Source organism: Plecotus auritus, assembly GCF_963455305.1.
Source record: "Plecotus auritus genome assembly, chromosome: 6".
Lineage (NCBI taxonomy): Eukaryota > Metazoa > Chordata > Mammalia > Chiroptera > Vespertilionidae > Plecotus > Plecotus auritus.
The window spans coordinates 13,723,183-14,011,540 of record NC_137773.1 but is presented as its reverse complement, the minus strand read 5'-3'; the positions used below and the strand labels follow the sequence as shown (position 1 = coordinate 14,011,540).

The window sequence follows — 288,358 nt, the reverse complement described above, 5'->3', positions numbered from 1 at the left end:
AAGGGGATTTATATGCAACGAAAGTATTTACAAATTGGGGATTTCTAAATTGCTGCAGATATACCCCTCTGAATGTCCAGGTCTATGATGTCTCCACAATGAAGGTTTGGAAATACCCATCGCCAGGCCTTTTCAGCAAGGCTGCTGGCTGGTGTTCTGTGAATCTCACTTCTCTATAACTTACCCGTGAAAACCTAAATTTGGGTATAGAACTCAATAGCCACGAACTCCATGAAGACACAAAATAAAAGCCATGCAAGCTTTTGTAATGACTTTCAAATCTGGTACCAAAATCCCGGAGGCATCAAAATATTTGGGATATATTTTGTTAAAGGGAAGAGTGGGAGATTGGGGTGAGGCACAATTTAGAGGTCACTAGGTAGAAAGGAATCGTTTTTTTCTGCCTTTCCAAGGGAAATAATAGAATGCTAATGTGTAGCCACTCACTGGAGTTGGAGTTGGTTGGGGGAAGCAACAAAATTCACGGTCTCCAGCATCAACCCTTAAGTCCTCCCTAAATTGGAGAGTACCTACCACCCCACAATGTACTTTCATTCCTCTCCAACCCTAGAACTCACCTGCATCAGGTCTTTCCTCTTTGGGGCCAAGAACTTATCTAATTATTTGCTTATATATCTCAGCATATACAGGGTGTCCCACAAAATGTATACATGATTTTGGGCTTAATACCATAATTCTCATCATTAACCCATGTATGGCCCTCCTTTATTGATTATTTAGTTATTATCAATAATGCAGCATTACCATGCATTATGGAAGCTACAAGGCTCTGACAATACTTTCAACTTATAGTCTTCCTCCAGCTACCCTGTCCTTCCCAACTCTAGGTACCCTGCTACCCTAAATGACTTGTTTCTTTTCTTTTCTTTTCTTTTCTTTTCTTTTCTTTTCTTTTCTTTTCTTTTCTTTTCTTTTTTCTTTCCTTCCTTTCCTTTTCTTTCCTTTTCTTTTCTCTTTTCTTTTCTTTTCTTTTCTTTTCTTTTCTTTTCTTTCTTTCTCTCTCTCTCTCTCTCTCTCTCTCTCTCTCTCTCTCTCTCTCCTTCCTTCCTTCCTTCCTTCCTTCCTTCCTTCCTTCCTTCCTTCCTTCCTCTCTCTCTCTTTCTTGTTCAAAGTATAACAATTATGTATATTCTTTTATTTTTTTTGTGTGGTACACAAAACATAACAAAATTTGTCATCTTAACCATTTTTTATTTTTTTGGTTGTTGTTAATCCTCACCTGAGGATATTTTTTCCATTGATTTTTAGAGAGAGTGGAAGGGAGGGGGAGAAACACACAGAGAGAAACATCAATGTGAGAGAGACACATAAAATGGTTGCCTCCTGCACGCACCCCAACCAGGGCCTGGGATTGAGCCTGCAGCTGAGGTACATGCTCTTGACTGGAATCAAACCTGGGACCCTTCAGTCTGAGCAAAACAGACTAGGGCTCATTAACCATTTTTACGTGTATAAGTTACATGTATATTTAAGTGTAATGTTAAGTATATTCACATCATTGTGAAAAAAATCTCCAGATATTTTTATCTTGCAAACTGAAATTATATCCGTTTAGAACAACCCTCCAATTTCCTCTCCCCCCTTTCCCTGTTAACCACCACTCTACTTTCTGTTTCTATGATGTGGACTACTTTAGTTACTGCATGTAAGAGGAATCATACAGTATTTGTCTTTTTGTGACTGGCTTATTTCACTTACCATGAAGTCCTCAAGGCTCATCCACATTATAGTAGGTGAAGGATTTATTTTCTGGCTGGCTGAATACTATATTATTGAATATATACACCACATCACTTCCAGTATTCTTAGGTGGACTTTCTTTAGGCAGGAGCACTGTGGCTGCCACTGGAGGAAGATGGAATAGTGCATAGGCGGGCTCTGGGGTCTAAATTGCTCTAGTGGAATTGTTCCTTATAGGCATTTCCATATGAAAGGCTAGATAACCAGTTCCTCACACTAATGAACCACATGATTTTGGCACAATGCTTGGTGTTGGGAATTACCCTCTCCTCAGTGAATCTGTCATGATTCATGGAAATCCACTGATTTCTCACCATGTGAGATTACATCATCCACATTAGCTGTGATCTGCGGAGTTCAAAAGGCAGCAGTGGGCCAGAAGACCCCTCCACTTCCTCAAATGACCAAATTGTTTCCTCCCTTTTTATTTTTTCCAGTAGGAAAAAAAAAAATCCTTAAATTGAGTACCAGACACAGATTTGAGAATTTCTAACAGCATCTTCCTTTCCTTCTCATGAATTCATACGTGGCCTCTTTCTGGCACACTTGTGAATAAATAGAAATTTAATGGGGCCAGAAAGGATCAAGATGGATGGAGCAATTACAAATCCAAATGCTGGGGGCAGGTGAGAGGGAATGCACAAAAAGAAAGGAGCAACTGAATTATGTGAGGCCAGAAAAGGAGGAAGTGTGCAGGGGAAAACATTTACTGGGACACAGGGCATCACCAAAGCTACAAACACAAGTAGAAGAGGAGGGAGGGGCTGGGAAGAGAAAGGGGAGTGGCCAGAGGGGGGACTTGGACCAATGAGATCACATGAACTCCCAGGGAGATTGCCAAGGGGTTCCAACCTGCAGCTCCATCTGTCTCCTCGGATTCTAGGGCAAACCTCATTAGTGTGAGGAGGCACCCCACAGCTTGGTCCCTACCCCCGGGACCTCAGATCCCCATCTGGCAAGCTAAAATAAGTGTTTTGCTCTGCCATGGGGTTTTGATTCTCTCTCACACTCTTTTTTTCTGATAAGGAAAATGTACCCTTTTCTACAATTTATTAGCTTTTATTGGCCCTTCCATGCTATGTTATTCTAGCCTTAGGAGTCACACTAACTTGATTTTAAGTTGATTGCTGCAGAAGGTTAATAACTTAACTCTTTGTGTAATTAAACTCTAAAAAGCAATTCCACATTCTCAGGCATCCTATCTGGCGGGTGGTCAAAGACACCCAGCAGATGTCCAAACCCTGCTTCCTTGGATGCAGGCCCAGTGCTACAGGGCTGGGGTTACTCAGAAGGCCAAAAGGTTATGTGATGGATGAGATGATCTATTTCTTCCTGGAAGGAAATGGGAGAGGGTAGGGGGGCCACTGCAACGCTAGGGCTTTACATTTCCAGAGGTAAAAATGCTGTACATGGGAGCTACAAAGAAAGTGAAAATGTAACTGAGCCTGTTTGAAAGAAGCATCCATGCAGAGAACCAGGACTTCCTTGAGCATAGTTAGAAGCTCCTATAGATGATCTAGCTTCCTACTTTTCTTCTGCAGCTTCCTCACCTCTCCCTGCCATCAGAGAATTGGAGAAATGCCTTGCTCTGGATTACGCTTGGGCTTAAGGGAATGTTCCAGCTGTTTCATCTTCTATCCAGACCACTCAAACTTTCTCCATATCAGCAATGAGGCTGTTTCACTCTCTTATTGTTTATGTGTTCACTGGAGTAGTGTTTTTAATTTCCTTTAAGAACTTTCCCTTTGCATTCATAACGTGGCTCCCTGTTCGGTACAAGATGCCTAGCTTTTAGCCTATCTTGGCTTTTGACACGTGTTCCCCGCTAAGCTTAATCATTTCTAGCTTTTGACTTAAAGTGAGGAGGTACAACACTTCCTTTCATTGGAACATTTCCAGGCCATTGTAGGGTTATTCATTCAGTTAATTTCAGGATTAGTGTGTCTCAGAGAACAGGGCGGCCTGAGGGGAGGAAGAGAGCTAAGAGAAGTGCCTGGTGGTGGAGCCGTCAGAACACACACACTATGTTTATTAAGATCCCTGTCTTATGAGGGTGTGTTTCATGGGTTCCCAAAGCAACTACAATAGCAACATCAAAGATGACTGATCACAGATCGCCGTAACACATAAAATCATAATGACAACATTTGAAATAGTGTGAGATTACCAAAACATGACACAGAGGCACGAAGCAAGCATAGGCTGTTGGGAAAACGGCACCAATAGACCTGCTCCAATCAAGGTTGCCACAAACCTTTGATAATGTAAAAACGCAATGACCGTGAACCACAGTAAAGTGAAGTGCAATGAACTGAGGTACACCTGTGGCTGTTTTCTGCAGGGGAGTCCTCAGGCTGGGTTTTACTCTGCCCCTTACTTGATGCTGCTAACCAAAGGCTTTTAAAAACATCTAAGCTAATTCAATTTCAAATGACTTTGTTAAAGTTGCTCCCTGAATACCTCTTGAATCTGGTCACATTCTTTCAAGTTAATAGCCACGTTGGTGGTGTTATTACTATTTTTGTCCTGGTCAATTAGTTTGATAAAGTACAAATTATTTATTTTTCTTTTCTTGTTGTGATTTTGGTGTCATATCTAGGAATATCGATTCCTAAAACAAAGTTCAGGAAGATCTGCCCTTATTTTTTCTTCCAAGAGTTTTATAGTTTTAGCTTACACATTTTGGGTTTTGATCAATTTTGCATCAGTGTTTGTATATAAAGTGAGGTCTGGGTCTTACCTCATCCTTTTCCACGTACTATTCAGTTGTGGAAGCATCATTTGTTAAATAGACTATTTTTTCCCCATTGAATGGCTGTGGCATGCCTGTCCAAAATCAATTGATCATAAATGTGCAAGTCTAATGCATTCTTGTTCACCAATGTTTTTACATTCATAACAATTACTTTGCTCTTGGATAATGGAAAGAAGATAGATTTCTTTTAACTTGCATATGCTATTTTTGAAAATCAATCCAACCTCTGCATTTTCCTTGTTAGAGTAAATATTGACATTCTGTACTATATTGTAATACACTGTTCTTTTGTTCCACCATTTGTTACTTTTATTATAAAATTGTAGCTTTTCCCATGGAAACCAAAGTTGAAGTCCACACTTACTATCCTAGTTCTTAAATTTTATTAAAGGTCAAAAGATATTCTTATAACATCTACCATGAATGTCAGCCTGCTATAAAACAGCTATTAAGATGGCTCCAGGAAGTACCATTAAGATTGAACATTTCAAATATCTAGCATTTTCTTGATCAGTTTTTAAACTTTTTGCTGAAATTGATATCTTTTGATTATCCTTTATGTACTATACTGTTTCTGTTCAATTTCATTATGTCAGGACAAAATAGATAAATTTCATCTTAAAGTCTTATACTAAGCACAAATAAATTTATATTTAATTTTCATTTTATGAAATGTGGTCTAAAGAGTCTCTTCTTCATTCTAACTCTAAATATGTGACTATTTATAATCTAAAAGTACTGTAAAAATGTAGATATATTAATGAAATCTGTAAGAATTTCTAAATGTAAGTTTCCTGCATTTATTTCAATTTTTGTTTATATGATTGGCTAGATATCTGACCATAGCCTTTTGCTATGTAGAAACACACACATATATGTATACACACATATATACATATCTGTGTAAACATATACTAGTGAAGACTAACAAAGAAGACAAAATGTATGAGGCAAAGTTTTAGGTCAGAGGTGATAAACTACAGCCTATGAGATAGGTCAGATCCTGATGAATTAGTTAACTTTTTGTTTATCAATATTCTTACCTGCCAACTTGCCATCAAGTCTATCCAACAAATTTGTCATTTCAGGTACTGTACTTTGCAGTTCTAAAACTATCCACTTAGTTCTTACGTTTTCCATTTCTGCTCTGGGTTTTTACATAATTTCTCTCATTATGAGCATATTTTCTCCTAAATTTTTGTATTTATTTGAAATAAGACTCAAAATCCCAACTCATCTCCCCTGTGGAGGGCAGCAGTTTAAACTGCTCAGCTTTTTAAGTCTTCCTTCTGGTGCTTTACAGTGAGAACTTTGAATTTCCTTGGTTCATGCACAAATCAAGGATCACCAAAGGATATGGACAGAGTTCATTTATGGATCTGGAATGTTTTGTGGCAACTTCTTTTCCAAAATTGTGCCTTTATTTTCCAGGCTCTTTAATTGCACTGAATTTCATTATCTGACTTTTTACGCAAGTAAGACTGAGCCTAGCCATGCCTCTTCCGAGTTACAGCAAGCAATACATTGCCCATACACTTCTTTTTGCCTTAAGCTAGTTTGACTTGATTTTGCACACATTGCAAGTAAAGAAGGCTGAATGTAAAGGCTTTTGCTTATTAGCAGATACTCTGGAAACAATGGAGCCTTTTCAGTGGAGTCACACATTCCAATCCTCTAGTCCAGAGATTTTCAGCCAGTGAGCAACTGAAAAATTTTAAAAGAGGATCTCTGACCTCTTTTTCTTTAGTTTGTCAAATAGAAAAATGACAACAGCCAATCTATACTAATAAAAGAGTAAGATGCAAATTGACCATACCTTCGCGACGCCCACCAGCCAATCAGGAGTGAGTATGTAAATTAACCCAACAAAGATGGCAAGTTAATTTGCATACGCAGGTGCCCAGGGGTGGGGCGGGATGCTTGGTCGTTGCCATGGTGATGATGCAGGTATTCCATATCGCCCCAACTGCTCTGGGTCTCTGGGCAGCCTGGGAAGGTGGAAAGGCGGCTCTGGCCTGAGCAAAGGCGATGCCAGCAGCCAGGGGAAGGAAGGCCCATTCTTGCATGAATCTTTGTGCATCGGGCCTCTAGTACAATAATAACTATCTTGTGTGAGTGAATCAAAATTATACCTATTTTTTGTCAGATTGGTAAAAAATAAATTTTTTGGTGTGCCTCAGAATTTTATTAGTTTACATGTGTCATGAGATGAAAAAGATTGAAAATTGCTGCTCTAGTTCATGTTAAATTCTAATTAGGTAGAAACACATGTACCTTCACCTGGGTAAAGTCAAAATGCAATTGATTATTTGTTTAATTTCTGTAGTTTTTTTGTTTGTTTTTGTTTTGCTGGACTGAGATTCTTGATGGCAGAGGCAACTTCTTATTTGCCTCTGTATTCCCAATGCATAGCATGGAATGTTCAACAACTATTTGTTGAGTGAATGAATTTTGACATTTCATTTGGCAATTAAATTGCAAGTTACTTTCTAACTAAGCCGTTATTAAGTTAGGGATTTATTGATCAACGCATTCTCTACACTGAAACCCAATAATCTATTAGTAAGTTATTTCACAGACTGCTTAATACGGTCCAATCCTTTCCCAGTGCACTCAAGATAAAATGTAATCTTATTTCCCAGGTCTAGAAAGTATACCAGGTGTACCGGTTAACAATGCGGATTTTTTTTTTCAATAGATGGAGTTATACATATTGCTGATATATATGCGATTTGATATGTATGCTATTTTGTATTGACAGCAAGCGTCTAAACTTCATATGTCAAATTTTCTGAAGGTGTTAACATCGTAGATATTTTTACGCTTAAAAATGTCGAATTTCATGCCAAAAAAAGAGCATTTTCAGAAAGTTTTAATTCATTACTTTATTTTGAAGAAAAGTGCTGCTGAAAGTTATCGTATACTTCAGGAAGCATATGGTGAACATGCTCTGTCTCAAGATACTTGTGAATGCTGGTTTAAACGCTTTAAAAGTGATGATTTCGATGTGAAAAACAAAGAACGTCCAGGTCAACCAAAAAAGTTTGAAGACCAACAATTACAAGCATTATTGGATGAAGATGCATGTCAAATTCAAAAACAACTTGCAGAAAGATTAAATGTTGCTCAGCAAACAATTTCCAATTGTTTACAAGCAATGGAAAAGATTTAAAAGAAGGAAAATGGATGCCACATCAACTGAACAAAAGACAAATGGAAAACCGAAAAGCCATCAGTAAAATGTTGCTTCAACGGCACAAAAGAAAGTCTTTTTTGCATCAAATTGTGACTGGCGATGAAAAGCAGATTTATTTTGAGAATCTGAAACGTACAAAATCATGGGTTGATCCAGGTTAACCATCAACATCGACTGCAAGGCCAAATTGCTTCGGAAAGGTGACAATGCTTTGCATTTGGTGGGATCAGGAAGGTATGGTGTATTATGAGCTTCTAAAACCAGGTGAAATCATTAATACTGAGTGCTACCAACAACAAATAATCAATTTGAACCACGCTTTGATCGTGAAACGACGAGAATGTGCCAGAAGACACGGCAAAGTAATTTTGCTTCATGATAACGCATCATCACACACTTCAAAGCCAGTTAAAGACACGTTAAAACATCTTGCCTGGGAAGTATTAACCCACCCCCACCATATTCACCAGACCTTGCTCCTTCAGATTACCACTTGTTCTGATCGATGGCACACGTTCTTTCTGAGCAGCACTTCAAAACACACAAAGTGGAAAATTGGGACTCTAAGTGGTTTGCCTCAAAACAAGAAAAGTTCTATTGGGATGGTATCCACAAATTACCTGAAAGATGGTAGAAATGTGTAGCTAGCGATGGGCATTACTTTGAATAAAGCACTTTTGATATTTCTCTTGCAATTATTGTGTTTTCTTTGATTACAAAATCCGCATTATTAACCGGTACACCTGGTAGCATTTTCTGGACTTTTCCTCTCTCTTTAATCTCATTTCTTACTACTCTCCCACTTTTTCATTATGCTCCAGCTTACTGGACTTCTGTGTCAAGAATTTATTCTCCTTAGGCTTATTTATGACCCAGAGCTTTTCACTCACCAATCACTTTGCCCAGACTGTTCTTCCCACAACTTTTCACATAGCTGGTTTCTTATTAGTCAGATCTCAAAGCTCACCTTTTAAGTAAACTTGTCCCGAATACACTAACTTCATATAGTACTTATGCATGAGCACCCTTCTACCACCGAGAAGCTCTGTTTATTGCACTGCTTTAGTTTTTATAGCATCAGTACCCTGTGAAACTATCTCAATTACCTGTTTTCTTCTTTATGGCCTGTCTCACATCATAAAATATAATCTTTATGGGGACAGGGACCTTATCTGCCTTGTTCACCCCTGCATCTTCTGTGCCTATCACAGTGTTTGCTGGGTCCATAGAAAGAATTCAATAACTATTCGATGAAAGAATAAACTTAATCATAACAATCAAATCAAGCGTGATTGTAAGTAATCTGCACTCAAAGGGTCAATTCACCATAGAAGAAGTCAAAGCAGTTATTGGGGATCGTGAGGCAAAACTTCAGTTCCTCGGCATGGCCAAGAATTAGGCTGAGCCACAGAAATACAGCTGTCATGTGAGAAAAATAGCCAAGGGCCAGCCTAAGTGGTTTTATCGCTCTTGTGCTCTTTTTGAAGTAGAATTTACACATAAAAAAATGAGAACCATTAAAGTTAATGTTCTCACACAGCCTGGCCATATTGACTTTTCTCTAGAATTGATCTCTTTCATTATGGGCATTTACTATTTACTAAATATTCATTCAAAGGCAGACATTGATCTCTGTATTCATTGTGATTGTTTTCATTGTACGTTTTTTTTTTTTTATATATTGTTGATCCAAACACACCCACATGAATGCATTTCATAATTTTTACTGTAGGGCTTGTCATATCTTCCAATGAAGACCTCTTCTCAGCACGCTTATTTATAAACAGCATAGCCAGTGTACAGCTTTTATAAACAGCATAGCCAGTGTACAGCATTTATAAACAACATAGCCAGCTTGAGCATTTAGGCTGCGATCACAGCTGCGGATGGAGATGGCATCCACCACCAAGGCTCTAGCAATGTCCTGCAGGAGTCCGTCAAGCACAGTTCACAGACTCTTTCTTCTTCCTGCTTTGAAGGCCTTCTACTTCTGGAGAGATGTTCCCCTGTACATGCATTCCACAAACCACACTGGTGACTTGTGGATAAGTTTAGGTTGGTTATCACAAAAAGAGGACCATGTTTTCCCCACTTGTTCTGGCTCTCTTCTCTGGAAGGTCCTGTCTCTGCACCTTTACATCTTCCGAGGATCAGAGCTGCTTCTCTACGCTCCACTACTTGCTTCCTCTGAGCATAACCTTGTACCTTTGGTACCTCTATTGTCACTCTTGCTGTCTATCAGTGCCACTACCAACTACAAAACCCAAGGTGACAATGCTATGCTGTTTCAGGCAGAGGCAGAAGGACCAATTCTCTCTTTTTTTTGTGTGTCCCACTTTGCCACATGGCCTCCAACAAAGTTTCCTGGTGAGTTAGTTACTTCTGATGTCTGTCAAGTTTTTTGATTCTCTTTTCTATTTAGAGTTTTTGCACAGACCCATAGTGCAGTCCATATGCACCTAATAATTAAATAATAATAACACTCCCTGTATGATGACTAAGTCCTCCTAACGGAACCATGTATACCTGCCTAACTCAGTAACAGCTACGGTACTAACATTTATAGAGCCCTAGCCCTGTGCTTGGTATTGTGCTGAGTGCTTAATGTCTTTTAATCTCAGCGAGATCCTATTGTCACTATCTCCAGGAATGCAAAGGAGAGTGTTGTCTGTGCTAATCTGTGCTATATCTACAGCATCTTCAAAGAGTCTGAAACAGAGTATTATGTAATATTTGTTAGATGAATGAATGTTTATTTCATTATGAGAAAACTGAGGTGTAGCAGGGTAAAGTAACTTGCTCAAGGACTTGGCAGTGCCAGGATTTGAATTTAGGTCTATCTGACATCAAATTCTCACCCAAAACCTCTGAAAGGTTCCTTGGTCTCAAGGCAGAGATTTCTGTCAGACCCACCTCACCACACATGCCAAAGTCTAAATTTCAGCATGGTATGTGGGCCAGGCTCCAATGAAGACAATGCCACACTCCGAGGAAAACTGAGAAGTTGTTATGGAGCTAAATGTTTTTTGCAAAATCAAATATTTAAACAAGAGAAAACAGGTTTAGCCTAGCTATTGTGGCTCAGTGGTTGAGCATTGACCCATGAACCAGGAAGTCACATCAAGATTCCATTCCTGGTTGGGGCACATGCCCAGGTTGTGGGCTCAATCCTTTTTCTCTCTCCCTCTCCTTTCCTCTCTCTGAAAACAATAAAAAAATTTTTTAAAAAAGAGAAAACAGGTTTAACAATTTCTAACCACACTCTAGTTCCTTCCAGTCTAAGTTCCTGTACTATTGGTCTGGACCAGTGGTCATCAAACTCATTAGTCAACAGAGCCAAATATCAACAAGCATAACGATTGAAATTTCTTTTGAGAGCCAAATGTTTTAAACTTAAACTTCTTCTAACGCCACTTCTTCAAAATAGACTCGCCCAGGCTGTGGTATTTTGTGGAAGAGCCACACTCAAGGGGCTAAAGAGCCGCATGTGGCTCGTGAGCTGGTTTGCCAACCACAGGTCTGGACTAAACAATTGTGTTTGGCCTTTCTTCTTTCCGGCCATCTAATCCTTCCATTTTCAATGATCAACTCAAAGAGGATCATGCCAGTGCAGTCTTGAGTAACTTGGTGAGAAGTTAACTCTCTCCTAATTGAGCTAGTCCTTGCTTGTCCATGGTTTTTTAGAAGTTGCTGAATAAATGGTAGCTATGTACATTAACTGGGTAGAATTTATTATATCATTTGTAAACTGCATAGTACCTTAACCCTTTGTATACCATAAGCGTCAATAGATGCTTTAAAATCATTTTTTTCATGAGAATTTTCAACTGAAAATATTCAAGAACACCCAAATTGTGAGTAATATATTTATTTTTATAATATTCATTGCAAATTGATTTTTTACATTACATTCAAAATATCGTGGTGTGTGGGGATTGTTTCTGTTTTAGACATGTGGCAGTTAATTGGTTAAATTTTATTTGTGCACATGGCTTTTCTCTTCAACTCGATCTCGTGAACCTTGAGGAAAGGGTCTGTGTTCTTTTTTGCTGCACACTTCACCCAGGAAAGAGGCTATTGTTAGACACTAACCTTTTGCTAATGACTATATTGATTGATTGGTAGATCTAATGATTATAACTGAGCAGGGCCTTGGCAAAGGAGACATGTCTTGGGCATCACTGTGTTTACCTTATAGCTCCACTGTGTTGCTCCTCAAGGTCTACATAACTCAGAGAAAGTACAACATTCCCAGTTAGAGAGTTTTGTTGTAAACGGTTTCATTCACTTGAGATTTTGATTTCCAATGAAAATTTCAGTTGTTGAAAGGCTTTTCAAAGTACCCAAGCAGCTCATAAATGACTGCAATTAGGCTTTTGGAGTAGAGAAAATATGTAGGTAGAGATTTTGTTCAGGGAAATCCAGACACTGACTGTTTTCCTCCCCGGATGAGGATTTGGCCTTGCTTGGCTGATCACAACTGAACCAGAAGAGCCTAGGATGAGTCAACACTCACTTAAATGGAAGTAGCAGACAGCTAACCTAAGTTCTTCCTAAGTGGTGATGTAACTCACCACAAATTGGGTTTTTCTCAAGTTTACCATGAGCTTGCTCTGCACGGAGTGCCATCAACATCTAAGCCTTCCACTCAGAACCTAGGGAAAGCTAGGCTAAAACATGCTGCATCTGCATGTGCTGCTGAGTTTTTATAATCTTGTTAGACTAAACATAGATTATTTGTGCATTTCTATATATTTTCCCAATCAATCAATAACATATCTGAAATGCTTAGGGATGGCACTTGCTAGTCTAAATCTGAAAAGGAAAGCGTTGTCTTGTAACTCTTTGCATCAATTATCTGCTTAATTTAAATCAACCTATTCTCCCTGGCATCCTATATAATAAAAGGCTGATATGCAAATTATCCCCTCAGGAGTTCGACTGACCAGGAGTTTGACTGCTTGCTATGACGTGCGCTGACCACCAGGGGCTGGCGCAGAATGAAGGAAGGGCCTGGGCTGGCAGCCGGCAGCCAGGGGAAGGAATTGGCCCTGATTGGCCCTGATCGCAGGCTAGGCCTAGGGACCCTACTTGTCCACAAATTTCATGCACCAGGCCTCTAGTATTTTCAATACAAGGATGCAATTCTTTAGTCCTAGATTATCTGGCTAATCTTCCATTTTTCTAAATTGTTTAGAGTGTTGAACACAGTCAAAAATGAGACAAAGATATCCCCCCAAATTTTTATGGGATGTGACCTTAACTAGGGCTGTGTGTCTATGAAGACATTTTGAAGTTACAATTCTTGACTGCTGGCACAGACGTTAATCTGAAATTGCACCATCTTGAGACATCCTGAAAAGCTTCCAGCTTATCAGTAACAACTCTGAAATAACAGACTTGGAGGCAGACAAAAACGTGTTATCCTAAGCAGATCACCTTAGAAAGGACTCAGGAGAGGAAATCCAGATTAAAAAATAAACAACAAACACAAAAGTCCACAAAAATATGAAAGAAAAAGTACTTCTTCAGGTCTCACCAGAATATCAAACACTCAGGTTTCTAAGCGTTCAATCCAAGGCTGTTTTATAGAAAAAAATAAAAAATAAAATGAAGTTTACAACCTGTATAAACCTCATGTATTTACTAAAGTGTACAAAGATATTTTGCATATGCTATTTGATTTATCTTCCCACCAACATGTAAAGCTAGCAGGATCTCTCTGTGTCAAGCTGGAAATTGAAATGTGGAGTGCTGGGCTTGGTATTGTGATCCTGGGTTGAGTTCCGGCTCTGCCAGAGACACCTTCTAGTGATTTGGTGAGGTCAAATAGCCTAACCTCATTGAGCTATAGCTTCCTATGTATTAAATGAAGACAAGTCGATTGTTGTGAAGAATAAATGAGCTGAGGTGTGTAAAATGCTTACTAAGCATAAGGTTGGGCACATAGTATGTGACCTGATATTGGCATTTTTAAGATTACGAAGCTAATAAATCACACAGCCAGACCCAAGACATCAATCCTTTTTGAGAAGTAAATAGTCTAGATATTGAAACTCAGTATAATATTATCTGTCCATTTACCCTTGACAACTTTTTGAAATCGATGTCAGTGACTTCCACTAGGACAATGCTATAGCTAGCACCTCGGCGTTTCCATTGCATTTGATATATTCATAAAGGCTCCTTAGGGATGATTTCTCCCCCCAACAAAAATCCTGTGTGCTCAGGGTAACTGTATACCAACTTTCCAGACAGATCAGGAAATTAAAATCCAGACCTATCAGGTTCTCTGTCCATGGCACTCAGTGACCCAGTGATGGGACTGGATGTTACCTACTGCAGGTAAGTATTTTGGATTCTACTTTGAAGGAAATGTAGAATGCATCCCTTGTAGCTATCCAGGTCAGAACCCTGGACCAGCCACATTTCTCCCCTTTGGCCCCTTCCATAGTCACCAAAGTAGATTCCCCGCTTCTATTCTCATTCCCCTACAATTCATTTGTCATGCCACAGACAAAGTGACCGCCTTTAAAGTTACATGACATCACGTCTCTACTTGCCAATGACCTCCTGGGCTCTTAGGACACAGTTACAAATTCTCATCAGGTACTTTCCTCCTTTTATCAGGCCAGTTCTCCTAAATACTTTCTAAGCTTTAGATACATTGGTTGATTTTAGCTCTCTTGAACTCAGCAAGGTCTTTTCCATCTCAGGGTCTTTGCAAATGCCATTCCCCACTCTTAAAATTAATTCATATTCTCCCAGCACCACCTGCACATCCACATCAATATGGCTTGTTTTTCCCAATCTTTCAACCTTGACATAAACATCCCCTTCGCAGGGTGACTGTCTCTGACCTCCCTGACTGAAGTAGGCTTCTCACAGTTATTCTCTCACTCTGCCTCCTTAACGTTTACCATCATTTATAGGATTTTATCTGTATTTATTATTTGTTGTCATGCCTCCCCCATAATATTGAAAATTCCTGAGAGCAAGCCTAGGTTTGTTTTGTTCACTCATGCATTTCCAGCACTTAGAACAATACCTTCTGCTGTAGATCATTAAAAGGTATTTATTGCATGGATGAAAAATCAACATGCATTTGTTGTTTGCTGGGCTATACTAGTAGAGTATCAATCTCCACAGAGGACAGAGAGGTCACCGAGTGGTTTTCAAACTACGCTCTTAGGAGTCCTTGGTCCAATGTCCGTGTCTTAAGGCAGAGCTGATTTCCAACTAGGGTGCCACAGATTGGCCTTAGGTTTTCCCAAATCACACCCTCAGTTCTGGAGTGGACCTGGAGTGGCAGGTGGAAGTCCCAAACCATTAGCTTTCAACAGGTCCTGCCAGCAGCCTTGACATTCACCTGAGTGAGCTCCACAAACATTATCAGTTCCTTTGAGTACAAGAAAGTGAAAAGGTTGCCTTAAATTTGGCTCAGACTGAAGATGGGGGAAAGGAGCAGCCATAATCTTATCAGTTTTATGAAGCTTCTGGTTAAATCTTACTCCTTGATTTGTGTTTCATACAAAGGAATCTACTCCTTAAATGATGTTTGAAAAATATTATTTAAAAGGCCCTCATTTTATAAACAAGGGAATGGTTCTGAATCTAACATCTAAGAGTTTTCTGGAGAACTTTAAAAAAAATTCCAATTCTTGGGCTACACCCCCCAGGGCAATGAAATAAGAATCTTTGGAAGTGGGACCCAGGCATGGGAATATGATTAGAAATAACAAACACTTGTCAAGATTAGTTTTCATAGTAGAGACTTCATCTCTGATCCTTCATCTCATTAGTGACTATGATTTCAGAGACAATGTGAGAAATGGCAATAAAACTAAGAAATAGTATTTTAACTGGATTAGAGGTCTTTTTTTCCCCCCAAGAAAATATGCTAACCATTGAAAAAGTGGCAAGTTTCTTTTGTCAGTGAAAAAGATCCCTGAGAACTGATTTCCAGAAAAAGGAAGTACCTGTTAAGCTTACCAATTTGTTGCATAATTGGAGATGACAGTTAACCTCTTTCTTTGAAGGCAACGTTACGTTTTCTCCTGTTTGATAATGGAGGACTGGCATATTGCATAGGTGAGAGTACCTGATGCCAATTTCAGATTCAGGAGAAATGTTACCCTGCCCTATTGCTAATCAGCAATATGTGGCAGATTTCAGCCTGGGGTCTGTGGTCCTCAAATGTATAGTTTAGGGTGACAAAGAATACAGCAGTTTCTTTCTGAAATTGTCCATCTTTATAGTGGGGACAAGAATAGTCACTTTGGGTTGTTGTGCGATTCCAATGTGAAAATGTAGATAAAGGACTTAAGCACAATGCTTGGCAAGTAACATGCTCACTAAATAGTATAGGCCATTGTCATACTTAAAATTGTACTGATTCTCTTACTAATAATTTCCTTCAGCACTAAGCATTCCTCTAGCCTGTTCTCAGCACCCAGTACAGTGTTGGGTGCACCCAATTCTTACATAGAAACTGTAATTGTAGGCTCACATGTTTAAGTTGATTAAATGAGTGAATGTTAAGATGAAAATCAAATCTAGGAATCCCCCTAATTTGTTAACTGGTTGAACTGTAACGGGCTCACCAATTTTCAGGTTCTCAGGAGGAAAGTACTAGACATTTTATAGATATTACTAGAGGCCCAATGCACGAAATTTGTGCAATGGGCTCGGCCCTCACAACCACGGTGGCTTGCCTTGGCCGTTGCAGCCCTGGCTTTGTACGGAAGGTCGTTCGACTGTCCTATCTAATTAGCATATTACGCTTTTATTATTATAGAAGATTCCTCTTCTGTCAGCATTGAAAAATTCTTATTTGATTCCTCTTGGGTAATGTCAAAAATTCCACTGAAGTAAGAAAGTAGGAAGATAGGAGAGATAATATAAGGAAGGACAATACAGTTCGATTTTAAAATTACAGATCATAAAACTCCATTATTACTGTGCAGGGTTTGGTATTAAACAGAAAATACAAGGGGTGGGGACACAATGGTAAAGCTGTTTAACAGTATTTAACTATCTCACCACCTGGACACATATATATATAAAGTCATACTTTGAAATCCTATCTAATAAAAGAGTAATATGCAAATTGACCATCACTCCAACACACAAGATGGCCACCCCCATGTGGTCAAAGATGGCTGCCCCCATGTGGACACAAGATGGCCGGCAGGGGAGGGCAATTGGAGGAACCAGGCCTGCAAGGGAGGGCAGTTAGGGGTGACTGGCCTGCAGAAGAGGGCAGTTGGTGGCAACCAGACCTGCAGGGGAGGGCATTTGGGGGCAACCAGGAGGGCAGTTGGGGGGGACCAGGCCTGCAGGCGGAGACAGTTAGGGGCGACCAGGCTGGCAGGGGAGGGCAGTTAGGGGCAATCGGGCCGGCAGGGTAGCAGTTAGGTGTCGATCAGGCTGGCAGGGGAGTGGTTAGGGGGTGATCAGGCTGGCAGGCAGAAGTGGTTAGGGGTAATCAGACAGGCAGGCAGGCGAGTGGTTGGGAGCCAGCAGTCCTGGATTGTGAGAGGGATTGGGTGGGACTGGGTCTAAATGAGCAGTTGGACATCCCTCGAGGGGTTCCAGATTGGAGAGGGTGCAGGCTGGGCTGAGAGACACTCTCCCCCCTCCCCCACCCCTCGTGCACGAATTTCATGCACCAGGCCTCTAGTATCTAAATGATTAAAAAAAAAGTATATTAAACCAATATATCAAGTAAAGAGCAACAATGAATTTTTTTTCATCCATAGAGTGGTTCATTATTAGGAAGATATAGTTAGAATCAATGGAGAAAATGTTTCCTTGAAACTGGACTGTTTAACTCTGTGTAATTTGGACACTAAATTCATCACATTGAGTTTTAAGTCAGGAGCTTGAGGTATGAGTTCTGTGGTGGCCTGAATTCTACTCCCTCACTTTAAAGCAGAACACCTCTCTCTCACACATCCACCTTCTTCTGTTTTTTCCTTTCTTCCTTGCAAATGATCAGATACCTGATTGTGAGTGGGAGGACACAATCAACAGTCTTTCAGACAACACTGAGATTGTCTGCCCAGCCACAACGATCCCTTCCACTGCCCCTTCATCTACGCAGCTTCCCCTGATGGCCACGCTGTGTGGTGTGACCCCATCATTCCTTGGTGAAAAGTGGATACTTCATTCAGTGGGACCATGGTCTCCTTCACAAGAATTTTGGATGAGGTAAACTAAAGAGAAGAAGGAAGGTGGGGGAAGAGGCAAAAAGAGTATGATGGCTCCTTAGCATTCAGGTATCCACTCATGGGTCCCTTGCTTGTAAAGCCTTCCTGATCACCCAAGCTAAAGTCACTTTTACCCTTCAGGAACCCTCTATATAACAGCCCCCCCACCCCCCCCACCCCCGCCCGCTCTCGACTGACCTCCTTTGTGTCACTTTTTGATATGTGGAATTATCTTGTTCTTGTTTATGTGTTTTATTACCTACCAGAGGCCCAGTGCACAAAATTCGTGCACAGGGGAGGAGGGTGTCCCTCAGCCCAGCCTGCACCCTCTCCAATCTGGGACCCCTCAAGGGATGTCCGACTGCCCATTTAGGCCCGGATTGGGGCCTAAATGGGCAGTCGGACATCCCTCTCACAATCCAGGACTGCTGGCTCCCAACTGCTCGCCTGCCTGCCTTCCTGATTGCCCCTAACCGCTTCTGCCTGCCCGCCTGATCACCCCCTAACCACTCCCCTGCCAGCCTGATTGATGCCTAACTGCTCCCCTGCCAGCCTGTTTGCCCCTAACTGCCCTCCCCTGTAGGCCTGGTCACCCCTAACTGCCCTCCCCTGCAGGCCTGGTCCCCCCAACTGCCCTTCCCTGCAGGCCCGGTTGCACCCAACTTCCCTCCTCTGCCAGCCTGGTCACTCCTAACTGCCCTCTCTTGCAAGCTTGATCACCCCCAACTGCCCTCCCTTGCAGGCCTGGTCCCTCCCAACTGCCCTCCCCTGCTGGCCATCTTGTGGCAACCATCTTGTGTCCACATGGGAGCAGTCATCTTGTGTGTTGGAGTGATGGTCAATTTGCATATTACTCTTTTATTAGATAGGATTTCTCCCCTCTGATGATAATTGTGTAGGCAGGGACGTTGATTTCCTTGGTCCCTATACCTTGGGAGCCTAGAACAGTACCTGACACACATAGACACTTTTTTTTATAGACACATAAATGTTGAATGAGCTCATGAAAAGGATACCAGACATGATTTTGTTTTTTCAGAGTCAGAAACTGCAGACCACTATCTCTCTGTCCATTTGGGATAATTCTACCTGATGTTACAGAGATAATTCAGTTAATAACGTCAGAAGTTAAATTTCTCAAAAGTCCTTCTCTTTCCCCAAATCATGACCCTCTTCTTTATTTGCTCAGGGACAAACGGCACTCAGGGTACAAGAAACACCTTCTAGAATAATTTAACACAAGTCTCTAATGATGCACGGGCATCTCTTTCTGTCGCTTTTCTTTCTGAATCTCACAGACAAAAAGAAACATGACTTAATTGCCCAATTCTGGGCAAGAACAAAGTCTAGAGAAAAAAAGAAAACGATTCATCACAATTTAATTTAAAAAAACGCTTGGCCTCCTTTACCACGTAATGTTGAGCTTTAACATATTTCAACTCTCGCCTATCGGATATGCACTAGCTACACTGTACAGGACTCAGCATTCATCATTTAAGCTATCATTTTTTGAGACCTACCAAAGTATCCCCTAGTTGGGGAACTATTTCAAGTAGGATATACAAAAAAAGAACAAAGACATGCTTTTCTTACAGGAGCTGATAATTCTCATCATGCACTGTGGATGAGCACAGTTACAAAAGAACACAGGGTTAGGTACACAGCAAATATATAGATCATAAAAGGAGGTTATCGCCAAGTGCTCACTTTTGGTGATAGGATAGCATACATGTATTGTACAGCTAATAACATGTCTTTGGACAATGACTATGTAGAAGGCCCTGGGTCAATAAATCAGAATTGGTCTCATGGAGCTTATTATTTAGAGGAGGGGTTGAGAAGTAAAGAGATAGTTACAAATGTAATAAATGCTATGATAGAAAAGAACAGGGTGGTATGAACAAAATATCTTAGGGGACCTACTTTAAGTGGGAGGCAGATACAAAGGGGTCTTGAAAGGCTTGTCTGAGATGAAACTTAAGCAAGAGAATGGCACAGTCAAGAAGGGGATGGGCAGGGTGCAGGCACAGGAAACATGTGTGTGAACACCCTGGGCAAGTAATCACCTTGGCTTGTCAGAGAAAATGGAAGAAAATCACGTGTCTGGAATAAAGCGAGCAGAATAGCCTGAGATGATTTCAGAAACGTAGGCTGATCAGGCAAAGCATTGCAGAATACTCTAGGCAATTTGTTTAGTTGGCTAAGATTGAAAATCAACCAGGTATATCATGGCTTCTCTTTTATTTAGATCTCAGCCAATTAATAGTGGTTGAGCACAGTACTGGGCACTGCTTCATGCAAGCTGAAATGCTAGGACCTTATCTGAGTGCTGCTGTAATGGACTATTGTTCCTTATTGATAAGGAAGATTCAGGGTGTGGGCCAGAACACAATGTCTTCACTCCTAAGCCCAGTTCTCATCCTTGCCTCATTAAAAGAATTCAGCCCGGCTGGTGTGACTCAATGCTTGAGCATTGACTTATGAACCAGTAGGTCACAGTTAGATTCCCAGTAAGGGCACATGCCCAGTTTCGGGCTCAATCCCCATGTAGGGGGCATGCAGGAAGCAGCCTATCAGTGATTCTCTCTTATTGATGTTTCTCTCTCTCTCCCTCTCCCTTACTCTCTGAAATCAACAAAAACATATTTTTAAAAAAGAATTCAGAGGTATGAATAGCCTCACCTATTCTCTGCTCATTAGTAGAAGAAAATTAAAAAAGGGAAAAATGCATTCATCAGAAGAAACTTCTTTAATCTAGTTATAACTAGATAATGCTTTATGTCTGCTTTGGAGGCCTTCTATTATTAGCTTTGCCAGGGTTGGGCTAAGTCTGCCACATGCCAAATGCTTTGGAAAACCCCACCGACAGCCATGGCTGTTGAGATGTTTGGAAATTAGAAGCAGTGGTAAGTTGTTAGGAGTCCCACCTGCTCTGATGAGTTGGAAGAAGCTAAACTAGTACTTGAGAGGTGGGAAGTGTGAAGAAGAACATGCAGCTTTTCCTTGAAACCCTGAGGGTGAGGAGGGAAAATTCTGAAAATTTCTATACCATTCATTTCCTCTCTGGTCTGGAATGTTTTATTTTAAAGGATTGGAAGAGTAAAATGTAATATAGATTTGTCCAGCCTGCTGGAATCTTTAATCTATTTTAAAAATATCACTTATTTTATTATTTTTTAATCAGGGTTTAATTGAGATATAACATTATACTAGTAATGTATACAACATAATGATTCAATGTTTGTATATATTGCAGAATGATCACCACAAAAAGTCTAGTTAACATCTATCACCACACATAGTTACACATTTATTTTTTTCTTGTGATGAGAATTTTTATGATTTACTCTTAGCAACTTTCAAATCTGCAACACAGTAATACCTATAGTCACCATGCTGTACATGACATCCCCATGACTTATTTATTTTATAACTGGAAATTTGTACCTTTTGATGACCTTGATCCATTTTGCCACTCCCAACACCCACCCCTCATTCCCTGTCTCTGGTAACCCCCAATCTTTTGTCTGTATTTATGAGCTCAGTTTTTTTTTTGTTTTGTCTGTTTGCTTGTTTTGTTTTGGTGTTTGTTTGTTGTTTTAGATCCCACCTATAAGTGAGATCCTATGGTAACTGTCTTTTTCTGTCTGATTTCATTTAACATAATGCCCTCAAGGTCTATCCATGTTGTCGCAAACGGCATCCTGCTAGAATCTTTGCAGATTTTTTCGTTTACTGATGTGCATGTAGGGATCATATAAAGATGCAGATTTTGCTTCAGGAAGTTACTGGTGGGGCTGACTTCTGCACTCCTGACAAGCTCCCAGGGATGCAGGAGGTCCATGAGCCAAAATGTTTACAAGCTTTATTATCTCTTTTAGAAGTAGCGTGATGCACAGATGCTGAGAGATATTGCTAAGATACTTTTGTCCTCAATATATTTTCCTACTTAAGAGTCTCGGAACCCTGGATGCCCTTGATGAGCGATTTCCTCCTGTGTGTTTTCACTTGTTTGCTCTGTCAAAATACAAATACTTTATGAACTAAAATACATCAAAGTGTCTCTACTTCCTAAAATTCTCTATCACAGCCTGTTAATTTTCTTTGCCCCTTTTCATGGCCTTATCATTATTGCCCCCCTGGATTGCTCCGAGAGCATCTTAACTTGACATCCTGCCTCTAATCTTGATTATGGCCTTTAATAGAGGAGTCAAAGATATTTTTCTAAAGTGCAAATCCTGTGTTATGACCCATCCTAAAATCCTTCCATGGCTCCACATTGTCTTCAGGATAAAATTTAACAAGATCCCGAGGGGCATTTCCCCTGCTTTTCTGAAATTATAGGAAGGCCCAAAGTTGAGGATAAAAGGCACGCCGTTTCTTGCATCCTCAATTCACAGGGCTGCTAGAAGAGCTTAACAGAATGTAGATATCAATAGATAAAGGGATTTCAAACAGAGAATGGGCCCTAAGCAATTGTAGAGACCAGTTAAGCAGCAAGGCTGTTGCCTCTGTGTTGGAAAGAGATAGCATGTGAAGTGTGGGGGAGAAGAAGAGCAAGCTGGCAACCACATGCTCCAGCAGGGTCTCCACAAGATGGACTGACACCCTTCCATTTTTGTCTCTGATCTTAGTGACAATCGTACCCTGTAGAAGTCCAGGGTCTGCTATCACAAAACTAAACTCATACCTTGCTCAGAAGTCAGAGAAGCTGAAGAGGATCCAGGGAAAGGTAGAATAGTCTCAGGTCCTGCTTCCTGAAAACAAAGTGAGTTGGCAGATCAGAAAATACATGCCTGAGCTAAATAATGAGTGCTGCTTCCCTCCCACCCTCCAAATGTCCCAGGAATCTTCCCGGGAGCACACCTTCACTGGAGACAGTCAAGAGAGTAAACACTGAGAAATGTAGCTCCATGTTGACCTATAATACTAGAGGCCTGGTGCACGAAATTCGTGCACTCGGTGTGTGTGTGTGTGTGTGTGTGTGTGTGTGTGTGCGTGTGTGTTTTCCCTCAGCCCGGCCTGTGCCCTCTCGCAGTCTGGGAGTCCTCAGGGGATGTTCAACTGATGGCTTAGGCTGTCAGTCAGACATCCTTAGTGCTGCCTCAGAGGCAGGAGAGGCTCCTGCCACCGCTGCTGCACTCGCCAGCTGTGAGCCTGGTTTCTGGCTGAGTGGCGCTCCCCGTGGGAGGCACTGACCACCAGGGGGCAGCTCCTGCATTGAGTGTCTGCCCCCTGGTGGTCAGTGCACTGTTTGGTCGATTTGCATATTAGCCTTTTATTATATAGAATGTCATATTACAAAGTCATCACTATTGGGTTCATTTTTAAAAATAGGCACATAGGACCAAATACATTTTCTTTCAGATTACTTATCTTAGAAACTGGAAACATACACGGTGGGGCAAAAGTAGGTTTATAGTTGTTCATATGAAAAGTAATACAATAATTAATAATACAAGGATAAACTCTGTGTTCCATGTACTCACAGTCGTAAACCTACTTTTGCCCCATCCTGTATTTCTCCTCCACTAGGCAATGAGCCTCATTAAGGCAAGATGTATGTGGCTTTGCCCCTACTATATTCATTGTGACCAGCAGAAGGCATTACATTAGTAGACATTCAGATATTTATTGAGTAATGACTGGATGAATGCATGGATGAATAAAAGGCAATAAAACTGTAGGAATATAAATATATTGGGGTATGTCAGGTTTCTGAAATGTGGAGGCTCTGGCCACACGGAATATTTGAAATGATATATATATATATATATATATATATATATATATATATATATATATTTAAATATGTTTTATTGATATTTTACAGAGAGGAAGGGAGAAGGATAGAGAGCTAGAAACACAAATGAGAGAGAAACATTGATCAGCTGCCTCCTGCACACCTCCCACTGGGGATGTGCCCGCAACCAAGGTACATGCCCTTGACCGGAATCGAACCTGGGACCCTTCAGTCCACAGGCCGACGCTCTATCCACTGAGCCAAACCGGTTTCGGCTGAAATGATATTTTTAAAAAGCCCTTTCCAGATGTAAATTGCTGATTCCAGCCAATATGTTACAGTAGAGGTCATATTTACCCTACCACCTGAATCATTTTATAATAACCACAAAAATACATGATGTAACAGTTTTCAAGACAATGAATATCAACTAATGAAAAACAAGATCCTTGAGCAACAAGAAATACATGAGGTGAACCCTAGGATTGCCTCAGCTTACTGCCTTGAGACAGTTTCTAAGTCATGGTGCAGGCAGGACCCACCAGACTCCCCGAGTTGAGGAATCACAGCTGAGAGTACAAGGAAACCAGGACAATTAAAAGTTCACAGGACAGAGCACTGGAGAAGAGAAAACTGTACAGAGAGAACCAGAGATCTGCTAAGGGTCTTCGTCGAGTGTCCAGCAGAGCACTGAGAGAGCACGAGAGTCATTTTCTTAACGTGACCCCAGATGAGCGAAGGAACCATCCCAAAGCATTAAAGGGTAAGGTGCCTGGCACTCATCCAGGGCTGGAAATAGTGACATAGAACTGACACAGAATTTAGGATTAGCCGACGAGGACATTAAAATAGCAATTATAATGTAACGCTTCCAAAAAGTTAAGTAGAAACATGGAACATATAAAAACCAGTTACATTGAACCTTCAGAAATGAAAACAATAATGACTCAGATGAAGAATGCATTAAGCTGATTTAACGGCAGATTAAATATTTCAGTACAGGTTAGGAAACGTGAGGATGTATCAACTTTTCCACAGTGCAACACAGTCAGACTAAAGAATAGAAAATCAACGAAGAGCATCAGTGGCTTCATGTACATGCAATTAGAGTAGCTAGAGGACAGGAGTGGGCAGGCACAGAAAAATTATGTCAAGATATATTGACTGAGAACTTTTCAAATTTGAGGGAAATTATACACTATAGATCCAAGCAACTAAAAAATTCTGTCACAAGAAACATGAAGAAAACTATCATGGCACATCATAATCAAATCACTCACCTAGAGATAAATCTTATGTGAAGGGGAGCAAAGTTAAAGATAACAGCAGACTTCTCACCAGAAATAATGCAATCATGCAACTGAAAAGACATCTTTAGAGTCCAGAAGTAAAAAGTATCAGCTGAGAAATGAATACGCCATGGAATCATTCTTCAACAATGAAGAGGAAATAAAAAGGATTATAAGGGAATACTAAAAATTATTATATATCAACAAATTGACAAACTGGTTCTGAAATTTGTATGGAAATTCAAGAGACCCAGAATAGCCAAATAATCTTGAAAAATAAGAAAAAAGTTGGAAGACTCACATTTCACAATTTCAAAACTTACTACAAAGCCACAGTAATGAAGACTTTTAGAGTCGAATGCTTTTTGAAAGCCACAGTAACCCAGATAATGTGGTTGTGGAACAAAGATAAATAGATCAATGGGACAAACTAATGACAAACATAAATAAGCCCATACAAAAACAAACAAACAAACAAACAAATCCACAAATTTTTGGCAACGATGCAAAGACAATTCAGTGGGGAAAGAGTCGTTATTTAAAAAACTAAATTGTGCTTGAAAAAAATATTCATATGCAAAAAAGTCACCTTTGTTTCCCATACCTCATACTATACACAGAAATTTGTCTCAAAATGGACCATAAAACTAAGCATAAAAACCTAAAATTAGAAAACTTTGGAAGAAATCATGGGAGAGAATTTTTATAATCTTGAGTTAGGCAAAGATTTGTTAGATACAACATAAAAAGCTCAGTTCATAGAAAACTAAATTTCTAAGTTAGACTTTATCAAAATTAAAAAACAAAACCAAAATAAAGTTTGCTTTTTAAAAGACTCTGTTAAGAGAATCCACTGGGAGAAAATGTTTTTAAAGTATCTATAATAATAAAAGCAAATTGCAAATAATGTGCAAATTGACCAAACAGCAAAATGACCATCCGGACGACCTTCTGGATGACCACACTATGGCATGCACTGGTGCCAGGCCAGCCAAGGTATGTGTGATGCGATTAGTTTGGGGGTCCTGCCATCGCCCCACAGAGGGAGGCCCAGGCTACCCTCTGTAGGGTGATCAATGGGGGTCTCCAATGATCGATCACTCCAAAGAAGGAGGCCCAGGCCACCCTCTGCATGGTGATCTTTCGTGGAGCCCCATGATTGATTGCACTGCAGCGGGTGGGCGAGGCCTCCCTCTGTAGGGAGGTCCATCTGGGGGCCCTGCAATCAATCGCCCCGCAGAGGGAGGCCCAGGCCAGCCAAGCGATTGCACCCCATGCCTGTTGCCCACAGAGGGAGGCAACTGGTGGTGGGGGAGGGTGGGGCAGCGCTGCACAGGTGGCAAGCAGTGGCAGCGGCGGGGTGGGGCCAGTTGCTGGAAGCTGGGGAAGGAAAGCCCTGACAGGCCCTGATCGCTGGCCAGGCCTAGGGACTCTACCTGAGGGGTCCCAGATTGTGAGAGGGCACATGCCGGGCTGAGGGACACCTCCCCTCCCGTGCACGAATTTTGTGCGCTGGGCCTATAGTATATCTAATAAAGGACATATATGAAGAACTCTAAAAACTCAGTCAGAAATAACTCAATTTTTAAAACAGGGAAGAAAATTTGAATCAACAAATATATAGAAAAATGCTCAATATGAGTAGTCATTAAGGGAATGCAAATTAAAAGCACAATGGGAAACCACTACACACTTTTTAGAAAGGCTAAGATTTAGAAGACCGAGCATACCAAGTGTCAGTAAGTATGTGGACGACCTGGAATTTACACTCTGCTACTGTGATTGTAAAATGGTACAATCACTTTGGAAAACAGCTTATGGTTCTTCAAAAGTTAAAGTATACTGCTAACCTATGACCTAGTCATTTCACTCCCAGGTATTTTTCCAACAGGAATAAAAGCTATGTGTCTATAGATACTTGTACTGAGACAGGCCAGGAATAAAGCCCTTCAGCAGCAAGGCACTTTCCATATGAAACTAATCTCATAGATATGAGGTTTAATACTAAGAGTGGGGAAATGATAGGGGAAGGGTATGCCATAAGAATAGAGTCACAGCTGGTTGATAGCTATCCACTGTGCTAACTATAGATAAGACATTTTTCTTACAGACCCTGGGAAACTGTGGAGGACGTGTTGTAAGGAGAAAAACAGTCCTAAAGATAAAGCAAACTGGAAGCCCAGATGGATCCATTACTCAGAAAAGAAGATGAAGATAAGCAGCCTTGAGGACCAGATGAGCCCATCACTCAAAAGAAGATACATTTTAAGAGCAGATCAAGGACAGGTCTTCCGAAGGAAGATAGCGTCTTGGGCTAGTATTTACGAGGACAGTGGTAGAAATCAGACTTTCAGAACTCACATAGTTTTTAGATTCCTCCCCCTCCCCCCGCACCATCCTCTAACCCTATATAACGGTTGGCTTGAGATGTCAGACTAGTTTTTGGGGTATCACATCTGTCACTCTCTCGGATCACCGGCATCTTAATAAAAGCACCTCAAAGTTTCAACCTGGTCTCTACTTATTGGCTCTGGTAGCAACGGGCAGCAAAACTTGGTTCCAGTTCCAGTACAATGTTTATAGCAGCTTTATTTGTAATGGCCCCCAAATGGAAATACGGAAATAGCCATTAATAACTGCCAAAGCGTGGACTATCCATATAATGACTTCTACTCAGCAATAAAAGGGAATAAACTGGCAGTACATGTAACATGAAAAAATCTAAATTATGCTGAATGACAGAAGGCAGGCATCAAAGCATATATACCACATGATTCTATTATTGCTTTTGGAAATGCAGAGCAATGTATAGTGAAAGGAAACAGATTAGCTGTTGCTCAGGGGGCAAGTTCAGAGAGGGGTGGGAATAAGGGATTGCAAGGGAGCAAGAGGTAACCTTCGTGGGTGATTAAAAAAAAAGTTCATTGTCTGATTGTGGTGAAGGTTCATGAGTATATAAAAATGTCAGAACTTATAGAACTGTACACTTAAGTATGTGTAGTATATTATATAACAATTATACTTCAATAAAGCTGCTTTTAAGGATCCATTTCACCCTTCCAGGTACCACAAATTATGAATAATTCTAAGTCTGTCATTTGATTCAGTCATAAAACTTGTAAATCAGTATTAGGACTGACATTAAAGGAAACGAAAGAGCCTACAGAATCCAATAAGGCAGCTCCCATCAGTACAATCAGCTCCTCTTAGAAGTTTTCTATTCAGTTAAATTACTTTCCTTTTTTCCCCCCACTGAAATGAGGAGTGAAAACTGGTGAGGATTTGAAAAGTTGTTCCACGAATTTCTGCAACTCCATTTTCAGTCTCCAAGCCTGTATGAAGTTGTTTCCCAGTTTTAATTTACACCCAAAGCTTTTGATACTAAGTTTTGCACAATAGCTATTAATTTTTCCTATGCTATTATTTGAGTGGGTGGAGCATTGCAAATATCATTAAAATAATGGGAAAAGTTATTGTAGCATCACTGCACAAGATGAGTATTTATACATAATCCAAACTTGGGCTCCTCCTATTACCAACCAGTCTCAAACTTCTGTGATTTTTGAAAAAAAGCAATAAAGCAAAAACAGTAAAATAAGCCAGAATAGTTTTGTTTTCTGCAATGGCATCCGTTCAGCAAAAGGATGCACTGGCTGTTCCCCTAGAAACAAATGTGATGGTGCCATTAGTCAAGGTGCTAGTCTTTCCGTTGATCTATGTTTATTACTTCCATACCTGGTCAAAATGATTTATTGTACAATCCCCTCTTTTTTTTATTATCTTGTCTCATATATTTTTCAGTAAGGGACTGACAATCATTCGTTACAGTTGTACTAACAATAAAATAAGGCTATTAGAATAGTTTCCTCTGGAGACCATTTAAAGTTCATAGGCCCTGGATAGCTTAAGTGATTTGTGGATTGCAAGCTTTGGAGCAAACCCTGAAGGTAAGCTTCCAATCAGAAATCTCAGATGCTGGCGAGGTTGCCTTGTTATCACACCATAACATCAGCTAATTCACTGGGGCTTTGAAACAGGGACTGAACATGAGTTTGAAGCAGAGCAAGAGAAGGCCATTTTGTAGCTGCACCAGGCTTATAGTTCAAGGTTTTATCTGGGACCCAATTTCACTATATGGGGAGACTACCTCCCTCTTCCCATCCCCCACACCCTCACGCCACAGCACCAAGCAATTCTTCGGATACTGGTTGGATGTCCTATACTTTATTTATTTACTTATTTTAAAAAATATATATTTTTATTGATTTCAGAGAGGAAGGGAGATGGAGAGAGAGATAGAAATATCAGTGATGAGAGAGAATCATTGATTGGCTGCCTCCTGGGGATTGAGCCTGCAACCCAGGCATGTGCCCTAACAAGAAATCAAATCATGACCTCCTGGTTCACAGGTCGATGCTCAACGACTGAGTCACGCCAGCCAAGTAGATGCCCTTCAATTTAATTCAATTCAGGCACTAAAAGCCTCAAGGAAGAATCATATCCCACGGCCTCATGTTTGGGGCCAGTTGCAAGCCCAGACTGTTCTGACCCACTGGCTACAGACTGGAGGTTCCAAAGACCGCCCCCAACTCAGGATGCCAACTGTTACCTGTCCTTGTCTCACTGGCTATAGATCAGAGGTTCCCATGACCTCTTTTCTGGGTTTAATCCATTTGCTACAGCAGATCATAGAACTCAGAGAAATGTTTTACTTTCCAGACTACCAGTTTATTATAAAAGGATATAACTCAGGAACCGCCAGATGGAAGAGATGCATGGGGCAGAGGTATGTGGAACTTCCGGGCCCTCTCTGAACCCAACACTCTCTCCTCATCTCCACGTGCTCACCAACCTGTGTCATCTCTTAAAGCCCTATCCTATTGGTTTTCATGGAGGCGTCATTACATAGGCGTGATTGATTAACACAGGAGCCCCTGGCAAATGACTCAACCTCCAGCCCCTCTCCCTCCCTGGAAGTCAGAAGGGTGAGACTGACAGTCCCAGTCCTCTGGTCACAAAGCTGGTTGTTCTGGCAACCAGCTCCCATCCTCAGGTGAGGGCCCAAACTCATCTCATTAACACAAGAGACTGCGTGATAGCTGTCCTCACACAGGAAATTCCAAGGGTTTTAGAGCCTGTGTGCCAGGATCAGTGGACAGAGACCAAATATATACTCATTATAAGCCACAATAACATACTCTGAATCTCCTGTAGCTATTTTGTGTTTCTTGTTGCAATTCAATGTTTATGAGAACTAAGGCTCAGAGAGGACAGGGATCTTGCCCAAGGTTACACTACTAACGTATGGTGGGGGCCGTATCTCAAATAGGTTTGTTTGTTTATAAAATCAGCATTCTCCTTTTTTTGTTTTTGCTGTTGCTTAAATCCATTCACCCTATTAATATACAGTTAGGGACCTTTGGTTGGTTTTAGATTAGGGAACTGAACAAAATTAATTTGAGTTTGTGAAATTTGTGTTTTTGAAATTTTGCTTTGCATTTCACGTTTTCAATCAATAAATAGGTTTACATATGAGTCCTATTCAAGACTAATTTTATGCCAGTTCTGGTTCCGCTTTCAGATTTTTTTTTTTTTTCAGTTCTTGGATAAGGCACCAAAGAGGGTCATCTCTAGGGAGGACACTGGGAGGGCACTAATCCTAGTCCAGTTCTTTTAACCTAGTATAGGAAGGAGAACAACAAATACACAAATTGAAGTGTGTTTTTTTTCTCTCATTTTCATGCCAATGACTGAATAGTAATACAGATTTCCTCCCTCCCTCCCTTCCTTCCTTCTTTCCTTCCTTCCTTCCTTCCTTCTCTTCCTCCCTCCTTCCCTCCCTCTCTCCCTGCATCATTTCTTCTTTTTATGAATGGCTTTCTACACATTTTCATTTACAATTCATAAGATCCATTTTTAAAATACACAACACACAGCATTCTACTTGCTAACATTCAAGGTGATTTATGGGGAAGACCAAACATCCCAGACTAGTGTCAGGGAGCATAAGAAGGAAACACTAATTTCAAACACACTGTGATAAGGAACAGAATGAGTGCCCAATATGGAATGGCAAACAGACAAAAAGTGACCAGCAGGGTTCAGCTCGCCTATGCAGAGAAAAGAAGATGATTTTTCAAAAAGACAAGGGTATGGAAAAAGCCAGTCAATGAAAGAAAAATACCACATGATCTCACTCATTTGTGGATAATAAAGAACATTATAAACAGATGAACAAAAAGATAGATACAGAGGCAGTAAAGCATCAAACAGACTGTCAAATTACAGTGGGAAGGTTAGGGAGAGGTGGGGGAAATAAGAGATCAACCGAAGGACTTCATGCATATAAGAGTAACCAATGGATACAAAACATTGGGGGGTGAGGGCATGTATGGGAGTGGGGTGGGGGGGGGGCAATGGTAAGATATGGACACATATAATACCTTAATAAAAAAAATAATAAAATCTTAAAAAAAAAAAAAGACAAGGGTAAACATTCAACCCGAAGTCCAACAGTGTGCTCACGTGAGACCAAACAAACTTCTTTCGCCCAACAAACACTTTTGACTTATAACTACGTGTCTAGCACTGGTGACCAAAATAGAATGGGAAGTTTGTTTGTGAAGCTTGTATTTAGTGGGAAATTAAAAAAACAAACACAAAAACAACTAAATACACACACACTATGTCAAATAGAAGTGAAATGAAGAAGAATCAAGTAGGGCGAGGGTAAGGAGGAAGCATAAAATGATGCTAACTTACATACTCAGCACCATTTACATGGTTCTCTGATACACCTGATACAGCTCTGACATTTGAATGGAAGCATGAGAAAGTGAGGGAACTAGCCACATGGCTATCAGGGGGAATACTGATTAAGGCAGAGAAAAGGGAAAATGCAACTATCCTGAGGGAGAAGCCTTGATGACAATTAAGGAACATTGAGAAGGTCAGTGTGGCTGGAATGGAGTGAAGGCGGTAAAGGGTTGTAGGAAATAAGGCAGAAGTGGTGGGAAGATTATCTCAGCTGACTCTAAGGATCTGAGCTGTTACTACATGGACTTGGATGGAAGACTTCCAAACGCTATTTAACCAAGATCATGCTTTTAATGAACAGCAGCAAATGTGGACTATTAAAAAATGAATGAAAGTTAAAGCTATCCTGATAAATTTTAAGTTATTTGCAGTTTTTTACTAGTATAAATTAATGCTTTCATGAACCTAGTCCTGTGGATACATTTTTTTTTTCCTGTTAACTACTTAATATATATTCCATTTTTTTCTTTTGTGGGAGTTTGCATTTTAGTCTTAAGTATTATTTTCTCATGTGGACAAGACAAAGGAGGCTTTTCTTTTTTTTTTCAGGGAAGCCAGGCTTCTGTATATTGAAAAGAAAAAAATAATCTACCAATATCAACAGTATTCCCTCATTAAGGTTAAGGGATATAATATCCCTTGGTTCAATTTATCACCCCAAGTATTTAATGAAAAAGTATTAGGATCCCAGATCCTTTGGGAATACAAACCTAATTGAAAAACAGATGGTCCCTGCTTTCTCATTGTTTTGCAGTGTAGTTGCCATTATTGAAGCGGTCCCTGTATATACTCCTTTAGAATTTTACTAGTGTAGCAAAATTTGAATCCCACAGAGTTCAAGATGGGGGCTCAGCCTCAGGTTCCGTCACCTACCAACTACATGTGACCTTGAATAACTCAAGTATCTTGGGTGTTTCCTGATCTATAAAATGAGGCTAAGGATACCTTCCACAATCATTTCAAAGACTGAGAATGTTGTTATAGCAGTAAGACATTAACGATAAAATGATGAGAAATAATAAAGTTTGTTAAGGAGTGAGGAAGTAGAATAATAACACCGATGATACCACTATTAGGAATAGAAACAGTACATACAGTATGGGATTCAAAGTGCTTGAATCCAGATCCTAGCTTTTGTGCTTATTAACTTTGGCCAAATTTCTTAACTTCTTCACGTTTCAGTTTTGTCAAATGTGAAATGAGGATATTTATGGTGCCCGTCTCTTGGAATTGCTGATAGACCATTATTTGTTGAAAGAGTTATTGGAGATAATGCCCATGAAGCGAGTGCTTAGCAGAATTCCTGGCATCTTAAATGAACAGTAACATTAAGGATGATGAAGATGATAATGATAATGATGATGATGATTACACTGCTCATGAGCCATAATCATAAACAACAGAAGCCACGTCTGGTTGATTTCAGCCAAAAGGGAATTTATTAAAACGATATTGGCGCCCTAACCGGTTTGGCTCAGTGGATAGAGTGTCGGCCTGTGGACTCAAGGGTCCCAGGTTCGATTCCGGTCAAGGGCATGTACCTTGGTTGTGGGCACATCCCTAGTGGGGAGTGTGCAGGGGGCAGCTGATCGATGTTTCTCTTTCATTGATGTTTCTAACTCTCTATCCCTCTCCCTTCCTCTCTGTAAAAAAAAAAAATCAATAAAAAATATATTAAAAAAAAAACAAAACCAAACGATATTGGCAGCTCACAAAGGCACAGGGTGAAGGCCTGGAAAGTCAGGTTCTGACACGAGGCAAGAACAACTGGAATCCAGATCACCAACATCATAGGTGAAGTCACACTCAGAACCAGGCGGGGACAGCAGTGAGCACAGGACGTCACGCCTCACACTGCAGCCATGCAGCAGAGGTCACGCGGATTTTGCCACCAGTGCCACTGGAAACCTCTTAGTGCAACTCTTCCCTTGTCCCTCTCTCTCTCTGAGTCACTGGTTTCTGTCTCAGGCTATGGCTTTTGACAAGCAAAGCTTGAGCCACATGTTTGTGTCTTGGCTGCAAGGGACCCGGGAAAGCTCTCACCTGGATTTATTTCTCTCACAAATGCTCAAAAGATGGAGCATTTCCTGCAACACAGCAGTTTCCAATTATGAAAAGCCCAAAAAAAGAGATAAAATGTCCACGAAAATGCTGAGGATCAGAAATAGTGAGGACAACACACACCCGTGACATTTAGAGATGGCCCTGACTGGCGGCAGGAGGAACCATTTGTTTGCACCTACAAGCTGCTGTTTGTGTCACTGACTGGCTGATGCTCCTCACTCCCTGCTTCCCCCTGGACCACGCTGCAAATACTTAGCAGACAGCCTTTTGGATTCTCTGTGAGCCTGTGCCTTTTTTTGTGTGTGCATAGAAACAGTACAGTATGGGGATTAAAAGTGCTTGAATTCAGAAACCAGCTTTTGTGCTAGGGTGGCATGAAAGGGCTTCTCAACATAGATCACAGTTTATGCAGAGTATTATCACTTGACAGAGTTCGGGAGCAGCAAACCAAGCAGCTTGCCTCTGTTTCATGGCTATTATCGGTGGGAAACGACCTTAGTTCAGTCATATGAAAAGTTAAAAGGACATGGTTATGCATACTGTGTTAGCATAATCTATAGTAATAATATTTTAAATGTTTGGTAAATTACTACATTTCCCACAAAATTCTCCTCTGGATCCTAACACATAAACACTCCTCTTGGGGCTGCCTACTGTGTCCCCAGCCTTCAATTTCCAACTCCTACAAGAGCAATACACAGTGGGTAGCTCATCATTACCGTTCCAGAGTGGCCCTGGAGACCTCTTAGTTTCTGAGTGAGTGAGCACCGACAGAAGCATGTTACCCAGTGAAAAATTCCCGATATTCTACAAATACCTTTCTTGTCTGCAAAGGGAAAAACAGACCCACACCACAACCTGCCAAAAAACATATTCTAAAAACAAACAAACTTTGTGCACCCGGAATATACATGGTTACAGTGATTAACATAATTTGAAAAGTGTTATTTTACTCAGGTTACCTTTGTTGCTACCCACATGTTTCCTTTATTAATCAGCCTGATGTGTGGGCCATCCTTCCTCTGCTATTTTAAAGTTTGGTTTGGATGGTTTGTCTTTCTGATTCCAGGGGTGCCACTGAGGATATGAAAAATGCTTTTGACAGCCTAAGAAGCTAGAACAGGATTTACCATGAGTTCATAAGAAAACATGCCCCCCTCCTCCCTCCCCCCCCCCCCCCCCCGGTCCCCGCGCCCAATAAGGGTATATAGAAACAAAATACAAGTCATTGGGCACCACTAAAAATTGCTAGTATATTAACTCTTACTCTGAACACTGATAACTTAAAATGAAATAAAGGAATATTTGTCTTGCTTTTGCCTTATGAATCCTGCCTCAGGGGGATTAAATGGCCCTGGGAAATGAGAAAATTCCATTTCATAAATGCAAAAGAGATGACAGAATTAGAAAAGCCACCATTCCACCATGTTCAATAAAATAGCTGATTTAAGTACATGGTCATAAAATTATGGTAAGTCATGAAGTGAAATTCAATGAAGGATTTAGACATGTGTCCTCATAAAATATGACACCACAATTGATGTGAAAACTCCAATTCTTCCTGAATTTGATCAGTTTTAGCTCTACATTCTAGTGTACAAAAAATACAGTCATGATAAATAAGTTCAACTACTCCATGAGCAAACCATCTGCCAAATTCAGAATGTGAAGCAGCAAGCCTTCTCTGGATTTTTAGCAAATCAGTAGCATAAAAATGGGAGTGGAGAGGGACAGTGTTATATCTTAAAATTAAGAGACTTAAACAATAATGTTATTATTAACAACTTCAGCATTGACACTTAATACTTAAGCACTAACAACTTAATACCATTAGTGAACCCTGCTTGAATTTGAACAAATCAGGTATAAACACATTTTATTAGAGAAATGTAAGAGCAGATTTGGTATTAGACCAAAAGAATTGAAGTTGATTTTATGTTGATAATGATAATGTGGTATGTAAGACAATATAATTTTTTGAGATGCACATTAAAATATCTTACAGTTAGTCCTAGCTGGTTTGGCTCAGTGGATAGAGTGTCAGCCTGCAGACCAAATGGTCCTGGGCTTGATTCTGGTCAAGGGCACATACCTATCTGTAGAATTTATTATTTAATTCTTCATCTTTCTAACCTACTGAAGATATGAGAGCCCCTTTATCTGTTGCTTTGTCAAATCTGGATCTTACCAGTGCAATAAATATTATTTTGATTTATTATTTAAATGGCAAGAGATAAATGTGGCATTGTCAGTTGTTACAGGGGATTGGAGACAGGGGAAGACTGTGTTAGATGGTATTTTGGCCAAGGGATCCTGGAATATCATAATTCTGACCCAAATTATATAGCCTGGCTTCCTTTCTATGAGGTTCCCAATAGAACTCTAAATGGCAAAAATGAAATCCAAATATCCCTTTGAGATTGTACAACTCTAAAAGTGGAGATTTCTGGGAAGTTTACCTATAGCACCTGGCTTATACCTAAGGCCCAAGGTGACACCACTCCTTGTTGGGAATGATGCCCAGCAAATGTTGCAGAATCTGACCAAATTACCTTCGTTTCTTGGTTTATAAATGAAGGGTGTGGCCCAGCTATAATCCATCACAAATAAGGACTATGAAACACATGGGTGAGCTAAGATAAATGCATATTAATTTATCATCTTGTTTTTAAGTCGCTTCTCCTAGGATTGAAAAGGAAGGAGGTTGATAAAAACACAGCTATCACAAAATATCACACGCAGTGGGATATCAATTTTGAAATATCTTACGTAACAGGTAAACATGGAAGAATAATTTCTCATGCTATATTTTAATACTTAATGTACTCTGGCACACTGTGAGAAAGCTACTCTCTAGAGGCAATGTTATTTTGAGGTTCCATTCCCAATATCGCATGTGATTAATAAGCACGACAAATTCAATTCAAACAAAGTGCTTTGAATATTTCAGTGAGAACAACGCATATACCACGGAAATGACTTTTAAATGAGACAGCACCAACTAAGTTTGTAAATGAATTATTACCATCAATTGGAAACATTTCAAAAACTTTTATCATTAATTTGCTTGGCTTTCAAAGGTATATTGAAGATGAAAAAATAGGGATGTTCATGCAACACAGCCATGACTAAAAGATACTATTTCATTTTATTTCTACTTTATGTATACAACGTAAAGATAAAATTTCATTACCAAACTGGCCCAGGGCAGGGCGGAGAAGTGGAAGAAATTAAGTTTGGAGAACTCTGAGTCTCTTTTCCTTTTAACTTTGTGTTCTCTTTTCAGCATGGAACTATCATCACCTTTCTTCTTGCTGATCACAATCTACTTTTGGGAAAAGCTCTGAAGTGAGTCATTTCCAGGTAGCTTAAATTTTGGTTCATATACTTCATTCTCAAGGGGGATTTTTATGTCTTTTGAGATTTTGACTTTGTGGCTTATTAATAGCTTCAAGCACACAAACAACAACAACAACAACAACAAAACAACAAACAGATGGAAGAGATTTTCTTAGATAAAAGGATATTCCTTCTACCCAAGATAGTTAAATTAAAGCAAGGGGCTTTTTACTGCACCTAGTTTTAAGTATTGGTATAACCCTGTGGTTGGCAAACTATGGCTCGCGAGCCATATGCGGCTCGTGAGCCGTGGTTTGCCGCTCTGTTGACTAATGAGTTTGCCGACCACTGGGATAGGGGCTTAATCACAAGGAACAACAACAGCCTGTAATTATTGGAATCGAGAGTCTCGGTCAGTGGTTGGCAAACTCATTAGTCAACAGAGCGGCAAATTGCGGCTCGCGAGCCGCAGTTTGCCGACCACTGGTATAACCAAAGAGTTTCATATTGCCGCTCAGACAACACTCAGAGTGATATTATCTTCCTATTTTATATCCATCTTTAAGAAATAGTAAGTAGATCAAACCCTAACAGAACAGACTTTTCAAAGACCTTGCAAATATAGCATTTACTCTTCAATCTCTGTGACACATTATTTTCTTCAAAGTTCAGGGGGATTGAGGGCTCAAGGGGACTATCTGTGACATCAGAATGCAACGAGTCCAAGCACAACTCATTTTCTCGAACAGGTGAGATGGATTTCCACAAAAAAACACCTAGACCAAGATTCTGGATAAATAAAATGGTTGTGTCACCACATCTTGATGACTTTTATCACCCCCAATTATCATGAATGCACCCAGAAGAAGAAATTGGTTTCCCTTTTATTTTGCCAGATTTGATGCACATGTAAGTCCTTAGGTTCTGTAGCACTAGATGACAAATAATTGCTTGTGTTTAGTCAGTGAAGCCCAAATAATTTGTGTTTCTTGGGTACTGCTGTTAAAATGACCTTAATCAATAAAGCCACTAAATCAGTAAATACGTTGTCATAAACAAGTGAGCAGCCCCATTTTGTAATCTATCAGGCGTATTATATTTTCTATGATTCAGAGTTCTTAGAGAAAAAAAAAGCACCTTCTGGATGGAATAGCACTGAGCTTGAGGTTTGGGAACTATTCTGTAAGTGTTTCAGGTAATTAGCTTCTAATATAGTGTCCCCATTATAACAGTCCCGGAGGCAACATATTGGAGGTATTATATTGTCTGACAGTTGAGAAGTAGTTAAGAGCATATGCTTTGGAGCAAGGCCTGCCTTGATTCAAATCCTATTTCCTCCAGTTACTAGCTGCATGTATTGATTAGGATAACACTAGCTGCTGTAAAATATTAATTCCTAAATCTCAGTAATTTAATACAATAGATGTCTACTGTTCTTTCATGAAAAGACTAAAAGAAGTACTCCTGAATGGTTAGTGGCCATCCTCCAAGTAGGGATTCAAGGTTCCAGGTTCAGCCTTCTTGTAATTTTTCTGTTCTCTAAGATGGCTCTGAAAGTTTATGGTAGAAGGAGAAAGAAGTATGGGGGGTTGGGTATGGGACATTATTATGAATCAAGCTTGGAAGTGGCACTCCTCACTGCTCTCAGAAGGCACGGCTACAACTAGGAACATGGCCACAACTAACTGAACAGGAAAGCTGGGAAATCTGAGTGTGTTTTCAGAAAGAAGCCAAAACAGATTGGTGGGCAGGCTCTGTATGTAATGCTTAATCTCTCTCTGTATGATTTTCTTCATCAACAAATGGAGTTATAAATTCTTATGTCCTCTGGATTATTTGTCACAGTGTCCTGCAAATAGCAGTAGTGGCCATTGTAACTAATATTAACATTTCACTGAACGTCTCCTCTATGTTGAGAAAGGTTTTATTCATTCTCATTTTTGAAGTATTCAACATCAAATACTTACTGACAATTCAAATGCATTATTTGAATAAATGACTTCTCCACCCCTACCCTACCTGGATTCACTAAATGCAAGAAATCTGAAAATGGTAGTGTCAAAGGACATAGAATTTATGCATGTTCAAATTAAATGCAGTAGAAGGAGGGAGAGTTTTAAGACGGACAAAAGCAGTACCTTTTCTGTGATCCTAAGAATGAAAAGGGCCCGAACCATTTTGTTGGAATCTTCTATCACCTACTTACAATAGGCATGGTGAAGATGCTGTCTAGCGAAAATCATAATGCTTTTATTGGAATTTCTTCCTCCACTTTTAACTCAATTTGTATCCTTTAAATAAGTTATAAAAAATTAGGTGTTTCTAGTTGCTGGTCTCAGAGAAACTAAAATGCTAGATATTCCCCCCATACTCCCACTCCCCCCCCCCAAATTATAATCAGGTGAAGGCTAACTGAGCCTCTCATGTTATATCTACATACACAAATCTGTGGTATCATTTGATTGGTTGAAAACAACCCCACAATATATTACGTTTTTAATCCAAACTAATTTTCAATGGCTACCAGGGAAACTGGTTCATAAATCACAGTGGGAGATAGCCTTAGGTTCTCCTCTGGTGAAGAATTCTGCCCCATGATAGTTATGGAACCACTTATGTTTTCTTTGGGGGTGCTTTCTCTTGGCTTACTTCAGAAAAGATTAATTATGGGCTTGTTTTTATGAATGATCTGCACTGGCCTTTGGGAAAGGTTGAAATTTGGTGAGATTGAAATATTCATGAGCTAGCAATAATTTACCAACCAAAAATAAGTATGACACAGTCAGGGAAGATTTGGTTACACCAACGGATCAAGAGTGGAAAACACCGGAAAGAAGATCATGTTGGCACTCTTGAGGGGAGAAGGCTCTTGTGGAGGGTATGGAGATGCTATGACAAACTAGTGTTGTTAAGGAAGTTGGCCCCATGCAAGATGTGAGGATGGCTTTGTGAAATATATCTGAAACCTAAATACTCAGCTCAAATAACCCACAAGGGGGCTAGAAGACTTGAACGTGTACAACCATGTCACCCTTATAATTTTAGTAGAGGTACCAGGCACTTTATGATATGGTTAACTATTTATCTCTTCAGCCTATTTTTCTCATTCCCTTTCATTGAACTCTAAACTCCTGCTAGACTGAAGTACTTGAACTTCCACAGATCTCTTATTTCTATGCCATTGCATTGAGATTCCTGTAGGCACAGACCCAGTCTGTCCTTCTTTCCCTGGCTACCTCCTTCTCATCCCTCAGTTCGTGGGTAGCTGATGCTTTGTAAAGGTAGCCTTCCCTGACCCTTTAAGAGACTGATAGATGTCAGAGGTGAGGGGGAAAAAGAGGCTGGATGGAAGAAGGTGAAGGGATTAGCTCCCTGCTCCCACACATATATATCACATAGTCATGGACAAGACTGTGGTGCTAGCCAGAGAGAAAGGGGGTGGAGGCTAGGTGGAGATGGGCAAAGAGGGGGGAAATGGGGACAGAAAGAGTCTTTGCTTGGGGCAATGGGTGCATGATGTAGTGTGCAGATAATGTTTTGTTGAGTTGTGCACTTGAAACCTGTATGGTTTTGCGAACCAATGTGACCCCAATAAATTTAATTTAAAAAACCCTTAAAAAAAAGAGTGAATAACATGTTCTTTTTCTGTGTTCCCACTTTATCCAGTGACTATTCTAGCCATTGGAAGTTGCCTATATACTTTTATTAGCTTTTGTATTCCTGGAGTTTGGAGAGTAGGTTAACTTGTTTTTTAATTATTTTTTCTTTTTTTAAATCTATATTGTTGAGAGTATTACAGCGGTCCTCCTTTTTCCCTCATTAACCTCTTTCAAGTGGGTTAACTTGTCACTGTATTCTCCAGGTGTCTCACAAAGAGCCATGTACACAGCTTTGATAACTTTGTTGAGTGAACAAATGACAAAAGGATGGGATCTGCTCCACCATTTGACTTACAAGGGTATCTAAGTAGCTGTGTGTGGCTGAGGCTATCCAGGTCCATTGCCTTGGCTGAGGTCTAGCTTCTTTCAAATGAAACGAACCCTTTTGAGAGCTCCCTAAAGGTGAGAGATAAATTAATTTGTCACATACAGAACCACACATCTGGCTTGAGAAAAAGCACCATTGTCTCTGCTGCCCCTTGCTTAGAAGAATACATTTTTTTCTCTTTACATGCTATATTTTTCATTTTTCAAAAGGTATTTCTTCTTACCCCAGTCATGCAGAGCGTAAGTAAATTATGTTTACAAAAATATGCATAATCTGGAGATGAAACTGCTATGTAAATGGAAAACCCTGCACTATTATCTTCAGTCACCTTTGGAAGTTTTGCAGCTGAATAGCGTCAATTTTAAAATCAAATTATGCTCCATTTCATATTTCTAACTCATGATTAAAACAGTATCTGGACCAGCAGGTTTCCCGCTAACACCACACTTGTGTACAAGACACTGCTGCCCTATGCTGCCGTCTAAATAATCCTTTACAGAGATGAAAGGTTAATTACCAGCTGTTCTAATGATTTGTTGTTATTGATTTAAATGCTCCATTTGTTTCAATCACATTTGTACAATTTCATGCTACAACAATCTCCTTTAACCCTCAGAAGAAATTACAGTTTCCCCATCAAATAATGTTTTCTAAAGGTCTAAGGAATATGCAACAAAAAGAAGAAAGCAAGAGCCCTTTGGAAAACCCTCTCAATGGAAAGTCTGTCATCGTTTTTGAATGATCACCACCCCATGTTGGGAAAAATATCAATAAGATGAAGCATATAATACCATTCCCTGGCATTTTTGTTCTTAAAAAGAGATCACATATTTTTAAATTTCAACTTTACAACTGAGAAAAATGGTGAATGGGAGTTAAGTGATTGCCTGTGTACACCTAGAAAACTAAAGTAAAAGATAATGTAACCAGACAATCAATGGGTCTGTACTCCCTGTCACTACTTGAACTGATTAAGCAGACACAGTGTTGAATCATTATTCCAATACTGCTAGCAGTATGGGAGAGCAGCAGGTCATCCAAAAAATTTGCTCTGCCTCTCCACATAAGCCAGCTGTTTATATTGGGTAGAAAGACAATAATTACATGGCGGAGCAGGCAAAAGGGTATGCCAAATGGGCAGTTACAGGTAATGCAGGCTAGAGATTTGCAAAGGCCTGCAGGTATGCAAAGGCTGGGGGTCTTCAAAGGGCTAGTGGTATACAAAGGGCTAGGGGTCTTCAAAGGGCTGGCAATATGCAAAGGGCTGGTGATTCTGGTTTCTGCAACAAGGTTGTTAATCTTTCCCTGATAATCTGTATTTCCAGGTGAGCTCCCAGGTCCCACATGCAACTCCCAGCCAGGTTAGAATGTGCCTTCTTTAATCTGAACGAAACATTGCGTGATTATTATTTCTTACAATTATAGCTGGTCCCCAATATTCTATTTCTGCCCCTATCAGTAGAACTATAATTTAGATCTCTTAAGCCTTTCTTGTGTTATTTTCCAATCGAGAAGACACACACACACACACACACACGAGGGAACATTATAAGCAATGAGGAAGACAAACATTGTGATTACATATAAATAATATTTTTTGCTTATTACCAAAGTAGACAAACTTCAACTTATGGAAATAATTTTGGGTAACTGTTTTGTGAATAAAATCTCCCTTTCTTTTAGTTTTTCCAATTGGAAGATAAATAAGACTTGGAGACTCCATGGAATACTCAAAGTAGATCTTTTTAGGAAAAAAATAAAAAGACTGGAGCTCTAGGAGATACTGAAAATTTACTACTTTTACCTAGATGTGGGATTTTAGGTGTTAAAATATTTTTTTTCTGATCATTCCTCTAAGATATGCCCTTAGGGTATCTAACCAAACCCATTTAAATGTACTTTTGGTCTTACATGCATTTGATATATTGCAATGATTTATTAAGAATGAAAACTAGTTCAAATTTCCATAAATATGTAGTTTCTTTAAATATATGCTCTCTTCTCTCTGATCTACTACCCTATTTTTACAAAATTATGTCCATCATAAGGTTGCTGAATGGCTCAAATGACTATTCATGCAGTCCTTTGCATAGTGCCGCACATGCAATAAACTTTAAAAATGGTAGCTATGGTGTCAATACCAGTGTCAAGGGATGGAACTAACAGAACATCACAGGAAAATGTTTGCATTGCGTGTTAACTCTAAAGTATTGCAATTACTTTACATCTTCTGCAAACTTATTGTATGGATAAACTTTAAGGATATTCCTTTTTAAAATAGTTACCTTAGTTCAACACTTATTCCAATGATGCTGCTATTACCCCAACATTAGACCTCCGTCACCATTGGAACCCACAGAACCAGCTAATAAACCAGCTGGAAAGCTAGCCTTACCACTTTACAATAATGTTTTTACAATCACAGATATCAGGGTTTATTTCAGAGGGCACAATTGTCTTCACACCTCATTTACTGCAAACCATGGTGTCCTCAATTGACTTTGGAGCCTAAAAAAATCCTTTTTATGACTCAAAAAGAGTGAGAATTATCCAGGAAACAGAATATTTGGGCCCTCTTTCTGTAATTTAACCAATAAATAATTAGCAACTAACTTGATTTTCCATGCCATTTGGAGCATTGCTTTCTAGTCATCTGCTGACTTCTCTACAATTTTGAGAAACAAATACAGAGGCAACAGTCAGTCTAATTTGATTCTCTTTCTTATTTGATGTGTTCTAGAGAAGGATAGAAAACTGTCTTATCAGTCAAGCTGAACCCCAAATTACCTCTTTTCAGTCCAATTTCCCCATCTGTTCACTTTCCTTGAGGTCTCAGTTCCACTTTTTTTTAAAAGTCACTTTTTGATGCCTTGAGACTCAATATGAATGAAAAATGCTTGTCTTGCTCAAACACTTTTGGTTTCAAGTAAGGGAAATCCACTCAAAACTATTATTAAATCAAGAGAGCAACTTAGAAAGAAGCAAGAGTCTAAACCATAGGAAACATGGGCAGTCCAGTCTTCAAAAGGGTGGGAACAAGAAAGCATGCCAGGCAGGTAACACTGTCCTCACCTGTGTAGCTCTCTGTCCCTCCTGAGCCACAGTATCTGTCATCCATGCTGTTTTCCTTTGTCTCTGTCACTCTTTCCTCTTGGCAGAACTCACTTTTTCTCCCCTGCCCGTGATGCACAATAAATGCTCTGTATTCCATAGCATATATCTTCTTAACTCAAGCAAAAGGAAGAGGTGGCCAGCATCTGGAAATACCAATTCTAAACTTCTAGGAAAGGAACTGGAATGAACCCATGGAGGTCAAACACATACTGGTCCAATAACATCTATCAGGGAGATGGGGTTTATATGACACAAGAAGACATGAACTCCACCTTCCCCCTTCTGGTCTCCATGGATAGAGGCCATTTTGAGTGGTATGGACTGTCTCTTAGTCCAGATAGACCTTGTATGATGTCTATCATGCTGTTATCCAGCTTGAAAAAGATCATTTCCCATCCACATTCTTCCCTAAAAATGTTTCCCCATTTTTATCATCTCAGGGAGAATGGGGAGAGGATAACTCCTGCCAGAGCTACTTACACTTTCAGAAGCAAATGAGGACACCACAGCTAAACTCTGGGAGGCTTACTGCACAGCTGGATGATGCTCAAATGATAAATTTGGTTAAAATGAAGCCACCCAGACTAGCATCTTAGAGCCATGCTGAGCCCCTCTCTACTGCCTGTGCTTTTTGAGACCATTGTGCTGACTCCATGGAAAATACCAAGGACACACTCCAGTCAATATCAGCTTTCTTCTGACACAAATACACTGACACCCATGTACACAGATGCATTTTTTAAAAAAAGAAGTAGAACTTAGATTATTTTTAAAATAACTGGCATGCTAGCTAATATCCACTGGACAGCATTGGACTCTATAGTTCAGTCATTTGTAAGTAAATAATTTTGAGGCCCTGACACACTGCACAGCCCTGATGCTACAGGAATACCTAAGTATGGCCCAAAGCTTTAGATCACAGTTTAATGGAAGGGAGGGCTATGCAGACAGGGAGATGATAAGATGCAGGAAGAGAGTTTTAGGATGAGAGAAGGATAGGATGTCTTAGAAGAATGCTTTCTGTGATAAGACCTGAAGAAGGTTTCAGAGGTTGAGGTAGAGAGGAAAGAGTAAAGGAGGTAAAAGAAGTCAATTGAGATTATTCAGTGAACAAATGGTTGTGTGCCAGGCTTTGTAATACATACTGGGGATACAGTGGTGACCAACTTACACAGTCTCTGAGTTTTCAATAGATTGGGAAATCCCAAGAGTAATCAAAATATGAGATATACTTACAAACTGTGATGAGTGCAGGAGAGGAATAGTATAAAGGAAAATCACAGAAGATGGGGATGGCTTATCTCACTTCTGTTTATTTTTCCAAAGGATGATTAGACCCAGTAGACAAAGGAGGGGGAAGAAGAGACACTCAAGAAATCAATGTGAGTGGAAGAGGGAGCTCCGGAGTCACTGCAAGATGAGGTAGGAAGATGAGCAGAGACCCCACTGTGCAGAGTTCTGAGGTTCAGATTACAGATTTTGACTTGAACATAATTGCAATAAAATTTCACTGAGGATTGGCCAGAGCAGCGATATGATTGCATTTGATTTTTAAAAGATGACATGAGTTCCTGTGGAGAGCACATTAGGGGTCAGGAGTGAGGAAGACAAGGGTATGGATTTAGTGAACTAAAAATAATTCAGTCTGATTGGAAGTCAAGAATGGTGTGGATGGAGAATGGTAAGATGTGAGGCTAGAGAGGTAAACAAGAGGAAATCAGAGAGTATAGTGTGGGAAAATATATAAACTGTGATTAACAATGATACCCTCTGTCAAAATTTATGACAGAGAATTTAACCAACACAGGAATCGGCGGGGGGTGGGGGCGTCTATAGAAGGAGCCCTCACATCCTATGTAGGTTGTTAAAGCCCTATTAGAAGAGTTCTGTGGTTATTACAGTTTCTCCCCTTAACTTATTCTTTCCCTCTGAAAAGAATTTTCTTCTTCTGGCTCTTGGGGGACTTACTTGTGGCCTGCCGTGGCTGCACATAGCAAATCACAATTCTTTCTTTTTCCAAAATAAATCCTATTTGCTTATGGAATACCTAATCAACTTTTTGTTATGGTTGACACCTGCTTGGGCTGCCATAGCAAAATGCCAGAGACTACATGGTTGAAACAGAAAAATTAATTTTTGTCATAGTTCTAGAGGCTGGAAAGTTCAAGATCAAGGTACACAGTAGGGTTTCGTTTCTTATAAGGAATCTCTTCCTTGTCTCTGTGGCTCACATGGCCTTTCTTGGGGGCGGGGGTGTGTGTGGAGAGTCGAGGGAGAGAGGGAGAGAGGGAGAGAGGGAGAGAGGGAGAGAGGGAGAGAGGGAGAGAGGGAGAGAGAGAGAGAGAGAAAGAGAGAGAGAAAGGGTGGAGGGAGACAGAACAAGCTCTCTGATGTAGATGTCTTTCCATATAAGCACACTAATCCCATTGGATCAAGGCCCCACTCCTGAGTTAATTTAGCTTTAATTATTTCCTAAAGGTCTTATCTCCAAGTACAGTTAAATTGGGTATAAGAGTTCAACATATGAATTTGGGTGCGGGGGTGGGGGGGGTGGTAGTAGTGGTGGTGGTGGTGGTGGTGGTGTACAATTCAGTCTATAGTATCCAGAAAATTCATTTCTTCTATACTTCCTAAGTACATTTTATGAGACCAACTATCATTTTATTATATGCCATGCCCTCTTTTAATCAAACTAACTCATCCAAGAAAAAGTGGCCTCCTAAACAAGATACAATCTAAAATGAATAGCTTTGGTCATGAATCTCATGAAACAACCAACCCCAAGTAATTTTTCCAGATCCTATTGAAAAAGAGAGAGAGAGAGAGAGAGAGAGAGAGAGAGAGAGAAAATTTGTAAAGAAACTTTCATCCCTTTGTTTTAATGCCAAGCCTTGCCATTATAATTATGACTCATTTCATAAGATAAACGTTTCCAGAAACTAATATCACATGTGCACTTGCATTAATTATTTTGATTACACATTATTTTGAAAGTGTTCCACCAAAATGTTTGATCCTTTCCTCCCCTTTGTTTCATCTTATTTGTGAGGACTCCAGAGACAGTGCCAAATTAATACTATTTTCCAACTAAAACGAATAATTTAGGCATTATATTTCTCTATAATTTACCATGACATAGAGTTGAGCTCAATGCAAAAATTTTCCAAAATTGTGAGTTCTGCATTTCTGAACATGTTTAAGCAGAGCCCAGAAGATTACTTGGGGGCATGAAGGTGAAGCAGATGCACTAGAATAAATGACCTTTAAAAAAACCCTTCCAACTATTCCTCTCCATGATTTACTGTCAGGCCACTGCACCTAGAGATCTATCTGTTTTAGTTCTTAGGCTTCATAAATGTTGAGAAACTGAAACATACTTTTCTACTTATAGTTATTTATCCCCACTTGCAGGATCTTACATGAATATTGTGTTTATCTTGTTTCCCCTATTTATCCAAAGTGGATTTTATTTACTGAAAATTACATGAGGTTCCTTTTGAGTTATTATGTGTTGTTTGCCAATGCAGATGTAAGAGGATGTTAAGCTTCTTTTTGTTCAAAATCATGCTTCCAGGTGGGACTCCAACCTTTGTTTTACTGAGGAGGAAACTGAGTTTTTTTTAGTTTGAATCCAGGCAGTGGAAGGGTTCCTGGACCAATTCCAACTTGTAAAGGCTTCTCTACCCCAAGCAGAAACTCTCAGACACCTGCAGGATGTCCAAGAATTCAACTCAATCCTGGTGCTATCTACCCAGGGATAGCATCAGATTCCACAGGTAAAGAGTTCAGTTCACAAACTGCCCAGAACTTCAGATGCCAATCACAAGTTCAGGTTGTTACCTGTGCTTCTGACTGACTGGTTATAAATTGGAGGTTCCAATAACCCTCTTCAACTCAGGATGCCAATTACCAGTCCAGGTCATGACCTAGTACTTCTGACTGATGGGCTATAAATCAGAGGTTCCCATGACCCCCTACTTGTGTTTGATTAATTTGCTAGAATGGCTCACAGGACTCACTTCATTCACTAGATTACTGATTTATTACAAAATATATTAAAGGATATGAATCAATAGCTAGATGAAGAGACACATAGGAAGAGATTCCAAATAGAGGAACCTCTGTCCCCATGGATCTTGGGGACGGTGCCATGTGGGAAGTTTCTGATTTCCCAACGCGGAAGCGCTCCAAACCCCCTCTTTGGGGGTTTGAATGGAAGCTTCATTAATGGCATGATTAATGAACTTAATTAATCATGATTGATTCAACCTCTAGCCCCTCTCCTCCCTGGAAATCAGGGTGGGATTGGAAGTCCCAACCATCTATAGATGGTTCCCTTGGCAACCAGCCTCCATCCTTAGGCTATTTGCAAAATTCACCTTATTAACATAAACTGAGTTGTGGTGGAAAGGGTTTGTTATGAATAATAAGACACCATCTCACCTTTACGGCTCTGAAGTGTTTTCAGAAACTGAGGGAATCCAAGGATTTGGGGAGCTATGAGCCGGGAACTATGACTAAAGACCAAATATATCTGAGAAGTATATTTTGGTCATCTGAATGACCACATATACATATATGTCTTATAAATCACAATATTGTGGGCAGTAAAAAAATATAAATATTTTTAGCTTTCCATATCATTCCATAGCCATACCCACATAGCATATTGAAAGTGAATTGATTTTAGGGATAAATAGAGTTTAAATCTAAGCTCTGATATCTACCATTTAGTCTTGGGTAATAATTTAATCCCACTGAGTCTCCACTGCCTCATCATTAAAATAGAGATGTCATATTTCACATGGTATAAAAGTATTAGAAACAACTTATGAACAATGCTTGGCATATGGCAGGCACTATCCATCGCTCACCTCCAACATGGCAATATCTATCATATTTCTATTTCTTCTTCCTTCTCTTCTCTCTCTGCTTCATGTTACCTGAGGCCACCTTTTTTCAAATGTTGTCTCTGATTCTAAGTCTGGCCAGGACAAGACCTGTGTGAAGCTGTGACAGGAAAAAAGTCTCCTTTCTGCTGCTCCATTCCTGACACTCGGAAGGTGCTGGCCACTTCCAGTTTATTCAGTTGCATTTGCCAGAACTTAGGCCCCTGCATTTACACCTCGGAAGCCTGGGAACCAATATCTTCCAGTGGATATGAATGAGCCCCCTTTTGTTCTTTGGGGATAAAGACTCTATTAAGTGGTGATTCCTCCAAGAACTAAGAATAAAATAAAGTAAAATATAAATATAAATGCGTATATACAGTGCCAGCAGGAAAGGCAGCCTATAAACATTTTAAGCCACTTCTCACTCCCTACCTCCTCAGTCTAGCCTCTCCTAACACACTTACATTCTGTTTGTACCAGAAATGAAATCCTGGTCATTCAACATAGGATTAAGCAACATAGCTAGGAGCAAGCTGGACTAGAATCAAGTTTTCTACACTCTTAAGCCCTTGGCTCTTTTTACTGAGGCCTCACTTTCTAAATGATATTCTTATGTAGAATTTAAATCAATGTGTTTTTTTTTTCCCTAGTTAAATACAGTCAACACCCAATTTCCTGCACTGATGGAGAGAATAATTTATAGTTGCTGTTGGAACATATCATCTAATGGGTGTTAGTTTTCTAAAGATATACTTTCCTAATTACATTCAGCTTAAGGCAGCACAGTGGAATGGAATGGGCAACAGCTTAGGTGTCAGGATGTCTGAATTATTATTTTGTATACAGCATCCACCATTTGACCTTGAGAGGATAGTTCATTTCTCTAGGATCTTCAGCATTTTTCTTCTTGAGAGTATTTATAAATATTCAGAGAAATAAGCTATATTGGAAAGTGAGAATTTAATCGAAGGTCACACTGTGCACATTAATCTGAGCATCTCTAGCATGTCTCACAGATCCTGGCACATAGTAGATGATCAGGGAATGTTTATTTGAATGAAAGAGGCCTTTGCCTCTGCCATTGAGTAGTTGTAAAACTTGAGGCATGACACCTCACTTCTCAATCTGTTTCTTTCCTCTGTTAAATGTGGATTCCAAGTATTTCCTAATCCTATATAAAAAAAAGGCTAATATGCAAATAGACCAAACTGCAGAACAACCAGAACAACTAAACAACCAGTTGCTATGATGTGTGCTGACCACCAGGGGTCATGTGTGGAACATGGTGAGTGTTGGCTGTGGCAAGATGGTGGAGCAAGTGAGCAGGGATGCCAAACCAAGGCGGGGCGCTGGTCACTGTCATCGGGGCAAACCTCTGGTGGTTACTGAAAATTCTTAGCTCATGTGCACCACAGTCCTTCCTGGCACTCGCACCTGCTGCCGGTACCAGCCCCACTCTCACCTGCTGCTGGTGCTGGCCCCACTTGCACCCACTGCCAGCGCTGCAGCCGCTGCTTGCACTTGCTGCCAGTGCCCCATGCCAGTCCTGATCCCTAGGTGCCATCAGCAGGTGCGAGCAGTGGCTATCGGCTCTGATCATCCCAGAGGGTTTCTCCACCTCCCCCTGCTCCTGAGGGGCAATCAGGGCAGCAGCTGCTGCTCGTACCCACTGCTGGCGCTGGCCCCAGTGGCTCCGCGCTGTCAGCGGGTGCAAGTGGGGCTGGCGCCATCAGCATGTGGGAGCATCAGCAGTGGGAGTGGGGCTGCTGGCAGACAGGGAACTGGGGCCATGGTGGGAGGGACTGGGCGGAGGCATGGAGGATGGGCCGATACCCGTCCTGTGCCTATCACAGCATTGCGGTCCACAGTTCCTTTCAAGGTGCACAAATTTGTGCACTGGCCCCTAGTAAATAATAATAATAGTAGCCAAAACTTGTAGAGCACTTACTCTATACTAGGCATAAGTTAAGAAACTTTTTTTTTTTCTTTAGCTCATTTGTTCCATACAACAATTTTATGTAACAAGCTTTATATCTGCTTCATTCATATATGAGGGAATGGAGACCCCAAGGATTTAAAGCAATTGCTCCCTCTGGAGAACCACTGTGTGAGAAGTTCTGACAAGACACTTAGATCTCCAGGTTTCAGAACTATTAACGAGGCTTTTCATTCTCTGAGCACATCACCGATGATGAGGGGTGGAAGATGACTGCTGAGTGTCACCCAGAAGCCCTTCAGAGCAAAGACACCAGCAGCATAAAGTTCAGATGTGGAAATTACGAGTATTTTGGCCCATGCTTCTGGCACTCAAAGTAGGCAGATATTTTAAAAAACAAGAGTCACCTGAGATGAGTAAAGCACATGCAAGGGAACTGAGAGACAAAAGAGATCATTGTAAACGAGGAGAAGGAAAACCTGGCAGCATGGTGGTTAACAGCATGGGCTGTGTGAGCATCTTTATTCTTTACCATGTTACCTGGTTCCTTGAGTGAGTTTGAGAACCTCTCTAAACCAGACATTTCTCATTTAAAATATGGGTGATTAGAGCACTGACCTTCCTCAGTGGTTGTAGGTAGGATGAGATGATGCCCTTTGTAAGTGCTCAGTACATATTAGCCAGCGATTGGAGGGTGAAGGGATGGAGTCAAGACCATGTCACTGTGCATGAGCGAATGCCTGCACCAGGTAGACATGTACAGTGAAGGCACATTTCCCTGTGCCCATTTCTGTGTGCCTTGACTTGTCTGACAGTGACATGACCCTTTGGGGTGATATTTCGAGTTAGTTCCCACTGGGTTCCAGATAATAATGCAGCCAAATATAAAAGTCATCTCCCAGGATCACATCACTGACATGTGACAGTTGGTGACAGTGGATTAAATGAGATGATGGTGATGTCCTAGCTCTGGAAGATCCTAAGTGAATCAGTGCTGCAACATTTAGCTTAAGCAATTGTTCAACCTACTACACTTTCCTCCACCTCCCCATCTGCCCCATCGCCTCCTTTACTTTTCCTTCCTTTCTTCCACCAGTCCTCCTCATTTTCTTTTTGAATTTCTCCCCAAGAGATTCAACTTACTGGATCTGGGATCCAAACATTGCCATAGAAATGCAGGCAGAAACAGATAAACATTCTGCTTAAAGGTGAGACTGCAGGTATGCAGAATTATCAGACGAGTAAAAGTGGAAGAGTAATATATCACTAAGAGTAAAAGTCAGCTGAAGAAACCCAATGCCACACAAATAAAAGACTTTGTATAATCTAGAAGTCTTCCTTTCTCCAGCAGCTGCATTTTTCAATAGTCTACTAACAGTCTGGGCCCCATCCTACACAGCTGCAGACAGTCGATCAGTTTCTCCCTCTCCCCACCCCCATTCCTTGAAAGCAGCTCAGCAAATCCTTTGGCAGTGACAGTACAGGGTGGGGCCAAAAGGTTTCCAGTTGTGAGTATGTGAAACAGTCTATTCATGTATTATTATTCATTAATTATTGTATTATTTTCCACGCAAACAACTGTAAATCTACTTTTGCCCACTCCCATGTATTGCTAAAATCTACTATGACTATCTCTTGTTTCCTAGCACTCTGTGCTCTGTTCCTCCTCCAACACCTCTCCCGGCACTGAGGACCCCCTTTCCAGCCTGCTTGACCCCACCCATGACCCAAACACACATCATCTTCCCCACAAGCAAGACTGACACCAGGTGATGGTGTTTAACCGAACGTTACCAAAGACTTAAGTAGAACACACAGGAATTGCAATGCAGAAAGGAAAACTTCAACCTTTCTAAGGGATCTCAGTAGACTGCTCCAGGGTCCACTGTTCTTGGGGGTACCTCCTTCTCCTCTGGCTTCCCTGCCACGTGTTTGCAGATGTGCATATACCACCCCCTCCTTACCCCTGATGCTGCCCAGGATGCTCTGTAGACAGTAAGAATCAAATAATTCATGTGAGTTAAACCCTGCCACCTGTGAAGACAGACTCTAGGCTCCTCACATCCCTACCTCTTCCTCTAGGACAGCCTCTCAGCCTGACTTTGAACAACCAAGATGCTTCAGTGACAGATTTCCCCCAAACAAGAGAACTATGACCTTGAACACCAAGTTTAAGACTCCATGGGGGTCACACACAGACTGAATAACATTTGACATTATTTGATGAATTTCTTCTTTTAAGGCTTCAATCTGAGATCCAGTTCTCAGGTTGGGCTCAAGGTCAGTGTGCCTGGCACTCCTTCCCAGCACAAACTCAACCAGTGGGGTGCTTTCTCCAGGTCTGGCTATGATGCCAGGCAGCATTGAGACCAGAACTGAGCAGATCTTTTTATCTGCTTCACAACAAACCCTGGCTGTCTCAGATTTATCTTTCCAAAAAAATAACATAACACTTACAACTCTGCCTTCCTCTTTGTGGGAGGGGATTATGCAGCCCTATTGAGAAATCATGAGAACGCAGTAAACAGAGTGGCTCAGTCACCCCTTCCTGATGTTCCTTAGTTCCTACACAAGGGTTTGAGGACGAACTCAGATCTGAAGAGATTAAGTACTTCAACGTTTGCACATATGCACCCAGGACGAATGTGGCCGCGCCATTCATGTAGATACCATTCAACTTATTTTTATCCAGCGTCTCCTGTACAAAGTGTTCCCAATGTTTTACAGCGCGAGAGAGAAGAAATAAAAGGAAGGTGGTTGACAAATTGGGAATTGTTACTGCTGGGGAAACAAAGCAAAAACAGCCAAGCAATTTATAGAGAGGGAGCGAAAGACGGCAGAGAACGGGCAGGTTTTTAATGCTTTCCTGGTATACATTTGTTCATACTGTACTTAGGGGAGATAAAAGGGAAAATGTCCAAAAATGTCAGAGAAAATCCCTCCAATCCCTCCAGGGCTTGGGTGGGATTGAAAGTGATCAGAATGTGACTAAGCAAAATAAAGGAAGAGAAGACACTATGAGAAAGTTTAGTAGGAATAGAAATATACTCATGAAAGGAACTCACCTAGAGTTGAGTCAATAAAAGTACTCAGTGAAAAAATTGGGCAGTTCAGGAGTAGAGTCCTGCTTGGTCCCTCTGAGCAGAAATTCATCTAAAACAGGGTCCAAACCAGCCGTGGGCAAACTACGGCCCGCGGGCCGGATCCGGCTGTTCTATCTGGTTCTCTTGCTCTCCCCTCCGTTCCTTTACTTTGAATTTATATTAGTTCACACAGACACTCCATCCATGCTTTTGTTCCGGCCCTCCAGTCCAGTTTAAGAACCCATTGTGGCCCTCGAGTCAAAAAGTTTGCCCACCCCTGGTCCAAACCCATGTCAGGCTATGCACAGCAAGCAGCAGCAGAAACTAGGAATTGCACTCATTTACCCTCCCCCAGCCAGCATTCAAAAGGGAGGAGCTATGAAAAAAAATATGGCTAAGCTCTGCTGGTGTGGCTCAGTGGTTGAACATCACAGTTTGATTCCTGGTCAGGGTACATGTCCAGGGTTATGGCTTGATCCCCAGTGGGGGTGTGCAGGAGGGAGCTGATTGATGATTCTCTCATATCATTGATGTTTCTATCTCTCTCTCCCGCTCCCTTCCATTCTCTAAAATTGATAAAAACATATCTAAAAGAAAAATGAAATATGGTTAAGTTAAGGCCTCACGGGTAAAACAATAAAATGCAGAGTCTAGAGAGGCATAACACCCACTCACTATTAGGTAGAGAAGAGCCCTGCTTAAGGCTTTAAGCACTTACCTGCTCTGTGGGTGGGTCACTTGGCTACTGAGGCATCTGAAGGTTGCAGAGAAGGAGGCAGACACCGCTGAGTCCGCCTCTCTCTTGCTTCGTTTACTTGGAATGGGTAGTTCCATATTGTAATGGAAGTATATTTGGTAAAACTTATTCAGATTCCAGATACTTGCTGGGTCCTTTCTATTTATCTCAAATCTTCACCACCGCCTTGTGTGCATTTTGGAAAAGAAGACTGAGATCCAGAGAATGAGCAACCCTCTGAATCCACCCACGCTAGTGATTGGTTTAGCTGGGAACAATTAGGACATTGTTGGAGCTCTTTATTGTCAATTATAACTAATGAGATGGTCAGCTTCACCTGCCATGGCACGGGCAGGGGTGTGGAAATCAGAAGACTCCAGGCTAGTTCTGTTTCTGTCAAATATGATTTATGCTGTTATGGAGATGTTATTTAACCTTCCTGAGCCTCCTTTTTCTTATCTGTAAAAGGGATTTTCTTATATAAAAGAGTAGGGAGATAAAATTTGACTATTTCAGTGAAAACCTTTGGCTGTGGTTACTAGTTCTGTCTGTAGTTATTTTGAGTGAGGACACCTGATTTGACCCATAGTACATTTCTGTTCTTTTATTCTAATGAATCTGCAGTTAATATGTTAACATCTCTCAATTAAGCTGCCTAAATAGGAAATGCTCAAGCTAAAAAAAGCAAGAAATAGAAACTGACTCAAGCTGAGGACAGCAAGGTGTATTGTGAGGAACCTATGTATCTTGTAAAAAAAATCTTAGTAACTACAACCATTCCTCATGAAGACAGCTGCCAGGAACACAGGGATTTTTCTCTCCTTTTCCCCTTTTCCCTCAACACTTGTATCTTCCAGACATTTGCTTAATTCTTCCCTCTTAAAGAGCAACTTTCTATCCACTCATCAACATGTACACAGCTGTCCCTCCAGGTACCAGAAGCCCCTGGAGTGCCTGTCGGTTTGGTTGTCCTAGATTAACTGTGTCAGTCTCTGTGGCTCAATTCCTGTGGGTCACTGTGGGTCAGCAATGTGAAAGGGTAGCTTTTCTAGGCTCTGATGAGACATGTCTTAAAAGATAGTGAGGAAGAGCTGTTGTCTCTAGTTGGGCACATGACATTTCTTGAGAGAAACTCAATATTTTACAGAGAGTACTGCTCTATTGTCCAATGCTTCTTTGAGATTCAAGAATAAAAGAGTAAGTAAAGGTAAATGACTTTTTCCAATATTATCCAGATATAATTGGATCTAAGTAGGCCATTGAGAAGAGGCCAAATGTCATTATGGGCCATAATAAGGTATTTAGGATAATAGATGTTATCCTTTTACTATGTGGTACAAGCTCCCTTCATTCATCACAAACATATGCCTCAAGGTAACTTTTACAGCTATAATCTTCTATTATGCTGAACATTTTCCTTTTGGGTTACTGGAACCTCATAGACCAGTGAACTCAAAAGACAGAAATGTGGTTTCACTATTTCTTCCGACACTTGTAGAGAAATTACTGCCCTGACTTTGATTTAATCAGCCAAGAGCATAAACCCCCTTACATTTAAAATAGATAAGTGAATAATTCTTTAAGGATCGTAAAATTTCTCTGTCTCCATTGGCAGATCCATTATTTAAAATAGGACAAACACTACAGTGTTTAAAAGTTGAGTTCTGCTCCAGGACATGGGCTTCTTGCCAGGATTGAGCAAAGTGCAATAACTTAGAAAAGGATAATAACTGTGAAATGTTATTACATTATTTGGACACTGCTCTGAGACAGACTAATAGCAGTGACTTTAATGTGTGAACATTCAGACGACAGAAGCAAATGAACTGGATTTCTGTCCATCAGGAACTCCATGGGATATAGACCTCATTCACTTGCTTGGTGTCTGAGCTTCATCACAATATGCAGGCTCTGTGGTTGCCCCCACCCCCTGGCCCCGTTACCCACTTCCCAAATGCTACAGACTCTTTCCCATCTCGGCTTTCCTTGGCAGAAACCCTCTTTTTGTACTTGAAAGGGTTGAGACTGACAGAATTGATTCTTTTAAATGCTTAGAGAAAAAAACACACATTTGGGCTACTATTATGAAGAAGAAAGATAAGAATGAGAAACCATTATAGGGTGTGATAATAGAAAACTTTTGGGTCAACAACTCAACCCCATTCTCTCTGACAATTGTCAGAAGGGGTCCCTGATCAAATATGTTTGGGCCAGGGGAAAAAAACAGGTTTGTCTGATTTTAAAAGTTACTCTTTCTGTTGTCATTCTGTCTTGCAATCTAAATACCTCTGAGGACTACTGGCTAGGTCTAGGTCAGTGGTCGGCAAACCGCGGCTCCAGCCGTGGTTTGCCGCTCTGTTGACGAATGAGTTTGCCGACCACTGGACTAGACTAAATGTGAGGATTAGACAATTGTGGCATATTGTGTGCAAAGAGGTAAAGGGTAGTATATGACAGTGGTCGGCAAACTCATTCGTCAACAGAGTGGCAAACCGTGGTTTGCCGACCACTGGCCTAGGCGATCACTTCTGATTGGAAGAGGTTCAAAGCTGGAAGGGGTGGAGGCAGAAGAAAAAGCAACCTGGTAGCCCTCCACTTGGCCTGGCAGCCAAGGAGGTTGCACAGCCTGTTCAATGGAGGAGATCCAACCACTGAGTAAATCATATTTGAGTTTGGAATAAGATAAATCTCATTCAAACTGTAGATGGGTTTTACAGCAAACCCCTAACTCCATTCCAGCAGATGGATGGGCTGAAACATCTCTCTTCAGGAATCTTCCCAAAGGCAGTAGGGATACGTGGAAAGGCCATGCCTTCTGGACCCCCTTCATCCCAAACTGTTGCTTGCAAATCTATTTCTCTACCTTCTTTTTTTTTTTTTTGGTAGATTCTCAGTGCTGCTGAGGCCAGCTGCTCACACAATATGCTTGTAGCAGCATCCCTGGCAGGCTCTTTCTCAGAAAGCCAGTCTTGTTTATGGCCTTTGCAACTGACTTCATGCTCTGAAGCTCACCCAGGCTTCAGAATCAGGAGAAAACATATGCCTGCAGGTATGCGTCTTCCAGGGTCAGGTCAAAATTAGTGGGATAAAATGCATAGTTATGACATTCATAGTTTCATACCAACACAAGAACAACAACAATCATGGCAGCAATTATAATGTCTTGGAGCATTTACTTAAAACCTTAAAAACAGAAAACCATTGCTGAAGACCACTGAGTTAGCTGTCAGAATCAGGGGTTGGGAGGACATAGTCAGCTGGTTACAGTTTTTCTTGCTCAACTTCTCAGATCAATGTTGTCTCACTAAAAGGACTCCACATGGCCTGGGGGTGACATGCCTACCCCAGTAGTGAGTTTAGGAGGACTGGCTGATTAAATCACAAAGTCCACTCTGGAGGCTGGGAATGTGAGGTACCTTGATTGGTAGTCCCACCTGAACACATGAAATAGGGCCCATTTCATTTGTTTATTCAAAGACAGCAAGTGAAGGAGTTGAGTTGGGTCCCGTAGCTTCATATGAATAAGCTGTGCATTGTAGGGCTTCCTTCCAGCATGAGAACTCAACCTTCTGAGAGTAACTTCTTTTACTGCTGTCATGCAAAGCAAAATATTTCCCTGACCTTCTCCTCTGTGCTCATGACATCAGAGGTAGAAGCTTGTTTCTTACTGTTTTATTCACTCACAGGTCCCACTCATTAGGAATAGTAGCTTCCTTTTCAGTAGATCAATGGACTTATCTCTCCCAGTGAAAGGAAGTGTTAGTAATACAAAAGATTAAAACAATCTGCAGCTAAGTGCTTGTTTCTTTGTTTCTTACACTTTATCTGAGATGAGGAAAAGAATTGAGATGTGTTCTTATTTGTTTGTTTGTTTTTATCTCTCAAGTCAATAAAACCATAAACAGTCCATTTGGATGGTCCTATATTAAACCAGTTACAAGACCCAGTAAGTCTGTCACACCACATTCTTTGGCATTGGTCATAGTCTACATTTTTGATTACTCATTTTTATCTTGCGCTTGACTGAGTGTCAACTGAATGTGAGGGACTTTAAAAATATTTACAAATTTATAAAGAAGAATAAGTATGAGCCTCATTTGACAGATAATGAAACTGAGGATTAGAGTGTTTAAACTGTTCAAGCAAAGGCTGCATGGCTAATAGGAGAGGAGTTGGGATTCATACCCAGACCTGTCTGGCTGCAAGCCCATCCACCCGCCTCTTAGGACACTGCATTATTTATGCATGAGACACTGTGTTCTTTATGATTTGTTCCAAGGTGTTTTTCAGTTGACTGGCTCTTATTAAAACAGCTAAGTGAAGGCCCTCTTAAATAAGGAATGCTCTGTGTTTTGTTTTGTTTTTTGGTGTGAGTGTGGAATACTGTTCACCCAACTGGATCATTAATAGTTAATTTGTTTCTGCATCCTGATTCTCTCACATCATTTTTTCCTTTCTCTCACTCTCCTCAGATTAATAACTGAATTAAAATAAGCAGACATAAATATCACAACAATATCTATGAGAAGCTGAAATCAAATTTGAATCCATCCTAATGCCTTCCCAAAAAAGAAAGAGAGGCAATGATTATCTTAGAAAACACTATGCAACAGAATAACCTCTGTGTTCTTGTTAAAAAATGGATCTTCTTCAGGTTCCAATCCCAGCGACCATGCTTTGGTAGCACTGGAATGGGACCCGTCCAGTGGTTTAGGTACAAGTGACCCACCAGCAGGCAATATTTTGGAAAACCTTGGTCTAGCAATTCAAGAATTAACTTGATTCTTGTTAGATGTGGTCCCAACTCCTATGCCCCATTGCTAGATTGAAATTTGGTCATTATAATCTACTAGAGGCCTGGTGCATGAAATTTGTGCACAGGGGGGTTCCTCAGCCCGGCCTGTACCCTCTCCAATCCAACTCCCCCCCCCCCCCCCCTTTGCAGGGTTGGGCCTAAACCAGCAGTCAGATATCCCTCTCACAATCTGAGACCATTGGCTCCTAACTGCTCGCCTGCCTGCCTGCCTGATCACCCCTAACCACCTCTGCCTGCCCCTAATTGCCCTCCCCTGCCAGCCTGATCACCCCCTAAATGCCCTCCCCTGCTGGCCTGATTGCCCCCTAACTGCTCTCCCCTGCCAGCCTGATTGCCCCTAATTGCCTCTGCCTCGGCCTCTGCCACTGTCGCTTTGTCTGGAAGGATGTCCGGTCTAATTAGCATATTACCCTTTCATTAGTATAGATAATTGCTGGGTTATATTGGAAAGGAAACACTGTAATGATAGCACACTGGATTAAGTACCAGGGGACCTAGCTTTTAATTTGTTCTTGGTCTTAGTTTTCTGCATCTCTAAAAATTCTGTGCGAGCATTTAGAAAAGTTAAAATTGACACTATACCAATTCAGACATATTCTTGAGGGATATCAGAGATGCTGCCTTCTAGAACTGTAGAACTTACAAAGGATACCCTAACATAACTTTTATTCTATGTTAAGACAACATTTGTAAATCTTGCAACTTATTTCCTTCAAGGAATGATAGAATACTCAGGCTTATATGAATTCTTCTGAAATAATTTTGATAGTAACTTGTCTATTTACCCAGCTTCTTCCATTATTCAGAAACCCTAGATGGACATTTCAGTGTCCTTAAATTTATACCTACTAGTGACCCAGTGAAAAGAAATTAATTAGAAGGTGGCTGGCGGGGCAGGACTGGGGGAGATGGGCCGGACATTCCCTGGAGCCAACCTCCCACAGGGTCCCTCCCCAGTGTCTGTGGAGTGAGCGGGATCCCTCCAGCAGGTGGGGTCCCTCAGCCTGGCCTGCAGGGATCGGGCCGAAACCAACTCTCTGACATCCCCTGGGGGGTTCCGGAGTGTGCAAAGGCATTCTGCAAAGTTACTGTCATACAGGGTGTGGAACACAAATGCAAGTGTGCAACACACCAGATTTGGGGCCAAAAGTGCCACAGGAACAACATAACCCACAGCCGAAGGTGGAATTGCCCAGCCCCATAAGGAATTGGGCTCCCACCTCTCTGGTTTGGGGTGCGTCACCTGAGAACCGCTGCTCCCAAGTCACTGCAGCTAGGCAGCTCCTGGGTTGAGCGTCTGTCCCCTGGTGGTTAGTGCACATCATAGCAACTGTTTGAACGAGTGGAGGGACACTTAGCATATTAGCCTTTTATAGATATAGATAATATATGCATAATAAATAATCATTGGTAAAAGGACAATGGACACTCATTGACAAAGATATGCATCTGTGTTCTTGGTCATTCATTAGTAGGAGAAGAAAAGCAAAGGACTAAACCAAAGGTAATTGGAAATAATAAACATTTTCTTACATCCTTCAGGAAGTATTATTCAGGAATACTGGTCCCTTTGTAAGCTGCCTGTCATTTCATTGAGTTCAGCTTTGTTTAACCAGAGATCCTAGAACTGCGTCTATTTTCAATCTTGCCATTTCTAGACGGTGACCGGTAAGCATAGATCTCACTAACCACCAAATACATACCAAATGAAATGGCTGTTTTTCATGGCTAGTAAATTGGAAAATGTTTTAACATGAGACAAAATTATAACAATGTTGGAGAGAATTGGGAAACCAGGTACTCTCGTTTACTGATGACAAGCACAAAGTGATGCTGTGCATTCAAGCCTCAGAAAGTTCCATATAATTTGACTTAGCAATTCTCTTAATAGTAAAAGTATTACAAATGAGAGTAAGCATTCACTTGTCCAATCTCCCAAAGGCTAAGGTGCCACCAGTTAGGGAGATGGTCAGAGCAATTCCACGACCTGACTTACCTTTTAAAAAGATTAGTCTGGCTGCTGTGTTGAGAACAGTCTATAGGGCGGCATCAAGAAGACCAGGTTCTCAGAATAGTCTAGGTGAAGCCTGTGGTGGCTCAGACAAGGGTGTTGCAGGGAAGAGGGTGAGAAGGAGTCAAGATATATTTTGAAGTTATACCCACCATGCTTTTCTGATGAATTAGATGCTAGGTGAGAGGAAAAGAATAGTAAAAAATAACTACAGGGTTTTTCTTGCCAGAGTAACTGAAGTTGCCACCCACTTTGGGGGAAAGATCAATTATGAACATTTTGAGTTTGGGATGTCCATTTGCTGTCCAAAATATAATGTCAAGAAAATGACTGGAGTTTAGGAAAGGAATGTGGAGTGAAGATATAAGTTAGAGGCATTCCAGTGTGAAGAGGTTGTCAAGCAGATGAGAAATCAGCAAAGGACCCTGAGAAGTGTGAGCAAAACCCAGAGAGTGCTAAGAACGTTGGTTTCATGAGCAAAAGTACCCATAGTTAAATAGCTTAGGCTGTCACCTGACACTACACTTATTCATACTTGGGATTATTCTTGGTTCTGCAGAACACGTAGACTTTATTCAGTTATGTAACAAACAGTTACTAAGCAGATGCCATGCCATGCAGGGTGCTGACTGCTGGGAATTAATCATCAGTTTTTGGAGTTAGGAGAACTCTCCCAAATGAAGTGATGTCTAAGTTTTTACCTGGAAAATATGAATAGGAATTAATAAGGGAGTGAGTTTTAGGGATGAAGAAAAGTGTCTTAGGAAGAAACAGTAAGAGCAAAAGCTAGAGGCAAGGGAGCGAACAGTATCCCCATGGAATTGAAAGTAATTCAACCTGGTGGGAGCCTGGGATTCAAGGGCAGGATGAAGAAAACAAGGTCTAGAAACTAAAAATGAACAACAAACAGATCACAAAGGACCTTGGGTATCATTATCAACTTAGGCTTCCCTAGGCTAAAGTAGAAACTTTGAAGGTTTCATAAAGGGACATGACATGATTAGATTTCTGGACATGGGCTTGTGGTGCTACTTAGTTTTATATGTCAACTTGGTTGGACTATGATTCCCAGATATGTAATCAAATATTATTCTAGATGTTTCCAGAAGGCTGTTTTTGGATGAGATTAACATTTAAATCAATGGACTTTGAGTAAGGCAGATTGCCCTCCATAATGTGGATGGGCCTCATCCAATCAAGTGAAGGCCTGACTAGAACAAAAGGCTTACCCTCTTTGAGCAAGAAGGAATTTGGCCAACAGATAACCTTTGGACTTGAACCACAATGAAATCTTTTCTGGTCTTCAGCCTGCTGGTCCACTCAGAAGATTTTGGACATGCTAGCCTCCAAAATTGCATGAACAAAATCCTTAAATTCTCTCTATACTTACCCACACATCCTATTGGCTCTGTTTTTTTGGAGAATGCAGACTAATACAGCTGGGAAGAGGAGATTGGAAGCAGGAGGCCCCATCCGGGCTCTGCATATGCTGTGTGGGCTTGGGAAGCTCCCTGAGCATTTGTTTTTTCCTGTCCCCTCCAAACCAGGGCTTTCCAAAGGGGCCATCCCAAGTGCTTCGAGACTTCTCCTGGAACAAGAACCAGAGCCAGGAGCCAGCATCCTTAATATCTGCCAACGTTGAAATGGGAAAAGCTTACTTCAAACTGGCAAGATCCCTGTAATTTAATTTTAGATGAAGGCTTTTAAAACAGTTAAAAAAGTTTTTATTTATTAATCATGTATACATCAAGAGTTGAAAAAGAGAGAGAGAGAGAGAGAGAGAGAGAGAGAGAGAGAGAGAGAGAGAGAGAGAGAGATCTTCTAAATTAATTCCTGGCAAGTGGAATAGAAAATAGAATGAATAAATAAAGATTTGGCAAGCCACTTCTGAAAGGTTGCCAACCTCAAGTGAGTCTTCGATCCCTCCAAGTGTGTTTTTAAGCATGTAAAGAACACTAGGTGAAAAAAATCCTTCCATTTTTTTTCAGTCAGGCTTGGTTCAAAGAAGCCTAATCATTCTGGGGCTTGTCTGAAACTTGTCACTCCAGATTATTCTTTGATTCAAGATGACATGAGGAGTGAATGACATGAGGAGTGGGTAGGGTGGCAGAGGGCTTGCATATTGGCTAGTGCTCTGACACCACAATTTTAGGGACAAAAATGGGTTTACATTATTTCGCTACTGCCTGCTTTAAAAACTCAAGGATTACAGACTGATCGTGCCTACTGTCATTCCTGAGAACTTCCTCCACTAAACTGGTATTATCCTGGGAGGTGGGTTTTGTGGCTTAGCAAAATATTCAGCATGAAAAATGTCACATGTTATTTCAGAATTCAAACAAATTTCAGAGGAGAGCAAGATATTGAAAGCTCCACTTTAGGAAATTATAATAGTTAGAATATGAGTGGGGGAATTTTCCAATTACCAATTGATCTCTTCTTGTGTTGGGGAAAATATCTAGGAATATTCTCTTCCCAAGATAAGCAACAGACCTCTCACCATCCCCCCACCCACATAGGCTCATACTCACACGCTCAGGTGTTTGAGCATATTTGTTATCTCTGTTGGATAGATATGCTGACAACGTAGTAGGAGGGATGTCAGATGTACATGTACTTTACACTTCTAGATTATACAATTTGCAATTTACATCGTAAGATTGAGAAGAACCGGGTTGGCACTCTTCCTGCAGGTGAGTCTTTTCAGTGGTCAGCCCTTTGCAGTGATATCTCCTGTAAATCCTGACTTTATTGGGCAATTTCATCCTGACAGGTCACCTCGCTCAAGCTAACAGAGTCAAATGGGGCGCTACTTGGACATTCTAAATTCACTAAGAGTGAAAGACACCAGGCTTGTCACCAACAGAGTCACCAGTCTCGGGAGAGTTCTCATGCATTAGAGAGCTGCCCTATAATCCAGGTTAGGCCTCTATCTTTCCAAACCCAGCATGAGATTTGGCAGGTGGTGGGCTCCCAGCCATGTTTTTTGAGAAATGAACAAAAGAATGAGAATTAAATGAGCCTGGTCACTTACTTTTAATGATGAGGTGGAAAGAAATTGCCAGGATTTGGGGGGGGGGTCACTCCAGCCTGGATAGAAATCCAAGTTCTTTCATGCTCATGGGCAAGATTCTTATTCATTCGGATCTTGAGTGTCTTCAAGTTTTAGGAAGATGGTAAGGATTAGATGAATATTAAATTTGCAAGGTACTTAGCATAATGTCTTCAGCAGATATCTGTTGAATGTTAAATGAATGAGCACCTTATATTTACCATGTTTTTGTAATTGAAGCCAAGTTCCTAATTATCCTTAACATAAAATATCAAACCTACCAGAACATTTAATAATCCCAATCATAAGATGATTTTTATGATGTATATACTGAATATTCTAGTAATGATGATACTTAACAAGAGGAAAATACTACTTACTGTTTACACACCACTTATCACATGTCTTGTATTGTGTTAAGAACTTCTTACGGGTTATTTCATTTCATCTTCACAATAGCCCTTTGAAGGATGTACGTTACAATTATATCTTTGCTTTATAGATAAGAAAACTGAGATTAAGTAGCTGCACAATCATCTATAATAATAAAAGTGTAATATGCTAATTAGACTGGACGTCCTTCTGGACGACCTTCTGGACAAAGCTGGGGCTGCTGCTGGTGGCCAGAGGGAAGTCCGGGTCCTGGGTGCCAGAGGGAAGCCGGTGCAGGCAGCCAGGGGAAGGAAGAACTACTCTTGCACAAATTTCGTGCGTCAGGCCTCTAGTATACCTAATATATGATAAATCAGACCGCAAATTCAAATCTGCCCAACAGCTGGTCCCAAGTTCCCAAGCTTCTCCTTGCTCTTCACAAAAGCCTTCCTTCCACAACCTAACTCATGCTAATAGAGAAAAAAACTTCTGAACCCAATGAAACCACACACACGCATCCTTTCAAGTTTTATTTATATTTCTTAGTTCAAGAATTACACACTAGCCAACGTTATTATATATTTACATGCTGAAACTGACTGTAATTAGTTTAAATTCAAGAAAATAATTCTTATGTGCTACTCATTGATAATCCTCATTTGTTTCTATCTCATGTATCCCAGAGATTTTAGTAGTCCTGTTTTTAGAAAGACATGAAAAATAGATGCAATGATATCCACTCGTGTTTTGCACTTCTTAGCCATTGGAAAATCTGCATTATGTGCATATTAAGAAAGGCTACAAGGTAAATAGTAAGGCGGATAGTCACTACATTGTGAAGGAACTAGAATATCACTTTTTATAAAAGGACAATTCAGAACTGTGCAGGGACAATATTCATAACAAAACTATTTAAACACACATGCAAATAAAAATAAAAAATGTTATGGAATTTAAATTATTTGCAACTTAGAATTATGTTAAAAAGGAGTGTGGTTGAACACAAATTACTGAATCTCAAAGGGAAAAACAGTGCAAGGACACACACATGGGCATCAGCTTAGTGGACATGAGACAGGAGAGAGGCATTTGCTTTTAAGTTAAAAAACACAAAGTTTTGTTTTTCATCATTTTGGGTTATAGTTGTCACAAAAGAACTTCTCGAAGCAAATTAATATCTGATGTCACAATTTTGCAAACATCTATAGAAATGTTTTACTTCCCTATCCAAATAACAACAGATACTTAAGAGTACTGCTGCTTTTATGTATTTTTTTCTTAAATGATTTCTTTAGGGTAGTATCTTAATTAGCATTATGTTGGATCTTTACTATTTTTGACAATGTTCCTAGTGTACTTGGAAAGTTGTGTTCATACCTTTGGTGTAAAGCAGTGTCTTTTTTTATTTTCCCTCATTTTTCATTTTTTCTTTCCTTTTTTGTTTTTTAATAATTCTGGAGTCTTTGGTTGAAAGAAAGAATACTATCTAAGGACAAAAAGCTATTATATTAAAAAAAAAAAGGTCTCCTAGGACAGTGGTCGGCAAACTCAAAGCGGCAAACCGCGGCTCGCGAGCCGTAGTTTGCCGACCATTGTCCTAGGATGTATTGTGTGTAACAAATTTCTGGAGCAGGTATGCATCATAAGCAATTTTATTTCCTGTAGTGCTGTCAATATAAACTTTTACTCTTTGAAAATTGACATGTAAGTTACAACCTTTGGTTTCTTGAATTCTGACACATAAAAACCTTTTCAAGTAAATGATGATGATTTCTGCTTTTCCCAATTGCCATTTCTAAGGCTATCTCTTGGTTTGTTACATTCACTACATGAATACTGTGTGTTTCCCATAGAGGGAGTAAGAGTGGGAGTGAGTGGGCAAGGGAAAGAATATCGTGTTTGAATGTGTGTGTATGTGTGTGTAGATGCATGTGTGTGTGAGCAAGTGTGTGTGTGTAGATGTGTGTGACTGAGAGCGTGTATGTATAGATATGTATGAGTCTATGAGTGAGTGTGTGTAGGTGTGTGTGAGTGAGCACGTGTGTGTAGATGTTTGTGAGTGTGTGTGTGTGTGTTATTAAACTGAAACCCTTCTATCTGGGATCCCAAACCATTTATGCAAAAAGAATGTTTCAATTACTCTGTTGGGGAACTGCAGTAACTGTACTTAGTAAAAAAGAAATAAAAATTGAGAAAAAAAAGAAATATTTGTATCTATAGACTATTCATTTACAGCATATTTAATTATTTACAGTCTATTATAACACATCAACATAAGCCATGAACAGAATTTGCACACTGCCTTACCATAAAATACAAATTAGAAGTTAAAAATATTTAAGAAATCCATTTTAATATTTACACACACTCAGTGAAAGTTATGGTTGCTCACATTACGTAGACTCTGTACACTTAGCAAAATGGCATGTTGCTACAGTTGAGATATTTGCCCTAACCAACATGGTGAGGTTTAGTTATTTTTTTTCCTCCTCCTGGAAGGATTTTTAAAAATCATTTTCTGTTTCCTTAAGACATTTTTGTTTTTAAATGACCAATGGACAATGTTATTTGTTTCCTTGAAAAAGAGCAAGTAGACAAGCAATGCGAGAACTAGTGAGTTTCCGATGTTCTGAGGTACAGCACTATTGTAGTGTCGGATTGTGCAATGGTTCCTAAGAACAGTAGGCATTATTTGCTGATAGAGAAATGCTCAGTACCCTGTATCACTTGTTTCAATATGTGGATTTGTGTTGCCAAGTTAAAATCACTCATACACTGGTTGAATGAAGGAAATAAAAGATATTAGCTTATTCCTTTTGTTTTCCAATGTATGAATGCATATTTATGCAGGTATGTTTATATGGATCTCTATATACACATATATACATGTACACTGTTGTATGACCTGTTGTTTGTTGATTGCTTGGTTGTTTTGTTGTTGAGTATGAAGTTAATCAGAAGACTGGAACACAGTTATCTATAGAAAATGAAAATTGGGTGAGTTGCCAATTTAATGCAGGTCTGGCTTAAAATAAGCATGATTCATTTCTCCTTTATGCTTTCTACTGAACTTTCTCTATGTGTTGTGCTTTTTTAAGCTGACAGATATTTTTTTTTGTTACTAAAGCTACAATGTAAAGTCTTTTGGTTCATAAACCTTTATTTATTTATTTATTTATTTATTTATTTATTTATTTATTTATTTATTTAATCATTTTTTTTTTTTTTTAACCGAGCACTGCTTTTGAAGAAATGAGAAGAGGAAAGGTCTACGGCACTGCTTATCATATGTCTTTCCCGTTAGTAAACTGTAGTGGAAAGAACTGTAACATTCCCTATGCAAACACATGATGTTGTTGCATGAGTTTTCAGTTCTGAAAATGCATTTCATACCTACTAGCAGTCATGTACAATATGTATATATATACAGATTGAGATCAAAGATTTCATTTTGACTGTGAATTGTAGAGTCAGAATTCGCCTATGAATGTCACAAAGATGAAAAAACACCTTAATCGCTGGCTATCTGGCTGTTTTATAATTTAAAAAACCTGTACATAAATGTATAAGCTGATAGTAATAGCATATCAGGATTGCCAAAATACACTTTTGTGGTTCCTAATTTTAACCACTGAATATCAAGCTGACTGGTCTTTGTGGACTTATAAGATCTAACACCTTTCCCCGACCCCCTCCTCTCAAACCAATTCAACCACAGTAAACATATAGTTAAAGAATAAAATCTATATCTACCATTTATTACCTCTGGGCAAGATGAGTCAGTTGTTTCTAACTATGTGGTTATTGAATGCCAACATATGGATTCTGTTCTAGGGCATCTGTTCCAGGTTCCATCCTTTCTCCTTTTCCAGTTTCTGCTTATCACTGGGGGTAGAAATGAATCCCTGGTTATATGGTTTTGATGCTCATGCTGCAAGGTTGCTTCTCTCCACTCCAATCTAGATTACTCTGTTGACTTCTTCGGATATCAAATATTTGTTATGTGACAATACCAAGGATTTTTATGGCTTTTACAATAATTACAAATAAGAGCCCACTTCTTGACTTGGGCTCAGGGTTGTCTCTAGAAAAACCATTCCAGAATGGCATTTTGGAGTTGTGCACCTGAGTTATTAATATACTCCTTCCTGGTATATGCTATTCAGACTGGTGACAAGGGGCAGGCACTTTTATTAGTGTGGTGCCCCCAGATTGCTGCCTAGGTGGAAGTGTGTCCCTGGAGAAACTTGAAGAATCTCTACTCTGAGCCCATGGACGGAACCTTGGTTGGATTCTGCCCACAGGTCATACTCAGAGGTGTTCAAGTGCATAATCAAGAAATAAGGGCCATAGTCCCTGAAACAGGTGGGGAGAAAAATACCATCCAGTCTTGAGCCAAATTCAGAAGGCTAAGTACTAAACTTTTTTTTCTTCTTCTCAGATACTTGGAATAGAAGGACAATGGGACCCACCCTATTCCAAGCAGCTAAATAAATCATCAGGGGGAAAAAGCGTAACATTTATCCACAGTCATATAATGGTCTTGGCTATTATGCAAAATTAGGAAATGTTACTCTGAAAAGAAGTGTTTTTGTTTTTTAAATAGACATAGCAAAGTCATGCTCCAAGAAAAAGTTCAGTCAAATCAAACTTTAAGGAAAATTAAGCAGTTCACTATTTTCTCAATGAAAAAAGCAAAATATAAACCTCACATGAATAGAAATAAAAATATATTAGCTTATTCTTCTTACTGTCCAACATATAAATTCATATGTCCAATTAGTATAGAATGAAGTACAATGACAATTTAAAACTGGAATAAAACAATACATCATGCCTACCTGATTATCAGTTAGACATTTTTCTGAAGAATCAACTGAGGTCCATCTCCTTCATCAGTTAATGTGGCTTTGTAATCCTATTTTCCACTCTTATCATATTTTCCTTGATTGGGAGATTGCAACATACACAACGAAAGCAATCTTAAAAAAATAAAGCCTAATAAACCCACAAACTAACTCTACTTGTGCACATAATCTTTGAAGTATTGTTTGCTATGAAAAATGGCAAGGTGAATTTCATTGCACATAAGGAAATGGAGTTCACTAAATCTCTCCAAAGCCTTACTTTTTCTGTCTTCTAAGAATATAATCAGAATCTCAGAAGCAAGAAAAGCTGGAAAGGAACATTAATTCTTTAAAGGAGTGAACAAATCCCTCTTTGGAAATACCCTATTAAAGTCAGAAATGAACTTATGGGGAAAAATGTTGCAGAGACAGCTGATGTTACGTGGGAATAGCAACCTGTTTGCACTTTATATTCATATATTTGATAACTCTCAATCTAACCTGGATCTAAGGTGATGCTAATTTGGCTAACTTTTCTCTTTTGTGGGTGTCTTTTAATTAAATAAACTATATAAGCCTCTATGCAGGGGTGGGCAAACTTTTTGACTCGAGGGCCACAATGGGTTCTTAAACTGGACCGGAGGGCCGGAACAAAAGCATGGATGGAGTGTTTGTGTGAACTAATATAAATTCAAAGTAAAGGAGCGGAGGGGAGAGCAAGAGAAGCGGATAGAACAGCCGATCCGGCCCGCGGGCCGTAGTTTGCCCACGGCTGCTCTATAGGCATGCTGTCAAAAGCTTGTGAAGTTGGAACAAAAAAAAATCTCTCATTCTACCTTTGCCACTGACCATAATATGAATAGACCAGATGCTGTGTGGGCTGATAAGGGTCATGATGCTTGCTTGCTTCAATTTTGTTCCAACAGTCATTTCTGGATTTCCCACTCTGCTCTGGGTTTTTAACTCTTCTTTTAACCTCCTAGTAAATAGAGTTTTAGAAAAGTTTCTTTGGTCATCATGCATGATAACGTTTAGAATTCTCCTGGGCTCTACATGCCAAAATGGAAGACGTCATAGTTGATTCCTAGGGCTCAAGCAATCTGAAACTGGCCAACTTGGCTTCCTGAATCTCTGTCTTGACTCCCCCCCATCTTGTTTGAACTACATGAGAACCTTCTAGAATCCAGTGGGAATTTTCATCCCAGGGCACCATTATCGCCTTAATAAGATGGGCAGAGACCATCTTCCGTAAGCATGTTCGCATGGCATTGAGGATGATGTTTCCTAAGCATGGTGCTATCTCAGCAGCATGCCACCCTTAGGAAGGAAGATGGGAATACCTGGATATGACTTCTCAGAGAAATGACTGATAGTGCTATCGAGCCTTCTAAGAATATCTTCTAAATAATTCCCCTCCGTGTCAGCTGCACACTAAGCAGATGAAGTGGAACACTCAGACTCCGTCTTGCCAGCATGTGTACAAATCACTTGCATTTTAACTGGAAAATCACAAGGCCCTTAGTGTACTCATTACTTAGCAGAAGCAACCCAAATGGTATGAAATGGACCACAGGATAGGCCAGCAACTAAGGTATTTTAGCATCACTTTTGTCCTGGATTGATGTGTTTTCCAAGTCCTACGTCAGGCTGTACAACTAGTTTGAGGAGGCATCTAGTCCTTGCTTCCCAAGGGAGGCTATGTTTTAGTTCACATAGTAAAGCCAATAGACGATGTTGAAGAAGGAAAAAACCACTGGGAAGAATATGCGGGACCACCGGTCTATGGCATTCACATCAGTCAAGTCGGGGATGGTGATTTTCAGTTGGGAGGCGCGTCTACGCAGGCGGCTTTTCTTCTGTGCCACATGTCGTTCCAGGGCATTTCGGCCAAAAGTATGCCTGGGCAGCCCGGCTTTCCGATACTGGATGTTGGACGCATCGTAAGCCAGCATTGTGCTCCTGGGGTCTCCAAGTCCCATCACAGCCTCAGATGTGGCCATTTCATTTTTTATCTCAAGAGTGCTCAGTAAGATGTTCTCGTGGGGGTCCATCTGCAAGAGAGAAGAATCAAATGAGATAATCAAGACAATAAGCCTTTTAGATGCTTATTATAGAAGGGCATTACGATATATAGTTTAGGTAGTATAGTTGTCCCTTGAACAACATGGGTTCTAAATGCATGGGCCCTCTTATATATGGATTTTTTTTTTCAATCAGTACCAACACTGTTTTCAATCTGAGGTTGAGAGTCTGTAGATATGGAGGGTCAACTGCATGCATTGATGTATATGTCATTTTACAGGGAACTTGAGCATCTTCCCATTTGGTTATCTGCAGGAGGTCCTGGAACAAATCTCCCATAGTTACTAAGAGACAAGTTAAGTTTTGGTGGAATCCAAAGTTAGACATGGAATTTTCAACTGCAAGGGTCGGTGTCCCTAACCCCCCTGTTGTTCATGGGTCAACTTTGTATTGTCATAGTGGTTAAGAGAACTGGCTTTGTGGTTACATTATCTAAAGTTGAATTGTGGTTCTGCCATTATAAGCTATGTGAATTTCAGCTTCTTAATTTATCAAATGGTATGGTAATCTAACCCTAGAAGATTGCTGTAATGATGTCATGATATAATAGACTATTGCTAGTATAATTTTCACTATTTCTACTTAGGAGATACAGAGACATAGAAGGCATGATACCCTTTAAATAATTTATAGTCTTGAAACTAATACATAAAATATTAAGCTGTACTAGATATAAAATATATTAGGGGATTAATTACTAAATTTCAGTGCTCATGCTATTAGCCTAATTACAGATGAATTTATGATAAAACTAAAACTAAAAACAGTAGGCAATATTTATTAAGCATTTACCAGAAACATTTTTGTATAACTTCATTTAATTGATGCTTTACACCCACACTTACAAGATGTCCACCTTAAATTTGTAGTGTTGAAATGAATAAGGTAAAAAAAGAATTTTGAACAATATAAATGCAGGCAATTTGTGATTTGTCAAAATGCAATAGAACTCAGAATAATAAGAAACTTGAAAAAGACAGCTGGGCAGACTGTGTGTGGTGGGGTGGTGAGTGGGTGAGAGGTGAGGGACTGACTTAAGAGGGAAAGGAGGCAGGATTCAAGAAGAGAGTCAAGAATTGGCTGTATTGAGTTGAATTCTGGGCCCAGGGAGTAGAATTAAGGTGGCTGTGCAGACAGGGTGATCCTTTTCTCTCTGGATGATTTCTTATTGGCCACACTAAAAGTAAAGGATGAATACTGACAGCAAGATTGAGGGATTTATAATGTTTTTTAAAGAAGGGACAATTGTGTGCCTTATTTTTAAGAGGCCCAATAGCTATAGATAATAAAACCTAGCCACAACACGTTATTCTTAATAGCAGGTTATACTTATTTTGGTGGAGAATCAGGATATACCAATTTCCAGTAAAATTTTTGAAATTACAAAAAAAAAAAAAATGGCCAATGATAGGAACTGATGATATATGGTAGCAAGGAATATAACCAAACACTTAATTGGAAGATATAATGCTCTGAGCTTCATTAATTATGCAGAAGGCGAAAAGAATGTTGCTGAGATTATATATTATCAATTAGCTTTCAAATGTGGTTTAATGAGCCTGCATTATAAATTCAAATCTGAACTCTTTTGAGAAATAGAGGCTATAAAACATGTGGGAACATAATAATTGAGCAATTAATCTCTGCCCACTGATCAGACATTCTCTATGTTTGGTTTATGGTAGTATTTTGCTGAGTGGAAATGTTAAACAAATATATTATTAAGAATAATTTTAAAAGTTTATAAGATTTGGAAATTAAGCCCAATAAATGTTGAAACACTTGGTCAAGAAAAGGCCAGGTAATAGCCTTAATGATGGGTTTGATGGCCCTACAGAGGAAAGGAATATTTAAAGTTGCATATTGTGTATCAGTCCTTTGCAGAAAGTCTCACTGAATGCTCAAAACAATCCTTTGGAAAGAAATTTTTTCTAGGTTATAAGTGAAGTCATTCACCAAATTGCCCAAAGTCCTAAATGGCAGACCTGGAACTTACACCTTGATCATCAGGGTCCAAAGCTTGCGGGGAGATGACTGGGACTTTCCAAGTTCAAGGAGGTGAGGCTGATGGAAATGGGGACCCTCCACCCCTTGTTATTTCAGATAGCTCTTTCTCTGTTATGCTCTGGGTTGTTAACTGTTATTTTAATTACCTAAGAAATAGCCACTTGGTAAAATTTCCCTTGGCTACTATGCATGATGATATTTGGGAAACTCTCCCTCTCTAAGCATCAGGATATTTGCTTTTCTGATGGGCAACTGTTAATAAGACCATTTATGAATACATACCAGACATGACTGGTGGGAAATATAAATCGATAATAATAATAATAATAATAATAATAATAATAGGAGCAGTGGAGTATTATTAAGGGAAGTTTAATAATGCTAACTTTAGAACAAATGACTCCTGAATAATTTGTATAATTTTGGTGAGTTTCTGTTTCATTCTCTATGAAATTCAAAATTTGTCAGATGAGATAATTCTGAAGATATATATATATATATTTCACAATCCCAGTACTGGATTAGGATCACAATCTTCAAGGGAGATATAAGACCACAAGATTTTTGTCTGGTGAATTTTCCTTATCTATCATTCCTCTTTTACCCCATACATTTTTTAAGTGATTGGTAATTGTACATTGAATGGAACTAAAAGGCACACTTTTTCTTAATTGAATCTAAAAAAAAAAAATTGATGCAGCAGGCTGAATGCTTAAATAAATGTGATTTTGACCACTATTTAGTGATGTTTAAAAATCTGGATTTCAATGTCCTTCGGGTAGGCCTTATTTTTCAGTTTAGTTCACTACAGGGCCAACTTTTTTCCTACTTCACATTACATCTCCATAGCCTGATTGGGTCATGTGAATTTATGTAAGCGAGTTCTATTTTGAATACTTCTTTGTCCCCACTATAGTGGTCAGTGTTAGGGATACACAGCAACAGGGGATAGTCCCTGCCCACGTTTGCCATCACAGGGAATGAGGGTTCTGTGAGGTCATAGCAACAGGATGTAAGCTGGTGAAGGGAGTCAGCAAAAACTTCCCTAAATCCACCAAGATTTTCGGCATGAAGGACACTGGGGCTCAGAGTGAGCCAGGATTAGAGCCGGCTCTCACTCTGAAGTCAGTGTTCTTTCCACTATGCTTGTGGAGGTTAGAAAGGGCAGGGATCCAAAGGAGAAGGACCAGAAAGAGCAGGCACATCCTCTCCCTGGACAGCTCATGCTATTGAATATCTTCACACTGCTGATCCTGTATTAATCATGACCTTTAGAAAAATCGTATCTTCTGGGGTCCTTCAGAGAGGAAAACATTACTCTTCCCTTTCTGCTTCTGAGATCTACCTCTAAAAACTCTGCTATCACTAGAACAATAACCTAAAACCTCACCAAGCTCTTCTGACTCACCCACTAAGCCAAGTGACTTTTCGCGTGTGTCTGAAGCAGAGTATCTTTCCCTTGTAATGACTAATAAAGTAGGGTCACGCAGGTCACTGGTCCATAATGAATGAATTCATTAATTTAATCCCTTAACAGGGAATCATTTTACTAAGGAAACCTTGAGACATGTACTAATGTGATCTACCCATGTGGGTTTAAAAATCAATAACCAAAACAACAACCATGAGGTTGTTCATAACTGAGAGCCACCGGAGTCCACTTCATAGGGGGCTTACCCTAGGGTGATAATATTTATAGAAAGAGTTGAAGGTTCGAATCTGCAAACATAAATTTAAATTACTGCTTTGCCACTTAATTAGCTTCTAGCTATCCATGAATTTCTGGATTTTGATGGAAAGGATTGTTTATGAAATGCTAATAGTACTAACTCCATCCTCATAATATGTTGTGATATTTCAAGCCCTTTATGATAGCATAATAGAAACAAACAAACAGCAAAGAGTGAAAATCATCTCAGCTCTTTTTTATTCTACTGGTTTTTCTTAAAAATGCCACCTTCTTACAACTACCTGGGTATTTCAACAGAGTTCATCTATATTTACATTCCATATTTGCTGACTTTTTCTCCATTTATTTTGGGGGAGGGATTCGAAAAGTCAAAGTTGGTGGCCTTCTCTTGCTCTCCTAGAATCCCCATGTTATATTGTGGTTGAGTGAACGTTTTTTCACCTCTTAGACTACTGAGTGCACACTAGGTAGTTGCAGAGTGTTCTCCTTTGGAAAGAATGCTCTGGATATTCCCAGGTGGTTAACAGTTCACTGCCTTAACATTTCAAGTTACTCAGGCCACAATGTCACTTTATGGAAGATAAAAGATTTCCCACCCACACACAAGTGACAGTAAGTGGAAATTGCAGAGGTAAGATTTCTTGAATTTTTGCATTTTCTCACTCTTCTATTAAGAAATTATCTGGGGCTTACAAATCCTATTGTTGTAATTATTTGCCATTTACATTTGTTATAGTAACACTGCCATTAGCATCAGTTATTTTATCTTTATTGCATACAGTGCGTACAAGCTTAAAAGTATAGTGGTCCCTCTGTATCCAAGGGGAATTGGTTCTAGAAGCCCTTCCCCCTGAGATACCAAAATTCATGGATACTCAAGTCCTTTATATAACACTAGTATCCCTGTGCACGAATCCGTGTGCCAGTAGCTCTCTGCCACCCTCCTGTAGCTCTCCACCACTGCCCCACCCTCCTGTAGCTTTTCACCGCCTGCTTGTAGTTTGCTGCCCCACCCTCCTGCAGATCCGTGATCTGGTCGTTACATGGTTGGTCGTTACGCCTCAAGGTGTAATGGGTAATTAGCATATCCCTCTCTTATTATATAGGATGGTATAGTATTTGCATATATCTATGCACATCCTCCCTTGTACTTTAAATCATCTCTAGATTACTTATAATACCTAATACAATGTAAATGCTATGTAAGTAGTTGTTATACTGCATTTGTTTAGGGAACAATGACAAGGGGAAAAATAAGTCTTTCCATGTGCAGTACATATGCAACCACCATAGACCTAACCTCATAGTACGTGTCAGCATTTTAGGAAGAGCCACCTTGTGAAATAGAAGGTTCTATTTTAAACAGGCTACCACAATACCTAAAGTCTTTACCTTTAGGCTGTGGGAACTTGCAGGGTAAACCAGTAAGCATTCACCTTTTTTGGGGGCAGAGGGTCTAGTGGGCCCTGAAGTTAAGTTAAAAGCAGACAGGGTTAAAGGCAAGGTCACTAAGCAGTGTGATCATGGGCAAGAAATTTTAACCTTTCTGAGCCTTAGTTTTCTCAACTGTCAAATTGGTATAACAGTAACTTTTATTATTGTAGAACAAGCATATCAAACTCAAAGGCTAACACGGGCCAAATAAACAAGGCATGCGGCCCGCAGGCCACGAGTTTGACATGCTTGTTGTAGAGGGAAGCGGGTGAAGGAACTGAACTTGTGCTATATCGGGATCAGGAGAGGTCTGGGATGGTAAACCAGTTCTCAGCTTAAACTGCTGTGGATGTGGTGGCAGAGGGCGGCACAGCAGTTGGTCAGTCACTCTTGGGAAACATGAATGCATCAATACAGACATGCTTCTCTTCGCGGCAGCCAGGCGGCAGGGAGCTTCCTGCAGATTCCAGGCTGTGTGAGTCCTCAGGTTGCAGTCTCCCAGGAAAGTTCTAAAGCTGACACCTCATTATTCACATGCCTAAGAAAAGACAGTGAGTAACGTTTCTTCCTGATGCTTCATTCCGGGGCCTTGCTTGGTTCTTTATCCTTATAGTGGGCAGAGGCAAGAAGTAACTCACAATGTTCCATTCTGTTATTTGCCTACAGAATGAGTTAAAGTTTAAGAAGGAGAGTTTGCACCCATCAGTAAACTAGGTTTTCAGATTTATTTCCCGCTTCACTTGCTTAGGGGAACTATGTCTCTCTTTCTCCAAATTAAATGCATTTATAAAGAAAGTTTCATTATGACGATAATGATAATATGAAATTACATTTCATAGATGAATTCCAGTGTGGATAAGAACATCTATAGAGTTAATTAAGTCTTGAAGACAAGATGTTGGAATCAGCTTTAAATTCTAGCTGCTCTACTGATTAGCTGGGTGACCTGGGGCAAGTTATACAGCTTAGCTGAGCCTCAGTCTTCTCATCTTTAAAATGAGGTTACATAGCCTCCTCTTCTTTAAAATGAAGCTACATTATATGCAGGTTTGTTTTAAGATTGAGACAAGCTATTCAAGGAGCCTACCATCACATCTGGCAAACAATTAGGTGCATAACGGAAGGTAACAGTTGCTATGATAGTCACTGCCTTACATAGGCAGGTGAGACTGATTCTTTACATTTTCCAGTGAGTCCCTTGCAGTGGGTGTTGTAGTTAAATCTATCCCACCCATTGCAACAACAATAGAGACTGACCCCTCTTCCAGATGTGGACCTGACATTGGTATTTCTCCTCGCCTTGCCTTGGATTGGTTCAGAGATGGGAGGCTTAAGTCAACTGAACCAATGAAAAGAAAGAAAAGGTTTGTTGGAAGCCTTTGCATTGAAAAACTCCCCACTTCTCCTTCTGAATACGAACGAGGAAACACAAAGTCTCATTGCTATTGGCAGCCGTATCATCTCAGAACAAGGAACCACTGACAAGACTTTGGCTGGCTGGCCTGAGAGAGCCCACACCCATGCCTCTGCATGCTTTGCACAGGCCAGGTACATTACAGGTGGGTGGGAAATCAGAAGGACCTCAGTAACACAATTCAAAGTCATCATTTTTAACGGTCTCAGATACAATTCAACCTATGACAATGATAATGTCAAGTATAATTTATAATTATAAAATAACAATTTTTTTTCAAAATCAATAATCTTGAGGAAAAGTTTAATGTTCTCTTGTAGCAATTTTCATGAAAATGTCCTCCATTTATTTAAGTCACTTATGATTTGTCAAATGGCTTTCATATCCTTTATCCCAGCATCAGAATGAATTAGAAAGAGCAGGCATAGACTTCCTCATCTCAGAGAATTTCAGGGGCTGACCTAGGCTTGGTGTCCTGGCTTTTTGAATCCGAATTGGACCCTGTGGCTGGTTCTGCTGATTGAAGAACTGAAGAAAGCTGTTTTAAAACAGCTTCACATGCAGTCAGTGATAAAAATGTGCAGCCAGAGAGAGAAACCTAGGTTTACACTGCAGCTTTGGTTATCCCAGCTCTACCTCTAGCTAGCTTACATAATCCTGAGCAAACTGCTGGCATTTCTAGGTTCCAGTGTCTGAACATAAAAATGAAACATCACACAAAAAATTGTTAACTATGTATGGTGGTGTATGTTAACTGGATTTATTGTGGTGATCATTTTGTAATATATACTAACTAGAGGTTCAGTGCATGAAATTCGTGCATGGTAGGGTCCCTGGACCTGGACAGCAATCAGGGCCGATCTGTGGGGCGACCGGCAGGGTGATCGGGGGGGCCCCCGCTAGCACCTGCCTTGGCTGGCCTGGCGCTGCCCGCTCGCCATCCCCACACCCCCACTGCCGCTTCCAGTCACCTCCCTCTGTGGGGCAACTGGGGGGGCCCCCACTGGCACCTGCCTTGGCTGGCCTGGGGCCTGCAAGCAGCTCCTGCATTGAGTATCTGCCCCCTGGTGGTCAGTGTGCATCACAGCGACTGGTCATTCTGTTGATCGTTCTGCTGTTCAGTCGATTTGCATATTAGGCTTTTATTTTATAGGATATCATCATAACATTGTACATCTGAAACTAGAATTATGTTATATTATACCTCAAAAAACCCCACAAAACTAAGGAACTACCAAATGTTGTAAAAAAAGTAAAAGGTAATTTAAAACAACAACAAAAAAAATAGAGAATATTTTGAAGTAAAGTTTCCTATTCTTAAGCCTGTGATAGGCATTGTGAATTGACCCCCTGGACTCAGTCAACTACAGAATTCTCAGTAGTTGTCAAGGCAACCACTAGTCATTCCAGGTTGGTACTCAAGGTGTAACTCATGTCTGCTCCCTGGGTGACATCCATGTGTTCAGTGTGGTAGTCAACGCAGCAGCTTTGGCATCACCAGGGAGTTGTTAGAAACTCAAGCCTCACCCAAGACCCAATGAATAAAGATCTGCACTTTACCAAGGTTCCATTGACAAGGTACCTAGATAGCTCTCATGCACGTTAAAGATTGAGAAGCACTGGCTCAAATGATCTCTGAGATCTTTTGATGTTTTTAAAGTCAATGACTGTAAAATTTTTTTTAAAAAAGGAATTTTCAATGAACATTGGGTAGCTCTCCAAGTGTGCTAAACAAAATCTCCATCCTCCACATAATAAAGGGGCGGAGGAGTTAATTGGTCATTTCTTGTGCGCCCCTTTTGAAATGCTGAATTATTCACAACCAGGGTACCAGCTAAACCCTCAGGGAGACTGAGCTGGAGCAACAACCATAAAATCCACCTCGGCCAGGGATGCCTTGTGCAGCTGTGGGCTGATGGCTTCTGTGCATTTAGCCAATTACACGGTGAATTACCCAAATGAGAACATGCCAAATGCACCATCCTCTCTCACAGCCCAACTCTCGTTAGGAGAGCTCCTGTTAATCTGACACAGCCTTGTCAAACATCTGTCCGCTCCATTTTGACACTAAATCTGAGGTCAGCAGATGGCAGGAAGGGAAAGTGACTGCACTTTACAAAGTACAGGCTGCAGACTGAGTTAGGAAAAGAAGAAAATTGTGAATTTAGGAAGACAGGAAAGGACATCAAACCCAACTGCTGACCGGATGCTTTGTCGAAGAATAAAATATCAGCAAGATTCTGTGTAAAATATTGAAAATTCTCTCTCTCTGACAGAAAAGAAAGATCTGGGTTTAAATCCCAGGTATGCTCCTTGCTCCTGTTTCTGAGATGGAATGCACCTTTTACTGTGTGAAGCTTTTCCTAAACATGCGTCTGAAGGGAACATCTCCCTCTTTGGAAACTCAGCAGCACGTACCATCTGCGTTATATGCTCTGCCTTCTGATGATCTAATACAGTTTAAGAGAGTATTCCAGGGGCAGCGGACTATTCCATCTGACAGAGAGGGACAGTGCTTCAGAATTTAGAAACAATTCCTAAGTGACAGGAAAAGACAGAGTTCTGTCCTTGTGGTCCCTTCCATGGTAGACATCAAGTTCAGGGTTATGGTTTATCTAATGCTAACTACCTGACAAGTACTGTCTACATCCTGCCTCCTGCCATCCTTGAAACCATCTGTTGAGGGTTGAACCGTAACTCCCATTTCACAAAGGAAGAAACTGAGGCTCAGAGAGCTTTCCTATGCTCACATGGCTGATAAGTACAGTCATGGGGCTGGAACTCCAGGTTGTCTCAAATGCAAAATCAAGTAGGATTGACGAAGTGAGCTCTGCCTGTGCTCTTAACCAGTGTGCTGGTCTCCAGGAGCAGAAATTTGGTAAATACTTGCTTAGTGATCAACACATTGGTGATGCTCTTTCCAAATCTGCATCCCTGGTGAGAAAAGCCTAGTGTTATCCCGCATGGAGCAAAGTGAGGCTGAAGGACTCATAGGGATGAAGCCAGTGACTACAGCTTCAGGGGCCAACATTCTCAACTGCTGAACTAAAGCAACCCGATCCGGGCTGAGGAAACCTGCGATGCTGCGGGAAGCAGTGCTCCCTGTTGAGAGTTCCTTCCTGCAGGGCACCCGCAGGGTGGCACCTGGGGTTGGCGGCCTGTCCTCCAGGACTGACTCAGAGATGCTCACTCCCCTGTGGCGAGTCATAGCAGGTGTCCTCAGTGGAGGAACCTGTTATGGTGCCCTTGAGGCTCATCTAGCTTCCAGAAATTTCTGTAGCAGCAGTTACAAGTGTTGAGAGGCAGAGACAGCTTGTTTATTGCTGAGGGAGATTTCAAAATTATGTCTGGGTCCATTTTTATGGTTCCCCAGGTGCCCTTTGCCAAAATGAAACAAGCATCAAATATCCCGCAAACCTCTTCTCAGCAGAGGCCATGAAAAATTCCTAATTTCTCTAGGAACGCACGGATGCTGGAGGTGCTGTACTTGTTGTTTTACAAAATAACTTATCATTCTTGGAAAGATGGGGAATAAAAATTTAATGCCAGTCTTTGATTCCCAAAGCTGCCCATGGAACACAGTTTTCTTTTGGACTTTATACTTCTCAACAGTTCAGAATCTTTGCAGAGTTTTCTCAGGAATCATTGTGTTCATGATACCAGGGCTGTTACTAAATTGAATAGGATCTGAGATTTTATCTGCTGCAAAATACACCATCAACTTATTGGCGGGTATTGATAAAGAAGAAATTAAATGTTTATAGTATCTGTAAGTATTATACTAACATCAGAAACATTACAAGTAGGTGAATCATTGCCTTAAAATTGAACCCTGGGACACATTTCTCCCGAGAGACTATGCCAGCAACCCACTACAAAGTGGGTTTGAACCCAGACCTGATGTAACCACATGGTATGTTAGTGGTGATGTATTTGAAATGCTGGAATGGAACCGAGCATCCGAAGGGGCAAAGTATTGCTGTGTGCTTTGCAAAACCACAAAGAATTCTAATGAACAAAATAAACTGGTGGATAAAACAGAATCAGAGGCATGGAGACATGAAACAGACTGACGAATCTCAGAAGGGAGGGGGGAGAGAGATTAACCAAAGAACTTGTAAGCATATATGCATTACCTATGGACACAGACAACAGGGTGGTAAAGGCCTGGGGTGGGGTGGGAACTGGGTGAAGGGGCTCAATGGGGGGAAAAAGCAGGACATCTGTAATACTCTCAACAATAAAGATTAAAAAAAAGAATAAAAACCACAAAGTATGACATATAAAATTTCTCTGCTGCTTATTAAGTTTTGTGCAGTGGTGGCCTGGATATTCTGACAGTAAATATATTTGCAAAATGTAATTCCTTGGTTGTGATTCTCATTCTAGGAGTCATGGCATGTTTCTGCCTTCTTGCCAGACAGGAGATGGCAGGCCCACTGCATGGGAGGGCCTCACAGGGACACTGACCAGGTGGTGACCCAGAGCAGGCAGGTAGCTTCCAGGGCTGGTCCTGCAAGCGGGTCTCATGATGTCTTCATAGATGATCCATTTTCTCATCTATGAAATGGGGATGATATCAGGCCCCCAAAATATGCATATTGGCATAGTGATGATTTTGAATTAAAGTTACTTAAGAAACAGCCTGTGCAAGAAGAAAACCCTGACCTCTCTTCCCCACGAAAAGCAGGAGGTAAGTAAGTCTCCCATGTGATGGGTGCCCTGGCTACCGCTGAGGGCTGAGAAACACCCTCTCTCACAGTAAAGAGAATCCAGATCAGAACACATATAATACCTTAATAAAAAAAAATAAGTGAGCACACATAAAAAAAATAAATAAATAAACAAGCCTTGCATAACCTTCACTAATTTACTACCCAAGCCCAGACCTTGCTTAGATTCCTTCCTAATGGGTATTAACTATCCTGTCAATTTCCTCAGAAATGTATTGTTTCTTTGTCTCAAAAGTATAAAAAAGTGGCCAAAACCGGTTTGGCTCAGTGGCTAGAGCGTCAGCCTGCGGACTGAAAGGTCCCAGGTTCGATTCCGGTCAAGGGCATGTACCTTGGTTGCGGGCACAACCCCAGTAGGAGGTGTGCAGGAGGCAGCTGATCGATGTTTCTCTCTCATCGATGTTTCTAACTCTCTATCCCTCTCCCTTCCTCTCTGTAAAAAATCAATAAAATATATTTTAAAAAAAAAGTATAAAAAAGTGCCTGGTTTGATCATTTCTTTGAGTCTCAATTGATGATCTGAAATATTGTGAATGTCCCATGTGCATGTATTAATTTTTTTCTCCCCTGCTACTCTAGGTCTCCTATAAATTTTATTTTAGTCCAGCCAGAAGAACTAAAGGAGGGTAAACGGGAGGAATTCTTGACCTCCCCAACACTCCCTTTTATCTGGTGGTCTGAGATAATTAAATGAGGTATCACAGGAAACAGTGTAAAACTGTAAGTGTTACTACACCAGGGCCCAATATTATCATAATCTAATGGGCCTGTCAGCTATGTTATTTACTACGTTACTATTTAATTTCTCTTCCAATATAGACAATGTAAGAAGTATATGTTTTTGGATGAGCCATTTTCAGAATAAGAGTTGGGTCCAAAGTACTTTTAGGTGTCCTTGACCCAGGAAATTATTTGATAATATTTCTCATTATAGCCTTTTCTCCATATTTTTTTATTTTATTTATTTATTTTTTTAAATATATTTTATTGATATTTCACAGAGAGGAAGGGAGAGGGATAGAGAGCTAGAAACATCGATGAGAGAGAAACATCGATCAGCTGCCTCCTGCACACCTCCCACTGGGGATGTGCCCGCAACCAAGGTACATGCCCTTGACCGGAATCGAACCCGGGACCCTTCAGTCCGCAGGCCGACGCTCTATCCACTGAGCCAAACTGGTTTGGGCTCTCCATATTTTTAAAAAAAAAAATGTTAAAAATTGTTCCTAATCACAGAGTAGGATATATGCTCTGTGCAAGTGTTTGTAATTTTAAATTAATGAGCAAATTTGCATATAGTAGAAATAAATGATAGTATATTTAATAGATATGAGGCTATGGAATTAACACATTTCAGGAAGGATGATTCAGTAGACATTCAATGATGCTTAAGGTGGAGATGACAAGACACGTGGAGTTGTCTGATGTTAGAAATATGGCTTATAAAGTGTCAGAGCTGAGATTGAGTGTTGAGTCTCCTGAGTGTCACTCTACTGCACTGAGTTAGAGAAGTACTAGTTTTCCATGGGGACCTGTATCTGCAGGGAGCCATGCGCAGTGTTGTTATAGGTATGTCCCAGCTTGGAAAAGAATAGGGGGCCTCTGTCCAACTGTGTCACTGGAATCTTGACTCTGGAGACAACTTCAATACGAAAGCTGAACAGCATGGGCATGACTGCTCCCGGGGAAGAGCAGTTACTGTTAGTCCAGATCACCCACCTCCTCCTGCCCCCTAACTTCCTGCTTCCCCCCGCTCCCTTCTTTCAGACAACAAAAATTATAAGAATCCTATATAATAAAACCCTAATATGCAAATCGACTCAACAGCGGAATGACCGGTGGAACGACTGGTCACTATGAGGCACACTGACCACCAGGGGCAGATGCTCAATGCAGGAGCTGCCCACAGGCCCCGACCAGCGGTGATGGCGGGGGGGCAGGGCCGGCAAGCAGGTATCGCCAGGTCGCCAGCCAAGGCGGTGCCAGTGGGGGTCCCCCCGATCGCCCTGCTGTTCGCCCCGCAGAAGGAGGCGACTAGTGGTGGGGAGTGGGGCTGACGAGCGGGTGGTGCCAGGCCAGCCAAGGCAGGTGCCAGCGGGAACCCCTGATTGCCCCGCAGGTCATCCCACAGAGGGAGGCAACTGGTGGCGGTGGGTGGGGCTGGTGAGATGGTGGCACCAGGCCAGCCAAAGCAGGTGTGAGCAGGGGCCCCAATCACCCCACTGGTCACCCCACAGATCTGCCCTGATTGCTGGCCAGGCCTAGGGACCCTACCTGTGCACAAATTTCGTGAACTGAGCCTCTAGTATAATATAAGCAATAACTATTAGAAATGAGCATGAGCTATTTATATGTAATTATCTTAGGTTATTCTGGTTCAGTGATACATGAAGAAGTGGGAAAAGTAAGACATGTTTGTGTGTGGTTTGTATGTGTAAGTGTGGAAAGTATAGTGAGGTATAGTAAGTGTGTGCCTGTGTGTGTGTGTGTGTGTGTGTGTGTGTGTGTGTGTGTGTGAGAGAGAGAGAGAGAGAGAGAGAGAGAGAGAGAGAGAAGTCTCTAGAAAATCAGGTGAGAGTATGTTTACACACACCAGTTTCTTAAATCTTAAACTTTACATAACATATACTCATCTTAACTACAGAAAGATGTGAAGTAAAAAACAGAAGTGCTTCTACCATCCCATTCTCCTATACTAGGGACACAGGTTTTGAAAAATAGTGCAATAATGCTTGTGCTACTGGTTTTACCCTTGGAAAAATATAAAGTTGACCATTATCTTGCACCAACATATTGGTATTTCAAGATGGATTAAATGGAAAGCGTGAAACAATAAATTAGGTATACAAAGAACAATTTTCAGAAAAATTTAGAAGACCGTATGCTTATCTTGGAGTTTTAAGAGGAATTTTTATCCATTTCAGAAGACACAAATTACAAAAGCACGAACAACTAGACAATATAAAAATAAAAACTTGTATGACATAAATGAGAGCTTGGAAAATGATCTGCAATGCACATGCGAACAAATGGTTCATATATCTATTATACTTACAACTCTTGAAACTGACAACAAAGAAAATGGGATAAAAATAAGAGTAGGCAATTCAAAGGGAAGTCAATTCCAATAGCATATGAAAAGATACTCAATTGTTTAAGAAATGTGAGAAACACAAGCAAAAATAACATTATAAACTTCATAGATTGCAAAGAGCAATCAAATAATACTGCTGAAGGGAAAGTGCGAGAGAGAAGCTGTTCACATAGATGTATAAATAGACGTAATAGATGTATCAAAATAATTACCAGATAGCATTGGTGTCTCTTTCTTCAGGGAAAGGTGGGATTTATGTGGCTTTTACTTTCTTATATATTTTTTAATATATAAATAAAAATAACCCTGTGCTTTAAAGATGTATCTAGAAAGGAGACCCACCAAAATTAGGCTAATTGTGGAAAGAAAAGTTTTACCTGTTGAGAATGGCAAGAAAAAAGAAATATAGAAATTAAATCTCTTTATAAGGTTAAATATATTATTATTCTCTTCTGAAATGACACTGTGATGATGCTGTTATTTGCTTTTAGTAGTCTCTGGATTCAACTTGGTAGGTTTATATAAGGATTTTTTTTCCCCCTCTGTGACATTTGTTAGTGAAGTAAACCCAGTTTCCTTTATGTACGTTTGTTCTTTTACATTTGTTTTTGGCATCTTATTTATATTATGCTACTTTCCAGAATCATTTGGAAGTTTTCCTCTTTCTGCTACCAAAAATTATTTTTTGCAGATCTGACAAAAAATAGGTATAATTTTGATTCATTCACACCAGTCAGCTGTTGTGTTGGCTGTTGATCATTTTTTTATTTGACAATCTAAGGGAAAAGAAGTCAGTGCTCCTAAGTAGTCAGGTATTATATGTTTTAAAAATTCCTGGGGCATACCAGTGTGCAGCGGCACACCCATTGAAAATCGCCCATATGACCTTTTGATGAGGGTGTTAACATTTTTCTGTCTGTTTTTTTAGTTTTATCTTTGGTAATTGGTCTGTTTTTATTTTTTTCCTTTGGTCAGTTTTGCTAATTTATATTTTCTAAGAATGTCATGTATTTTATCCACATTTACTAAGATCTCTGCATTTCTTTTAATGTCACCTTTCTATCCTATATAATCCTATATAATAAAAGAGTAATATGCAAATTACCCATCACTCTGCTACCCCCACAAGCCACGCCCACCAGCCAATCAGGAGCGAATATGCAAATAAATCCAACCAAGATGGCTACGGCCACAGAGAGCAGGAGGGAGGCTTGGGTTTCCCCGGCAATGGAGGAAGCCAAGCTTTCCACCTGCCCTTGCTGGCCTAGGCCTCCACTCAAGGCTACAAAGTTTCAATGATAGAAGATACATAAACCCAAACAGAAATGGCGGCAGCCACAGAGCTGGAAAGAGCAGGAGGCTAGGGTTGCCCACGGTGATGGAGGAAGCCAAGCTTTCCACACACCCTGGCTAGCCCAGGCCTCCACTTAAGGCTACAGAGTTTCAATTATAGAAGATACATAAATCCCAATAGAAATGGCTGCTGCCACGGAGCAAGCAGAGGCTTGGCTCTGCTCCAGGCTACAAAGTTTCAATTATAGGAGATAAATAAACCCCAGATACCAAGGCCTCCGCTTGGGTCGCCAGGGGGCATGGCCGGCCTGCAAACCACCACAGGCCCCTCACCCAGGCCACCCCACGCCCCAAGGGAACCCCCACCCTGATCTGGGACACCCTTCAGGGCAAACCAGCTGGCCCCCACCCATGCACCAGGCCTCTATCCTATCTAATAAAAGAGTAATATGCAGATTGACCATCACTCCAACACACAAGATGGCTGCCCCCATGTGGTCAAAGATCCTGCCCCCATGTGGACACAAGATGGCCACCACAAGATGGCCAGCAGGGGAGGGCAGTTGGGAGGGACCAGGCCTGCAAGGAAGGGCAGTTGTGGGCGATCAGGCCAGCAGGGGAGGGCAGTTGGGAGGGACCCAGGCCTGCAGGGAAGGGCAGTTAGGGGTGACCAGGCCTGCAGGGGAGAGCAGTTGGGGGAGACCCAGGCCTGCAGGGGAGAGCAGTTGGGGGGGTACCAGGCCTGCAGGGGAGGGCAGTTGGGGGTGACCAGGCCTGCAGGGGAGGGCAGTTAGGGACAAATAGGCTGGCAGGGGAGCAGTTAGGCATCAATCAGGCTGGCAGGGGAGTGGTTAGGGGGTGATCAGGCTGGCAGGCAGAAGCGGTTAGGGGCAATCAGGAAGGCAGGCAGGTGAGCAGTTGGGAGCCAGCAGTCCTGGATTGTGAGAGGGATGTCCGACTGCCCATTTAGGCCCAATCCCACCGGGATCAGGCTTAAACAGGCAGTCGGACATCCCTCGAAGGGTCCCAGATTGGAGAGGGTGCAGGCTGGGCTGAGGGACACCCTCCTCCCCCGTGCATGAATTTCGTGCACCTGGCCTCTAGTATAATTATTATTTTACTTATTTTTTTTACTTTGGTGTATCGATATTGGCTCCCTCTTTGTTACTTTAATAAGTTTTTTTCTTGATCATTTATTTCCCTATTTTACTTAGCTTTCTTTGTAAAGAACTGATATATTTCTACATTATTTTGTTTTGATTTTTTCATTTGATATTGATTAATACTTTCTTCTGCTTTTAGATATTTTGTTGCTCATTTTTAAACTTGTTGAATTATGCATTTAATTCATTTTACAAAATTATTTGCTACAAAGGTGTTTGAAGCTACAACTTTCTCATTGTTAACTATTTAAACCACATTCCTTAGATTTATTTAACATTTTAAATTGCTATTATTTTGTAAATGTTCAATTTAATTTTTATTGTATCTTTGACAAATAAGTTGTATAAAAATGAGTTTATAAATTAATAAACTTTATTCAATATACTACTTACCTAATGTTTCTGTCATTTTCTCTTTTTTACTTGTCATTTTGATTTATTTAGAGGCTATTTTAATGTGAAGTTTATTAACTACATATGACTTATTAATTAATATCTTTATTTTGGATTGCAATTTTTATAAAATATATTTGTATTAATATATCTTTTTCTTCAGTTCATCTTTATACAGTAATAATGTTCAATCCTCAATCTTCTTTGATTTATATTTGCCTCACTTGTTTTTTCCATATGACTTGACTTAGAATATTTTCCAATACCTTTACTTTAGAAGTATTGCTAATAAATAGCATTTGTGGGGGTTAGTTGCTTGATTCAACTTTAACATATTATTTTGATAGGTGAGTTGATAATTTGCTCTAATTATAACAGTTAAAACAAGCTTGGTCTTAAATATTAATTTCTGCTCTAACTTTGATTTTAAGATGTCTTTATCCTTATTTCTGATGTCTAGCTTTAGTTACATTATCTGCATCTTTCTTTACTTCTTTTTTATTATCAAAGGTTTTTATAAGATGAATTGTCAGTTTTTGATTCTTCTACCGTAATGGTCCTCAGTCTTCCATGCTTCAGTGTATACCACAGAGATCTGAGAGAATAAAAGGTAGATCCCTCAGCTTTCCCACGAAAGGTTTTAGTTTATAATGTCTCAGGTAGAATCGACTGTTTAAGCAAGCCTCCCAGGTGACCCTAGTGTAGGCAGTCTATGGTAGACCCAGTGAGAATACTCTCATAGTAGTTATCCATGTTAATTTAAAACATATCCTTAATCTTCAATCTCTTATTCATAAGCTCTAAAAACGAAAAAGTAAATATTAAGTTCTTGTTATAAATTAGAAAACAAACACTTTCTCCCTTCTCAATAAGACCTAACCTGATATTTTTTACATATCTTTAGTATCTAGTTTTAAAAAATATTTCAATTATCTTTTATTCTGTAACTTTAACTTCTGGAATTGTATAGCTTCAGTTTTGGATGTCACCTTTAGTTCTAAATGCTAGCATACTGCCTTTTCCTATTCTAAAGTTCCTCATATTGACTATCTTTTATTACGGGCTAGACTTTTTTCTTTAAACTATTATTTTGTTTTTTAAAATAAGGACTCATAGATGCTTGAATGTTGAGGATAGACTGTCTAAGACAGGGGTGGGCAAACTTTTTGACTCGAGGGCCACAATGGGTTCTTAAACTGGACCGGAGGGCTGGAACAAAAGCATGGATGGAGTGTTTGTGTCAACTAATATAAATTCAAGGTAAAGGAGTGGAGGGGAGAGCAAGAGAACCAGATAGAACAGCCGGATCCGGCCTGCGGGCAGTAGTTTGTCCAAGGCTGGTCTAAGATCTTGAATGTTGAGGATAGACTGTCTTTCTTTTGTCTTTATATGTCAATAATAATATTCTTAGGTTATATTTTCTTCCCCCCAGAACCCTGCCACATTTTCCATTGTCTTATAAAATTTAATATTTCTATGGGGTAGTTTGAGACCTATCTTTTTTCTTCCTTATAGCTCATTCACTTTTTCTTCCTTGTAGCTCATTCACTTTTTCGGAAGCTTAGCAATTTCGGAAGAATATAACAAGGAGGGAGTGAGATTGTCTAATTTTTAATCTTGGAATACAGTATATCCTTTTGCCCTACTGATTAATTTCATTGTAGATATGTATAAATATATAATATATAGCATAGCAGTTAAGAGTGTAGCCTCTAGTCATATTTTCTGTTCAACCATTTCTTAGCTGTCTAACCTTAAGTTAATTACACTCTCTGGGTATCAGTTAATCATTTGTGAAATTATAATAATATATGGCAATACTAGGGACTTATGACATAATATATGTAAACTGTCTAAGCACAGAGAAGGCATTCAAGAATTATATATTAGTATAATTATTATAATTAGTTATTGATGTCAGATATAAATACAGTCATGTGCCACAAAATGATTTTTCAGTCAACAATGACCCACATTTTATAATTCCATAGATCAGCGATTTTCAACCAGTGTGCCACAAGAATTTTTAAAATATTCAACACAAGGGCACTGACCTATTTTTTTTTTTTTTATTAAATGTGTTTTTACTGATTTCAGAGAGAGGAAGGGAGAGAGAGAAGAGATAGAAACATCGATGATGAGAGAAAATCATCGATTGGCTTCCTCCTGAACGCCCCCTACTGGGGATTGAGCCCACAACCCAAGCATGTGCACTGACCAGGAATCCAACTGTGACCTCCTGGTTCATAGGTTGACTCTTGACCACTGAGCCACATGGGCTGGGCAAGGGCAGTGACCTCTTTTTCTTTAGATTGTCAAATAAAAAATGACAACAGCCAACACAACAATAGTTGTCCAGTGTGAATGAATCAAAATCATACCTTTTTTTTTTTTGGTCAGATGGACAAAATATATATTTTTTGGTGTGGTGCAGAATTTTACTAATTAGTTTGTGTGCACCATGAGATAAAAAAGGTTGAAAATTCCTTCCATAGATTATAATAAAGTTATAGCCATTTCCATGTCTTAGGGCAACACATTACTCACATGTGTGGTGATGCTGGTGTAAACAAACCTACTGCACTGCCAATCATATAAAAGTATAGTATGTACAATCATGCATGGTGCCTAATGCTTATCTATACTAATAATAGAGGAATATGCAAATTGTCTGGGACACCGTCACAGTAACAGTAATGACGAGCAGGCTGCCTTGGGCAACAAGGCCGGCAGTGGGTTTAGTGAGAGATGACCAAATGACTGAACAGCAGGCTGTATGGGGCAACCAGGCCAGCAGGGGGTTTAGTGAGCGGCGACCAAATGACTGAATAGCAGGCTGCGTGGGGCAACCAGGCTAGGAGGGTGGGCAGTTGGGGGCAACCAGGTTGGCAGGGGGGGGCAGTTAGGGGTGATCAGGAAGGCAGGCAGGTGAGCAGTTAGGAGCCAGAGGTGCCGGATTGTGAGAGGGATGTCCGACTGCCAGTTTAGGCCCGATCCCCAGGATCGGACCTAAACCGGCAGTCAGACATCCCCCGAGGGGTCCCGGATTGGAGAGGGTGCAGGCTGGGCTGAGGGGACCACCCTCCTCTGTGCACGGATTTTATGCACCGGGCCTCTAGTGCAATAATAATAAACGACTATGTTACTGGTTTGTGTATTCACTATAGTATACTTTTTGTTATTATTTTAGAGTGTACTCTTTCTACTTCCTGAAAAAGCAGCTTGCTGCAAAATAGTAGGCTGTGTTATGCTAGCAGCAGCCTCACACATCTCCTCCTGTTTACTGTGTCTCTTGATTGCATCATTATCTCTTGTGCTTGATTTAATCTTGTGCTGTTCTTTGTACAGTAACATGCTGTACAGCTTGTAGCCTCGGAGCAATAGGCTCTGCTCTATAGCCCTGGTATGGAGTAGGCTGTGCCATCTAGGCTTGTGTAAGTGCATGAGGTTCGTGCAGTGATGAAATCACGTAGCAATGTATTTCTTAGAACATCCCCCATTGTTATGTGGCACATGGCTGTATTTTTTCTATTCCATATTTTCCATCTACACTTCATTGACATCATGGTTCTGCGTGTTTAAACCACTGTCCTGTCCTATATATTTACTGTGTTTACTCTAAGAGGTCTATATCTCTACATCTCTTTTCCTCTGCATTTGGCATCATTTTCTACAGCCTGAACTTTGTGTTAATGCCTTGATGTTTTCCATACTGATTCTCTTTCTTACTATTTTAGATTTAATTATTAGTTTCTATAAAGATTGTTTTGCTTTCATTTTGCCTCCTTAATTACCTTTTGTTTATCATCCCATCCTTCACCTTTTGTTTTATATTCTCTTTCAATTTTTGGTAAAAACAAACAACATTTATTATGAAAAAATTTAATTTATCAAAAAGTACTTTCCCCCCCCCCCCAATAAAAGAGTCATTATCTGTCTTTTGCATCCTGAGTTTCTCTCTGTTGCTCATGTATGTGTGTTGGGGGGTGAGGGGAGGAGAGGAGAGGGGAGGGGAAAGGAAGGAAAAGGGAGAGAGAGAAAAGGAAATGGACTCATTGGCAGTTTTTCTGAATGGCTGCCATGTTGTTTCTTTGTGTAGATGCTTCATTTTGATGTGGACCTTCCTATAAGGTCTCCCCATTTGCTCAACTACAGCTTGAGTAAATTCCTCTGGATTCTGCTTGCAGCAATGTTGGCTCTGCTTATGCATCTCTGCCTCTCTGCAGAGCCTCAGTTTGAGTTGAGTGTTGTTTTGTTCTATTGTTGTTTCATTCTCTATGGCTTTTGGACAGGGGGGAAAAATGGGTTTTTATCTCCACTTCTCTAAGACTTTTGACAACTGGACACAGACATCAGTTTTCTATTGGTCATTTTAAGGGCTGGGTGGTATGTGTTTGTGTGTGTGCGTGTGTGTGTGTGTGTGTGTGTGTGTGTGTGTGTACTGCCATGCTCTCATATGGTGCTAGTAGGTATGTACACTATAGTAGAAATTTTCTGGGGAACAACTTGGCAATGTGGGTCACTGTTTTGTTTTTTTTAAATATATTTTATTAATTTTTTACAGAGAGGAAGAGAGAGGAGAGGGATAGAGAGCTAGAAACATCGATGAGAGAGAAACATCGATCAGCTGCCTCCTGCACACCCCCTACTGGGGATGTGCCTGCAACCAAGGTACGTGCCCCTGACCGGAATCGAACCTGGGACCCTTCAGTCCGCAGGCCGACGCTCTATCCACTGAGCCAAACCGGTTTCGGCATGGGTCACTGTTTTAAAGACACTTTTTGACCCAGGAATTCCATGTTAAGAAATAGATTAGGAATCAATCATGTACAAACAAGTCAGCAATGGGATGCTTATTTTAGACTTATTTATAATAGAAAAGTACTTAGGAACAATGCAAATATCTAACAACAGGTACTCATTCCATAAATTATGGAAAATAAGTTCAATAAAATGTCTTATAGCTATTAGAAATGATGTATATTTAAGTAAAATATACAAAGAGATTAAGTAGAAAACAGCAGTATACACAATAGTAGAGCAAAATTATGTATGTAAACATATCACTAATCCTATCTAATAAAAGAGTAATATGCAAATTGACCATCACTCCAACACACAAGATGGCTGTCTCCATGTGGTCAAAGATGGCTGCCCCCATGTGGACACAAGATGGCCACCACAAGATGGCCAGCAGGGGAGGGCAGTTGGGAGGAACCAGGCCTGCAAGGGAGGGCAGTTGTGGGTGATCAGGCCAGCAGGGGAGGGCAGTTGGGAAGGACCAGGCCTGCAAGGCAGGGCAGTTGGGGGCAATCAAGCCTTCAGGGGAGGGCAGTTAGGGGTGACCAGGCTGGCAGAGGAGGGAAGTTGGGGGCAACCAGGCCTGCAGGGAAGGGCATTTGGGGGGGGACCCAGGCCTGCAGGGGAGGGTAGTTAGGGGGACCAGGACTGTAGGGGAGAGCAGTTGGTGGGGACCAGGCCTGCAGGGTAGGGCAGTTAGGGAGACCAGGCCAGCAGGGCAAGGCAGTTAGGGGCAATCAGGCTGGCAGGGGAGCAGTTAGGCATCAATTAGGCTGGCAGGGGAGTGGTTAGGGGGTGATCAGGCTTGCAGGCAGAAGCAGTTAGGGGCAATCAGGAAGGCAGGCAGGTGAGCAGTTGGGAGCCAGCAGTCCTGGATTGTGAGAGGGATGTCCGACTGACCATTTAGGCCCGAACCCTATCAGTTGGACATCTCTTGAGGGGTCCCAGATTGGAGAGGGTGCAGGCTGGGCTGAAGGACACCCTCCCGCCCCCCTGTGCATGAATTTCGTGCACCGGGCCTCTAGTTGTAAATAAAAGGCAATGTTGACAATGATTATATCTAGGTGTGCGGGTTTAGGTGGTTTTCATTGCCTTTTGCACTTTTTATAAAAAATAATGATCCTGAATTACTTTTATAATCAGAAAAATAGTAATAGTAATAGAGCAACAAAAAAACCCCTTGAGAAACATATACTCCCTGCTATCACCTCCAGAATAATAGCAACTATTGAGTGCTCTTTGCCTGGCACCATAAAGGCCCTTAATTATCTAATTTAATGCTCACAGTAGCTCAATGAGGCAGAAATTAGTGTTTCAGTTTTCAGTTGAGGAACTTGAGGGATGGAAAGGTTAAACACATCTAATGGCACACGGTTCGTGAAAGACCATGCCTGAATGTGAGCCCAGTTGAGTGTGATTCGAAAAGGCATCAGCTTCCCACTGCATCCTGCTGCCTCTGAGGATTGTCCCATATATCGTGATGCTTTTACAAGTTACAGGTTTAACAGCTCATTATTTAAAGTTTTGAATGCTGGTCCTTGTTTCTCAGTTTAATTATGAACCTGAAAGAGGACTCAGGTGATAGAATAGACATACCAAACACAGGACAGTATCTCAGAGGGAAGGCAGGGGTGGGTGGGAAGAGATCAACCAAAGCACTTGCATGCATATATGCATAACCCATGGACACAGACAATAGGGTAGTGAAGGCCCAGGGTGGGGTGGGTGGGGAGGAGCAGGCTAGAAGGGGTCAATGGGAAAAAAGGGGACATATATAATACTTTCAACAATAAATATTTTAAAAAGCAGAAGACATTACGATTCATATTTCAATGTAAATCATTGAGCATTCTCTTTAACAGGTCATCAGGGTATCATTAACTCTTTCAAACTATCAACTGAACAATTTAATGCACCAAAGAGACACATTTTCTTTAAAATATCCTTATGATCTGAGGATTTTCTGAATTTTCATGTAACTTTACCCAGTCATTAGACCAATCATGTAGTATACTTTGATTTTGATTTTGAAAAAATACAACTGTTTTCATCATAAACCTAAACTCCAGCTGTAGGACATTTTCTAAATCATTAGCATTCTACCCAGAATACAGCCCAATCAAACCAGTCTACTTCAATTTCAAAAACAGTAGCTAGAATTCCAAACAAGAACAACACAAATGAGAGAGCCTGAGAGAACAGACATAGTAGGGACTGGATGCTTAGGGGATTAGGACTAAAATAGTGATGAACAGAGTTTCAAACATCTCCTGGAATCTAGTTTATCATACTCTGTTACTATACGCAATACAACAAGTAACCAAGTTAAAAAACAACTTAAAACAAAGTCATTATTTAATAGGTTAACCATCCTTGTTCCTCACCTCAAGAGCAATAATAATGAGTACAGAGGAATTTGAGGTTAGGGCAATAAAATTAAGGAAGAACATGATACTCAGAAGATACAATAATGACAGCTCATCTGGCATCAAGCCCTTGTAAGAAAGATTCACAAGCATTTAATATCATTCACTGCCTCGCCAAGAAATAGAAATTTTAAAAAGCTGGAGTCGGACAAGTAGTGTGTGATAAGGTAAAATGGTGACAATCATCATCATCATCATCATTATCATCATCCTCCTCCTCTTCCTCCTCCTGTTCCTCATCTTCCTCCTCCTGTTCCTCATCTTCCTCCTCCTTCAATATGGAGGTCAATATGAATGACAATTTGCCAATTAAGAATTGCAAACATGAAAACTCAGAAACTAAACTCTAAGTAGTAGTCAAAAATAGGCTTTCTTTGGAAAATTTCATTCAAGAGTTTTGATGCAGAACAATCTCAATCACTGCCTCCTTTCTATCAATAAAATAGTGCTGGGTCGGCCAAGGTAATACTTATTTGTAAAATAAGTAACAACGAAGCAACAAGGACTTGATGCAAACATAACATTCTTAGGCACAAATTCATAATCTAGGACAAAAACAAGTTCCTCAGTTCTGAGCCAACCAACAGGAGAAATGCACAATTCGTCTTCACCTATTCCACTAGACTAGCCCAAAGACACACAAGAGCACTAAGGAATGGCAGAGTATGGAATGACACTCTACCCTCTCAATACCAATGAACAGGAATCTCAAGAGATGATCCACTTGGTTTCTTTCTCTAGCACAACAATCTCAACTGAATGGAACACTGAAGCTTAGATTCATCATCGCTGTATTTTACAAAAGCAAACCTGGGAAAACCCCATTAGGGTCACACAAAAACATTTAACTTATTCCCACATTTCCGTGGATACAAGTCCATAGGTTATCTGCAAAGAATGCATACATTATTTTAAAGGGAACAGCTAAACAAATTGGCCCCAACAGAAATACAAATAAATGGATTAAAAACTGGCTAGCTAACCGTATATAGAGAGAAATCGTAATTGGTAGTCCGTCTAGTTGGGGAGAAGTTTCCAGTTGGGTCCCACAAGGATCGATATTGGGTCCCATTTTGTTTAATATCTTTATAAAAAATCTGGAAGACAAAGTAGAGAATGTGCTAATTAAATTGACTGATGCCACTAGATGAAGATTGGTGGTTAAAGTAAACTATATATAGATAAATGCTACTGGTCTTTAGAAAGACTGATGATCATAGAGAATAGGACTTCTAATTATTTGTATCTTTTTAATGTATTAAAAAAACTAATTCCCAGCACAAGAAATAGATTTAAAAGATCTTAGTGGCTTTGTATAACACAAAATTAGGCACAATGGATAAAGACAATATAGACACAATACCCATAAATACAGAAAATGCGGAATGAAGAATGCCCCCACATAGAGGTATTTTTGGTGCAGCTTTACTTGGAAAACTGGTGGCTATGGATCTCTCAAAAATAATGCTGCTGGAGGCATTTCAGGTATGCAAGAATCAATGTGGTAGAAAGGCAGGAGTAACTAAATTCTCAAATATGTATATACTTAGTTATTAGCAGACAAATAAACAACATAAAACTTAAATGCAAAAAAGAGAGCTGAAAACTTGAAGACATAAGCAAGAGAAGTCCATAACTTTAATCCAAAGCAAATTCTATAAGGAAACACACACACACACACACACACACACACACACACACAAATAGAAGAATGCAAGGGATAATAGGAAGGACTCTTCTAACATTAGGAGAGAGACTTTTTTTTTTACCTCTCTAGAAGACACTTGGGAAAAAGAAATGTTAAGTAGACCTCTTGTTGGTTTGAGGTTTATTTTAAAAATCTTAGTATTTTGCAACTTAATCTGTCACATTGAAGACAACTGGAAAGTGACAGTGCTAGTCAGTCATGGACTCTCATGTAGACAGGTGGGTTTTTCAGGTGAAATGAATATATAAACTAATGTGGAATCAGCTTTTCAATTCGGTATTATTTTTTCACTTGTTAGCACAGTGGGTCACACTCTGGATAAGGCCTGGAAAACCCAGCTCGAACCTCAGAAATTTTGTTAACTTTGCTGTTCAACCTTGAAAACTTGTTCCTGAAAAGTTTTAGTTTTTGCATTAAATGATATGATAAGAATTGTATTAAGAACTGCAGATACTCTTGTTAAAATAAAGACCTACAGGAAGTTAATACAGAGAAGAGATGGAAAATGTGAAAGCGTGCCATGGAGGCAACGTTGGCTCCTGTGTGGCCAGCTTCCACCTCCACTCCTCCCTGACCTCAGCACAGAGAGCGCAGTACAAGACTCACTCTGCATAACCTGACTCACAGTTCCCATCTCTAGGAAACCACCAAGAGGAACATGGAAAAGTTAATCCCCTCCCTACTGACTGATTTTTCCAAAGCAGCCAACAATCCTTAGCTGATTATATGTGCCCAATCTTTGGCCAACAAAAAATAACTTAAGAATTACAGTTCGAAAAAAGGGACATTATTGATAAAAAAAAAAAAAATAGAGTGGCACTATTCATGACACTCGCACAAGAGAAAGCTCCGTGCAGTCAGAGCCCAAGGTGGGTCTCCCCTAACCTTCCATGCTGGGGTCAACAGGAAACCAGGGGCATCTGGAAGGCTATCTGGTCACCTTTTTGTCTTAATCTAATCAAGGCAGCTGTGAATATTCTGACCTAAGAAATGATGGACAAAGTTGGAAGTAGTTCATGGATTTTAAAGCTAATACCTACGGATGATACATGATTTTCCTGCTTTGACTTTACAACTTCTGACCTGAAACATTTCTCCGCAGATAATTCCTTCTTTTAGGGATGGGACAGCAATACATGCTATTCGTGTAAAATACACAAGCAAGCTTTGCCAACAGGTCTGGATGGATAATATCTACTGTTTATAACATTTTAATATTTTACTAATATTTTCCACTTACTGAGTGTGTACCATGTACTGGGGGACTATGTTACACTCGCTATACAGTATCAAAAACACTCTTCATAAAAAACTATGAAAGAGGAATTAACCGTATTTTACAGATGGGGCAACTGAAGGTTAGCAAGACTCATTTTCTTTTGCCTGTTGTCACACAACTATTAAATGGAGAGTAAGTCTTGCACTTGACTGACCTCGAAATATTTCTTCACTAACATTGTGCTAATGGTAACTCCTGCTGTCCTGATGCTATGCTTGGTGATCAAAGAAAGTGGAGAAACCACTTGTCTTAGAGAGTTTAAGACTGGGACAAACATTGTTTCTGGGCCTCAGTTTCTCATACTTAAAATGAGGGAATTGGACTAGAGCAGGGGTCTTTAGCTGGGGGATATTGACATTCCGAGAAGGACAATTCTTTGTTATGGGGAAGCTGCATGATGCACCATCGCTGTTCATCAGCATCCCTGGTCTTTATCTACTCACTAAGGACCAGAAGCAACCCTCTCCCCCCTTTTTTGACAACCCGTAATGTCTGCATGCCCAGAGATCCCTGGGGCATGCTGCCTGTGTTTTGGTCACTGCACCAGAAGAAGTCTAGGAATGTCTATTGTTCTCTCATATTCTATATTCTGAGTTGTGGGTCCACCGTCAGCCAAGAGGACCAGTTCTTTCACCACCACAGGGCACCTCCATCTCAGTACCCTGAATTTAAAACCATCAGTTTGCTGTCAAAATGCCACTCTCTGGGTCTTAAATTTGTCATTTAAATGCAAATTGGTCTGAAAAAAATTGGAGAGATGAAAGTGAAAAAAGATCAGATGGTATTTAGTCAGCTTTGCATTAGGCAGTTGATTTAGACTCATTTCAAATGGCAGGACTATGAGATAGCTTTTATTTATTTATTCATTTTATTTTCTTTATTGAGGCCAGTGTATCAGGACAATCATAAAATGGGTTTAAATAGCACAGCCCGAGAACCACAATGCTATGTTGGAATCTATTGACAGTTTTCAATAAATGAAACCTCCGACACTGGAAAGAAGCTGACAGTTTCCCAGACCTTGGTTCATTGGCTTTCAAGGGCCATACTTAAGATTTGCATCCTTACAAATAACGTCCCAGGAAAGGAGTGCCTTTGGTTAGAGAATAGCCCATCAATTATCAGACCTATGGAGATGTGGAAACATTAGTGAGCCAGCAGCTTTCACTAGATTTGCTCCAAATAAAACTCAATGATAGACGTTATTTATGGTCTTCTATCCTTGGAATTAAATTGATGTTCGAAATATTAAAACATCAGTTAAATAATCAGTGGTATGGTTAACAGTTCCAGAGGTTTAGAAGAATTACTGTCTTCCTGGTTCCAACACTCTGAACCACGATGCCCAGGCATACCCCAGGGCAATCAAATCAGGATTTCTGGGGAAGAAACCCAGCCTTCAGTATTTTTATTGCTCTCCCAGTCATTCAACCAGGCGCTGAAGGCTGAGAATTATTGCCTTAAAGAATGAACCAGTTTATAACTGGGAATTATTCTTTGCCTATGCCTGTTTTAAGTAAGATAGTGGCCTCCTGTAGTCAAATGCTTCAGTGATTTTAAGTGGCATATATGCAAGGCATTCAGTAATTATCTGTCACTTAAGGAGAAAATGATTCTTTTCTCTCCTCCTCCCTGGCCCCCCTTTGCCTCTGCTTCTTCTGATGACTTCAAAGAGAAAGTCTCAGTTTGCTGCTGGTCAGTCTTAAATACATCTCTGTACTTGCTTATCTCCCTTCTAAATCCAAAAGCCTGTACAGCTCAGGCCCCAGAGCCTTCATCTAGTATAGCCTAGTATTTAATAACATCATTAAATTATTTATTTATTTATTTATTTATTTATTTATTTATTTATTTATTTATACCTAAGCTTATCTTTTAGCAAGTAATACCGATTTATGTGATATGAAATTTCCTCTTTAAATACATTTAAATAATGTGAGTAAAATTAAAGAAATATAAAGTAAATAATAGCACACATCATACTCAGACATTGAGAAAGTCACAAAGGCGGTTTTCAGGTGACTGTGGCCTGGGTAACCCTAGTGTTAAGGAAAAGGGCATCTACATGTGTCACAGATGTGGGCTGTACTTGTGCCTCCATTGCTAATTATCTTCATGATTTGTGGGAAATTACCCATTCTCTCCCCTGGGCCATGGTTTCCCCATTTGTTAAGCAAGACCTTTGACCTATATTGCTGGCATTCTTCTATGAGTTTAAGAAGCAAGGCCTGCCCCGCATTTACCTTGTTGACATCCAGGCGCATCTTATCACTGTTGGCGCTCGCCCTCTCGGCTGCTTTCTTTTGGCGTTGGGGTCCCCTCCCAAAGAAGATGTAGTTGACCAGAGCATATTCCAGAAGGGCCATAAACACAAAGACAAAGCACCCCATCAGGTACATGTCAATGGCCTTCACATAGGGGATTTTAGGGAGAGTCTCCCGGAGGTGAGTGTTGATGGTGGTCATTGTAAGGACAGTTGTAATTCCTGGAAAAAAGAAAAAAAGAGAGTTAGAATAATAATGCTCCGGTGTTCTTGCTGCTCTCATTACAGCTGGAAAGATTACGGTACTCTTTTAGTCATTCATATATGCCACAAAATATTTCCTGGGCACTTATTATAGTCCAGCTCTGTGACAGGCCCTGGGGATATGCACAAATCATCTATTTGTAATAAACATTAATTATTTACAATCCCTCTTCAGTTATATTTATATGTTATAGTTATATATCTAATGCGAGGGGGTTGAAAAGTGAATTAAATGCTGCTGTGTTAGATACTGGTAGGTTGTGTGTTGAGAACACAGAGGAAACACAGGTTTTGGAGCTCCATTTTGAAGAATGACTGGGAGTCACCCAGACAACCCAGGACTGAAGGTCAAAAGTGAAGTTAAAGTTAGATGAAAGGGCGTTGGTGGTGGAGAGAGCTTTCTGTGTGGGGTGAAGGTATACAGCTCACTGAAAGACTCTCAAAAAGTCAACGTGGGTACGTGAGGATATGGTGGGAAGAATGGTAAGGAGAGTGAAGGTTAAGTAAGAGCTACATCATGGAGGGCCATATATACAGAGCCTAATGAGGAATTTGAACTTGAAATTATAGGCAATGTGGGGCCACTGGCCAGCTTGGAGCAGGGAGATATAGGGACAAATTGTGTTTATGATAGTCACTCTGATAGCTATGGGGGCGGGTATAGAGAAGCATACAAGACAGGAATAAAGAACCCTCCTTTATGAGTGTTCCTCCCCCCGCCCCCGCCGAGAAAAGGGGAAATAAAATAATTACAACAGTACAAAAATCAATCAATGCATTATATAGATGATATGGACAAATGATTATAAAAATGTGGAAACTGCAGAGGAGGATAATAGAGAAATTGAAACCTAACCTTCATGTTTCTAGATTGGGCATCGAGGCATGTAATACACAGATAAATTATACAGATGTATTACAAGATTCCTTATGGAAAATGCCACACTAAGCGATGGCATTTATAATTATAATTATTCGTCCAGCTGTATAAGCACCTCTAACTGGGGGGATTAGTCTCCCTCAAAGGTGTAATTGGAGGGGTAAACATTGCTACACAGGAAAAAGCACAGGGGTCCAGAGTCCCTGGTAGGATAAGTTCCTTGTGAAAATAGGCAGAGCTCAGAGTCAAGATCCCACAGGTGGGAGGTTAGGCAGTCAACATGTGAACTGGGATCTCTCCAACTCAGAAACCTGTGTTCTTAAACACTACCTACTAAAGTTAAGTTTCATTTCTGTGATTTTTTTGGGAACATAGGTTTCCTGATTTAATTTTATCTCTTTAATAAGATCATAATTTTTGTCTTGTTTTTATACATGCTCCTAAAACAAATACAAAAAAATAATTTTTTAATAATCATTTTTTAATTTTTTTTTGTTTTTGTTTTTTTTTTTTTAAATTGGTTTTAGACTGAGAAGAAGGGAGAAGGAAGGAGAGGGAGAAAGAGAGATAGAAACATCAATGAGAGAGAAACATCTATCAGCTGCCTCCTGCATGTCCTTCACTGGGGATCGAGCCCACCACCCAGGCCTGTGGCCTGACCAGGATTTGAACCAGTGACCTTTCGGTACATGAGCAATGCTCAACCACTAGGCAACACTGGCTCAGCAGAAAAAATAAATTTGAGCATCTGATTCTGAGCATGAGCAGAAAAACCCTGGCCTTGCTTTAGAGCTAGGTAGGTGTCTTAACAGTTCTCAGATGTTTCTTTTTTATTACAATTCTAGAGGCCTGGTGCACAAAATTCGTGCACGGAGGTGTGTGTCCCTCAGTCCAGCCTGTACTCTCTCCAATCTGGGACCCCTCCAGGGATGTCTGACTGCCCGTTTGGGGATCAGACCTAAACGGGCAGTCAGACATTCCTCTCACAATCCAGGACTGCTGACTCCCAACCGCTCACCTGCCTGCCTGCCTGATTGCCTCTAACTGCTTCTTCCTGCCAGCCTAATCATCCCCTAACCACTCCCCTGCCAGCCTGATCAACACCTAACTGCTCCCCTGCCAGTCCGATTGCCCCTAACTGTCCTCCCCTGCAGGCCTGGTCCCCCCCAACTACCCTCCCCTGCTGGCCTGGTCCCCCCCAACTGCCCTCACCTGCAGGCCTGGTCCCCCCCAACTGCCCTCACCTGCAGGCCTGGTCCCCACCAACTGCCCTCCCCTGCCAGCCTGGTCACCCCTAACTGCCCTCCCCTGCTGGCCTGATCACCCCCAACTGCCCTCCCCTGCAGGCCTGGTCCCCCTCAACTGCCCTCCCCTGCAGGCCTGGTCCCCCCCAACTGCCCTCACCTGCAGGCCTGGTCCCCCCCAACTGCCCTCCCCTGCAGGCCTGGTCCCCACCAACTGCCCTCCCCTGCCAGCCTGGTCACCCCTAACTGCCCTCCCCTGCTGGCCTGATCACCCCCAACTGCCCTCCCCTGCAGGCCTGGTCCCGCTCAACTGCCCTCCCCTGCAGGCCTGGTTGCCCCCAACTGCCCTCCCCTGCAGGCCTGGTCCCTCCCCAACCGCCCTCCCCTGCTGGCCATCTTGTGGTGGCCATCCTATGTCCACATGGGGGTGGCCCTCTTTGACCACATGGGGGCGGCCATCTTGGGTGTTGGAGTGATGGTTAATTTGCATATTACTTTTTTATTAGATAGGATTAATCTTTTTGAAACATTTCCCAATTTCATTTTCTCTTCTTTATGTCATCCACAGATTATTCTGTATGATATGTATATCACAAAACTGACAATGCTGATTTTACTATTTATCTAAATCTCATTTTAAGGCATTTCTGACCTAGTAATAAATTGTTCACATAGGGAGATGGATGAATTGGGGGAAAAAAAGAGAGAGAGAGCGAGAACTCATGGATATGGACAATAGTGTGGTGATTGCAAGGGGGGGGTGTGTGGGTGGGGTCGAAGAGGCTATAGAAGGGATAAATGGTGATAGAAAAAAAAGAAAATAAAATTTATATAAAGAAGTAAATAAATTACTTATTATTCCTGTAATAGACATAAAATAGATAAGAAATATTCAATTGGAAATAAGATATTTACAAATATCATTCATTCCTTTATTCAGCAAATATTTACTGCAACATCATTTTCTATGAGAGACACTATGGATGTAATGGAAGCAAAATTAGATATTGGCCTTTCTCCAAAGGATCTTCCAGTACCAGGGTGAAAATGACATCACAAACCGAAAGAATGCATAACAGTGGGGCCTACAGAGGGGAGCTCTCTAGCACTTTAAGAGGTTAAAGCACAGGGACTTGGCTCAGAACAGGAGGTCATTACTCTCCCTTCCCGCCTAGAACTACCACAATCTAAGATCAACACAGCAGCCACAGTGATTCCTCCAAAACTGAAATCAAATCATGTTACTTCTTTGTTCAATAACTCTGTTGCTCAGCATAAAAGTGAAGCCTTTATTTTGGCCCCCAAACCACCTCGTAATCTTTTCATCCCCTCTCACACACACTGTCCTAGCTCCTGAACTCTCTCTGCATTTGCCTCGCTGTCACCTCACTGGCGTGCTCATGGCCTGGAATGTTCTTATCCAGATAACTGCGGCTTTTCATCCTCTTCAAGTCTGTTCCATTGACAATTTCTGAGTAAGTTCTACCCTGATTATTCTACACTGTACCCCCTGGCATCAAATTTTTGCTTGGTTTTCTCCTGTCCCCTGCCATGTCAGTCCAACCTCCCCCTTGCTTATTTCCCTCAATAAACTTACCATATTATATAATTGGCATGGCTATTCAATTTATTGTCTATCTTTTACTGCTGGAACATAAGTTCCAGAAGGGCACGGATTCATCTCCAGTGCCGAGAGTATCTGGCATGGCACATAGTAGGCATTCAACAAGTACTTGTTGAATGAATAAATGAATGACTTCTCCAAGGAAGTAACAATTTCATTGAGATCTCATGGTGGAGGAGTTAACATTTCAAAATTGAAAGGAATAGTCAGAATTCAAAATAATAAAGATTGTGTAAAAGATCATAAATTTACCATATCTGGAGTTAGCAACATAAAAATGTCCATGAAATACAATTTATTCTTTCTTTGGTCTTATAACAAAAGAAAAATCAAGCATAACTGATAACTGATGCCATAGATTATTTCCCAAAACTTTTGTTTGGTTTTCTCCTGTCCCCTGCCATGCCAGTCCAAAACATTCATAAGACTTTAGACTGCTTTCTGCTTAGCTACTTTTTACACAGTACATTTTCCTGTTGTTTTTTGTTTTGTTTTGTGTTTTTTTTTTTTGCTCAGAAAACAAAAAGAGGGAGGGACATCTTCCCAGGTAAAGAAGCACGGATAGAGATTAATAATTATCAAGTGATATTACACGAATTATGCTTGAATAAAAATATCACACGGATGGGACTAATTACATTACCAATAGCTATCTAGTTAACTAATTTCGACATGAAAGAGCTTTAATATGTGTTTAATTGATTTAACGCTGAATCAGATCACCCAAAGTCTCAGAGTCAAATCCTTGTAATGTGTGCAGTCTGGTTTCATCATGTGTTACAAATTCCAGAGAAGGAAAGTGTGTTTTTGGACACGCACGCACGTGTGAGTTAAACTCCGCAAGCAGACAGAAAATGGCCTACCTAATGCCACTCTTGCAGCTGAAGCATCGTAATTAATCCAGAAGGAGACCCAGGAGAGGATAGTGATCAGGATGGAAGGCATATACGTTTGCAGGATAAAGTACCCAATGTTTCTCTTCAGCTTAAAACTGAGGGACAACCTGGGATAGGAACCTAGAAAGGCAATTTTAGAACATCATCATTATCAAGCATACTTGTAGGATACTTTCCTTTAAAGGCCCCTACACAGTCTGTATATTTTCCTAAATTCAAATCTAGCTCTTGGTGAAGAGCAGGCACTTTCTTCTGCAAAAGATGTCTGAGACTGGTCTTTATTTAGCAGGAGTTACTCCATGTTGATTACATCCCACACTCATCAGTCATTAAAAGAATTCCCAGTTTTCTCTGCTCGGCCTCATGTACTGGATCAAAAAATACTCATTATCTACAACTGTGATGACAAAACCATTTGGGACAGTCCCTTTGTCCCCCCTCAATTGTTTCTCAGATAGTCACCCATTAAGATTTTTTATTTTTTTCATATCAGAATCAGGCTGCACACTCTGATGCTAGTAAAAGATGGCTAGCTCTTCACACACAAAGCCCCAGTATGGTTTTAAATCTGGATCAGTGGCTGTACTTCAGGCAATGCAGCAACTCCCTGAAATTTCAGGATGGTTTTCAAGTGTAGGCATTATTTTTTTTCTAAAATCAGTGTATTCATCAAAGTTCTGAAGCAGGGGTGGGGAACGTCCGGCCCATGGGCCACATAAGGCCCACAAAATCATTTGGTCTGGCCCTGCCAAGGCATTAGTGGCGAGTTAATTAAATGTTTGACCAAACAGAGCAGGCTAATTTTTAAGTTCATAATTTTCTGTGGCCTGCGAATGCTGCCATAAATATCCAAATGGCCCTTGGCAGAAATAAAGGTTCCCCACCCTCGTTCCAAAAGGGATCCCTGACCTACTCAAAGGTGGAGAATCACTATTCCTGAGCAATATCTGTGGGAGATACAACTAAAGCATCACATTCCTGAAGTGGGGTCCTTTGATTGTGGTGATCTGGGGTTTACACTTTACATAATATATGTAACAGAACACAGCCTTAGAACATAAATGGCTCACACTGATAAATAGCGTCTTAATGTGAAAGTAAGAGTATTTTATGTAGGAACTCATTTCTACAGAGTTTCAGCAATCCAAAGGACTTCATACTTAGGAAAAGTTTCTGTTATTATTGTTCTTTTTTTTTTTTTTAAAGCAAAAGGCTACACTGTATTCTTACTAAGTCATGCAACTCTTGCCTGAAGTTGTTTGTAGGGACAGGAAGTACCCGAATCAGAGGGGAAACTGAAAATTTACAGTGATAGCGCTATTTCCATGTGTGGGATTCACTTCAATGAGACATATTCCTGTGGGCTTATTATTTTTCCCCTTAATGAATGATGTAGCAAATTACCATTTTACTGGGCTTTCTTGTTAAAAATTTGTGCTGATGATACCAAGTTTGACAACCTAAAACCTCAATACCAGCAGGGTAAGGGCAGCAAAGGCATCAGGATAATCTCAGGATCTGGAAGGGTGTTTACCTGCAAAACAGGGGTCACACTACATAAAGCAATTCCTGTCCTCCAGGGGAAACGTGAAATTCTCCTACCCTACTCTCTTCAGAGAATTTCGCTGTGGTCAGACTTGAGTGAACTGTGACTTGGTTATTCCCTGTGTATTTGAAAGAATGATGATCAATTCTGTGAGATGCATAAAATCAGGGGAACCACTGACCCAGGTCTTCATTTCTTTCTCTATTCTGTCTACAACAATTCGTCCCTTCGTTGTCCAATGAGAGACACAGCGCTAAGCCTCTCAGCGTTGCTGGGGGTGCCTTCAGGAAAATAACTGGATGGGCTGCAAATGAGCAATGGGCTTGATGGGGACCTGAGGGTTTTCAGCAGATCTCAGTCTTCTAGAGTCACCATCCTTCCCGGGGACCCGATCCGGAAATAAGAGACCCCTGTTTATAAACGACGATGACTTTTACCTTAACCCTCTTCCCTGATACAAACCTGTGGAGAAAACAACCTTCTTGGTGATGAGTTTGTAATCTACAATAGAGAACTGTGGAAGCTCAATCTTTGTTACTCCCGTTACTGCTTTATCTTCCCCACGCCAGTAAAACTCAATGTCGTCAGTGGTATATCCATCTGTAAAGAAAACATACACACACACACACAGACACACAAAATGAAAAACAAACAAACAAAAAAGACAGAATAAAGTTTAGTAGATGAATTTTGCAAATGATACTAGCTACAGTTAGAGGGTATTATTATATGTTAGGTACCATGCTAAGCACCTCAAGTATATTAGCACATTTAATCCCCACAACAAACTCATGAGGGAAGCATAATTAGGCCCCCAAGAGGAATCACAGGCTTAGAGAAATTAGCAGCTCACATTAAGTCTTGCAACTAGGGAGTGGCATAGTTGGAACTTGAACCTAGGTTTATCTGAGTATGAATCTCATTCTCAAACATTATCATATTTTTACATAACCCTGATGGCACTCTAAGAGAAGACAAAAGAAGAGGAACATCATTTAAGTTATCAGTACAGCACGAAATGCTATCAGACTCCCCCCCCCCCACCGTATAAGATATTTGAATTATAATATATTTGAGTTTCAAGTCAGAAGAGAAATGATTATTAAGGGAGTCATTAGTTTGTTAATACTCATAGACATGACCTCCAAATTTGATTTTGCAGCATATCTGAACTCCAAATTTCTCTCCAAAACAAACCTCAAAACAACGTTGATTCTAATAGTTTTTGTTTGTTTGTTTGTTTGTTTTTTCTGGGTATTTTCTTTTAATATCCCTTGTTTTTCAAAGTGCCTGTAAGTTGACCACTTTTATAATCAAACCTTTTTTCGAGGACAAGATTCTAATAGTTTTAAGAAATAAATACAAATGTATAGTGTACACTATCAATGCACAGTGCATTTAGGAGGTATTCTTCCATTCATTCGACGGCTATTTACTGAGCATCTACTATGCTCATCAGTGCACAGATGCTGGGGATAGGACTCTGTACAATAACGACATGTCCTCTGTTATAATGATATTTTCAATCCATGGGGCAGAGTAGAATAAGCACACATATTCTAATAAGTAAGCGCACATATAACTGCAACAAATAAGCACATATTAGATTGTGAACAGTGTTGTACAGGGAAGCATGCAATGAAATCCAGTGAATATTGATATTATATGAACTAATCCCCCACAACCTCCATAAAAGCATGTATTATCTTTGTGTATCCTAATTATCTCTTCAAAGAACTTTCGTATCTTGATACTTGAATTTTTAAAGTATAGGAAACAGGACAGATATTGCTCTCCCAATTTCAAAAGCAAAGAAACAAATTAAAAAGATCATCTAAGTTCTTTGCCTTTTGACATGTGACTAGCTAGTGTAACACTGAGGACTATAATTACCATCCTCTGAATCTTAGCTCTTATCTTTTGAATACACCACATTGCCTCCAAAGAGAGAGAGTCAGATCTCCAAAAAAGTGGAAAAAATATTTTTTCAAAGAACTGCAATGCCCTTGATTTGAAAGTTTATATAAACTATAGCACAGCTCAGGCAGCGTCTTAACTTTTCTAGAAATCTGCAGTCCTCCTTATTCATAGGTGCAATGATGCAGTAATACAGTTTTTTGGAAGCGTTATTGAGACTTGAACTTCTGGTTTTGCATCTATAGGCTTCTGGATAATAGCTAATGCTTTTGAAAAGGCTTGTTTAGTTGAGAACATCATAAATTATATTGTAATCAAAACTGTAGTTTTATTATATTATAAACTACCAACATTTTTATTAGCGTGATCTCATTCAGAGCCCTTTGTTTTGTTAGACAATGTCTTTCTGCATATAAAACTTTGATTTTAAAGCAAAGCCCAAGGGAACGGCATAGTAAACAGATTCTCAGAAAACAGCTTCTCACTCCCCATTAATCTACCTCATTATATTCTTTAACTTATCCTCAGAACGGGGGTGTCTGTCCTAAAAGAGAACTTCCCTAATATGACCCTGGGGACCCTCACAGTTCAGAGCTTCCTCTCAAATATAACCTAATTTCTCATTTGCTATTTGCACACATCTCTGTTATGAAATTGTTTTAAATCAATGACAATCCCACCTTTGATAAAACAGTTTAAAATAGAAAGATAAAAGAAATTTGCTCAGAGAATGAACCTCGATAGTTAGAAATGCATTGCAATATTGAACCTGTGGTATATAAACATAAATAAAGGTATTTATGAAACCAGAAGGCAATCGTGTTTTTGTTTTTGTTTTAATAAAAGCTTTTGTCAAATGCAGCCATCTTCAAAAGAAGAGGTTGAGAGAAAACTCTCACCATTTCCCAAAGAGGATTAAGTCTAACCTAGTGAGGGGTGTGTTTCTGGTCCTGCAGCTTCCTCTCTTAAGTATCTACCGTCTTTGTCCAGCACCACAAATCTAACAGCAGCTCTCTGCAGGCAGAGGCACCAGCTATGGCACTGCACTACAGTTGCATAGGAGATGCCTAGTAGTTGTTAAATAGGTAGAAACATTATTATGAAACCCAGACTGTTATCAAACCTATTGACCATATGCATTTTATTTTATTAGGATATAAAACATGCCCACCCAGATGTGCCCCATAAATTGCTGGAGGTATCCATACATTTTATGGTGAATATATTCAACCCTGAATATATAGTTGAATTAACCAAATAATTATGCAATGCACATGTGGATTTGGGCAATGGTGGTTTATCCAGACGCTTGGCATTGATAAGGTATTCATCATGTTTATACTTTTTTTCTCTTGCTCCTGTCACACTACCTGGCACATGGCTGGCATTAAGTATCTTCTGAATGAATAAAAAGGACACCCAATAATAATATAGAATAATCCAAAGGTTCTTCATTATATCGCTCTCCTTATGTAATAGCTGAGCAAGTTTCCTAACCACTCTCCTGTGTTTCATTTTCTCACTTGTAAATTGGGAGTTTTTATGCCGAAAAACAGTTGCTATTTGTAAAATACAATGCTTAAGAAGGTCAGCTAGGACCTTCTTAATACCTTTGCTGTTATTTCATGAGCAAATACATGGACATGCACAACGAGAAACCCAGCTGTTCAATCAAGGACACTTACAGAACTCTCCAAAGTGTTTGGAAATTATAATAGAACATTTAGTTTATTTTGATATTTAGGATTTTGGAATCTGACACCAGAGAACATTGTGTTGTGCATACAACTTGGCTAGTGCTGGTCTTAAAAATTCCCATCTTCTTGACTTCATTTGTTTTAAGCAAGTATAGAATATTGCAAATGGAAAGGAAACGGATGTGCTTGCATCATCGATTTCTGAAGAGGAAAGACCAACAATCCCTGACAGTGCCAGGGTGGTCAAGTGCAAAGCTAGCTCAGATACTGTGTGGATTACCTGAAAGAAGTCCTAGTTTTCTTTTCCTCTGAATTTTCTCTGCAGGAACAGTTAGCAGTCTTTCAAAGTGATTAAAAAATAAAACGTATGCAAATATATATGACCTGACTTCTACAGCTTTCATAACAATAATGAGTGAAAATAATTAGATTTCTTGTAAAAGATATCAGAAGGGGGTGGTGCACAGGAGCTCCTCATTAATGTCTTGCAAATTAAATTCATCTTTTATATTTTATTCATGAGATTCTAGAAACTGAGTCATTAAATTCTACTGTACTCTTATCATTAAAACCATAACCCAGATAAATTCAGATGGCCTATGAGTAATACAAAATACAAATTTATTGGAATTTATTTTGAGGACTTAAAAACTGTATAAAATATTACAAGTCTCAGATCAGGATATATATATATATATATATATATATATATATATATATACACACACATGTATCTCCTATCTAATAAAAGAGTAATATGCAAATTGACCATCACTCCAACACACAAGATGGCTGCCCCCATGTGGTCAAAGATAGGCTGCCCCCATGTGGACATAAGATGGCTGCCAAAAGATGGCCAGCAGGGGAGGGCAGTTGGGGGTGATCAAGCCTGCAGGGGAGGGCAGTTAGGGGTGACCAGGCTGGCAGAGGAGGGAAGTTGGGGGCGACCGGGCCTGCAGGGAAGGGCAGTTGGGGGGGACCCAGGCCTGCAGGGGAGGGCAGTTAGGGGCAATCAGGCTGGCAGGGGAGCAGTTAGGCATCAATCAGGCTGGCAGGGGAGTGGTTAGGGGGTGATCGGGCTGGCAGGCAGAAGCAGTTAGTGGCAATCAGGAAGGCAGGAAGGTGAGCAGTTGGGAGCCAGCAGTCCTGGCTTGTGAGAGGGATGTCTGACTGCCCGTTTAGGCCTGATCCTACCGGGTTCGGGCCTAAACAGGCAGCTGGACATCCCTCGAGGGGTCCCAGATTGGAGAGGGTGCAGGCTGGGCTGAGGGACACACGAATTTCCTGCACCGGGCCTCTAGTATATATATAAATGTGCAAATATACATAAGAAATGAATGATAAACAATCTAGCTTTCAAATATTGGTAAAAACATCCTAATATATAAAAACCCAGGTCTGTAATGACTGAAGGCTTGACCAACCAGAAGTCAGTCCTGCAGTCATTACTGGGTCGCCATGGGGACCCAGCACTGACTGCCGAGGGGGCTGCAGATCAGGCCGGGAGAGAGGCCTGGACAGAGAAGCAGAGTCTGATCCATAGCCTCCATGGCAGCTGTTATCAGCCCTTGCCTCTCTCTTTCTCTCTGGGCCTGGCCAGCAGCCGTACCTCTCTTTCTCTCCAGGGGGGCTGCTGATCAGCCCTGCCTCTCTGATCAGGCCCGGAGATGCTGACTGGCATAGAAACTTACCAATCAGAACCAAATCTGGGTGAACTGTGAGGAGCCAATGGCTGCCTAGGAGGCGGAGCTTCTGATTCTGACTGGCATAGAAACCGACCAATCAGAACCTAACCTTGGTGAACTGTGAAGGCAGAACCTAAGGTGGGGACTGTGAGGAGGGCTTTTAGGGGCAATAGCTGTTTGGTGTAAGGTATAAGAAAGCGGTTCAATTTTTTAATGACCGGTTTGGCAGTATAGTGCATATAGCTGGCTATCAGTCCAGATATAGGAATTATGTATTTTTGTCTGACAAGAGCATCTCCTCCTGCTGAAAAAGGCTTTTCCTCCCCCATTTAAGCAATCCTATACTATATAATCTATCTATACTAATAAAAGTGTAATATGCTAATTAGACTGGGTTGACCGGCCATCTTCTGGACATCTGACTTCCTTCCAGACAAAGCCATGGTAGTGGGAGCCGAGGCAGAGAGGGCAGTTGGGGGCAAGATCAGGCTGGCAGGAGAGGGCCATTGAGGACCAGATCAGGCCAGCAGGGGAGGGCAGTTAGGGGTGATCAGGCAAGCAGGCAGAAGCAGTTAGGGGCAATCAGGCAGGCAGGCAGGTGAGTGGTTAAGAGCCAGTGGTCCCAGATTGCGAGAGGAATGTCCAACTGCTGGTTTAGGCCCGATCCCTATGGATCGGCAGTTGGACATCCCCCAAGGGGTCCCCAATTGGAGAGGGTGCAGGCTGGGCAGAGGGGATCCCCCCCCCCCCCACCGTGCATGAATTTTGTGTACTGGGCCACTAGTCTATTATATGAGAGCTAAGGAGTAAAAATGCCATTTTAACAACACTCACATAACTGGACATGTTCTCATAATTATGACATTTTCTTATTACATACCATGGCATTTTAAAACTTTTTCTCTCTTAATGTCAGTCTACATGTCTACTTTGTTATCTACTAAATAAATATTTAATTTTAGAAGAATTTTACTGTACAAAGGATATGAACTTACCAAGAAATTAAACAGTGGTGGCTGGTGACATCATTTTTTTTCAAGGGGGAAATTAAAGTGACTTGTTTTTTTCTTGCTACTTATTTAAACTTAGTTCCTCAATTGGACTGCTGAATGTTGTAGGGTAATTATCTATCTCCCATTGTATCTAACATAGCAATAGTTATACAATAACACAGTAGTTGCTTTAACCTGTTAATTCTCAGTCATCACACCAACTTCTGACAACTGAGAATTATGGGTTGGGAATAATTCACACTAGTCATGGATGCTTTATATTTTTTAAGAACTACTTATCTCAAATTCCCTGCCCTTTATATTTCTATCACAGCACTTTAAAAATGTTTTTGAATTGAATACCTCATTGTAAAAAAATTTAGTATATTACTGCCTTATGCGTATTTAAAATTCTATTGGTTTTTAAATAACTACTAGTAAAAATTTATGTTCTGAGGAACACTAAGCCTGCATCACGTGCTTCATGGAAAAGGCTTCTACTGTCCATATATTGTTGAGTCACTGCATATTTTGGCCCCCTCTTATAGTTACAAACATGTAACAGAATTTAGGAAATCCCACAATAAACAATCTGTTTAACTTTACTTACCCCTGGAATTTCCCAAACCTATTGACCATATGCATTTTACTTTATTATTATTATTTTTTTAGGATATAAAATATGCCCACCCAGATGTGTTCCATAAATTGCTGGAGGTATTCATACATTTTAGGGTGATTTAGTTAATGTTCCCCGAAAAGCCAGGTAAGCCCTTGAAAAGGCTCACTGTTCCCCAGAAACTTATCTTGCTTCTTTAGTGGATTAAACATTTTTTCCCCTCTAGAAAACATTTGCAAATAACAGAGATGAAATTGTCTTTTTTTAAAAAATATATTGATTTTTTACAGAGAGGAAGGGAGAGGGAGAGAGAGTTAGAAACATGGATGAGAGAGAAACATCAATCAGCTGCCTCCTGCACACCCCCTATTGGGGATGTGCCCGCAACCCAGGTACATGCCCTTGACCGAATCGAACCTGGGACCCTTGAGTCTGCAGGCCGACGCTCTATCCACTGAGCCAAACCAGTTAGGGCTCAAATTGTCTTTTAATGGAGCAAGGCAGACAGACATTTCTGGAAAGCAGCACAACTGAATGTAAGAAGGTGAGCATTTTCAGGACTCACTCTGCGATCACTTAGAAGTCTGTCAGCCACCGTCAGAACCCACTCCACTCCAGGCGGAGGCCTGTGTGCTGTGCAAAGGAGCAAGACCTAGCTTAGTCCACGGCCCATGAAATGTGCAGGGAGTTTTCAAGAGGGAGAGGCACACTTGTCAGCCACAACTCTTTAAATTCAGCAATGCAAGCCTCCCAAAGACACCCTGCGTGATTGCCCTGACTCCGTAATTGCATCCTATTCTTCACACTGCTCTTTAGATGGCCCGCTAGACACCGTTTCTGTGCTGTCAAATCACTTCTAGACCCCGAGCAGCTCAAAATCATCGGCCGAGGGTAAGGCAGACGTGATTACCCAGTGGCATCTTAGTCAGGACACCACTAAGTAATGGCCCAGTGTTCATCCCACATCAAAGATGACCTACTTTTGGTGTTATGACTACTTTCAAATTCAAATCTTATGATGTGAAAGAATAGGAAATCAGTCATAATCAAGTAAAATGTCAGATTTTGTGCTTTAAAGATCATCTCTTAACTTGAATTTCAATGCAAGTCTCAGTCTTTGTTGTCTCCGTATGGAAGCAGGATGATCCGGTGGCTGTGTCTGCATGTTTAGCTACACAGTGTTCCTTACATCTTTTTTTCGAATGTCTGGAGAGATGAAGCCATTAAGCTAGTGGTCCAAGTAAGAGAAAGAAAGGTGAGCCAGCGCTGAGCTTGGGCTACTGGAGGCCTGGCAACTTCCCTTAGCTTTTTTGGACCTCCTGGGAACCTTCCAGGGATCCCTAGATCATACTTTAAGTAGCACTGCTTTAGAGGATCTCGAATTTGAAATTTAAGGAAAGCTCTAAATAATTCATTTTAATTTAAATTATTACAAATTACCAAAAACTAGCAATCTAGTTTCTTCTAGTAGAAATAAAAGCAATTTGCTTTTGAAATAGCTGGGGACCTTTGTGTGTTTCGTGCTGTTTAGTTGGTTCCGATTTCTGGTGACCCTATGCATGAGTGATGGCCACGATACCTTGTCCTCTTATCCTCAGCAGCCCTGCTCAGCTCCTGAGGAGTCGTACCCACAGCTTCTTTTATGAAGTCAATCCATCTCACGTTTGGTCTTCCTCCTTTCCTGCTGCCTTCTGTTTTCCTCAGCATTATTGTCTTTCCCAAATAACCCTGCCTCCTCATGATGTGCCCAAAGTAGGACAGCTTCGGTTTTGTCATTTCTGCCTCCAGCTATGTTTCAGGCTTAATTTGCTCTTGGGCCCCCTTGTTCATCTTTCTGGTGGTCCAGGGTATCCATAGAGGTCGCTTTCAATACCATACTTCAAATGCATCAATTTTTTTTTCCTTATCTGCCTTCTTCACTGTCCAATGTTCATATTTTTGTATAGCAATTAGGACTTTCAAAAATCACTTTTATTCCATAGATTTAGTTTATATATAAACATATACACATACAGGGCTGGGCAAAAAGTAGGTTTATAGTTGTTTGTATGTAAAATAATACCATCTATATATATAAAAACCTAAGCGACTGTTCGACTGGTAGCTATGACGTGCACTGACTATCAAGGGGCAGACACTCAATGCACAGGCATGGAAACATGGAACAGACTGATAAATCTCAGAGGGGAGGTGGGAGGGGGGAGGGCAGGAAGAGATTAACCAAAGATCTTATATGCATACTAGAGGCCCAGTGCATGGATTTGTGCACTGTTGGGGTCCCTCGGCCTGGCCTGTGGGGATCGGACCAAAACTGGCAGTCTGACATCCCCCAAGGGGTCCTGGATTGCAAGAGGGCACAGGCCAGGCCGAGGGACCACACCAGTGCACGAATCCGTGCACTGGGCCTCTAGTAATTAATAAATAATACAAGAATAAACTCTGTTTCACATAGTCACAACTATAAACCTACTTTTGACCACCCCATATATATTTGAAATTTTAAAAATTAAATGCATATAATGTGTGTGTGTGTATATATATATATATACATATATATATATATATATATATATATATATACACACACACACACATATATATATGTATAAAATTTGGGTTTTCTCTGAAGTAGTAAAACTATATATTTAGCAAAGGAATTAATGCATTTGTACACAATTGAAACTATTTTCTATCATACTATCAACCTGGTGAAAGGTAAATATATGTGAATAAAGTGAAATGCCAACTCTCTTTGTTTGGCCTCTAAATACCTATACAAGACCCTGAAAGTCACTTCATTAGTGAAGGCTAGGAAGCTAAGAATTAGAGCTTATTACATGGAATAAGACATTTTCATCTTAAAGAAAAAGTTATATAGAAAAATGCTCAAATAATGCCTAGAGCCTTAACCAATGTTGATGCAAATCTGTTCTATTCTAAACTACTGATTATATTCCTGGGTTGAGAAGAAAATCAATCCTTAAGGAATTTGTAAAAATATTGACATGAAAGATAAATACATGATGTAGATATGTCCACAAATTCTATGATATTCCTACCCACAAATGGTGGGGCCTAATTCCCCAGGAGTGTGGGCTGGACTTAGTGATGTACTTCTAGGACTCAGAAAACAGCACAAGTGATGGATGCCACTTCTGAGATTAGGTTATAAAAGACTGAGGCTTCTGGATGAGTTCTTCCTCTCTCTCTTTCAGATTACATGAGCTGCACTGTGGAGAGTCCTAAATGATAAGGAACTGAGGGAGGCCTCCAGGCATTAGTTAGAGGAATGAGGACCTCAGTTCAACAGGAACTCTGTGAGGAACTGAGATCTGCCAAAACTCTGAGTGAGCTTAAAAATGGGCCATTGCCCAGTTAAGCCTTCAGATGAGACCATGGCCCTGACCATCAGCTTGACCACAAAGCTGATTACTAACTCTCAGAACTATGAGCTAATAAATGGTTGCTCTTATAAGCTGTTAAGCTTCAAGGTAGTTTGTTATCCAGAAATAAATAGCTAATAAACCTGCTATTTTGGAATGGCATGGTCTAGTACAGTGGTCGGCAAACTGCGGCTCGTGAGCCACATGCAGCTCTTTGGCCCCTTGAGTGTGGCTCTTCCACAAAATACCATGGCCTGGGCAAGTCTATTTTGAAGAAGTGGCATTAGAAGAAGTTTAAGTTTAAAAAATTTGGCTCTCAAAAGAGATTTCAATCGTTGTACTGTTGATATTTGGCTCTGTTGACGAATGAGTTTGCCGACCACTGGCCTACTATACCAAACAAGCAGGGGTTTCATTCACATACTCCCTACTTCCCACTATGTCTCCAAAGCCTAAGTGCTCTAAAAAAGCAAAAAATGCCACCTGTGTTTTCTATGTTCTCAGAACTAGAGAAAATACTTGCAAAGCAATTAGTACACTGGCTTAATGATTACTGCTCATTATCATTCTGATTACTGATGTCTATAGCTAAAGCAAAGCTTTTATTTTTTAAACTTTACATAGTTTAAAAGTTAAGCTTCGACACATAACTTTTAGGTTCAGTTCAAGTTAGAAAATAGTTGCACAACCAGCAGCTGGGTTAAAACATTTGGCAGTCAATCAAGGGCTAAGATTCTCAAACGTTTCAGGTGCCAAACAAATTGGGTGATGTGTAGGTCCTGATGGTGGTGAACTGGAGAGTGTATGCCCCACCCCATCTGAAATAATTTGAATTCAAGTACAAACACCAGAAATAACAACATTGTGCTGATTTTAAAAATGCAATTATGAGTCAAATGTTACCCGAATCCATGAGTTTACATCCTAAAGATGACAGAGGCAATTTCCATAATTATAGTCATCATGTGCTGTTGGTCACCTCTGCCAGTACCTTGCTTTCTAAATTGGGTAAACCAGGGGTCGGCAAACTCATTCGTCAACAGAGCCAAATATCAACAATACAACGATTGAAATCTCTTTTGAGAGCCAAATTTTTTAAACTTAAACTTCTTCTAACGCCACTTCTTCAAAATAGACTCGCCCAGGCCGTGGTATTTTGTGGAAGAGCCACACTCAAGGGGCCAAAGAGCCGCATGTGGTTTGCGAGCTGCGGTTTGCCGACCACTGGGGTAAACCAATCTGGTTGAAAAATGTGGAAGCCCCTTCTTTCCACTATTGGTTATTAACAGACACAGAAGCTTTGCTCTTATTCTAACCTAAAGATGACTAGGTCAGTGGTTTCAAACCAGTAAATACCAAAAGCAAACGATTTTCAAGATGGTGAGGTGTTTAGGTGATTTTTGCAAGCCGTGGTAGGACTCCTAAGTTGTAGGTCTAGCATTTTCACACTGAATATTTGCAATTCAGCTTGTCTAAGACAAGTTGCCTGAATGTTTATAATTCACTAAGGCAATGCCTTAGATTTGACAGAGGATAAGTCCAATGTACCTGGTACCTTAGGCCAGTGGTCGGCAAACTCATTAGTCAACAGAGCCAAATATCAACAGTACAACAATTGAAATTTCTTTTGAGAGCCAAATTTTTTAAACTGAAACTTCTTCTAATGCCACTTCTTCAAAATAGACTCACCCAGGCCGTGGTATTTTGTGGAAGAGCCACACTCAAGGGGCCAAAGAGCCGCAGGTGGCTCGCGAGCCGCAGTTTGCCGTTCACGGTTCTAGAGGATACACATCTTTATATTTTCTTAGATGTGGGGTGTCCTGGGGACTATGGGACTCTGTAATCTTGGAGTCTGTATCTGACATAATGGACCTCTATTCTGGTCGAAAGCACTTATATCTAAATCTGTCACTTCTAAATGTCTGAAATAAAACTCTAGCGTGTTCTGTGGGCTGTACTCTCCCTCTCTCACCATGACTACAACATCTCATGCCTGCAAAACTGCTACAGCTGTCTAACTAGTTTCCCAGCTTCCACTTTTATTTCCCCATAACCTAGAGTAGCCAGTGATCTTCCCCAAGAATAACTCTGACCATGTCACTCTACTCAAAATCTTCCCATGGCTTCTCATTTCACCTTATGATAAAACAAACAACCTCCTTATTGACCCGACTCTGGGCCTGCCTACATTTTTCAGCCAAACTACACTGGCTTTCTCTTTGTTCTTTATTATTTTTATTATTATTTTTTAATTATTTTATTGTTGAGAGTATTAGTGATATTCCCCATTTTTTCACCCTTTGCCCCCCTCCACTCCACTCCCACCCCACCCCAGGCATATTGTCTGTGTCCATGGGCTATGAATTTATGCATATATATATATATATTCTTTGATTAATCTCTTCCTGCCTCTCTCATTCTCAAGGTCTTAGCCTTGCCTTGCACTCCCTTCATACACATACTCCTGTGATGTCTTTTTCCTTGTTCAGGTTTCAGCTTCAATGGCCTCCTCACGGAGCCTAGCTTCCTTATCTTAAGCTGAGCTGTCACCAATTCCCCATGACAATTGCTCTCTCCATTTTTAACTTGTTTAATTTTCTTTAGAGTTGATCATTGAGGAATGAGCATCTCTGTTTGTTTATTCCATTGTCTGTCTCTCTACACTAAATGTACATTTCTATAGGGCAGGAGTATGTCTGTGTTGTTCATTGTGGTATATAAAACTGTGGGAACCCCTTTCACGTCCCGCGTGGTTCAGGGTTCCGGTTCAGGGTTTGGGTTCTGGAGAAGGCCGCACACAAATGAAAAGAGACTTGGAAAAGTATTAATTTGGGAATATTGGGGGCCAGGCGGGAGCCCAACTCTAGTGGAAGGACTACCCTTTGCTCTGGCCTTGCAATCCCTTTTATTGAGACTATGGGATACGCCCATAACCTTTAGGCAGGAAATTCCAATAACAGAAATTTACATAGGAGAAACAGAGGTGGAGGCTGCTTCAGCTAACAATGTTTCAACTAAACAGTGAGTGATCAAAACAATTAAGGTTGTTGACCAGCCTTCCCAGTTTCCTGGCCACATCTTTCTATTAGTGGTAGAATGATTGGTTTCCGGCATTAAACATCTAGGTAATTGATTGGTACAGAGTAGGTGCTAAATCAATGTTTTTGGATGAATAAATAAACCCTTTGATTAGCACCTATATGAGATAACATTGATGTCATCATCTGCACGTGTTCAAAATAAACCAAAAACATCCTCAGTAGGTATGTCTTTTAAAATCTATCAGATTAATAACAGACTTAAAAAAAAGGACTGGACGTAAGTCATGTCAAAATATATAAATTCACAGATGGGAAGACATCCTGATGGTTCTTCATGTAGATGGGAGCTTTGCCATTCTGTAAAACATATGACAGTGTTTGGAGGTTTATTTAGTATTCACACCATAAAGGAATAGGTGCTCTTGTTCATGCTTTATGCAGTGAGGATCCTTTTATAAAGTGTCTTGTTTATCTCATGAAAATGTCTTAAACAACAGACTTCTGTTATTAACCTATTGACATACTACTTTAGTTCTTATTCCTTATTTTTGTTGTCATCCTCAAGTTTCACCAACATAACAGGGCACAGTGATGGATACATGGTTTTAAAATAAAAGGAGCAAAATTGAGGTAAATGAAATTTAAAGCCAGAATTTAAATTTAAAACAGAGTAGAAGGTACAGACTGTGGAATCTCAGAGGGAAGGCAGGTGTGGGCAGGTTGGTGGGAGGGAAGAGATTAACCAAAGAACTTGTATGCATATATGCATAACCCATGTAAACAGACAATAGGTTGGTGAAAGCCTGGGGTGGTGCGTAGGGGTGGGCTAGAAGGGGTCATTTGGGGGAACAAAGGGGACATATGTAATACTGTCAACAATAAATATTTAAAAAGAAATTAAAACAGAGTTTAGAGCCAAACATAAACACATTAATAGGATCAGATGAATGAAATCAAAGGAAAATTGATATTTTGCTACATTTAAAAAATTTTCAAACCTACTCAAATTTAAGCAAATAGGTCTTTGAACAGGCTAAGCAGACACCATATTTTAAGATTTGTTTTAATAAAGAACCACCAGAATAACTTAATGTTTTCTTAAAGGAGCGACCTTGAACTAGGACATCCTCTATGATTTGAATCTGGCTCCTATGTCTTCATAATTTATGCTAGAAATTCGGCCTGTTTACAAAGGATAACTATTGTGGATAAAGTTAGGGTCTCTGCCCCCCAAAGCCAACCTCAGTGGGAACTGTTCCTCTCCACAGGCCCTGCTTTGCTTGGATTGAACCCCCACCACAGCCAGAGCGGATTATACTTGGTGCATGTCTTCTCTAGGCTGGATCAATCGTGTTCCTTTGCTAAGACTCTGAAATCTAAATATTAGAATATGAAAAGGTCATGATTTGGAAAGGGAGGGGAGAATTCAGAACAAAGATACCATAACAAGCTATAAAAAAATGGAAACAGTCAATATGCAGAGACAGAACAAGGAAGCAAACGCCATGGGAAAAGTGCATCAGGCTCCTGAGAAAAAGACCCCAGAGAGCCAGAGACACATGGACACAGAGGTACTCTGGTTCCTAAAGCCTAGTTTAGGTCCCAGTACCCAAGAATCTTGGATTTTCACAAATAATCTTGGAATTATCATTTTTTTTTTGGTGGGGGGAGGAGGGATATCTCTGAGATTGCTTGTTGTGTTCTTATTCAATGTTCTTTTTAAAGCAATATGCCTGCCATATGTGCTGAGAACTATACATCCCATTCAATAAATGTTCTCAGCACTTATGGCAGACACATTGCTTTAAAAAGAACATTAAAAAACACCTGTCCTCACTGGGAATGCATTCTAGCAGGAAAATACAGACAACAGATAGTAAGCATAACAACAGGTGAGTTATATACTATGTTAGAAAGTAATATGATTTATATGCTATGGACAAAAACATAGAGCAAGGTAGGAAGTATGTGGAGTCTTGGGAAGGCATTTACTAGTACGTTGCAGTTTTAAATAGAGTTGACAGTGCAAGCCTCATGGCAAAGCTGACCTATGAGCAAAGACTTAAAGCTGATGGAGAACCTAGTCATGAGCCTATCTGTGGAAGAGCAGACAGTGCAGAGGCCCCAACCTGGGATGATGAGTGATGTATGGGAAGGGCAATGAGAATTCAGTGAGGCTGGAACAGAATAAGCAAGGTGAATGAAAGGAGATGAGGTCAGAGAGGCACTGAGGAAGGGGTGCATCCTATATAATAATGAGGTAATATGCAAATTAACCCTCATGCCCTCACAAGATGGCTGCCTATGACCAGGTCAGCAAGTGGGTTAGTGAGGGACGACCAAACGACTGAACATGCAGGCTGCATGGGGCGACCAGGCCGGCAGGGGGGGCAGTAAGGGGTGACCAGGCTGGTGGGAGGGGGGCAGTTAGGAGTGACCAGGCCAGCAGGGAGGGGGCAGTTGGGGGCAACCTGACCAGCAGTAAGGTGGGCGATTAGGAGCCAGCAGTCCAGGATTGTGAGAGGGATGTCCAACTGCCAGTTTAGGCCCAATCCCTAGGATTGGGCCTAAACCGGCAGTCAAACATCTTCCGAGGGGTCCCGGATTGGAGAGGGTGCAGGCTGGGCTGAGGGGAACCCCCATGCATGAATTTCATGCACCGGGCCTCTAGTCTACAATAAAAGAGAAATATGCAAATTAACCTTCACTCCGCTACACCCACAAAGCATGCCCACCAGCCAATCAGGAGCAAGTATGCAAATTAACCCAACCAAGATGGCAGCCGGCCACAGAGCTGGAGCAAGCAGGAAACTAGGGTTGCCCTGGTGATGGAGGAAGCCAAGCTTCCCGCCCTGACCGGCCCTGGCCTCCGCTCAAGGCTACAAAGTTTCAATTATAGAATATAAATAAATCCCAACAAAAATGGCAGTGGCCATGGAGCTGGAGCTGAGCAGGAGGCTTGGGTTGCCCCCGGCAATGGAGGAAGCCAAGCTTCCCGCCCTGGCCTCTGCTCAAGGCTACAAAGTTTCAATTATAGAAAATAAAAAAATCCTAGATACTTGCTTCCAGCCAGCCCTGGCCTCCGCTCAAGGAGATGCTGAAAAAAAAGAAAAAGAAAAAAGGAGCGGCTGGGATCTTGGGTCGCCAGGCCAGGATGGAATGGCAGGGGCTGTTGGGGGTAAGAAGATCAGCAGGGGGGCCAGCTGGGGGTGAGCAGCCTGGCACAAGGGACAGTTGGAAGTGATCTGGCTGGCGGGGGGCGGGGGGAGGCATTTGGGGGCGAGCAGGCCGGTGGCAGGCGGCAGTTGGGGGAAGCAGGCTGGCAGGCAAAGTGGTTAGGGGCAATCAGGCAGGCAGGCAGGCAAGCGGCTGGAGCCAGCAGTCCCGGATTGTGAGAGGGATGTCTGACTGCCGGTTTAGGCCCGATCCCTGTAAACCGGCAATATGACATCCTTCGAGGGGTCCCAGATTGGAGAGGGTGCAGGCCAGGCTGAGGAACACCCCCGAGCCCCATGCATGAATTTCGTGCACCGGGCCACTAGTATAAAGTAAAATCAGACAGGTTATTGTTTGGAATTAATTTCTACTATGAGGGCTTTGAGAAAAAAAAAAAAAAAAAGGACAAGATCTGGCATGTATGTTAAGAGAATGATTCTAGCTTCTATTTGACAATAATATGGGGCTGGTAATGTGTGAAGAAGGCAAACCAGCCAGAAGCCTCTTGTAGTAATTTAAATGAGAGATCCAGCATGGTGGAAGCAAAAAAGGTGGCGAAAAGTGGTGGAATTTTACAAATGTTCTGTAGTCTCAGGTAATAGGAGTTCATGTAGGATGTGAAATAAAGAGAATGGACCACTGTATTCTAAAGTTTCTTCCCTGAGCAAACGGAAGGATGGAGTTGACATTAAGTGATATGGGAAGAGCTCACACATTACAAATTCTGGCAAGAAGATAAGCAGTGCAGTTAGGGACATACAATTGAATATATAAAATCTGGTGTTTGGGAGTGAAGTCTGGATTAGAGATAAATATTTAGGTGTAATCAGCATATTGATGATATTTAAAGCCATGAAACTTATGAGCCAGTTGAAGGAAGAAATCCAAGAATTGAGTGTGCTCTTGTGTTAAGAATTCAGGTTGAGAGCCCTGGCTGGTGTGGCTCAGATGTTTGGAGCATTGTTCTGTGTACCAAAGGGTCACAGGTTCAATTCCTGGTCAGGGCACATGTCCAGGTCATGGGTTCAATCCCCTGTAGGGATAGGTATAGAAAGCAACTATTGATGTTCCTCTCTCTCTCTCTTTTTTTTTTAAAAATGTTTTTTATTGATTTTAGAGAAAGAAGAAGGGAGAGGGAGAAAGAAACATTGATTGGTTTGTTTCCTTCAGGAACCCCAGCAGGGGACTGAACCCGCAACCTGGGCACATGCCCTGATCAGCAATGAGTGACCTTTTGGTGCACAGGACTATGGTCAACCAACTGAGCCACACCAGCCAGGCAGATGTTTCTCTCTCACATCGATGTTCTTTTCTCTCTTTATCTCCCTTCCTCTCTCTTTAAAGTCAATAAAAAGATATCCTCAGGTAAGAATAAAAATATAAATAAAATAAGATAGTTCATTTTGAAGAGGAAGATACTGAAAAGGAGTCTGAGAAGAAAAATTAGAAGAAGAAAACCTACAGAGAGTGTGATGAATAAAATCAAAGGAGGAAAATGCAATAAGAAGGGAGCAATCAAATGATCCTGTGGTAACACATTGCACAAGATGTTGGCCACTTGAGTTCAATGTGAAGGTCACTGGCAACCACAACAAATCCAGTTTTGGTGGCATGGTGGAAGGGAAAGGCCTACTGGTATGGTTTATGATAGAATGAGAGAAGAGGTGACGAAAGGAATTTTGCTACCAAAGGGGAAAAAGCAGCAGCGTGGTAGCTAGCAGGCTTTGTTGTGTAGGAAAACGTTTTGTTTTTGTAAAGTTGGAAGAAATCCCAAAAGTATGCAATATTGATGGCAGTGATCAACAAAGAGGTAAAAAGTGGTGATGTAGGAAAGAGGGCGAACTGCTACAGTCGCCCCCTGGAGTGGGCAGGATGAAGGAGCTACATTTAGATGAAAGCATGACAACAGCAGGGGGAAGGCAGAGAAGTGTGAGTGTGCATGATGGAAGGTGGGGAGGTGTGGTGGTGGGAATATTCTAAGTTTTCTTATGATGACTCAGCTTTCTTAGTGAGGTAGAAAGCAAGGATATTAGCTGAGACTGAGAATCCAGGAGAAGGTACAGAGAAAATAAGCAGACAGGAAAGAGGGCATGAAGGAGCTGTTTAGGAGAAAGGAAGAATGAATGGACCAGGCAGGTATATTACTATCTAACTAGAGGCCCGATGCATGAAGATTCGTGCAAGGATGGGCCTTCCTTCCCCTTGTTGCCGGCACTGCCTTCGCTCCAGCTGGAGCCGCCTTTTCGCTCAGGCCCGGAGCCACCTTTCTGCCTTCCCACCCAGCCCAGAGGCCCAGAGCGGCTGGGGCAGTGTGGAACACCTGTGTCGTTGCCATCTTTGTTGGGTTAATTTGCATACTCACTCCTGATTGGCTGGTGGGCGTCGCGATGGTGCAGTCAATTTGCATCTTATTCTTTTATTAGTGTAGATAGCATTAAACACTAACCTGAAGTTTGTCGTCATGAATTTAAAGGTAGACCAGTCAGTGTCCTTTATTGAGCTAGCTTAAGTGGGCTTTTTCTTTGTATCCAAATAGCCTTAAGCAGAATATAGAATTACATAGAGACAGTTTTGCTTCCTGGGATACCTGGGGGTGGCAACTTTTATGTGTTTTTCTCTCTCTTACTTTTTTTTTTGCATGGAAGGGGAAAAACCCTAAGTGGTATTATCATAGCTAAACATACTTAGCCCAAACTGTTAAGGATTCACAAATTAGATGTACTAGAAAAAATACATATGTATTCCAAACTCAGAAAAACAATTTTTAAAATATATGCTATTTTGTCTTGCCCATGTCCTTTTCCCACTCCCTCACTATTATGCAGTGCTGACAATATAATGCATATTTTAGGACCTCTGCATAACAACACTGATAAACTTTAATAAAACTCAAATTTGTTTTATTGTTTTAAATTGCATTGTGGCTAGGTGTGAAATGAAATACCCTTCAAGAGCACAAGGTCACGTCTTGCTATAGACTGAATGTCTGTGTGCTCACAAATTTGCATGGGACGTGATTCAGTCCTTAAGGTGGAGCCCTCATGGTGGAATCAGTGCCCTTAGAAGAGATCCAGGAAGGCTCCAACACCCCTTCTACCAGGTGAGGACACAGCAAGAAGATGGGCTCTCACCTGGCACTGAATCTGATGGTGTCTTCAACTTGGACTTCCACCTCCAGAACCATATGAAATAAATGTCTGTTGTTTATCAGCCCCACAGTCTACAGTAGGACTACAGCCACACAAAGAAACTAAAGCACATAACACACACACACACACACACACACACACACACACACACACACACATACACAGAGTTTCTCAAGTCATAAGACTTCTCTCAGGGTATAGGTGGCAGGGAGATAGATACGTTTTTATTAGAATATCCAATAGGATGATGGTGATGACAAAAGATAACAAGAGTCTATCTATTTAAACTTTGCCATATGCCAAACACAATGAAATGCTTTAAATTACCTCTTAATACTCATATTAATTTTGTTATTTGTTTATTTTTAATCTTGTTTTGGTTTATAAACAGTCAGAAACATTGAGAACTCGGATACTCATTATGATAGAAGAGAGCCACAGATGAAAATAATCTTTAAAAGAATATGTATTTCCTAGGCCTGAGCACTAAAAACACCTCAGAAATGAACAGCCTGTAGCAATGAACACCCCTATTGCCTAGATTATAGTCTCCATAATTTCTTACTGAAAAGAACCATGACAATTTAGAAAAATATCTCATTCCTGATTTGGGGCAGGGAATGTACAATATAGTCTAGAATATCTTATCACATTAGAAAGCAAGGAAGGAACCAAAGAATACTACAGTGTATCAAAAAGTCTCACAGAGCCCAGCGGTGTTGCTAAGTGGTTGGGCATCAATCTATGAACCAGTAGGTCATGGTTCAATTCCAGGTTAGGGCATCTGGGTCAGGGCACATGCCCTAGCTGCAGCTCAAATCCCAGTGGGGGCATGCCGGAGGCAGCCAATCAATGATTCTCTCTCATCATTGATGTTTCTATCTCTCTCTCCCTCTTCCTTCCTCTCTGAAATCAATACAAATATATTTTTTTCTAAAAAGTCTCACAGAATACCTTCAGGTGAGATATAGAAAAATTTTTGCCACAGCTTTGTCTCTACTATTTAAATTACATCTTGCTTGCCAACTGATAATAAGGCACTTATGTTCTTACTAGAGGCCCGGTGCACGAAATTCGTGCATGGAGGGGGGGTTCCCTCAGCTGAGCCTGCACCCTCTCCAATTGGGGACCCCTTGGGGGATGTCCGACTCCCTGTGGGATCAGGCCTAAACCGGCAGTTGGACATCCCTCTCGCAATCTGGGACCGCTGGCTCCTAACTGTTCACCTGCCTGCCTGCCTGATCACCCCTAAATGCCTCTACCTGCCAGCCTGATCACCCCTAACTGCCCTCCCCTGCCAGCCTGGTTGTCCCTAACTGCCTCTGCCTGCCTGCCTGATCGCCCCTAACTGCCCTCCCCTGCCAGCTTGGTTGCCCTCAACAGCCCTCCCCTGCCAGCCTGATCTTGTCCCCAACAGCCCTCCCCTGCCAGCCTGATCTTGTCCCCAACTGCCCTCCCCTGCAGGCCTGATCTCACCCCCAACTTCCCTCCTCTGCTGGCCAATTTGGTTCTGATTGGTCAGTTTCTATGCCAGTCAGCGTCAAAAGCTCTGCTTCATAGGCAGCCATTGGCTCCCCACAGCACCCAGATTTGGTTCTGATTGATTGGTTTCTATGCCAGTCAGCAAAAGAAGCTCCGCCTCCTAGGCAGCAATTGGTTCTTCACAGCACCCACATTTGGTTCTGATTGGTCGGTTCCTATGCCAGTCAACGTCTCTGGGCCTATCAACGGGGCCTGATCAGAAAGGCAGGGCTGATCAGCAGTCCCGGTGGAGGCCTGTAGGGAAATGGAGGCACGGCTGCTGGCCAGACTGGGAGAGAAAGAGAGAGGCAAGTGCTGATCAAAAGCTGCCACAGAGGCAACGGATCAGTCCCTGTTTCTCTCTTCAGGCTTCTCTCTGGCCCTGATTCGCAGTCCCCTCAGCAGGGCTGACTTCTGGTTGGTCAAGTCTCAGTCATTACTGGTTGTTATGACCCAGGGTTTTTATATGTTAGGATACTAAAGCAAAAAAGACTAACTTTATTTTAAGTTGTTTTTTCCATACAATTCTCAAGTTTGATAGCAAATAGTAAATCAACATAAAACATCCACCATAGTCACTATAATGATTATACATAGTAAGCAAGATTCCTTGCAAATTAAAAGTACTGAGTGATTTTTATATTGTTTTAAAGAATTTTTATTCTACAGGATAAAGTGACTTGCCCGGAGGACCATTCAGTAAGTATTTTTTAAAAAAGGCTTTGATCAAGAAAGCCTTTCTGGGTTTTATTAGAAGGTGCTTTCACAATCTAATGTCACTCCCATGGATTTCCTCATTATCTTCAGTTAACACAAATGTTTATTTTTTTAGGTGGGGAAGGGTTTAGACATGTTCAGACAAATTACTGACACTAAGGGGGGCTCAGAGCAATCACTAAAGGGAAACGGTTTAAGGAGAGTTACTAGGAAGTACAAACCAATGCTCTGTGTCATTGACATATTTTGATAGCCTACATTCATATCCTAGCTTTGCCTAGTTCTGTGTGTGGGGAAAAAGTCAGAGTCAATAAATGTTTTTTTTTTTTTTTTCACAAGTTAATCTTTTGAGGCCAAGATTAAATGGCCATTTATTGGAAGACAACATAGGTAGCTCATATTAAATTCCCCCTTTCCTGAATAAATGAAAACAAAATTTGGCATTATTATGGAATTCCTCAATTTTTAAAATAATTCCTTCATGGCTGATTGCCTTGTTGTCTGCAGGACTTTAATCTCTGAATCGCTCAAAGTGCACATATTACCTCATTAGATATACTTTACTGACACCACCACCACCACGTGTTAATTACCTAGAGGCATTTCTTAACAACCAGACATTTCTGTGCACATTAAATAACCCTACTGGACAAGTATTATTATCACAAGGTTTGCAGATGAAGGATTAGAGGTACAGAGAGGTTACGACATCTGTTCCAATCAACTGGTAAGCCGCTGAGCCCGGATTCTATCCTTTGCCTGTCTGCCTCCAACGTGTTTTTAGTTTTGTTGTTTTGTTTTGTTTTTCACGTTCGAGCTTCTCATATGAACTGCCCTGTTCAAGCAAGATGCCTGCAAGCCTCTGAGACAGCAGAGTAAGGAAGATATTGATAGATGTTATTTTACTCCTATTCTTGTCGCAAAGTGTGATTGGTGAATGACGCCCCTTTGTGTCTCTGGAATCTGACCATGTTGCACAACGTGGGACCCTCGTTAGGGCCAGGTTATGCGTAGGTGGGCTTTGTGCCTGCACCTGGCGGGAATCGGGCACTCCAGGTGTCCAGTGAGCTGGCACCAAAAGTTCTCAGCTCATCCAGCATGAATTCTGTGAAGCCAGCCAAGTTGGCACTTTTATGTCAGGGAGCACTTTGTTCGGCCCAGCCCCCCAGAAACTCAGGGTTATAAAAGTAACCTAGATTCTAACGAATACAATAAGCCATCTCGAAAGGAAATGACAGTCAGGAAAAGGGAATCTCTTTGAAAGCGGCACCTGAAATGAAAAGCATGACTGACACAGCTGGCTCCCAGGCACAGTGCTGCTGATGAAGCAATGACCAAAGAACAGGCGTTCCGTTCTCTCTCCACCATCGGAGGGTTTCTGTGTTTCCACTGCTCTTCGCTGGGAAACGGGAAAGTGATTGTTCTCCCCATTGGGATACGTGAATCTTATTCAAGCAAATGTGCGCAAAGCACTATAAATTTAGAATCAATCATTTGACGATGCAAAATCAGCAGAGATCTAATTTAACCAAAGAAAAATTTCTATCTAAATGCCAGTCATCTGGGTACCTTGAAAGCAGGAATAACATTCAAACTTGTCCTACTTAGCACATGGTAAGAATGTATGCATGCATGTATAGGTGGATAAAGGAATGGTTCTCCATTTTTTAAAAATATCGTTTTATTGATTTTTTAGAGAGAGAGGAAAGGAGAGGGAGAGAGAGAGATAGAAACATTGATGAGAGAGAAACATTGATAGGCTGCCTCCTGCATGCCCCCCCACAGGGGAGAGAGCCTGCAACCTTGGCATGTGTGCTGACGGGGAAGTGAACTGGTGACCTCTTGGTGCATGGGTCAATGCTCAACCACTGAGCCACACCGGCTGGGCAGTACTCCATTTTTAATGGAAAAATCAGGGCATGGTTATTAGAATGAATTGGTTATATATCTACTCTGTTTTTAAGAATACCAAAGTTTTTTTTTTGATGAGAAATACCTTTTAGAAATTCAGATATTGCTCTAAGAGAGATTGCACAAATAAGGAAGAAAATCTGTGAGAAATAATAAACATGTTTTCTAATTTATTAATCTTTCAAATTCCTGATTAGGAATCCCTTGATATCAATAGTCCATATTAACTTCTCCATTCTTTGACTTTCTTTGGCTCACAATTTAGCATTTTAGTAAACTATTTCAAATTGTAAACATGAGAGATATTTTCTGTATATGATTTTAAAAACACATTAAAATGTTATAACTGAATTCAAACACATGGGGTTATTGTAAAGACAAAATGAGATAATCCCCATGAAAAGATCAGCATGAGCCCTGGCACATATTAAGAACTCTTTGTTAGCTATTATTGTTTTTGTTGTTGAAAATGCAAATAAAATGTTAAAAACAACCAATCGCCTATTTTGAGCTTACTAAAATATGAAGCAGCATTTCGTTTTCTCTCCAAAAGCAGTGACTAGGAATTAATTTCTTCTTTCAATCTTTCCCAATTCTCACATTGCAATTTCTAGGTTATTTGTTGTATTTAATTCAACTCCCTCACATTTCATACCGACAGCACAATTCATTTATACATATGCATTGATTATAGTTTGTGTCTTCTTTAGCTGCATTATTTAAAGCCCAATTTTTCATTATCTTTAAAACATCCAAGAAATGTCACGTTGAGTGTCAGAGAATGTTACAGCACATTGCAAAGTTGGTGGGAATCACATATATGCCCAGAGACCAACTTTAGCTTCAAAACATTAAAACCAGTAAACAGTTAGCAGGATTTCACAGCATGAAGTGTCTCCTCTGTAAGAAGGCATTTTAATGGGACATTTTCAAGATTCATCTGGAATAAAGCGCCATAGTCCATCTGTGGTCGGGCAGTTCAGCAGAGGGACAGTTCACTCACTGCAGACAGCATTCCTGATGAAGAAACTCCAAATCTATTGTCTAACATGCATGGGCAAGTCTAAGCCCTCCCCAAATATGCTTTCCTTTTGTGACCTCATTTCACACAAATATCTTGTTTAATCTATGGTACAGTTCTCACATGCACACCCCTCTGCCTCCTTCACACACATTTCCATCTCCTAAAAATATTTAAAAGGCATAGTACAGAGAAAAAACATTTAGAAAAATGCAGAGCTCTATCAACTAAAGACAAACATTTCCAAAAGTACTAATAATTTGCTGGAATTAATTGCTGAAAGAGCAATTATAGTGACAATGAATGGTCAACTATAGGCCACTGATTTGATTGGAGACCTCTGTGTCGCTGCGTTGAGTGCTATTGGTTAGGACAGTGGTCGGCAAACTCTTCAGTCAACAGAGCCAAATATCAACAGCACAACGATTGAAATTTCTTTTGAGAGCCGAAAACCGACTTCTGCGCATAGACCACGAAGTTTCAATCGTACTGTACGTGCGCGCCCGCACGTGGTATTTTGTGGAAGAGCCACACTCAAGGGGTCAAAGAGCCGCATGTGGCTCGCGAGCCGCAGTTTGCCGACCACTGGGTTAGGGGATGGAATGATGAATGCAGTAAATGTCTATAGTGTCCATAGAGCCTGCCTTTACAGACCCGGTGAAGTAAAATTTTTCCTATGCTAGGATTTGGGAAACAGATGTATTGCTTCAGATTCAACTCTGATCAAACCTGTGAATACCCCTTCCTCATAATACAAAAAGATGATACTTGTCCCAACTCAAAAGGCTCCTTGCAAATATTAAGTGAGAAAAACACATGGGAAATAGAAAAACATAGATATCACAATTCCTTGCACGCAGAAATAAAATGAGTTGCTTTTAAATGAATACATTGCCGGACTACAGAGAAAGCAGTTAGCTCATAATCTCCCAAACCCTTTTCATTACTGAGATTTCTGCTAATGAAACTGTTTTTATTTCTCAAAATTAGCAATACTTTTCTAACTCTACTGGTTTTCCTACTCATCTTAAACTTAGCAAATTGTCAATTCAGTTTCTCTTGCCTACACTAGCAGAGGCACTGACTGTGCCCAGAAGTTAATTCCCAATCCCGTATCAGAGCCCAGGTCTGAAAGCCAACCCACCAGCAGTACTGACCAAGGCACCTGTCTGTGGGAAAGCCCTGGATGGATTCTCAACCTCTTATCAGACAAATCCCAAATAATTTTAAAATCAAAACTGGACAATTAGGTCTTGAGTACTGGGACAAAAATTCTGGTTTGACATTGTAGGTCATGGAAACTGCTTTAAATTCTTCAGCAGCAAGATATGATGCAAGGGCCAGTTTTGGAAAGATTTACCTAGCAATGTTTGAGAGATGACAACCGAAGACAGAAACACCGAAATGCAGGGAGCTGTGGGTCAGAAGCTGCCAAACATGGACCTACAGGTCTGGCTTGGCCTACAGACATTACTTATTGCTAACACTTAACATTTTGGAGTTTTCTAACTTCTCTTGAAAAATAAAAACAACTATACGGCAATGGTGTTCTGGATTTGAGTAGAGGCTGCCTGCTTTAGAAGCTGCATCCTCTCCCCACGGGGTCTAATTGCTTTATTATACATTCCACCTCATTTATTTATTTATTTATTTATTTATTTATTTATTTATTTTGGGGGGGGGGGCTCATTTCATTTTTCAGTGTCTAAGAAGCTATAGTGGTCCTAACAAGATATGGTAAAGGCTTAGACTAGAGGAGTATCTCTGGGGTTGGACAAGCGAGGGAGTTCTGAGACACTCGGAGGGAGGACTTACAAGTCCGTTAGGAATTAGGTATAATTTTAGTTACTTATCTTCCAAATGTCTGGAACGACAGACTGCTGTTTCTTTCATCTCAGCTTGAGGCAAAGTTTTCACATTTAGAAAAGCATCTGAAAGTATAATATAGGGTCCTGGATAGCAACTGTTTTTAAAAAATATATTTTTATTGATTTCAGAGAGAAAGGGTGAGGGAGAGAGATAGAAACATCAATGATGAGAGAGAATCACCCATCGGCTGCATCCTGCACGCCCCCTACTGGGGATCGAGCCCATAACCCAGGCATATGCCCTTGTCTGGAATCAAACCCACAACGCTTTAGTCTGCAAGTCAACGCTCTATCCACGGAGCCAAGCTGGCTAGGGCTGTATAGCAACTTTTATTTTTATGATGAAATAGGTGTCCTTAGATCTTGTTGCTTAGCAGTTAGAAAGCGACCCAATTATATAATGGCAACTAAGTAATATCTATGGGTCTCACTGGACCTGATGGTCTACATTTGGCAACGTCTAACCTTGGGGATGTCTGCCTTCCTGTTTCTTTAGGTTTTATTACTAGGGTCACTTGCCATAGAAATTCTGATAAAGTTCCCAGTTTCTCTTTATGGCTGTGAATAGATTAGCATGCCCAAATCTATGCTGAGAAATAGATTTCCAGCCGGGAAGCTGGTAGCTCCTGCCAAGAGACCATTGACTTGTTCTCAATTAAGGAGTTTTCAAAGCAACATCTCCCCCTAAAATAATATTTTAAATAGCAGTTCCATTTTTAGACCACATAGATCAGAATATGCATTAAAGTATGCACGTGGAATGCAGACTGCATGCACACATGAGTGAACACCTCCATTTCCTTCCTAAAGATAAAATTTATATAAGAAAGAAATGAACATTTCCTTTAACCTAGAGAGAACAAATTATATGGTCTGATCATTTCAATAACCTGAAAAAGAAACATCATTTATGACGGGGGAACGTGAGACTTCTCAGGGGTGAAGGGAAGGACAGAAGAGGAAACTGGGTAATTAAATTTATCAAGATGCCATTAGAAATTAAAAAGCTAAAAAAATAAATATGTGGGACTATATCAGACTAAAAACCTTCTGCACAGCAAAGGATACCATCAACAAAATGAAAAGGCAACCTATGGAATGGAAGCAAACATTTGTAAATCATATAACCAATAAGGGGTTCATATCCAGAATATATAAAGAACTCATGCTACTCAATAGCAAAAACCAAACAATCTGATTAAAAAATGCAGAGAGAAACTGAATAGACATTTATCCAAATAAAATATATAAATTGCCAACAGGTACATGCAAAGGTGCTCAACATCACTAATAATCAGGGAAGTACAAATCAAAACCACAAGTTACCTCACACCAGTTAGAATGCTACCATCAAGTTAACAAGTGTTGGTGAGGATGTAGAGAAAATGAAACCCTTGTGCACTATTGGTAGGTATGTAAATTGGCACAGCCACTATGAAAAACAGTATGGAGACTCCTCAAAAAATTAAAAATAGAATGACCGTATGATCTAGCAATTCTACTTCTGGATATATTTCCAAAGGAAATAAAATCACTACCTTGAAGAGATCTCTGAACCCCTATGTTCATTGTGGACCTTAAGGGCATTATGCTAAGTGAAATAAGTCAGACAGAGAAAGATAAACACTGTAGGATTCCATTTATATGAGGAATTAAAAAAAATGAATTCATAGAAACAGAGAACAGATTGTTGACTGCTAGAGGTGGGTGGTAGGTGGTGGGGGAAATGAGTAAGATAGCCCAAAGTTATACATTTCCAGTTATAAGATGAAAAAGTTCTAGGGATGTAATGTACAGTTTGCTGACTATAGTTAATAACACTGAATTGTTTATTGGAAAGTTTCTAAGAGAGTAGATCTTAAAAGTTCTCATCACAAGAAAAACATTGACTATGAGAGGTGATGAGTGTTAAAGAAACTTATATGGTAATCATTTTGCAATATATACATATAGCAAATCATTATGTTTTATACCTTAAACTAATACAATGTTTTATGTCAATTTTATTTCAATAAAACAAAACAAAACAAAAAAAAGACAGCTGATATACTTGGGAATGGATTTGCCAAGCTATATAAAGACTTCTTATTACAAGTTTGCTGTCTTCTCCAATAACTAGAATTCAACCATGTTAACACTGATCTGAAACGTTTAAAATATTCTTAAGTACACATGTTTGTGTTCTTATTGGTTTTCCTTCAGAGTTAAATATTAAATGGTGGCTTTCTTATAGTGCCCCTAACTTGAGAAAGTAATTAGTGGTGTCAAGGAGTTTCTCTGACTGGTCTCTTCAAATCTTGTATTTTGTAATGATTTAAACAGTTTCTGCTCGCCCGTCTCCTCCCTCCAATCTGTTGATGACCACATGGTGTGTAGAACCTTCCAGTAAGTTTCTATCTATCATCTCAGTAATAGGTGAAGCTCAGTATAATGAAGTCTGTGGCAGGGCTAACTTAGGTGAAAGTTCAGTAGGACATGGCATTTGGAATATATTCTTTTCAAGAAGCTAGTTTTCAAAAATGAAGAGGAAAAATATACCAGATTGCATACAGGAAAGCCACTGAGTAATTTACTATAAAGGAGAAATAGAGTGAGTTAGAGAAGTGTCACTTGTCCTTTGTTAAACAGTAGTAGGCTTAGCTCAGGCTATCAATCACAACGCTGGTAAATCTGAATTTAGCTCCAGCTTTGAGAGATCTGGCTTGTGTGGAAGCAGAGTTAAAAATAAGCTTAGGAGCCTACATGACTTGGGATGGTCTATCTAGAAAGAGGAATGTGAACAGATATACTATCTCCAAAATGTGCCAGGGACTTTGCAGCCAAACTCTGTAAATCTGTAATTTTGCCTAGAGGAACTGGTTCTAAACTTCCCATTGGCTGTGGATCAGAATTCAGTTTGGTGTTTTGGTAAGATAAGGTACTCAGAGTCTTTCAGGCAGGGAATTAAATCATCTGCTACTTGTAAGAAAAGAAAAGATTTAGTCATCCACAAACTTCAAGAATCTTCCTTCCAAGTAGGTGGCAATAAAAACTGAGGTCGGTAGGCAACAGCCTCCTTTATTACTCACTGGGAAATCTGACTTGGAAGAGTAGCCCTGTCGTTGGGTATTAAAGATGTCCCTTTGATGACCAGTTTGGTGGAAGAGCCACTGACATGAACAAGATAGACCAAACTTTAGCCTCCAGGGAAGTCAGCATCTATTTTCCTATGAATTTTCTAGAGTGCACAAAATAATGTTCCTAACCTTCTTTTAGAAATATCATGTAACACTATGTTGTTATTACTTAAGAGTTCTGAGATTGGTATTCCTACACTTTTTCTCACCTCTGCCTCCTTTTAGCTCTGACAGCTGGTCAGACTGAGTATCAAGGGTGTGTTAAGCCTTATTCTTGTCTCCATCCCCCACTCTGATACAAATCAATTTCCAGAAAATGAAAGAGTGGTTATGATCTAGGCAGAAACTTTCTTGGAAGTACACTTTTAGAATGACCTCAAAGTTTGGGGACAAGGTAAAAATAATGGCCATTCATTTGAACATACATTTGAATCACACGCAAAGAATTATCTTGTAATAACAGTATCGACATAACTCTATCTATCTATCTATCATCTATATTGGGACATTTCTAAATTTCTAAAATATGTACCTAAAGATAAAACAAGGTCCAGTCTTATATCTCATAATAGTCTTTAATGCATCCTGTGGATTAGAAATTTTAAAAGTGCACTGTTTTGAATTTCCTGGAAAAGAAGTCACGAATGGAATGGTGAGAAATAGAACCACAATCCAATTATGCAGCAGAGCCTTATTCCAGAGCTGGCTGTCAGGGACAACAGCTGTTTCATGCAATAATGAAGGAGAGAAACTTTAGATATCAGTGCTAAGAATCTAAGAATGGGAAGAGGTCCCAAAAGTCCTGTTGACTGACCCAAAGGAGAATCATAAAAATGGTTTACAATGACATGAATTTAACTATTAGTTAATTATTTAAACTCTTTCTTGTCTGTTGAATTTTTCTTATTGTCATTTCCCCCAGAAGTGACAAATAGATCAAATCAGACCTACAGATATGTTGTTCTGGACCACCCCCAGTGTTGGATTTTTTTTTTTTTTAACTACCCACCAAACCTTTCATGTCTTAATTTCACATCACTGAATTTGCAAGTTCTAGAAAAAAACCTGAGAATGTGGCCTCGCTGGGACTGCGTTCCCAAACAGGATGGACCTGCATGGCCACCACCATGTGCAGCTGACGCTGCTGCCCTCTTTGGGAGTTAGGGGAATGCACTTGTCTAGCCCTCCATAGTCCCCTCACCCGCTTTTTTATGCATGGCCAGTTCCACTTACTGTTTCTCCCTGACTCCCACAAGTATTTGAGATTGTTGCCTCTATTCTGGGCCATTTCTAAAATATATTCTTAAGTCTTAGAAACATATTAATTTATATGTGACCTACAAATCAGGATAACTTAAAACCCACTAAGGTACAACACTCTTCATGGCTCATTCTTTTCATGTGCTTCTTTTAAAAAAAATTAAAATTTTTTTAATTGATTTCAGAGAGGAAGGGAGAAGGAGAGAGAAATAGAAACATCAATGATGAGAGAGAATCATTGATGGGCTGCCTCCTGCACACCCCCTACTGGGGAATGAGCCTGCAACTCAGGCATGTGCCTTGACTGGGAATTGAACCATGACCTCCTGGTACTCAACCACTGAGCCAGTCCAGCTGGGCTTTGTGTGCTACTTAAGGAAAGCATCCATGCACCTGCCTTCCTCTTATCAACATCACTTAGATAATATTCATAATAATAAAAATACTTCATATTTATTGAATACTCATTCAGTTCCAGACATTGTTCTAATCTTTTGCATGCTTCATACATTCATTTAAAATTCATGCCAATGATAATTGGGTATTGGAATTGGGTTTTTACAGATGAGACAATTAAAGGATGAGTTATGAAAGCAGTGGTGAGTTGGGATCTGAGCCGGGTAGTGTGGACCCAGAACCTACCCTCCACCCTGCCATGCTGAGTGCACTAAGCTCTGCTGAATTAAAATCATTGCAACGGGGTTCCCACTCAAAATGGGCAGCTCCTGGTTCATTTAGGAAGGAAGCACTAACACAGAATACTTATTTACAGGAGATTCAAAACTGTGACGTGCTGGGGGCATCAATGTTCTAAACTTATAGCACTCGCTATTTTCAAGGTGGATGCCTATATTCTTTCACCTTCTTGGAAATTCCAATGCCAATTGGAATTCCATGAGCAAATGTGTGATGCATAAAAATGTTGCTTGCATTCTGGCTGGGTGTGCAGTGGTTAGAGCATCGGCCCTCTGATTGAAGGGTCAGTGGGCTCAATTTCCGTTCAAGGGCATGTATCAGGTTTCCCAGCTCCAGTAGGGGTGAGTGTGGGAGGCAATCAATAGAGGTGTCTCTCTGATGTCAATGTTTCTCACTCTTTCTCTCCCTCTCCTCCCTCCCTTCTACTTTTTCTAGAAATCAATGGAAAAAAATCTTCTTGGGTGAGGATTAAAAAAAAAAAAAATCACTTGCACAACCAACGACAATATCTATGGGGAAATAATCATTAAAAAAGTAAGACCTAAGTAAGGGCCCCTTCTCAACTCACACACAAAGGAGATGTCAGTCACATACACAAATATTCTGCCTTTCTGGGCTAAGTGTCCCCCCAGATTCCCACTGATTCTGTGACTTACAGAAGCATTTCAGATAGATAACACACTTCTGTTTTTTGTGTGTGTTTTTTTAATGGTTTTATAAGAAACTAATTGAAAAATTCACCTCTCACCCATTATTCCATTGGTAGAATACATTTTATCAGCCTTTGTATATTGAAATATTCAGGATTCTCTTGAACGATGGGAGAAGAAGACGGAAGACTCAAGTCTTTTGATTCTCAGCTATTTACTCTCACCTCTAGCCTCTGTGCCTCTTTCAATGTCAGGGCTTTGCTGCCTCCAACTACCCAGTTCTTCCTCCCCCAGAGTCCATCTTCTCACTGAGCAGTTTCTAGATTTTTCAGGTCACAGCAATGCCTTCCTTCCCCGACTGTTCACAGTACTTCCACTCGGCTCCACTCACTTGTGTTCCTTCTTTTCTCTCCCTTTTCATGTTGCCATCTCTAGCTTAGTCTTTTCTTTTGATTCCAAGTGCCCCCTTGGCATTTCATCTAGACTTGAATGTTTAGAGCACCTCGAACTTCTTCAGAATGAAAATCTTGGTGTCTAAAATAAAACTGTTCTTCACATAGAGGTCCCCATATCAGTAAGTAAAACCTCCATTCTTTCTAAGTCATCCTTGACTCCTCATTTCTCTCAGGCTACCCACTGAACCATTAGCATAAACTACTAGTATTTCCTACACCCAAGACTCAGGTATTTCACACCAACTCTACCCTGTCCAAGCTATCAAATCTCTCCTCTGGGCTATCAGCAAGAACCTTCAAACTGGTTTCCCCAGGGCCTTTGCACCTATTCTACTTTCTTCCTAGAGATGATCTTTCCTGAATATACCCATGGTTCAATTCCTCACTTCCTTCAGGTCTCTGTTTAAATTTCCCCTTTTTGGTATGGCCTTCCTTGATCACCGTAATACTCTCTATTTCCCTGCCTTGCATTATAATCTTTATAGCATATATTGCTACTTCCTATGTAATATTATATATTGGTTCCTTTATGCTTCAACCAGTAGAATTTAATCTTCTCAAGGGCAAAATATATTTTTTAACTGCTTATCTCTAGTGCTAAGGGTAGTGCTGGACACATAATAGATGGTTAAGAGATTTGTTAAACAGGTAAATGCATGAATATTCCTAGTAAACAAAAAATCATATTTTATACATTTTATTATTCCTTACAGTATGTAGCTCAGTCTGAAACACAACAAGGAGATTTAGAAAATGATTATTTGCTTCTCACATCATTCATTATTCAGGAAACTCCTAGAGGGCATGAGCTGAGCTAGTTCTCAGACACTAGCAAAGATCATAATCCACAGTAAGTATTCTATCAGTACTTATCAAACAAATTACTTCAAAACACCAAGCGGGAAGAGATCAAGTTTAAATCTTTAGGACATAAGTCACAAATTATTGACCAGTGGACTAAATATTATAATTGACAACTTTTAAAAAAATAATTTTATATAAAAATGTAGGTATCTAGCCTCCCTTGAGAAAACAGAAGACCTAGCTCAGTGGCTTGGAAAGACATATTTGGATTGAAGTCACATGATTTTTTTTTTTTTTTTTTTTACAGTTCTGGGGCTGAACGCATGTTTCAGCAACTGGTACCATTTTTGGCTTTAAGCTAATAGCAATAATGGGGGCTGATTCATGGTGATGCACAAGTGAAAAACACTTATGAGAATTTCTGTGACTGAATAAAATGCATTTCCCTAAATTAGTCCTATTTTGCTAAAAACACAACTTGATAAAAATATATTATAATTATTCTGGTTTGAAGGGGACAGCCATCAGCGGTAAAATACCACAGATCCATAAGTATGAATAACACAATATGTAGTACATTTGAAAAGCAAGTATTTCAATTTTGAAGCAAAATTGAGAGCTATTAAAAGGAAATCAGTTATAGTTTAAGTCAAAAGTGCCTGGTGAAATTTTGAACATTGGGGTCCACCCACACAAGTAACAGGCGAGCTAGTCAAAGCGGCTCATTTTAAAGGTAAGACGATCTAGAGAAGGGTCTTTGTAAAGTCATCCAACTGGACTAGAAATTTGATCTCCTCAGACTCATCCCTCTTCGCTAAATCACCACCTCTTACTTCCTGGTTTAAAGAACCTTACAAATGACATTAGGAATTATTTTAAATGAACCATATAAACACACTTTGAGTCTTTCAGGAACATGGACCTGGTCTGTCTATGCACCTGCCCAGGTTCGATGGGAGGCTGACGGAGAATGACTAAAACAGAAAGGCAATGTCTCCAGGAGCTGGTGCCCAGTGAAAGAGAGTTATTTCAAACATCAGCTCATTGCAGTTGTCCAAGCAGCCAAGACACATGTCACAACCAAACACCACAAACACAAAAGCAAAAACAAAATGGCGGACAATGCAGGCCTTGATAGGCAATTCTGCTCTGTGTAACTTATAAGAAGTTTCAAACACAACTCCTTAATACAGTGGTTGGCAAACTCATTAGTCAACAGAGCGGCAAACCGCGGCTCGCGAGCCGCAGTTTGCCGACCACTGCCTTAATACTCAGGCATAATCACTACTACAGTTTGTGTGGTATTTACATTTCCTGGGTTTTAAGGATTTTGCCCTTTTTGGGGGGTTCTGAGATATATGCTTATATTTGTAAACATTTCAAAAATTTAAGCAAAAAAACAAACAAAAATAATCACACAATAAACACAGAGCAATATACCTACATGAAGATCTCTATTATAATATTTTAAACGATGCATTTCCAAATTTCATTTTATTTCTGTTACACTGGTTCTCCCCTTCCAGCTGCGAATGTATTCTGTATGCTGAGTTAATACTCTCTGGACATAGAGAGAGAAGATTTTCATACATAAATTTTGGTATCCATTAAAATAAGACTTCACTGTCCACCACTTCCAATTATCTCCCCTCCCTGACTCAGCTCAAATTGCACCATTAGCACTTGACTCCTTTGGTTGAAATGAAGCTTAGGGTTTAACATGTGCTAAATTGTAAATGCTGCTCCTGGGAGGGAGGTAACACTTGGAATCATGGCCCTATTTGTGCTACAGGGTGAAAGTGCTGAACGCGTTCTTCCCAGAGGGCAAATATGAAAAAATACTGAAAAAAGCCTGAAGGAGGACATGGGCAAGGTGCAAAGAGAGAGGCAAAAATACTGAGAACTCAATACTTGCTAACTTGATAGAGTTTATGGCATTTAAATACCTTACAAATGACTTTCCTATCTGTTGTTGTGGTTGTTATTATTATTATTACTTGCTTAGGGCCCTATCTCTAGAGAATCTGATTCATTAAGTTTGAGTCCAGATGTCTACATTTTAAGTAAATTTCCCAGGTCAGTTTGATGCAAATGGTCTGAAGACCACACATTATCAAACACACCCTCTGAAATACAGTCTATATTTATTAGAGTCACGTCTGTCTTACTCCAGATCTCTACAATGAAAAATGAAATTATCTCTACAAAATTTTAGCTCTTCAGGAACTTAATTTACCTTTGAGAGTATGAACTGTCACTTAGGCAAAGAAAATCAACTTTACTATTTTATGGAAAGCCAGATCACCTTCACTGTATAAATTCCTTTCTCTTTCTTTTCCTTAATGACATGCTCAAATATTCTATACATCTCTATTTAGAATGCAAATGCTTTTTACCAATTGCATTTGCAAGTAATAACTTCGGGAGTTGAGGACTGAATTGCAATGCGGCTGGTGGTGGAGGTGGGGGGAGGGGGGATTAGCTTCCTGTGCAAAGTTTCAGGAGCAATGCTGAGTCAGTACGCCTTTCCAGTCAGGACAGGCAATGCTCTCAAAGAAATCTGACCTTGGAAAATTAGAAAACATAGAGTGTCAAGAGGTGAGCTCAATCAAGCTTTAAGTAATGCAGACATCTCTGACAACACAGTGCTATAAACGTGAGGCTGCACACATATTTATCACAGGGAGCCAGAATGAGAGACTCTAGAATGAGGTGGAATAAAATGGCTGTGTATTGGTGTCACCCAATGTGATAAAACCAATTGTACTCAAGATTTTACAAGGGGAAAGGAAATGGGATTTATTGGATGTGAGAGAGAGTAAGGGGGTGGGGTTAAAGGAAAGATATAAAACTGTCATGGGCTCTAAAATACACAGATCTTTACCTGACTTCAAAGACCCCACTGTAAAGCCTCAGAACAAGAGAAGATGCTGAAACACAGATGCACGTACCCAAATGGCAGATTTGGAAGGCCCCTCCTAGTCTTATTCCCCTCTTCATCCTTTCCAGTAGAAGAAACGTGAGCTTTGGAAACAGGCAGAGCTGGGTTCAAATCCCAGCATTTTCATTTACCAGTTTGCGTGACTTAAACTTTCACAGCTTCAGTTTCCATAGCTGTAAATGGAGATCACAATATCTGTTGGGGCTATTGTCAAAGTGTCAGGCCCTGAGTATAGCTCTGAATATAGAAGGCATTCAATAATGGAAGCCATGATCACCAGCTGTGCCGCCACAATAGTATTATCATCCTAAAGATTCAGGATGAAGAAAAGGATGTGAAGTGAACTTGTGCCCTCCTTTGCAGATAAGGCAAGAAAGGTACCCAGGGCAGGAGAATAGGGGTGAATTCAAAATCACTGTTCCACACTCACCCAGATAGGCTTATTCTTCACTTTGACAAACCAAGATTCCATTTTCTATTCAGGCAACGCTTGGGTACCCAGAGTCCTCCAGTCCTGCCATGCATCCCCTGTGCTGGCCTCTAGGTAACCTCTTATGAAGAAAGGCTGCTAAAGATCCAACAAATTTCTGCTCACCCCCCAACACAGAATAGTTGAGGCAAATATCATGTCATCTATACATAACACCAATAAATCAGCAGCATGTTATAATATTATTATATAATATATATTATAAATATGTGTGATAACAACAATAATAACATCAAATATGCCATCAGTGTTAAAATTTCCCCATTATAATGAGGTTCCTCAACCTGGCGTTAATTCCATGGAGCCTTCAAGGCTCAGAGAAAGCTTTTAGGTTGTATGCAAAAATTTGTTAAAGGATATACATGCATTTTCCTGGGGTGATGATTTAGGGTGGGTCTAAAATTTTGATAAAGGTCCATTTCTCCAAATTCAAGAAATACTCCCTTAGGAAAATATGTGGTCAGCTAGATTATTCAAGAGATGAAAGAGTTTAGTTGCAAAAACAACTGTAAAACTAACCTTATAACTGTGGATGAAGAATTTATTCTTAGAGATATCCTTTTTCTCCACGTCTTATTATCCTTAACTTGTTAAAATAGAGACGGGCATCTGGAGCTTTCATCTGTTACATGGCGGTGTATAACTGATGGAGGGGACCAAGTGGAGTGGAACACGCTGCTCAGTTTGTCTTTGGTATAATTAACTTAAGACTTAGAGAAGTGGAGAATTTGCCCGAGGCTTCTCTTGTGGTACCATAAGTGTTCACCTTCACTCATTATCCAGCCATTCATTTACGCAGCCAGCATCTATTTACTAATAGCACCAGCCAGGAATACATGTTGTGCCAGGGATACACGTTGGTTTTGTGATGGAGACGAGATGATCTCAGCTCTTAGTGAAGCCTTAGCTGAAATGCAACTTTGGCTCTTGGGATAGTTAACTTTACCGAGGATAACTGTGCCAAAGCCCAGGCACAGGTGAAAGTTTTCTCAATTCAAAACAATTATGTCTCCATAATTAATATAAGACAGACAGACTCTGTACTCGGTGAGCCACACAGATGCAGACTTCGCCTCACAGAGATTATCTTCTCCAGATGCATCTCACCCAACATCCCCATCCTGAGAGATGGGCAGAGGAGGACTGTCTCCCGATGAGTAGTGTTTGGAGTGGTAAGAAAGAGATGGTGGGATTATATAGTTTTACATTTGCTGGGACTCCTCTTCATTCATCCTCTGAGTTGTGCTCCTGATTCCTACCCTCAAAATGATAACTTATTGCTCCTTTACATAGTCTTCCCCAGGACCACAGGCTAGATACCCAGGAAATCAACTAGAAAATGAATCCCCAATGCAGCTGGAGTCTCCCTGTGGAGCATCCTTGATCTTTTCCAGAAAATTCCAGGTCTCTGATTTCCTCTGGTCTTTCTTAAGAGCCCCCATGGGAAAGGGATGAGTATTCTCTTCTACTCCTGGCTACTGTGTCTGTATCTCTACACACACTGCACATACAACTGAATTCTAGCACATCAATCATTTTTGAAGTCTTTACTGCAAAATATTTCATAACATGTCCTTGTAAATATGTTTTCCAGCAAACTTTTTCTCATTTCTTTCCTAGTAGTGGTGAGGTGCAGAGGCCCTTTCAATCTGAAAAATTCTTTATGAAACAAATACAGTCTTGATGCTTGAAATAGTCACTTTACATTTTCCTTAGTGTTTTAGGTCGTTTTTCCTTTTAGGGATGTACAGAGGTTCTGGCTGGCACAATGGGAGAGAGGGACATTGATCTTAGCTTGTTAACAATCAGTACTTTACCGGTAAGAATCCTTAAACTCACAGAATCTGAAAGCAAAATTCTTTTACTATATTGACAAATGTGAATGGCGTGTTTCCTCTGTGCCATGCTCTGGGGAGGGGAACCTGTTTGTCCCAAGGGCCATTTGGATATTTACAATATCATTCATTTAATATAATTCATTTATTATAAATTTATGTTGCTATGAAAAAAGCTCCTAGATTTATTGAACTTTGAGTCCCGCCTGCAGTTATTTTGGCAGGGACAGACCAAATGATTTCTTGGGCCTTATACAACCCGCGGGCTGGACGTTCCCCACTCCTGCTCTAGACATTGAACATTGAGTGACATAAACCTGGTTCCTGTTCTAGTGGAGAACACACCTTAATGGGAAAACAGACATTAAAAAATAAATACCAGAGTAAATACATACTTTTTACATCGCAAGAACTGCTATGGAGCACTAAAAGCCTTAATAGTAAAGGGGCTCAGCCAATTTGATTGTTTTCCCTACCAAAGTAATTTTTAAAAGCCAGGAGAAGCTGGGAGAGTTGGCTATGAAACTATACCCCAGAAAATGGGAAAAAATATTTGCTAATACAATAAGGAGGAAGGGAGTTAGTCAGTTTCAGGAGCATCACAGAGAGAATGTAAGAATATGTGGCAATTAGATGGGCTTCTGTTTTTTATTTGAAGTGTCCCTTCTATCAAATATGGAATAAGCCTGAAACACATTTTTTTAAAAAATATATATTTTTATTGATTTCAGAGAGGAAGGGAGAGGGAGAGAGAGATAGAAACACCAATGATGAGAGAGAATCATTGATCGGCTGCCTCTTGCATGCCTCACACTGGAGACTAAGCCTCCTATCAGGGCCCTGACCAGGAATCGAACCTTGACCTCCTGGTTCATAGGTCGACACTCAACCACTGAGCCATGTCAGCCAGGTTGCACTTCTGTTTTATGTACATTTTTCCCTCAAAGAAAACGAGTTTTGTCTCTTGTGTATACTTATTCCCTCAATATCATTTTCCCATACAAGGCAACAGAATTTATAACAGCAGGTATGTCTAAAGACATTGGGTGAAACCCCCATTTTAAATGATAAATACACTGCTACATTAATACCTATGTTGGTCCAGTTAAAAATGTCAGTACATTCTCTGTGTCTGTGAGTCTGTTTCTGTTTTGTTTGTTCATTGATGTTGTTCTTTAGGTTCCACACATAAATGAAATCATATGGTTGCCACAGGGTTTTGGGCGACTGGATGAAAAAGGTAAAGGGCTTGAGAAGTACAGATTGGGAGTTAAAAAAATAGCCACAGGGATGCAAAGTACAGCACAGGGGCATGGTGCCAGGTGTGTGCTGGGAATTATCGGGGGAACACTTTGTAAAGCACATGATTGTTTAACCACTGAGCAGTACACCTGAAACTAATTCAAAATAATATTGAATGTAAATGGTAATTTAAAAATAAAAAAATAAAATGTTGGTATGATTAACCTAGTATGCCAATGTGGCCCTTGCTGCTGTTATGGGGAGAAAGTGTGAAATGATCACTCTAGAAAGATCCAAACATCTGCATTCTGTCCTGGGGTCTGGCACTAACTTCTTATGTGGCCTTTGACAACTTAAAAAATGCTGTGCCTCAGTTGCCCCATCTATGAAACCAGGATGAGAAAGCTTTGGGGAGTTCAACAGATGGCTGGGATACATAAATGTGTTAAGACTGTGAAATTATCTTGAGAAACATGAAGTACTACAAAAATATTCCCTGGGCCACTTTTTCAGAGTGGAGTTGTCAGGAGGTGAATGCAATCTGTGCAGTGGCCACGCACTTAGGCTCTTGAATAAAAATTCCAGAGTCTAGCCTGGCTGGTGTGGCTCAGTGGTTGAGCATCAATCTATGAACCAGGAGGTCATGGTTCAATTCCTGGTCAGGGCACATGCCCAGGTTGCAGGCTCGATCCCTAGTGGGGGACATGCAGGAGGCGGGAGATCCATGATTCTCTCTCATCATTGATGTTCCTATCTCTCTTTTCCTCCCTGAAATCAATAAAAATATATATTTTTAAAACATTCCAGGGTCCAAATTGCCTCCCTCACTTCTTTCAACCTATGTCAGTTTAGGTCAGTGATGACCTTGTCTTCACCTGTTTCCATAGCCACAAAATAAGAAAAAATAACAGTCTCTAGTTCACACACTTATTATGAGGATCAAGTTAGATAAGTCCAGAAAAGCTTATAGAACAGTGCCTGTCACATAGCCAGTTTTTAATAACTGCTACCTATTGTAACTGTGTATGTATGGTGGGGTACATCTGTAGAAATACATTTTCAGAAGCTGAGTGGAACCCTAGATGTCACTGGATATTTCCTGACTACTCCCAACTTAAACTGTTTCTTTTCTGCTATTCCCCTTTCCTGTCCAAATTATTCTGCCAAAATGACCATGAGAGAACCGCCACCAATCTGTGGTTTGAGAAAATGGACCTACCAATCATTCTCACCCATCTGAGGTTTGCACTTCAGCTAAGTAGCTCTCATAGATTTATTTAAGCTTTCAATCTTTGCCAATGTTTTATGTAGTGACACAATTTGCCCCACAAAATCTCCCAGCCTAAAGGACCTTATTGTTAGTTAATGCCACAGGAACAGCTTACATAATTTTTAATATGTTTCTAATGTCTCTACGGTAAAGACAGTCCAGAGATTAAAACAGACATGAGTTTCGTACCCCAATACACTACACATTTGCTAAATGTGGGCTGCCAACTCCATCCATTCCTCTGATTGAGAGTATACAGGCTTATTTCTTATACAGCCTGGGAGTCTGACTGGCATTTAGAATTCTGCCAAAGAATTTATGGAAGTAACGGGCTATATCAATATATTAGAAGAGTATATATGATTATCTAAGAAAATCTTTTCATTATCTTCCAGTACCAAAATATCATAAGAAAAGCATAATATCTTTCACAGTGGTTCTCAACCTTTCTAATGCTGTGACCCTTTAATACAGTTCCTCGTGTTGTGGTGACCCCCAACCATAAAATTATTTTCGTTGCTACTTCATAACTGTAATTTTGCTACTGTTATGAATCGTAATGTAAATATCTGTGTTTTCCGATGGTCTTAGGCTCTACAGCAGCGCTTCTCAACCTGTGGGCTGCGACTCACAGGTTGAGAACTGCTAGCAGGGTCGCCAAAGACCATCAGAAAACACAGATATTTACATTACGATTCATTAACAGTAGCAAAATTACAGTTATGAAGTAGCAACGAAAATAATTTTATGGTTGGGGGTCACCACAACACGAGGAACTGTGTTAAAGGGTCGCGGCATTAGAAAGGTTGAGAACCACTGTTCTAATAGGTTAGAAAGTAGAACATCTGCTAATGAAATCACATAAAAAGTTCAACTCCTCTATGACAAAATTCATCACAAACCAAATGAAAAGACAAATGATGACCTGAAAGTCTTTGTAAATGTAGGACAAAGAATTTCCCTTCTTCAAATAAAAAGAAAAAAAGAGAAAGAAATGGAATAAAATTGATAAAAAAAAATATCAATATCTGACAGATAATGGAAGAAAATTCAGGTTAATTAGATGAAACAATCTCTATTGATTGGACTAGTAAAAATAAATTTAAATGGATAAAACACACCATTTGAATGTTTGAAATTTATACAATTCTTTAGGGAACAACATGATGTATACATAAATATTTTAAATGGAAATATTGACCTGAGCTCATTGTCCATTCATTCATGCATTAGATCATTCAAGAATTTACTCATTCATTAAATATTTATTGAGCTCTAGGTATTTACAAGGCATTGTAATAAGCTCTAAACATATAATAGTGAACAAATGTAGACAATGTTCCTGCCTTTATTATGCTGAGGGAGACAGGTTTTATTTAAATAAATATACGGAACAATGTAAAATCCCATTAGTGAAAGTGCTGCCAAGATGAGAATTTAGTTTAGTAAGATCTTGAAGAAAGACTAGAGTAAATCTTGAAATAAAGTGCTGATGATTCTAGCAAGGCAGTGAACTGTGCTTACTTCTAAACTTTTCTTAGATTTAGAGGAATGTTCAAGAAGTTTTATAGAGTCAATGGGATTTTGCTGAACTAAATGGGCCCTGATAATATTTATCACTAGAGGCCCAGTGCACAAAAATTGGTGCACTCGGGGGGCGGGGCGGGGGGGGGGCTCTCAGCAGAGCCTGCATGCTCTTATAATCTGGGACCCCTCGGGTAGGGTCCAGTCCCATCACAGCATGTGGGCCGGGGGGAGGGACCAAGAGGCCAGTCTGATGGCAGCATAGCTCCGGTTCCCCAGAGCCTGTGGTCGGGGGAAGGACCCAGAGGCCAGTCCGATGGGAGCATGGCTCCATTCCTACAGCTCCCTCCCCGCCGCCGCACCTTGGGTGGCCGGGACCCAGGACTGACTTCCGCAGCACCGGCCAGGACTCTAGCCTGGTGTTCAGTCATCCATCCGGATGTTTAGGTTGTGACAAACCCTGGCTCTTTATATATTAGGATTATGTAAGGAAATGAAATTTATATACTCCACCCATGTACACCGAGTGGCCAGATTATTATGATCTCTGAACACATAATAATCTGGCCACTCAGTGTAGACTGACCACAGAGTTGGGATTTTAACATAAGGTTTTCTCATGTATAAGAACTGCATTGTGGGTAGTTAGAAAGAAGCAGAGGACTTACTTGCCAGAGGCTGGGGGCCACTATCTCCTGGTCCCTTGACATATCGAGATTTGCAAGCTTTCCCTTATACATAAGTACACCGAGTGGCCAGATTATTTTGCGTTCAGAGATCATAATAACCTGGCCACTCAGTGTATATATCTTATCTATATCTTTTTCTGAGTCTTTCAGGCAGATTGGAAAAGGAATATTGGCATACTCTCCTATATTTCTAGGGAAATATCAACTTCAAAGTACCAAAGACAACAAAGTTATGTGCTAGGGTTCTTCAGAATGTTCTTGCTTTTAATCTAATTTGCTACAGAAGATACGAGTGCAAAGAGGTGGACAGCACTTTTCATTGCTTCCACTGTGTATGACCGTGAAAACTCAGAGAAGCCTTAAAGGTTCGTCAATAGGATAATGACTATTTATGGTACATTTACACAATGTAATAGTACGTAAGTGTTGAAAAAGTGGGTGATAACTATTAGTATTGACACTGAAGGAAGCCCATGACATATATAGTACTGAGGAGGTGATTATAAAACAGTATGCATAGGAAGATTCTAAAAGGGCTAAGTAATATATCAACACTGATCATCTCTGAGGTGAAGTGATGATAGGAAGAAGTGATGATAAAAATAATTATACTTTACTTTGCATATTTATATATCACTAGAGGCCCAGTGCACGGGTAGCGTCCCTAGGCCTGGCCGGCGATGAGGGCCGATCGGGGCCTTCCAGCTGCCAGCCAGGGCCTTCCTTCGTTCCGCACACCTCCCTGGTGGTCAGCGCACGTCATAGCGAGCAATAGAACTCCCGATCGAACTCCCAAGGGGACACTTTGCATATTAGCCTTTTATAAATATAGAGGATCAAGTACAAATGTGGCAATTTGTATATAAAATAAATGTCTGTTTTCTAATCCTGTGGCAGAGCAGGCATTCTTCGTCCCCATGTGAGCTTCCTGTGTTCTGACAGTCTCTCACCTGACAGGTGAAGTGCTAATACCACCAAGTCTCCCGTGGGGAACCAAGGGGCTGTACTCACTCAAGCATTCTGCAGCCTTAGGTCTCCTGTTTGCTCTGCTGAGAGCATATCTTTTTATGTTATCAGTGTAACCTGAAACTATTCTAAGATTTATGTGTCAAAATATTATTTTTTTTGGTCAAAACCAGTCCTCTGAAGGATTTCACAGAATCAAAGAGCATGTGTATTAAAATCATTGGTACGAGTTAGCTGTGAAAAGTGTAGAATATCCATACCACACAGAATCCATCTACTACCTAATGCCAATACCTGCTCATATTTTTCATACTGAAATGGGCAATAAGCCCCATGAAAAAGATATGAGCAACCCAGTCTTTCATGTCAACCATTTTTCTTCAGGAAGGAATTATATAGTCAAAATTTTATACTTAAACTTAGGAAGTCTAAAATCAAATATAATATTACCTAAGAAACTGTTAGTTTAAAAAGCTCAACTATGAAAGATAAACACATCTAGAGATTTTTAAATGCTGTGCTTTTTAAAAATGAACCAGATACAAATCCCAACAGCTTTAAGGATTTACTTTCAACTAAATTTTATAAAACTGGCACAGAAAGTCAACAGCAGATTTTGAAAGAGAAAGTGCAAAATGCCACTTGGTCAGAACACAGACAATGGGACTGCGATTTGGGACTACGAGCTAAGTACATATAGCTTTCCATTTAAAGTTACTCCAGGAGGTGCAAAAGTGCTGGCCATAATTATAAGACTTTGTGGAACAACTTGAAATAGTGGGAAATTGTGTTTCAATACATACTCCTCTACAATGACTTTATTAGGTGCATGCCACGTAGATGCGTTGCCTGTCCTTTGCTTCCAAATTGTGAAACACATTTCAGAAAGATCCAGTAGAAAAGGTTTTCAAAACACCATTCATCAAAGATGCCATTAGAAGAAGGTTTTAAAAATTAGTATGTTAATGTTAAAAATAATCATTTAAAGATGCATTAGTCTACAAATTTATAGCCTATTCACATTTTTCAAACTGAGAGGTATAATTTGCTTGTGATGCTGGCTTAGTATTACACAAACCACAATTTTGTTGGCACAAACATTGTCTTATGGAAATAAGTAACATTTTTTATTAATTTTAACTTTAGAAGATAGATAACATGAGATATATTGGCCACTATGCATTTAATCATTCTTCTGCCATAAAACAATCTCTGTAAAATCAGATAAAGCTTTAACTTTTTAAAAATTATTCTTTTATTGCCTATTATATAGAATAAAGTTTAATGTATTGCCAAATCTTTATTCATCCTTAAATTCCAAGTTGTTTTCAATGGCTATATATTGATGAATTACCCTAGTAAAAATAGATGATTTTGCTGAAAATGGAAATAAAATCACATATAATACCCACATGTCATACTGTATTTCTCAGATATTATGAGCTGTGCTACACTAGGAACTTCACTAAATACTTCCTGAGCTTACATTTCCTAAAATCCAAGATAAAGATAATAAGAATAATACTCATGATAATGAAAATAATAACACCCAATTCATAGGGTTGTTTTGACAATAAAATTAGGCAACATACATAAAACACAGTGCCTGACACATATTACTTGATATTATTTTTCTTTTTGAAATAAAATTTCCATGATAAACTTATAACCAATGTTTAAAACTAATAAGACAATTATTCCATTTTCATCATATTGGCCTTCATATGATCAAATGCAAATATCTCAATGTAGCCCAGCTCTCCTCCTCCTTGGAGTCAGCTCTGCTGAATTTTGTGTACATTCTGAAGAAAGTAAATTAAAGATTTGGGTGGATCAGTCTAATCGTGAAAAATATCAGACAAACTCAAGTTGAGGGACATCCTAAAAACACTTGACCAGTACTCTTCCAAAGTGCCAAGGTTATGAAACAAAAATGAAGTCTGAGAAACTGTCACATTTAAAAGAGACTAACAAGGGCCCTAACTGGTTTGGCTCAATGGATAGAGCGTTGGCCTGAGGACTGAAGGGTCCCAGGTTTGATTCCGGTCAAGGGCATGTACCTTGGTTGTGGGCACATCCCCAGTAGGGGGTGAGCAGGAGGCAGCTGCTCGATGTTTCTAACTCTCTATGCCTCTCACTTCCACTCTGTAAAAAAATTAATAAAATATATATATTTTTAAAAAGTGACTAACAAGGCATAATGGTTAAGTGCAACATCTTGACTGATTCTTGAACAGAAATAAAGCCCATAGTGGAAAAAAATGCTTAAATCTTAATAAAGAGTGGTTTAGTAAATAGAATTTTACCGATGTTAATTTCTTAGTTTTGATAAATGCATCATATTAGAGGAAGATGGGTGAAAACACTGAGGGAACCCTGTTCTATCTTTGAAATGTTTGTATAAATCTAAAGTGGTTTCAAAAATTTAAAAAAGGCTAAAGAAATTTGTGTGCCCCAGCCAGCGTGGCTCAGTGGTTGAGCATCGACCTATGAACCAGGAGGTCACAATTCGATTCCCAGTCAGGGCACATGCCTCGGTTGTGGTCTCAATCCCCACTATGAGACATGCAGGAGGCAGCCGATCAATGATTCTCTCTCATCATTGATGTTTCTATCTCCCTCACCCTTTCCATTCCTCTCTAAAATCAATAAAAATGTATATTTTAAAAAATCACTGAAATTTGGGTGGAATTTAAGGGATAATATTTTCCATAAATGATCAGGTCTTTACATTAGTCTCTATTTCCTGTCTCCCAATGCTTTACACCTAGGTTTCTCCTGAAACAGAAGGCTCTCAGCACTGTCCCGGACTTAACTATGTTCTTTGCATCCACACTGGTGCTCCAAAGAAAATGAGTAGAACAGTATACCTACATTCAACCAGCTGCATCTTCTCAGGTTGCAAATAAGTGTCAAAAAATAGAAAAGTTATGGTTCAGGGGCCATCAGTGTGGTTGGACAGAATTCATTACAGCTAAGTTTTAAGAGCACAACATCTTTTTATGACTCTAATAAATTAACCAGCAATGACAGTTTTGTGGCAATTAGGTTACATAAACTTCTTACCATAAAGATACATCATTAGGTTATATTTTTAAACTCCCATATGTCACTCAAAGTTAGGCAGAACGAAACATGCAATGCAATCTTTATGACAGATTTTCTTAAATCCACCAGTTTTCCCATTTCTCCTGACATTTTGTTGAAAGTTTAATACTCAACACTTTGGCATTTGACAGGTTTGCTTCTACTAACTTTGTCAAGCAGGAGCATATGTCATAAAATGGCAAACCATGCCCCCCCCCCCCCTTTTTTTGGTGAGAACGGTGGGTCAATTTGACAAGACAGATTTTTTAAAAATCTGTGATATCATAGAAACATTAATAGGCTATATGCTTTGAAAAACAACTTTCATTTAATTTCTTTGATCACTGACATATTCTCCTGAGGTGGAGTGATGGGAAGAAGGGGAAGTCAAATGTGAAATAGTTTCACAGAGTAGAAAAAGGCCTTGTTCTATTTAAAATATGAAATTCTGAATTCTCATATGGCATAGAAAACTTCTCATCAGAGCCAACAGTGAATATATAGGGTGTCCCAATACTTTGAATAGCTATAAAGGCCATGCTTATTATAATACATTTCATTTTCAAAATCGAGGTATCAGCTGTTACAGTGTGCATACATTTTTGGAGGGACACCCTGAATAATATTAGCCTTAGGAACCATGCCCAGAGAGATAACCAGGATCACATATTAATAAGTATCTATTTAAGAAATCATGGACATAGACAACAGTGTGGTGATTGTGGGAATGTGGGGAATGGTTGGAGGTGGAAGAAGGTTTAGGGGAGATAAATGGTGATAAAAACTAAAGAAAAAAAAAGGAAATGCCTCTTTCTCTTTGTATATGCAAGATCTAAGTAAACATGTTCAATTATTTCTCCAATTGTAAATAATTGACCTACAGAACTTGTCTGAAGATATCAGTAAGATGTAATGGAAAATTCTGCTCTTCCAGAGCCTACAGGCAAGAAACAACAGAGAAGAGACCACGAAACCAAGAGACTCAGCACTAACTGATGGTTTATCAGTTGCCGCTAAGGACTGAATCATGTCCCTGTATTAGGGACCCTCCCCAGCACCGAGCCAGGCCCACTGCGGTGGGACTGAGCGGGACTGGCGATGTAATTTGTGGTGTGCAGAATTAAAATGAGGTGTGCCTTGCTCACACATGATTAAGAATTCCAAGACAGCGACAGCAGAACATGCCACCAAGCCTGGGGCCCTCTAATCTTGGGGCCCTATTTGCCTGCCAGGATCTCATGTCCAGGAGACCAAACCTGAAAGTCAAATTCTGGATGCAGAGATTGCTGTGCTCAAACACCAGCTCTGTCTATTACTTAGACACAGAAATATTCATCTGGGACCTTAACCAAAGTTCCATGTGGCAGTATTTATGATTCTCTTTGCCTCTTCTTCACATGGAAATGATCAGACATCTAAATCAAGAAGAATAACCATAATTTGTGTGACTGGTGACTACCTGGTCTACCTCCTCCAGTCTCTGAAGAATGTAACCGATGGGTGACACCAATCAATGGCTCTGACTTAGGTTTCCTGACCCCCAAATACAATGCTCTTTCAGTAACATTGCAGTGCAAGAGTGCTTGCTAATGGCTCAGGCGGAGGAACCAAACAGCCTGGGTCTAAATTCTGATTCCACTGCTCTGTGAAACCTTGGCAAAGTTGCTTAACTTCTCTGTGCTCCAGTTTCCTCACCTGACGATAGGTATATTCACAGTACTTCACAGGATTAAATTAAACATTTCATATAACTAATTCGTAACACTGTTGGACACAGAGTGTTTAATAAATGTTAGCTATTCATATTTTATGCTTTACCTCTAAATCTCCCCCCCCCCTTTTTGAAATTCTATGGATAATCATATTGATGGGGAGGTGAAATAAAAACTAAATTAGAGGGTTAACTGGATCTATAGCTAGCTGAAGAAATAGAAAACAAATTTGTAGTAAGAAGCCAATGTGTATGTGATAGGGCTCTTGTATATTATTCAAATTTTTACTAATAGTTTAGATAAAAATATATGTGATACGGTTATAAAATTTGTTAATGAAATAATTCTAGGAGGAATTTTTTTTAAGAATCAGGATGTAGAAATGACTGACAGAAGGAAGAACTAAAGTAAATAAGATGAGGCAGAGATACATTGCAAATAAATGGATAGAAAATGATTAATGATGAAAAAAAAAGCATGATATTGCTAGATGGATCTCTTAATATAAAATAAAATACACTTTGAGGTAAATAAATATTACGAGAGATAAAAAGAGACATTTCATAATAATAAAAGGGAAAAGGCACCAGAAAGGCATAACCATTATCGATATGTATGCCACAAATAATAGTTGTAAGATGCATGCAGCAAACATTCACAGAATTAAACAAAGAAAAAAATTCACAAATATATCACACTTCAGAAATTGTCATATTTTTTGTTTTATTTTTGAGTTATAGATGCACATAATGATTTACCAAAAAAAACTTAAACTATCAGAAATTAAGTCTGGGAAAGTACAATGCAGACTAGCCCTGTGAGGAGGCAGAGCCACAGAGTCTAAGTAAATTCCATCCACTTCTCCCAGGGAAGGAGCTGGATGGTGGCCCACTGGGATGTTAATGTGTTAGGGCAGAGTAATTAGAGGGACTGAAGATTGCTCACTGCTCCAGGACTGTCGTTCATCTCCTGCTTGGCAGTGGAGAATCAGGCAGATTATCTGTATTTTTCTTTCTGGAAAACCTGATAAAGCATCCTCATTGTCTCAGATTGTCCAGAAGAGAGAGATGGTTAAAATGAGGATCACAAACCCCTTGTGCTTATAGTAACTCCTCTCATTGGCTCTTGAACAAGTCTTTTTTTTATATAATGTTCTCTCAACTGGTTTCATGGTTTCCCACGCCCAGTAAGGTATCAGGTAAGTATGTATTTAATTGAATATGAGCTACAGTGTGAAGTTCTGTTCTCAAGCCTGTTTGGTTTTCATTAACTAAATGAATGAGCACCAGCAGCATGGTTAAGTTACCAGACTTTGTAGCTAGAGTTTCTGGAATAGATGAATCCCAATCTCATCATTTTCAAAGGTGTGTTTTAGCCCTCAGTTTCCCTATGTATAGGGATGACATTGTACCTACCTATCCAAGGAGCTGTGGTGAAGACTAAATAAGATTATAATTAAAATGCTCAGCACAAACTGGTTAGGATTACATTGAAAATACTTGTTCAAATCTGAAAAGGGTATTATTGCTAAACTTTAAGGAACATTCCACTAATAATCTTTGCAAACAGAAAATTGTAGCCAGTTAGTCTGACCTTTCTTTTCTTTTCTTTGTTCCTTAAAGCCCTAGAAAGATAAAGTTGGAAAGATATATTCAAATAAAAACTTTTTTTGCCTGTGTAAGAATTTATAATGTTCTTCTGCTCATACATTAAGTGGTTCTGATACAATTATAATTCAGAACAGCCACAATTACTCAACTCAAGGCCAGCTCATCCTTAATGTATTTTTCCCATTTTTGTCCACAACCCTTACCACATGGCAGCAAATTTAATTAAGTTTAGACTAAAGAAGTACTTTAGGTCAGAGGTTTAAGTACAAACAAAATGCTCCTGAATATATATCCATGATAAATATTTATTTCTAAAAGGAACAAAAAGGGGCATTTGAAATCAATTAATCTAATAATAAGAGTGACTTTTTTTTAGTGAGAAATAAATTTTAAAAAATCCAGCTTAGCAGAAAAAAATTTTCTGATAAGCAAAGTGACTAGCAATGGTTTAAGAGCTTCTATTTTTTTTAAATCCTTACCCAAGGATATGCTTTTATTGATTTTCAAGAGAGAGGAAAGAATAGAGTGAGAGAACTATCAATGTGAGAGAGAAACATCGATTAATTGCCTCCCCATATGCACCCTGACCAGGGATCAAACCTGCAACCCAGGTATGTGCCCTGACTGGGAGTTGAACCCACAACCCTTTGGTGTATGGGATGATGCTCCAACCAACTAAGCCACCCGGTGGACAGTTTAAGAGATTCTTGATGCACTTATGGGTATTATGATATTAAGATGCACATACCAACAGAGTATAAACACTCCCTTACTTACAGGGACCAAAAGGGACTAGAAGAACTTCCTACTTTAAAACAGCTTAACAACGCAATGCCCAATTCCACCATTAATGTTCATTTGACTGTAGCATCAATTCTCCTGATGCAGTAATTATCCTTATCCACAGGGGATATGTTCCAAGACCCCTTGTGGATGTCTGAATATAATATTATTTTCCTACACAGACATCCCTGTGATAAAGTTTAACTTATAAATTAGGCACTGTAAAATAACTAATAATCAGATAAAACAATTATAACACTACTAGAGGCCTGGTGCATGAAAATTCATGCACTGGAGGGGGGTCCCTCAGCCCGGCCTGACCCCTCTCACAGTCTGGGAGCCATCAGGGGTGGGAGGTGACCCAGCGATCAGGGGAAGGCGACGTCCCCATCACACCTCTGCTGCTGCCACTGCCAGCAGCGCAAGCCTCAGCTGATCCTGGTTACCTGAGCCTTGGGCAGCCCTGGGCAGCCACCATCCCAGGATTACCTGTGCCTCAGGCCGGCCCTGGGTGGCTGGGCAGCCACCATCCAAGGCTTGCCTGCGCCTCGGGCTGCCCCTGGGAGGCTGGGGGGCTGAGAGGACTGGGGGACTCCAGAGGCAGGCCTAGGGGAGGGCCTGGACTTGCCGTGCACCTGCCACTCTGGCAGGGCTGAGGGGACTGGGTGCTACCATCTTGTGGCTGTGGGTGCTGCCATCTTTGAGGGCGGGGCAGTCAATTAGCATATTCCCTCTTTATTGGCTGTGGGTGTCACCATCTTTGCGATGGAGTGAGGGTCAGTTAGCATATTCCCTCTTTATTATATAGGATACTATAATAAAAGTTATGTGAATATGGTCTCTCATTTCCTCTTTATTAGATAGGATACTATAATAAAAGTTATGTGAATGTGGTCATTCATGTAGCATGAATTTCTTTTGCCTTCTTCACAATGTTATGGATAGATCTGTTCTTACCCTATCTTAGCAATTTCAGCATACACATTTTTATATTCCTTATTAAGTCAAGAACTTTCACTATTTTCCTTAAAGGAAACATGCTATGGATTATCTTTGGCATATCTGAATTGCCAGCATCAGCAGATAAGGATTTAATAAATGTAGATCACTAGAAATATACTGTTTATAATACAAAGAAGAATTATTAATTTTATGTTAGGGTTATAAACAAGGAAATAATATGTATTAATGGTTAGAGACTTGGGTTCTAAAATCAGACTGATCTAGGTTCCAATCTCACCTTGGCCACTCTGTTCTATACTGGGCCCTGACTTACTGCCTTCCCCAGACTCACTTTCGTCTCTGGTTCTGAATGTGATCCAGGCTCTGCCAGTCAGATGCACTTGCTGGAGACTTTAAATCAGAACTGAATTGAGTAGAGAGAGAGGTAAGGCACAAAACATCATTTTATTGGTACTGACTACCTGAGAAGCAGGGTGGTTTTGCTGTAGCAGCTACAGCAGTGGCCCCTCGATTCAGTAGGCAGTCACCATAGCTAGGCAGGAGCAGAGAGTACCTTGCCAATACAAGCCTAGGCTGTGACTGTAAGAGTCACATCTAAAAACTCAACCTAGCCCTAACCGGTTTGGCTCAGTGGATAGAGCGTCGGCCTGCGGACTGAAGGGTCCCAGGTTCGATTTTGGTCAAGGGCATGTACCTTGGTTGCGGGCACATCCCCAATAGGAGGTATGCAGGAGGCAGCTGATCGATGTTTCTCTCCCATCGATGTTTCTAACTCTCTATCCTGCTCCCTTCCTCTCTGTAAAAAATCAATAAAAATAAAGAAACTTTAAAAATAAATAAATAAATAAAAATAAGAAAAACTCAGCCTAGAGACCATTTCTACAGTCTTCCCAAGAATTCTGTAAGCCAAATAAGTCTCCTTCTGCTTAAACTAGCTACATTGGATTCTGTTTTGTTCAACTAGACGTTCACTTGCTAACCTGTGTGGCCTTTTGTAAGTTACACAACTTCTCTAGGGCATCACGTCCTCACTTGTAGCAGAAATGATATTAGTAGCTGCCATAGAGGAGATTTAGGTGAGAACATGTCTCTAAATACAGAGCACAATGCCTGGCACAAAGGAAGTATTTAATCCACGGTAGTTACTATTATTACATGACAATAAATATAAAAATCATGATACTGGCCACAATGGAGGGTTGAGCAGGGGTCGATGGTAGGCCCTGGAGGCCACCACAAAGAAGGAGGTATTTGATTAGCAAAAAGGAATCAGCAGTATTGAAAGCATCCCGAAAGGAAGTATTTTCAAGTGGCAACAACATAGGGAGCGAGGTTCACAGTCTGAGAAAAATCAGTCTGAGCTGCAACTCATTGGGCTGCAACTGTCAGACCAAAACAACGTCCGGCTCCTGGAAAGGCTTCAGGGAAGGTCTGTGGGTGTATTTACACCTCGGGCTTAGGATGTTCACACCAGGTTCACAGAATGCTCCCCAGCCATCAGTAAAAATGCTAAAAAAGCCACAATGTGGCATTTCCACTTAATTAGGATAGAGAATAAAAGGAAGCCCAGCCAGGAAGAGACAGTTTTTGCAGCTTCAGCCCATTATTGGCACGCTTCCTGAGCCCAAAGGAAAACCAAGTGAACAAGTTTGTATCCCTACCCCCACCCCCCAGGAGGTTTGCCATAGACAAATGTATAATAATACAGTAGGCACTTAAACTGCATTTTGAACTCGCCTGGACAACTTCAAAGCAAGGGGAAAAATGAGCATTAGCAACATAAAAGAAGGTAGGCATCATCCTCGGAAAGGCAAACAGACCCAATGTGAGGTTTTGAGCAGAGCCTCACTCAACACCCAGAGTCCTCGGGGACTTAAGACCTCATTTAGTCTGTAAAAAAGTGCTTTACCTTAAAGAAGCCATATGGGAACCAGTTTCCTTGTAACCGCTCCTTGCTGCTCATTGAGTCGCAAGCCGAGCCTGTGCCAGCACATCTCTGAGCTTCACAGCTGTGCTCACCACATGGTCAGAGGGGTGAGCAGTTCTTGGGCGCTGGGCTCATAAATTTGCCAGGTCAGCTTAATACCAGTGAGGGATGGAAGCCAGTGCATTCAATGTACCCGGGGGTTTGCATAGTCGTTATACCGATGTCTTTTCAATGATACAGGGCAGAAATCCAATAAAGGATTGCGTCTACTGCTAAAAGATTTCTCTCCAAATTCTCTGTATCAAAAACTCTAGATTCCAAAGGTATCTGTTGATTCAAGTGGAAGTCTTGATCACTGCCAGGATAACACAGTCTACCCCCATTCTACCCTTTGGGCCAGTGCTTACTATGGTACACGCTCGCTTCATAATTGGCTCCACTCTGTATGCCATAAGAAACAGCGTAACGGTGCCATTTGGGACAATAAACCAAGCAGGCAGATGTTCACCTGTGAAACTGGGAGATACTAATTTGATACTATAAATTGTGCTTCTTTTTGGTTTGCCCACTTAGGAATAATAAAATAATGGTTCCCTTTGCAATTAAGAAAATAACTATACTTCTTCAAGACTAATGCACGTTAGGTTCCTTTTACGTTTTTGTATTTTGTAATCAGGATATATCTAACCAAGAGAAGAGTAGGCTCAGTTTTATCTTATTATGAATCTTACAATGAATGGTATTTAAGAGAAGAAAACAGTCATGTGTCAGATATTGACATATTATAAAATAGATAATCCTGTATTGCGATCTTATTAGTTCAAAGGCTGATCCATGGGGAATACAATACTTCTGTAGCTCCTTAAGTATTAAATTCTTTTTGCTTTTAGATCACTTCTCTTCCTTCTACACTTTACTCAAGATAATGCTGAAAGAAGGCTCCTTGAGCAAAGTGGGTGTTGCCTGGGTTCCTAGATTTGGTATTGGGTTGGAGAGGGAGAGTCAGAAGAGAACCCCAGATAGTGTTGGGCACCTCTACAAAGGAAGGGGGAAAGGTAAGTTGTAGTTCCATCTGTTCCTTCCAGGACTGAAAGAGTGAAATAATCTGAAGGACCTAAACCTCAGAGGAGCCAGGGGGGCCTGGCCTGCTCTTCTAAAGAGGGAGGCTGTCTGATCGGCATGCCCACCTCTCCTCCTGCCGCGCCCCATTCAAAGAAGACAGTGACTATGGAAACAGTCATGATGGTAGAAAAGTGCTGAGGAAACCCATGTCCGGTCAGAGAACCTACATCAGTAACATGTTCAGGTCCAACTAGCTCTTTATTTATAAACTAGAGGCCCGATGCATGAAAATTCATGCAAGAGTAGGCCTTCCTTCCCTGGGCTGCCAGCACCAGCTTCCCTCTGGCACTGGCTTCCCTCCAGAGGCACCCAGGACCCGGGCTGTCTTCCCTGGGGCCGCACACAGGCACCCGGGACCCAGCCTGGCTTTTCTGGGGCTGCCCACAGGCACCTGGGACCCAGGCTTCTTCCCTCCAGCCCCAGCTTCCTCAGGAAGGACGATCGGAATGATGTCCGGTCTAATTAGCATATTACCCTTTTATTTTTATAGATATAACTTGACTACCAAGGTCAGTAGACACATAAAGAAAATCATTAGCATGAAAAAGGAAGGCCACAATAAACATATAAAAGGAAGTAGAAAGACAAAGAGAGTAGAAGAATACTTATACAAAAACTTAAATTGATAACTTTTAAATAAAAATAAATTGGTATCTTTTATGACTATGAACAAATGACTATGGAAAATAAGCAATCAAAGAGTAAGAAATTTAAACCATGACTGCCAAAATATAACACTAGTAATAATTTTTAGAGTAAATAAATATTACTAATCTGGAAGATACAAATCTACAAATTTCAATTCAGAGCCATGGTAGGTAGATGTGGAAGATCTGTCTAGTGGGGGATTGCAGAAAGAGAAAATAAAGACTATAGAAGAGAAACTTTAGAAAATGTGAATTAAAAAAAAAGATTGCTTTTTACTGAGGGATCTGTAGAGTTCATTATTTTCATTTTTCACGTTCAGTATCAAGATGAATCCTTTATAACTAAGTTGCTTTCTAATGATGGAGGAGTTAAAAGGACAGAAGTCTTAAAAGTCCAGAGATACATGAAGGTCACAAATAATATCTGCACGAGGTGCCAGAGATTCTAAATCCACATTCTGGAACTTATCTATGGTTATGAGGAACTAATAATAGCTAAATGAAGTCATGTTCCAACAAGGTATCTACACACAGCAAGGACGGGGAGAAAACCACCTCACTTCCACACTAGATGCAATTTATGAAAATATCAAAACAGGCCAACTATGCAAATTAAATTTGTATGCAATGACACAAAAAAGCATTTGCAATGTTCTCTGCTTTTCCTTCCATAAATAATTATGACTAAGCTCCACGGCAATGTCACGGGAATATTTCTCTAACTTGAAAGAATTCAAGGATCACCTGAAGCACTGGTGACTTCACTGTTTGCACTGGTGACTTCACTGCACAGGCTCGGGCACCTTCTCTTCTGATGTGAGGATTCTGAAAGCCTGAAGGGGATCAAAGGCCTCAATGGGGTTCTAGATTTTTGGAAACACAGGAATTATGTGGGGGCTTCAGCCTTATTTTTCACAGACATAACTGTACAATGGTATCCTGTCAGGAAAATCTGAGAAAAGAAAGATTGCTAGGTAAGTAGCAATAGACCACCAGTAACACACAGTGTTCTATTTAAAATCTCAGCAGGGATGTGATTTTTCCTCGTACATAGCATTGCTCCCAGAGGCATATGCATATGGGATCTGCATCCTCATCTAAACCAGTGCTTGGCTAATCATCTTTTAACTGAAGTCCTACACATTTTTGCATGAAGCCAGAGCTCCTTAGACTTCATATAATCTCATCCTGTGCCCAGTGCAAGAATTCCTTTGTTCCCAGAAAGTGCCTTTACAGTATACAGCCACCCACAGGATTTTTCACCCGCTGTAATTGCCAAGACTTTAAAAAAAAAATAGTTCAGCCCTAAATTGTCTTTTGGCATCTTCTGCCATTAGTCTAGTTTTGCCCTCAGGGCAGACACAGTCTGCTCCCTTAAGAGGAAATTCTGTAGTTATTTGAAAATAGCTATCCATTAAATATTACCAGCCTGCCTCCCTAAGTCTCCCTTCCTCAAGGTAAATGCACCCCTTTGCCCACTCATTTCTTCTACTGGTTCTTCATACTCCATGGTTTATGTATTGTTTACATTTTCGTTTTCTGATTGCTAAATATCCCTCTTAAAATGTTGTGACTCTAACTGAGCACACTGTTCCAGGCCGGACCGGATAATGATAATAATATGCTATAATGATAACAGCTGCTACTTATGGAAATATTGGTACCAAGCATTCCACAAACATCTCTGTCTTGATTATCAATTACCTATCAGGTATCACAACACTGCAGAGAGAAGAAACGATAGCTTGAAAAGCTAAGTGACCTCTTTGGTTAGCGTGAACAACATATTAAACAGCTATTCCAAGTCAACGAATGTCCTCCCATCCACTAGATCACACTAGCTCAAACCCGAGCTGATTACTACTTCCTTTGGGGTAAGTATTTTGAATCTATGCCCATACTCTAAGGTGCCTTCAATTTTTCCTTTGGGAGTAAAGGAGCACAATACACTCTTGTTTCCTCTAGGTTTTTAAAAAATACTGTGTGTCTATCTACTAGCATATTGACTAATCCACATCACAAACTGTATTTGAAATATATTAACCAGGTGCCTTAGTAAATTTTGTCGATACCTCCAAGTTGCTTAAATATATCAATCCATATTGACCTCTTTAATAAGAATTGTTTGGGATGAAATTGTGGAAAAGAAAATAGAGCCTTTATTCTATCAATAATTTAAGTTGTTTTTATATGATATCAAAATATCAAAATATGAATTATGTAAGACAACAAGCACATGCCCATTTTCTGCTTTCTAAAGCATGGTGAATCTCTCTAGAAGAAGAGATGCCAGTGCCAACTCACGCTTACCTCCCCCCTCCCTTGCCCCCCCCACCCCCGCCAGGGACCTTTGCTACACTGACCATAGAAGCTTTAGATCATCAGCAGGTGATCAGTTTAAATGCTAACAAAACCCCAAATGGACTGTCCTTTCACTTCACCCAAGAACAGATGTCAAAGAGCTTGCTTTTAAATACTCCTCTTTGAATTTTGAAGCTAGCTATTAATTATTTTCCCTTTGGCTAAAGTAAAAAAATTTAATAGCAACTAATACTGTAGGCACCACAAGTAGATAGCCCTACAGATAATGAGGCCTAATTGGAATGTAAATGCAAGATCTGAAATAAGATCTGCAAAGGTTGAGAAGGGCAATGCTGTGCTTTGGGACGCTTCTTGGCTGGATATACTAGATCTCATCATTAGAGCAAATCTGTGGCAGTATAATAATAAAAATTAATGTTATAGTAATAATTATTAATTACTAAAGTTACTGTTTATTAGATATCTGCCATGTTACAACCAATTCTTAATCTATATTAGATCATATTAGTTCATTTAATCTTCCTAACAACTCTGTGTGATAGGTATAATTATCCCATTTGAGGAAACTGAGGCTCAGTTACACATGGTGACTTTCCCAATGTCAGGCATATAATCAGTGACTGTAAGAGGCCAGCCAGGCTGGTTTTGGATGCTGCCACAAAGGGCAGAGGAAGGGTGGTTTTTAAAGGATCTAGACAGCAGTGGGCAAACTATGGCCCGCGGGCCAGATCCGGCTGTTCTATCCGGTTCTCTTGCTCTCCCCTCTGCTCCTTTGCTTTGAATTTATATTAGTTCACACAAACACTCCATCCATGCTTTTGTTCCGGCCCTCCGGTCCAGTTTAAGAACCCATTGTGGCCCTCGAGTCAAAAAGTTTGCCCACCCCTGAAGGAATGCTAAAAGGAGATGGTTGACTTTCTGCCTCAGTGACACTTGGCATAGCCCTGAGAAGTTGCCTATGAAAGAGTTCCGGAGAAAGTTCTACCCCTCTGATTCAGTGCAGATTGCACTAAGGCTGAGATTGATTGGGAAAACCAACAACGTTGAGAATGAGAGCTCTGATCTTATTCTCTGACACACCAAGGCTCTCCAGTCCAACGCATCCAGCCATAGGCTGAGATAAAGCACACAAACAAATGAGAATCAGGAACCTTTGGAGTTTTAGTAACATGAAAAGCCGGTTAATGGATCCAGTTAAGACAATTTTATATTCCACATCCCAAGAGGAGTTCAATACCATACAAGACAGCCTGTCTCTTCTGAGGAGGGAGAGGAGTCCCTCACAATCAATAGCTGATATTGATATTAGATGGCTGATCTGGCTCAGGATATCACAGAGCAGCCCCCTAACTATTCCCATTTCAAAGATCTGTAATACTCCCTGCACCCCTCTCTTCACTTCTGGATGGAGCCTGCTAAGTAACCTTACCATATGATGGAATGTTGTTTCCTCGACATGGTTTGAACTTTATATATTTTTAAAAAGAGACAAATATTTGATTTGACCTAACAGTATTAGGGCCTTCTTAATACTCCTAAGTACTAGTACTCAAAGGCACACCGGAGACAACTAATTGTTTCTTTATAAGACTTAATCTTATCCCTAAATAGCAAGAACATTCTAAACCTTTTATAGGCTAGCACATAACTTGGTTGTCATTGGTACTTTGAGGGTGATATTTCCCTGGAAATATAGGTGAGTATGCCAGTATCCCTTTTCCAATCTGACTGAAAGATTCAGAGAAAGATATAGACAAGATATATACATGGGTGTAGTATATGTTTCATTTCCTACATAGTGATACATATTATCAGGGCCCATTTAATTCAGCAAAATCCTACTGATTCTAAAAAACTTCTCCATTCCTCTAAATCTAAGAAAAGGTTTGGTGTTTTTCTAAAAAAAAACACACATGTTTTTATTGATTTCAGAGAGGAAGGGAGCGGAAGAGAGAGATAGAAACATCAGTGATGAAAAAATCATTGATCGGCTGTTTTCTGCATACTCCACACTGGAGATTGAGCCCGAAACCCAGGCATGTGCCCTGACCTGAAATCGAAACGTGACCTTTTGGTTTATAGGTCGAAGCTCAACCACTGAGCCATGCCAGCTGGGCCTAAGAAGTTTTGAAATAAGCACAGTTCACTGCCTTTCTAGAATCATCAGCACTTTATTTCAAGATTTACTCTAGTCTTTCTTTAAGATCTTACTAAACTAAATTCTCATCTTGGCAGCACTTTCACTAAAGGGATTTTACATTCTTATGTGTATCTATTTAAATAAAACCCATCTCCCTCAGCATAATAAAGGCAGGGCCATTGTCTACATTTGTTCACTATTATATTTTTAGAGTGTATTACAATGCCTTGTAAATAACTAGAGTTCAATAAATATTTAATAAATGAGTAAATTCTTGAATGGTCTAATGCATGAATAAATGAACAATGAGCTCAGGTCAATATTTCCCCACTCCAAGCTGCTCTGTATCAAGTTATATTATCCTCTCTAAAATAAAACCAATACACTAATTGTTGATAAGGAGACAAGGTGATAAAGATTTAGTAATGCCACTTTTAGGGTCAAATGTATTTGAGAGGAGAAAGAAAGGGAGGGAAAGGGGGAGAGAAGAGAAATAAGTAGACATGAGGAGAAAAAGGGAGAGGAGATGAGGTGGAGGAAGAAAGAGAATGAATGAATTCCTTAACAGAAAAGAATGAATAAGGTAGAATATCAGGGATCAACCTCAGAGCTGGTTGTTTAAAGGATCAGATCCTAATTTCAATATGCTTAGTTAGTTTACTACCTGCTTACAATAACAGGGCCTGGATATCACATATATTATTAATATAGTATTAATAATAATGATTATTATTAATATAATACCATATTTCATTATCCATAACAATGATTTGCTGTTTAAATAAATATGAATAAGCCCCATTTTTTTTGTAAGAACAGTCTATTTTCCTGATTTTTAGAACAGCGATCTTCCTGTTAATCTGATCTCTCTGAAGTCAGTGGCTTTACTAAGATAAATCAGCTATCAATCCCCGCATTAGCTCAGAGCACTGCGCTACTCAGTGGTTGCATGTTCTTAGACATATCACTTTCCCCCTTTGTGTCTGTTTCCCTATAAAGACAGGAATATTAATATCTACCATATAGACTTTAAGCTATAAATGCTTACAGGAGACAAAAGAGGTCATTATATAGTAATAGAGGGGTAAATTCATCAAGAAGCTATAACTATCATAAATATTTATGCACCCATACTGGAACACCTAAATATATAAAGCAAATACTAACAGAACTAAAAGGAGAAATAAACAGCAATACAATAATAGTTAAGAACTTTAATACCCCACTACCAACAATGGATAAATCATCTGGACAGAGAATCAATAGGAAATAGCAGATTTGAACAACACTATAGACCAGAGATTTTCAACCTTTTTCATCTCCTGGCACACACAAGCTAATTACTAAAATTCTGTGGTACACCAAAAAATATATTTTTTGCTGATCTGACAAAAAAAAAAAAGGTATAATTTTGACCCATTCACACCGAATTGCTATTGTTGTGTTGGCTGTTGTCATTCTTTTATTTGATAATCTAAGGGAAAGAAGTTAGTACCCCTGACTAAATAGTGCCCAGCCATGGCACACTGGTTAAAAATCACTGCTATAGAGCACACAGATCTAACAGACATATACAGAATATTCTATCCAACAGCAATAGAATAAACATTCTTCTCAAGCACACATGGAACATTTTCTAGAGTCAGCCATATGTTAAGCCACAAAAGGAAAATTCTCAAAAATTCAGACATATAGACCAATGAAACAGAACTGAGAGCTCAGAAATAAGCCCTCGCATACATGGCCAAATAACATTTGAAAAGGGAGCCAAGAATACTCAATGGAGAAAAGTTAGTCTTCTCAATAAATGGTACTGGGAAGACTGGATATCCACATGCAAAATGATTACATTAGAAACCTATCTTAAGCCACTCACAAAAATTGAGTTGAAAGAAATTAAAGATTCCAATGTAAAACCTGAAACTGTAAAACTCCTGAAGAAAACATAGGGAAAACATCGGTCTTGGCAATGATATTCTGGATGTAACACCAAAAGCACAAGTAAGCAAAATAAACAAGCAGGGCTATATCAAACTAAAAAGTTTCCATGCAGCAAGGGAAGCCATTAACAGAATGAAGAGGCAACATATGGAATGGCAGAAAAATATTTGCAAAAAATGTACCTGATAAGCAGCAAATATTCAAAATATATAATGAACTCATATAACCCAATAGCAAAAAAACAAAACAAAACAAAACAAAATAAAAAACAACAACCCACAAATAACCCAATTTAAAAATAGGCAGAGAAACTGACGAGATGTTTTTCCAAGGGAAACATAAAAAAGGCCAACAGGTACAGGAAAAGGTGCTCAACATCACTAATCATCACGGAAATGCAAATATAAACCATGACGAGATATCACCTCACACTTGTAGGAATGGCTATCATAAAAAGACAGGAGATAACAAATATTGGTAAGAGTGTGGAGAAAAAGGAATCTTGTGCAATGTTGGTGGGAATGTAAATTGGTACAGTTATTATGAAGGATTCTCAAAATTAAAAATAGAACTACATTAAGGGACCTAGAGAGTATTATGCTAAGCGAAATAAGCCAGTCAGAGAAAGATAAGTATCACATGATCTCACTAATATGTGGAATCTAATGAACAAAATAAACTGATTAACAAAATACATCCAGAGACATAGAAGCATGGAACAGACTGACAAGTCTCAGAGGGAAGGTGAGGGTGGGTGGGTAGGTGGGAGGGGAGAGTAACCAAAGAACTTATATGCATATATGCATAAGCCATGGACACAGACAATAGTGTGGTGAAAACCTGGAGGGGTTGAGTGTGTGTGTGTGTGGGGTGTCAATGAGGGAAAAAAGGGGACATCTGTAATACTTTCAACAATAAAGATAAACTAAAAAAAAAATAAGATGAGACTTTAAAAAATAAATGGGAATATTATTGAAGGAAAAAAAATAGAATTACTATATGACCCAGCAATCTTACTTTTGGGTACATATGTGAAGGAAATAAAATTATTCTCAAAGAGATCTGCACCCCGTGTTCACCACAGCATTATTTACAACTCGAGGCCTGGTGCATAAAATTTGTGCATGGGTAGGGTCCCTAGGCCTGGCCAGTGATCAGGGCCGATCTGTGGGGCAACCAGCAGGGCAATCGGGGCGCCCCTGCTGGCACCCACCTTGGCTGGCCTGGGGCCTGCAGGCTGGTGGCAGCTCCTGTGTTGAGTATCTGTCCCCTGGTGGTCAGTGCACATCATAGCGACCAGTTGTTCCACTGGTTGGTCAATTTGCATATTAGGCTTTTATTATATAGGATAGTCAAGGCATGGAAACAACCTAATTGTCTATTGATGAATGAATGGATAAAGATATATATATATATATATACACACACATACACACACACATATATATATATACACACATATATATGTGTGTGTGTGTATACACACACACACACACACAACACACACACACACACACATTAGAGGCCTGTTGCACAAAATTGGTGCAAGGGGCTCGGCCCTCACAGCTGCGGCTTCATCTGGAAGGTCATTTGGCTGTCCGGTCTAATGAGCATATTGAGCTTTTATTTTTATAGATATATGAAATAGAATATTATTCTGCCATAAAACAAAGGAAATCCTGCCATTTGTGATAACATGGATAACTTGAGGGTATTATGCTAAGTGAAATAAGTCAGGCAGAGAAAGTCTAATACCATTTATCATGAAATCTAAAAAAGAAAACTGACCTGATAGAAACAGTGTAAACTGATGGCTGCCAAGTGTGGGGGCTGGGCCAGATGGGTGAAGGAGGTTAAAGGGCACAAACTTTCAGTTATAAAATTAATAATATGTGGCTATCTAATCTACAGTATGGTGACTATAGTTCACAATACTGTACTGTATACTTGAAAGTTGCTAAGAGTAAATTTTAAAAGTTTCCAACAGACACACACACATACATCAAAACAAGGTAGCCATGTAAGGTAATAGACGTGTTAACTAACCTTACTGTGATAATCATTTCACAAAACTTATATATAACAAATCATCACATGGTACATACTCACACAATGTAATTTTTCAATTATATCTCAATAAAGCTGGAAAAAATCTATTCTACCTCATTTAAAAAGGTAACTGTAAACTGCAATGAGATATGTAAAAGCCACTTTATAAAATTTAAACTTTCTAAAAGTCTAAGGAATTATTAATTTTTCAATATTCAGGTCACAATTATAATTTAATTCCATGCAACACTGGGTGTTGCCTGTGTCTTTCAGGCATTAGTTCTTTCAAGTAAGAAGGCTGTGGAAGGCTCAGATGACATGTACAATAACGATTATTAAAATTCCAGATAAATTCTACCACGAACAATTCTCTTACTGTAAAAATTCATGAATGGTACAAAGCCACATATTTTTTTGCAAAATATCCTAACAACAATTTGAAACAACTAGGTTTTGGACTTTGAAATACAATATTCTGCACTCTAAACTGTGCTATTAGTCATGAAAATGCAAAGTTAATCCCAAAGATATTTACATAAAAATAATCATAAAAATCCTACAGAGCAATTTTATTAAGCAGTTCTACATGGCAAAGATCTAATGTGAAAAGCATAATGATATTGAAATATGAGTATGAAATTGGGTTCTTAAAAAAATGTGTGTAAATGGAATTATCCCTGGAAGTTATTTTTTGAAATGGGCAAAAATGCCCACAATATGTCATAAATACTGGATTTCTGCTCAGAGCAGTGATGGAGAGTCACGCTGCCTGTCACAGCAAGAGCTCCTGATGAAGGAAGGCTGAGAGTACCTGCACAGCAGGCTGCTTGCTCACTATCTAGAACGCTAGATTGTCAGCTTCCAATAGTTTGGTGGGATGACGTATGAATACTGAACAAAGAACTGACAGAGAAAAGGGATTCAAAATCCTATTCCACTGCAAACGACCTCCCTGAGTGACCTCTGAATTGGAGCTGGGCTGTGACATCAACATTCCACTCAACAGGGCAGGTGACTGAATCCTCAAGGACACACACTATGGCCTAGAAATGCAACAATACTGCAAAACAGGTCGGCGCAGGAAAGAAGAACCACACATATACACTCATCTTGCTCATCAGATGGCCTTCAGCAAGAATGTAAAATAAGTTTCGACACTGAAAATAGTCCCTGGAGAAAAGCAACAACATCTCACTAATCCACATTCCATGAAGGTTTCAGCTGTTCCAGAAGGCCACATTTATTTTGCAATTGAAAAGTGATAATGCTTATGAGGGACAAAAATTATTCGGATACTTTGTGTCCCCCTGCCCACTTCACCTACTGTCCCAAGCCTGGTGTAGCTATTTGTTCCAAATACTGTGCTTTAAATGACTAGAAAAGCCCTTGGTTTTCTTCCAGGCTCTCAGCATCTTCCTTTTATTGCTAGATTATTTCTCCCCTTCACACCTCTCCCAGGGATTTGGGGACAAGACTAAGAGGATTCCAGCAGCAGGAGGGCAGGTGCTAGGAGTGCCTCCCTCCATCACAGTTAGTGTGCTGGCAGAACCTCTGCAGGCCTGTGGTCTGGAGAACCCGTAAGCAGAGTTCAGTCTAGCTGGATTCTCAGAAAAACTTACAGCTTTCAATTTCCAAGGTGCAGTTCTGTTCATCCAGTGGGTACCGCCTTAGGTCCATCATGCAGGCAGCCGTGGTTGTGATTCTAGAAGAGAAAGAGCAAGGATACATGCTGTTAGCTGGTCCGTGGCTAGAATTGGAAAAATTAAATGCAAGTATCAAAGAGGACAGAACTGGGCCTGTAGGAGACCGATTTAGCTAAAACTCTAATGAAAAGAGAGTACAGCAAACTTTGGATAACCATTTACCCTTAGAACCTCGTGCTGATTTGTAAAATAAAGAGACTGGACCAAATCAGTATTTTCCCAAAGTGTGGTCCATGACCTACATGTACAAAATCACCTGGCAGTGTTTGATAGACAGGCAGTTCCCAGGCTCCAGAATGTTGTGTTTTGGGGGGGATGGGGAAGTCCCAGGACTCTTATTTTAGCATCACAGGTGTTTAAGGGTATTAACATCGACATTTTTCTTCCATTCACCTGGTTTCTCCTCCCTTTCTGTAGACCTGGAAATCTAATCTTCAATCAATTTTGGCTTTGACCCATCATTTTTGAGATTTCTGTGCATAGAATAGTACTTTGCAAGTGCTTTAATGCAAGTCACAATCAGCCTTCCATTTATCACCTGAATTGCTCTGTCCTGCCTGAGTGATCTTATATTCTTATGACCTGTTAGAGAGCTTTCTCCTATGGGATGGTAGAGTTATTTATTTAGAACAGTTGGTTCTTTTATTATTTTATCAGAGAGAAAAGAATATGTCCCTTTAATGTCTTTATGTTTCTCTGCCATCATTCTTCCATAATCTCTCTGCAGAAGGAGCCAAACAGCATACAGTCCTAAACGATTTATCAACATATGTTTTCTGAACAATGAGGCAGCATAAGGTCATGAAAAAAAACCACAAAAACACAAGTCTTAGAACACAACAGACACAAGTCTGAATTCTAATTCGGCCTCACTGACTGATTCACATCAAGATGGTTAATATCTCCTAAGCAACCTTAGTTTTTTTTGTCTATAAAAAGGGGGGATATTATTAATAACAATAATAATTACCTAACAGGGTTTATGTAAGAACTGATGTAATAATTTATATAAAGAATATAAAAGAGTAATGGCATATAATAGGCCCTTTAAAAATTTATATCTGCTGCCCTGGCTGCTGTGGATCAGTGGTTAAAGCATCGGCCTATATACTGAAGGGTTGCGGGTTTGATTCCCAGTCAAGGGCACATATCTGGGTTGCAGGTTTGGGCCCCAGCCCCCAGTTGGGATGCGTGTGGGAGTCAACCAATAGATTTATCTCTCTCACATCAATGTTTCTTCCTCTCTCTCTCTCCCTCCCTCCTTCTCTCCTTCCCTCCCTCCCACTCTAAAAATAAATGGAAAAAATATCCTTGGGTGAGGATTAACAAAAGACATTTTTTTTAAAAATTACATCTGCTAAAGAAAACTAAGAGTAGAAATTGATGTTGAATGTGACCAACTTTGCCAGACTACTCTGAGAGGCACTCTACTATGTTTTGGGAACAGAGAAATAAGGTGCAGGCAGACACAGTCCATAGCTAGACCTTTTCCATTAAAAGGTCTTGGACAGGACTTAGACAAGTAAACCAAGTAGACTGAGTCTGTGGAATTCCTGTTAGGTGTGAGGGTCCAACTCCTCCGCGGTAGGATGAAAATACCGTAGTGACCACTCATCTATGGCTTCATTTTCTGTCGTTTTGGTTTTCTGCATCCAACTGTGCCCTGAAAATTAAGTGCAAAGTTCCAGAAATAAACGATCCATAAGTTTTAAATTGCGTGACGTTCTCAGCAGAAGGCAATCTCATGCTGTTCTGCTCCGCCCTGCCCAGGATGTGAATTCCCCCTTTGTTTGGTATCTCCACCCTGGAGATGCTTCCCACCTGTGAGTCACTTAGTTGCCATCTTGGTTAGCAGATGGGCTGTCAAGGTATTGTGGTGCTTGTTTTGTGTTCAGGTACCCTTCCTTTACTTCAGAATGGCCCCAAAGTAGTCACGCTAGTAATTCAGACATGCCAAAGAGAAGCCGGAAGTGCTTCCTTTAAGTGAAAAGGTATATACGTACAGGGGAAAAAACCCAGAATCTATAGGGTTCAGTACTGTTTGTGGTTTCAGGCATCCGCTGGGGGTCTTGGAACACATCCCCACAGATAGGGGGGACTACTGTGACAAAAAGGGAGGGAGCCATAAACAGATGCCTGACTGTGTAACTCAGTGAAGTTTGCAATCACTACTATAGGTTGTGGTTCACACTTTCTGCTGTACATATTCATGGCAGTTAACATCTGTGAACCAGTGTTGTGAACAAGAAAAAGAAATCGACTAATGATGTCACAGAAGCAGTGAGTTTCCACTCATGCTTGAAGAATAAAGTAGAAGAAAGTGTTTTTCTCACATCAACAACACCCATATTTACTCCAGTGTTTTGCATCTGTAATGTGGTAATATACTTCATAAAGCTGGAAAATATATAAATGTTTACTAGTCAATGCTTATGGGGCATTTGTGTCTCCTATTGGATTAAAGCAGAAACTCTGTAGCCAAAGTAATCCATTTGGAATCTTGATCATACAAGAGTGACCTGGGAAGTGACTTGTATCTCCAACACTTGGTTACCCTGAAAAATCTGAATGAGATACTTGCCATCATAATGTGTTGTGAAATGCTAAATGTAGAAAGAATCTGCAATTCACAACATGTTCTGTAACTTTTGTTATTACTACCTGCTAATGAGTAGATACAGTGATAACTCATTTGACCAGTGGTTCTCTGGTAGAATACATATGTGCCTGTATACATGGAAAAAAATGTAGAATAATCACAGACTTATAAGCAAACCAGAGCTATACAATATGATGTAAATAGCTTCTGAACACATAAACATGCAAAAATATGCCATATGTGTATATGGAGCTCTAGTTAATAGATTTTAAGACAAAATACAGACATACATCTGCTTGTTACATGTATAAGAAACCTGCATCTTTTCCAGGTGTTTTGTGAGACTAAGAACCAGAACTGTGTCTTATTTGTATCTTAAGTACTTTGCCAGATGCCTAGCATGTGTCACTAGCCCAAGATTAAAATAGCAATAATAATAATTAATAATGACACAAAGAAAAGTCATGGTTATAAGCATTCTCAAATGGAGGAAACGAAGCAACTCTCTATATTAATTGCCTAATTAAATTTAAAAAATTCTCAAATAAGTTTGAAAGTCAAATCACCCTTATACAAGAAGCTACCTGGGATGAATCTTATTCGGAAAATCCCAGTGAGGAGCACATGAATCTATTCTTCGGGACTTTCTGATTTATAACGGGTGAGTTTCTCCGGGAATAAGTCAAAGCAACAATACTTAATGGGCTTTTCATGAACATGCCTTCCTGAATCCTGATAAACACCCCTAATGGGCCTTAAATTACACAACACCGCTACTAGAGTCTTTGAAGGGAGGCTACTAACTCTGCAGGATCCTGATTAGTGTGAGGACCACTGTGAAACACATGGAGATGATTCTGTCTTCAGGCAAAGGAAAGAGTCCATGATGCCTCCAGAAAGTACCTCATTCACCGGTGGCAGGTCCTCCATTGTTAAAAGTAGAAATGGGTCTTCCCTGGGGCTAAATACTGTTGCATGATAAAACACAATTTGAAAAAGGCCAATATTCTGACTGGGCTGAGGAATCTTTGAATAAACTCTTTATTCCTTAGCCACTGGGCACTGCTGTCCAAAACTGACTTGTGCTATAAAATCCTCACACAGTCCCCTAAAGGCATCTATAAAATCAAAACATACAACAGCTATGCCAGAATTCTGTACCAAAGACATGCCCCATATTTAATGGTGTCATAATGTGAGATTTGATGATGCTACCATGTCATCCAAAGTTCGAATATGGCCAAAGAGAGTTAATAAATAACAATAGATGCCTTCACCCCTCAGCCAACAGGAAAAAAACTCAGAATCATAACCAACAGACATGTTTCAGGCATTTCAGCAGACTCTTCAGGAGGTGCTTCAGGTTAAACATGAGTCTTCACATGTGAGGAACTTGATAGAATGTCAACCAGAGATTATAAGAAAGTAACTTTGAACTTCAACTTTGCTCGAATTCTTTATCTAGATAACCCTCCACATTCCCCAAAAAGTTGTTTTTTCAACAACTTCCTATGTTTTCTAAGAACATCAGGTGCCTCATCTCCAACTATATTCAAAATACATTGCTGTAATTCTCAGCATGCTTTTACTTTGTTCAAAATGTGCTTTTACTTAAAAGCCCAACTTATTCCAGCCCTGGTCAGCGTGGCTCAGTTGGTTATCATCCCATGCACCCCATAGGGGGACGTACAGGAGGCCGCTGATCGAAGTTTCTCTCTCACACTGATGTTTCTTTCTCTCCCTCTCCCTTCCTCTCTCTAAAGAACCAATAGAAACATATTTTAAAGACAAATAAAATCACAACCTATTCTAATTACAAAGGATAAAAGAATCCTGTAGCCTTAGTGGGCACCATTACTAGAGAAAAAATAGTTTGTTAAAAAGGTCATTTATCAAAAAAATATATTGATATATATTTTTGCTAGCTGCAAAACAAACTAATTAAAAATGTCAGCTAGAGGGGAAAAGATGCAAATACTGAATTTTAGCATTAGAAATTTTGAAAACTTTTAAGGGGCACATCTGAGTCACTTCTCCCAAAGGTACTTACATTTTTTTTTTTTTTTTTTTGCTTTTACAACTCAAGAAGACTAACATTTTTCAGTGTCTCACAATCATTTTTAGCCAGGAAGCTAATTTCTCACCTATATCCCTCTTGTAATATGCACTTGCTTGCTCTAGAGTAGGTAGAATATTGCTGTAGGAGTTAGGTAACGGTCATTCTTGCCAATAATAACATACCTCATGTTAATTAATCACTTACTAAGTTCCAGACACCATCTAGGGTTACTGAAATGTGTCATCTTATTTAATACGAGAAATGTCCTATTATTATTCCCATTTTAGGTCCTATTACTGTTTCCATTTTTTAGATGAGAAGATTGTGGCACCGAAAGGTAGAGTGGTTTTCTCAATGGTCACAGAGTGAGCGCTAGAGTTGGGATTTGAATCTAGGGTGTCTGACTGGCGTCCACATACTTAACAAGTGAGCTAGAACTAACTAGCTAGTTGACCTTGATAAAGTCATTTAGCTTCTCGACTGGCCCATTTCCTATATCCCAAATGAGCTCGAAAATTCTATAATCCTATGAAAACACATTACACGTTCTATGACCCTGCATATTTTGTAATTTTGTTTTATCCACACATTCAAATGCTGTACTTCACAGCTGTTCATCCTGTTTTAGTCAATTATGTAGATGAGCTTACCCCAGACAAGCAAACACAGGCCTCTCCCCAAGGAGTCCCACTTCATATTCTCCCCTGACTGAAGGTCTCCCTCAGCTTTCTCCTTCCAGCCTACGCTCTTGATTGACCTCCACAGAGGCCTTCTGCTTAAATTAATTCTCCGACACTCACGCATAATTATTTGTAAAAGCTCTCAACAAGTCCTCCTGCGGAGTCACATGCGCTACTAGGCTCAACCTTGTAATCACCAAAAAAAGTAAGATTGCTAGCAATCATGGTCCCCTTTGATAAATCGTGGGTTTCAGATGAGAGCTATTTGTACTCTTCTGCAGCTGTTTGGCCTTCTGTGACTCTGCTTTTCTGGAATCTTATCCTCTGGGAAGATACCGTGACTATTAAAGGGCTAGACAGGCTTCTGCTACAGATTCAGGTAGGATTCTGAAAGACATTTTCTTATATAACATGCTGTGTATCCAAACAGCAGCATCTAACAAAGTCTCACTTTATGAGCATATAAATTCTTTTCAATCAGAAATATTAATAGACATGGCCATATCAACCTAAGCCTTTATTATTCTCCTCCTGTCAGCCAGCCCCTTATTCACCAATGTTTCCCAAATTACATTCCCAATGGTATCATCCACAAATCCTGCCCTTATCTCGATGACAGTATCCTCTCTTCTCTCTAAGTATGTCTTGAAGGAAGTCTGAGTCCCTGAGAAAATAGTAATCATTCTATTTTTTGACTCATAGCCAAACAACAGAAATCTGACTTCAGGTCATTGTAAGAGATTTTATTGAACCAAAGTAACTTACCAACTAGAAAGACACAGAGCTGGGACTCTGGTTATTTCAACAATGATTTTTTGTGTGTGTTCACAATTTAAAACAATATTGTGCCGGATATTTTTTGTTGCATTCATTAAAATATATTTAAAATACTTTATTTGATTTGTGAATATCAGAGTCACACTATTTCAGAATAAATGCATCAGTTTTATTCTAGCCATGTAATTATTTTTAACAAGTAAAAAAAAAAGTGGCTTAGAGATGTTGATTTATAGCTAGTCAGTGACAGACAAAGGTTACAACTTCTGATGGGTCTGGTGTCATTTCTTTTAAATATCATCCAGTATTATTTAAAAATATAAACTATATATTGGATGTCTCATTTCGCCTCTCCAGCTCCCCATCCTTAACCATCAAGGTCTATAGCTCTAGAGACTAGAGCCAGGGGTGGGCAAACTTTTTGACTCGAGGGCCACAATGGGTTCTTAAACTGGACCGGAGGGCCGGAACAAAAGCATGGATGGAGTGTTTGTGTGAACTAATATAAATTCAAAGTAAAGGAGCGGAGGGGAGAGCAAGAGAACTGGATAGAACAGCCGGATCTGGCCCGCGGGCCGTAGTTTGCCCAAGGCTGGACTAGACTGTAGGGTCTTCCAAAATTGCCTCTCTGGTTCTCTGGCTTTAGCCAATGGGGAGCAGGTCAGGAGTCTGGGGGAGGAAGGAGAATAAGATGAGGGATCTTCCCCCAGGTTCCCTTTCTATAGAACTTGTGTCCAGGTTCCCCTGACCCTTCGCTCCTCTGCCCCTTTAAGTCTGGGATACTAGGAAGCCAATGGCAACTTTCTAATCCTATCTCTGGGAGGGGAAAAGGGAGTGCTGTTCTGTCTCTTTGTAAATTGCCTTTTTATTATATTCTTCTCAAATTATCCCCTTTTCAATATGCCATCTGTTTCCTGTTGGGCCCCTGACTGGTGGAATATATTATAGAAATGTATTTAAAATCCGAGATTTTTCTGGTTAGGCTGTCAAAGAAATTATTTCATTCCTGGGATTTTAGGGATGAGGGCTGAAGGTCTCCTCCACCTTAAATAAGCTGCCTCCTTCCTATGAGTTTAGTCTCAGGACATCACTGACCACTTAAGAAGCCTTTTCCCTCTCTGTAGCTCCTCCACTGCTGGCCACTGTCTCATCGGTTGTATTTCCTTCATAATACTTGTCACTGTCTGAAATCATCCTGTGCATACATTTGTTTATTTGCTACTTTTTGAATCCCTAGTAGACTCAGGGTCTATCATAAATTAGATTTTCCAGAAGTAGGCCCTAAAGGATGCTCATTAGGGATCATCAGTTGTGAATAAAGGGAGAAGAAGCCAAAATGGTCAAAGGGAGAAACTGACACAGGATGTCAGCCCAATGACATAACACTTCTAGTGGGAGTATGGCTCTCAAAATGACCTACATGGACTGTGATGGCCTTTAAACCACCACCACCACCACCACACACACACACACACACACACACACACACACACACACACACACACACACACACACACAAACACAGAGGCACGCACTGTCCCTGAGCAGCTGGCATCAGATTTCTCAGGAAAAGATATGCCCAATTAACTGTTTTTTTCTCTCTTGAGATAGAACATTTGCTAAAAGTACAGTGGTAAACACTGACCCAGCTTCTAACATGACCTCACGCATACTTTCCCTGTGTCCATAGTTGCAAGTGTGATAACCTCAACCAGAGAAGGAAAATAGGTTTTATTGTTGTTACTGTGGCTGTTATTTTTTAAACACGAAAAATAAATTACACAGAGCTGCCTCCTGTCACAGGCTGGCAACTCAACTTGTACTTCTAACACCAACAAAATCCACAAACAATGCTGTCTCAGTCCTTTCTGCTACTCCGAAGACTGATAGCAAAAGATTTCCATCTCAATAGTACGAAGATTAATAAGCAGAAACAATTTATAAATTGGGGTTGAGAGAGCCTGTAGGGGGCGCTCTCACACCCTCAACTTATCATCATCAAGTACTCCAAATAGGAAGAGATGTGATTTCCATCTCCAACAGCAAGCTGTTTTTCAACTGTATTATTCCAGAAGGAAGAGGGAGGATCTTCTCCTTGCCCTGTAACCACACAGCCAATGAAAGATTTTTATAACTCAGCCAATGAAAAACCATTACACTGTAAACTCCAAGTTTCCTCCAATGGACTTTTTGTTTACAACAGCCCCTCAGAACTTCTTTCCACTATAAAACTACCTTTCTCTCTGTAGTTCTTTGGACTTGTGAGTGATTCACCACTAGACTGCAGGTTCCAAGTTGCAATTCTTTGCTGTTCCCAAATAAACCCATTTTGGTGGAGAACTACCTGGCTTTCTATTTAAGTTCACCAATGGCATTTTTAGTATTTACAAGTTATTTTTTTTTTTACATAAAATAGGCACCAAATATGTGGGAAACTGCTCACCACAATTAGAAACTATAAATTTTCATTAGAAATACATAATAAGCCATGATGGTTACTGCTTATCTAATCAGCAAAAATTTAAAGAAATTATAATATTTTAGTACTAGAGATTCTACAGAGAAATAGATCCTCTCACACATGCTGCTGGTAGTATTTGAAATTAGTACAAACTTCCTAGACAGTCATTTGGCAACATTAATCAAACCCACCAAATGTACCAATCTTTGTTTCTAAAATTTCACTTTAAGAAGTCAATGTGAGCCTTGGCTGGGTGGCTCAGTTGGTTAGAGCATCATCCAAGGTTGCGGGGTTTGATCCCTAGTCAGGGCATATACAAGAATCAATCAATGAATGCACAAATAAGTGGAACAACAAATTGATCTCTCTCTCTCTCTCTCTCTCTCTCTCTCTCTCTCTCTCTCATGCAAATCAATCAATAAAAAATTCAAGAAGTTAATGTGAAAACAAAATAATACAAAACTATATAGAAGTATACTTAGTAAAACTTTAAACTGGGAAAATGAAAGGATTCTATATATCACATACAGGGATATTTAAATGCATTTTGATTTAGTCATATGATGTAATAAGAAAACACTTTGAGAGGAGGGGGGCATAGAAAGTATTCTGGATTTTTTTTTGTAGATAAAATAACATATTAGAAAGCAGTGCAGTATAATCAACATTTATAAAAGGTATATTAAATACACAGATAAATGATTAAAATATAAAGTAAGAAGTGGGAATATTGTTGGTTTTATTTTATTATATTTATTCTTCCTCTGATGACTGTGTATTGCTTTTTCTTTCTGAAAACAGTTACGATAATTCTCCCTAACTGCTTAGTCTCCTCCAAGACTATTTATTGCTACTTGTTTATTCTTTGCCGTAGCATTTGTTCATACATGAGAACATTTGATAATGCAGAGGATTACATTTCATGGTTGAAAATGTGGTCAGCATGCTGGAGCAAATTAGGTGCTTCAATAAATTTCCTGTGCCATTAAAATATTGGTGGACATGTCATCATTTGATTATGTATTCTGAAGGTGGAAAAGATGAATAAATGATATGCACATATATCATTTATACACAAATATCTTTCAGATAACTGAATTCCTTCCATAAGATCACAACAATTACTGTTCTAACTTGACTCTCCAGTGACTTGGAACTCTTTCTGAAAGGAATGGATTCCATTTTTCGAAAACTATGATCACAAGAAAGTTTTTCTAGATTTAACCAAAGTTTCAATTTCTTTCATTGTAAATTGTTATTTCATGTATTTTGCAGTTTGTTGTCTAATGAGTGTTTCTCTTCTCCTTAGTGATTCATTAGAGTTTTTTTGTTATTTTGTTGTCATCAAAACTATCAATTATTTACATTTTTATTTCTTAAACTGCTTTATGTCTAGACAATCTTCTCCATCCTGAGATGAGATCAAGATTTCACACTTTGAAATTTCATAGTAATTCTTAAACTCATCTGGAATGGTGTGACACTGTGTATGCTGAGGACATACCCTACGTTTTTCATGGAAACAATGGGCTACCACTTCTTTTTTTTTTTTTTTTTGCCTAGCAAATTTTTCTTTTTTCACAAATGCAATAATGGAAGAGAATATTAATGAACTGGGTTTGCATAATTGCTGGTAAGAATATTAAATTGGTTCAACCGTTATAAAGGGTAATTTGGATATCAGAACTTTTCACTTATTGGCCAGTTACTTTTAGGGTTTATCGGGGGACATAGTCACAGAAGAGGACAAAGAAGCATGTATGAGAATGTTCATCCTTACGAGACATGTAACACCAGCAGTGGTGAGCATGGTGTTTGATAAATGAATGTACGCCTCTCATGTACACGGACACAGCGATTGAGATCAGAGGCCTTGGAGACCAGCTGTCCGAGGCCCTGGTCTCCATTCTGCCTCTTGCTGGGTGACCTTGAGCCAACAGGTAAAGAAGAGCCGTTATAATGCCAAGGTCCTCTTGCTCTCTGGACAATTATTTATTCAGAATTGCATGGAAGCATAACCTTAAGAATCTCAGCAAACAGCAATTAAGACTAACTTTGTTTTGATTCCTGGAAACTATTTCCATTTCTTCAGAAGTGTTAAGCTGTTTAGGATGGAGTTCTGAAATCAGTTGGTGGCCACATGTGGGTCAGAGCAACTAAAAACTGAATTCAGAGAGTTCTTTAAAACTGAAGTCTGATTCAAACAAAAAATTACAAGCGAGGTTAGAAAATTATATTTGAAAAGTTCCCCCAAGAGCATTCTCTGTAATACAGGGTTGTTTGAAACCACAAGAGTAAAAAAAAAAAAATCACTTTGTACCCAAATGATGATACACTGAGAAAAAAAAGCTTGGTTGACTAAATAAAGAATTAAAGCAGAATAAAATGAATCATCGTAATAAAAACACCTGGGGCTCACTTTAAACAAAGTTTACAAAGAAACAGAAAAGGCTCACAAAAAGATCATAAATACATGTCGAAAACAACGGACATTTCTTCTTCTTCTTCTTTTTTTTTGCTTAATCCCTTCACCTTTTTCACTCAGTCCCTCAATAGCACATCACAAAAGACAAGTATGAAAAAAATGCATACCTGAACCAGGATGAAGAGTGAGAACTGACAACAGAAAATATCAGAAGGGAAAAGTTACCTAAGATTTCTTATATGAAAAATTGTATTTTACCCAAGCTGGGAGGAGGGAGCAGGATTGGGAGGTGGCTGTGGGGTTGGGAGAATGAGATGATGGACAACAAATTTAAAGAACGGCTGCACCGTGAATATTTTCCCCAGCTTGCCATCCTGGTCTCTCTTTCTCTATCTCTTTCTGGCCCCCTCCCCTTCCACCCCCACTCTCTCTCTCTTTCTGGCCCCCTCCCCCGCCGCCCCCACTCTCTCTCTCTTTCTGTTTCTCTCTTTAGAAGACAAAACATGGCAAAGTAGCTTCATAATTCAGTAAAATGTTATTGAGTATAAAACCCAATTAAATGCTTACAAATGGCTGGCTGAGCGCTGCTGCCCCAGCTGAGGAGAGAGAGCAAACGGATAGATTTAATAACAGCTCTGTGTATAGATGGAGGGCTCAGGGGAGTGATGATCGCTGTTCACATTTTCGGCGATGGACCAAACAGAGAGCTCCGGTCATCAATTCTCACATGAAGGACAAGGAGGCTTTACGCTAAATAGAAAGATGACTTGGCTGATAGTGAAGGCTATAAAATAATGAAATGGCTCCCCAGGGTCGATGGTAGATTTCCCTTTCTGGAGAGGATGTGTAAAGAACCGGCTCATCTGTCAGGGAGGAGGAAGGCAGGGGCGTAGGCGGCACAAGGCTAGTGTCAAGAGGCAGCCTGAACTTTCTGGTTCACTAAAGCGGCCTCTTTCTATAATACACAGCAACTGAACCAAATGCCTAAATCCTTCGCAGTCTCAGCCCATCTTTGCTAATTTGACTGGTGATGGATTTTAGCTCAATCAAACACACAATAACTCGAGGAGTTGCTAAATGTAATTAAATAGCTAAAGAGTTGTAATACAACCTATAAACATTAAAGCATTTCAAGGCATGCTTAATGACAACAAGCTCTCGGTAAAGATATATTTCTGTCAGGTAATTATTAACGAAACCATTAATAAAGACTGTCCTCAGAGCACTGGGGTGCAGCATTCCCTGTTGGTTATAATGTTCACGCTCGCAGTTTGCATTAGTTAAGGCATTTGTGGTGGCGTAACATTATGTATAATGTCACTAATGAGTAATTATTTCCAGAGCAGCTATTTTTAAGTGATTGGGATGTGTTGTATCACTGGGACACATCTGATTCTGTATTTGCTTTCTCAATAGCCTTCTGTCCTCCTCAATTCCTTACCCCCACGTGAAAGCATATTAGACTGTCTTTTCCTGACAGGAAAAGCAATAGATTCAGAATTACCAAATGTACACTATCCGGGAGAGAAATACAGTGCAATAAGCTAATGTCTGCTAATTCTCATTAGCCTACTCTTAGTATGTTAAAGAAAATATAAGATTTTTGAGTTGGATAGTATATAAATGTACAAACTTAAAATTTGCAAGTTTATCATAACTTGGTCAATGACTTTATAATTATACCTGAATGACAATAAAGGAGTTGACCAATATTAATCAATCCATAGAGTGCCTATATCCTGCACGGCGCTTGCTAAGCCCCGGATAATATATTTCATAAAATTATTAAGATGTGTTTATGGGCCTTGAGAACCTTAAAATCAAAGCTTAGATACAAGACAAACTGATCTGAGAAGCAATTAGCATTGTAACCTTCGATACATTTTTTAACCTCTTTGAGCCTCAATAATAACAGCATGACAATAGTAAGGGCAGTTACCTCTTAGTATGAATGTAAGAACTGAAACAATACATAAATATTGTTTAGCATGGAATAGGCATTCTGACAAACTTTAGCTATGAATATAAAAAAGTATGCTGATTTATGCTTATTATTAGGCATACGTGTGAGATAGAAATAATTTGTGTTACAAGAACTCCAAGTAGGAATAGGATTGGAAGCTGAGCAGTCACTGCACAGAAAAAGAGATCTCAGCAGGTGCTGGAGGATGGGCAAGATTTTGCCAAGTGGAATGTAGCTGGGAGGGTTTTCCAGCCAGCATGGAGCATGTGCCAGAGCCAGAACATGTGACCACTGCCAGGGCTCACAGCTAAAATGGACAGAGGGCTGTGAGTGGGAAGCAAGTTTGTTAAGATTTATACCTGCTGAAAAGCTGAAGGAAAGCAAGCAGCAATTGACCTTCAGTTCCAAGCAAACCAACTTATACTTTAATCCACTGAAAATTGCAGAGGGTGATATGACATAGTAAGGGCTGATATCAGATACGTAAGTCTGATTGAGAGCTCCAAACTCAGATGCCTAGAGCATCAAGTTTATGGCTTCTATAGTATATGGAGTAGCCTCAACATAGGATAGTAGAGAGTGGTGGAGATGGTGGTGAAATTAGGGGAAGCATATCCTTTCTGAATAAAGTGTCAATTTCCAGCTTAGCCAGGTGGAAAATAACAGCGTGTGCTTCTGATCTTTGGATTAAAAAAAAAAAGGTAATTAGAAAGTGTACATTTTACAATGAAATGTCCTAATTTTTTATTGTTTTCTGAAATTCATTGGGGTGATACTGGTTAACAAGATCATATAGGTTTCCAGTGTACACCTCTATGATACACGATCTGTATATTGCACTGTGCGCCCACCACCCCAAGTCAAATCGTCTTCTGTCACCATATATTGTGCCCTCTTTACCCTTTACTATCCCTCCGAAACTCTTCCCTTTGGTAACCACCATACTGTTGTTGTCTGTGTCTATGAGTTCCAGTTTTATATCCCACATATGAATGAAATAAAATGTCCTGATTTTTTCAAGTGCTGGGTTGGTCAAACACAATAAATACTTCCATGAATTGCATCCAGCCCCAGCCACAGCCCCAGTGGATGTGTGAGTCTGTGGCCCTGGCTGAGAGATACGAGTCATAGATGAGCAAAATGATAACAACCTTTCATGGATATTGGTCTGTTTCTCGCTCTTCTTTACATGAATGTAAGAGTATGCTGGAATCAGACAAACACAATTTACCCTGACGAGCTTGTTCCGTTTTTGGAGTGAAATACCTCTTTTCAAGTCAAATGGACACATGTATGAGGTGCAAGGGACACTCAGCTAAGGGAGAACGCGGCCTTCCAGAGATGTCACAGAGAGTGCACAGGCCCTCTGCCACTCACACGCGTAAATCAGAGGCACACTCTATAGAGGCCCATTTGAATATGGTCACCAAGTCTACAGAAGGGCGCATGCTTTTTAACTCTTTATTGAAATACTTTGCTTCTAAAACTTTTTATTGAGACATAAGTCCAGAAAAGTGCTCAATTTCTAAGTGTGTAGCTTAATCAATGTGGGGGGATGATCCCTGAGTAACCGAAGCGGGTAAAGAGGTGGATTGTCCCCCCCGTCCCCCGCTCTTCCTCCTCCTCCCCGTTCTCCTCCCCCCTCCTCCTCCCCCTCCTCCTCTCCCCCTTCCTCCTCCTATTCCTTCTTCTCCTCTTCCTCTCCCCCTTCCTCCTCCTATTCCTTCTTCTCCTCCTCCTCCCCCCCCCCCCTCCTCCTCCTCCTCCTTCTCCTCCTCCTTCTCCTCCTATGTGTTGAGAAGGTCTTCCTGGAAAATCTAGCCAATGTTTCTCCATCCATTTCAGTATATATTAACAAAGGGGAGATATAAGACCCAAGGTGTTGAAGAAAAATCACTTTTACTAATTTATACAGAGTTTCCAGCAATTCTTTGACAGATAGCACCTTTGGCCACAAGAAAACCATATGAATTATGCTTATTATTATTTCTGCTAATTACCCATTCCCCACTAATTTCTGATTATCAACCACTAAACCTTTCTTGACTTTATTAAAATAGTTCTTAAAAATATTTTCTTGATATATTAACAGATTATTTCCAATCAGAAGAACTTTGCAGGATGTTTCTCTGCCAATGTTTAAATATTGAAAAAATATTTATAAGTTAATAATTTACAAGGTGGGGACAGAGAAGGTTTATAGTGGAAAATAATACAATAATTTATATATAATAATACAAGAATAAACTTTCGTGTACTTACAACTGTAAACCTACTTTTGCCCCATACTTTATTTATTTTCCTACATGATTAAATAAAAGTGTTATTCATCTACTTGTCAGCATTCATGAAAAAAAGGGTTACATTTCCCAGAAAAGGTTATTGATTTCCGAAGAATGTATGCCAAGTCTCTAAATGCTTCATATTTATTTATTATGATTTATTACTGAAGTGTCTCAACCATCCTTTCCTGTCTGTTAAAGTGTAACATGATATTTTAAAATAAAGATTCCCAATGCAAAAATTTACCAAATATTAGGGAAATGTATTGTGAATTTAGGCCAGGAAGTACACCCGGATTTCCTTTGGAAATGAGAAAAATTTAATATTATACCATAAAAATGCTTATATATTATTTTATCAACTGATTATTTGTAATCAGCATATCAGAAGATTTTCAGTATAATGATAAATGCTATTAGTCTAAAAACTCAAAAATTTAAAACTGTACTCTACGTCATAAAATGGATGAGTAAGTGCAATGCACATTTGATCATACACTCCCCTGAAGTGACTCCCTTGCCCTGAAGCCCAAACTTCCAGATCTTACCCTAAAGTACCCTTCTTCCCTCCCTCACATACTCACTTCTCATAGCTCCCAAGCACAGTCCATACTGCAGTCCCCTGAAATTCTTTTACCCACTTTTTTTCTCCACTTTCACTGTTCACACATGCTGTTCCCTTGACCTGGAATTCCCTTCTCTCTGTTCTTCTGCACTCTGTTTCACCAGGTTAACCCTACATCTTCACTCAGGTCTCAGTTTACATGTTACTGTCACACACACACACACACACACACACACACACACACACACACCACAAGCTTATTACTTGGATAACTTTTTTTTTTCACTTCTTCATCTAATAGAAACTAGGTGCTTCCTGTGCTCCCTGAAGGCAGCTGAGATATTTCAGCCAATTTACAAAGGAGGCAAGAGCGGTCCAGTGAAATTGAATGACGTCGGAATTCATGATTTTTTCCTATACCAGAGGATCTACAGTTAAGAAAGCAAATCACTCACCCCTGGTCTACCTTAAAACATGAAGACTAATTTTTGCCAGTTATAATAAGTCATGTTTTTGATAGAAAGATAAAAGTGGTAATGCAGAGTAACTGTGATTAATTTCAGGAGTCACATAGACTTCAATATTCAATTCTGCCATTACCAGCTGTGTGACTGTAGGCACATTACTTAACCTTTCTGAGGTTCACTTTTTTCTTGTATAAAAATACCTACTTCTCGGAGTTAAAGCATAAAAGCATTTAGTACTGTAGGCCTGGCACAAAAATAACTACTCAATAAATGTGAATTTAAATGAATGCTTGAAAGAGCAAATGAATTAGGGAAAAAAAAAGTGAAGGAACATGGCAATAAAATATCACGAGCATAAGTATATGCTTTGTATCCATCTGACAAAGTACGTACAGTGATGCATCTAGCCTTGTGTAGAATCTTCTACAACCAGAACACTGTGTAGAATCTTCTACAACCAGAACACTGTGTAGAATCTTCTACAACCAGAACATGGAGGCAGCCGTTCAGCTGGCCGGTGGCCACATGGAAAGCTTACTGGGAAGGAAACCTTGCTGCCGCTGTGGGGGAACTTTAACTAACAGTACTGGAGATCTCCCATCAGCAGACAGACAAAGGAGTGTGTGCCCATTCGCAGTGCTGTGCAATCTGCCTGCCCCACAGGCAGGCACCACTGTTCTGGGACCCTGGGAATCCATGGGTGGGAGCCACTCAGTGACCATTATCTGGGTCAGAGGGCAAAGAATTCCCAGCCACTGGCACTCATTGCTCGTCCCTGCCATCACATTTCTTTATCGTTCCTCTCTTCTTATTTTTTTAAAGATTTTTTTTAAAAAATGTATCTCTATTGTTGACAGTATTACAGATGCCCCCTTTTTGATCTTGGAGTCCCCCTCCAGCCCTGTGACTTGTTTCCCATCTGTTCGTGCAGATGGTGTTCTCCAGAGAAGTCAAGAAGTCTGGTGTCCCCAACCCCCTCTTGATTCCGTTGGTTCTCTTCACCAGAGCGTCGAGGAAAATAAATGCGGGATTGGAAGCCATAGTTTGAAGCACAGAAGGGCATGGCTCATGTAAGGAGCACATTCATGTGCAGTGACTGCTTAGAAGAGAGTGCTGTGGACATAGGTAAGCCCTTACCCTGCTGTTCTCCTGAACAAAACCCTGCCTGCCCAGCTGAAGGCAGCTGGCACACAGAATTTAAACCCTCCCCTGCCCTTCCCCCACCTGCTACTGGGTCACAGCAGGCAGCAACTAAGGCTATGGCCTCTTGTAAACTTGGCTCCCTGTATATATTTTTTTTAAACATATTTTTATTGATTTCTTACAGAGAGGAAGGGAAAGGGATAGAGAGTTAGAAACATCGATGAGAGAGAAACATCGATCAGCTGCCTCCTGCACACCCCCTACTGGGGATGTGCCTGCAACCAAGGTACATGCCCTTGACTGGAATCCAACCCGGGACCCTTCAGTCCGCAGGCCGACGCTCTATCCACTGACCCAAACTAGTTAGGGCACTCCCTGTATATTTTACAGTCTTTTCTATCCATCCTATGGAAATGGAAAACTTAAAGGGCTTATTGAAATTAAAGAAGGTTGTTACTGAATGACAGTAACTTGCTTTTACACCATTTAAAAATACTGCGAGAGAGAAAACTGAGCCAAGCACCCCACTTACGATGGAAAAACAAAAGCCTGAGCATCCATTGAAAAGAGCAAAATCACAAAGCAAAAGTAACCCAGAAATACGGCCTCTGGGTCTAAGATGCCTGAGAGCTTTGCAACAAAATAAACGTGAAAATTAAAGCCTATCAGGTAACAGACTAAACTCAGCCATTCAGGTGATTTCAGAATCTTCAGTTTTCTCAAATTGAAATGACTGAGGATCTATATTATTTAGAACTTCTCCTCTCACAGCAAAACACTGTTTTTCTTTTTTTAAAAAAATATATTTTATTGATTTTTTACAGAGAGGAAGGGAGAGGGATAGAGAGTTAGAAACACCGATGGGAGAGAAATATCGATCAGCTGCCTCCTGCACACCCCCGACTGGGGATGTGCCTGCAACCAAGGTACATGCCCCTGACCGGAATTGAACCTGGGACCCTTCAGTCCGTAGGCCGATGCTCTATCCACTGAGCCAAACCGGTTAGGGCAACACTGTTTTTCTTATGCACAGAATTTAGAAGTTCATTTTCATTACTGTGTTCATTTTCCCCTCTGTTCTTTCAAAGCATATCCCTGCCCAGCCCTTGGCCACCCATGCAGGGGACATGAATTTTTCCTCCTCATAAGTAACTCCACCTATGATCAAATAAAAACCAGACCTATGGTTGGCTCACCCCCTCATCAGAGGATGACTAAGTACATAGAGACTGAGTAACTTAATAACATTTGTGTAGCAGCAAAATATACAATTCAGTCACATACTAAATTAGCTAAGAAATTACCAGTTGGGTGGGGGCAGTGTTTCTCATTATCACACTATCAGCCTCTTTTCCATGGATATTAAGACTATTTTGTAGCTTAAATCTAACTTCCCAAGTGAAAAATCAACCCATTCCAGCCAAATGGGCTAAATACTCATGATTTTGGAAAATACTGTGTGAGCAAAGTAAGTGTGTCTTTTCCCCATACAGTAGTCAACCTCTATTCTTCCACTGCCTGCCTTGTTTCCTATTAGATAACACAGAAATCACATGTGTGCATGCATGTGAACACACACACAAACACACACACACACTCAAGTACAGACAGAAAAGAACAACATAAGAGACACGCTTAATGCTAAGCAAAGAATATGATACCTCTGACCTGCAATTCATGGACATGAGAAGCCATACACATTTTTAGTCATAAAACATTGGATTATCATGAATAAAAAAAGAACCTTTCCCCCCTCCCCCGCCCCCCGAACTCCCTGGTAGTAAGTTTTCTGTGGCGTGTGTCTGAAAAGCACTCGCTCTTATTAGGAAGTGTTTTCTCCTTGACTCATTCTGGGGCAGACGGCTAAAATGGGTCACCTGCATTCCACCTTGATTCGGTTCTCTGCACCCCCACGCCTCTGACTTTTAAAATACCACACTGACTGCGAACGATAAGGCAGCATACGAAAACACCACACCAACGGGAATTTCTACACAGTCCACTCATATTCGTATGTAAGGTGCAATTTGCAAAGCTGGATTCCTGACAACAGCTGGTCTTTGTTTTCAGAATGCCTCCCTATCGCCTGCTGAAATTGATATCACCTCAAGCAAGGTCTCACGGTTGGTACAGCTCTTCCCGTGTAGAAAGAGAAATGCACTAGTGGGTAGGACGATCCATTTTTCCCATCTCATCAAAACACAGTAACCTTTGATACCTGAATTCTAAATGATATCAATGTCATTCTATGCTTCTCTTTCTACTCCTCGAATTTACTTCAGGATGCAGATCCACGGTTTAAAAATGTTAGACGTGATTTCGCATGAGATGCCCGCATGGACACAGAATGTTATATCAATCTGAGATAAACCCTAGGGCCACAGGTCCCATTCACCCGATAAACAGAGACAGGTAGTTGGATTGATGAAATAAGAAGTGCTCTGGATACATCACAATTACACCTTCATTTATCTATATATTCATTTCACAAATACCTTTTTTATTAATTTTCATTGATTCACTGGGACAGGTTCTGCTCAAGAGGTCTCTGCTCTCAGGGAGCTTATATTCTAGTGGAGAGAGGCCAGTAAGAGCAGTAAAGCAGGGAATAATGTAGTTCGTTATAAAGAACAAAAAAATGCAATAATGTGAGAGAAGAGACAGAGCTCTGGGGGAAGCAAGTGATACTTATCTTCCTTCCTGGTTCATATGAGTTTGTGCTGCTCTGAGGACCACTGCCCTTCTGTCCTTTCTCACCAGACCCTCGCTTCCCAGATTGCTGCTGTCAATCTTCAGAAATAACGTCTTGGGTCAGATGTCACCTGCTGAAGTAGGACACCACCTTCCTCTCCTAGGCGCTCCTTATCAGATCATTTGTTTGTTTAATTTCCTTCATAGAATTCATCATAATTTTGGGGCCTCATATTTACTATTAAATGTCCTTTTGGCTGGTGGTTTATATTTTTCCTTCCTTAAGTACAAGCTTCTGGGGGTAGGGACAACGTCTGGCTTAGTCACTCCTGCACCCCTTCCCGCCTATGCAGAGCAAGAAGAGCTGCTCAGTCAGAACTGGACTGGATGGGTCAATGCATAAAGGAATGAAAGGTTCAGCAATTCACTTTACTACAATGGCCCTCTGTCATTAAAAGTAAATTAGACCTACTAGTGTGTTCTCAGGCTTCCTTTTGGAACACGACACAGACATACCCAATATTAGGTCGTCAAAATGAGTAACTGCAGGAAGCGATTAGTCTCATAAAAAGTCCGAGTATGTCTATGTCTACTCTGCCACCTCCCAGTCCATGCACTCGGTCATGTCTCTGCATTAAACTGGGTGAAACGCAAAGGGCATGGGCTTTGGAGTCAAACAGATTTGGATTCGATTCCCCGCTTTGACACGTGTGGTTATGCTGCTTTGAGTAAGTTAGTGAATCTGTTTAAGCCTCAGTTTCCTTTCTCTTTTTGAAAAAGGAAGATACAGTGGATGCACAGGACATGCTGCACAGCACGCACCCAATTGGTTCTATTATAATTATCTTAGTGACTGCAGTAATGACCATAACCACAACCAAAGTTACTATTTACTGCGTACCTACTGTGTGCCAGCTACTTTACATGGTCACATTATTTAATTCTGACCACATTCTTATTAGTTAAGTGATATCAGTATTTTCAATCTAGAGTTATTAGGTTAACTTTTTCAAAATGCACAAAGCTTATAAGAACAATTTACAGAACTTGACTCTTGTCTACTATCCTATCCAACTTCTCATCTCTCTATTACCTATATCCTTCCCCCATTAACCTCCAAGCTTTGACTGTCAAGTTTTGAATATCACAACTGCCTCTGTGCCAACCTAGTACCGTGCTGATACACAATAAGGATTTACCACCACCCAATATTATCCATGCTAATCCTGATGGGAAACAGAAGAGGTCAAAGTTAGATACACATAGCAATCTTAATGATAGCAATTAATCGTTACAAACAACATGCTCTGTGCCACGCACTTTACTAAATGCTTTACAAGTATTCCTTCATTTACCTCCCCCTGCCTCTGTCCCCAACTCCAGTCCCGGAATCCTACAAGGTAGGTACTATGAAGCCCCGTATCACTGAGGAGGGCAGCTGAAGCTCAGAAGAGTGGAGCAAAGCTAGTTAGTGATGGAGGGAGGCCCTGAACCAAGTCAGTCAGATTCCACACCCATGCTCGTAACACTGTTCCACTGCTCCTCCACTGGTTTTCTGTTCTGTGGCCTCACTGTGCAGTGATCTACATGCACAGATGCCTCCTCGTATTCTGATGCCTAAAGGAGCTTTAGCTTTTATCCTGGTATTTTCAGTGGTTTCCCTCAGTTGTCGGCTTGTTACAGTGGCTAAAATATAAAGTCCTAATTACTGTCTCTTTTATGGCTAATGGGAACAATCCAACACAGAATTAGTATTTTCCTCCAAGGACTTACAGCCATTGAGCTTTTTGTTGCCTTTTATTCTGCCCAAAAGAGTGCAGAGAATGGGCTGCTTCTGATAAGCAAAATAGCTTGAGAATTTTATCATATGGCGAATGTGATTGGAGTCATTAGCCTATTATATTGGTCTGGTTTCCAAAGGAAGACGCTTTACTTGTTACTTCCAGAATAAAGAAGTAAGGGTGGGCTAGAAAGCCCCCCTTATCACCCATTTAGCAAATCAGGTAATTACAACTTTTACCAAAAGCTAACAAAAAATTTGGGGAGGTGATTTCCACAGGTCAGCTAACTTTTAATCTCCTTTTCTTTTCTCCCCCTGGGGAATATACCCCAGGAAAAGAAATCTATATTCTTGTTCTAGAAAATAAAGCGATTTCTTCAGTGTATTCTGGAATCTTCCCCAATAGTCTGGTGGACGAAGGAACTTGTTCAGTTGTGTGAAAGTTAGAGGCATGGCTAACGGCAGACAAGGCCCAGTTTAGGGTGGACACCGCTGTACTCATTCTTTGGGCCTGCAGTGTAAGATCCGTATCTTTATCGGGAATGCAGCTGGTTTCCTCCCTGGAGTCTCCAACCGTTCACTTTTTCTGCATCGGTCCTTTCACACCTTGGATATCAGAGCTGCCACAAACGCTGTCATTTGAAACAAATCAATGCACATGAGGACAACTGGAGACCCACCTAGCTGGTAGGTCTACTGACTACTGAAAGGAAATGAGTCAGCAATATTGAAGAAAAGAGAAGATGGGCAGACTTTCTTTTCCTCTTTAAATGTTTTCATCTAAAAATCAAGCAGAATTAGGCAACGGAAAGAGTCCTGGATTATTTCCCAGGCTGCTAAATACATGCCACCATTTCTGAGGTCTGGGAGTTTGAGATTCTACTCTGTCCTTTGTCATTAATTGTGATGTTAGGCACAATCTTTCCCCTCTGTGAACCCCCCCCCCCCAATCTCTTCTATAAGAAGGAGGAGATGAGCCCTGGCTGGTGTGGCTCAGTTGGCTGGAGCACTGTCCTATGCAGGTTTGATTCCCCGTCAGGGCACATACACAGGTTGTGAGCCCTGTCCTCGGTTGGGTGCGTTTAGGAGGCAATCGATTGATGTTTCTCTCTGACATCAATATTTCTCTCTCTCTTCCTCTCTAAAAACATTTTTTTTTTAAAAGATGAACTTGAAGATGTTAAAAGTTACTTCTAAATGCATTTTTAAAAATCTAAATTTTATCTCTTAGGGAAAAATGATGGGCAAAAAAATGTTCTTTGAAAAACTGCTGACAGCTCTTTAAAGAGGATGTATTTTATGAAAATATATTATATGCATCTTCTCCCCCAGAGGTGGAGGTACGTGAAGGTGATTTTTCCTGCTTAGAAGAACTGAGAAAATCTGGAGAACAGGGTCACATGCTCTGGCCAGGGGGACTGATAGTCTAGAAAAATATCTGTTTTCTGCTTGAAAAAATACATTCACTGAACATCTCTGAGAAAAGGAATTAAACCAATGAGGAAATCTGAGTTAAAAAATGATATGTTAATATTTGATAGGCTACATTTCCACGGGGAATGGCTGCTCAGGTATTCACTTGCCTAACATCTTGTGGTAAACCTTCAGGAGTAGCAGAGGAAGATAAAATTAATAATCCTGCTTGTCTAAATTCATTACAGGCTAACGTTATCCTTTGCCATTTTCCCAATGACAGAACATGCATAGCAGGAGGCGGCTGAATTGCCTTCTGCTTCCTGCTGAATCTTTCTTCAAGAATGTGAACCTTTAATCAGAAGTGACATGTTTCTGATCTAATGTTACATATGGGAGGTATACAGACATAGGAAGTCAAGGGCTCCCCCCTCACACCAAATGACAAAGAGCTATTTTTAGATAGGTCAGTGACTACTGAAAGAGTAAGGAAGTCATTCCGTCCATAAGAAATGTCCTAGTAAATTTCACATCGGTACATCTCCTGGGCCATTTATTGAACCAATGAGACTACAAATTACAATAGCACAACTGTAGGAGTATAAATTGTGCCACGGACAACTTCGTCGCTAAAATATTAAGTAACCTTTAAATAGTAGTCCTGCATTTTATTGCAACAACCACATATTGTGCCTTATCTCAAAACCATAAGCCATATCCTATATTAAATAAAAAGTTATATCCCAAATATGTGTTATATTAGTTAAAGACTGATAGTGAAAAGGGATGTATTCACATGGCAAGCATATTTATCATACACTAGAGGCCCAGTGCGTGAGATTCATGCACTTGGGGAGGGGGTCCCTCAGCCTGGCCTGTGTACTCTGGAAGTCGGGGAGCCCTCGGGGGATGTCCAGCTGATGGCTAAGGTCCGCTCCCCATGGGGAGGGGGCCTAAGCCGGCAGTCGGACATCCTTAGTGCTGCCGCCACCGCAGCTGCATTCGCCAGCTGTGAACTGGCTTCTGGGCTTCTGGCTGAGCTGAGTGGCCACGGATCACCAGGGGGCAGCTCTTGCGTTGAGCGTCTGCCCCCTGGTGGTCAGTGCACGTCATAGTGACCAGTCATTCTGCCGATTGGTCGATTTGCATATTACCCTTTTATTATATAGGATTCATTATGAAAGAAAATAATTAAAGAAAAATAATGTGAATTCTTTTTATGAAAAGCTACCTATATGCTTTTTTTCACTGGGAAAAATATCTGGAGGAGTATATAGTAAGGTACAGGTTAATGATTAATTCTGGGTGGTAGAATGAAGGCTAATTTTATTCAAAACCTATCCGAATTTTCTAAATTTTTAATATTAAATGTGCATCATCTCATCATAGAAAAGGAGTTTTGTTTTAATTATGTTTGTTGAAGATTTTTTTAAATGTGATAGCATGCTTATGATATAATGTTAATCACTTGCCATAAATAATATGCAGTCCATTTGGGTTCAGATTCTAAGTTTTAATAAAAATATACATTGTTATGCTCATTAAGAGATGTCAAAGTTGACAATTCAGGCTTTCTTGCTTACCTGAATGCTATGATTTTATTTTCACTTTCCTAATTAATAAGATTTTTTTTCAAGGAGATAAATGCAATTTCTGAAGCACCAAAATATTATGTAAAGCTTTGCCAGCTATATGCATAATGAAGTAAAGTCCTAAAAATATTTACGCCACACATTAGCAAAATCACATGAATATGGGATTTTGGGAGCTAGAATAAAATTTAGAACTGATTTATGTAAGAACCACTAATTTTAAGACTAGAATAGGATGCAGGTCTCCTGATTCTCTGTCCAATGCAATTATTCATTATCTTTTTGAAATCTAACAAATATCCTCCTTTTTCAAAGTCAATAATGGTCTGCTTTATCTCTATGTAACATCCTTTATGATGTCATGTAAATAACAGATTAAACCTGATTTTTCACCTGCTAGTACTTTTGCTGGGTTCATTAACAAAAACAAAACAAAACAAAGAACACAAAAGAAACAAACAATAACAACCACCTATATTTTTATGTGTCATTTTCCCTCAAAGTGTTCTGAAAATAATTTGACTGGACCAATTATATTTTAAAATAAAAGACAGTTGACCTGTTTGAAATACTTGCTTTATAAATGGCTAGGAATTCTTCAGTCTAGTGAACTGAAAAGTCCTTTGTCACCAACTACAGCTAGGTTATTTCCAAGAAAATATTCTTCCCATTTCAGCCATATCTCTTGAAAGAAATCTCTAAGTAGGATCATAAAAGACAGGAGGTATTTGATTTTAAGATCAAATTGGTACAACTGAACTATCAACCAGCCAAGAGTGAAGGGAGAATCTATATTCAAGAGTTTCATGATTATTTAGCCACAAGCTATAAATTTAAGTTTCAAAAAGGCATTATTCATAACTTTTACAAAATTGTTTCTGTATCCTGTAGCTCTTCAAATCAGTTAAGAAAGTAGAAGAGTGATAAGACATGATGAGAACAAAAGAAAAGGCTTGGTTTAAGAGAAACCATACAAAGTTTTTGAAATGGAAATGACAGAGTTGATGCCACAAATATAAGATATGTTTCTTACTAGACTATCAATAATAGAGAATGACTGGGGTGGGAGGTGAGTAAACCGAATCAACCATGGCAGTGGTAATTTTAATTGAATTTCTTTTATTTATTTATCACAAATGAACCTCCTGGAGCTGAGAAAGGAATGTACGATCTGCATTCAATTTCTAGCCATGAAACAAATTGTTCTATTAGTAGAAACTGGAATGGGACTTTTATAAATTCCATGAAAAACCTTATCAACTTCAAATTCAGAATTAATAATACAACTAATAAGACCATCACATTCAGAGCCTTCTCTGTGCAGAAGTCCTGATGCTATGCATGCCCGGAGTCTTCAGGAACCTGCCTACTTTGCCAGCAGCCCTTGTTGGGAGTGGGGAGGGGAGAGTGGTGATTCCCTCCTGCTGTGAGTCTGAGCTACAGCTCTTACGTTCAGCGCCTCTTAATGATAAGAATGAACAATCATCAGTTTTCTTTGTCTGATTATTGGCTCAGCAATGTAAAGAACACATATTTATCATCTCTATATTGGTCATCTCTTTTCCCTCTCAATTCCCAAGACATGGTGATTGATTTCCTATCCATTCAGCGTTGCATTGGTGCATTTAGAATGTATTGACAACCTTGCCCGGGTTTATCTAGCATGCAGGTAAAGACTGAAATGAGACATATATAAATTTCCAATTCATCTCTTTACCTTCAGAGGCTAACATAGGATACAAACATGCTCTCTCCCTGCCTCATACTCTCCCTCTCTCCACAGTCAAAGGTCATTTTCTCTACAGACATGCTAATGAAGCCAGTTTAGAAGGATCTAAACAATGTATTCATCTGGCATGCTGAATGGAGTAGGTGATGGAAATGAGATATTCCAGGTAGAAAAATCAATCGGAGTCATCCCAGTGTATTGGTTAAGAGCTCTGGCTCTGAACTGGGAAGTGTTTGAATCCCATCCTCCCCGTTTACGCTCTTCGTGATCTTAGCAAGTTCCATCAGCCTCAGTCTCTTTATTTGAAAATGAAGATTATAACAGTTTCTAACTTACGAGGTTGTTGCGAACATTGATTATATTAATGTATGGGAAGTACTTAGCTGACTTCTAACAAGTGTTCACTAAATAATACTATTGTTACCATCATCATTACTATAGTAAAGTGACTACATATTTATGGAAAATGGAATAGATCAAAGACAACTGAACATTTTCCAATTCAGAGTTTCTTGCACTATAATGCGGAGGAATTCTTTATACTGTAATGTTTTTTTTTCTTTATTTTTAAAGAAACTATTTGTTTTACTACAAAACAAACTTTAAAAGAAGAAACTGTCTTATTTTACAATTTATCCTCATCCAAACAGCAGAACCTCACCATTCTTTTCTGACGAAAGGCACATTTAATAGTGTAAGTTCATTAGTAATAAATCTAAGCTCATGACTTTATCTCCAAGTCTGACTCCTCGTTGGAGGGTGAGAGGACGCAAAAAGCCTTCCTGTCACCAGAGGACCAGACCCAGGTGGTGCAGCTTAGGACCCATCGACAAGGGCGCCTCTGCCACATTCAAACAAGGGCTCGGCATCCACGTTGTTTTTCTCCACTTTAAGGAAACTCTAGGTCTCAGCTATTTTGGCATTGTTTATCCCCACTCCTTAAAGAAAGCAGCTTTAGGATCAGCAGCTGATATAATTCAGAAAAACGCTTAGTCTTAGCTGTGGCTAAGTCCCTCTGTAAGCAAGCTCCCCCGAGCTATCAGATGTCGGGCGGGATAGGAGGTTTAACTGCTTCTCGGGAGGCTTGAAGGAGGAGAAGGGAAAACAGCACGACATGTTCCCCTCCAATAGACAGCAGTAGCTGCTTGGTCCAGGAGGAGTCCCTTTCTGCAAGGCACACTACACACCTGAGGCCGTAGAGGACCGTGCCGTCGGGATGCAGGCGGATCATGCGGTTCTTGACGGTCACCCCGTGCACAAACGACTTCTTGTCATTCAGGAAGTAGGTGTCGGGCACCCAGAGCTGGTCTGCTACTCGGTTGTCCAGCGTTAAGTTTAAAGGTATGACGTTATACGACAGCCTCTTATCTCTCCAGGCTTGTTGAAAATACATTGTCAACGTATAATCCTGTAAAAGTGAGCAGAAAATATGCTTATTTTGTACCCAAGTGGACTTGGGAGAAAGGCAAACATTTCTATATTCATAAGAAAAGAAAACATATACAGCCATGCAGCAGCCATATACTATACACATACACTAGTCACATATATAGGCAGATATTAGTGTACTAAACCCATTCTCACTGAGCACCTACTATGTGTCAGGGACCATGGTAGGAACTATAAATACAGAAGTGAAGAGAGCATATCCTTATAAAATTTATTACACATTACCCAGGGAGAGAAGTGGTAAGGAATAATTACTTTATAATCAATTTGTCTTTCCCAAGGTGGGGTACGCAGGATTGTTTTCGGTGAGACAAAACACTTCTAAAAAGTGGTTAATTTATTGTAGTGGGAATAGTAAGTTTGTCGATGAAAATCCTAACTGGTCTCATGAAGGTGAGTTTCCCAGGAGAGGTGACATTTACACTGAAACTCATGGGGCTTCCCAGATAATAAACAATATCCTCTCAAACACTATTTCGTGAGAACTTTAATCCCAGGATTATGAATCAGCAGGCTGGGCTCTTTGCTGCTGAGGAAGTTTGTTGTCACAAAGGGAACAGTGGCCTTAGAGTCTCAGAGCCAGCATTTCTCTGCTGTGTCTAGAATGGAAATTTATACCATTTCTTTTCACTTCAGTTCCATTAGCTCTAAATGGGGCTTTTAATACATGCCTGACCTAACCAGAAGATTATGATGGCAATGAAATGTGTAACGCAAATGGAATGTGTAAACTACAAAGACTATAGATTATGAATAAAGCATTTACATATATATTGTGACATGTTTCGTCCATTAGAAGCCTATGGGTCCAATGTAATTGTGCTCTCACCCTTATTTGGATGACTAAATGAAGGGCCAAATAGTCATTTGAAAGGATAATTATCATTCTATTTTAAAATCAGTTCATAATGCCCTTGCTGAGGGCTTAAAAAAGCACCCTCATATCATGTTTCTGCATAGTTTTGTGGACAAAATATACACTTAATCTCCATGAAGTCCCTGAGTTTTTCCAACTCTTGTTGATATTTATACATCTTAATTTGGTTATATAATTTTTAAGTATGACTTGTAACACATTATCTGCTTAAAAGCATTGAACAATTTCCATAGGAAAAGCATAACCCCTCTGCCGCAAAAAAACAAAAACAAAAACAAAAACTTAAGTATTTTCCCTGGTTTCACAAATATACAAATTTTGATATCATTCAGAATTCAGCCCTACCCTACTTCTGAATGAGTAGCTGTAGAATCTAACTTCTATTCTAACAAAAGGTATATGAATATTCTCAGGGTATATCAAATAACTGTAGGCAAGATTTCCTTTGGTGGATCACTGTAGTTTGTGCCCTGGAAGGTTCTGCAACACTCTGCTTTAGTAAAAAAAATCAGTCTGAGGCTCTCTAGAATAGCATCTTGATTTGTAAAAAAGTAACCTAGAAGACTTATGAATTACAAAACTAGAAAACAGAAAAGAAATCAGATACATTGTTTGCATGTGTCTATGTTACAAATAGCCTAAAATCCTATCTAATAAAAGAGTAATATGAAATTAACCATCACTCTGCTACACCCACAAGCCATGCCCACCAGCCAATCAGGAGCAAGTATGCAAATTAACCCAACCAAGATGTCTGCGGCCATGGAGTGAGCAGAAGGCTTAGGTTTCCCTGGTAATGGAGGAAGCCAAGCTTTCCGCACACCCTGGCCGGCCCAGGCCTCCACTCAAGGCTACAAAGTTTCAATTATAGAAGATACATAAACCCCAACAAAAATGGCTGCAGCCACAGAGCGAGCAGGAGGCTTGGCTCTGCTCAAGGCTACAAAGTTTCAATTATAGAAGATAAATAAATCCCAGATACCAGGGCCTCCGCTTTGGTTGCCGGGGGCGTGGCTGGCCTGCAAACCACCACAGGCCCCTCGCCCAGGCCACCCCATGCCCCAAGGGAACCCCCACCCTGATCCGGGACACCATTCAGGGCAAACCAGCTGGCCCCCACCCGTGCACCAGGCCTCTATCCTATCTAATAAAAGAGTAATATACAGATTGACCATCACTCCAACACACAAGATGGCTGCCCCCATGTGGACACAAGATGGCCACCACAAGATGGCCAGCAGGGGAGGGCAGTTGGGAGAGATCAGGCCTGCAGGGGAGGGCAGTTGGAAGGGACCAAGCTTGCAAGGGAGGGCAGTTGGGGACGATCAAGCCTGCAGGGGAGGGCAGTTAGGGGTGACCAGGCCAGCAGAGGAGGGAAGTTGGGGGGAACCCAGGCCTGCAGGGGAGAGCATTTGGGGGGGTGGTGCTGGCCACAGGGGAGGGCAGTTAGGGGTGACCAGGCCAGCAGAGGAGGGAAGTTGGGGGGAACCCAGGCCTGCAGGGGAGAGCAGTTGGGGGGGGGGCCTGGCCGCAGGGGAGGGCAGTTAGGGGTGACCAGGTCTGCAGGGGAGGGCAGTTAGGGGCAAACAGGTTGTCAAGGGAGCAGTTAGGTATCAATCAGGCTGGCAGGGGAGTGGTTAGGGGGTGATCAGGCTGGCAGGCAGAAGTGGTTAGGGGCAATCAGGAAGGCAGGCAGGCGAGCAGTTGGGAGCCAGCAGTCCTGGATTGTGAGAGGGATGTCCGACTGCCCGTTTAGGCCCTAAACGGGCAGTCGGACATCCCTTGAGGGGTCCCAGATTGGAGAGGGTGCAGGCTGGGCTGAGAGACACACCACCCGTGCACGAATTTCATGCTCCAGGCCTCTAGTGTAGGTTATAAATAAAACAAGCCATTTATATTGTGCTTGAGAGAACACATTTAGTGATATCAAATTCTTGAAGATAAAATGGAAAATGTGCTTATTATCTCTATTAGAAGATAATGCTACTTAAGCTTTGATAATAAGCCCTCTTAAGATGTGGGGGAGATAATAGTGTTTGGATGCTACTGGAGTTTATCATTCAGCTCAGCTGTGTTTGGACATAGGACACTGTGTTCTCTTTTGGGCCAAATAAACGGTAATATTGTGAGATCCTGTGTCATATGCGAATCTCTGTTATTTGTCAGCAAGGCAATGCCTGCTAAGAAATGCTCCTAGACAGACCCTGGTGATTCTGCGGTCACATCAACCTGCATTTTATTTATTTTTAAGTGACACATCATGGCAATGTCAAGAATGGAAGAAACTCCTGACTCTAAATAACTGTTACTGGGCTTAAAAAGTGTGGTTCTGTGTTCCACCCTTTTTCCTAGGCCTCCACCCACCTAAGACAAATCCTTTGAACTTTCATAGTGAAAGCATACCCTTCACATTGAACAATCCCACATTATGAAACTCGTCTGGCATTTGGTTTATTCAAAGTGAAAAAGAAGAAAAAATAAATAAAACAACACAAATAAAGCACTTCTGGCTGCTCCACCATCCATGGCATCACAAAACAAGAAGGACTATGATAATGACAATTAAAACCAATTCACTTTCAACTGCGAATAGGAGGGAAACCCACTAATTACAACTAAACATCCTGGAGGGAATTTTAAAAAACCACATAAGGACTATGCAAAGTAAAAAATAGTAGTCAGATTTGGGAGCCAATTGAAATGTGAAGAAAGGCCATTTCAATGGTGAGTTTATTGTTTTATTTTTCTCTCCCTCATATATCTCCTGAAAGTAGTTAAAGTAACTGTAGGTAAGATTTCCTTTGGTGGATCACTGTAGTTCATGCTCTGGACGGTTCTGCAACACTCTGCTTTAGTAAAAAAATCAGTCTGAGGCTCTCTAGAATGGCATCTTGATTTGTAAAAGTGCAACCTTGAAGGCTTATGAATTACAAAACTAGAAAACAGAAAAGAAACCAGATACGTTGTTTGCATGTGTCTATGTTACAAATAGCCTAAAATGTAGGATGTAAATAAAATAAGACACACACACACACACACACACACCAAAATCATAAATAAATACAGACATATACTATGTTCCTGGTTTAAAAAGTGAGTCTTGTTAAGATGTCAATTCTCCCCAATTAGTCTATAAGTAAAATTCCATCAACATCCAAGCAGAATATTTTGTATATATGCTGATTCTAAAAATCCATGCAAATGAAAGGAATGAGAAATCAAAACAATTTTAAAAGGGAAAAACAAAGTTGGAGGATCCACACTATTGGGTTTTGAGACATTATTAAGCTACACTAAGACAGTGTGGTAGTATGGTATTGATAGAAAAGTATGTCAATAGAATTGAAGAATAAAATAAACCCACACAAATAAGCTCAATATTTTCTGACAAAGACACAAAAGCTATATTGGAGAAAGCACAATCTTCTTAACAAATCGTCTGCCTCAGCTGGAACACTTATATCTACATAAATGAACAAATAAATAAATATACAAACAAATAAGAACCTCAATCCATATTTTATACCATATGCAAAAATATATTCAAAATCAGTCAGAGACGTAAATGTAAACTGTAAAACTATAAAACTTTTAGAAGAAAATATGAGAGAAATCCTCTGTGACCTTGGGTTAGGCAAACATTTCTTAGACATAAACTCAAAAGCACAATAATAAGACAAAATATATAATTTGGATATCGACAACATTTTAAAGTTTTGCTACATGAAAGACATTATGAAGCCAGTGAAAAGACAAACCACAGATTGGGAGAAAATATGCACAAATCACATATCTGCCAAAGGACAACTTTCCGAATATCTAAATGTATAAAGAATTCTCAAAACTCAACAAACAATCCCATAAAAACAGGGAAAAGATGTGAGCAGACACTTAACCATTCAAGATATACAAACGGCAAATAAGCACTTGAAATGATGGAACACATCCTAGGTCAATAGGGAAAATCGAATTAAAAACTAAAATGAGGTATTACTCTACCCCTATTAGAAAAGCTAAAATAAAAGCATTAAAAACCACTGACAATTACACGAGCTGGTGAAGATGCAGAACAACGGAGACTGACACAGAGCAGGTGGGCGTACACGGTATCAGCCACTCGGAAAACAGTGACAGTTTCTTATAAAGTTAGCATACATTGGCATATGAGGCAGGAATACTACTCGGTGGGGAATGCTTACAGCAGCTCTACAGGAACTGCCAAGCCTGGAAGTCATCTGGATGAACTTCTTCAGCAGATGAAGAGATAAACAAACTGTGGTATGTCTCTGAGTCAGACTACTACTCACTAATAACAAAGAACAAACTATGGGTATATGCATCATCAATGGTTTCCAAATATAGAGAGTTAAGCAAGGGAAGCCAGATTCAAAAGGCTACATAGTATATGATTCCATGTATCAGACATTCTGTAAAAGGTAAAACTCCATGGTCAAAGAGCAGATGAGTGATTCCCTGGAAATCGAGGTGTGGGAGAGGTTGACAACTTAGGCGCCAGCATGAGGGAACCCTTTGGGGTACTAGAACCGCTCTGCATCTTAACTGCAGTGGTGCCTCATCACTTCAGGCATCTGTCAAAACTCACAGAACTGTATCCAAGAGTGAGTGCATTTTTCTGTGTGTAAATAAAAAAGCAAACATTTAAAACTGCTTTTTTAAAATACATGGTCTCCAAGGTCAGACACACCAGGCTCATATCCTAGTACTTTCATGTCCCTCTGTTGTGACCTTGGGTGAACCCTCTCAAGTCTCTGCATCTGTTTCCAACTCAAAAGAACTAAAGCTAATTAACTTAGGAACTAGGGTTAACGGCAATTGCTTTGTTATCTAAGAAGAAAAAAGTCGAGTGATGCTACAAAATCAGTCTCCCCCATTCATACTGGGGACATATGGCCCCATCAGGATGGGCTGAGAAGACACCCACTATGTGGTTAGAGGCTCCCAATTCCTCATTTATACAATGAGGCAACTGGATTAAGTGTTTTAAAGGCCATTTCTAGGGATAAAATAATTATATCCCAGTAAATTATATCCCAGCTAACTTTGTGTTTAAATGTATCTCTTCATTTTAGAATTTTCTAAATGTGCAATATATTTGTTTCTTGCTGTCTTTGTAAATTGTTTTCTAATACCAAAGCTCAAATGTTTCTGGTTTCTTTGACTTAGTGTTATTTAAAAAACAGTACAAATTAAATCCTGTTTGTTTCTTATCTTTTTTAACTTTACTATTTTGTGAATTGCCTGTTACTACTCTTTGAATATTTTTCTGCTTGGTATATTTACATTCTAGTGGATATTTTTGGATGTAGACAATGATATTTTATTTTGCTATTTTCTTTTAATATTTCATTTTATAGTTTGAAACAAGTAATAAAAAATAGATTAGGATGCTAAGGTATTTCTGTTTTTACTCCCTCCCCCTGCCCTTGGGAGAAAAGGCATTACATCTGATGTAGAAATTACCACCTAAATAAATATCATAGTAAGACAGTAAGTAGTAAGTACATTCTCAACATATTAAGTTGTCACCTCCTTGAGCACAAAGATGTTCCTTATTCCTGTGAATGCATACTTTCTGATAAATTGTAGAAACTATAATTGTCTGCTAAATGGTACAAATTCCCTTGTGAACATTGGGGACTATGTACAGGGGTCTCTAAACTGTGCATACCCTTTGCTCTGACATTTACATTCCTAGGGATATTTGTAGAAAATAATTAAGCAGTACATTTTGAGAGCTCTACCTTCAAATATTAGCACAAATCTCCTGCTTCTCTCTGTTTGCGATACTAACAATCTAGTTTAAGACACCATTATTCGTGAGTGATTCTACTGCCACTGTTGCTTGTCTCTCTGATTCTAACCCTTACCTTCCACATGGTAGCAGATACGTTAAGCAGATCATGTTTCCTTTGGTTGATATCACCCAAAGGCTATTCATCACTCTTAGAATAAAGCACAAACGTATTACATTCACCTTTCGAATCCTACATGACCTGGACTCTACGTACCTCTTTGATCTCACCTCCCACCATCTCTTCTCTTCCCTCACCTCAGCTCACTAAGCCCAACCACACTAGCCTTTTCCTATTTTACCCATACTCCAAGCTCTTTAGCCTTACCAATCTTATCTGAACGCCTGACATACTGGAAAAGCTATGCCCCTAAGGATGGTCGGCTCTTCCTTGGGACTCAGAGCTCAACTCAAAGGTCAAACCAACTCAATGGGCCTTTCCTGACCATCTTCCTCCCATCCCCAGCAGGCCCTATCACCCCCCATTTCTATTATGTTTATGGTACTATTTTTCACACCTACTTGTATTCATTTATTGGCTTACTTTTTTACTTTTTCTCTCTCCCAACCAGAAGGTAAATTCCGTGAAAATATGAAGCTTTCTCAAACTTGTTCATTACTGTATCCTCATGCCCAAAAGAGAGCTTAGCACATAATAGCAATATAAATCTACCTATTGAACCATGTGAAAGAATGAATGAAAGACATCTCACCCAAATACTTATTACTGCATTAGCAATAAAATAAAAATTAGTAAAGAGAATCAGCATGAAACTGAGTAAATAAAACACTACAAATACAGAAATTAAGATATCATTCTAAAAATATATGTTGACATGAATAGATGTTCTCGGCACACTATTAATATTTTATATTATTATATATTATCTGTTTAAAGAGAATACTGTAAAACAATATGCACAATATGATCCCATTTTGGAAATACATATCTTTATATACTGGAAATATGTCTAAACTATAAATATTAAGTGGTGGATCTCTGTGTAGTGATAGGACAAGTGATCTTCAATTATTTTTGTTAATCTCTGTATCTTTTGTTTCATAAAAATAAATTATTTCTGCAATAAAAACAATATACACAAATAATTCCTTGTTGAGTTAAATTCTAAAAATAGCATCTAATATTACAAATGTCTTACTCTCTGCATATTTGAGAGCTCAGCATGAAGGCAAAGGAAACACAGTCACAAATAAATGAGAAACCCTCAGCCTTTTGCCTTAGTGTTAACAAAGCACACACATATCTCCTTTGTATTGATCGAGGGGTTTTATTTAGAAAAATACACAAAAAGTAAGAGCTTGAAGTGGTCAACTGTGTTTTCTTTTCCAGGGATGTTCACATTTAATTCATCAATGAGAAGTAAAAATCCATCCCTATTTTCCCTCCTAAGTACCAATAAAAAGAGTTCCCAGAATCTTCCTCTGGCACTAACTTCAGTCTTCAGCCTCACTATTAGGAAATATCATTTTCCTCTAACATAAAGCCTTTATATCTGCTTCTTTTTTAATACTCAGAGGAGATGAGTGTGTGTGTGTGCGCACGTACACACACATACACACACCTGTCACTCTAGTTTTAGCTCTAATAGCGCCCTCTCTATTGCAATAGAAGTTCCTCTCAGTGGATTGATCTACAAAAGCTTTCAAAGAGAGTCCATTGTTTGTAAAGTCCAAACTCCTTACAAGGCTCCTCTCAACCTCTTCTACACACTTCAACCCTCTGCATCTCTTAGTTCCTCACCCCAAATTAATAAACTACAATAGACTGGATGACCCCTGTGTAAGTCTCTGCTATCCCAGGATTCTGTCACTCCATTTATCTTCAATGAGTCTCACCCAAACACTTATTACTGCATTAGCAATAAAATAAAAATTAGTAAAGAGAATCAGCATGAAACTGAGTAAATAAAACACTACAAATACAGAATAGGATATATGCAGAAATTAAGATATCATTCTAAAATATATATATTGACATGAACCTTTTGTTGGAACAAACCTTTTTTCATATCCTCCAACACACCTTTTACTTTCCATTTTTCTTATTTTTTCCCCCACCCTTCCTTCTCTGCCTACCCAAGTCCTACCATCCTCAAGCATTCATAAGGGTCTCTCCCATTTCTCCCTCAGACCCAGGCCATGTTCATCCCGAGTCCTTAAAGCAGTGCTCTATAGCATCCTGGCCTCATGGACTTGAATTGTTACCTCTTAATGTACAAAATGACCCAAGCATCTTATCGTTAACACAGCTGGTCTTTTATGAACGTTTGTTCATGGACACACTAAAACTTGTTCTCACTTTTTTACTCTTCCTGCATGGGTTTCAAATTTTGATTTTTTAGATTCCTTTATTAATCATCTGCCCGGTGTGGCAGCTCAGGAAGCACAAAGGGTCACAGGTTTGATTCCTTGTCAAGGGCACATACCTGGTTGCAGGTTTGATACCCAGATCCAGTCGGAGTAAGTGAGGGAGACAACCAATAGATGTCTCTTTCTCATATTGATGTTTCTCTCTCTCTCCCTCCCTCCCTCCCTCCTTCCCTCTCTCCCTCCTTCCTCCCTCCCTCCCTCCTTTCTACTTTCTCTAAAAAAATCAATGGAAAAATGTCTTCCAATGAGGATTAACAACAACAATAACAACAAATCCCTTCCTTCATCATTATTCTTGAACATCCCCAGGGAATTTTTCTCCTTACTGGCTAGCTTTTGAAAGTGAGTTTTCATTCTATCCCTGTCCCATGTTTCAAACACCCTCAAAGCCACTAATGTTCTTTCTGTTTTTCATAGCTTCTCAAATTCTACTAGCAAAGTCCCCAGGGCTGTGGACAAGGATTTCTGAAGGACAGAGAGAAGTGCAAATATTCCCAAAAAGGCAATTCCACATTCTTAACTCTTTACAGTGCTCTGTCTTATACATCTGAGCCTACAAAGTGCTGATCAAATTACAGGTCATAGTCAGATTTCCACATTTTCAACCTCCTAAACTAGAATGCAAGGGAACAAAACTCAGTCCCCCTTAATAGGAGCCATCACACCAAAGGTCCAATGGCAGCATTTTGTACGAAGCACACGGTAGCAGCTCTAATAGCTGGAGCCACATTGGGACATAAGAGCTACATTTAAGACCACCCAAAAGGTAAATCCAACCTGAAGCTAATACAAAATAAAACTGAATGTAAACTGCAATTGAAAATAAATGTTTTTAAAGAAGTAACTTGAATATTTTTTTATTTGAAACTAAAATGGACATGGTCAAGGCAATAAGCTTTTCCACTAGTTTTTCTTAGTTCATTTTACATTTTATTAGAGACAACTTCTCAGTGATAATGGGATTTATTCTAAGGATGACAAAAAAATCAAGCCATTAAAACTGTTATCTCTGTCCCTTATCTTAATACAGGGGGCTCCATTCAGGCTGAGATAATCAATATTAAAAATACACTTTGTCTGCATGATTTGTTCCCCATCATTTTGTGCTTTTTTTATTACTCTATAAGTTGGGGTATTTTTTATCTAATTAGTCTGTCCCCTATTTTAATACCTAACGTTGGCCTCAGGCTAATACTTTTCACATGCATTATCTCATTAATCATTACAAAAACCCTATAAGTTATATGCTGGCTTTTCCATTTATTAGCTGCTGAGAGATCTTGGGCATGCTACCTACCCTCCCTGAGCCGCCATGCTCTGTAAAATACAGGAAATAATAGTTCCTTTTAGTAAATAAGTTCACCGAGGAAAGTGATGAGTAGAATGCCTGGCTCAGATGAAGTGTTGGCTGTTATTGTTATCATTATTCTCATATTTCCATTTTCCTGGTGACACATATGAAACATAGAGAGGTGAGTGACTTTACTGATGTCATTCAGACAATAATCTTCTAATTTGGCTAGGGGGCTCTCTGACCATGGAGACCATGTTTTTAGTACTATATTGAGCTACCTCTGAACACTCACTTCACTGCCAGTTTTGATTTTGAATGGTAATTTCCTATCATAGCTTCTAAAAAGTGAGGGGGGAAACTATCTATCTATCTATATATCTATCAACCATCTATCTATCATCTATCTATCTATCTATCTATCTATCTATCTATCTATCTATCTATCTGTCATCCATCCATACACAGCAACAACAACAAAAACTAGAACAACTTAGGGCACACATAAAATAAATTATTTTTTGGAGGTGAAAACAGGTGAATGTTGATCCCTGAGAATTCTCTGGGATTTGAATACTGAGTTATGCATACATGTGCATGTTCCTGAATACACATACAGAAACCTAATGTCATGCAAAAGGCCATTGCATCAACTCACTTTGATCCTGCAGAATAATTAAAACACCTGTGGTCTTGGCAGAGTGTATGCTTTGCAACTCAGAAACCCAGAGTAACCAGAGGGACTGCAGGGCGCTCTCTGTAGCAATGCACTCATTCAGAAGTAATTCAGAAGGGAAACTATTTCTAGGGAACGAAAACATGCTCAGCTTAGAGTCACACCACTTCAGGAAGTTTTGTTGTTGTTTTTATTAGTAGAATGGTGGCAATGATTATTTAACTCTTAGATGGAACTACAAGAAATAGACATTTTTTTGTTAATTAAAAATGTTTGATTTCTTTTAGCAGTTTTATATGGTTCCACCTACATATATGTTAGTATAAGAGCAAAGTTATTAAGTTTATTTAACTACAATTAATGATTTTAGATTCTAAATAATTACGGTAGTAGCAGACTCCTACACATGCTAATTTTGAAAAATAAAAAGCCGATTATTTTTATAATCTGGTTTTTAAATGGCTTTGAAATTTGTGTTCAGAGTAAGAGCAAAACTCAGACCACACTCTAACACTTCGGGATTTGTGAAATGCTGTTGCACGTTTTGCCTTGAAAAAACAACATCAAAGCTATACAGATTGTATTTACTTTGAATACAACCATCCCAAAGAGAAACTCAGCAGATTTTTCTAAATAATATTATGATGGCCATGCATATAACTACTCATTACAAAATACCAGAAATTGGGCACTACGCCATGATCTAAGCTGAAGAAAAGTGTAGATAAAGGGAGAAAGCTTCATAGATATTTTTTAATTAAAAAGAAATAAAACAAATATCTTTTCTTTAAGAGCACAGGTTTTGGTTGAGCTAATCAGGAAAAAATGAATTTGGGATAGCTCTAGTCTTCAAGAGAATTGCATTTACGGCTAACGTGACGCCATGAAGTTATTTTTAAAAACTCACATTGAAAACAGAAGTTACATACATATCACCATTCTATTTTCAAACCAAAGAAATTCATTGAGTGATCCCTGATGTAAATTGCGCTTTCACCAGCCATGGTGTATCTGATAATGGTCTTGAAACTAATCTTAGAAATTTGTGCTGTTAAGTTTTAAGAACCCATTTTCTTCCTACAGTACACAGGCCATTGATGTGCATTATTAAGTACACCAAAATGCAACTATTTATAGGATGATCCTTGTGGTTGTGATCCCCCTTGGAGTTTCCTGCAATGGTTCATTAATTTGCCGGTTACAAAACAATAACTTTGCGAGAGCTACTGCGGAGAAGGGAATAGGCAGACAAAGCGCACGTAGCTTTCCACAAGCATTTGTCTTGGCTGATCACAATGCATGCTACCTCCTGGATGAGTCAGTCCTTTTTCCAATGAACTGGTCTTACCTGACTTATGTATATTTGCAATAGGTGGAGACTATCCTCTCTTATTTGACTATTTTATTTTTTCCCTTCAATTCTAAGCAACGATTTTATAGAAAAAGTGAAAGGTACAGAGACCCTGGCAGAGAGAGACAGGTAGTGTTATGCAGACCCTTTCCAGTATTTTAGGTGCTTATTCTTGTTCTGCTCAGTGTGGGAGAGGCTCATTCTCTCTGAAGCAGCACCTCTGAAGAGAACTGACAATCATAAAAAGAAAGGACGTTTGAAGATAAGTACACATCCTGGCTTTCAGATGTTCGACAAGCTTGCATAAGCTGAGAAGGAGGCCAGTTTGCAGGCCAGGCTGGAGCAAACAGAATATGCTTAGTCAGTGCATCCAAGAGAATGCCTGATGTGCTGAGATGAACCAGAAATGCATCTGATCGCTTTCGGAGGCAAAGCCGGTCTTTTAAGAAAAATGTTGAGATGAAAGTGACATTGGGCACCGAGCTTTACCACTGACTGTCAGATATTCTTAATGTCCACTGACGGCACCAACAGGCCGGGAGTTCTGGGGTTGAAGTGGCACTTCCTTGGTTAGTAGGGCCACCCACACATAGCTCCCTTCTGCAAGTGCAGCATTACCACTTGACAACCCTTAACTTCTGTGCCCTCCCTGCCTTCTGGAGTCATGGCCCTGCACAATGTACAGGCATGCTTCTCAGGAGACTTTAAACATTGTGCTTAGTGGTTTTTATTATCGTAGCACTGACTCTAGAAAATGTGAACACTATGTAAAGATACGATGAAGAATATTTAAATAGCTCAAAATTTGAGTCTCCAGATAACCCTGAACACATGGGACCTTTCCTTTAGGTAACGTTTCCAATGAAGTGTTCTCATTACTAAAAATTGAGGATCTTGCCCAGCTGGTATGGCTCAGTCGTTGAGCATCGACCCAGGAACAAGAGGTCACTGGTTTGATTCCCAGTCAGGGCACATGCTTGGGTTGCAGGCTCGATCCCCGGGTGTGTGTGTGTGTGTGTGTGTGTGTGTGTGTGTGTGCTGGAGATAGCTGATTGACGTTGATGTTTCTCTCTCATCAATGTTTCTATCTATCCTTCTTCCTTCCTCTGTCTCTAAATATCAATAAAAACATATTTAAAAAATTGAGGATCTTATCCCAAGTGAGTACACACATGCATACATACAACTTCATAAGCCTTGTACTTTACAAAGCCTCGCCTAGGACTATCGCCCCCCAGTCCTCCCCACCTGCTCTCTTCTCATTATTTGAGACCACCAAATGCAAGCCAGTACAATGCGTCACATTCAGAACACAGAGCCCTTCCATGACCCTGGGGAATGACAGAGACCCCAAAATGGAAAGAACCCGACCCTCTGTATCACAGCATAAGGGAAGCTGCCTGCTAAAAAGAAAACTGATGTGAGCTTAACGCAGCAGAGAATAAACTCACCAGATGTCTGTCTATTAAATTCAGGGATCGTGATGGAACTGGAGTCCCACTGACTAGATTACTAACTTCCTGTGCTGCTTCCAAGGAGTCCCCCAGTCTCGACAAACTGGAAAGAATGATGCCCATCTTGCAAGCTTCTTGTAAGTATAAAAAAACACATGGACGTGCTGTGTGTGCCCAACACAAGTGTTCTGTATGGGCAGTTGTTATTTAAGCAAGCAAATAAAACAAACACAAACTATTCTTAATGTATAGCTATTGTTTTCCTTTAACCAAAATAAAACAAACATTAACTATTCTTAATGTATAGCTATTGTTTTCCTTTTACCAAAGTAAAAGAAACATTAACTATTCTTAATGTATAGCTATTGTTTTCCTTTTACCAAAATAAAACAAACACAAACTATTCTTAATGTATAGCTATTATTTTCCTTTTACCAAAATAAAACAAACACAAACTATTCTTAATGTATAGCTATTGTTTTCCTTTTACCAAAATAAAACAAACACAAACTATTCTTAATGTATAGCTATTGTTTTCCTTTTACCAACTGGAAATATATATATTCATTTATTTATGACTGTGTATATGGTATGGCACCTGCTTCTCAAGAGGAACTGAGTTGATTGATTAAAAAAGACGTTTGCCAGAAGTCAGTTGAAGCAAATTAGATACGCTAGAAGTGTAAACTTGGTTAACTAAAAGGCCATTTGTATACTTACTAAAGTTTAAAAAGCAATACTTTCATCCATTAAGAAAAGCATTAAAGTTTATAGTTTGGTTGTGAATGTAATAATGCTTCTCATTTTAGCTATCAATTTGGGCTGTTAAGTCAACAGTAAGTTTACACTTTCACTCTTGCCTAAGAGGAGATATAGGACTGATGAAAAACAAATATAGAATAGCATATACAAATTTAGTAACATAAATATACATCTATTAGAGCAACAAATACATTTCACCAAATATTTGGTTATCTATCTTGTATTAAGTGCTATGCCAAGTATAATACAGGGAAGGGGCTAACAGAGGTTTAGGCCCAGTTTTAAAGGACAATATTTGAAATAGCAAATGTAGTTTTCCCTGAGAATGCGGATTAAAGGCAACTAGGTGAATAGAACGACATAGTAAGCACAGCTATACAGGAGAAGGAACCCACTGGCAGGCTCATAGTGAGGAGCAGAACTAATACATGTAAAGGCTTGGGCACAGAATAGGAACTCAATATATAGTCATTACTGTCATTTTTAGCACATTACCTTCAATAAGTCTTCTTCTAATAACTACGCTTCCTTATTTATAAAAAGAAGAGAAATCGCCATAGATGTACCAGGGTCCTATGGTAAACTGAGTTGATCTACATGAAAATAAATTTCTGACTTTCCCAAAGTGAAATATAAATGGCAATTTAAAAATAGGTTATGCACGTCGTACATGGCACAGATATCACTTAGAATAGGCCTGTTTTCTGAATCCTTTTTCTGTGAAGAGGAGTATCTTACCCCAAAACAGAAGCAAGGTGATAATGAATAATTCATTCCATCATTCCATCCCAAAACCTGGTATTAACCAGGTTTAATTCATTCAAGGGACTTTAATAATCCTATCTAATAAAGATGGAATATGCTAACTGACCCTCGTGCCATCGCAAAGATGGCGGCACCCACAGCCAATAAGGAGGGAATATGCTAATTGACTGCCACACCCTCAAAGATGGAAGCGCCCACATCCACAAGATGGTGACAGGGGTGCAGCAAGGCCAGGCCCACCTCCAGGCGGGCCTGCCCTTGTCACGCACCTGCCTCTGGAGTCCCCCAGTCCCCTTGGCCCCCCAGCTGCCCAGGGCCAGCCTGAGGCACAGGCAAGCCTTGGATGGTGGCTGCCCAGCCGCCCAGGGCCAGCCTGAGGTGCAGGCAAGCCTCAGATGGCAGCTTCCCAGCCACCCAGGGCTGTCCAAGGCTCAGGTAACCAGGGCCGGCTGAGGCTTGCACTGCCGGCAGTGGCAGCAGCAGAGGTGTGATGGGGCATCACCTTCCCCTGATTGCCGGGTCACCTCCTGCCCCTGAGGGCAACCAGACTGTGAGAGGGGGCAGGCCGGGCTGAGGGAACCCCCCTCTTCCAGTGCATGAATTTTCATGCACCAGGCCTCTAGTAAATATATAAGAGTTTTATAAAAAGTCTGTGTGTATTCTGACCCCATGCATTTGAGGGTAGAGTTGTCTATATGCTTTATATACCTAACACCAAACTGAAAATTCAGAGTGACTCAGCCATTCATTCTTCCCAGGCTCTCTGGGTACATGATCCAGAAGGCATCCAATGGTCCTGAACCCCCAAATCATCACCAACAGTCCAATTCTTAGAACTAGGAAACCCTTTGCTTGGAGTCCAATCCTCTACATTTAAAGAAGAGGAAACTAAAATTCTGACATTTGTAATTCTGCCCAGGACCATCCACCCACTTAAGGGCTGGATGGAGGCAGACTGCAGGGGGTCGGACCATGCCATTGTGTGCTCTCTCCCCAATCTCAGCTTCATCAGGAACAGAAAGCTTTGCTGCTTTCAAACCTTCTCATTCAACATTAAACTACCTTCCAAGGATGTGGCTGGGAAGGTGGAAAGAGCATGCCTTGGTTTCAGAGATCTGGAAAATAAAACTATATGCATTCTACACAAGGGGACCTGCCCAAAGTATTCTCCCAAGTCTATCGAGCTAGTGTTTCTGCCTTCTCTTGGTTCCCTATAGCAGATTGGTTCCTGATTGAAAGAGAATTTAGAGGATTTTGTAGCAAGACAGTTACTGTGACAGTTTTCATCCTAGCCATTGTGGCTCAGTGGTTGAGCATCGGTTTGATCCCTGGTCAGGGCACATGCCCTGGTTACTGGCTTGATCCCCAGTAAGGGGCATGCAGAAGGCAGCTGATCAATGATTCTCTCATCACTGATGTTTCTATCATTCTCTCCCTCTCCCTTCCTCTCTGAAATATGAGACAGTTACTGTGACAGTTTTCAAAGTCCAACATCATTCCTTCTCACTTTAATGCTTCTTTCTTTAAAGGGTCTCAGAGGTAGTCTCAGGGGGGAAAGGCCATCTTTAATGTATGTTAATATGGAAGTTGCCTTCTTTGTACAAGTTAAGTGATCTTTGGGCCACTGGCCAATCTATCTAGGGAAGTAACTTTCTCCCACATAGTGTTGAACCCACAATCTTATTTAAAAAGGTGGTACTCCAGAGGCAATGGTGTGATCACATTACTTCTTTTAAAACACATACTTTAAAGATATGATTGAAATAAATATCCAAAGATATATTCCCTCCCTTTGGCATTCAAATCCATTGATGAAATCTGCCCTACTTAACATTGTCCAAGTTTGAGAAGATTATTTATTTTGAGGTGGGTATTTTGTTCCATGTTTAAGTGACACTTATGAACAGTTTTGAAAAGTAGACAGCAAATATTCTATTTATTCCAGAATCTCTAGACTTTCATAGAATATTTCCTACTTGATTGAGCTAAAAATTTTCACATATACCATCAGCCTAGCCAAAATGTGTTGCACACAATAATAGTCCCACTAAGATGTTTCTCAAGAAACATGATCAAATGTGTTAGAAAAATACTACATATATTCTATGTTGTTTTTTTCTCAGAGAACTACCAGGCACATTCATTTATTAGTATCTCTGAGAAGTCCTACAGTAAAGAATTATTAACTTTGTTTAATCCATAATGTCTCCAACTCATTGACCATGTAATGAATAGGAATTAGTAGAATTAGATTTTTGTAACCTCATTTTTTGAGAAATGATCGCACAGTATAGCAAACACCATCCCCAATCTTTCCCCGTTATTTCCTGTGTTATTTAAGACGTACCTCCTGATTTTTATTTTTTTCTTAGCCTGAAAGCTATACCAACAGAAGGCTTCTCTGTGTCTTACTGCTGTATTCCCAGGGATGAACAGAGGCCCTGACACATGCTTATGGCTCAGAAATAATTCTGAATAATGAATGGATGGTAGAATTCTTTTATTTGAAAAATAAGATACAAACAAGAAAAAAAGCAAAAACAAAAATGTTAGGCTAAATGTTCTACAAGACTACTGTCCTCATCTCTGTATTTAGTAAGTATTTTTAAAACGGGTATTAAAGTGGTTAAAATAGATTTAAGATGATTAACTCTCAGATGTAAGTTATAATCCTAGATTCAGAATTCTGCTTCAGAAAAGCCCACTTAAGGAAAACTTGGTAAAAATTGTAATATGATATGTTATGGGAGCAAACATATAAAAAAGAAAGGTAAAAATTATTGCTAGCTTAAAATACAGCATAAAATACATTCACTTACGTTTTAGACTAAAAAAAAATTGATTGAAAATACAGTCAGTCATAAAGTCTTAAAAGTAGTTGGAATATTATAATTCTATTTTCTTTATAACAACCTTCCTCTTTAGTGAAAGAATCCTTTCTCCCAAATTCCTGACAGATGGTAACCCAAATTCTATTTGGATACATTCAGTACAGAAGTCTCTACCTGGCAAGGCTGGTGTTGCACTTTTGGATGAGACAATTACCAGAAACATGCTTCCCTGTGACTTTCACCCACAGATACACTAAAAAGGATTCTATACTAAAAAAATGAAACTGGCCTGCGGTTTGAGAAATCTGTCATAAGGCCCAAGACAAAGAGGATGATTAAAAAAATCACAGTTTTTATTTCATCCTCCATGCCCACGTGGTTATCACTATCCCCACCTTATCTGAGTCAATCTCAATGTTTTGCATGGATTGCTGATTTCCAACTATTACTATTCCTGGATTTAAAACCTCAGCCTGAAATATGTCTAGAGAATAATGTACATTTATTTTTTGATGACATTCACATGTATTTACTTTCCTCTCTAGAGTTTAAAAGAAGTCATAAATTACGTAAGTCATGGGGATATAATGTACAACACAGGGAACATTGTCAATAATGTTGTAACAACTCTTCACAGTGACAGATGGGTACTAGACTTATTGTGGTGTTCATATCACTAGGTATATAAATGTCACACATCTATGTTGTACAACTGAAACTGATATAATAGTGTATTTTTTTTAAAATAAAAACGCCATCAACCTGTGTTCATTACCTCTCTTTCGGGACCTCTCTTACTAAATCTTCCTTCTCTGATGTGCTCTAGATCAAGTGTCCTGTGGCTAACTGTGACTGGACACTTCTCCACTGAGTGATGGCCCCTCACCAGTGCAACGGAGAGGACGGAGGAGGCAGTCATGGGGGAACGAAGTGTCCGCCTGGAAAGGCAGGCCTCCAATGGAATCAGCTGCCAGTGCACGATGCCTCCCCACCTCCTTTCTACCCAAAGAAACCAAAACGATGTTCATTGTTTTTATTGTTCATTTCACAGAAACACTAGGCTATGTATAAAACAATATATAGAAAAGAACATCCACATTTCATAGCAAGGACTTTATTCTGTGCAAATGCAGTATCAATGGCACTCACTTATCTCCATCCCACAATTCCCAACTGTGTTTAGGCCACCTTGTGTCTCACATAGATGATTAAAACGAGTCTCTCTGCCTCCAATCTTGTTTCCTCTGACTTATTCTCCACATTTCCCAGGGGCAGCTTCTCAACATGCAGTTCTGATCATGCCATTACCCTGATCCTCATTCTTTAATTTTTTTTTTCATATTTTTTGAGAGAGGGGGAGAGACAGAGACAGAGAGAGAGACAGAGACAGAGATCGATTTGTTGTTCCACTTATTTATGTATTCATTGGTTATTTCTTGTATGTGCTCTGACCAGAGATTGAACCTGCAACCTTGGTGTATTGGGACGATGCTCTAACCAACTGAGCTACTCAGCCAGGGCTGAGTCTTTTAATAGTGATCCACAGTCCTCAGTAGAGAGTCTAAACTTCTATATTGTGGTATATGAGGACCTGTGTACTTTTCCAGCCTCATATCCAGAAATGTCCTAGTTCAGAGGTTATTCTGCAGAACATTTAACTTATTTTATTTCTTCGATCGGCTAGGTACTCAGCAGCTAAACCTTGGCACAATCTGTTTCTTCCGCTGTATTACTCTGCTCTTCACTTCCTACCCAGCCCTCTGCTATTAATTCTTTAGGTCCTAGAGTATACAACATGCCCTATATGAAGCCTTTTCTGATTATTAGATTCTCCATCTCTTTTACAATCCTCTACTGCTGCTTACATGGTACCCTGAATGTGTCACCGTTCTGGTCAGCGTGCTCACTATTATACCCTTGGCAGCACCAATGACGAGCACAGAGTAGTAACTCAAAAATGTTTGTTGAACACATGGATGGATGAATAAAGCACTTCTGAGTACAATGAAAAGAGGACAATATAATCCAAAACCCTGCAACATGAGTAGTAGTTAAAGGAGACCGTCTGAAGATATCTGAGGGAAAGAGAGTAATATTGATGCAGGCTAGCTCAGTCATAGATGAATAAAGCCACAACCTAGAAGGGAAAGAGACCATTTGTGAATAACTCTGAAGCTAGAATAACTCTGAAGCTAGAAACCCTGGCTAATAGGTAGAAGCTTAAACAGAGACATAATTATGTGAAAACTAGAGGCCCGGTGCACCAATTCATGCACCGGTGGGGTCCCTCAGCCTGGCCTGTGCCCTCTCATAATCTGGGACCCCTTGGGGGATGTTGGACTGCCAGTTTTGGCCCAATCCCCACAGGCCAGGCCAGGGGATCCCAGTGCACAAATCCGTGCACTGGGCCTCTAGCATGCATATAAGATCTTTGGTTAATCTCTTCCCGTCCTCCCCTCTCCCCTCTTCCCTCTGAGATTCATCAGTCTGTTCCATGTTTCCATACCTGTGTGTTGAGCGTCTGCCCCCTGGTGGTCAGTGTGCATTACCAGTCGAATGGTGGAATGGTCGAACGGTGGAACGGTCACTTAAGCTTTTATATATATAGATTATAGCTATCAAAATATAGGTGTCTGTCTAAAACCAGCACAATCCCTGGTCATGGTAACTACTGAGATAATACATTCCTTCTTCAAGTAAGCCTGTTTGTGTTTTGTCTCTATCACTGGCCATTTAAGTAAACCATGCTTGATATATGGCACACCTTCCTATGGTCAGAGTAATCACAGGCAAATGGGTCCACAATGAGCTTGGGAGATTAGGTAGGATTTGCAGAGGAAAGAAAAGGGGAATGGTCTTCCTCTTTAGCTACATAAATATTCATGAAACGCGTACTCTGTACCAGACTGCCTGCCTAAAAATAGTCATCATAAAATTAATAAGCCACCATCCTTGCCCTCAGGTTCTGAGAGTTTGGTCTGTACATTTCATCTGCCACAACTGAATGAACTCCAGAATGTATTTGCCATTGAATTTAAATTCCTGGAAAATGCACACATGAGGGCACTTTGTCAACAATAATACATTACATTGTACTCTCCTGCACATGTAACCCTAAGAGATTCGGATTCCCCTACAATATGCCCAGCCTGGCTCATGGACACACATTACAGCATCTTAACAGGTGAGAGCATACAACAGGTTATAGGCTGGAAGGATGGAGCATCAATTTTAAGTGTGTTGGTTTGTGGCATGTGAAGTCAGCCATGAAGTGCATAAATTTATATATCAATTTAGTAACTTGCTTTATGGCACCCTGAACAAAACTGATTGCTTTTTCCTCCCATACAGTCCTTTTTAAGTCCCCTCCTCTGCAGCTGGTGACAATCAATATTCATTTCAGAGAGGCATCACCTCAACACTAGCAGTCCACTGTGTTCCAAATGCTGGAGAAATCACGGTGATGAACAACCTCAGTCAAGTAATTTTGGACGTCACTGAACATGACTCATGTGCCACTAGGTTTTCTATAGGCTCTGGATTCCAGTAGACAAGGAAGCTTTACCAAATTTACCAAGACAAAAGAAGAAATTGGGTGTTCAACTCAGCAATAAGGGTGGGTAGTCCCAAAGCAAAATTCCACAAAGATGACTACAAGGACCTCATTCCATAGCTTGTCATCGTGCTGTCTAAAAGCCAGGAAATTGGTATTTTTTTCCTAGATCTGCCTGCATCAGTGGTACCACATTGGTGATTATGAAAATGTTCCTCCCCAATTTTCCTAGGTGAAAACTATTCATCCTTTGCCCCATACTCTTCTTTTGAGTGACAGGCTAATTGGAAAAATTAACTCAAGATGTGATGCTTTTAATCTTATTATAGAAATAAAAAACTGTTGCTTTCCTAGATAATTTATCACAGAGATCTCTATTTTTTCTCAAAGAGGCAGAAAATGATAAAAATTAGACTTAGGGAATAAGAGAGATTTAGGGGAAGAGTCACTGTAGTCTTCTTTACCCACATTTTTATTGACTGCGCTGGTGAAACATGCTGTGAATATTAAATTGTCAGTACATATTTATTGGGGTTTAAAACTACTGAAGTTGAATTTTTGAAAGGAAAATAAGATACATTTTTGGCTTATGGAAACGAAGAGGAAGGTTCTAGAAAAGCTCTGTCCTGTAACTCTGGGTTCGGAGCATAACCCTGGGTTTGGAGCTGAATCTGGCTGGTCATGTGTCCTTTCTGTCTGTTTCCTTATCTATAAGCCAGCAACATTAAGGACCAGTTGAGAGAGTAGCCAAGAATATTAAACAAAATAGTGTGTGCAAACATTTATCCTAGTGCCTGTTATATAGTAAGCACTGCATGTATGGTAGCACGAGTGATGGGAATCAATGGGTGAAGAGAATTCACCCACGTCTACACTCCTAATTCCTATGTTCTTATCATTTTACTTCCCAAGATTTGAAAAGGGAGTTGACTGCTTAAGACTGAAACCAACGACTGAAACCAGATGATCCAGTAGCACGGATGACAAAGTTGCTAGGAACCAGAAGAGGACAGTATAGCCACCTCCACTAAATCTATGACCACTTTCCATTTACCTTTAAGAAAAACTGCCCCGTTGAGTAAGATGGACAAATTAATCACTGTTCCTTGTCCATGGCTTCTTCTAGGAATACAAACAGTGCTTCAAGGGTCATAAGAGTTTGCATGGAAAGTGGGGATCCCCAGAGAGAGGACAGAAGAACCTGGCCAGGCACAAGTGGCTGGGATTTTTCTCAGTTTTGTTTTTTCACTTTGTTCTTAGGTCTTTAAGATTCCAACAGCTTCAAGAGACCCTTCCAGTCCCATGCTGATGTGGACACTCAGATTTCACACCGGACGCGATTCCAGACCCAGGGAATGGGTCCTCAGCTGCCCAGCAAGGATGTACTATTTCTCTTTGTGGTTTTTATTCTTCTTTACCTGTGGCTCACTATCTCACTTCAACTACACATTTTTGTGTGTGAGAAATGACTTTATAAATATGGGTTTATGGCTGTAGAGATACTTATTAAATCCTAAGTGTAGGAAAGTTATTGCCTCTTACTATTTTATGATTATTGGCTTTTGATTACAGAATGCTTTAAGGAAATCTTTCAGTAGTTAAAATGGTTGATTTTTTTCACATTACAGTTATCTTTTTATTACCCTCAAGTGATAACATCTTTTCTAAATTCTTATCTAATCCATTCAGTATGCATGGCACCAGAAAACCTGTTTTCCAGCCTAAAGTAAAAAAGTTGCACTGTTACTAATTTTGTGTGTTATCTCCTCAAAACCAAATATTTACAAAGGTATAGACAGACATCAGGCTGGTAAGCAGCAGATACTATTCCCAGATGGGAAAAAGCACTTAGCCAACTCATGAATCAGAATTCTGTTCATGATTGTATTGCAAGGATAATTACTATTTTTTACTATTATGTTAAGTGTCTCTACTTCGATTATGTGTCAAAGATTAACATATTATTAGAGACCATAAATGCCTTCTAAGGGAATGCAAGATGTACTGAAATTCAAGCTGATCATCTGATGGTCAGAACCGTGGACTGTAATGAAATGGCTGTTCTTCAAATTAACAGCCAATTAGTGGTGGAGATGGATGGCTGTTGAGGAACAAAGCTGTGAAGTAACAGGCTTTCTAATCACAGTCTCTCCCCTGCAGAGATGATCAGCCAAGTTTTGCAGAAAACTCTATATTTTGTAACAATATTAATACAACAGAAAATAGAATGATCTTCAAAATTATATATACACTAGTGGCCCGGTGCATGGATTCGTGCACATTGAAGGGAAATTAGAACGTGGCCGGCGGGGCGGGACTGGGCTAGACAGGCTGAACAGTCCTGAAGCCAACCTCCCGCAGTCTCTCCCCAGCCAGCCGCACCTGGGGTGGCGCTGCAGCTCGGCAGTAAACCATATTTGGGGCTGATAGTGCCCCAGCAATAACATAACCCATGACCGAAGGTGGAATTGCACGGCCCCGCAAGGAATCGGGCTCCCTCCTCTCTGGTTCTGGGGTGCCTCCACTGCCAAGTCACCACAGCTCGGCAGCTCCTGCGTTGAGCATCTGCCCCCTGGTGGTCAGTGTGTGTCATAGCTACTGGCTGGTCGGCTGGTTGGCTGGTTGCTTAGCCATATATATATATATATATTAGTAACTCATGAAAAAGACAACGTAATCGAGGCCGATAATAATAGGTAACATTTATGAAGCACATATTCTGGGCCAGGCAATTTCCATAGTTATCACAATTTATTCTTCAGAGCTACCCTAGAAGGGGGATATGATCAATCACCCTCTTCTTTTCTTACATAGGAGGAAACCAAAGTACAGACAGGGTAAATAAATGTGTCAAAGTCGCACATGTAGGAAATGAGAGAAGCTGAGTTCGATTCCGGGCAGTTTGACAAAAGAACTGAAGTTTTCACTGGTACAGCATCCAAGTGAAATCACTAACATGAGTTACATTGAGAAAAACGTATCAGATCATATGCTTGGGCAATATTGAAGCTACCATACAGGTCTTTTCCCTCCACGTGACGTTGAACAAACTGCCTTAAAGGACTTATGTAGTCAAGGAGCTGTTTTTTGAGAAGGAAAAAAAATGCTCTCCTAAATGTTTAGCCTGAGGCTTATTAAAAGCTCTCCACTTATTGGTTATAACACTACAGCTCCTTCTCGGTATGAGACTGAACTGTTCTTATAGATTTAAGCTCTAAACTCAATCAAACATGGATTATAGGGCAGCAGCTAGGAAAATGCGTTTTGTAGTAGGTGAGAAAAATCCAATGTTTGTGCTTTACGCAGGGAAGGTGATTGCTAGATTTCAGGGGAAAAAAGAAACCTGTCTCCAAAATAAATGTTTTCAGTGGTTTGGGGGTGGGTGGGATCTGTTCATGTCAGCTGTAGTGTGTTCAGTTGTGTGACCATTGCAGTGCCTATGACTACTGATTTCAGAAATACATGATCTGAGATTGTCTTAGGTTCTCCATGCTATGTCTAAAAGCAATTTTAAAAAAATTTACTTCACTGTATTTAAATTTTATTTTTCAATTACAGTTCATATTCAATATTTTTGTATTAGTTTCAGGTGTACAGCATAGTGGTTAGACAATCATATACTTTACAAAGTGGTCCCCCTGATATTTTCAGTACCCACTTAGCATAATACGTAGTTATTACAATATTATTGACTATATTCCCTGTGCCCTACTTTACATCCCCATGACTATTCTGTAACTGCCAGTTTGTACTTCATAATCCCTTCACCTAAAAGCAATTTTTCTTCAAGCTACCATTTCATTGCACTTCTGAGAGGGTTCTTAATTGTGTCATCAGCCATATGCCCCTCCTCCATTTGGATATCTTTCTTCAGAAACTGCCCTGCCCATTTTTGAAGGATATTTGCCCAATGGTGTAGTGGGCAGCATCCCTTTCAGAATCTTCAAAACAAAGAAGTGTGATTAGCCTCCCAAGAGTTCTTCATTGTAAAAGTAAGAGAGGTTTGCCTAGAAAATTCTCAATTGAGAAAGTTATTCCCTTTAGTCCTGGAGATTGTCTTAGAGCAAATTGAGTAAAATGGAATTCTGTTTGCACATGCACTGCATTCTATAAAAGAGCAGCTGTTTTACTTTCCAACATCAACAGGACAGAATGAGTATCATGAGGCAGTGACATATCAAGTCTTGATCACCTAATATCATTGTGTGAAGCGGTCAATAAATAAAGTGGTGTGCCAGGGAGGGGGACTCCCTCTAACTCAGATACAAAAATAGATTAATAACTAAGTCAATGTTCCAAATAGGGAAAAAGTATAGCATGTTTGTGAACTCTGATTACACACCCATATTTCAATCATGTTTAAGTAACAACCTAATGCCTTCAGTCCAAGATCTCAGAAAATAAGTCATTCATGTTTCAGAACTTAAAAATAAAACTTGATTATTCTTAATTTTAACACATGGTAGCCAAATTCTCCAAATACTTCCATCATATCTACAATCCAAGAAGAGGGTCTTAATTTACTAATTAAAAAATTAGTCTCAAGGTGTTAGTCCTTTCTCTGTCTCTCCCTCTCTATCCAATCATGGTGATCCTACATTCTAATTATACACAGAATCAATCCCTTCCCCTTATTCAGATCCCTAGTCCATAAATGTTCATCTACTCCTTGTATTAAGGCAGACAGCTTCTAAAAGGTCTTCCTGTTATTCATCCTACTTTGTTGCAATCCATTTATGTTCCATATGGATAGGACTTTGCATTCCTTTCCTTTCCTTTTTCTTTTTTAAGTGCATAATGTAAAAAGGAAATGTGATTTCTTCATCAATTTTATACCCACATCCCACACCAGCCACTGCACACAACTTGGTCTGGGTCTAATGGGATCCCACTAGACATGTTTGTCTCCAACAGGCCTTTTCACTTCATGATACACCAAGATATCTTTCAAATGAGTACATGTAGATTTACCTTATTCTTTTATTTCTACATACTGTTTTATTGTACTGGCTTACAAAAATTTATATATTCATTCCCTCACTTTTATGTTGCTTTCAATGTTTTTTTTTTCCTATTACAAATAATTCTGAAACAAATATCATTGCAAACAAATATCATTGCAGTAAAAATGCTGTCCTTTTTATTTTGATAGATACCATCAAATAGCCAGCACCAAATACTTTGAATTGTTTAGAATACTAATGATATTTTAATGTCTTTCAAAAATAAGGTGGTATCTCTTTATTACTTTAATTTATCATCCCCTTAATTACTACTGAGGCTGGGGAACATTTCACATATTAATTTGACATTAATGTCTCTTCTCATTTTTCTATTTTTTCCTTATTGGTAAAAATTAAATGCTTACACAGTATAGATAATAACACTTAGTTCTAAGTGGTTTTCCCTGCCCAGATTCTGAAAAAAAGAGAAAAAATCTTCTTTTTTATTAATTCCACATTTTATAATATAACCATTAATCATTTTAGGTATTTTATCCTTTTCCCCACTGATTTGAAATGCCATTTTTCATATACTAAGTTTCATTAATCTACTTAATTCAGAAATTTATTCTCTGAGATGAAAGACTCATTCTCACTTTTAAGAAATCCCATTGAGATTTTTATGGCAATTCTGTATTTTCACATCAATTGGGGAGAACTGAGGTGTTTATAACATGGCTCCAAGAAAATGTGTTTTTGTAAAATTATTCACATTCAGCTTTGTTCTTCTTTTCATAAATAACTGTGCATATTTCAATGTATATTTCTATCTCATTTTAATGGATGACTGCTAAGACAGTGGAAAGTTACCAATTTTTATATATTTATGTAATATCTGACCAACTTAATGAACTACTAGTACCTTTTTAGTATCTATGGAGATGATAATATATTTTGCCTTACTCTGTTAGTATACTGAACTGCACTAATATATTTTCTAATGTTGAAGGATTCTTGGGTCATAAAACATTACATAATATGGTATATATTTCTCTAAATACACTGTGAAATATACGTCTATAGTCACAATAAGAAATTATCTATATATATATAAAAGGCTAATATGCTAAATGTCCCTCCGCTCATCTAACTGGTTGCTATGATGCGCACTGACCACGAGGGGGCAGACACTCAACGCAGGCACTGCTGTGACGTGCACTGGCCGTTTACAGAGAAACGGCACCATGGACCTGGTGCCCACAAAGCAACACTCGGTTTCTTCCAAGTGGGACATTGGCCCTGCCACCACCCCAGAGCAACAGTCCACCAAATTGCAGCCGACGTTGCCAAGACCCCATGGTGCAAAATTTGTGGCCCACAGCCCAGCCCAGGCCGGAAATGGTCACTGTGGGCACCAGGTAATGATGTCACATAGCAACGCCCAGCTTCCTCTCCCTAGCGACTAGCCTCCTTGCAGTTTCTTCAGCCCAGGAACATGACTTACTTTATAGCCAGGTGGAAACATTTCACACTTTAACCAAATGTCTGTGAAGCATTTTCCCGTGCCTCGTCTCATTTGATCCTCACAGAAGTCCTGAAGTAGGTAGATAGGAGACTCAATGGAATCCTATTTTCTTTTCATTAGCCGGAAAATGGAGATTTAGAAAGCTTAGAAACTTGACCCAATTGAAAAGAAGAAATGGTGGACCTTGAAAATGACTTCAGGTTTTCTCACTGCACAGAATATAGTCAAATACTGCTGCAGTTAAATATTTTACCCTTTGTTCTCCCTGCATGATCAACAATAATAATCTGCTTCATGTTGATATTTACTGCTGTGTTGCTGATAATTACCTGAAAGGGAAGTTGGGATGCTTCACTGGGCTGGAAAAAGTTTAGCTAAATCAGAAAGCAGGTCTAATGAAGCAAGTTTATTCTATATATATATAAAAGGCTAAGTTGACTAACACATGTGTGATACATACAAAGCTCTTGCTGGCACCAATTGCACGTGTCTGTTTCGATTTGTCATTGTTGATCATGAATTTGGTTGACACTTCTATTTATAGAGAAAGGGCAAATAGTAATATTAAAATATTTCTTCTAATTAATTTCCCTTCAATGTGCACAAATTTGTGCACCAGGTCACTAGTCTCTAATAAGATCTCAAACTCAAATGCCTATAAAAGCCAAGAAGGTAATATAAACTAATAAAGAGTTAGACTTTGGAAGTAATAAAGGCTGTTATGAACTAAAAAAAAAAAATGATGTTTGGTGCTTTAAAACTGATGTTCATTATGTACCTTTCAAATAAAAAAAGTAAATTAACAAATAAATGACAGCAATATCTTTTGCTATGTGGCTCTTTTATACAATAGATATCTATTTTCTGTTTTCCATTCATCCAGTGATCACATATTTAGCACTGGCTTAATTGTGTTAATAAAACAATTTTAGGAAAACATCTGTTTCAATGAGTCTATAATGTAATCAGAAGTATATAAGAAAAATATCAACGACCAGATTGTTACATGCTCTTCTATGACTGTCTGACAAAAAAAGAAGCATGTGGGAATTACCTACTCGATTATGCATTAATATATAAGGAGAGATTCTGAGAATTGACTTAATTTCTCTGCTACGGCCCTGGTTCCAATATGAAAAGTGAATCATGAGTATAATGTAAAACAGTATATTATCTAAATGAGTTGACCCATGGTTAGACACACAAATTTGCCTTAACAATTCAAAAACAGTGGGGATATATTTGCTGATATGTATGCTTGTGTGGGTGTGCATGCATGGGTGTGTATGTATGAGATGACTGAGGATTGAAAACATTTTCCTATATCTCCTGAATTGCAAAGAGTAAATGTACTTGTGGAGAAGCATTAAATATGAAGTCAAATTTTGCACCATATAGTCCACTCAAGATTTCTCCGGATGGTATATAATGTTATTAAAAGTTACTGGGAAATTGTACATTTGCAAACCTGAAATGCTACTTGATGGATGCCTTTGTTTCTTTCAAAACTCTACTTAAAGAAAAATTCAAGTCAATAAACAAACATCCCATAGCCATTTCTCATGATTCCTCCGAGAGAGAGAGAGAGAGAGAGAATAATCCATTACCCAGAACCTCTATAAGTATATGAGTAATAAAAACTTAGAAAACTATTGTATAAAAAGGCCTTTCATTGGTTCTAGTTTCTTAACCCTCTCTTCCCCATTAGTTTGACATTTAACATTTTAACTGACTACAAAGTTTTCCATGTTTAAAGTGGTTGCTGTTATTGCTGTCACAAATTAACATCCAGCCACTCCTAAAATTTTAATCTAAATACTTTAAAATCTAAGTCACAAGTATTACTCTGTTTTGTGTGATTTAATGTTAGATTAATTGAACACTATTATGGGATATGTTCTTGATTAAGTTCTACCACATGTGCTCATGAGAATTATCTATTATCTATAGTATTCATAGTAGCTTGAATCCTACACATCTGATCAAAAATAAAAATAATTCAGAAAGAAATATCAATTATTATTCCATAACAAAAAACTATTAAAAGGGGAAAAGGGATTTTTATAGAAAAAAAATTGAAGACCAATGAATGATTTAATGCCATTAGAACTTTTTTTAAAGTTTTTGTTTTAAAACTCATTTTGAAGGATTTTTTTACAGGTTATTATTCTGGATAAAAATCTGGAGACAGTTGCCCAGAATCACCCTGAATTTCTGCTATATTAAGGTACCCTTGAGAAAGTTAATGTCATCTCAAAATAGTGGATTCTATACTCCAGAGGCTGAATGGTATTCAAGCTCAATGATTAAAATTGTAACCAGAAAAGGAAGATTTCTGTAGGTTTTAGTGGAGTTTCAGCCGTGTTATTAGCTGAACCAGAAATACAGTCTGAGACACACCTCACAAGGAAATGAGCCACTCAACAAGAGACACAGAGTGAGGCATCCTCAGGAGTTGGCGCTCACAAGAAAGGCCTGTCATGGTTTCACCCCCATGTCATGGTTTCACCCCCTCTGTTTTCTGTGATGAGTTGGAAAATGAAAATAAATTGAAGCAGATAAGCTCCGTATGCTCCCTCTGATCCACTGCACTGAATCTTCACAGGACACTGCCTATAATCAAGGAGGACATCACATTTCCCCCCCTAACTGGACGGCGTGGATGATGCCACATCTCACACTGGGAAGCAGGGGTGAAAAGAGGGCTGTTAGCCAGGGAGAGGAGCACTGCCCAAGCTCCCTGTTCCAAGCCTGACAGGCCATTGAGAACTGGCCACCAAACTGCCTCAAAATTCCCAGAGTGTAAGGTCCACAGTAGCTCCGTACACTTTAATTTTTCAATTTATTTTGTCTCCAGATAAGATTAATTTTCTCAAAGTGAAAACAGATTTGTTTTTCTTGTTAAAATAAGACATAACAATTCTAGAAAAACTAGAAACCACAGAAAAATATAAAGGGGAAAATAATAAAACATAACCCACCACCTAGAGACAGCCACTGTTAAATGACTGTTACATAATCCTCCAGAAAAGAAATATAAAATTTTATATAACTATGTTATGCATGCTTTTTTTGTAACATTTTAAATTTAAAATATATCATTTTATTTTATTTTTTAATTCTTTATTGTTGAAAGTATTACATATGTCTCCTTTTTCCCCACTGACCTCTCCCCACCCACTCCCACCCCCCAGCAGAGGCCCTCTGCCCGCTACTGTCTGTGTCTATTGGTTATGCTTATATGCAGGCATACAGTCCTTTGGTAATGTCTACAAAGGAGTCTCCTCAATTTTAGAGAAAAACCAATACTCTCTTACTGATTAATGCAGTTTTTTTCTTCTGTACAGTTTTTTCTACTAACCTGATTACTTTGCAAGGAGCATTCTTAAATATTACATTTTTATACATGGGGCAAAATATTTCTTGAGGGAATAGTTTATGTGTATTATTATATTGGATATAGCTATTACACAATAATAGCTGTTGTTTTTCCCCCCATAAGACTCAGGTTCCTCTCAGCTGCCTTTAGTTTTTTTCAATTAAAAAAGCGAATAACCCAATAATATCCAAAATGTGAGGGGAGACACTCCTCAAGGTGGAATTTTTGAATCGTATGTATGAAATCCTTAGAAACTGAGTTCAAAGTTATTGACCCTCCCCCAAGGTGAACTCTCACTCCATGAGTCCCTCTGTTAGGCTTTAGATTTAAAAAAAAAATGTTTCAAGCTCAAGGAAGATTTTTAATATGATTATCTTCCTTTTTTAAGTGCATAAGGCAGCAGGGAATCTTAGCAATCATTCACTCAGCATCTGGCCAACTTCTCCCAAGCCCTGATCGCTGAGGCTTGGAGAGGGCTAAAGCTGAAGGGCAAGCCCCAGGGGCAGTGATGGCCATGAGCAAGCACGGCCCTGGTAGAGAGCAGCCCTGAGTCCAGGCATTAAGATTGCTGAAGTGTAGTATCTCATAGGCAGAATCTAATCTGAAATCAGCAGGTCATAATCATGCAGTTCCACAGGAACTCAAGTTTAGATGTGCTGCCTTTTTCTTGGTTAAACAATGACTACAGTTTCCCAGCGAGCCGGGGCAGAAGGCAGCCAGTCTGGGGTGCTGATGACCTTTAAAGCCTAGAATATGAGATAGTATAATCAAGACAATAATACCAACACAGCATTCTTGTCACCAAAGCCCGTTGTCCCCGGCAGCTCTACTTCTCTCTATACAGCACACAAGCTGAGTTTTGTTACGTTCCAAGTTACCTGATAGAAGAGGCAGGGGCCTCATGGAAGGTCACTTACTTTACTCCCTTGCCAGCTCCCTGGCCTGCCCTCAAACTGGTCTTGACTGAGGAAGCCTCCAGTAATTCTGCCTTTGTTTTTGGAGGGCATCGATCCCTTGACTGTATCACTCTTGGTGAAGATTTCCTTTACTTGGATCTCTTGGTCTAATTCAAGAATATTTATTTAAGGATTTCTTGACTGTCTTCGGTATGAGATATTGGGATGTTTCTTAGAGAAACATTTGGAAATAATAAACTGTTTTAAGTCAAGAGGTAGGTAAACAATGTTTCACCGCTACTTTTCTTTGACAAGCTATGCAAAGTAGTGCAGTCATGAAAATGCTACTTCATTGCCTGTGGGAAATATTGATTTGACCTGACCGTGAAATTTAGGAGGCTTTGCATGAATCTTCGAGCATTTTTTGTTATGTGACAGATGTAAAGAATATGTATATAGGAAAAGGATGACTGAAATGGATGCCTTAAAATACATCATAATTGATCCTTTTACGTCTTCAAATAGCAAAGAGTGTGTGTCACATAAATGTATTAAGTTAACTCTCGGTGTCTTTGAGGACTCACTGCTCTTCCTTTAAAGAAGAGTTAAGACAGATTTAAATTATTTTGTTTTATTTAATTTCTTCTAGCCATACTTAAAATAGCACCAATGTCATTGCTTGCTTTAAAATAAGTTAAGAACCAAAAATATCATATCCCTGTATTTCTATTGGCTTTGATACTCTGGAGCTGCAATAACCTTAAGTTTTGTTTGAAAAACTAATAAATCCCACTCAGCAAATCAAGGTCAGTAATCCATCAGGTTCTTCTGAAAGGCACCCTTTTTCAAAGACTACACAGTAATCCCTTTCTCCAATACTAGCTTATCAATCACTATATTTCAAACGTAATTCTAAATAGAAGACTAAGAGGTCAGCTCTCTTATTTGAGAGACAAAACATGCACCACTTCCCAAGGCCCAAATTACTACCAATAATAGGTGCTACACACAAGGCAAAGAGAACCTCATTTTGAAAACAGGGAACAAATTAGCAAGGTTTTTAAAAAATTGAATTACATTAAGAGCCCGCCCACTAGGTATGCATTAAACCAGCAGTCAGAATGACCCTGAGCTAATCATTCCAATTGAGGCTCATTTCTTCATCTGTAGAATAAGGGAAAAAAACAAGGCTACTTAATCCTCTATGAGACACTGTAACTCTGAAAGTTCATGGCCTTTCTCCTAATTATTCAAGAGTTTAAGATTCCAATGGAGAGTTGAAATTAATGAAATATATGGAATGTGACTATCTCTAAATAATAGAATTACCAGTACCTCTGCAAATACTACCAACACCATGCCTTTTAATGACTATGTAGCATTTTGAAAACAATCAACTAAACAAATGTTAACATATAATAAAAATAATTTTTCTAGTACTACAAGAAGCATTGAAGGAACATTTTCAAGCCATTTATTACAATGACCACTGGATATTTTGGATAAAAGAGAAGCATGAAAAAGTCAAGTAGTTTGTCTTCTTTCTAGAGTGGAGAAGGAGGGAGACAAATCATGGTGAATATGAAAACACACTAATTGCCTTGCTTAACTATATTAATATATTTTTAAAGTACTATCTCTTCAGCTCTTTACACTCAGAGGGAAATTGATTTGATGGTTCAAATCCTAAGCTAAGGGCTAGGAGAGTGATTAAAAAAAAAAGTCATTCATAACAATAAAACAAGGCAAGTGGTAGAAAGTCTCCAGGGTTTTGCGAGTGCAGATTTGCAGATTAAAAAAAAAAAATTAAATATGTAAGTTCTCCCCAAGTTCATTTCCTAAGATGAGGGCTATCAATCTGCAGATAACATTGCTGTGTCTGTTACAGAGGAAAGCACTGGGGAGGCTTGGAATTGAATATTCAACCAGCCACTTACGTAAACTAAATATTCCTATCTTTTTTTTTAATTCTTTATTGTTTAAAGTATTACATATAGTATTATATATAGTATTACATGTCTCCTTTTTCCCCCATTGACCTCTCCCCCGGCCACCGCCCCCCTGCACATGCCCTCACCCACCTAGTGTCTGTGTCTATGGGTTATGCTTATTTGCACGCATACAAGTCCTTACATCCCTATCTTTCTGGGACTCTGTTTCTGTTTTTGTGTGTTTTTACTCCTTCCTTCCTTCCCTCCCTCCCTTCCTTCCTTCCTTCCTTCCTTCCTTCCTTCCTTCCTTCCTTCCTTCCTTCCTCTTCCCTCCCTCCCCTCCCCTCCCCTTCTCTTCTTTTTTTCTTTCTTTTTCATAGTATAAAACTAGGGGCTGGAGTGAATGACCTTGAAGTCAATGTGGAATAATGGAAAGAACATTGACTTAGGGATCTGGTAAATGGGGCTCCCTTTGTAAAATGAACATCATAGGATTGTTGTGGGGATTAACTAGTAAATGTATATAAAGTGACATTATTTTGGGTAATATTTAATGAGGAGTTGGTGAATGGACATTTTTATTTGCTTGTGTTTTGTTGCTGATATTGTTATTGATTTCTTTTCTTCTACCTTCTCTTACTTTATAACCCCCTTTGAATGACATCAAGCTACCAGCATGGGTCTCCTTTAAGTTTTCAATAATCATAGAATCATGTGTACAATATTCTTTTCAATGTAAAGTAAAAATCCATTTAATTCAAAGGAGCTTACTGATCAATGCTTTCCTAGTTCAGGTTTTATATAATTGAAAGATGTTTCTAAACTTACTAAGAAAGATCACAAATTTTCCCCAAATCTTTTAAACTCACACTATTATTTTTTCCTGATATATTTATTTTAAAATGAACATGTATCATCTAGTACATGGAATGTTTTAAATAACAAATTTTCAGTATTTAGTGAAATCCCTTAAAGTTCTTGAATAAGTGTTGTTTTTTAAATAAACATTAAAACCCATTGGCAGCCCTGGTCAGTTTGGCTCAGTGGATAGAGCATCGGCCTGAGGACAGAAGTATCCTGGGTTCGATTCTGGTCAAGGGCACATGCCCAGGTTGGGGGCTTGATCTCCAGAAGGGGGTGTGGAGGAGGCAGACAATCCATGATTCTCATCATTGATGTTTCAATCGCTCTCTCCCTCTCCCTTACTCTCTGAAATCAATAAAAATATATTTAAAAAGAAACACCATTGGCTAAATTATACAACTATCCTCAAGTCAAGGAGAAAATACAAAGAGCTATGCACATGTATGAGATTTACCTTTCAAAAGAAGCCTGAACTGCCTTACAAAAACCTTCTTTATGCCAAGTCTTTGTTGCAAAAAAAAAGAAGAAAGAAAGAAAAGAAAAAGACTAAAAAAATTGCTCTGAGTGGAATTCAAAGGAGGAGAAAATAATTTGCCTTTAGCAAGGTAGAATTAATTACCTTTCAACCACAAATCTTTAAATAGACAGTTGTAATTCCATTATCCATTTTAAACTGCAATAGCCTTTTGAGTACTTTATTTCCAAAATGTTAAAATGTGCTACTTTTCCTTTTGACAACTTAAAAGATAGTGATCTAATTATGCTTTTATATTTTAATGTTAATGACAGAGTTTTAGAGACCTATGAGCTTAAGTGTTTAGTCTTAAGTTACTGCTACACATATTCAATATTACACAGATATCTAGTCTATTTTCCAAGAATAACCTAGTAAAATTTATTTGACATTGACATTTCCTTTTAGGAGTTGTGTGCATGGATCTATATGTAAATCTATGTATTTATCTATTTTTTCTCTCTATAACTAAAAGAAAGTTGGAGTGATAGGTCAACTACCTTAACAATAAAATCTTATTTCATTGTTAAATGACTTTATATTCACATATAAAATGTATAAATATAAAAAAGAATTTGTAAAATAAATTATTTTATATATTTTAAAGAATTGTAATTGTTTTATATTTGTATTTTATATAATTTTATTCTTATATATAGATATGCTTGTAAGTTAACATAAATATTATTATACTAGAGGCCCGGTGCACAAATTCCTGCACAAGTGTGGTCCCAAAGCGGGGGGTTGGGGGGGGAGTGTCGGGACATGATCAGCCCTCTGGACAGGCAGTGGGACACCCTCACCAGCCTGGGATCCAGATTCGTCCCTCTGACATTCACACTGGTTGTCAGGAGCCACCTGGCATCCGCTTTTATATTGTTTCTTCCTTCCGGAGCATCTATGGAGGGGAAGCAGCTATGGTGCCGAGGCCGACTTCCAGGAGGCTGGCAGCGCTGTCAGGATCATGCCAGCGGCGCTGGTCTGTCGGTGCCTGGCCCATTTCCAGAGAGTGAGTGGCTGCCGCCGGGCTGGTGGGCCAGGACAGGTTGGTCAGCTGAGCGGCGCTCCCCCTGTGCGAGTGCACTGACCACCAGGGGGAAGCTTGAGCGTCTGCCCCCTGGTGGTCAGTGTGCATCATAGTGACCGGTTGTTCAGTCACTTAGGCTTTTATATGTATAGATATAAACTATTATATATAATCTAAAAGTATTTATATTTCCATCATGTTATGAAAACCTAAGTGTAACTTCTATATATTGATGGAAAAAATATTATCTAAATCAGAATATAAAATAGGGTGAACAAATTAATTTTTCTTTTTGGCCCAATAAACATCCAACAAGCCAGAAAATAGAGACTTTAGGGATCCCTCATCATGCAGGGGAGACTCAAAGAGGCCATCGCTTAGGATTCAGGTTACCCCAGCCTCCAAAACAAACAAACAAAAAATCTGGAGTGACTGCATTTAAAACTGACAAATTAAAAATCTAGACAAGGAATCTGACTAAACATAACCAGGAAATGTTACACTAATCACAGCACCAATTTATCAAAAAGACAACATGAAATGTGTAGGCATCTAATTGCATAGCTTTGAAATATATGAAGTAAACACTGATAGATCTAAAGGGAGAATCACACTAAATCCACAACTACGGTTGTAAATTTTAACAACCTTCTCTAGGTGGTTAATAGATAAGGTAGACCAAAAAATCAAAGAAAGTGTGAGTTACTCTAAAGCCAAAAGACCTAATTAATATTTATAGATAGAGGAACACATAATTCTCTAGTGCACATGGAATGTTTACTAAGATAAACCCAGAATATTCAGTGTTTCTAAATTTTATAAGGAATGATGTCATATATAATGTTCTCTGATAGCAACAGAATTAAATTAGATTTTAATCACAACAACAATAAAGAAAGCCTTAGAAAATCCTAAAGAACTTACAAACAAAAGTACTAAGGTTGATCAGGGAATTTAGAAAGCTCACAGAAAGCAAGGTTAACAATGATACAGCAGGAAAATAAATTAAAAACATTAAGAACATTTATAAAAACATGAAAAACATAAAATACTTAGGGAACATTTTAACAAATCTTGTGCAGTACCTGGACACAAACATTCATGAGATAAATTATAGAAGATCTAAATAAATGAAGAAATACATCATGCACATGGATTGGAAGACACAATATTGTTAAGGTGTCAATTCTCCCCAAATTGATCTATAAGTTCAATGCAATCAAACTAAGTCTTCCAGAGTTGTGTGTTTTTGGTTTTTGTTTTTTTCAGGAATTGATATGCTTTTTCCACAATTTATATGAATCTACAAAAGGCCTAGAATAACCAAAACAATTAAGAAAAAGGAGAACCAAATTGGAGGACTTACACTACCTGATTTGAAGTCTTAACTCTAAAGCAGGAATCAGCAAAAAATTGCCCACGGGCTGTATGCTTGTTTGTATGTAAAGTTTTAGTGGAACATAGCCACGGACATTCACTTACATGTTACCTGTGGCTGCTGCCATTCTACAACAGAGCTGAGAAATTTAAGAGACCTGATAGCCTGCAAACCTAAAATACATACTATTTTCCCCTTTAACAAAGTTTACGGGCCTATCCTGTAAGGCTACAGTAATCAAGGTAACATTTTCCTAAGAGACAAACAATGGAACAGACTAGAATGCAGCAAGAGGCCCACGGTTACATATTTTAACTTTTAACAAAGGAGTCAAAGCAATACAATAGGAGAGGGTTGATTGTTCAAACAAATACCAAATAATGTTGGAAAACTAGTTACCCATTTAAAAAAAACAACAACACCTTGACTCCCTATCTCAGTGGTCGGCAAACTGCGGCTCGCGAGCCACATGCGGTTCTTTGGCCCCTTGAGTGTGGCTCTTCCACAAAATACCACGGCCTGGGCGAGTCTATTTTGAAGAAGTGGCGTTAGAAGAAGTTTAAAAAATTTGGCTCTCAAACGAAATTGCAATCGTTGTACTGTTGATATTTGGCTCTGTTGACTAATGAGTTTGCTGACCACTGCCCTACCTCAATCCACAGGACAATATATATACTTTTTTAATATATATTTTATTGATTTTTTACAGAGAGGAAGGGAGAGGGATAGAGAGTAAGAAACATCGATGAGAGAGAAACATCGATCAGCTGCCTCCTGCACACTCCCTACTGGGTATGTGCCCGCAACCAAGGTACATGCTCTTGACCGGAATCGAACCTGGGACCCTTGAGTCCGCAGGCCGACGCTCTATCCACTGAGCCAAACCAGTTAGGGCCACAGGACAATATTAATTCAAGTTGGATCACAGACCTAAACATAAAAGCTGCAGCCATAAAGCTCCCTGGTGAAAACACAAGGGAATTTAATACTATTGTACCAATGTGAATTTCTTAGTTTTGAAAATGTTATGTAACATGTTAATAATAGAGGATGCAAGGAAAAGGGTATTTGGGAACTTTGTACCATCTTTGCAACTCCTTTGTAAATCTAAAATTATTTTGAAAGAAAACTACTGAGGGGGGGAAATGTTTGTTATGAAAATGAATAGGCAAGCCACAGATAGGCAAATCACACACACAGACACACACACACACACACACACACACATCATAAGGTACTGTGCCCAGAATGTGTACATAACTGCTACAACTCAATAATAAAATGACAAACAACCCAATTAAAAATGAGCAAAAGACTAAAACAGACACGTCTTAAAAGAATATATGCCAACTGGTCATATGAAAAATTGCACAACAGCATTAGTCAGCAAAGAAAATGCATATTAAAACCACAGTGAGTTAACACCACACCCCCACGAGCATGGCTAAATTTATAAAGAACACCAACGGTTGGCAAGAATGCAGAGCAAACCACATTTCCATACACTGCGGGTAGGAGTGTAAAATGAAACGACCACTTTGAAGAAGACTTGGGCAGTTTCTTACCAAGTTAAACATATGTGTCTCCACCAACACACACTAACCCCATTTCATATTGGATATTCATCCAAGAGAAACGGAAACATATGTACACAAAAAGACTTGGACAAAAGTGATTAAATATTGTTTTCCTTTAAGAATAGTTTATTGATTTTTATAGAGAGAGGAAGGAAGAAGGGGGGAAAGAGAGAGAAATATTGATATGAGACAAACATTAGTTGGCTGCTTCCCAAAGGCCCTCACCACCCCCATTCCCTACCAGGGATTGAGCTGAAATCCAGGCAAGTGCCCTGACCAGGAATTGAACCTGCAACCCTTTGTTGCACAGGACAAGACAATGTCCAACCAATTGAGCCACACAGGCCAGGGCTAAAAACTGTTGTAAGATAAAAACTGCTTTAATATTAGCTATCATATAAAATGACTTTTTTGAAATTAATTGCCTACTCTGTCACAGGCACCAGGCTAACAGCTTTAAAGACATACACCTGTTTAACCCTTCCAAAAACCCTACGCGGCTGCCTATGCTGCCTCTAATTCATTTACCCCACAGACACTTAAGAATGTGTAGTTTGCCATGCAGTGCCCTAAGCACCTGTCCAGCTCCCTGTTCTCATGAAGCTTGCACTCTAGATGGGAAGACAAGTGATTAAGTAAAGCAAGACAACATGAACATGGGTAGCAAACTGCCCCCATTATATAGATGAGGCTCCAGGGATGGAGGCTAGGATTTGAATCAAATGTCTCTGACCCAAAATGCAGGACCCTTGACCACTGCACACTACAGAGCCAGACAGAATACCACACTCCTTGCCTCTCAAGACGATGTCCCTCCTTTCAAGGAGTTGCCACTTTTGCAAGCAGATGGACCCTAAGACAAACTAAGGTAAGTAATTTTTAATTAAGTTTATAATAAAGAAAATAAACTGCCCAGGTTTCTAAAGAGCAAATAAGACTGGGCCTATGCTTTACACAGAGACCCGAAGGGTGCAGCTAGTAATAAAAGAATAGTAAGTGCACAGTATGTTGCCCTAACACTGATGCGACATAGTGTAGGCCAAATTATTCTCCCTCTCTACTCTTAACTCATTCTACTATTGATGGTCATCTTTGTGCATGACCCAGAATCATCGCATTTCTGCTAATGCTATAAAAATAAGGCATGCAAATCTGTAGACCATCATTGTGTAAGTAAGACAGGATTAATTTTCTAGAACACCAATTTCTTCTAGGCTATTCTCTCTCTGAAGAGGCTTTGCGGCTCCTTTTTATACCAGCTATGGTTACCGTTACAGATGCTATGGAAATAAATGAGGCAACACCACATAAATGAAGTACTAGATCTCTTATTTCATTCACTTTGCATTCGTCTCGAAATAAGACACAAAACATGGCATGGGCAATTCACTCTTCAATTAAAGGACTGTAACAACCGATGTAATGTCAGATAGATAGACAGCATATATTAAATATGATTATCTATGTGAACGTCAATGATGTGTCATCCCTCCCAATGTCTTGGAAGATAAAATAGCTTTCCAGCAACATTTCTACCAGGTTTTCTCATTTTATACAGTATAGTTTAGCAATATCCATCCATGTATACATCCCTGAACATCAGGTTTATTACTTTGCAAATTGGACACATGCTGTTCCTTTTACCTAGAAAGCCTCTATCCCATTTTTTCACCCAAGGAAAACCAGCTCAGGCATCACATTTTCTGACCTCCTCTGAGAGAGTTAATCACTCTTCTTTCTTTTAAATCAGCTTTATCTTACACAGAAGAGTTCTCCCACTAAACTTTTTAAAAACTGGTATTTTACTACAGAGTTATTTGTGAATTTCAATTCTGTAAGCCCTGATTTCCACTACAGCCTTGAGGACAATGGTTGGGTTCTTTAAGTTGTATTATCTACCAGTATATCCAAATGACCTAATATTGTATCTCACACTTAGACTTCACACACACACACACACACACACACACACACACACACACAATTATTATGGAAAGAAGGCAAGAAGGAGAAAATTCTTATTTTTCATGGTGATTTGAATATCCCCAAGTTTTTGCATCTTCTAATGTACTTCTTTGCTCTTTTTAAGGGTATATTAATAATTGTTAGACCACAACAGTTAAGATAATGATAATCAGATTTTGGTGACAATCCTGAGGTTACCAGCGTACACATACAGATATCTTACTGCACTGTGGTTAGTTTCATAGTAAAACAGAAGGGTTTGTCTATGGTGATTGAAGAGTAGCAACCTCATGTATGTATCACATACATCATTATAGGGGTACCGCTCATGAATAGATTTATTCTGATGGCAGAGGTGACCATACTATTCTACATTAAAACCACAGCGATAGGGAGGTTAAAGACCAATCATCACACCTAGAAAAATCTTTCTTTTTTCTAACATAAATTATACAAGACTATTTCATTTTATATCTAAAACAACGTCCTTTTCAGGCTGTAGAATACTAAGTCTTTGGAAAAAAACTTTAAAAATATGGGTAAGTATGAATAGCCTGGCTGGTGTGGCTCAGTGGTTGAACATCGACCTATGAACTGGGAAGTCATGGTTCAATTCCCAGTCAGGGCACATGCCCAGGTTGTGTGCTCAATCCCCATTAGGGGATGTGTAAGAGGCAGCCAATCAATGATTCTCTCTCATCACTAATGTTTCTAAACCACTCTACCTCTCCCTTCCTCTTTCTGAAATCAATAAAAACATGTTTGAAAAAAGTATGAAAAAGAATCCCTTTGAAAGAAAAAGTTCCTAATCTAGTAAAATAAGAAAAACAAATGTAAAGTTTTAATCCATGTCTAGAAAGAGAGCCTCATACAGACATCTGCAATTGTGAACATTACCATCCCGTTGCCATAACTTAAGTGATAAATCCATAGTCAGAATTGAATTCTAATGCTTTTAATTGTCAATTAAAATCCCATGGTTTCCCTGACTTTTGCAATAGTTCCTGGTAGAAAGTCCATTTGATTGTGAAAACTGGAAACATACCTATTACTATCATGACTCCACCATGAAACAGTCTTTTATAGGTGATGCTACACAACTGTAAAATTATTCATGATTTTTTGAGAGCATAACATTTATAAACACTGCACACCACAGAAGCCAAAGATTTCTGAAAGTTGCTCTAAATGTGACCCACATAACAGAGAGATGTCCTGATTCATGAAGGGTAACAAAAGAGAGGCACGGATAAAGTACTGGGCATTTGGAGAAGACATTTTAAAGCACACACAATATTTTCAGATCTAAGGAAAGGCATATGACAAACTACAATATATAAATTGAACCAGAATTCTCTGTGTCGTACCTATAACACAAGTTATTGACCAAAACTCCAATATCAAATTGAAGTTCCAAGTGAAATTTATTAATTCTTGAAACAAATCGCTGTGGCATGTAGTAGAGGCAGTTTCTTAGGCACCAACCTAACAACTACCTCTGAGTTTTATAAGGTTAACAACGAACAGTAAGTAGCTTCAGGGCAGAATTTACAAGTGGTGATGCACACAAGCAGACTGCCATTTCAGAGTCAGTAAAGAAAGCTTAAGTTTGGATGCCACTATTTTGAAAACTGCTCTGCCCTTAGGGACGTTCTAGAAGAGGAATGAATAGGTGGGTTAGAGGTCCCTTCAGGAGACTGCCAGCTACTGCTGAACTAATAACAATTGGAAAAGAGGCTGGAAAATCGATCCAAGGAGACGTGAAGACTCACCGAGCGCACTCACTCACCGGATGTTTACTTCCATTATCCTGCCACTCAACATTGCTTTGCTTGGGAGTACATTGATTATATCTGGCCTTTGCTAAGACATCACCCCTTGTTTGAATAGAAACAGATTTGCCAGAAACTCAGGCATGAATTTATGCAGGAAGCTGTATGGAGCTCTCCTCACTGAGAATTATCTACCAAAAAAAAGCGGCCATCCTGTTTCTGCTGAAGAGGGGAAATCAATGAAACCTCACATTGAAATCTTTAGTTTTTATCATTTCTACATAAAAATGTTTTGATATTAGAGAAGTTCACTATTTTTAAAGAATCTCTTTACATGTGAGTCTCATCAAAGATTGAGGCATTCATTAAATGAAACATACAGACTCTCAATAAATGGGTCATAATTTCTAAAGGGAATGCAGATTAAAAGAACGGGACTTAATTCAGAAAAAAAATCCCAGTGACATTTCTTATAGGAAACTAAAATACAAAATAATATCCCAATTTGATAAAACAAACAAACAAAATGATTTCAAGTGCACAGAGGTAAGGAAAGACAAAATGTGCAAGTCAATCTCAGGTTGTTTTTTTAATCTATATATTTTGTGATATAAAAAAGTTTAAGAGGTCTTTCCAACAAGTAAAGCAAAGTCAAGTTGGAACAGAAAATACAGTTGATTTTTTAGGTGGTGTGGTCATTTTTTATAGTTCCCTTTTCCAGTGTTGGTTTTCCCCCTTTAGCCAATGTTGAAATTAGATTTTGCATTGAGTGACCATATAATGGCCATAGCTACTAGTCTTTAGAATAATTTACTGCCAAGTGAAATATAAGGACATTAAAGTTAAGGGGGGAAAATTCCTAGCAACTTTCAAACATATAACCATGCCTCCACCTGGCCATGAGATGATGAGTTGTATAATTAGGGAGTATTCTGTGCTGCCTCTAGTGGTAGGCAGGGAGGAATGGCTTATAAGTGCTGGATGTCAGAGTTCTGCCTTGTGTTACCCGTAACTCTGAACACTCAGCTCTTTTACAAAAAAAAAATAAAATAAATAAAGAGACTCAAGACTTAGTGAACTGTAAGATGCCTTTTTGCTTTGCTAATTTTTATTTGTGTGCTTTATCAATGAATAAATCTTTCTGAAACTATATAGTTCCAAAATCAAAGGATTATTTCACATATATCGATCTATTTAAATCCTTAATATTCAGTTACCAGCTGCTCACTGTTTCATCTCTTTTTTCCATGGCTTCTTTTATTAAAAATATTTGTATTATTTTCAGAGAGAGGAAGGGATAGGGAGAGAGGGATAGAAATATCAGTGATGAGAGAGAATCATTGATTGGCTGCTTCCTGCATGCCCCCTACTGAGGATTGAGCCTGCAACTGAGGCATGTGCCCTGACTGGGAATTGAACCTTGACCTCCTGGTTCATGGACTGATGCTCAACCACTGAGCCACACTGGCCAGGCTCCACAGCTTCTTTGATAATACAGTATCTTTTGACATAACGTGACAGTAACATTCAAATGTATCAAACCTGATTTTTCATGAATGCTTTCTCTGCAAAGGAAGTATCCTAAAAAATTAAGTAAATGATCATATTTAATTTTCAACCAAATCCAGGGAGAGATTTACTTCATTGTACAGGTGAGAAAATAGAGGCTTAGAAATTAAGTAACTTGCCTACGTTCACTTGTGCTTGAGATGCTAATGTAGTTGCCTGTGTCCGGACCATGGACTTGGAAACCAGTTCACAAGAATGCACTCATCCTACAAGAGTGTGTCCCTTGTTCAATGCCACGGAGAAGTTCCGTTGTTTTGCTATGGACTCTAGGACCATGGACAAGGCATATTTGCTTTTGTGAAATGAACCAAAAAGGGCCTCATCGCAGCTTGCCACATTAGACCTCAATAATCGATCAAATCTGCCAAACAGTCAATAGCTGCTACAATGCACCGCCGCAGAAAACAGATATAACAAATCTTATTTACTGATTTGGGGGAACTGTCTGCAGGAGGTGTCCTTTTGTTGGCTGTGACTAGGTACATCTATGATTTGCGATGCTTGATTTAATGTGCCAATCCTTCAAACCTAGACAAAACTCAGGGGAAAGAAAAGCTGGAGGACCATTGGTTTTAGTGGTTTTCCTGAGATTACCCAAGATATTAAAAGGAAACTATGCTTAGCAAATCTGAGCTGCTCCTTTTGGGTTAACTATTGGGTTTATCAACTCTTTAAAGGAATGTACGGAGTGCCTACTGCAACTCTCTTATTCATGGTGACCAAATCCTCCGTCACTTCCTCATTATCTTTTTTTTTAAATATATTTTATTAATTTTTTACAGAGAGGAAGAGAGAGGAGAGGGATAGAGAGCTAGAAACATCGATGAGAGAGAAACGTCGATCAGCTGCCTCCTGCACACCTCCTACTGGGGATGTGCCCACAACCAAGGTACGTGCCCTTGACCGGAATCGAACCTGGGACCTTTCAGTCCGCAGGCCGACGCTCTATCCACTGAGCCAAACCAGTTTCGGCACTTCCTTATTATCTTAAAAAATCTTTTCCTTGATTACAGGTCCACTAACCTGCTTCCTGAATTGGAAAGTAGAACACTAAAATCTCAGTCTATAAAATCAAAATGTTGGTTCAAATACTACCATTTAGTTAATCATATGACTAAGTATTAATAAGTCACTTAACTTCTCTGGATTTTATTTTTTAAAAAGAGAAAGAGAGGGAGGGAAGGAAGGAAATACAAACACTTGTTATGTTCACCCCACCCATTATTTTTTAACCTTATTATAGTTATAGTCTGCTACCCAGACTATTTCCTGGTTGAGTATAAATACTTCAAACAATGATAATTCCAATAGTATGATTTTTTTTACCACATTTCAGGGTTTTCAAAATATTTTAATATACAGTTTATCTCATTTAAATGGTGGGGGATCAAATGAGATAAACTATATATTAAAATATTTTGAAAACCCTGAAATGTGGTAAAAAAAAAAATCATACTATTGGCATTATCATTGTTTGAAGTATTTATACTCAACCAGGAAATAGTCTGGGTAGCAGACTATAACTATAATAAGGTTAAAAAATAATGGGTCATAATGCATGCTGAAAGACCACTTCTAAACCAGACCCTGGAGGCTGAGAGGGAAGGAACTTGTGATGTCACATAGATTCTGTCTTGGCAAAGCAGGCCCATCACACTTTGAAGGTAGGAAGGGCCATGTGCTCTGACATCTGTATTTCACTTTACTGTTATTGATACTCTGAGAATGACCTTGGCTACTACTTCTTCTTTTTTTTAAAAATATATTTTATTGCTTTTTACAGAGAGGAAGGAAGAGGGATAGATAGTCAGAAACATCAATGAGAGAGAAACATCGATCACTGCCTCTTGCACACCTCCTACTGGGGATGTGCCCGCAACCAAGTTACATGCCCTTGACCGGAATCGAACCTGGGACCTTTCAGTCCGCAGGCTGACGCTCTCTCCACTGAGCCAAACCGGTTTTGGCTACCTTGGCTACTACTTCTAAACGCATCCGAGAAGACCAAGCTGTCTTCTAGCATTACAAAGCAAAAAGAAGTTATTTTCTTTTCTTCCATCATGCAAGGTAACCAGAAGCTGTAAAGCCATGTTTCATGGCATCTGCTTTCCCCGAGATGAGACTCGTGCTAGTTCCAATCAGAAGAAGGCCGTTTTCCGCATAGGAACCTTGGATCTTTGTCTGTGAAAACAAAGCTCTGTTCGAATCATGTACATTTCAGAGCCCCAAATGTTATCAGACACATTTGAGTCAGAAAGAAATCTACCTCTGTAGAGAGCTGCAAGTAGTCAGTGTTTTGTTTTGCATTTTAGCTTCTCACGAACATTCTCAGAAATATGAACAGATATTAACGTCATCGACTTCATGGCCTACGCCTGCAGGCAGACACCTTGGGAGGATAATACCCCTGAAGCTCTACAGAATGAGCAAAATGCTTGCTCTACAAAAACAACTGCAAAATATCCAGTTGGAAAAAAGAAGCACACTTTCTGATAAACAACGCAACTGCTGTTTGTCAGCTCTTTTTTTCTGGCCTAATAAGCTATGCTGTCTCCCCCTCCCCGCCCCCACTCCCCTCCGGTTCACCGGTTCATTCCAAATTTGTTTCAAATTTAACAAATTTTAAGACTCAAAGATTTTCAGGATTTCAGAACGGAAAGGCTATATAAACCCAATCTTTCCCCCACTTCCACACACACAGAAATGTAACCATGGCCTGAAAAGAAAGAAAAAAAAAATCACTTTAGATCACATACTAGTGAGTAGGTCTCCTGAATCCTAGCCTACCTCCCTAGGAATTCTTTCTACCACACAGCTCTGTGACCATCCTCTTCAGGATATCGTTACCCTTGACTTGCTGTCCATTCCGTATAAACTGAAGTACTGAACGTCTCAGAGGCCTGCGGCATCGTACAAAATTAAATCTCTGTGTGTGTAGTGTTAATAGGTATGATTTACTGAGATTTATTATGTCCAAAAAACTTTACTAAGCCTTCTATGTATATTAAATCACTTAATTTTTTGAATAATCTTTGGAGCCTGATACTATTGTTATTCCTATTCAGTAAGGTGAGAGAAGTGATGATTTAATGAATTAAGTAATTTGGGCCGTATTCCACAGCTACTAAGTGGAAGAGCCGAGGGGCCTCGTTTCAGATCTTCAGCTACTCTGTAACACTACCCATGCTTATAAAAACATCAAAGAGGAAACACGCCCCACACATTTTCATAACTAAACTTGCCTTTATCAGTTTTAACAAAGAAACCGGCATTACAACCAGTTGGATAATTAACAACCAAATGTATTTAGTTCTAATGAAGCAAAAAAAAAAACAACACACCAAAAAACAGATTGTGTTTCATTCTGTTCTTTAAATACTTTTCAACCAAGTTCAGAAACATTTGGTATTTATAAAGATGTTCCAGGATTGAGGTTAAAACCTGGCTTTATGTGTCCAATGGACTAAGTTAGTTCATTATTAATTTTCCAACTGATGTTTCATCTGATATAGTATGGTGCATGTATGAGCTGCGAAGTGACAACGATTCTACCTCATTTTATGTACAATCTGGTATTCCTGTTTAGCTCTGCTCTTTGGTTTCGTTTCTAATCGGAGCCGTAATTCCACTGTACAAACTTGAGAGGGAAGAACTGCCTAACTATGTCAAGGTGGGGGCATTGGAAAGGCCTGTGCTCTCCACTGTCACTGCTATGGGTATGTGGTCCTCACATAACTGCAGGACCCTGCGGCTGCTATGGGTATGTGGTCCTTACATAACTGCAGGACCCTGTGGTGATGCAGGGCAAGGACGCACAGGGCAAACTCTGAAAACCGACGGAAACACCCTTGAATTGCAGGTTGAATGTAAACGAGGATAAAAACTTTTGGACCAAACTGTAATTTTGTAGTGCTACAACTTCTTGAGAACAAGAAACACAAATAAGAGGAATTATAAGCTATTCTATCATCAGCTTAGTCCATTTATTATGTAACTTCCATGAGTCACACCATTTGTGAGCTAGACCTGGTTATGGTCGGAATAGTCAAGAAAACAGACATGGTCATGACCTCATGAAGCATAGTCTAACGGACTATGCAATTATTTCTTCAATACAGCAAAACTTTTAAGGACCAAGAGGAGAAAATATCTTTTTGATTCTAATTATTATGTTAGTCAAAATATTAACCTTCTCAAAAGTATCCATATGATATTGTCATAAAACTTTATAATTTACTACGAAGCAAACTTACCATAAGTTTCTATCAGTCTCTCTTTTTTTACTCCTCACCCAAGGATATTTCTCCATTGATTTTTAAAGAGAGTGGAAGAGAGAGGGAAAAACAGAGAGAAATATCAATGTGAGAGAAACACAGCGATTGGTTGCCTCCTGCATGCACCCTGACCAGGGCCCACGCAGGGTAGGAGCCTGCACCTGAGGTAGTTGCCTTTGACTGAATCAAACCCAGGACCCTTTGGTCCACAGGCCAACACTCTATCCACTGAGCCAAACTGGCTAAGGCTATCAGTCTCTCTTTATTGCTACTAGAGGCCCAGTGCCTGACATTTGTACCCTCGGAGGGTGGGGCGGGGAGGGTTCCTCAGCCCGGCCTGCACCCTTTCACAGTCTGGGAGCACTGGGGGGATGTCCGACTGATGGCTTAGCGCTGAGAGGCTCCTGCCACCACTGCTACGCTTGCCAGCCATCAGCCCGGTTTGTGGCTGAGCAGCGCTCCCCCTGTGGGAACGCAATGACCACCAAGGGGCAGATCCTGCATTGAGTGTCTGCCCCCTGGTGGTCAGTGTGCATCATAGCGACCGGTTGTTCCGCCGTGCATATTACCCTTTTATTATATAGGATTATTTTTTATTTTTTTATTACAGCTTACAGTTAATATTATTTTGTATTAATTTCAGGTGTAGAACATAGTACTTACACAATCTTATACTTTACAAAGTGTTCCCCTTGATATATCTACACTGTCAGTTTTTTAAAAATCTATCTGCGATAGCTAAAGAGCAAATCTAGGAATTAATATGAGACAAAGAGCCTCACAGTGTTTTCTATAACGCCTCCAATTTTAATTCTAAAGATGTGTTCCTTTTTATGATTTTTATAGCCTTAATTGATAAAAATGTATTTCTCCATGAAATCACACCATCAACACATTTAATTTGAACCATCTCTCATCCACATAAAGCCCTAATAGATACAGAAGAAAACCAGGTAATGATTTCAATTTCATATACTGTATCTTACATTGGTTTATATACAGAGTTGGACTTTATATTTCATGCCACAGTTATTATCCTAAAACAAAGGTCAGAAAACATTTTTTCTGTCATTACTCTCTAGTAAATATTTTGGACTTGGCAGGCCATGTGGTCTCTATTGTCACTGCTCAACTCTGCCTTTACAGTGCAAAAGAAGGTAGGGGTAATATATAACCAAATGGGCATGGGTATAGTCCAATAAAAGTTTATTAATAAAAAAACAAGCGCCGGACATATTTGCTTTAATCCTGCTCTAAAATATCAATAATCTTTGGCCAACTCTAGCTGAACAGAGATGAGAACACTCATCAAAAGCATGTCTCATTAAAATTCAGCTTAAAAAATAAAATATTTAAAGGGTATTTTTGGAGATAAAATTTTATGATATCCTTAAAATTATGATAGGGGGAAATAAACCTATAGATAATTAATAATCAAATTCCCTTTGAATTGTGTTGTAGTCAGTATTCTGTTTATGATAGTACTATATCTACATTTTTAAAAATAAAAACATATAGGTCCTACACATAGTTGTCAAAAGACCTCTCTTGATACATCCATCAGAAGTCTAAATTCATTGCAGTGCAGCATATCTATACTTCAATATAAAAGTCACCCAATATAGAGACTTCATTTTGCATGTAAAAATATATATTCAGTAACCCATGCAAAATAGCATGGCGTCCCAGCCTTGTTATGGTCTGCGGATGCTGTATTACAGGAAGTACCTTTTCCTCTTCAGAATGTACATACAGTCTTTTTAAGCTGATGTATGTGGCATTGCTATTTCATGTGAGATCCCAGTGTGCTATGCATCTAATTTTAGTTTATCAGTACTAAATAATTCAACTGGAGGATGCTAAGTTCCTACTTAAACAGGAAGAAATAACTATTTTATATTCAATTTTGTGTAATGTGTGTGTGTGTGTGTGTGTGTGTATGTGTGTGTCTATGCCTGTGACGACCAAATACCTCTCAAAAGTGTCCATCTGTCCATCTGTTATCAGGTCACATATACTGTATGACAGCCAAATACTATATGCAATTGACAATGCTGAGCTAGTTTGTAGAAATGCTTTTTTCTTACAACGTTTGAGCTTTTGATTTTCTCTCAAAGGCACACCTGACTTAACCAATATAGAAGTTACAATTCAACTAAGGAGCCACTAAATCCCCTAAAATGTATACAGCATATTTTCTTTGAACTTTAGTAACATACATTGAGATATTTTCCAGAAATCTCAACTTCATGCATAACTAAGCCATTCTTAGCTGATGGGATCAAAATGACAGTTCAAACTGTCTAGTACAGCAGATGGACAAGTCAATGTATTTGAAACAGCCAAACCAATTCTTAATTTAGACGACCATAATGGGAGAGCTTTATAGTTCTAGATCTTCTGGTGATCAAGACCCTGGACAAAACTTAGGATCAGATTTAGTGTTGAATCCAGGCAAGTCTTCACGCTGAAACGGGTATTTGCAGCGACAGTCACACACAGTGTGTCTGCTACACTGTTTCATCGTCTGGTTGTAAATTTATCAACATGAAACAGCCTTCTTCAACTATTTGTACTGAAACTATTGTTTAAATATATTTTTATTGATTTCAGAAAGGAAGGGAGAGGGAAAGAAAGATAGAAACATCAATGATGACAGAGAATCACTGATCGACTGCCTACTGCACACTCCACATTGGGGATTGAGCCCCCAACCTGGGCATATGCCCTGACCAAGAATTTAACCATGACCTCCGGGTTCATGGGTCTATGCTCAACCACTGAACCAGGCCAGCCGGGCTGTGCTGAAACCATTCATACCTCAAATAATGGACAGCAGAGTTTATATGGAGCACATGATGATGATTTGACTTAATATATCCAAAATTAGTTTTCTTATTTTCATAAGGTTTATAATGTGCAACGTAAAAATAGGATATAGTAATCAGAGACTATTGCTTTAAATCTAAGTTTTTAAAAAATACAAGGAATCTTTAAGGCTATGCCCTCAGTGATAATTCATGCTGGTTCTACAGGCCCAAGTAAATGAATCCTATAGAGTAGAAGACTGAAACTGAAATAAAACAATCATCTAAAATGTTTAAATGGATTAGGATCATAATAAGCTGCAAAAAGATGCATGATGTTTCTACATATATATTTCAAATATGTTAGTGATACCCAAGGCACCCTCATGCATAAATGGAAATGGAAATGGAATCCTGAGTTTTAAGTTAAAAGATACCCCCTTTGATATGGATATATGGCATTTGTTCTTTTGGAAAGAATTGAAAATAATAATTGGATATAAAAAATCTCATTTACAATAACCATAAAAACTGCAAAGTACTGGAGAATAAATTTAACTAGAATTATGTAAGGCCTATGGGAATAAATTTAACAAGACACATGCAAGACTTACGTAGAGAAAATGGTAAATTTTTACTGAAAGACATAAAAGAATATGCATAAATGGACAAAATTATTATGTTCTTTAGTAGGAAAAACCAATATTGTTGAGAAGTAAATTTCCTTTTTAATTCCTCAATAAATTTTAAAGGATTAACAAAATACTAGTAGTGTTTAACTTGCCAAAATTTAATTATTATTTAAACACATAATTATTTCATAATAGTTAAGTATAATTAAGTAGAAACATAATGAGGGGAGATTTGTGTTGCTATTTAAAGCTAAAACAATTAAAAGCACATGGGCCTAGCACAAAAATATGAAAAAATATTCATGCAGCAAATTACAGCATACAAATTAAGGACATAAGATTTCTTATATGATAGACAACATTTCAAATCATGAGGGAAAAGAGAGTATTTCATTAAATGTTACTATGACATCTTTCTATCTATGTGTCTCTATTTCTCCTATTTATGTTTAGTCCTGCTTTAGAACTTACTCCAAAACATCTCAAATGGATTCAGCATTTATGTGAAAAATTACATAAACTACTGAAAGATTATTTGAACATCTTTTAAAAATCTTGGGGTGGAGAAGACTTTTTAAAGTCTGAAAACCAAGGTCAAAAATCCTAACGTATTTTAGTACATACAAATATAAATCTTCTGGACTCTGAAAGATAGTTCTCACACAGTTACTACACAAGAAACTATTTTTGCAATACATAACAAAAGGTTTATTGTCTTCATGTATAAGATGCTACAACAAATTGTTAAGAAAAAAATGAATCCTCTTATAGGAAAGAAACTAATAAAGGACTTGAAAAGGCAAATCAGAGAGAAGAAACACAATGGATTATAAAACACAAAGAAGTATCTGAAATAGTTACCTGGATATAAAATTTTTAATTAATCAAAAAAATTACCAGTTTTACCTAACAGATTAGCAAAGGTAGAGAGAATGAACATACTAAGGAAGACACCCAAGACTGGTCTGTGTGTGCAATGAAACTCTCAGACACTGGTGGTGTGAATACACACTAGCACTGTTTATAATATGTTTCAATACCTAAGATTATATACTGTGGGTTCCAGCAATCTCACTTCTAAGAATTTACCAGGGGGAAATAATTTTACAATTGCATCAAAAGCACACATGGGACTCTCTAATATAGTTTAGCTCACAATGGTAAAAAACTATGAATAATGATAATGTTCTTCAACAGAGAGTTGATATGGTACAGCCATACAGTGAAATTCTAAGCAACCACTGGATTTTATGTTGTAGAAAAACTGTAGGTGCATCCAAAGATGTTCACAAAATGTTAAGTGCAGAAATCATATTATAAAATGCGGTAATTCTATCTCGCGTGCCTTCATGTGAATTCCCTAAAAGTCTGGAGGTTTGGTGGTCATTTTGCCAACAGTACTCATTTCTGAGTAATGGCATTAATAAAGATCTTCACGTTTCATTACAGTTTATTATATTACTGATTTTTCTATAAGGGGCAGAAATAGGTAATAAGTATTCAGAATTAAAAATCACAGAATTTTAAGAAAAGTATAGGACAGGCAAAATTACCTGCTTTAGAAAGCAAACGTAACAGCTAAACGTTACCTTATATCTTTCACTTAATTTCCAGTAGAGAAACTGTGGAGCAGAATCTAAGAAATTTGTACAAGGTTTTATCATCAGTGACAAATTGAGGGAAAATCCTGAACATCCTAGTTCCTGCTTTTGAAATAAATATTTGCCCTACTGACTATTTCACATTAATTATAGAAATAATCTCTTAAAATGCACAGTCTATTTTAGGACAAGAATAGCTTGCTTTAAAAAGAAATACAGAACATAGTATTTTAAAATTTTATATATATAAATAAAATTAGGCTGCATATGGCCTAATTTTATCCTTAATTTTTACCAAACTGGTTGTTTATTTGATAAAGTAAAAAAAGGAGTTTAGAAATATTTTGTTTAAGCCACATATTTTTCCAGCCTTCAGGAACACAAATGCATTCAACTAAAATCTCTCAGACTGACCCTGAAATACATCACAATTATCATTTCACACAATTGCCAATCATCATTTTACTGAGTATTCTGAGCAAGATACCACCTCATTAAAATAATAAGATATGTAGGGCTGACATTTTCTTGGTTCTAGAAGTCTCTCATAAAATTTAATAAAAAATGAATTTTGTTATTAATTCTCAGGATCACCATACACTTATTTTCAGAGCAGATTTTTGGTTTTTTTTTTGAGCAAGAACTGAGTTCATTTCTCAGTGATGAAAGATGATTTATAACAACCAAGAAAAAAACAGATCATAATCGTCAACGTACCATAAACCCTAATGATGAAGAAACAGTGATAACTACTATTTTAATTGATCTGTATACTACTTTTGCATATTATAGATATTATTCTTTATGTTCTACTTGTTTGATTTTTGTAGGTTTCCCAAAGTCATCTGGAAAGCTGGATCAATTATTAACAATCACCTTGGGAGATTATAATTGAGGCAGGTCCATTCAACTCTTTCAATTGAACTTGAGAAAAAACACACACAAAATAAATGCTATAGTGGACAAATTGAGCTCAAACTCCAGTTCCACCACTTTCTAGCAGTGAAGTAATGAGGGCGGTGTTTTCTTGGTTCTAATAGGTTCTAACTCATAGAAATCTTCCATCCCGTTCACTCACCTATAAAAGGTGATAATACTTCTTATTACACAGTTTTTGAGATTCTCTGTGAAATCACTGAAAAATTACATGTCATTTTACAGAAGCTTCCTAATAAATGGTAGTAATTTTTAGTAACATTGACAATCATAGTGAAATGTAACTCAGTTTTATGTCAAAGGTATAATGTACTTCTTCAAATCCTTTTTTTTTTTTTCATTGACCCTGGTTATTCAAATTGTTTGTTTATAAACTACCAATGCTTAGAAGAACAGAGATAATCTACGTGTACTTTCATACTGTTGATTCCCTGTCATATCCATTCAAAAGGACAGTCCCTGAATATATCCACATTCTTACATGGCCATCCTTGTGGCATATTTTATAAAATACTCATTTATACTAAGCAAATCTTTGCTAACCACGTGAAAGGGGCTTCAGCTATTTCTCACCTATTGGAAGAATCTTACAAACTCCTCAATGACAGAAACCACATATGTCTCTCTCCATCTTCCTTTCTCTCTCTTTAAAGCCCAACAGCATAAGCAGTATCGGATTTAGTCCAGTTTATTCCTTCTATGACTGCACTAAGCATTAAAACAACAATAAAACTGGAAACCCAGAGCTCCCGGAATGTGGCTATTTTTTAAAATGACAGCATAAATAAGTAAGAGGGTTTTTTTGTGTTTTTCCCCAAATCTGGGAATTTTACCACTGGACATATTTAGAACATTTGTCCTTGACTAAAGCATCCTAAGTAAAGAAAATTCTGTTACAACACATTTCCCCCCATGTGGTCTAGATGGTGGTGATAAGCACAGTCAGTTTTGTAAAATAACCAGATAAAGTCATTTTAAAATGTGGTTTCCAAAGGTGACTCAGTAAATAGAAAGTGTTTTATGGTCTCTAAGAAAATGTGCAATTAAGATATTAAAATGATAGTTGATCTCTCCAAATAACCAAGTAATAGTATAATTGCCAGAAAATATTAACTTCATGGTGTTAAAAAAAAGACATTGGCAAAATCGTTTCATTCAAATTTCTTATAGAACAGAATTTGGCCTCCAAACCCCTAAAATAACATAATGCATCCCAAAATAAAGTCTAAAATAAAACATTCCAAAAAATGTGAAAGAAATAAGAAAAACTGTTTTTCTTGGGGTCTATAATTTTGCAGGTCTTTCACCTGTAAATTTGGCAAGCACCTAAGATTATGATTTTTAAAATAATAAGGGCATCATGCTCTATTGACTCCCGTTTAAAAAAAAACCAAACACGTTGGTTTGCCACACAGGCATAGTCATGTGATTCCAGTAAACACCTATGAGCATTCTTCCAACACATAAACCAGATGCAAATTGACACAGCCTTGCAGATCAGCCCCAGCAGAGCAGAAAGCAAGGGCTGGAGAAGCCAAGCTTGAAAAAGGAGTAATTTATGCAACTGGTCAATCAGAAAGCACTATAAGAGATCTTCAGTCTATTAACTCAAATACTTATTTGGCCAAAGAAACAGTGGTACGTATTTACAAAATAAGTCTTGACGTTTCTCTGTCTGTATGTAGGTCAAGGAAAACTAACAGAAAAAGTAATTAAGTTTCTTTTTTTGATCATAGTGGCTTCAATAACAGTAAGGACACAGAATGGTGATTAGATTTTACAACCTAATAACTGGCAACTGCTCACTTACATTTAAAAATCTTTCACATCTCTGCTTCTTATGTTATGATATTCTTTAAAATGGCCTACAGACCATTTCACCTAAGATTATGGTTAAAAAATATTTCTTATAAAATCTGTAGTCAGTGAAATGTCCACAACCTCACAAAAACTGACAATTTAAAAAAGATGATCTTTGTATATTTGTTTAGAAGCCAGCTGTCTGTTTAGATAGTCCTTTGACAATCCAGTTAACTTGCAGTCGGAGAGGCAGGAAGAGTTGAGAGTTATGTTAGAACATATGCTCCCTCCCAGAAGGGGGGAACAGCACATTGGAAAGCATTGTTTTTTCTGTTGGTGCTTTAGAAGTTGCAAGGTCAGAACAAATGGGACAATATGGATAGAAAACAGCAATCACCTTAGACTTATCTAAATTAGCAGCCCTACTACTTGACATGTCCCATTAGCAGAATAAAACAGCCTTTCATTTTCCATTATTATTCATTATATTCTTATTTTCACGGAAATGCAAAATTCTAAGCCAGTGTCAGGGCTTTTGAACATGCAGGTTCCTGACCCCCCTGCTAGACCCACTGAGTCAGACGCTGGGCACAGGCCCTGAAAACAAGAATATTCACACGAGACTCGAGGATTCCATTGCACAGCAAAGTCTGAGAATCACAGTGAAAACTTTGTTCTCAATCTTTTATTTCGATTCTTCTACCTGAGGGATAACACCGCTTCTCCCACCATCTGAAATGCACTTCTCTCCATCAACGCTCACCTCCCTCTCTACAGCCAATGAACATGAATCCTTCTGGACTTTAGAGAGAGCCTTAGTCCCCACGCAAGAACCATTGCCTATCCATCCACAATACAGCCTCATTGGCACATGCTGTTGACGTAAGCACTTGATAAATATTTGCTGTTAGCCTGATATATTGCAGTCCTTCAACAACTCCTCCAACAAACCCACACAATCCACATTTGTTGAGCATCTACTAATGGTCAGGCTTTGCAGCAGGCGCTGGGGATGCATACAGACACTGACCATGCCTTTGTATTCATACACCTCAAAATCTCAAATCTTCCTTCATGGCTTACTCATGTTTCCCCTTTCTAAGGTACACATAGATTTACCTCCCAAACCTCACTAATTTAATTGTTGGTACTGTGTTAGGAGAGAAGTTATTTCATCTTCAATGGCCAAACAATTACTTGTAAGTTAACACCTGTTGGAGGGTAGGTTGGCAGTAGGTGCCAAGTTATAGAGCAAGGCAATGAGACCTGGCAGTACAAATGCAGAAAGAATGTTAACCAAAAGAGCATCAGCAAGAGCCAGTGGGCTAAAGACACGCCCATATTTCCCCATATAAATAAGAAGGATAATTTAACCCCAGTTCTCCTTGTTTAATAAAATATATTTTAAAATAAAATGCCCAACAGGAAGCAGTATACAGACCTGATGTTTGTACCTTTTAAAACTCAAAACCATCTACTTTCTTATTTCAAAGTATTTTTATGGCATCCAAAAATGTAAATTGTGATTTCAGAAAAACTGGTAATATCAGGATAGAAACAGAGCCAAGAGTAGCTGTGTGAATGTGAGTCAAATTGATACATAAAACGTTTTTTTAAAATTCCATTTACATGCTTTTTAAATACAGCTCTCTACTCTGTATATGATTTGTATATTGTAGTAAATGGTGCAGAAGTAAAAGTAAATATGTTGATTTTCAAATAATCTGTAGCTAGACATGACTAATAATCTACTAAATGTATTTTTAAAATCCTTTTTGAAAACAATACACAAGGAGTAAAAAAGAAAATACCAATGTACTCATATGTTTGTAAGCTCATGGAAAGGGCACAAAAAAATACACATATACACCAGTTTTCATTGGTGTGTAGGTTTATATTTTTTTTAAAAAAGCATAAAACTGAAAATATTCATAGTCTGCTAAGTGAAAATGTAGACTATAAAATTTTCTCTACAAAATAAAATAATAAGTTAAATGTGAAAATAGACAAGAACCAGAAGGTAACATAGGCAAATTAAAACACCATTTCAATGAAGTGATTGAATGTGGACCATTTTTGCCTTTGATGTTTGTTGGTGTTTTATCACAGTGTACTTCCAAACATAACTGGGCATGGCAATTAAGCACAAAACTTATTACTCAATGAGAAAATCATTTTTTCTGTTTTTTTGGAGACAAAAAGCACAAGACCATTCTTTATACCTGTAGTTCTCAATTGGGGACAATACCCCCCCCCCCAGGCACATTTGGCAATTTCTGGAGACATTTTTGGTTTTTGCAACTATTAGGTACCTCTGGCATCTTAGTGGAGGCCAGATACGCTGTTAAATATCTTATAATGAACAAGACAGGCCCCCCAACAGAGAATAATCTATCCCCAAATGCCCATAGTACCAGGTTAAGAAACCCTGCCATAGAAGGATCACAAAACTAGTGAGTGCCCACCCCTAAAATTAAGCCCCCCCACCCCAAGTTAAGAAAATCATGTTCTATGATTTACATTCTTATGGGAATTTCCATGACCACTTAATCACGGGTGGGGATGGGACAGCACACTAAAGCATACATGCTGTACTTCTAAAATATAACACTTGAAATACTGCTCTCCCCTGCCTTCTTGTGCAGGGTAAATCCACAGTCAGATCTTTACTTCACGCCACATTTGAGCAAGAGCATTGTTCGGGGTTTCCACAAAGCAACAGTCAAAAATGTGCCCTAAGAGTTAACCAAGAGAAATCGACTTATAAACTATCAAAATCAAGTGGCATTGTTGTTTTCAAATAGATGTGTACATCTTCTATAGATACTGTATAACCTGTATAAGGAGTCTCATATATATTAAGTGGGATGGAGGACAGAAAGATCTGGGAAGAGAAGAAAAAACACAACGACCTTTAAGAGAATTATCTGCAGGAACAATTCTTCAGAAATCACAAAAATGTATTCTCAATGCAAAAAAAAAAGTTCAATTGAAAATGAGTTTTTGATAATAAAGAAAAAAAGGGGAAAGGGCGTGGTCTTTCGCATAGCACCCGCCCACAGCCTAAATCCACTGAAATAGTTGACAGTTCTCAAACATATACCATCCAACATTTAGTGACAATTATTGGCCTTCATGGTTATCTGACAAACTCTGCTGAAGCAAAACATAATTATTAAAAAAGTTAAACAGCACCCATTCATAATGAAAGAATTGACATAAGCAATATCCTTGACTCTACAACATCTTACATAAATCTTTCTTTATTGCTTGGTGTACATTATGGTCCACATATAAAATATAAAATGTAAGTTTCTCAAGAACAGGGGGCCACATCTTATATGTAATAGACACCGAATAAAGTATCTACCTGAAAAAATTATTTTAATGATATTAGATTTTTTTTTCAAGGGGAAGAAGGTAAGGCGTAATAGTAACATCTTATGCTTAGATACGTCTGATCCAGAAAACAAAACAAGACAAAAAACAAACAACTACAACAAAACTGTGTGACCTTGAACAAGTCACTTAACCTCTCTGGGCCTCAAGTTCCTCTTTTGTAAATAGGTTCTTAGTAACCATCTCCCTTTCTTTACAGGAGAATTAGATGAGATATGCATATCAACAGGATGCCTGCACAAGTTATGACTCCATAAGCAGTAGCTTTTTAATTATCTTATTATATTAGTATTACAGTGATGGCAAAAAAAGGTTGAGCACTGTACCAGGGGAGAAGAAGGGGCAGAGAAGGGGAAGGAAAAGCAGAAAAAGAAGGTGAGAACATTAATAGCTTGCTAATATTGGGTAGGAGGCTTCTAAGCATAATTTAGAGCCTGCCTGTTGTCAGTGAGTGTTCCCATCCACCTTCAGCACGCTTCATGGTTCTCAGATAACCTTCTCCATAGGTCCTGAGTAACCTCACCCATCTCCATGGCAGCCCTCCTCTAACCTCAACAGAAAGGGTCTCCCATATCACAGAGAATACAGAGGTCTTCAATCAAGCAATCCTTTCCATTGCTGGCTATCACCCCACCCCAATTCCCGCTTTGTATTTGCAATCTCTGCCCTTCTGTCTCCGCCAAATTACCTGAGTCCTTTCCGCAAGTGCCCTCTCCCCACTTCAGTTTAGAACCGAACTTTTCAGAAGTGTGGTTTCAACCACTAGAACTCCCCTCCCTACACTTACCTGTGAGCTCCTGCTACCATTTCTGAGAGACAAGTCTCAGAACTTACTTCATTTTATCACTGTGGCATCTGACTGACATGAAAAACAAGTCTGAGATGTTCTAAATTAAATTACAGTGAGACAGAACAGTTAAGCTGGGGGCCAGCTGACAAGCCTGCCCCCCAATCCTGAATGAATGCTGGATCAGAGTCAACATTCAAGTGGCCACTAGCCAACCACAAATAGGACCACAGTACCTGCATGGGCAGGAACTTCCAGTCCTGGTACCTGTAAGCAACCGAAAGTAGAAACTCTTTCTTCCTTATGGACGATGCTCCTGTCATAAAACTACCCAGGCTTCCCCTTATCCCAACCCCTTACACCTTACTTGTGCAAATTCTTTCAAAACAACTTTCTTGTCCAAAACACAACGGACGAAAAGCGCTCCTCAACTCCAGGACAGCGGACCCGTCGTCTTTCGCACTTAACGCTGTTGCTGACGGTTTAGCCTTCCCGCCCCAGGCCCTGCTCCTTTTTGGCCTAATGTAAAAGGGCTTTCAGCTGTGGAAGTTGTGTTTCTTTTGTGTGTTTGCTCAACAAGACACTGCTGACCGATTCTTCCTTTTGTAAACTCTCCTGTGCCTCAGCTTTGAAGACATTATCTGCAGGTTCTCCTACTAACTCTCTCAGCTGTGGGCAAACTACGGCCCGCGGGCCGGATCCAGCCCGTTCGGCTGTTCTATCCGGCCCGCGGAGCCAAAAGAGCAGAGGGTTCTCTTGCTCTCCCCTCCGCTCCTTTACTTTGAATTTATATTAGTTCACACAAACACTCCATCCATGCTTTTGTTCCGGCCCTCCGGTCCAGTTTAAGAACCCATTGTGGCCCTCGAGTCAAAAAGTTTGCCCACCCCTGCAACTGCTGCTTAGCTGCTTAGTAAGCGCCCCAGGGGCCTCCCTTTCAGGTTCCACCACGTGAACTACGGTGCTCACCAGAACTCCATTTTCAGCTGACTCTCATTTTCCCTTTTTAATTGTATCCATTCACACAGCTATTACTGCCACTTACATGCTGACATGTCCAAGTTCATCTCTCTAGTCATGGCTCCTTAGCTTTAGACCTGTATTTTCCAATCACCTACTGGCTGTCTCTACTCAGAGATTCCATGTGTGTAGAAAAGTCAGCATTTCCCAGACTGCCCACCCCTACCTTCTCAATTCGGTTGCTCTTCCTGTTCTATGTGTCAATAAATGATACCATGAGAAACCTGGGATTCACCAAGTCCTATTACTTCTACCTTGTAAATGCCACGATTTTATATCTCCTTTGCATCCCTGTTTATTCATCAATCCTTCCTGGATTTTTGCATTGGGTTTCCATCTCATGTCCCAACCTTAGGTCTTGTTCCACTTCAATCCACCCTGAAGTGTGAATCTGTTCCTGCGATTCTCCTATGGACATCCTTTCCTGGGTCCCTACAGCCTTGGGAATAAAAATTAAACTCCTCAGCAAGCCACAGAAATGGTATTCATAATCTCATCACCACCTCTGATTTCAATACCAACATTACCACCTCCTCACAGCTACTCCCAACTCCAGCCATTTGAAGTAACATGAAAATCCATATTTTTCCTGTGTCTTATTCTCCTATATGCCACCTTTATGCATGGAACATATATCCAGAGACCTGTAACTCCTGTCTTCACTTACCTAATTCCTGTGTAATACCTCAGTACTCCATATTCTCAATATTCCATCTTTCAAAGCACCGATGATCCTACATTGTGATTCTTTCTACATTTGTTGGTTTAAACAGTAAAATGCCTTGACATTTAGAACTATGATTCTATGTTTGGTTATCTCCACATATATGGTCTAGTAGTATCTAGTGAATAATAACAAATCACTGCCTTAAAAACAAATACTTCACCCAATATTTGTGGCATTCACCAGGAGTCAAACATCCAACCAACCATTATATAGTCAAAACCACAGGGAGAGACAGAAAACCTTGTCTTTGTGTATTTTATAAATACGAATTAGGACAGAATAAATATGTAAATATAAAGCAACTTGAACTATCAAACAACAAATGAATGATGTAGGAGTCAACAAGTCACAAAGAAACCCATGGGAGACACAGACCTTGAGGTACTCACTGGATGCTCAGAGAAAGTTCTAGGGAGAAGATAAGACTTACAGTGAGTATAAGTACTGTGGCAGCCTGCAGGATTATCAATAGTGAACACCTATATATTAAGTTTCATGAGGGCAGGGGACAAGTTGGCCTTGTTCACTGCTCTGCTCCTTAGCCAAACACACGGCAGGATCACAGTAGCCACTAAGCAAGTATTTGTGCTGCAGTAAATTTTAAACTTTGCAGCTGGCAAAGAAAACATCTGGGTTTTTTGTTTTGTTGTGTCTTTAAGGCAGTGCTTTTCACCACTTGCCATCCCATAAGAAGGTAATTTGTGTTTGTGTTTACTAGAACTCTTTCCTCAAAAGTGAAATATTGCTTCACTCTCTGGATGGCAAATGTGTTGTTTCAAGACGGAGAAGGATCTGCTTTAAATGAAGAGAAAGCTATTTCAGTCCCTAATCCTCAGAGCCAATTTTGGATCTTAAAATGCACTTTTCATCAAGAATCTTAACAAAAAGATTCTTGCCAGTTTAACCAAGACATCTAAAAATATGTCACTCGAAAGCCAAACGCTCTGCTCAGGAACATTCTAATTGATACCACGTTCCTCCAGAGATGTTCCATTGAGCCAACCTGAGTCACGTGGCTGTGTAAGATGCCACTGTCACCCTCCTGAGTAAGAACTCGGGACTGCATGTCATTTAGGTTTTCTGCATTTTCCTTAGCCTGTGCTGATTTTCCTAGAACTTCTTTGGCCCAACCCAACATAGCTATTATAATAAACCAGACCAGAGTCACGTGTTACTTTGAGTTGGGAATCAAGTTAATATGTCCTCTGTCATTTCAAACATGAGGAAACTGAAACACAGTGATGGACATTCCTGACCCAACCTCACGGAGGGTAAGCAGCTGAAGTGGACACTGGGTCTCTTGAGTGATAGCCGGGTACGTTAAGTCTTCTATATAGGCTCCCCTCACAGAACACCAATGCTTTTCACATACATCACTTCATGAATTCTGTTGTCACCCAAGATAAGTAAAACGGGACTGCTAGTCCCCTTTAACAGGCGAGTCACTCTCTCAGAGTGATGGGACCGCAGAAGCAGAGCTAGCATCCAAGACTCCTGGCTGAGGTCAGGGTGTTTCTAGCATTGTCATCTGCCAGGATCACCACAAGGACACGGACCTTTTTCTTTTGGTACAAATGAGTCAATAGCAATGTCAATGGACTCAAGTGCCTACCATTCTTCAAAGGGAGATTTGCTAAAATGAAAGCAAGTTACAATCACCAGAGGTTACAGGCCACAAAGGATGATAAGGCAGAAACATGGGTGTTAATCAATTTTGAGGTTTCATTTAATCAATCAACTGTTCTTCCAGAACTGAATCTAATAAAAAAAAAAAGTCCTAATCCTTATAGACCTGTACACAGGAGGCAAAATGCATCTTATTTTATTGAGACACCAGCGATGGGCTTTCCCATCCACTGCTTCGAATCAAATAACCATGTTTACATAAACTAGCATACATCACAAAATGTTTCTCTGAAGGAGTAATGTAAGGTCACTATGATTGCTAGCTGAAAGAAGTTTATTTTACAAGTCAGAATGTGTCTGGACAAGTCCACGTGTAAGCACTGGGCTAGGAAAGGGTCTGACAGGGGTTTTAACACTGGGTTCTAGTCATTAATGCTGCGCCACTGTCCTATTTACAACCTGACATTTGTCTTTACACTTTCAGCACCCCATGATTTTTCAGCAACAGTAAATAACTTTCAAAGATGACACCTCGCCTTAGCTGGGTCTATATTTTGACTAGCAGGTCTTGGCATTGTGTCCAATTCAGATACCTCTCCAAAATGTTGCATACAGGTAAAAAAAAAAAAATGAACAAAACTTAACAAGAGAAAAAGGAAAAAAAAACCCTATACCAAACAATTTGGGATATAATATATCTAAATTCTTAATCTATTGTTGCAACATCTAGTTATGCCACTGCTGTTTCTGGATTTTAAATATTTCTTATTTTTTCCATAAATTCCTGCGCTTGTGACCCTATAAAGGGGAAGGTGGTAAAATAAAATTTGGGGGATAAAAGAGCATAAATAAATCAAAATGCGAAAGAGAGGACTCTAATTCAGTCACAGTGAACCACACTTAATTTCTATATTACTTTGTTTTAGCAACACAATTTAGATTCAAGTACCTGGGATTAAGGAAGTACCCACATTAGGGCATTTTTAATTTTTTATGGCAAAACTCAAAATATACACTGACGAAAGACCTCTAAAGTCCCACAAAAGTGGACATTTGTATATCTGGAAAATTAGTTTCTTAAGAAACAAGCATTCTCTACCCAGGAGACTTACAAAATGTGTGGGAAATCTGAGTTTCTGAATCATTCAAGATTGCCTTTAGTCTGTGTTTATGTCCTACAGGGTCAAAGCTTGCCAAATAATTATAAAATAAGAAGATGCATGTCCTTAAGACATTTCTGAAATGCAAGGTGTCAGTTTTGAAAAGGAAATGTATTTTCATAAACACTGCCTTTATAATTATTCAGTGTGTGTATACACTCTTGGGGACACACTGGAGGTGAATATTCCCTCCAGCAGTCATAAGATGTTTCAGAACCTTTTAATACCTCAGGATTGTCACCTATCTTTGGACAGTGTACATGGGAATGAGGATGGCTAGTTGAGCTTCCTCTTTATTTGAATTCCGGGGCTATGAAAATTAGTGTAATGTGGAAAACATGGCCACTACAGAGTACTTTGGATCTAGTTGATGTGTATTCTAAATTTCAAATCCTGCAGGCTGGCTTAGAAGTGTCTGCATTAAACCCTAGGTGCAACACTCTCTTCAACAGTGCCTTCCATTTCTAGGCAGAACCGTGCCACCACACAATCTTCTGAGAAATGTGCTTTGTGCTATCAGAATTGAAAGTAACACTGCGATCTGACACTCAAACGTGCCCTTCTTGGAGAAACTTTTGAAGGTGAAAACTTCAAAACACAGAGTAGAAAACTCCAAAGGAAGTGGGGGTATCTGGGACACTTGTCGGTGTTGTGTATCTGCAGTGCCCCAACATGAGCAGCAGGGGGCGGACCTGCGTGAGGCTAACCCCCCACAAGTGTTTGCTAGTCTGGAACACCCAGCCTTCTTCTGTTAACACTTGCTCCAAGTCCAAGGAGGTCGCCACAAAAGAGTGCCGCTATCAATAAATTGTACAAGCTTAGGACATACGGTGAATAACACTGCAGAAATGACTGGAGATGACACGTGGGTCTGACTTTGCCTTTTGAAAACAACGCTGACCAATTTTTATTTTGTTTATTTTGGTGATTGGGAGGCTTAAAGGAGCTGGAGGGGGGGCTTGCCCTCAGTAGTAAAGAGGCCATCTCTGAAAGCAACAAGTGGACGTGAATATTGCCTGGGGAATTTATCCAGCCTCTTTGCAATAGTTTAATTTGTAGGTAATATTCTCTTTTACATGTTAAATCAAAACCTTCCCCCCTTCCGCTAACCCCACTCCAAACCCAGAAATTGATTTGATGAACCTCGTTTCCAATAGGACCTTAGGAAATGTGGCTTCTGCGGGGGTCTCCTGCATGTGGCTGCATTTTGCATGTGAATGGGTGATGCATTTTACTTGCTTTATGCCAAGTCCCAAGTAGATGAACCAAGTTGGAAAAATCTGTAGGGACCAGAAAGAGCTGGCTCTGAAACTACAAACACATGGGGTTGCAAAGCAAAATCCTGTCCTTGCCCCGACTGCATACACATAGCCACATACACCCCGGCTCCTTTCTCCTCCCTATCCCCAATGAATGTCTGAGGAGACACAGTCATAAACCTCAGTACTCACCATATTGACTTCAGAAACCATATCGATGCTGGCAATGTCAATATTCATTCCCACGGCCACGGGGGGACCTGCAAACCAAAAGGGCCAGCCACGTGATTTCTCAGAACTTCATTCATTCTTAGCAAGAGTTGTCCCTGGGCCTGGGACACTCTGCCCCCCAAGTCCCTCCCCACGGCTCACCCTCAAACTCTTCAAGTCCTGCTTCTTTTCTAAAAGCGTTACAGGAGCTCCTCTAGGAAATGCTCTGTTGAACAGGCACACACGTGTCCTGAGGGATGAGGGATTCCAGCTCTGTCTACACATGTAGATGCCTCAGCAGGAGCGTACACACAACTCACAAAAACACAGGAACATTCTAGCCCAAGGGAATTTTATATATTGCCTTGAAACCCTCCTCCTCATTCCCCCCCACAGCTTTTGTGTGCAGGTTTTAACTCTCTGAGCTTCATAAGACTCTGAAGCAAAATTAAACAGGCATATCGGGGTTTCTAAGGCTGCAGCCAAAGAGGTCTCTGGCCTTCCTCCCTGCTTCCCCTCCAAGCTCCTCAAGTCCTCTTCCCTCCCACCCCCCACCCCCATTCCACTGCCCCTGCAGTGAGGCTTCCAGGACTGGATAATATCCAGACACCAGGCACTTGAAACCGTGGTCAGAACTCTTCCAAAGTAGGCGGGCACAGGGGGTTAATGCCACTTCTCATCCAATTGTCTGCACTTCTTGTCCTCCAAAATGTTCACCGCAGCCTTCACTAAGCCAGGTTCTCTGGGCACACCATTAACTAAACTTGAGATTTGTAACTGAACGAGGCAATGACAGTGAAGCAAAGGATTTATAACAGTGACGCCCAAGGACAGCAAGCACCCATACATGCTAGGAGGGTCTCTCTCACTGGAAGACCATCTAAGTGCTGGCTAGTAACCAACCGGTTTAAGTTTGGGTCAGTGTTTCAATATGGTAACACCGAGACACATTTCATTCACCACGATGAGGGAGAGGGAAGAGACAGCCAGCACAAAGCTCAAAAGACAGCTTAGGAGGCAATAGCTGGGTTGTTTCTTATTTCCACGGCAACCCCATTACCTCCAAAATCTGGTCTCAGACGAATGTCATAGCCTTTCAGGAGTCTATCCACCGTCTCTTTAACCAGTGACATGTTACTAGGATCATTGACACTGAAGAAAGAAAAGACAATAAGTAGGCATCAGTCAGGCAGCAGGCACAGCGTCCTCAGCGTCTATCTGATCCTCCCCACCGATCCCGGTTCACCGAGGTATGCAGAGCCCTTCAAAGTGAGAAAGGAAAAAACGGAAGCCTTAGGCACACTTACCTCTGCGCACAGACAGCGGCGATTATTAAGGGGAATGGCCAGATCCCAAAGTAGCCTTTTTTCCGAACTCTCCACATCCCTTTAGTTTTTGATGGGATTGAGGGCTTCACTGAAGAGAGGAGATCCAACTTAGTCTGCCCAGTGCAGTAATTCTAATGTGAGGCGCATGCGCACGGCGTACCAAAACATCAAAGGGGCAGCGGCGGCTGCCTGGGACCTAGCAGATTTTCTTGCTAAGAAAAAAAATAAAAATAAATTAAAGGGGAAAAAGGAAAAACATATAAATGCATACTATATACGTATTTGAATACTATAAAAAAATCACCCCGCAAGAGGACCCAGAGTAAAAATCTTTGTTGTCCTTCCGTTAAGACAAAAACAACTAGAGCGGCTGGTAAGTTTCGGTAGTTGCAGGAGGCAGTTTTGCACCTCGCGGGTTGTAGGTTGTGTGTGTGTGTGTGTGTGTGTGTGTGTGTGTGTGTGTCCTCTTAAATATGCAAAACCAGATTAGACATTTAGGGGAGAGCAGGTGTGGAGTGCGAGCGGAAAACGGGTTCCTGGGAGACCACTTCTGGTCTCAGCAAGCAGATGGGGAGAGGAGTTTGAACTTTATTTCCTTGGCGAATAGCATCCCCTGCCTGGGGCGAGAGGAGTGTGGAGGTGGGGGTTGTGCGGTGGGGGGAGGGGAGGGTGGGGGGTGCAGGAGTGGAAGGGGAGGGAGAAAATAAACCAATGGGAGGAGAGTTGAGCAATCCTTTGGATTTAGGGCGGGTGGGGGGGGGGAGTAGAGAATAAAAAAGACACGGAACAATAAAAAAGGAAGCCAGAGAAAGAGAAGAATAAAATGCTGCCTATTTTTTCCTAGGAGTCCAGGAGCAAGCTTTTCTTCACTACTCACGAGCGATTTCTTTATCCAGCTCCTTACCCTTTGCCCCCTATTCCCTGAGAAGAAACCCTCGGGGTCCCGGTTCCTCGCGGTGTGACGTGGCTGACCCGCTAGTCCGGATTATTTATAGCAGAAGGGCGAGGGGGGGCGAGGGGAGAGAGGGCAGCGCTGCCTCTCCAGGTTTCAGTCTGACTCTGCAGTGGGGGATTATTAGCAGGGAGAGTGGGGTTTGAAGGGGGGTGGGGGTGACAGGACCTGGAAAGAGGCAGCACCCGAACGTGGGGGCGAGGGGCGAGAGGGCTGGGGCGGCGACGCGGTACCAGGAGGGCAGGTGGCGGAGTGGGAAGCGCCCGCTGGTCCCACGCCCCCTCGGGGCACGCGCACACGCGCGCACGTGCAGGCTCACTCCCCGGGCGCGCCCGCCCCTCCTTACCTCGCGGGGCTGCGCTGCCGCCCACTCCCGCCGCGTGCGCCCTAGCCGGGAGGGCAGGGGAAGGGGAGGGGGGGGGCGGGCGGGGACACTGGCTGTTCCGGGGCTGTTCCCAAAGCCAGAGTGGTCCCTAGAAGGCAGGCACAATGGAGAAGGAGCTGGGGGCCGCCCGGGGCACCGCGATCTCCAGCGCTCTGCACCACATCTCGTCTTCTCTCCCTTTCCAGGGGTCCGGGGGGACTTGCACACCCCGAAGCTGCCTCGTGGTTTCCGCCTGAGACTGGATCGGGCTAGCTAGCCACTGCCGCGGAGACCCCGAGGAGACCGGGAGCGCGCTCAGGGGCTGGCGAGGGAGGGAGACACTCAATTCATGGGAGAAGTCTTTCCGCAGCCCCAGGTGGAGAGACGTGCCACTGACGCCCCGAGGTGCCCCCAGGCTCGGGGCATCCTGACCTTCTGAAGGAGCCTGGAGGAATGGCACTCCGGGGGTTATCCTGGAAGCAGGGTGGAGGGCAGGTGCTCCCGCTACCCCCTCCCCCACCCCTGGGTGAATACCTTTAGAAGTCTTAGGTCTAACCTACATTCTGGACACCAAAGCTTAACTTCTAACTCCCCCTCCTACCAACCATCTTTACCATTAGCTGAGCGCCTACTATGTGCCAGGAGTGCTTCATTAATTAATCCCTGCAATTATCCTAGTTTAGCTATCACCTTCGTTTCCCCATGTTATGGATTTAGAAAGTGGCTCGTTGGAGCTAAGTAACTTGCCCAAGATCACCCGGTGGCTAGAAGTGAAACCAGGATTGGACTCCAAAACCTGCTTCCCTAACCAGGCAGCCTTGACTCCCAGGTCCCCACCTTGCCCACTGCTGGCTGGTCGCTGTGGCGGAACTCCCTAGGCTCGGGAGCTCTCGGTGCCCGCAGGAGGAACGCGGGGCGGGGAGGGGGTGGGGGTGGGGGTGGGGGGTGGGGAGGCGCTCCCCGCACCAGGCTGGCCCGCTGGTGCCTGGGGAGAGAAGGGGACGCCCACCGCTGGAATAGGCGGCAGTGGGCCCGGGTTGCTCTGCTGGCTCGCAGTCTTCACAGCACCCAGGACTCTGAGGAGTCCTGGTCGGAGCTGTACTTGACCCATTTACTACTTGACATCCTTATCGTTGCCTGGATCAGAGGCTCCACTCTGGGCAGCTGAGGGGATGACTGGGAGGGAAGGGTGGAGGCTGGGAGGCAGGAAGCCTACAGCTCCCCAAGGCTGGAAGGCGAGCAGGAAGGGAGAGCCCTGTGCCTTCACAGATTGAGGGAGTTTCTGCCTTAGAGGCAGGTAAGACAGTACCATGAACGGTGCAGATCTCCAGCCCAGGGTTCTTACAGGGCTGCGAAGTTCATAGTAGTTCATCCAAAGATGCACACACCACCACCACCACCACCACCACCACCACCACCACCACCACCACCACCACCCTCCACCCACCCCCCACCCTCCGCAGGCCCAGGGAAGAGAATTGAAATTGGTAGCTCTCCTATCTGTAATTCTGTAATTACTTGGGTTGAGACTTACAGAAATCAAAATGTATACCAATGGCGGAGAAAAACGACCAATTTTCCATTTTTTTTTTCTTCTTGTACACAATGGGAATCTTTTACACAAACTTCTGTATAGGAGGGAAAACCAAGTTCAGATTGTTAACATTATACCCAGAGGGTTCCTAAACCCCAGGAAAACCAAGGTGAAGCCCTAAAAATCTCTTCCTGTAGACAAAACAGGGTTTTCCTTCTGACCCCTACTTATCCACAGGGCACCTTCCACACTGCCTGCCCCGCCCGCTTAGGCTCACTTCAGTTTAGGCTAAAGACTAAAATTCAGTGACCAGAACAAAACCACAAATACTGCCATCCACTGAAAATAATGATGATGGCCCAGGAACCAGAGGCCTACTTTGGGTTCAAATTTCAGTTCAAATACTTAGTAACCTTTGTGACTTGGGCAGATCACCTACCCTCTTCAAACCTTCGTTTCCTCTTCTATAAAAAATGAAAATAATAATAGTACCTTCTCCATTTGATTGTTGTAGTAGTTTAATTCTATCAAATATTTTTCCCTTATGCTGGTCAAAAATACCTTTTGCTGCAATCATTGCCTTCACAAACAACTGGAAAATAAAATTGTTCCTAAATGACCATAAATTCCAAAATATGGGCTTATTGCTCCATGAAGTTTTACTCTACAGAATTAGAAATGCCCACCAAGTCCTGGATGTTTCTCCTTCAGCAAGTAGCACTAACATCAAAACTTCCATAAAATGCTTGGCCATAATATCTGATGACATATAAATCAATTTTGATCTTTAACTAAAAATATAACATGTAATAATAAAATAATATCAAAATGTCAGATGCTGTTGCAGATTCTTTTTATACATTAAATTTACATATCTAATCCTCACCATATGCCTGTAAAATGTTAACTACTATTACCTCCATTTTATCTATGAGGACACAGAAGCAGAGGTTAAATTGCCATAAAATTACACAGTTTATAAGAAAATATTACAGGACTCACGCCCTTCCTGATAACTGTGTGGCTTTATAAATAAAACTCTTCTAATTTTATCTCCTCTACTAGACTCAACTTATCTCAGCCTGAGTTAACATAACAGAAATACACTCTTAGGCTCGACAAAGGAGCTCTGAACCTAACAGAGATTGGCTTTAACAATCACATGACCAACAGGAAATGCTGAGAGCTGGAGTTAACAGGACATTTTTTAAAGGAGTATACCTTTTAGCACTACCTCAGATTAATCCGTCTTCAAGAGTACAGAAAAGTGCTCCTCAAATACAGAATAAAATCACGGATGCTCTAAATCTAGGTGAAATGGTTAGGTAAGGACATTACCTAAGCACCAACACCATGGGATGCTAATTCTACTCATGTCCAGTCTCAGCAGCACATCCCTTATGCTATGAAAGGATACAATGGGAGAAAAGTCCTTTTTACCAATTGCTTCTCAAAATCTAAAGGGGAGAAGAGGTGTGCCTTATCAATATAAGTCATGGAACAAAATTGATGTATAAGCAGTGACACGAAAGGAATATTCCCGCCATTGGTATCCTAAGGAATTGATGTATAAGCAGTGACACGGAAGGAATATTCTCCGCCATTGGTATCCTAAGGAATATTTCTTTAAAATCTCTTGCCAGTTGGTTTCTTAGGGATGGCCATTGAGAGCTGCCCAAAGATAGGTAAGCCAATGTGTAAAAAGGAGTTTTCCAAATGTGAGTCACACCACTGAGTCCTTTCCTGATACCCCCGTGCGTGTCAGGGCTCTTTACCACTAGATGAGTTAGAGAGTCTAGGGTCTACAAGCATTTTGAGAACCTATAAAAATGTTGGAATTATCAAAAATGTACATATTGGCTCCATATTTAAAAAGCAAACTGCAATGTTGAAAGTAGTTAATGTTTAATTAAATGTCTATAAAATGTAATACCATGTCTGTAATTGCACACATTTAAATTTTACATGGAGAAGTTACATTTTAATTTGCTTTATATTGTGTCAAGGATCTTCAAAGTTTTTAGAGAGAGGACTTGAGCTTATGAAGGTATTAAAAAGCACCATCTGTCTCCATCCTCAGTCAGAGTCAGTCTCTCCCCACTTCTATGCATCTAAAACCAGTTGTAGCATCTTCCTTTTTTGTTTTTGGTTTTGTTAAAACCCTCTTTGCAAGTATCTCCATTTGCTAATTCTACAAGGGACTTCCATTCTTATTTTTATTATTCTATAGGCTCAGTGCATTTACCTAACTTGTTTGAGGCACTCTGATTGATAAATTATAATTATTATTCATAGGCAATACTTCTTGAGTGCTTGCTTACTAGCTTGCTCACTCTATGATAAACACCAACAATTACTATTTAATACTTTGAAGTGTATTACTCAGTAGTGTATTATTTAGTGCTCTTGGGGTTGCAAGTGACAGAAAACAAACTGAAACTAGCAAAAGAGACTATTAGGTCATGTAACTAAAAAAGTCCAGGGTGTTCAGCTCTGAGCATAGGTGGATTTAGAGGCTTAACCTATTTCATCTCACAATTTGATTTTATGAAGGTTGACTTCATTCTCAGACATGCTCTTTTCCAAAGATGACCATCAGCTACTATCTCCTATGATTTCAATTACCAACCCTGAGAAGATGAGCATTTTAGTAACTCCACCAAAACTACAAGATAGGCCAGTCTATGGTGCCTTAGATCATAGTTCCATCATCAACCTATCACTTGTTCTTATCGGTGAGCTGGCTCTCACTTCTGGTCCTGAAGTTGGGGTAAACCGTATCCAATCCATTGAACAAGGAATGGTTGAGGAATGATTATCCAAAGGAAGATTGTTAATGTGCTATTACAAGAAAGAGAAGGAATGGAGGTTGTACAGATAAAAACCACATATTTCTACCATAGGTAGAAGAGGTATTATTAACTAACCATAAATTTTTGATAAAGATTTTGTGACATAGGAACTTGACTATGACTAGAAGAGGTTCTAGAACATTCACTTAAGGCAGTGTCCTTCCAAGTAGCCAATAAGAATGAATGAATGAACACATCAGTCTAGAATATGTGGTCTCTCAGATTTATGTCAAGGGTAGATGATTACTACTTAATATTTTAGCAACTCACATAGTCATATGTGACACAATCACCCTGAAAACTTTAAAAATAATCATGGTGTAAATGAATAAACATGTAAATACATGCAAAGATCAATAAAAAAATTTAATAAAATTATGAACAAGAATGACTAGGCATAGAAGACCCTTAATACTTGAATATTTGGGTAACTGAGACCTATAGTAAAAATATTATGTTTATATCAAATAATTTCATTAGTTCCACTTATACTTTGTTGAATAAATGAATTTCACAACAACCTTTTTGCTGTCTAAGCAATTAAATACAATATTTCCCATATTAATAATCAATTAGATGTTAACATATAATTTTCCTTAATAATAGAAATAGACCTTGGTTTGGTATAGAACTATAACACATAAGTCATTGCTGATACTAAATGGCCTTTCCTGACCTTCAATTCTAACCTCACTACTACACCTAATTAATTTTCACAAAATACTGTGAGGTAAGTTCTAATATTATCCCCATTTCACAATATTCTGAAAGTGTCAAAGGGTTTGTGATTAAGAAAAGCTTTTCTGCAGAAAAGGAGCAATGGAGAACCTGGCGAAGTCTGTTAGAGTGAATATTTTCTCTAATTGGAAACCTGAAGAATAGGTAGTAATCAACACTCTTTCCTTCCATTTGTTTTAACGTAATTCTCTCATCACAGAAATTGCATGAAGATCATTTAGGTCCAAGCTCCCAGGAAGATAAATTTGGTTTTGGGGTCAATGATTAAGGGCCCTGAGTAGAAATGTTCCTACAGAGGGCTGTCTCATGGGGTGGCAGAGAGCACAGCCATTGCTTCTTAAGATAAAGTCAATCCCTTTCAGGCGAGAAAGCCCATCAACCAATGTCTACCAGGGTTTACTGTTTTAAATGTAACTTGTCTTTTTAATTTTTCCAGTTGTATGGAGCTACAAGGGACATATAGCATTGTGTATGTTTCATTGTACAGCATAATGATTTGATGTACATATATTGTGAAATGACCACTCTAATAAATTTAGCTAAAATCCATCATCTAATATAGATACACCAAAAAAGGTTCTCTTTGTGATGAGAACTCAAAGAATTTACTCTCTTCACAGCTTTCAAATATATTATGCAGCGTGTCAACTATAGTCATCAAGTTGTACATTATATCCGCAGTGCTTATTTATAACTGGAAGTGTGTACCTTTGACGATCTTCATCCAGTTTCTCCACACTCGCCTCTGATAACCAAAAATCTAATCTCCTCTTCTATGAGTCTGTTGTTGTTGGGATTCCACGTGTGACTGAGCCCATCATTTGTCTGTCTTTGTCATATATATCACAACTTCTTTACCCATTAATTTGTTGATGGACACTTAGGTTGTTTCCATGTCCTGGCTACTATAAATAATAGTGCTATGAACATGGGGGTGCAGATGTCTATTTCAGATATGTGTTTTGTTTCCTTAGGATATATTCCCCAGGAGTGGAAGTGATGGATCATATGGTGGTGCTATTATGATGTTATTGAGGAACCTCCATACTGTTTTCTAAAGTGGCTATATCGCTTTACCATCCCACCAACAGTTCACAAGTGTTCCTTTTTCTCCACATCCTCAACAGCACTTGTTATCTCTTGTCTTTTTGACAGTAGTCACTATAACAGGGAATGAGCTGATATCTCACTTAGGTTTTTGATACACTTTTCCCTAATGAGGAGTGATGTTCAGCACTTTTTCATGTGCTTGTTAGCCATTCATGTATCTGCTTTGGAGAAATGTCTATTCAGGGCCTTTGCCCATTTTTAATTGGAATATTTGTGGGATTTTTTGCTAAGTATAATTTATCTTTTTGGAAATTTAGAAGTAAGGGATATAGCTATTAGAGTCAATGATGCATCAACAAAAAGCAATGGGAACTTTGGGAATTTGGCATGCTCTAAACATGCACTTTATCCAGAAGTTGGCATGAAGACCTTTGATGGTTCAAGAGATGATTCTGGATATTACATGGACAGAGGTCTAAATAGGAATATCACCAGGTGTCTCAGCTCTCTTTCATCCTGAGTTAGTCACAAAGAAAGTCACAGTTTGCTGTCAATATGCCATCAATATTCCTCTATGACTTACTTGTTCCTTGTCCATTTGAACTGAAGGATAAAAGTCTTCAGATGCAAATCATTGTTCTTTTTCATTATGTATATACTCCATTTGTGATCAATAATAGAGTTCCATGAAAGGTAGTGATAGCATAGTTCATTTGAATACATTTATTTAAGTTAAAACTGTGTAAGTTTAAGAACATATTGATAAAAAAAAAAAAAGCCACCTGGCTGGTGTGACTCAGTGGTTGAGTATCAACCCATGAAACAGGAGGTCACCTTTCGGTTCGATTCCCAGTCAGGGCACATGCCCAGGTTGTGGGCTTGATCCCCATTAGGGGGCATGTAGGAGGCAGCTGATCAATGTGATCAATGATTCTCTCTCATCATTGATGTTTCTATCTCTCCCTCTCCCTTCTGATCTCTGAAATTAATAATAAAAAAAAGAAAATGTTTTAAGAAAAAGCAGAGCAGGTGGTGCGTGGATTTGAAAAAAAATGTAGGCGGTATGCAAACATTTGGGAATCTGACACTAAACAATTTGGGTAGGAACAACCTGCCAAAATCTTATAAGATTCAGTCTTAGAGTTTAGGCTGAAGTGAGGGCTTCCTAACTCTTACGTATCTCTGATGATCAGAAATCACTAGCGTGAGCCCTGCCAGAGTGGCTCAGTTGGTTGGAGTGTCACCCCATATGCCAAAAGACTGCAGGTTTGATTCCAGATCAGGGCACCTACCTAGTCTGCTGGTTCCATCCCTGATCAAGGTGGTTCCATCCCTGATAATTGTGCATAAGGGAGGCAGCTGATCATTGTTTCTCTCTCATATAGATGTTTTCCTCTCACATAGATGTTTCTCTCTCTCTCTCTCTCTCTCTCTCTCTCTCTCTCTCTCTCTCTCCTCTTCCCCTTCCTCTTTTTCAAAACAACCAATAAACACATATCCTGAGGTGAGGATGTAAAAAGGGAAAAAATCACTAGTGTGAGTGATTAGCATTCAAATGTGAAGTTAACCTGAACATCATTAGATGACAAGGTTACCTTTATGACACAGGCTGCCAAAATCTAATTCGGCAATTCAGTGAATATACTGCACATCTATGTACATAGAAATGTGCTTGGTTCTGCAGAGAACAAAAAGATGGATTAGACAATATTCCTTCCCTTAAGGAGCTAAATTGTAGCAGGGTGAGGAAGATAGAAAAAAAAATTGATTAAGCAATAGAATATTAATGTTATAAGAAAGGCATAAACTAAGAAGAGCATAATCCAAGGAGGGTGCAGGAAAAAGAGGTCACAAATGGTTGGAATTAAATGGGAAAGCCTTTACTGAAAAAAAAAAAAAAAAAAAAAGATCCACTAGTGCCATGGTCAGCAAACTGAGGCTCGCGAGCCACATGCGGCTCTTTGGCCCCTTGAGTGTGGCTCTTCCACATAATACCGTGGCCTGGGCAAGTCTATTTTGAAGAAGTGGCATTAGAAGAAGTTTAAGTTTAAAAAATTTGGCTCTCAAAAGAAATTTCAATCGTTGTACTGTTGATATTTGGCTCTGTTGACTAATGAGTTTGCCAACCACTGCACTAGTGGGAAAATACAGTAAGATATTTACCAGAACAGAAAAACAAAATACCTCTCATATCATGGAAAAGGCACTACTGATTTGAGAGGGTCTTTTATGTCATCTTTATATTCAAAGGGGCATGAGAATATTTTGAAGGAATGGCATAGCATTATATTTCCTTTTAATCTTAGTGTGAAGTTGAACTGACTTGGGGAAGAAACCTTGTATCTCAGATTCTTTTAAAATTAGACTGGAAAAGCACTTAAGAATTTACTATAAGAAACCTGAATAGTAAAATGGGTGCTCATCTAATTGTTTGTATGTGTTGTTGTGTTGTTGTTTTTTCATTTTTTTTTTTTTTTTTGAGCTCAAGTTCTATGGTATACAAAGAGCTGGCTGTGCCCTTCCATTCTTCTATACAGAGAGGGGAGTATTATCAGGACATGAGAAAAGAAAACCATTAAGATGTTATTCGACCAAAACTGAAGTTTTACTAGGAAAAAAAGTACAGTGGGAGAGTGATGGTAGGAAGATAAAATCTAAAATGTAAAGATTTAAAAAATCAGGTATCAGTTAAAACAACTTTTGAAGATAGCTAATAGATTTAGAAAGACCCTCGAGTAAGCAATCATTGCGATCTTGGAGTATAACACAAAATTCCTATGAATTATTATAGGTAAAACAAGAAACTTAAAATAAGTATCTAGCTCATCACAGGAACCTCTGGTCTATGCCTCCAAACTGGTTAATTTATGTGTTTGCCTTTGCTAATAAGGGCCTGAAGAAGACAACCCCAGTCCCCCTCCCAAGTTCCCCCAGATCATTTTGCATTACATACCTCCCTCCAATCACACAAGCACATACACATTTTTTGGAGTGACTTCTACATCCTGTATGCAACCTCTTCAGTATACCACCCTTGGGCTAGTGGGGCAGCTTTGGGCCACTGAGAAATACCTGGCGAATTTGCAACCTCCCAGGATGTCCATTAGCCAGTGATTACCTGGTGGGGAACAGGACAGCTCAGAAGCAATCCGCACTCCATGGATCCCTGTGCAGTCATGCTCAAATGTATCCTCAGAAGAGCTTTTGCTTGAAATACCATCCTTGGCCCTAGCCAGTTTGGCTCAATGTATAGAGCGTCGGCCTGTGGACTCAAGGGTCCCGAGTTTGATTTCGGTCAAGGGCACATGCCCAGGTTGTGGGCTCGGTCCCCAGTGGGGGGTGTACAGGAGGCGGCCAATTGATGATTCCCTCTTATCATTGATGTTTCTATCTCTCTCTTCCTCTCTAAAATCAATAATATATTAAAAAAAGAAAAAGAAATACCATCCTTGCTTGGTTTGCCCTCCCACTTCCTGTCTTACTTCCCCTACTTGCTTATCACTTGCCCAAGAGTCCTTCTCTCTTGGTCTGCTTCTGGGGAATGAATCTAAGATAAGTGGAAAGTATGAGATGCATCCTAGGGAAAAACCTTTGTTTCTGGAAAATAAGGTATCATTATTGGAACTCTACAGATGAAACACTGTAGAAAACACTACCTATGAGATGTTTTTTGGGGGGAGGGTTAGGGGAGAGTTGGTCAAGTTACAGCCTCTTCCTGTCTCTTAGTTGTCTCATATGTAAAATAGGTGATCCCTAAAGTTCCTTCCAAATCTAAGATTACCTAAGTCAGGGGTTGGCAAACTGTATATCTGGCCAGGTCCTGCCTGCCCCTGATTTATAAATAAAGTTCTACTGGAAACACAGCCATGCTCATTAGTTTACAAACTGTCTATACCTGCTTTCATGCTCCAAATGCAAAACTGAGTAACCCATGAGACATGTGCTATTATCATCCTCAACCTTTTTAAGTCAGATGGGGAAACTGAGGCAAAGGAAGGTTAAGTAACGTGCCCAAGTGGCAGGGCCAGTAATGGCAGAGCTGAGATTCACGTCCAGCCCATCCACCTCCAGAGCTGGCACTGTTAACCCGCCCTCATTTGGAAAGGCCATAATGAAAATGCATGTTAAACGCTTCTGACTCATAGTAACTACGTGTGTTTATTTTGTTTTTAGTAGGAAGGTTAACATTAACAGGGACACATGTGGAAGTATGAATGGAGGAGAGAGAGGGAGGAAGTCTGCAGGTTCATCAAAGTTGTCAGGAAATAACACCACCAATAAAATATTTTCTCACCATCACACATAGTCCTAAAATGTGGTTTTATGTTCTCTTCATCTTTCCTTGTGGTGCAAATCACAGACACCTTCACAAACAAATTCACGACTAAGATGCTTGACTTGGTCCTCAGCCTGCCAGCACCCTGTGTCTGCGGAGTGGAACTAATAATTTTGTGTCACTTCTCACTTCTAATCCCCTCCCCACGTCCTGAGATTGCAGCTCTGTGTAGACACCATGATGCTGAGGGTCACGGGCAGCGCAGCAGCACTGTCTGGTTTGTTGTTGTGGTTTTTTTGTTTTTTTGGTTTTTTGTGCTTTTTATTTTTCGAGCCCATTGACATAAATTCCCTCAAAATATTTGTGTGCATCCTCATCCACAGAGGTGAAGACCCACCGGGATGGAAGGAGTTCACACCGATGTAAGCTGAGGAAGAAGGGGACATCCAAAGAGGGAGGATGCAGGGGCAGTTTTCAACATATTTCCCTTGAGTGATAGGAGATCTAAAAAGATGTAGGTCATGGAGAAGCAGAGCAGTCATCTAAATTCATGATTTATAATTTTTAAAAAAATTTTTATGGTAAATATTTTGTCACACAATGTTTTGATCACCTTATGTGAACGTGACTCAACCTAGTTTTGGATATTATAACTATAACTTAACTCCTTTATTTATGGGTGATACATTCCTTATTCTGCCCAAATCAGAATTCCTAACATTATCATTTTTTGCAGCATTTGAGCCTGTAAGAAGATTAAATAAAATTTCCTTTCTCTCTCTCTCTCTCTCTCTCTCTCTCTCTCTCTCTCTCTCTCTCTCTCTCTCTCTCTCTTCTCGCTGTGTGTGTCTTACATGGCCATCATTAACTGATTGCCTGAGTAGGTAATTATACTACCCACTGTGCTTAGTGTTTAATATGCTTTATTTCATTTAATCTTCACATCAATCTCTGAGGTTGGGTTTGTGGTCACAATTTTCAGATGAGGTACCTAAGATTGTAAAAAGTTAAGGGACTTGCCCAAAGTGACACAGCAGGTTAATAGCATACTCAAAATTCCAGCTCAGGTCTGTCTGACTCTAGGTAGTCACCTTAAATATTGTGCAAGAACCCAAACAATTAAGGTAAAAAAAACATTCTCATATATTAATGTGAATCAAGAAATACAGCAAGAAATACAGGGTGGGGCAAAAGTAGGTTTACAGTTGTTTTTATGGAAAATAATTCAATATTTAATAAACAATAAAACAAAAATAAACTCTGTTTCACATACTCACAACTGGAAACCTACTTTTGCCCCACACTGTATATATATTTCCAAGTGAGAACCAGACAATATTATTGAGTCTAGATTGGCAGTGGGAAGGTAAATACATGTTATTACCAAGGTCAAGAACAGATTGGTGATAGCAGTCACCAAATTAGTCGGAGAAATAAACATTTATCCTAGTCAGAAGCTTGACAAAGATCAGGGATTTGGGAAAGATGTCTGATGTCCAAAAGGACACCTGGGCTAAGAAGTAGGGTATGAGGCAACCAATCAATGGGTCTCTCTCACGTCAATGCTTCTCTCTCTCTTCCACTCTCTCCCCCTCCCTTTCACTCTCTCTAAAATTCAATGGAAAAATATCCTTGGGTGAGGACTGACAACAGCAACAAAATACTTTGTACTCAATAGCCTTGGATCAGCATCAGGAAGAATGAATGAATTCACCTATAATCCTCAGGACATGTGATTTGAAACAAGAGTCAGGCTCTAAGTCTTACTCCGCTGGGTTGAATCTCAGCTCAACTGCTTCCTGAGTGTAGGCAACTACATTCTTTTCTTTGAGCCTCTGTTTACTGTTTTGTAAAGGAGGGATTATGGTAAAAATCTTTCTTGACACACAATTATCTCTCTAGGGCACTCCTTAGCAGATGGTGCACGTGAAACACAGATCTCAGCGTTATGGACTTAATGAATGGTAACCATCACGTTTCACTCCGCACACTGAACCGGAAGCTTACTTTCTCTTTTATTGTAATTCTCAGTTTGAGGGCATTTATGTGATTCTAGCCATACCTGGCTGATTATTAGCACTACTAGAAATAATCATTTGATTAATCTGGGAATATGGCTGGGCGGCTGGCATGTTTCAAGCTCCCCAGGTGATTCCAATGTGCAGTGATGGCTGCAAATGACTAACCTGGAGGCTGTTTCAGGAGGATGAGGAGAGCTAGCTCCACTCTGCATCCGACCTTCCTCAGGTGAGAAATCAAATAAGAATTCAAAGGGCAGATGAAAAAAGGCACACACTTTAGTGTTAAAAAACCTGAGAGATTCATATATGGCGTTCCTGGTGGCCTGTTAGCCCTACGTATTCTGTTTGTGACTGTGAACATTCATTCAATTTCTCTTATCCCTGAGATCATAGCTCCCACTGCCTCTTTGCAGAACCCAGTGACCCTAAGAGCTAAAATTACTCTCACAAGTCATTAATCAGAACATCTTTACATCATAAAATGTCAGTAAATTAATGGCCTTCCAGCAGCCTGAGAAAGCCTATGTATTTTGAAAGTGTCAGATGGACTTAAAGGCTTATCTTACAGAGAATATTTGAGGCCACAGATTACCATGCTCTTTCACAAATGGTGCAAAAACTTCCAACTACGCACCCCCCCCCCAGCCCCCGGTAAATACAGGGAAACTTCTAATTCCTTGAACATGTCTTTCAAGTCTCTTGAGCCCTCATTTCTAGATGCATCAAACTTCTCTTGCACAAACCCTGTGTTGTAACCAAATGATCAATATACTATACTTTGAGTGGGCATACTTTGTGCTTTTTGCCCTCTATACAGTAGTTTTAAAACTTTAATATGTATACAAACCACCAGGGAATCTTGTGACAGTACCACTCATTAGCATTTATTAGTGCTCATTCGTGGACTTGGGAGCACAATGGGTTTCTGTGTTCCTAACAAACTGCCATGAGATACAGTTGTTGCTGGTGCTACCAGGTGGTAGAATCACGCTTGGGTAGCAAGGCACTACATATAGGCTACTGCAATCTCAGGTAACCTCTAAGGGCCTATCTTGTCCTCTTTGCCTGTCTCCTTTCTACTTGTCTGCAATGTTTATGTGACAGAGTGACCCACTGAGATACTAATTTGCTTTCTTTTCCTCCCCATCCTTCTCATTCTCCACCCATTTCACAAAGATAGCAGGATCGCCTGTGCCTCCTCGTCTCAGGAGAAATTTCTGTTTCTGGGCCAAAGGAAAGGTGACTTGCAAGACATATTCTAATCTAGCCTGTTTTGTTTTCCTGAAGCCTAAGCCACTGAGAAGAGTGGTGCTGGGTTTCATGGAAAGTAGGAGACAGTCTGGTCTTTGCGAAGCAGCAGCAGTGAGGAGAATTCCCTGCCTGAGAAGGGGATGAAGGTCTGAGGGGTCCACATGCCTGAGGAGATGCTTGGGTACTGTTTCTAGGGTGTTGGCATCCTAGCCGCAGAGTTCCCAGCCTTGTCAGAGATGTAAACACCCAAGTTTGGCACATAAACTAGACAATCTTGGGCACTGAAGGCGGGAAGCTGCTTCCTTCTCATTTTAAACAAACTTAGAACCTCTGTACAAATGACAAATGGTTGGAGTTGGAATAAAAATAAATACCTGATGTGATCTTCTACATGTTGAGGAACTGAAAAAAAAAATTTAGGTTGATATATAGAAAATAAATGGATGCTTCCCTTAGGGCTGAATGTTTGAATCGCGTTTCATATGTGCTAAACTTTGTTCCAATCCAGTCTCCTCCCTGAAGCCTGATTTGATGTCCTAAAGAGTATCATGGTTGAGACAAGGAGTCCTGACTTTGGAATGTTGATGGAATTCCTGATTTGGGATGTACATGAGCCTCAGGGTTCTCTTTTGTAAAAACTCATAGCACTTAATCCATAGGACAGTTGAGAGGGTTAGAAGTAATAAGTGTGAAGTTGTTCTTATTCTTACTAACTCTACTACTATTATGACCACCATGTTTTACTATAACCACAGCAGTATTTCATTCTCACAGTTTGACATGCAATGTTGTGCACAACATTAATTTGAATATTAGTCAAGATCCCAACCAGGCACTAAATAATAAATTTTTGACCATAATGATGCCTGTGAATTTATTACCTACTCCTATTAGTAATTTTTCTGTGTATCTCAGTGCCATACCTATAGCATAACTCCGAATACAGATCTATTAGTGTCTTATAAAGAGTAGGTCCTCAGCAAATATTTGGCAACTGGTTGTTGCAATTCAATGACTTTTGATAATTTAAAAGAAGAGTAGGAGAAGTTTTAGATGTAAATTTGGCAATCTGGGATTAGAGAAAGTATGCATTTTAGTCTATATTACCTCAATATTGCTTTAAGCTTAATTGTATCCAAGTAGGATACAATCCTACTTAATTACCAAGTAGGCTAAATGTTAGGGTACATGCAACTGTGGGAATAGGAGCAGGCATAAATAGACTAGTAAAGCGAACCACTTTTTCTCCATTTATTATATAAGTATTTTTGCAAATTTTTTGAACCTAGGGTATCTAGGGATAAAGTGTTATGCTGTTTACCCAATTAAATAGCTCATGTTTTTAAAAGTGATATTGCTATGTGTGTATCAGCAAAATGTGACAATCAGTTCCCTAGAATTCAGTTAGTTAAGGGTTAAGTTCTACCCTAGCAACAGAAACTTTACAGCTGCTATCAGAAATACAGTAATTACTTTGGTCAACATTCTCCAAAAACTCCAGCTGTCTTATCAAGCTTGCTTTGTCAGAACGACTCCTTTCATGTTAGGGGGCATAAGTTGTAAAATAACCACAATGGTGCCAATGAAAGAGTTGGAAATATATACATACACATATATATATCAGAAGCCATGTTGAGGCTTT

At 39.8% G+C, this 288,358-nt stretch overlaps 1 protein-coding gene across 5 annotated transcripts; it reads right to left on the bottom strand.

Moving 5' to 3' along the window:
* Positions 1-69,890: 69,890 nt before the first annotated feature.
* On the bottom strand, positions 69,891-273,248 carry GABRB2 (gamma-aminobutyric acid type A receptor subunit beta2). Of its 5 annotated transcripts, none has more exons than XM_080673118.1 (11): positions 272,583-272,733; positions 271,658-271,890; positions 271,411-271,502; positions 270,333-270,400; positions 202,748-202,968; positions 174,851-174,933; positions 108,716-108,853; positions 106,675-106,827; positions 101,780-102,021; positions 97,533-97,646; positions 69,891-72,071 (listed from the first exon to the last, which is right to left on the bottom strand). In XM_080673118.1, the coding sequence occupies exons 2-11, from the start codon at positions 271,732-271,734 to the stop codon at positions 71,724-71,726; spliced, it is 1,536 nt and encodes a 511-aa protein (XP_080529244.1). In that variant the 5' UTR covers positions 271,735-271,890; positions 272,583-272,733; the 3' UTR covers positions 69,891-71,723. The 5 variants fall into 5 exon arrangements, with proteins under 5 accessions (XP_080529244.1, XP_080529245.1, XP_080529248.1 ...); XM_080673119.1 differs by lacking the exon at positions 272,583-272,733 and adding an exon at positions 271,983-272,115; XM_080673122.1 differs by lacking the exons at positions 97,533-97,646; positions 272,583-272,733 and adding an exon at positions 272,977-273,248.
* Between the last annotated feature and the right edge of the window lie 15,110 nt (positions 273,249-288,358).

Coding starts and splice junctions, on each gene's coding strand:
- GABRB2 (XM_080673118.1), bottom strand. CDS start 271,734: ATGTGGAGAGTTCGGAAAAAAGGCTACTTTGGGATCTGGCCATTCCCC. Junction 108,854..174,850: donor CACCTTGGAAATTGAAAGCT/GTAAGTTTTTCT, acceptor TTTTCTTTACAG/ATGGATATACCACTGACGAC. Junction 97,647..101,779: donor TGCGCCTGGATGTCAACAAG/GTAAATGCGGGG, acceptor TTTGTCTTCCAG/ATTTTTTATAAAGATATTAA.